The following is a 288358-nucleotide window of genomic DNA, read 5'->3' on the forward strand; positions in this document are numbered from 1 at the left end:
TTTAGAATACTTATTTTAATACAAGGTAAATGCTATGTAAATAGTTATTACACAGCATTGTTTAGTGAATAAGACAGAAATCTGTGCATGTTTAGCATAGATGTAATTTTACTTCAGAACTTTTTATTGGATATTTTATGTATTTACATTTCAAATGTTATCTCCTTTCTACCCTCTCCGATACCACCTCCCCCTCCCCCTATTTCTATGGAGATGCTCCCACTCCTACCCACCCACTCCCACCTCAACACTCTGGCATGATTGTTTAGTTCACTAATGTGGAATCTAAAGTTCTGGCTGGCCAACTGCACTTTTGAGCAAACAAGGCCCTTTAAACTGGTCATGATAAAGGCACATATAGAGTTTTCTGTCTGTTTTGTGTCTGGTACAAGTCATATATACTCAAGTACTGAAATTTTACTATGATATTTTTATGAAGAAATAAACAAGAATACTGCATTTGATGAAAAATTTAAATAAATGGAAATTGTTTTTAAATTATAGATTCTCTGACAATTTTGCAATCTGAAAACTTAAAAACCTGTCTAAAACTGGAGTAAGACTATTGGTCTCCTTGGAAGAAGATATGCTTGTGCAGAAAACACAAAGCAGAAGCAACCCCTCAAAGAGACAACCTTTGCTTATTTGGCTCCTTTAAAGTCTCTGCTTATGGTGTAGATTATAGAAATGTAATAATCTATTAAGTAGAGAAATGAAGCTTGGGGACACCATCACACTAATTTAATTTTATAAAATTATGACCTGGGTCTTCATCAACTTGCACCATATGGTGTTTGTTCAGCCACATCAAGCTTGCATTGCTGTTTTCTGGGAAGCTTCACCCCTGGTTCTTGGCTTACTTGACTATAGGCTATTGATTACCATGGAAACAATGGTGGATGTAGCTCTACATATCTCAATAGTAAGAACTGTCAGCAGAACCTGAGGGAGAGTTATTTTTTTCTCTTTTTTATTGTATTAAGAGCTAGCCACTTTCAGGAAAAAAAATGTGTCCAGACCTTCACACCTACAGATATGCAGATAACTGAAGGAGTAGGGTTTTTTTGTTGTTGTTGTTTTTGTTTTTGTAAAAAGTTCTAGTAGTTAACTAAAAATCTTACTGAATATCTTTAACCTGATTTCATCTAATTTTGTTAAAATTGAAGCAACTGCTAAAATTTACTTTGAATTGATAATCTTATACTAATGTAATAGTTCTTTTATCTAGAAAGAAATGACTTTTATAGATATTATTATTTTCAGATTGTTAAAAATTTTATAACCTGTTATCTGAGAAAGAGAAAACTTGGGTTTCTTTCTTTGAAGTGTAGCCATGAAACATTTTTGTAAATATTTAAAGATAAATGGAGGGATTAATGTATCTTCATGAGTCTTTGAATAACAAGATTCGGATCTTAACTTGGTAGGAGAACTTGATGCCATTACTTTTGTTCCAGATCCACTAAATTCAGAAAAAGGGCATAAATATGTGAAGTTTATTTGAACAGATATGGATCTAAATCTCTTGTTAGACTGAGCATGCTTACCGGAGTGCATTAATATGTAAATGTATTTAACACTGATTGAGCACCTTCTATCAATGATTACACATTGCAATGTTTGGAATGCTTTACTTATCATTGAAATAAAGTCCATATATGACACAATAATTTTCATATAATTAATATATCATAATAATATAGGGTCTAAAAATTTCTCTAGTGATTCATAAATAAAGTCACATATTCAAGAATGTATTGTTGCATAAGTAGGATTGGATGATTTTATTTATAAGAACACAAAGTTAGGTGATTAAGGGAGGAGGGGTTGTTTAGGAGGAGTGTAGTATGGGTGTGAAATGGATAAAATATATTATACAAAATTGTCAAAGAACTAATAAAACTTTAAAACAATATAAGTTTTAAAATTAGTGTTTGACAACTTTATCACAAAAGTAGAGCTGAGGAAAATGATACTGGTTACTTGATAACTCCAATGGCTTAATGTTTAAAAAATAAAGTTTTACATTCACTTTTGTATATGTTACTATATGAATAGTGTTGATACAAAATAATAACTCTCCTTTTTAAGAAACAATTTAATATTGTGTTCTTTTTTAATTTAGTGTAGGACATTTTATTTGTTCTTTTCTTTTATTTTTGAGATTATAACTACATTATTTCTTCTTTCCCTTTCCTTTCTCCAACCCCTCTCCAAAAGGTTTCCCTGACCTTCAAATTCATGATTACTTTTTAAAATTAATTGCTATCATACACACACACACACACGTGAACACACACACACACGCACGCACACACACACACGCACGTACACTCTCCTAATAAGCACATTCCTTTTCTGTCTATTTAATTTATTCATATGTATGTTTCTAGGGCGGATCACTTGGTATTGGATAACCAGTTTGTATACTCTTCTCTGGAAAAGACTATCAACATTCTTCAATTGAATTTAGACATTGTGACTTTTTTTCTGTCTACCTTGACACATCTATTGTTGTTGTATCCTTCATCTTATGTTTAGGCAATCAAGTTTGTGAAACATTACTAAGAAGCACAGTCTCTCAGTAAACTCTTTGATCCTGTAGCTCTTACAATCTTTTTACCCTCTCTATTACAATGTTTTTAGATCCTTGGCTACAAGAATAGTTTGCTGAACAATTGTGATTGGATGCTACAACTTTATGTTTTGATTGGTTATGGTTTACTATAATGGCTTCTATCTATTGCAAAGGGAAGTTTCCTTGGTAAGGAATAAGGACTACACTTACCTGTGGGCAGCAGGACAAGTGCATAGATTGTCCTTAGATATTGACTGATGAGAACACCTCCTCCTTGAGGACTAGCTTTCATGGTACTGAAGATGTCATGCAAGATTCCAAAGGAAGGAGACAACTCACAGACTTACCCTGTTATGATGTCTATGTAGCACATCAGTGACCAACATGGCATGATAAGGGTATAGTACTGGTAACTACTTGATGGGAAACTTATGGGAAAACAGGCCTAGTTGTGGAAACCTAGGCAACTATTCAGTCTTTGAGAAGTCGTGGATTTTGGACGAGAACCTTAAACCATAATTTTCTTAAACCAGCATAATCCATAATGACTCTCCTTTAAAGGAACTGAGAGATAATTTACCGTGAGTAAAAAGTCAATGAGCATGGCCAGGAACATGCATTCAAATTACACCAAATGACCTGCTGTAATGTTAAAGAAATGACATTAAATTTTATAGCCATAGAACAAGTGAAAGTCATAAATAAACCACTTTCTGATTCCATTGGTGAAAGTGTCAGGTATGGGATTTGAAGCAGCACAGGAAAACCTATAGTGTTCAGATACTAAGTTCAAGCATTTTCAGTTTAGAGTTGGTGGGAACTATAGGTCACTAAGCATAGTGATATCTTCTGAAAAGTTCTATTGACAAGACAGTTAGGCCAGATGTAAACATTTATGTAAATAACTATAAAAAAAACCTGAAGTAGCCCAGGATCCCTCGGCTCTTAAATAGCAACTATCTGTCTATACCACTGACTGTGATGCAGCTACAGTTAGTCACCAAGACTTCTTGTACAGACATAGCTGTTTCAGAGAACTTCAGGGCATAATACCTAATATTAATAACCTATGTCTATATAATTGATTTGATAATATTAGCAGGTAAATCTTGTAGTGGAAAACAGATTGAAATGATTTAATAGTAGTCTTAGAAGGGCAAAATCCTACTTTAATCTAATCTGTGTGTGTGTGTGTGTGTGTATGTGTGTGCATAAATTAGAATTGAAATATATCTAGCCTGTACACACAGAGAATAAAATATGTGCGTTAACAAATGCTAGGCAAATCATCAAGGGCTGAATGTAAGCATATTAGCATCTATCAGAATTTTTAAAGATAGGCAACACAATAATTTGAGTATACCTGAGGTTTATAACAGAATATGGAATTCTGACTAGAACATAATAGGTGTTGAAATTTCACACACCATTTGATTATCTTAACCTTCACAGATGCTGCTTCCCTTTATTTCTGTGTTAAAAATTGCATTTTTTAAAAAAAATTCAAGCCATAGTACCCAGTATATTACAGCTTTTGATATTTGAATTTGGTATTTTTATAGGACACTACTGAATTCATTAGTTAGACATCTGGTTTAGGGTAGCTTTCTTGCTATTTCTTAGACTTCCAATTTTTTGAAATGTTTACCAATGATCATTTGCATTTTAAATGTGTATTGTGTGCTCATGTATACAACAGCATCTTGCTATGACAGTTCAATTTTATTTGGAGTTGAATGAAATGGAAGAATGATTTTCAGTGACTTATTATTTAAAAAGCCAAAATAATATCAGTATAAAGTTTTGTCCCCAAGTGTATTAGTTTCTTATAGATATTGTAACAATTGCTATCACATCAGTGGTTTAAAATAAGGCACATTGTTGTGCTATTAAATTGTGGGTGTCCGAGGTTGCACTAGATTAAAATAATAACTAGTTCAAGAATAAGGAGTAGACAGGAGTCCCCGTGAAACACAGAAGATATATGTCTTCTGCTCTTATGCACTTGTCTTTAGTTCTTGTATATTTTTCCAGACTCAATAGTCTTGCCTTTTGTATTAATTTTGCTATTATCCTTTTTAACACAAGAGTAGGTATTCCCCAGACTCAATCTAAGAATGACCTTTATAATGAGTTTTATTTGTTCATTAATTTTAACTTTATTCCTGAGAATTTCATACAGGTCTTCAACAGGAACAGAGTGGAATAAGAGATGGAAAGAATATAAGCAGAGAAGAGTAAAGGAGCCACTGAATAGGAAGGAATGCTGTCTCCTGGATGTGACAAATGGCATTGAACTCACATACTCATAGTTTCTGCGCTTACCCACAACAAACCTGCACAAGATTAAGCCAGCCGAAATTCCAACATAGATGGCAGACTTGTTGTTCGGGCCCCACCTCTTTCTGAGGAGATATTGGTAGTTCAAAATTCTATTTATGATCTATTCAAAACATTCAAAATACTTTCTTCACCTTGAAGTTCTGGGATTAAACTCAGATCCTTGTCCATATCAGAAAGTGCTGTACAAGAATTGAAGACATGTGCATAAGAGCAGAAGACATATTCTTTTAGCCACCCTCTCCACGTGGTACACACACACACACACAAACACACACACACACACACACACACTCATCTCATTCTGCAGTCCCTTGCACGCTCTCTGTGCCGGCGACAGAAGCAGATCCCCACGTTCCAACTCCCTCTTAGCCATTTCTTTCACACACTGTCCTCTTTTAGCCCAGTAAATCAAAGTTCCAGAAACTTGTAATTTAGCAATTAGATGTACCTGTTAAATTCTCATTCCACAATTAATCCACACAATAAATTCACTGCCAATTGATAAAGGTATAAACTGCCCACGTAGATAAGATAGAAATCATCCAGTTCACCTAAACCATCCTCCTCCATAGACTCCATCTTCCTCCTTTTTCTTCCTCCTTTCTCCTGCCTTACAAAATCTTTGTCCCCACCCCACTCTCTACTGTCCAATTATGTATTTCCTTGACATCAACCTACACCTTTTCCTCAATCTCTTCTACATTTTTGTCCCTGCAGTTCCTTTAGACAGGAACAATTCTGAGTCAGTGCTTTTGACTGTGGGATGGTAACCTTATCCCTCCACTTGATCCCCTGTCTTTCTACTGGAGGAAGACTCTACAAGTTACCTCTACCAACGGTTGGACATTTTATGTAAGGTCCTTCTCTTTGAATCCTAAGAGTCTCTGAAATTCCAGGTCTTTTGATAGTGTCTAGAGGGTTCCCCTACCTCCATCCTGAAGTTGCATATTTCCATTCATTCTGCTGGCCCTCAGGACTTGTCTCCTGCCTTTCTCTCCCCATAACTGATCAAATTCCCTTTTTGTCCCCTCTAACCCTTCTCCCATCCAGTTACCTCACTCCCTCTGCCTCTCCTGGTTTCTTCTTCTCCCTTCCAAGTGTGATCAAAGCATTCTCACTTAGGCCATTCTGCTTGTCAACCTTCTTGAATTCCGTGGGTTTTATACTAGGTATTCTGTACCTTTGAGTAATACCCACTTATGAACGAGTACATACCATGCATGTCCTTTTGAGTCTGTGTTACATCACTCAGGATGATATTTTCTACTTCTGTCTGTATGCCTTCAACACTCATGATGCCTTCATTTTTAATAACTGAGTAATATTCCATTTTGTAAATAAACCACACTTTCTGTATCCATTCTTTTGTTGTGAGATGTCTCGGTTGTTTACAGCTTCTGGCTATCACAAATAAGACTGGTATGAACATAGTGGAGCATGTGCCCCTGTGGCATGGTGGGCATCTTTTGGGTTTATGCCCAAGAGTGATATAGCTGGGTCTTCAGCTACATCTATTTCCAGTTTTCTGAAGAACCTCCAGATTGATTTTCAGAATGGTTGTACCAGTTTGCAATGCCACCAGTAATAAAGGAGTGTTCCTCTTTCTCTACATCCTCACCAACAGGTGCTGACACCTACATTTTGATCTTAGCCATTCTGAACTGGCATAAGCTAGAGTTTCAGAGTCATTTTGATTTGCATTTCCCTGTTCACTAAAGACTTTGAACATTTCTTTAAGTGCTTCTCAGTTGTTTTTCTGTTGAGAAATCTCTGTTTATCTCTATACCCCATTTTTTGATTGGGTTTTTATTTTGGAGGTTAGCTTCTTGAGTTCTTCATGTATTTTGAATATTAGCCCTCTGTCAGACTTGGGGTTATTGAAGATATTTTCACAATTTGTAGGTTGCAGATTGACTATGTCCTTTACCTTCCAGAAGCTTTTCAGTTTCGTGAGGTTCCATTTATCAATTCTTGATCTAAAAGCCTAAGTCACTGGAGTTCTATTTAGGAAATGCCCCCCTTCCCTGTGCCAATAAGTTTGAGTCTCTTTCCCACTTTCTCTTCTATTACATTCAGTGTGCCTTGTTTTATGTTGAGGTCTTTGATCCACTTGGACTTGACCTTTGCGCAAGGTGGAAAATATGGATCTATTTTCATTTTCTACATACTGACTGCCAGTTAGACCACCACCATTTGTTAAAGTTGCTATCTTTTTTTCCCTGTATATTTTGGCTTCTTTGCCAAAGATCAAGTGTCCATAGGTGTGTGGATTTTTTGTGCATTTTCAATTCTATTCCACTGATCAAAGTGTTTCTGTACCATTATATCACAGGTTTTTAAAATCACTATTGCTCTGTAGTAAAGGTTGATGTAAGGGAACTTGATGTCCCCAGAAGTTCTTTTATTGTTAAGACTTGTTTTCAGTATCCTGGGCTTTTTGGTTTTTCCATGTGTAATTGAGAATTGCTCTTTCCATTGCTTCCTTCCTTTCTCCTTAGAGAAGGGGAGACTTCTCATGGATATCAAACCACCTTAGCATACAAAGTAGTAGTAGTAGTAGTAGCATCTTCTATTGTGGCTAGTCCAGGCCATCCATTTTTGAGAAAGTGATCCAAAAGCAGGCAACAGAGTCAGAGACTTAGTCTTAGCCTAAGACTAAGGCTTTCCTATTCAAACCATGAAGTAGAAGTGTTTTACAGATAAGAGCAAACTTATCAATCTTATTTTTTAAATTGGATATTTTAAATTTACATTTCAAGTGTTATCCCCTTTCCTGGTTTCCCCAGCCATAAAGTTCTATCACATCACTCATACTCCTTCTATGAAGGTGTCCCCCCAAATACCTACACACTCCTGCCTCCTTGTCTTGGTATTCCACTACAATGCTGGGTCCACCCTTGGCGCAACCAAGGGCTTCTTCACCCATTGGTGCCCAACAAGGCCATCCTCTGCTACATATGTAGCTGGAACCATGAGTCTGTCGATGTGTACCATTTAGGTAGTGGTTTAGTCCCTGGGAGCTCTGGTTGATTAGTACTGCTGTTCTTATGAGGTTGCAAGCCCCTTCATCTCCTTAAATCTTTTCTCAAACTCCTTCAATGGGGACCCAATTCTCAGTTCAATGGTTTGCTGCTAGCATGTGCCGCGGTATTTGTCATGCTCTAGCAGAACCTCTCAGGAGACAGCTATATCAGACTCCTGTCAACATATACTTCTTGGTATTGGAAATATTGTCTGAATTTGGTGGCTGTATATATATATATATGGGCTGGATCTCTAGGTGGGGCAGGCTCTGAAGGGCCATTCCTCAGTCTCTGCTCCAAACTTGTCTCCATATCTCCTCCTATGAATATTTTTGTACCTGTTTTTAAGAAGGACTGAAGCATTCTCAGTTTGAGTCTTTCTCCTTGAGCTTCATGTGGTCTGTGGGTTGTATCTTGGGTAGTTCGAGCATTTGGACTAATATCCACTTATCATTGAGTGCATACCATGTGTGACTTCTTGAGATTGGATTACCTCACTCAGGATGATATTTTCTAGTTACATCTATTTGCCTATGAATTTCATCAAGGCATTGTTTTTGATAACTGAGTAGTACCCTATTGTTCACAGGCACCACATTTTCAGTAACCATTCTTCGGTTGAAGGGCATTTGGGTTTTTCCCAGTTTCTGGCTATTATAAATAAGGCTGCTATGAACATAGTGGAACATGTATCTTTGCTGTATTTTGGAACATCTTTTGGGTATATCCCCAGGAAAAGTATAGCTGGGTCCTCAGGTAGTGCAATGTCCAATTTTCTGAGGAATCTCCAGACCGATTCCAGAGTGGTTGTGCAAGTTTGCAATCCCAACAACAATGGGGGACTGTTCCTCTTTCTCCACATACATGCCAGCATCTGCTGTCACCTGAGTTTTTGATCTTAGTCATTCTGACTGGTGTGAGGTGGAATCTTAGGGTTGTTTTGATTTGCATTTCCCTGATGACTAAGGACATTGAACATTTCTTTAGGTACTTCTCAGCCATTAAATATTCCTCAGCTGAGAATTCTTTGTTTAGCTCTGTACATAGGGTCATTTGGCTCTCTGGAGACTAACTTTTTCAGTTCTTTGTATATATTAGATATTAGCCCTCTATTGGATATAGGATTGGTAAAGACCTTTCCTCAATCTGTTAGTTCCCATTTTCTCCAAATAACAGTTTCCTTTGCCTTACAGAGTTTTGCAGTTCTAAGAGGTCCCATTTGTCAATTTTTGATCTTAGAGTATAAGCTATTGGTGTTTGTTTACCCAGTGCCAATGTTTTTCAGGCTCTGCACCATTTTTTTCTTCTATTAGTTTGAGTGTATGTGGGTTTATGTAGAGTTCCTTGATCCACTTAGACTTAAGCTTTGTACAGGGTGATAAGAATGGATCAATCTGCATTCTTCTACTTGCTGACCTCCAGTTGAACCATCAGCATTTGTTGAAAATGCTATCTTTTTTCACTGCATAGTTTTAGCTCCTTTGTCAAAGATCAAGTGACCATAGGTTTGTGGGTTCATTTCTGGGTCTTCAATTCTATTTCATTGATCTACCTGCCTGTCTTTCTACCAATACCATACAGTTTTTATGATTATTGCTCTGTAGTACAGCTTAAAGGTCAGGCATTGTGATTCCCTCAGAAGTTCTTTTATTGTTGAGGATAGTTTTTGCTATCCTGGGTTTTTTGCTATTCCAAATTAATTTGCAGATTACTCTTTCTAATTCTATGACGAACTGAGTAGTAATTTTGACGGGAATTTCATTGAATCTGTAGATTACTTTTCACAAAATGGCCATTTTTATTATATTAATCCTGCCTATGAGCATGATCATGGGAGGTCTTTCCATCTTCTGAGATCTTCAATTTTTTCTTCAGAGAACTGAAGTTCTTGCCATACAGATCTTTCACTTGCTTTGTTAGAATCAAACTGAGGTATTTTATGTTATTTGGGACTATTGTGATGGGTGTCATTTCCCTAATCTCTTTCTCAGACTGTTTATCATTTGAGTAGAGGGAGGCTTCTGATTTGTTTGAGTTAATTTTATATTCTGCCACTTTGCTGAAGTTCTTTATCAGGCTTAGTAGTTCTCTGGTTGAATTTTCAGGTTACTTAAATATACAGTCATATCATCTACAAATAGTTATATTTTGACTTCTTCCTTTCCTATTTGTATCACTTTGAACTCCATTTTTTCTGATTGCTCTGGATAGGACTTCAAATAGGTAGGGAGAGAGTGGGCAGCCTTGTCTAGTCCCTAATTTTAGTGGGGTTGCTTTAAGTTTCTGTTCATTTAGTTTGATGTTGGCTACTGTTTTGCTGTATGTTTCTTTTATTATATTTGGGTATTGGTCTTGAGTTCCTGATATTTCCAAGATTTTTAACATGAGGGGGTGTTGAATTTTGTCAAATTCTTTCTGAGCCTCTAGTGAGATGAACATGTGTTTTTTCCCTTGAGTTTGTTTACATACAATATTATGTTGATGCATTTTCATATTTTGAACAATTCCTGAATCCCTGGGATGAAGCCTATTTGAATATGATGGATGATCTTTTTTGATGTGTTCGTGAATTCAGTTTGCTAGTACTTTTTGACTATTTTTGTATTATATTCATAAGGGAAATTGTTCTGAGGTTCTCTTTCTTTGTTGGGTCTTCTTGTGGTTTAGTTATAAGTGTAATTGTAGCTTCAGAGCAGAAATGACTCCTGATCTCTTTCCTAGGTTTTGTATCTCCATAGTTGTCTTCTTTGTGATTTCTTTATTGTTTCTATTCTTAAATCCTCGCTGGTTTTGTTCAATTCCTTTACCTGTTTGGTTGTGTTTTCCTCTAATTCTTTAAGGGAGTTTTGTGTTTCCTCTGTAAGGGCTTCTACTTGCTTACCTGTGTTGTCCTGTATTTCTTTAAGGCAGTTATTCATGTCCTCCTTAAAGTCCTCCATCATCATCATAAAACCTGATTTTAAATCCAAATCTTGCTTTTCTGGTGCGTTTGGAAATCCAGTGTTTGCCTTTGTGGGAGAACTGGGCTCTGATGATGCCAAGTAGTCTTGCTTTCTGTTGCTTAGGTCCTTGTGCTTGCCTCTTGCCATCTTGTCTCTGGTGTTAGTTTGTCTTGCTGTTTCTGACAGTGGTCTGACCCCCCTGTAAGCCTGTTTATATTTTTTATAATACTCTGAATGAGGATATAAAACTTGGATATCTGTTTTTTGTCAACTTTTGTTTTCATTTCTTTTGTATAATCTGCATAATTACAGAGATTTGAGTGGGATTTGGGTTTCTTTGATACATATATAGTTAATCTTACTAAACCCCTGAAATTCTTTCTAAAGTGATCATTCTCCATTCTTATAAATAAGAACAATCTGCTCACTCCATGTGTCACAGTATTTGTGTGTAATCTGTTTTGTGTTAATTATTCTAGTGAATATGAGCTGGTGTCTCAGTATCATTTCAATAGGGATGACACCATTGATGCCTTTAAATATTTATTTGATTGCTTACTTGCTTATCACACACACACACACACACACACACACACACACACACACACACACACAGCTGAATGTGGGTGTTAGGAACCAAAATCCTCATCTATAAGTGACGCAAATACTTTTAACATCTGAACCACATCTTCAGTCTCTTGGTTCAGTTTTAAATCTTAATCCAGTCATATTTCTTTCTAATGTCTGGTAAATGACAATGTACAATTTCATCTATTTATTGTAACATTTGCTAAAATGGTTGGAAAGATTTCTTGTCAACTTGATACATACTAGAGAAACCTGTGAAGAGGTAACCTCAAGTGAAGAAGTGCCTTCTTCCAATGGCTAGTTAGCACATTTATGCAGCATTTTCTTAATTGCTAATTGTTTTATCAGTGCCCAGATTGTCAGCATTTTCTTTATGTTCTGCCTAACAGTTATGTAGCAATGTTCAGGTATGAGCCAGGAGCTATAGGAAGAAAGTTCAGGCATCCCCTTTCCCTTCCTCTTGTCTCCCTCTTCCCCCTAACTATCTTTTCCTCCCCTTCCCCCTCTCTCTTTGGTTCTTCCTTTCTCCCCATGTTTTCCCTGAAGGCCTCTTCCCCTCTTTCTCTCTGTTTTTTGTCCTTCTCTGTTCCCCCTTTTCTGCCTCTATCTGTCCCTAGGTCCCCCAACAGAACTCCAATTTATATTAAGCCAGTCTTAAGGCAGATTTCTCAGAAGGAATGATTTGGCATAGGCCCTCCCAAGCATTCCCTTCAGTTATACTACCATTGTGTTTCTTTTCTAATGGTTCCATTTTTTTGTTTGTTTGTTTTATTGTTTTAATGTTTACTGGTGATGGGACCTAGGGCCTCAAGCAAGTGAGGCAAGTGGTCCACCACTGAGCTAACTCCCAGCTTTGTGTTCCTGTAAATGTTAAATAGAATTTATCAATTAACTTTCTCAGCTTAGAATTTTGTTTGTGGAAAAATTTTACTTCTTTTTTAATTAAAATATTTAATAAATACAGACTTTAGTTTATAAAATATGCTTTTAATTAGAATATATCTCTTTCCACCTTTCCTGTCCTCCCTCGTAACCCTCTCATGTTTCCTCCTTCCAACTTAATATAGACTTTTAAAATTAAGCATTACTCAATTACTCTGCGATTTTAGATTTTCAAATTATGAGTCTATATTTAAGCTACCTTGACACATTTATATTAAGTTAACATACATTTATTATCTACTTAGTATAAGTAGGGTCTAAAGTGAAATGTTCCCTATTCTTTGGTTGTTTGTTTCTTCTCTCTATTTCAAATTGTATATATTAATTGTAGATAGTATTTAAATAGGAGCATTTCCAGATAAACATATATTGAGTAATGAGAATATTTTGATATACATCTTCATAGAGGAGGCAGGTTTATAAATTTCTTCTTTGTTGTGCTTTTACCTGTTTTTGGTATGAGTATTAGTGGTTCCATATGTAGGCTTTGGGAGTAACTTTCTTCTCCTATTTATATAATAATTCGAGAGAAATTTGTAGAAGTCCATTATTTAGAGTTGTGATAATAAGAGTTGAATGGTGAAATGAATTCATCTGAATCTGAAGACTTACAGTTGGGAAATATATTTTATTAATGGTTTCATCTCATTGATACTTATAGATTTATATTGCTTATCTGTAGCTTCTCTTGCTGTTGTTGGCATTTCACCACTACCAAATAACCTTTTTATTTATTTTTGGCTTTCAAGACTTTGATTACAATATATCTGGGAGTAATTTTGTGCTAGATTCTGAATTGAGACTTGGTGTATACTACATAAACATTACCAAAGTGCTGCACCTCTAGGCTTTCTATGTGTTTGTTCTGATTAGGATTCATGAAGAATCTCAGACTCACAATGCTTTTAAATAAATATGGAAAATTTTCAGACATTTTTATTTTCAGACAAGTTGATTTTTCTCTGAGTCTATATGAACATCACTGTTCCAGTATTTTGAAGCACTGTTATAGTTTTGTTAATTAATTTTTCTTTTTGCAACATATGGACCTCTCTTCAATTATGACTTTTCCTCTTTTCATTTTCTGTCAGTTTCTCAGTCAATTTAGGTGTTTTCAATTTCAGTTATTTTCTTTTAATCTCTATGAAATACTTTTGAAAATAAAATTATACTTTTCTGGTGAGATTATTACTCAAGTCCAGCCTCTCTTGCTCTTCTGTCTTCATCTGCCTCATTATTCCTCAATTTCTATCATGTTATAAACCTAAAGCCTCATCAGCTATAGCCACGTGTTCTAGTATGCTTAGTCAAAATAATCTTGTTTTTATTATAAATTACCCAGTCTTGGGCTGGTTATAGTGAACAACTCCTTACCCCAAATACTCAAAAGGCAAAATCAAGTGGATCTTTGTGAGTTTGAGGCTAGCTTAGTGTACATAGCAAGTTCTAGGACAGTGAGTACTATATATAAACATGATGTCTAACAGAAGAAAATTTTCCAATATTGTATTTTGTAACAAACACGTTTATAACAGGTTTATTAGCATCATCAGCTGTTGTTATGAGTGTTCTTTAGCAGAAGTGTGGATGCACATGCATTTGTGTATTCACAGTTTCAGAATTTATTGATTTATTTATTGGCATTAAATTGACAAGCTACTTTAGCTTTTTGTTTGGCTGCAATTTGCCAAGTAGTATAATTTCTTCTAGTAGCAGGTCATTGGCAAACATTGCTTCTTTATTCCAATCTTAATTACTAACATTAACCTTCAGGTCACACATATAATATCAAACAGTAAGTATGTCTATGTAATGTATGAAGGTTACAAGAAAGCTATTAAAGCCTTCTTTACTGTTAAATAGTTCAGTATATTAATTTATTCATAGTCAGAGTGTTTTTAACTTGAAATATATGTTTTAATAATCATTTCATTCATTACATTTCAAGTGATATCTCCCTTCCCAGTTACCCCTCCACAACCCTCCCCATGCCATCAGTGGGTGAGTGGGTGGAAGAATATCATTATAGACATACAGGGGAGGAGGGAGAGGGCTAAAGAGTTATTTTTAAAGGTAATCAAAAGGCACTAGAACAGGCATGGAGTTGGCAAACATCTGGCAAACCATTGAAGTGTGTAGATAATAAACAGGTTGGAGAACTACACATCTTTCTTTTGGAGATAAAGTACAAGAGCACAGGCCCATACAGGCATGGTAGAAAACAGGGACCAAATGAATAAAAGAATGAATGAACAGATAACAGTTCAGTTAGGATACATCAGCTATGTGGGCAGTACTCAAGTTCTGAACAATTGTACATTTTCAGTCTGTTCCTCAGTGCATCCTGGGTAGTCAGATGACAGGTTGCTAGGAGCCCTGTCCATGACAACATTAGGTAGCTTTCTTTTTATGGGGGCCAGGTGAAGGTATTCTACTTGTCTTTGAGTGAGTTAGTTCTTGATCTGTTTTTCTTTATATTGTTCCAATCTATTTTGATAGATTTAGAAAGTGCTTCTTTGTTTTGATTTTAGAAATACATCATTTATCAGCCTGTATCTCATGGGTTGTATTGGGTAAGTGGCAATGTGTATGTGTCCAAGAATAACCAGATTTATCCTTCCTTTACATTGGCATACAGGATGGAGCAAAATGCTGTGTGTAGAAAGAGTCACAGGAAAGCCAGTTTTACATACAATAGGCTAACTTAGAAGGCAGAGAACAGCTTGATAATAACAGCTTTTAAATTCAGTATTTGTCCCAAATTATAATCAGATTTCATTGACTGGCATTTTTCATTAATGCAGGTTTTAGTTTTGCTTCTTCAGGCGTCTAGTAATTCTGGGGTACTGGCATCTAGTTCTAGTTGGTAACTAAGTGAAGACATGTTCTGCTCTACATACTGCTGCTGTTTTTAATCCATTACCAATGGACACTATACACTGTGGTGAGCTCCATATCTGAAAATCTTTTCAAATGCCTAAGACTTTGGGTCTAATGCCACTCATATTCTATGGCATGCATCCATCTGAGATGGCTCCTCCCTTGAAACATTGTATCATTTCAATGCCATTCTATTTCATGCATTGTGCTGAGCCTTTCATGCCTGTTCACCTTTAGCAAGCACCTGCAGTGTCTTTTAGTTTGATGAATGTTCCCAGTTATAAAAACCACTAAATGAAGAGGTCTGACTTTTCTTCTACTTCAAAAACAAAGTTTCTTTTTTCATGTGTGCATCTCTCTCTCTCTCTCTCTCTCTCTCTCTCTCTCTCTCTCTCTCTCTCTCCTTTTCAAATAAGTCTGTAAACATAAGTTTGACGTTTACATGGTGGTTAGAAATAGGGTAAATAGTACTGGCAAAAATACAGCCAGGTAAGATCCAACAAGACTTCATAGTCATTGTTTGGGCACACAGAATGTCTTGGTGTTGCTTATGCCACAAGCTTGGTTAATGGGTTCAAGTAGCCTCTAGTCTTTGTCTTTTTCCATTCTCTCTTTAGGAGATTACTTTATTGATCAACTTTGGAACTATGTCACAAGTGTCATCTAGCGAGAGTCGAAAATCTTTCTGTTTTCCCTTATTTTATTCCATGAGAAAAATGAGAACTGGCCCATAAGTTCTCTCTAGTTCTCATTGAATCCACAATATTCAATAGGCAACCAATTGACTGGTTAATCAAGCAAACAATTCACTTTAATTGAAATGGACTCATCCAGTCTGTCATCAGTATATCACTCCACTGCTAAACACCCTCATGTTATTCTGTTCCAAGCTCTGTTTGAACACACTTAACAAATCTATCAAAAAAGTTGTCTGTACTGGTTTTCTTTTGTTATTATAATAAAACACTGACTGAGAACTGTTATGCCCAGGTGTCGAGATGCCCACAGGCCACCAAGGAGCACCAGGAATCAAAGACATATGCAAAGCAAAGAGTCTTTATTCAAGATCAAACTTGGACCTTCCAATCTCTCCAGTACAGCTCCTGAGTTGGTACAAGTCTTGCCTATTTATCAAGGTTCTATACAGGGTGAAGGACTTCCCATCTAGGCAGTTATATGATTGGTTGATATTTGTTTGCCACACAATACTATTGAATAGTATTGATTTTGGTTGCTAACTCAATCATCTACTTTAAGACCCTAGGTACTTATCCCTTAAGAACAGATTTGCTGTTCCTAGGGTTGGAGTGGCTATATTCTCAGGGGAATTGTGATTGCTACCAGGGTGACATGGCTTCTGGAATAAGTTGGGTTTTCTTTGCAGGAGCTGAGTTCATTCAAGTTAATCATAAACTGGAGTCTGAAAAGAAATTGGGGTTTGGAATGTTAAGCTGGACCCTTCAACAAATTGAGGGAGGAAGGGATTTATTTCAGGATGTTTTCTGATAATAGACCACTGCTAAGGAAAATTAGACCAGGGATTCAAAGGCAGGAACATGGAGCAAAAACCCTAGTTGAAGGAGGCTACTTGTTATTTTGCTGTCTGGCTCTTTCACAGTCTCTATTCAGTTAGCTATGCATTTTTCCTAGAACCATTGCTTAGTGATAAATTCCCCACAGGGCCTAGATCCTCCTACATTAACTATTAATTTCAACAATGTCCCACAGACATTTCTTCATGCCAGTTTGATAGAAGTAGTCCTTCAGTGTAGGAAATCTTTTCTAACATGTATTATGTTAACTTGTCAAAAACCTCACCAGCATATAGTGAATGCTGTACTAATTTACAATTATTGGTTTTATTTTGTTAATATAGACAGATACACTTAAGAAATTTTGGACAATTAGAAATATTCATTAAAATCTACAGTAATGTGTATTGATTCTGTTGATATGGTATTTGTTATATGTTGGATACCTGGGTCACAAAAAAAATCCTTCGATTTTTTATATTATCTAGCTTAATTACTTTCAACATATTAGCTTACATCAGCTTGATAAAATTTCTTTTATTTGTTTCAACTGACAGTCATTTCTACAGGCAAAACAAAGACATCTGAATTACTTTTTTTCTTGATTAGGGCATTTTGTATTTTTTAAACATTGGCAGTTTCTGCCTGCACCCATAGCTGAAAGCTAGCCTAGTCCCAAAGCTTTCTGTACCCAAATTCCCTTGAGGAGAGAGCTGGACTCTCCGAAGTGTGGATAATCCTGACAGCTCAGGGGAGACCACTACTTCTGCTAACATTCCTGGCTCAAGAGGAACATGCCTAGTGCCTTCTGTGCCTATTGAGCACAGGAAGCTAGGGACATTCAGGGACAGATTACTTGTAGACTCTGCCTGCACCCAGAGATGAAAGCCAGTCACCAGGAACACTGACATACCTGAGAACAGAGGTAAAACCATCTCTTCTGTTCTGAATGACCTGCCTGGAGGCCCCAGGATGCACAAAACCAGGAGCAGTCAGAGATAGGACCCTTCTGATTTGTGTCTGCACACAGAGCTGAACTGGTCCCACAGTTCTTTGTACCCCGATCCGGATGAAAGAAAACAGAACTATAAGAGTGCTAACCCACAGCCTTACAGAAGTGTCAAGCCACTGTCAGGGAAAGCAAGACAAGCTAACACCAGAGACGACATGATGGTGAGAGGCAAGCTCAGGAACCTAAACAAAACAACCTAAGATTATTTGGCATCATCAGAGGCAGTTCTCCAGCCAAAGCAAATACTGGATTTCCAAACACACTGGAAAACTAAGATTTGGATTTAAAAATTACATCTCATGATGTTGATAGAGTACATTAAGAAGGACATAAATAACTCCCTTATAGAAATACAGTACAACACAGGTAAATACGTAGAAACCCTTAAAGAGAAAACACAAAAAAAAAAAAAAAACCCTTACAGAATTACAGGAAAACACAATCAAAAGGTGAAGGAATGGAAAAACCATCCTGGATTTAAAATTGGAAATACAGACAATAAAAAAAATCAGAAAGAGAGAAAACTCTGGAGATAGAAAAACTAAGAAAGAGATCAGGAGTCATAGATGCAAGCATCAACCAAAGAATAAAAAAGAAGAGAGAATCTCAGGAGCAGAAGATACCATAGACAACATTGACACAACCATCAAAGATAATGTAAAATGCAAAAAGCTCCTATCCCAAAACCCAGGAAATCCAGGACACAATGAGAAGATCAAACCAAAGGATAATAGGTATAGAAGAGAGTGAAGACTCCCAACTTAAAGAGACAGTAAATGTCTTCAAAAAAATTATAGAAGAACATTTTCATAGCCTAAAGAAAGAGATGCTCATAAGCATAAAAGAAGTCTACAGAACTCCAAATAGATTGTACCAGAAAAGAAATTCCTCCTGTTACATAATAGTCAAAACAACAAATGCACACATAAAGGATATTAAAAGTAGTAAGGGGAGCTGGAGCCTGATCCTTGCTGATCCCAGCCCACAACTTCCTATTCCCAAACCCCATGGGAGAGAGAGCTCATCGCCCAGACAGGTGGGCACTCCTGAGACTGCAGAGGAGGAGAGACCACCACTTCTGCCCACCCTTGCCTACATCCATGGCCCAAGAGAAAGCTGTATAGGGTCTCTGGGAATAGGAAGATAGGGGCACCGAAGCTGCAGGAGAGCTGTGGTCCAGACTGTGCCCAGATCTGAAGGGACTCAGTCAAACAGCTCCCTGCACCCAAATCCCATTTGAGGGAGAGCTAGACCTTCAGAGAGGCAAACATGCCTGAAAGTCAGAGAAGACTACTCTGCCCACATTTCTGACTCTAGAGGAAAATGCAGAGCGCCATCTGGGCCCCCTGTGCACAGGGACCCAAGAGACAGCAGGGCAGACCCTTCTGGTTGCTGACCTCACAGAGAGCTCAAACCCAGCCCCAAGGAGCGACTTCAGGCCTGAGACCAGAGGTAAGATCAACTTTTCCGCTCCAAGTGACCTGCCTGCTAGACTCAGGACACACCCCTACAGGAATACCTGAAGACCAGTAGAAAGGAACAACTACACACCTGAAAGCAGAACACTCTGGTCTCATAACTGGCTGAAAGAAAACAGGTAAACAGATCTACAGCACTCCTGACACGCAGGCCTATAGAACGGTCTAACCACTGTCAGAAATTGCAGAACAAGGTAACACCAGAGACAACCTGATGACAAGAGGTAAGCGCAGGAATCCAAGCAACAGAAAACAAGACTACATGGCATTATCAGAGACAAATTCTTCCACCAAAGCAAACACTGAATATCCAAACAACCATAATAGCAATATCTAGATTTAAAATCACATTTGACCATGATGATGGAGGAATTCAAGAAAGACATAAAGAACTCACTTAGAGAAATGCAGAAAAACACAAATAAACAAGCAGAAGCCTATAGAGAAGATAAAAAAAATCCCTGAAAGAATTACAGGAAAACACAATCAAACAGGTGAAAAAATTAAAAATGGAAATAGAAGCACTAAAGAAAGCACAAAGGGAGACAACCCTGGATATAGAAAACCAAAGGAAGAGACAAGGAGCTGTAGATACAAGCATCACTAACAGAATAGAAGAGATAGAAGAGAGAATCTCAGGAGCAGAAGATTCCATAGAAATCATCGACACAACTGTCAAAGATAATGTAAAATGGAAAGAGCTACTGGTCCAAAACATACAGGAAATCCAGGACACAATGACAAGATCAAACCTAAGGATAATAGGTATAGAAGACAGTGAAGACTCCCAGCTCAAAGGACCAGTAAATATCTTCAACAAAATCATAGAAGAAAACTTTCCTAACCTAAAGAAAGAGATGCCCATAAACAGACAAGAAGCCTACAGAACTCCAAATGGATTGAACAAGAAAAGAAATTCTCCCCATCATGTAATAGTCAAAACACCAAATGCACAAAACAAAGAAAATACTAAAAGCAGTAAGGGAAAAAGGTCAAGTAACATATAAAGGCAGACCTATCAGAATTACACCAGATTTCTCATCAGGACTATGAAAGCCAGAAGATCCTAGACAGATGTCATACAGACCCTAAGAGAACAGAAATGCCAGCCCAGGTTACTGTATCCTGCAAAACTCTCAATTAACATAGATGGAGAAACCAAGATATTCCATGACAAAACCAAATTTACACATTATCTTTCTACAAATCCAGTCCTAAAAAGGATAATAAAGGGTAAAGATCAACACAAGGAGGCAAGCTACACCCAAGACAAAGCAAGACACTAATTGTTTTGCAACAAAACAAAGAGAAGACAAACACACTGACATAACCTCACACCCAAATATGAATATACCAGGAAGCAATAATCACTATTCCTTAATATCTCTCAACATCAATGGTCTCAACTCCCCAGTAAAAAGACATAGATTAACAAACTAGATATGCAATGAGGACCCTGCATTCTGCTGCCTACAGGAAATACACCTCAGAGACAAAGGAAGACTCTACCTCAGAGTGAAGGCTGGAAAACAACTTTCCAAGGAAATGGTCTGAAGAAGCAAGCTGGAGTAACCATTGTAATATCAAATAAAATCAATTTTCAACCAAAAGTCATCAAAAAAGATAAGGAAGGACACTTCATATTCATTAAAGGAAAAATCCACCAAGAAGAATTCTCAATCCTAAATATCTATGCTCCAAATACAAGGGCACCTGAATACATAAATGAAACCTTACTAAAGCTCAAAACACACATTGCACCTCACACAATAATAGTAGGAGATTTCAATACCCCACTCTCATCAGTGGACAGAACATGGAAACAGAAATTAAACAGAGACAGAGACAGACTAAGAGAAATCATGAACCAAATGGACTTAACAGATATTTATAGAACATTCTATCCTAAAGCAAAAGGGTATACCTTCTTCTCTGCTCCTCATGGTACTTTCTCCAAAATTGACTATATAATTGGTCATAAAATGGGCCTCAACACATACAGGAAGATAGAAATAATCCCATGCGTCCTATCAGACCACCAAGGGTAAACATGGTCTTCAATAACAATAAGGAAAGAACGCCCACATATACATGGATGTTGAACAATCCTCTACTCAATGATAACCGGGTCAAGGAAAAAATAAAGTAAGAAATTAAAGACTTCTTAGAATTTAATGAAAATGAAGGTACAACATACCCAAACTTATGGGACACAATGAAAGCTGTGCTAAGAGGAAAACTCATACCTCTGAGTGCCTGCAGAAAGAAACAGGAGAGAGCATATATCAGCAGCTTGACAGCACAGCTAAAAGCTCTGGAACAAAAAGAAGCAGTACACCCAGGAGGAGTAGAAGGCAGGAAATGATCAAACTCAGAGCTGAAATCAACCAAGAAGAAACAAAAAGGTCTAAACAAAGAATAAACAGAACCAAAAGCTGTTTCTTTGAGAAAATCAACAAGATAGATAAACCCTTCACCAGACTAACCAGAGGACACAGAGAGTGCGTCCAAATTAACAGAATCAGAAGTTGAAAGGGAGACATAACAACAGAATTAGAGGAAATTCAAAATATCATCAGTTCTTACTACAAAAGCCTGTATTCAACAAAACTTGAAAATCTAGAGGAAATGGACAATTTCCTAGACAGACACCAGGTACCGAAGTTAAATTAGGAACAGATAAACCATTAAAACAACCCCATAACTCCTAAAGAAATAGAAGCAGTCATGAAAAGTCTCTCAACCAAAAAGAGCCCAGGCCCAGATGGATTCAGCGCAGAATTCTATCAAACCTTCATAGAAGACCTCATACAAATACTATCCAAACTATTCTGCAAAATTGAAACAGATGGAGTGCTACCAAATTCCTTCTATGAAGCTACAATTACTCTTATACCTAAGCCAGACAAAGACCCAACAAAGAAAGAGTACTTCAGACCAATTTTCCTTATGAATATCAAAGCAAAAATACTCAATAAAATTCTAGCAAACCGAATTCAAGAGCAAATCAAAACAATCATCCACCATGATCAAGTAGGCTTCATTCCAGGCATCCAGGGGGTGGTTTAATATATGGAAAACCATCAATGTAATCCATTATATAAACAAAATGAAAGATAAAAACCACATGATAATTTCATTAGATGCTGAGAAAGCATTTGACAAAATTCAACACCCCTTCATGATAAAAGTCCTGGAAAGAATAGGAATTCAAGGCACATACCTAAACACAGTAAAAGCCATATACAGCAAACCAGTCGCTAATATTAAACTAAATGGAGAGAAACTTGAAGCAATCCCACTAAAATCAGGGACTAGACAAGGCTGCCCACACTCTCCCTGCTTATTCAATATAGTTCTTGAAGTTCTAGCCAGAGCAATCAGACAACAAAAGGAGATCAAGGGGATGCAGATTGGAAAAGAAGAATTCAAAATACCACTATTTGCAGTTGACATGATAGTGTATTTAATTGATCACAAAAGTTCCACCAGAGAACTACTAAACCTGATAAACACTTTCAGCAATGTGGCTGGGTATAAATTTAACTCAAGTAAATCAGTAGCCTTCCTCTACACAAAAGAGAAACAAGCTGAGAAAGAAAATAGAGAAATGACACCCTTCATAATAGTCCCAAATAATAGAAAATACCTCGGTGAGACTTTAACCAAGCAAGTAAAAGATCTGTATGATAAGAACTTCAAGCTTCTGAAGAAAGAAATTGAAGATCTCAAAAGATGGAAAGATCTCCCATGCTCATGGATTGGCAGGATTAATATAGTAAAAATGGTCATTTTGCCAAAAGCTTCTACAGATTCAATGCAATGCCCATCAAAATTCCAATCCAATTCTTCATAGAGTTAGACATAAAAATTTGCAAATTCATCTGGAATAACAAAGAATCCGGGATAGCTAAAACTATCCGCAAAACAAAAGGACTTTCCCGGGAATCACTATCCCTGCACTGAAGCAGTATTACAGACCAATAGTGATTTAAAACTGTATGGTATTGGTACACAGACAGGCATATAGACGAGTGGAATAGATTGAAGACCCAGAAATGAACCCACACACGTATGGTCACTTGATATTTGACAAAGGAGCCAAAACCATTCAATGGAAAAAAGATAACATTTTCAGCAAATGGTGCTGGTTCAACTGGAGGTCAGCATGTAGAAGAATGCAGATCAATCCATTCTTATCACCCTGCAGAAAGCTTAAATCTAAGTGGATCAAGGACCTCCACATCAAATCAGATACACTCAAACTAATAGAATAAAAAGTGGTGAAGAGTCTCCATCACATGGTCACTGGAGAAAATTTCCTGAACAAAACACCAATGGCTTATGCTCTAAGATCAAGAATCGACATATGGGATCTCATAAAACTGCAAAGCTTCTGTAAGGCAAAGGACACTGTGGTTAGGACAAAACAGTCACCAACAGATTGGGAAAGATTTTTACCTATCCTACAACTGATAGAGGGCTCATATCCAGAACATACAAAGAAGTCATGAAGTTAGACTGCAGGGAGACAAATAATCCTATTAAAAATGGGGTTCAGACCTAAACAAAGAATTCACAGCTGAGGAGTGCCGAATGGCTGAGAAGCACCTAAAAAATGTTCAACATCTTTAGTCACAAGGGAAATGCAAATCAAACCAACCCTGAGATTTCACCTCACACCAGTGAGAATGGCTAAGATCAAAAACTCAGGTGACAGCAGATGCTGGCGTGTATGTGGAGAAAGAGGAACACTCCTCCATTGTTGGTAGGATTGCAGACTGGTACATTCATTCTGGAAATCTGTCTTGAGATTCCTGTGAAAATGGACATGGAACTACCTGAGGACCCAGCTATACCTCTCTTCAGCATATACCTAAAAGATGCCCCAATATATAACAAAGACCCATGCTCTACTATGTTCATGGTATCCTTATTTATAATAGCCAGAAGCTGGAAAGAACCCAGATGCCCTTCAACAGAGGAACGGATACAGAAAATGTCACACATCTACACAATGGAATACTACTCAGCTATCAAAACAATGACTTTATGAAATTCATAGGCAAATGGATGGACCTGGAAAATATCATCCTGAGTGAGGTAACCCAATCACAGAAAAACACACATGGTATGCACTCACTGATAAGTGTGTATTAGCCCAAATGCTCGAATTACCCTACATGCGCAGAACACATGAAATTCTAGAATGATTACCAAAATGCAGATGCTTCACTCCTTCTTTAAATGCGGAACAAGAATACCCTTGGGAGAGGATAGGGAGGCAAAGTTTAGAACAGAGACTGAAGGAACACCCATTCCAAGCCTGCACCACATGTGACCCATAAATATATAGGCAGCACACTAGATAGGATGGGTGAAGCAAAGAAGGCAGGCTGACAGGAACTTGATGCAGATTTCTCCTGAGAGCCAGCATATCGCAGTTGCTGCGAATGCCATAGGTGAATGACATCAGCAAACCACTGAACTGAGAACGGGACCTCCGTTGAAGGATTCAGAGAAAGGACTGAAAGAGCTTGAAGGGGCTTGAGACCCCATATGAACAACAATGCCAACCAACCAGAGCTTCCAGGGACTAAGCCACTACCCAAAGACTATACGTGGACTGAACCTGGGTTCCATCTGCATAGGTAGCAATGAATAGCCTAGTAAGGGCACCAGTGGAAGGGGAAGGCCTTGGTCTTGCCAAGACTGAGCCTCCCCCCAGTGAACGGTATTATTGTGGGGAGGGTGGTAATGGGGGGAGGATGGGGAGGGGAACTCCCATATAGAAGAGGAGGCTGAGGGGTTAGGGGGATTTTGGCCTGGAAACAGGTAAAAGGAATAATAATTTAAATGTAAATAAGAAATACCATCTTTAATAAAGATGGAGGGAAAAAAGTAGTAATGGAAAAAGGTCAAGTAACATATAAGGGCAAACCTATCAGAATAACAACAGACTTCTCAACAGAGACTATGAAAGAGAAGATCCTTGGCAGATGTCATACAGACCCTAAGAGAGCACAAATGCAAGCCCAGGCTGCTGTATCCAACATGACTCTCAATTAACATAGATGGAAAAAACAAGATATTCCATGACAAAACCAAATTTACACAATATTTTTCTACAAACACAGCCTTACAAAGGATAATAAATGGAAACCTCAAACATAAGGAGGGAAAGTATGTCCTAGAAGAAACAGGAAAGTTATTTACTTGTAAGAAACCCAAAAGAAGACATACACACAAACATAATTCCACCACCACCAACAAAAATAACAGGAAACATCAATCACTATTTCCTTAATATTTCTTAACATCAATGGACTCAATTCTCCAATACAATGATATAGACTAACAGACTGGATATGTAAAGAAAACCCAAAATTTTGCTGCATACACAAAATGCACCTCAGTGACAAAGACAGTCACTATCTCAAATTAGAAAGCTGGAAAAATTATTTCAAGCAATGGGTCCCAAGAAACAAGCTGGAGTAGCCATTCTAATATATTATAAAATCAACTTTGAAACAAAAGTTTTCAGAAAAGATAAAGAAGGATACTTCATATTTATCAAAAGTAAAATCCACCAAGATGAACTCTCAATCCTGAATATCTATGCTCCAAATGTAAGGGCACATACATTTATAAGGGAAACCTTACTAAAGCACAACACATACATTCCAGCACATACAATAATAGTGGGAGATTTCAGCACCCTGCTGAAATGAATGGATATATCATGGAAACAGAAACTAAACAGAGACATAGAGAAACTAACAAAAGTTTTTAACCAAATGGGTTTAACAGATTGTTGTAGAACAGTTCATCTTAAATCAAAAGAATATACCTTCTCAGCACTTCATGGTACCTTCTCCTGCATGAATCATATAATCGGTCACAAACCAGGCATCAACAGATAAAAGATGATTGAAATAATCTCCTGCATCCTCTCAGATCACCACGGACTAATGCTGGTCTTCAATAACAACAAAAATGACAGAAAGCTCATGTATACATGGAAGTTGAACATTGCTCTACTCAATGATAACTTGTTCAAGGAAGAAATAAAGAAAGAAATTAAAGATGTTTTAGAATTTACTGAAAATGAAGGGACAACATACCCAAACTTATGGGATACAATGAAAGCAGTGCTAACAGGAAAACTCATAGCTCTGAGTGCCTCCAAAAAGAAACTGGAGAGAGCTTATACAAGCAGCTTGACAGCACACCTAAAATCTCAAGGAGAAAAAGAAGCAAATACGTCCAAGGGGAGTAGAGATCAGGACATAATCAAACTCAGGGCTAAAATTAACCAAGTAAACACAAAAAGAACTATGAAAGTATCAACAAATCCAGGGCTGTTTCTTTGAGAAAATAAAAGAGGTAAAAAACCCTTAGCCAGATTAACCAGAGGGCACAGAGCATGTATCCAAATTAACAGAATCAGAAATGAAAAGAGAAATATAACAACAGAATTTGAGGAAATTAAAAAAAACATCAGATCCTACTACAAAAGCCTATATGCAACAAACCTAGAAAATATGGATGAAATGGGCAATTTTCTAGACAGATACTAGGTACCAAAGTTAAATCAGGATCAGATACACCATCTTAAACACTCCCATAACTCTTAAAGTAATAGAAGCAGTCATTAAAAATCTCCCAATCAAAAGAAACCCAGGACCAGATGGGATTAGTGCAGAATTCTCTGAGACTTTCATCTAAGACCTAATACCAATACTGTCCAAACTATTCCACAAAGTAGAAACAGATGGATCAGTACCCAATTCCTTTTACGAAGCCACAGTTAGGCTTATACCTAAACCACAGAAAGACCCAACAAAGAAAGAGCAATTCAGACCAATTTCTCTTATGAGTATCAAATATTGCAAAAATACTCAATGCAATTTTCACAAACTGAATTCAAGAACACATCAAAACAAGCATCCATCATGATCAAGTAGGCTTTATCCCAGGTATCAATATATGGAAATAAATCAATGTAATCCAGTACGAAAACAAACTCAAAGTAAAGAACCACGAGATCCTCTTATTAGATGCTGAGAAAGCATTTGAAAAATTCAGTACCCCTTCATGTTAAATGTCTTGGAAATATCAGGAACACAAGGCCTAAACATAGTAAAATCAGTATACATCAAACTAGTAGCCAACATCAAACTAAATGGAGAGAAACTTGAAGCAATCCCACTAAAATCAGGAACTAGACATGGCAGTCCATACTCTCCCTACTTATTCAATATAGTACTCAAAATCCGAATCAGAACAATCAGACAACAAAAGGAGGTCAAAGGGATATAAATTGGAAAGGAAGAAGTCGAAATATCACTACTTGCAAATGATATGACAGTATATTTAAGTGACCCCAAAAGTTCCACCAGAGAACTACTAAACCTGATAAGGAACTTGAACAAAGTGTCTGGGTACAAAATGGACTTAAACAAATCATTAGCCTTCCTCTACTCAAAGGATAAACAGGCTGAGAAAGAAATTAGTGATTGACACCCTTCACAACAGTCACAAATAATATAAAATACTTCGCTGTGACTCTAACCAAGCAAGTAGAAGATCTGTATGACAAGAATTTTGAGTCTCTGAAGAAATAAACTGAAAAAGGTCTCAGAAGATGGAAAGATATCCCATGCTGATGGATTGGAAAGATTAATATCGCAAAAATGACCATTTTGTGAAAAGTAATCTACAGGCAAATTTTTTCACAGGCAAATTGTTACTACATCTCCCAGATACATAATTGACATGATATTTTCTTCCTCAGTCATCCAAAGTGATGTTAAAGGATGCCCTCCATGACTAAACTCCTCAAACACCCTTGCATTTCTAGTATCATAACAGAGCATGATGTGCTCCCAAGCAAACAACCACAGGCTTAACCCTGCTATGTAGACTGCCCCCTGCTGGAGTTCTGCTTCTCTGTTGTGATCACCCTACAGGTTTTTCTACAGTGCTACTCCCACAGATCCAGCCGAGACTGAACACCATCAACTTGGACCTGCCTGGGACAACAAAGATGCCTTCCTCCAGACAACTCACTTGACTGATGATCCCTTAGACATGCTGAAACCCACAGATGACAGCTGAGACCTACAGACTTGGCACCTTCCAGCTACAGATGAACTCTTTTGCCAAAGCCAAATGGCTACTGAACTTGGGGAAAGTTACATGATAGTAAGCAAAACATGATGTCTAGCTAGATTAATCTAATGTTGTTTAAAACCAATGTTAGTGCCTCAAACTGTACAACCTATGGAACAATTACTTGGTTCAATGATCCTTTGTCCTTCCAACCCCCACCCTTATCCTTTGTTACTCTCTAGTTTAGTGGTACTGCCCCTCTGGTCTATTTAGTGATTCCTTTTGATACTTCAATCCCACCCATAGTTTTCACTGCAAATGAAACCTCTCTTTTAAAAAAGTAAAAGGGGGAAATGTGGGATGGCAGGCAGTAAAAGGTACCCTGATTCCTGATCGAGACAGATCAAATCCCCGGAAGACCCTAACAAGGATAGCAGGTGCATTCCCAGCCTCCCAGATTAGAGCCCCACTAGCTGCCGCCCCTTACAAACCCCAGAAAAGGGTTTTGAGACAGACCAGTCACATAGCAATGCCCCAAGCCCCTCCACAGGTGAGGATGTGACCACAGGTCATGTAGGCTCAAGACAGATCAGTTGTAGAGACAGGACCACTCCCCCAAATATGTAGATGAGATCTCCCCAAGCTCTCAGGCCAAACAATCAGAAGTACCTGCTGTCAGACACTGATCTATCCCCAAAACTATTTAACTGTCATGTTCAGAATTAAAGGTGCGCAGGAATTATTCCATTGTCTGAGAGCTTCTGTCATAAGAGCTAGAATGCTGTTGCTTGGGGACAAGGTCTGCTCTCTTGAAATCCTTGCTGCCAGAAGCTCCCCTCAACCCCTCACCAGCTAATCAGTCCCCTGCTGGCTCAGCCTGGCCAAGCAACAGAAGCGGCAGGCAGTGTTGCAAAGGAGAAGGACCAGCACCAGGAGGCGGCAGAAGCAGTGCCCCATCCCTGCCTGAGTTCTCTGTCCACCTCACCTGAACCTGCACAACTAAATGGGCCAGAGATCAAGGTGAAGAGCCTCTGGGCACTGGAGCCCACAGATGTTCATTTTCTATGAAATAGCATCACATTTACATAGATTAATGCAAGCTAATATCTGAGTAGAGAATAAAAACGTAAAATTCAATTAATGTGCATCCTTCAAATAAAGCAAAATGTTATTACAGTATTTACCTGAACTAAGGATACTTTGGAATTCTTCTCATCTGAAATAAGGATGCTCTCACTTCACTTTTGCTCACCTGCACTAATGTTTAATCAAAATCCTTTATGTGTTATAAGAGACAGAAGGAGTTAAAATTTAAATTGATGGTCCTAAATAGAGGTTAAATCACTGATTTATTTTAACTGAATAAAAATATACTTATTTACATTAGTAAGTTGCTATTTTAGTAGATATAAGTGTTTAAATTGCAATTTATTTCATGTCAATAATTTGTCAGAAGTAATGATATTTGGGGCACTTTAAGAAACTTCTATGAAGGGAAATACAATATATTTCTTTCTATATGATAGCACCATTGAAACATGGTTTTTTCCCCTGATACATATTTTACTATCAGCCATTATCTCTCCCAAAGGGCTAGAAATTTTTTTCACAGAGAGATGAAAGGATTTTCTCCTAAAAGAACCATACAAATACTTTTTATGCTATTAAATATTTGTTTCACTCTTCATGTCTATGGAGTCTATTATTTCTTCAGATGACAAAACTAGTAGTAGTTCATATTTCTGCATTTTTAAAAATTTTAGGAAATGTCTCACATGATTTAAAAGTCACAGGCTATCAAGCTAGATATGTAAACAGAATACATCATTATGTTTTATACAAGAAACGTACCTCAGCAACAAAAATAGTTATCTCAGTAACTATAGGGCTGTAAAAAGGTTTTCCAAGCAAATGGACACAAAAAACAAGCTGGAGTAGCCATTCTAATTCTAATAAGCTAGAATTTTAGGCAAAAGTAACCAAAAGAGACACTTGATACTCATCAGAGAAAAAAAGTCCACTAAGAGGAAATTTTAATTCTGAACACTTTTGCCCCAAATGCAAGGGCACCCACATTCATAAAAGAAAGTTACTAAAGCTCAAACCTCACATATTAATAGTCAGAAACCTCAATACACCACTCTCATCAAAGAACAGGTAATTTAGACAGAAACTAAACAGAGAAATAACAAAATTAACAGAAGTTATGATTCAAATGGACCTAAGAAAATTTATAGAACATTTCACCCAAGCACAAAAACATAATACCTTCTTCTCAGCACCTCATGGAACCTTCTTTAAAACTGACAATATCATCAGTCACAGAACAAGCCACAACAGACAAAAGAAGTTTGACAGAACCTCACACATCTTATCAGATCATTATAGACTAATGCTGGACTTCAACAACACAAGAAACAACAGAAATCCCAAGTATTTATGGAAACTGAACAACTATCTACTCCATGATTACTGGATCAGGGAAGAAATAGAGAAGTGAAAGACTTTCTAGAATTCAGTGAAAATGAGGGAAACAAAATTCTCAAACTTTTGTATCCCTATGAAAGCATTGTGAAGAGGAAACTTCATAGCATTAAGTGCTCTCAAAAAGAAATTGGAGTTTTTATACTAACAGATTAAAAGCATGTATAAAGCTTAGAGTAAAAGAGAAAAGAAAATCACTCCAAGGATGAGTAGATAACAGGAAACAATCAAACTCAGGGTTAAAATCAATCCATTAGAAACAAAGAAAACAATGCAAAGAATTGACAAAACCAAGAGCTGATTCTTTGAGAAAATCAACAAGATAGACAAACCCTTACTTAAACTAACTAAAACATAGAGATAGTGCACAAATTAACAAATTCACTAATTAATAGGCATACATAACAACAGACAGTGAGAAAATTTAAAGAATCCTGAAGTCTTATTTCAAAAGTCTGTATTCTACAAATTGGAAAATCTAAATGAAATGGGTGATTTTCTAGATAGATACCACTTGCCAAAGCTAATCAAGATCAGCTAAACCATCTGACCTATATCCTATAACCCCTAAGGAACTAGAAGCAGTCAATAGAAGTCTCCCAAACAAAAAATTCAGGCTATACACTTTTAGTGCAGAATTCTACCTTCTAAGAGCTAATGCTAATACTCCTCAAACTATTCTATGAAATAGAAAGAGAAGAAACTCTGCCAAACTCATTCTATGAGGCCATAGTCAACCTGATACCTAAACCACACAAAGACTCAAAAAAAGAAACATAGATCAGTTTCCCTTATGAGCACTGGTGCAAAAATACTCAACAAACTACTGAAAAACCAAAGCCATGAAAACATGAAAGACACCATCCTCCATGATCTAGGTATTCAGAGGTGGTTCAATATATGAGAATCCACCAACGTAATCCATCATATAATGAAACTGAAAGACAAAAATGAATTATAGTCTCACCAGATACCGAAAAATCATTTGACAAAATTCAACACCACTTCATGACAAAAGTCTGGGAGAGATCACTGATATAAGGTGCATGCCTAAACACAATGTTGTCAATATTCAGCAAGTCAATAGCCAATATCAAATTAAATGGAGAGAAGCTTAAAGACAAGACTGCCTGCTCTCCCCATATCTCTTCAATATAGCTAGAATAATAAGACAACTAAAGGAGATCAAGGGAATACAAATTGGAAAGGAAGAAGTCAAAGTATCACTATTTTCAGATGACAGTACATATTAAGTGACTTCAAAAAGACTACCAAAAACTCCTACCTCTGATAAACAGCTTCAGCAAAGTGGCTGGATATATAATTAACTCAAATAAATTTTTAGTCCTTTTTTACACAAGCAACATACGTGCTGAGAAAGAAGATAATGAAATGCTACCCTTCACAATAACCACAAACAACACAAAACATCTTGGTGTAACTCTAACCAAGAAAGTCAAAGACCTGTATGACAAGAATTTCAAGTCTCTGAAGAAAGAAATTGAGGAAGATATCAAAATATCAAAGGTTCTCCCATGCTCATGGATAGGTAGGGTTAACATATTGAAAATGGCTTTCAATAATAATAATAATAATAATAATAATAATAATAGAAATAGAAGGTTAAAGAATCTCACTACAAGTTCAAGACTTATGTTCCAAATCATTGTTTGTTCAGCTATAGCAAGGCAATGGATATTTCAAATAAAATATACAGAAATAACCCATTAAATAAAAAAGAAAAGAAAATGGCTGTCTTACCAAAAGCAATCTGCAGATTCAATGCAATCCCCATCAAAACTCCAACACAATTCTTAAAATATATTGAAAGAGCAATTGTCAACATCCTATGGAAAAACAAAACATAGAAATAAACAAAAAAGTATAGAGCTGAAATGATCCAGAATTAAAAGAATTTATGGAGGTATCACCATCCCTGACTTCAAGTTGCACTACAAAGCAGCAGTAATGAAAACTCCATAGTATTGGTATAGAAAGAGAAAGTTGAAGCTCGGGAATCAAATCAAAGACCCACAAATAAACCCACATACCTATAGACACTTGGTTTTTAGCAAAGAATTCAAAAGTATACAAAAAGAAATGGCAGAAAATCTCGACCAATTAGTGCTCGTGTAACTGGATGTCTGCATGTGGAAGAATGCAAATAGATCCATAATTATTTCCCTGCAGAAAATTCAAGTTCAAATGGATCAAACACCTCAATGTAAAGACAGATTCACTAAATCTAGTAGAAAGTGGGGAATAGCCTTGAACTTGTCAATATAGGAGACAGCTTCCTGAACAGAACACCAAAGGCTCAGGCACTAAGGTCAAGAATGAATAAATGGGACCTCATGAAACTAAAAAGATTCTGTAAGTTAAAGGACATTATCCTTAGTACAAAACAATAGCCCACAGATTAGGAAAAGATCTGCACTAACCCTACATCTGACAGAGGGCTAATATTCAAAATATATCAAGAACTCAAGAAGTTAGACATCTGCAATCCAAACAGCCTAATTGAAAATGCGTTTCAGAGGTTATCAGGAATGTTCTTTCACAGCTTTTTGCAGTTCTGTGCATAATGCTCTTCTTAGCCAAGCTCTACTTTCCACAGATCATGCCTTTGCTGGCCTCCATGCATCAAGACCTTCACCTGTGGAGATTCAAAATGCCGAGCTTTCCCCACAGCCTCTATAACATTTGCTCAATATGGTCTTTTAAATATGCCACATGAGGGAATCATTCATGAGATAGATTCAAGATGGGCTCCCCAGAAAGGCTGTTTCCACTTGACAATCTTTAAGAACTTGACAGAGATACCTATTGCTGATGACACCATGCATATCAGTTACAGGACATGGAGATGTCAAGTTGGTACCTACCAAGAAGCTTCCTCCATACTTGCTAACTCTTACAATACCAGAAGGAAGCTGCCAAGGGAGAGTTCACCAATACTTTTGCCCAGATGTGAATCTGTGAGCTATAACAACAATTTCTGTGGCAAGACACACTGTGGGAACAATAGTGGCACAACTAGGAAGTAACCAACCAATTTCAGGTTGGATTTCAGGCCTATACATGGGACAAATACATGCATGGTATTATATATCTGGACAAGAATCTGTCTGGGGAGCTCATAGGCCCCAGGGGGGAGCCTACTACTATTATTTCATTAAATGGACCTGATATAAAACTGCCCTCTAAATTCATGGTATATGACACAAGGAAAAATTACTCAGCCATAAAAAGGGTGAGTTATTGATGCATACAACATGGATGAGTCTGAGAGTAAACAGGACAAATCCATCACATTAAACTGAGAAGGGTAGGCATGACAGGCTCCAAATTGGCAGTTCAGGAGACTAGGCCTAAATTTCTGTTTCCAAGAACTGGGAAAGCCCAGGCAAGCCCAGGCTTCAGAAACTGTCCTGGTACCAGGTCTGGGGAGAGGACAATGGGTCAGCAGCAATTTCCAGACTTCCTTAGCAACAATTTCCAGATTTTCCCAGCAATGGTGTCCAGTTCCCGAGACTTTAGGAGTGGTTCTGATGTGGCCTTAAAAATAGAGCTAAGATTTAGAGGCCACTTACCCCTCCCTGGAGCTCTCCTAATGTACTTTAAAATCATGCCTGTAAACTCACTTCTGGGTCTTTCCATCCTTGTAGATGGTAGATCCCAGCATGATGGACTTCTGCAGAATAAAACACTCTTTTCATATACATACAAAAAATGGATATAGAGCTAAAAGATAATTCTCAACAGAGGAATCTTGAATGGCTTAGAAATACCAAAAGAATTATTCAACATACTTAGTCATCCAGGAAGTACAAATCAATATGACTCTGAGATTCTACCATACAAATGGTACATACCGTACATCAAAATGGCTAAGATCAAAAAACTCAGAGGATGGCAAATGCTGGTTGTAGAGCTATAAGAACATTTCTCCACTGGTGGTGGGAGTGCAAACTTGTACAATCACTCTGGAAAACAATCTGGTGGTTTCTCTGAATATCAGGAATAGTTCTACCTCAAGACCCAGCTATAACATTCCTGGGCATATACCCAAAAGATGCCCCAGCATGCCACAAGGGCACATGCTCCACTATGTGCATAGCAGCCTTATTTGTGATAGCCAGAAGCTAGAAACAACCCAGATGTCCCACACAGAAGAATGGATACAGAAAATCTGGTTTATTTACACAGTGGAATACTACTCAGCCATTAAGAATGGAGACATCATAAGTTTGGCAGCAAATGGATGGAATTAGAAAATATCATTCTGAGTGAGGTTACTCTGATCCAGAATGACATGCATGGTATATACTCACTAATAAGTGGATATTAGTCAAAAAATTACAGAATACCCAGGATACAATTCACAGGACTCAAGAAGGTTAACAAACAAAAGGGCCCATGTGAGGATGCTTCAACTCTCTTTGGGAGGGAGAAGAAAGAAATCACGGGAGGGACTTGGGTGGGAGAGAGGACAGGGAAGGGAAAAGGGGAACACGATCAGGTTTTGGGGCAGGGGTGGCAGGAGAGAAGTCCTGAGGCCTAGAAGAATGAATGGAAATATGCAACCTCAGAAGTGGGAGGTGAGAGGTGGGGAGGACCCTCTACAATGTACCAAAGATTTGGGCAGTGAGAAACTCTTAGGATTCAAAGGGAGGGAGGGACCTTAGATGAAATGACCAACAGTGGGGAGAGGGAACTTGTAGAGTTCACCTCCAGTAGAAAGGCAGGGCATCAAGTAGAAGTTGCCATCCCAAAGTCAAAACCTCTGACCCAGAATTGTTCTTGTCTAAAAGAACTGTAGGGAAGAAAATGGAGATGAGACTGAGGGAAAGGTGGTCCAGTGACCTGCCCCACTTGGGATCCATCTCAAGAGGAGGCTCCAAGGTCTGACACTGTTACTGATTCTATGATGTGCTTACAGATAGAAGCCTAGTATGGTTGTCCTCTGGGAGGTCCAATAAGCAGCTGACTGAGACAGAGGAAGATACACCCAACCACTGGACTCAACTCGGGAACCCCTGTGGTTGAATTAGGGAATGGCTGTGAGAAGTGGAGGAGGAGGGAGACCCCATAGGAAGACCAACAGTCTCAACTAACCTGGGCCTCTGAAATCTCTCAGACACTGAGCCACCAACCACAGAGCATACACTAGCTGGTACAAGGCACCATATACAGCAGAGGACTGCCTGGCACCTAACCCTGGAGGGACTTGAGGCCCAAGGGTTGGTGGGGCCTGGAGGGATGGGGGTGGGGCATGAGGACATCCTTTTAGATGCTGAGGTGGGGGTGGGTGGGTTAAGGAATTGTCAGAGGGCAGACTGGGAGGGGGATAATGACTGAACTGTAAAAATTGATTAAATATTTTTTAAAAAAGACTAGAGAAGCTGCTTCCCACTATTAGCCAAGAAGAATAATAGCAGTAAAAGCAGTAGCTACAATTAATATGCTCATCAGCACCAAGTAAAGGCAGGCAGGCAGGCAGGCAGGCAGGCAGGCAGGCAGGCAGGCAGGCAGGCAGGCAGGTGAAAGCCTCTATACTTTCCCCTCAGACTATATATATTTGAGCCTCTGACAGAAAGTGCTGCATGCTCTGAAGTAAGGTCTTTCCCGTTCAGCTAATCTTTACTGAAAATACCTATAGAGGTGTGTCTTCTTGTTTATCATAAATACTTCTGAGCTGGAATTCTACTCTGCCACTTGCTCCAAATACAAGTGTCCCTGAATGTTTCTACAGTACTCATTGTGGGATGATTACTTCTTTGTGAACCAGTGTTACAAAGAAAGTAGGTACGGAAGGGATCAAATTTCAGCTCTGAGTTTCTTGGTTCCTACTTTGTATCAAGGCTCTGTGGACTAGTGCTGGATGCAGCCTGAAACTTGAATATCTACTTCCTCCTTTGTAAACCATATGCATCTGGACCAAAGCTTCCCTGGGTAGGCTTGTTGCTTGTCTCTGGTTGTGCACACACTGGTTTTCATGAAGATAGTAATAAGCTCCACAAATGTTGTGAACCTTTGGTAGAATCTTTGGGAGAAACCAAGCCCACTCTTTGAAGTCCTCAGGTTGTCCTGCATGCAAATCTTTTCTATCTTCTTCAGTAGTACAGTTCTTCACAGCTTGTAAAATTTCACTGAACACTGTTATAAAACTGGGTTTGCCCAGAGCTCCCAGGGACTAAACCACCAACCAAAGAGTACACATGGGGGTGGGGGCAAACCTATGGCTCCAGCTGCATATGTAGCAGACGATGGCATTGTCTGGCATCAATAGGAGGAGAAGCCCTTGGTCCTGTGAAGGCTTGTTTCCACAGTGTAGGGGGAATGCCAGGGCGGTGTGATGGGAGTGGGTTCATAGAAGGGCGAGCATCCTCATAGAAACAGGGGGAGGGGATGAGGATAGGAAAAGGGGGAACTGGGAAAGGGGATTTACATTTGAAATGTAAATCCATAAACTATCCAATAAAAATAAATAAATAAAACTGGTTGAGAACAGCTCAACAGCTGGGAAAATTAAAACCATACTTCCAAGACAAAAATCCAGTCTCTTCACCAGTTCCCAACCTGGAAACCCTGAAACCTACTTATCCAAATTCTCTTGCTTATACAAATGTATTTATTTATTTACTCACTGTTTAAACCGATTTTAGTGCTTTCTCTATCCATTTTCCTTCCTGTATTCTCACACATTTTCTTAAGCCACTTTTCTTACCTTTATCTCTCTCTTTTTTCTTTTCTTTTTCCTAATCCTTTTCAATTTCTTCTGCAGTTCTAGGCAAAGAAAATTTAGCAGCCTAAGAAAAGGTGGTAAACACACTGATCTTTCATGTCAGAGATTTACTGAGACCCAGACCAGAAATTGTACTCATTTTTCCAGATGGAAAGAAGGGAGAAACCTCAAAACAGTTGTATGTATTTGTATGAGACACAAAGTCCTATTTTAAAGAACAGAAGCTATAGTCTTTGGAAAAGTTACATTTCCAATAAATACTCCTTCCTCCCTTCTTTTCTCTTTCTTCTTTTTTCTTTGTGTTCAGTTTGGTTTTATATTTTAGTTGGCAGAAAACATTTTACTTGCACATTAATTCAAGAGCTGGGCCTTGTTTCCCAGACTGGAGAGCAACCTAGAAATTAATGGAAATATTTTTATCATCTTGGTAGGTACTATAAATTCTTGGAAGATAATAAAAAGTAATGTTTAAATCAGTATGAAGGTTGGGACAGGACTGAAACTCATAAAAAAATTAAGTACGGGAAAATTCCAAGCAGAACTTCCTAGAATGGAAAACCACTAATTTTTCTTTTCTTCATCCAGAAGAGGTCAGAAAATTGATTTCTAACTGTGGGTTGGTTTGAATATCCTTGGCTCATGGAAAGAGGCACTATCAGAAGGCATGACCTTACTAGAGGAGGTGTAGTCTTATTGACTAACTGTGTCACTGTGGAGCTGTGGCCTTTAGGTCTCATATATATTCTCAAAACTGGCCAGTGTGATCCAGAACCTCCTCCTCATTGCCTGTGGAAGACAGTTCCCTTCTTTTTTTTTTTTCTTTTCTTTTTTTCGGAGCTGGGGACTGAACCCAGGGCCTTGCGCTTGCTAGGCAAGTGCTCTACCACTGAGCTAAATCCCCAACTCGACAGTTCCCTTCTTTTGGATGCAGATCAAGACCTAGAACTCTCAGCTCCTTTTGTGTCTGCCTGCAAACTGTCTTGCTTCTTGCCATGATGATAATCAACTCAATCTTTGAAACTGTAACCCAGTCCCAATTAAATATTTTTCTTTGCAAGGGTAGCTGTGGTCATGGAGTGTCTTCATAGCAATAAAACCCAAACTGAACTGCCACAACTAGATAATAGAGGAGCTGCCTGCCATGCGTATGCCAAGTTTGACTATTTTCTGTTCACACTTTCTGTCTTAGTCTTCAACTGTGGACCCCCAAAATGCTCCCCATAGGTCTAGTGGGGACTATATATGAGACTAGGAAGGTCAGCCTTCTGAGTATCTTCTATATGGTTGCTGAGGCCCCTCTTTGCTGAAGAGATGAATGTTTCAGGTTTCATTTGATTAAGCCAATATTCTATGTTGCATGAAGTGATATTAATCTGAATAAGACATTCCTCTATTTTGGACAAGTGTCCTGCTGTTTGTACTTGTCTGCAGCAAGGGTAAATATACCAGACCTCACTTTACATATTAATTGCTTTTGACTATATACTTTTGATTTCTTCTTATATATTTACATTTCATAGTTAACACACAGGCATTTCTAGCCTCCTGTGACATCTTCTCTGAACTGTCTGCTTTTAAATACTGAATCTGTCTTGAATGGTTTCCCTGAAGTTCTACTCACTTGGGCTACCTCTGAAGAGAAATTTGACTTTATTTTGCAAGTACCACTCTTATGACTTCACTGATATACTGCCTTTCCGATACTTTACCCTGATGTGGACCAGATTTCATAATCTAACAGAATCGAGGAGCTGTTATTCTGAAGCTGAATATATATGTTATATAACATGAATATATATGATATTCTGAAGTCTAAGGAAAACAACCACATATAAATTTTCAATAAAATGGTTCAGATACATTGCAATAAAGGGCATAGAAAAACAGGATGGACATCATTGGGCTTAAGTAAAATGGCATCCGTCCTTAAAGCTCTCATTCCTCCTGTCGCCACAAAATTGTTTTACCTTATCTCGAGGGCTAAACCTGTTCTGATAGATGACTTTGTCATTCTACATACATTCACTTTCTTTTTATTGCTTTGTTTTAACTTTATGTGTTAGAAGTTTAGGATAGTTAAAAATAGTACTTAAAAGCAGAGAGTTTATAATCAGACTGTTGGGACATGAATGCTAGGATCCCAGGTATTAGCTCTGATTCCTTCAAAAATTAATAACATCTTTTTCCTTTTTTTCTCTTATTGGATTTTTTAATTTATATTTTAAATGTTATCCTGTTTCCTGTTTTCTTCTCCAGAAACTGGCCATCCTATCCAACCTGCCCCCACTTCTATGAGGGTATTTTCTCATCCACCCACCAACTCCCTCTAACCTTCCCAACCCTGACACTCCCTTATGTGGAGGCATCGAGCCTTGCCAAGACCAAGGGCTTTTCCTCCCATTGATGTCCAACAAGGCCATCCTCTGCTACATATTCAGCTGGTCCCTGTGTACTCTTGTGTTGGTGGTTTAGTCCCTGGGAGTTCTAGAGGGTCTGGTTGGTTGATATTATTGTTTTCTTATGGAGTTTCAAACTCTTTCATCTACTTCAGTCCTTTCTCTAACTCTGCCACTGGGGACTCTATTCTCAGTACAATATTTGGCCTTGAGCATCCAACTCTGTATTAGTCAGGCACTGGCAGAGCCTCTCATGAGACAGCTATATCAGGCTCCTGTCAGCATACACTTCTTGGCATCAGAAATAGTGTCTGGGTTTGGTGTCCGTATATGGGATGGATCCCCTAGGTGGGGCAACTTCTGGATGGCCTTTCCTTCAGTCTCTTCTCCACACTTTGTCTTCATATTTTCTCCTGTGAGTATTATTGATTCTCCTAAGAAGATCGGAAGCATCCACACTTTGGTATTCAATCTTCTTGTGCTTCCTGTGATTTGTGAATACTATCTTGGGTATTCTGAGCCTTTGGGCTAATATCCACTTATCAGTGAGTACATAACATGATTGTTCTTTTGTAATGGGGTTATCTCACTTAGGATGATATTTTCTAGTTCCATCCATTTGACTAAGAATTTCATGAGGTTATTGATTTTAATAGATAGCAGTATTCCATGGTGTAGATGTACCACACTTTCTGTATCCATTCCTCTGTGGAAGGACATCTGGGTTGTTTTCAGTTTCTGGAAGGCTGCTGTGAACATAGTAGAGCAGGCGTCTTTGTTATAAATTGGAGCATCTTCTGGGTATATGCCTAAGAGTGGTATAGCTGGGTCCTGAAGTAAGTCCTGTGGTTTTTTGAGGAGACTCCAGACTGATTTCCAGAGTGGTTGCACCAACTTGCAATGTTGCAACCAACAACAGTGGAGGAGTATTCCTCTTTCTTCACATCCTTACCAGCATCTGTTGTCAGCTGAGGTTTTAATCTTGGCCATTCTGACCGGTGTGAGGAGGAATCACACAGTAGTTTTGATTTGCATTTCCCTGATGACTAAGGATGTTGAATATTTCTTTAGGTGTTTCTCAGGCATTTGATATTCCTCAGTTGAGAATTATTTGTTTAGCTCTCTACCTCATTTTTTAATAGGGTTATTTGATTCTCTGGAGTTTAATTTCTTGACCTACTTTTATATATTGGATATTAGCCCTCTATCAATAGTAGGGTTGATAAACATCTTTTCCCAGTATGTTGGTTCTAATGACAGTGTCCTTTGCCTTACAGAAGCTTTGCAATTTTATGAAGTCCCATTTGTCAATTCTTCATCTTAAAACATAAGCCATAGGAGTTCTATTCATGCAATATTCCCCGGTGCTCAGGTGTAAGAGGCTCTTCCTCAGTTTGTCTTCTATTAGTTTCAGGGTATTTGGTTTTTACCTAGATTTCTTGATGCACTTGGACTTGAGCTGTGTACAAAGTGATAAGAATGGATTGATTTGCATTTTTCTACATACTGACCTCCAGCGGAACCAACACCATTTGTTGGAAATGCTTTCTTTCTTTCCACTAGATGGTTTAAGTTCCTTTCTTTTTTTATATTTTTTCTCAATCTTTATTAAATTGGGTATTTCTTATTTACATTTCATTTTTATTACCTTTCCTGGTTTCCAGGCCAACATCCCTCTAACCCTCCCTCCCCTTCTATACAGCTGTTCCCCTCCACATCCTCCTCCCATTACTACCCTCCGACCAACAATCCCATTCACTGGGGGTTCAGTCTTGGTAGGACCAAGGGCTTCCCCTTCCACTGGTGCCCTTACTAGGCTATTCATTGCTACCTATGAGGTTAGAGCCAAGGGTCAGTCCATGTATAGCATTTGGGTGGTGGCTTAGTCCCTGGAAGCTCTGGTTGGTTGGCATTGTTGTTACTGTTGTTCATATGGGGTCTCAAGCCCCTCCAAACTCTTTCAGTCCTTTCTCTGATTCCTTCAACGGCGGTCCCGTTCTCAGTTCAGTGGTTGAATGATGGCATTTGCCTATGTATTTGCTGTATTCTGGCTATGTCTCTCAGGACACATCTACATCCGGTTCCTGTCGGCCTGCACTTCTTTGCTTCGTCCATCTTATCTAGTTTGGTGACTGTATATATATGGGCCACATGTGTGTCAGGATCGGAATGGGTGTTCCTTCTGCTTGTGTTCTAAATTTTGCCTACCTATTCCCTCCCAAGGGTACTCTTGTTCCCTTTTTAAAGAAGGAGTGAAGCATTCACATTTTGGTCATCCTTCTTGAGTTTCTTCTTGAACACCATTTTTTAATAGGGTTATTTGTCTTCCTGCCATCTAACTTCGTGAGTTCTTTGTATATTTTGGATATGAGCCCTCTATCAGTTGTAGGATTGATAAAGATCTTTTCCCAATCTGTTGGTTGCCATTTGGTCCAAACAACAGTGTCCTTCACCTTACAGAAGCTTTGTAGTTTTATGACATCCCATTTGTCCATTCTTGATCTTAGAGCATAAGACATTGGTGTTTTGTTCAGGAATTTTTCTCCAGTGCCAATGTGTTCGAGATTTTCCCCACTATTTCTTCAAATTAGTTTGAGTGTATCTGGTTTGATGTGGAGGTCCTTGATCCACTTGGAATTAAGCTTTGTACAGGGTGATAAGCATGGATTGGTTTGCATTCTTCTATATGTTGACCTCCAGTTGAACCAGCACCATTTGCTGAAAATGCTATCTTTTTTCCATTGGATGGTTTTGGCTTCTTTGTCAAAAATCAAATGACCATAGGTGTGTGGGTTCATTTCTGGGTCTTCAATTCTATTCCACTTGCCTATCTGTGTGTCTCTGTACCAATACCATGCAGTTTTTATCACTATTGCTCTGTAATACTGCTTAAGTTCAGGGATAGTGATTTCCCCCAGAAGTCCTTTTATTGTTGAGGATAGTTTTAGCTATCCTGGGTTTTTTGTTATTCCAGATGAATTTGCAAATTGTTCTGTCTAACTCTTTGAAGAATTGGATTGGTATTTTGATGGGGATTGCATTGAATCTGTAGATTGCTTTTGGTAAAATGGCCATTTTTGCTGTTAATCCCGCCAATCCATCAGCATGGGAGATCTTTCCATCTTCTGAGATCTTCAATTTTTTCTTCAGAAACCTGAAGTTCTTATCATACAGATCTTTCACTTGCTTGGTTAAAGTCACACTGAGGTATTTTATATTATTTGGGACCCTTAAGAAGGGTGTCGTTTCCCTAATTTCTTTCTCGGCTTGTTTCTCTTATGTGTAGAGGAAGGCTACTGATTTATTTGAGTTAATTTTATACCCAGTCACGTTGTTGAAGGTGCTTATCAAGTTTAGTAGTTCTATGGTCGAACTCTTGGGATCACTTAAATATACTATCAAATCATCAGCAAATAGTGATATTTTAACTTTTTCTTTTCCAATCTATATCCCTTTGATCTTCTTATGCTGTCTGATTGCTCTGGCTAGAACTTCACATAATATATTGAATAAGTAGGGAGAGAGTGGGCAGCCTTGCCTTGTCCCTGATTTTAGTGAGATTGCTTCAAGTTTCTCTCCATTTAGTTTAATATTGGCTACTGGTTTGGTGTATATGGCTTTTACTATGTGTAGCTATGGGCCTTGAATTCCTATTCTTTCCAGGACTTTTATCATGAAGGGGTGTTGAATTTTGTCAAATCTTTTCTCAGCATCTAATGAAATGATCATGTGGTTTTGTTCTTTCAGTTTGTTTATATAGTGGATTACATTGATGGTTTCCATATATTAAACCATCCCTGCATGCCTGGTATGAAGCCTACTTGATCATAATGGAATATTGTTTTAATGTACTCTTGGATTTGATTTGCAGGAATTTTATTGAGTATTTCTGCATCGATATTCATAAGGGAAATTGGTCTGAAGTTCTGTCTCTTTGTTGGGCCTTTGTATGGTTTAGGTAGAAGAGTAATTGTGGCTTCATAGAAGGAATTCGGTAGTGTTCTATTTCAATTTCGTGTAATAGTTTGGAAAGTATTGGTATGAGGTCTATGAAAGTCTTATAAAGAATTGTGCACTGAACCCATCTGGACCTGGGCTCTTTTTGGTTGGGAGACTTTTAATGACTGCTTCTATTTCCTTAGGAGTTATGGGGTTGTTTAACTGGTTTATCTGTTCTTGATTTAACTTAGATACCTGGTATCTGTCTAGGAAATTGTCCATTTCCTGCAGATTTTCAAGTTTTGTTGAATATAGGCTTTTGTAATAAGTGATGATTTTTTGAATTTCCTCTGGCTCTGTTGTTAAGTCTCCCTTTTCATTTCTGATCTTGTTAATTTGGATACATTCTTTGTGTCCTCTGGTTAGTCTGTCTAAGGGTTTATCTTTCTTGTTGATTTTCTCAAAGAACCAGCTTCTCGTTCTGTTGATTCTTTGTATAGGCCTTTTTGTTTCTACTTGGTTGATTTCAGCTCTGAGTTTGATTATTTCCTGCTCCTCCTGGTTGTCTTTGCTTCTTTTTGTTTTAGAGCTTTTATGTGTGCTGTCAAGCTGCTGATATATGCTCTCTTCTGTTTCTTTCTGTGGGCACTCAGGGCTGTGAGTTTTCCTCTTGGCAGAGCTTTCATTGTGTCCCATAAGTTTGGGTATGTTGTACGCTCATTTTCATTAAATGCTAAGAAGTCTTTAATTTCTTTCTTTATTTCTTCCTTTACCAGGTTATCATTGAGTAGAGCATTATTCAACTTCCATGTATATGTGGGCATTCTTCCCTTATTGTTATTGAAGACCAGCTTTAGTCCGTGGTGGTCTGATAGGATGCATTCGATTATTTCTTTTTTTTTCATTTTTTTAAATAGATTTCTTTCTTTATTATATGAGTATATGGTGGCTGTCTTCAGACACACCAAAAGAGGGCATCAGATCACTTTACAGATGGTTGTGAGCCAACATGTGGTTGCTGGGATTTGAACTCAGGACCTCTGGAAGAACAGTCAATACTCTTAACCGCTGAGCCATCTCTCCAGCCCCCGAGGCAACTCTTAAAGAACAACATTTAATCAGGGATGGCTTACAAATCAGAGGTTCAGTCCTTTATCATCAAGGCAGGCATGGTGCAGGAGGAGCTGAGAGTTCTACATCACCTGAAGGCTGCTAGGAGAAGACTGGCTTCCAGGAAGCTATGATGAAGATCTTAAAGCCCACGCCCCCAGTGACACTCTTCCTCCAACAAGGCCACATCTGCATCAACAAGGCCATGCCATCTAATAATGACACTCCCTGGGCCGAGCATACAAACCATCACATTTCACTCTGGGCCCCCATAGCTTGTTCAAACACATGAGATTATGGGGGGCCATATCTGAACATAGCATAATAAAAAGTACTCTTAGTCCAACTTCCAAAGTCCCCATAGTCTATAGCAGTCTTAGTAATGTTAAAAGTTCAAAGTCTCTTCTGAGATTCATCCACTTAACTGTAATCCCCAAAACAAGACAGGAAACCAGCTGGGCAAACTCTGAACCCTGCATCTCCATGTCTGAGGTCAAAGCAGTTTTTACATCTCCGTTGCTTTTTCATCCTTGTTGACTACAACAAACTTCTTCTCCTGGGCTGGTTCTACTCCCTGTTAGCAGCTTTCCTCTGCAGGTATCCCATGGCTCTGGCATCTCTAACATCTTGGGGTCTCCAAGTCAATGTTACAGCTTCTTTCTCTAATATCTGGGATCCACACATGATCTTCTGGGCTCCTCCAAAGGGCTGGCGTCACTTCTTCAGCTCTGCCCTCTGTAGCACTCTAAGCTCAGGTTGATCTACTCCACTGCTGCTGCTATTCTTGGTGTCACCAATAGTCTCTCATGGGCTCTCTTCAGTTTTGCTAAGCCTCAATTTCTTTGCATGACCCCTTCAGTCCTGGCCATCAACTTGGCTGCACCTTCACCAGTGGCATCTCCTGACCTCTCACAGTGTCAAGACTCAGCTGCTCTCTGTGAACCCTTCATACCTTCAAAACCAGTACCACCTTGGTAATTCCTACACATTACCAAGTCCAGCTACAGCACAAGGTACAATGTTGGGTATTTCTGGAACACAGTGTCTTTGTGCTCTCAGAAAACACTTCTCAGGTGATTTTGAAAAGCTCTCAGGGAGAACTTTCCCTCGGGATGGAGACCCTCCAACTCCAAAGACCAGACCGAGACACCACAGGATGCAATCAGCAAGAGGATTTGGTTTATTGTCGGGATACACAGGCACAGGCACCTGCGGGCGCTTCAGTCACTCGGGGGACTGGCGCGCCCCACGGAACCAAGGATGGGCTTTTATAGGATTTTGGGGAGCAGAAGCAAGCATACAGAAGCAGATGCATGGTTACAGGGATATAATTGGTGGATTCTAATATGGCAAGGGTTTAGCCCGGGGGCAAGTTTCCTAGCTACCTTCCAGAAACATAACGGCTGACTCGGCCCCCCAAGGGTTCAGCCCGGGGGCAAGTTTCTTAGCTACCTTCTTGGAACATAACGACTGACTCGGCCCCCCACCAGGGTGTGGAACCTCTCCTGGGGCTTTTTTTCATTGTCAGGTGCTCAACCGAAGTCGTCCTGTTGCCAGGCCTTCAACCAAACATATCTTGCTTGGCAGCCGCTGTGTACTCAGTGTTCTAACCTTTCCCTGAACCAGTCATCTTAAGTACAGCCTTGCAAAATGGCGTTACTGCTGCTAAGCTGGGGTCTTTCAATTTCACCTCAGTGATGCTGCTCTCTTCTTAATCATCGCTAAGTTCTTAGCTCCAGCTGACCAGCACCAACTGCAGTCCCTTCTATTTTTGACTCTAAAGTCAGAACTACATGGTGAAGCTGCTGAGTTCTGCATCTTGCAGGAGCTGGAACATGGCCCCTCTTATTCTATTACCAGCTTTCTGTTTTCCAAGTCTCTCATTGCCTACGCTTGGCTGTCCTGGAACTTGCTCTGTGGATTGACCTTGAACTCAGTGATCTGCATGGCTCTGTCTTCTGAATGCTGGATTAAAAGCATGTATCACCATGCCTGGATTTAAGTTTTTCTTCACCTAGAACCTGCTCTGTCCCAGACTGGCCTTGAACTCAGAGATCTGCTTGCCTTTGCAAGGCTGTACTACAGTGTCTCCATCTAAACTTAGCTGGGTGGGATCTTGCCCCAAGGTCACCACTCCCTTAATTCAATTTAATATCCTTGAACACAGGATTCATTTCCATTTTACTTCCTGGTGCCCCTTTAATATTCAAACTATATATTTTGTATTTTTCCTTTCTTACCTTGCTATACTCTTTCAAAATGCTCTTCATGAGCCTTAACCAGAGAACAAAGTCTCTGCCGGGTCTTTTTGAGACTCCCTTTGTCAATACAATTAATATAAATCTCTTTACCTCAGCCTCAGGTAGACTCTTCAGACAAGGGCAAAAAGCAGCTACATTCTTCATCAAAATATCACAAGAACTGTCTCTTGGCACATATTAAAATTCTTCTTTTCTGAAACCTCTAGAGCCAGGCTTCCACATTTCATATCACCCTTAGCAAACAAAGCCGTCCATATTTCTACTAGGATGGCCTACTAAGCCCCACTTAAAACATTCTGCTGCTTTCCAAATCCAAAATCCCCGAATCCACATTATTCCAAACAAAAGCATGGTCAGGCCTATCATAGCAATACCCGACCCAGAACCAACTTCTGTCTTAGGATTTTATTGCTGTGAACAGACACCATGACTAAGAAAACTCTTGTAAGAACAATATTTAATTGGGGCTGGCTTACAGGTTCAAAGGTTCAGTCCATTATCATCAAGGCAGGAACATGGGAGCATCCAGGCAGGCGTGGTGCAGGAGGAGCTGAGAGATCTACATCTTCATCTGAAGGCAGCTAGGAGAAAACGCATTCGATTATTTCTATCTTTCTGTATCTGTTGAGTCCTGTTTTAAGACCGATTATATGGTCAATTTTGGAAAAAGTACCATGAGGTGATAAGAAGAAGTTACATCCTTTTGTTTTCAGATATAATGTTCTATAAAAATCTGTTAAATCCATTTGGTTCATGACTTATTTTAGTCTATATATGTCTCTGTTTAATATCTGTTTCCATGATCTCTCCATTGATGACAGTGGGGTGTTCAAATCTTCTACTATTATTGTGTGAGGTGCAATGTGTGCTCTTAGCTTTAGTAAGGTTTCTTTTATGTATGTAGGTGCCCTTTTATTTGGAGCATAGATATTTAGGATTGAGAGTTCATCTTGGTGGATTTTTCTTTGATGAATATGAAGTGTACTTCCTTAAACTTTTTGATGACTTTTGGTTGAAAATTGATTTTATTTGATATTAGAATGGTTACTTCAGCTTCCTTCTTCAGACCATTGGCTTGGACAGTTGTTTTCCAGCCTTTTACCCTGAAGTAGTGTCTGTCTTTGTCTGTGAGGTGTGTTTCTTGTAGGCAGAAAAATGTTGCTTCCTCATTGCGTATCCAGTTGGTTAATCTGTGTCTTTTTATTGGGGAATTGAGTCCACTGATGTTGAGAGATATTAAGGAACAGTGGTTGTTGCTTTCTGTCATATTCGATTTTGTATGTGAAATTATGTGTGTGTGCTTGTCTTCTTTTTGTTTTGTTGTAAAACCGATTAGTGTCTTGCTTTGTCTAGGGTGTAGCTTGCCTCCTTGTGTTGGGCTTTACCCTTTATTATCCTTTGTAGGACTGGATTTGTAGAAAGATATTGTGTAAATTTGGTTTTGTCATGGAATATCTTGGCTTCTCCATCTATGTTAATTGAGAGTTTTGCTGGACACAGTAACCTGGGCTGGCATTTGTGTTCTCTTAGGGCCTGTATGACATCTGTCCAGGATCTTTTGGCTATCATAGTCTCTGGTTAGAAGTCTGGTGTAATTCTGCTAGGTCTGCCTTTATATGTTACTTGACCTTTTTCCCTTACTGCTTTTAATATTCTTTGTTTCTATTGTGCATTTGGTGTTTTGACTATTATGTGACGGGAGGAGTTTCTTTTCTGGTCCAGTCTACATGGAGTTATGTTGGCTTCTTGTATGTTTATTGGCATCTGTTTCTTTAGGTTAGGGAAGTTTTCTTCTATGATTTTGTTGAAGATATTTACTGGTCCTTTGAGTTGGGAGTCTTCACTCTCTTCTATACCTATTATCCTTAGGTTTGATATTCTCACTGTGTCCTGGATTTCCTGTATGTTTTGGGCCAGTAGCTTTTTCCATTTTACATTATCTTTGACAGATGTGTCGATGATTTCTATGGAATCATCTGCTCCTGAGATTTTCTCTTCTATCTCTTGCATTCTGTTGGTGATACTTATATCTATGGCTCCTTGTCTTTTCCTTTGGTTTTCCATATCTGGGGCTTTCTCCCTTTGTGCTTTCTTTATTGCTTCTATTTCCATTTTCAATCACTTCACCTGTTTGATTGTGTTTTCCTGCAATTCTTTAGAGATTTTTGCATTTCTTCTCTATAGGCTTCTGCTTGTTCATTTGTGTTGTCATGTATTTCTCTAGGGGAGTTCTTTATGCCTTTCTTGAAGTCCTCTTTCATAATGATCAAATGTGATTTTAGATCTAGATCTTGCTTTTCTGGTGTGTTTGGATATTCAGTGTTTGCTTTGGTGGGAAAATTGGGCTCTGATGATACCATGTAGTCTTCCTTTCTTTTGCTTCAGTTCCTGTGCTTGCCTCTTGTCATCACGTTGTCTCTGGTGTTACCTTGTTCTGCTATTTCTGAGAGATGTTAGACCATCCTATAGGCCTGTGTGGCAGGAGTGCTGTAGATCTGTTTTCCTGTTCTCTTTGAACTAGTTATTGGAACAGAGTCTTCGGCCTTCAGGAGTGCAGTTGTTCATGTCTACTGGTCTTCAGGTGTTCCTGTGGGTGTGTGTCTTGAGTCCAGCGGATATGTCACTTGGAGCAGAAAAGTTGGTCTTACCTCTGGTGTCAGGCCTGGAGTCCCTTCTCAGAGCCAGGTTTCAGCTCTCCGTGAGGGCAGCAACCAGAAGGAAGTTATTTTATTTTTGATATATTGTCTTACACATGTTGCTTCCCTTTCATAGCCTCTTAGGTACAGATTTTGGTCATGTACTTCTGTGTCTGACTGATGCACTTATCTTTCTTTTATTGGACATTTGATTAAATGTGAATTTTTGCAATAATGAATCTATAATGTGTCTATATTCTTGAGCAAGGTTTATTTCCTGCTGTCTCTATACAAAATTAGGATTTCCCAATTTTAATTTTATTTATTCCTTAAATAAATACATTTTTAAAAGATCACCTACCCCATATCATTCCTTTCAACGAACTTGTTGATTGATGATAATCCACAGTCTTTTTGCATATGTGGTATATTTGTACAGCTGAATTTATAGGGCAGATGATTAGTCTTTATGTTTTTATCTCCTTCTGTCCTTTCTTTGAGGTGGCTTCTGGGGCCTAATCATGATGCATCTGTGAAAAAATAGGAGACTGTCAGAATCTTTTGCACTCTTTGGGCTAGCTTAGTGCTGTACACCTTTCTATGTTGGTATTCTCACCTGAAGACTATGCTTCCAGCTTTTTTTCGTGGTTAAAAGTTGTCACTTACCAAAACTATTTTATGGTGATCATTTATCTCTGCTCTTTCCTCAACACTGCTTTTGCAAGCATATAGTCCCCAAGGTACTGTTAGTACAAGTGGAGGCTTATGGCTTTGTAGGAACCCAATGGGTTTGGGAACGCATTCCTGACCCCTACTCACAGAGCCATTGGCCCCTATCTAGTGTTCTGATGTTGTTTCTGTGCAGGGTTGACTGTAGGGATCCCTCCAAGCCCTCAAATATATATGCTGATGTTTTATACTTGATGTATATATACTTGATGGTTTTGTTGACCTCACCTGGTTTTCTGGATGCTTCTATTTTGCTTCTCCTTAGATTTCTTTATCAAGAAGGGAAAATATTCATATTCAATTTCTTAATTCTGTTTCCTTTTGCCATTTAGGGTTTCTGATTTGGAAGAAATCCTTTGGACCATTTTCCTTCAGCCGACCGTTTTTGATTAACCACAGATCCTGGATGAGTAAAGAAAGCAAAACAGAGCTGAGGAGATATTTTTGTTGTTAAAATGCTTAAGATGCAAATGTGAAAACCTGAGCTTGATCCTTAGCAACTGTGTAAAAGGCCCTGCTTACTGACATGTACCTATAAACCCAATATGGTGGAAGAGGAGATAGAAGGTGCTTGCTGATCAATGATTAGCAGCCTAACCTAATGGGTTAGCCTCAGGTTTTAGAGACACTGTCTAAAAAACAAGCTAGGTAGCTTCTTAACAACAGAACTAGAGGGAAGCCTTGTGCCTTCACACACCTGAACATTCTTGTGTGTGTGTGTGTGCTTCTATATGTATTTACTTGTACACAATATACATGTAATTGTATACAATAAACATGCACTATATACATGAAAAAGAGAGACAGAAATATCTTAATGTGAAGAACTGAGAAATGAATCAGGACATATTAAACCTGCAATAAATTTGCCAACTACAAAAGCACTCTTCGGGAAACTTACACAAGGAAGTTAAATGTGAATATTGATGAGATAAAGGGGCATGCAGTTATAGTCCTGACTTATTGGACAACACACATGAACTCTATTTGAGAGAAAACTGTGCAACATCTGGCTTCTTTGGATAATTATGGATGCAAGCAGTACTCCTAGATATCTGCCAGCTGTAGACATTCAAAGGGCAGAGCATGGCATCAGGACTCTGAAGAGCTGATGAGAGAGTGTTGGTACTAACCTAAAGATATTTAGATAGTAAGGAATTGCAATACTTGGTTTCTTTTGACTCTATGGTCAATACTGCATGTGTCAGGATTCCTGCAGAGGGCTCATCAGCACTGTGTGTGTACTATAGCTGCTACTGCAGTAGAATTCTGCTGCAGTCAGAATTCTACTGCAGTTTCAGTACTGCAAAAAGTGTGGATGTAATGAAATAAGAATAAGATGAAAAATATCTTGTCTTTTGCCTCATACTCATAGGCTAAAAGAAGTAAGGGGCAGGAAGAGGACATGTGACCATTTCAGACAGCTATTAACTTGCCCATAAATACTCTACAAACTTGCCAATATTATTATAGCCTAGTTAGATTAAGCAACAGCTACATTCATGGATACATGGGTCAAAGGGCTGTATTGTCTCTCACATTTATGTGTGACTGCTCTCACACATTAACTGTGAATTAATTCAGGTATGATGCTTGAATGGTCATTGAAACACTCTACGAAAAATGACTTGCTTACTTACAGAAAGCTTACTTAGGAAATGATTTGACTTCTGTAAAAAATCCTTTCCAGATACTAGCATAGAAAGAGAAGTCATTAGCATTCAGGAAGGAAGCAGTCTTAGCTGTTTTGAGGAAAAATACAGATTAATTAAAAATTCACCATTTTATTCCTGAGTGCAAAATGATATTAACAACCAAATGATATTTTCCTAGACCTGGATTAGAGAAGTGAGATGACAGAAGAGGGAAATAAAATTAAAAATAAAGGAAGAAATACAAGACTGATTATTCCTGGAAGAAATTTGAAATTTTTCTTGCTTTGGTTAAAATTGAAATATGTCTGAAAATGAGCAGATGCTGGTAAATTAGAGTTCTTACAAAAATTTATATACGTTTATATACATGCATACCAAGCAAAGTAAAAAAGCAAGAAACATTGTGTAAATACAAGTAGAATATGACATCATATTCAGATGATTGTAAGAGTTCTAAAGAGGAAATAATGGAGAAACAAAACAATGGGACGCAAGAAGAAAAAGAATAGAAAAATAAAAAATAAATGTTAATGGAGCACACACATTTTCTGTATTAATTTGAAGTGTTATGTTTCTAAACCTGTTAGTACTTCTTTCCATATTTATAAAGTTAGGTTCACATTTTTTGGTTGCTTATTACATTGAGGGGTTAGAAAGGTTAGTGTCCTCTCAAATATATATCTATCTTCCAAAGTGCAGACTCCATCTTTAGAGAAGATCATAACAATCCAATAAATGAAAGCAAGTGGATAGAGAACACTGTATTTTATTCCTCTAGCATTTCCATAGTAACTGATGGAACTGAGCTTTGATGTCCCAGAGGTTGTCCTTCACTTTACCGTCCTCTGATTTCTGAAAACAGGATTTTGGAGATGGGAGCTGAGGTATATTCTACTAAGTGATATTAACATATTTTTATTATATTGAAATCAGAGAATTTTTAACAGCATACACAGGAGAGTATAGGCAAGACAGAAAAAACAGGAACTAGCTGGTGTGGATGGCAGTGGTTGAGAACCTGGAATCCACAATGTTCAGGAGGAGGAGGGTATTCCTGGGTAGCATTGAAGAGCAGAACACAAGTCCTCAGTAAGAAATCAGAACTCCCATGTTTAGCATAAATAGGAATAGGTCCAATGACCTCTGGGAGGGAAAGAAGCTTGGAATTTTCCATTGTTTTATTCTGCATTCTATACTGATGCTTTATCAGTTTTCTTCCTGGCATCTGAAAGGTTCAGAAACATTGTTGTCTGTAATTAACTATAGCTTTGTTTCTCAAAATGATACCAACTGTTTCCAGTTATTATCAGGCGATTTCCCCCCCTAGGAAAAAGCTATGTAGTTTTCAAGACAACCTAAAATAATTTAGTTCAGCATAATATTGTTATGATTGGCCAGCTTGGAAACCATAACAGTTCTGCCATTTAAATTGCATATACTATACATCTGCAGTCTTTAATGCAGCTTCAAAGTTGCAGAGGAAAATACTGCATTGCAGCTTTCTGTCTGCAGCAACTCTCTGGTGGTATTCTACTGCAGAGGAGGAGCCCCAACGAAGGCAACCTATTTACATCTCAGCTCTGTTAAGTACATCCTAAGCTCAAGATTACAGTGGAAAAAGGAACTTAACATGCTTGTGAGCTTAGCAGGTGGGGAGAGAAGACTAGACACATAGATACTAATTAATCGGCTATGCTTTTTCATAATTTATTTTTAAAATGTATTATTGGCTTGTCAGACAATTGAATTTCTCCAAATTGGCAGTTACTTTTATTTTATGTCAATTTTAAAGTCCAGAGAATTTGTGAAAAAAGGCTCAGAATACAAGGTATATTTGGTTGTTTCTACTAGACTTGCTTTACTTTTATAGTAGATGAGCGAACATTCCCCATCTTTTTACGGTATAGACTGGAAGAGGGGAGGCTAAGCAATCTTATTTAAAAATCGTGGATGATTTATAAGATGGTGATATCAATCATTCACTTAGGTGTCTGGCTATTTCTCTGTGCGCTTAGTATTTGTATTATATTCTAAGCATGAGCAATGTGGAGTTAAGCAAGACCTAGTCACTAATTCAAGAAATCTGTTTGCAGCTTGACAAGATAGAAATCTTAATCAGTGTATCTCCTTCCTATGGTCCTCAGACTGCTGCCATTACAGTTTCATGTCAGGCCAGTCAATGTTATGTTATACTACTTTTCCTTAAATCTTAGCTGCTAATTTCATTGGTTAGGAAGTGGCATGTATGTGATACATACATAAAATGATTTCATAAAATGGTAATTATATAATTATTAGCATTTAACAGATTGTGACCATAGGTAAAGTGACTTGCCTAAGACCACTCAGGTAGTGATGGGCAGAGCTGATTCTGATTGTTTATTTACACTGCCTCTGTTCCTCTGATGTCCTGAGAAGACCGCCTTCCTCTGTTGTGCAGAGAATAGAACTCATCTTCAGTCAGAGGTCCATTTGCGATTGTATATTGTATTTCTGAGTCTCTTATTAAAACCTTTTCAGTCTCTTTAAGATACTGGGTGAGGAATGTTTATCAAAATTGCACGGAGAATAAGTATCTCAGATTTTTAATGTTTTCAGATTTTGAAATTTTCTATATATAACGAGACTGAAGTCGAAACGTAAAATTATTTATATGGTTTATGCAACCATATGCACCTAGCCAGAAGGTAATTTTATACATGTTATATATATTATATTTTATACCATAAAAGTACTATATACTTTGATTAGAAATTTGTTGTATACCTTAGATTTGCTTGCAGCATTTCACATGAACTGAACTGTGAAAGTTTTCAGTTGTGTTGTCATGTGGTCTCAAAATCCTTTAAATTTTAAAGCAGTTTGCAATTGAGACATTAATTAGAGATATTCACACTGCAGAGGTTTCTGTGCACAAAGGCTAATTTGCAGAAATAAGCTAGATTCCGGAGGGTTGCTTTCCTCATGGTTTCCTCTGTTCAGCACATCATGCCCGAGCTGCCCTCATTGCTATAGCTTTGTCCTCTTAAAACAGTTATGATGCTCTCATCCTACAAACAACCATACACAATTCAGACACAACATCACAGACAACTTTCCTTGTTAATGGTGTAAAGATAATCACCAAAAATGTACTATATGGGACTTGTGTTTTCTCACAACACAAGACCTCCAAAAATCCTGCCTGAGTTTTAACAGAGAAGCCTTGTCTGCCCTTCGAAAAGCATGTCTCTGTGTGTGTGTGTGTGTGTGTGTGTGTGTATGTGTTGGGGTGGGGGTGGGGGGCTGTACTGCAGCTGAGAGCAGCTTGAAAGAGGCTCTGGGTGAGCTTTTGTTCTTGCCTGTTTAACAGCTTCAGGTTTAGTGAAACCTCTGTGAGTTCACCTTTGCATTTGAGTCTAAAACTTGAATCTATTAAAAGGCTCTCTGGAGCCTGCTGTGAATTTCAGTGCTCTGTGAAGGATGCTTCAGGCTCACTTAGCTGGTTTGAAATCACATGGCCTCAGGCTGCACTGTCTTTATTTGGAGGATGATGGGAATCTGGGAATTAGTTCAAAAGCTGCAACCAACCATTTTCCCCCCTTTGTCTCTAATGTCTTTTATTTAGCTTCAGTTCCATCCCAGTGCAACACTTAAGAACCATTCTAGAGAACCCAGGTCACAGTAGTTAGAGTTAATATCATCCTATTACCTTCTCTGTTATTTTTCATGTACATGGTGATGTAATCCACATATGTAAGCTTAGGGCATTTGGAGGATGAAAAAATACTGCAGCTTTTGTTGGGAAGTTTTGGTCTTGTTTGTGGGAAAACAGGAAGAAAGGGAGAGAGAAAATGATAATTAGGCATAAGTGATCTAGAGGGAGATGGAGATAGGGAGAGGGAAAGGGAGAGGGAGAGAGATAGGGAGAGAGAGATAACCTTGAAAGTCAGATCATGCAGAGCACACCTGTAATCTCTGCAGATGGCCGAGAAGGAGGAGGCTGTATGTGCACAATGGAGAATGATGTCTGTGGCTGCCCATCAGCTCAGAAGCTATTCCCCAACACCAAAATTAATTAATAAGCTACATTTATGTCTGCATTATACCTACCCCACAATTTAGAACAGATCACAGAAGCTTTCAATCATCGCTGAACAGACTTAGAGAGGGGCTGCTAGTAGTAAAAATCCATTTTAATGTGTGAAGAAAGGATTAGTCAATTCAGTTACGTTGGAAAGACAAGACAGGTAGAGACCGCCTAAGATGCGAATAACATTATTGTCCTGAGGCTGCAGCAGAAACCGCCTAATGAATGTCCAGAGGGCGGGTAGCTGAGGACAACAAAGTTCATGAAAGCACTGAAACACATTGCTCCAGAAACACGATCTGGGGTCCAGTCTTAGTCAGGTTCTATTTTGATGAAGTTACTCCTTGGTTTCGTACTCTACCTTTATTGGATATCAATAATGACCTAATTTGTGGTATGCATGTCAGGGGACATGTGTGATTCCATGTTCCCTGTTTCCTATATCTTATGGTGTCCAGACAAGATTGCATACAAGGCTGGAAAAGGATGAAGCAGAGTTTAGAATAGGTAGGATCTACAGGACTCTGGTTTGTTCTCTGGGAATCTTAATGTTACAGCTTGTTCAGACTCAGGCCTTCTCTGACAATCTTCATTGAAATGGCTCTCTTAGATGATCTTAGCTTGTGTGCATGCCTTTAGTCACAATGTGATTATATGCATAAATTTTATTAATGATGGAAAAGGACTAGATATGGAAAAGACCTTCAAGAGTGAGAAAGAGTTTTCAGGGTAAATGAAAAGCTAGAGTGTAAAGTACTATGAATGCTTCATTTGTATGGAGAAGCATTTCAGGAATCCCAAGTACTTGCTTGATGGGTTATTACTGAAAAAAAGAAAGTTGAATTTGTATATCTGCCAAGAACTACTCTACCTTCTCCAGGTAGAAGGTGTGGAGAGTCAGGCTCTCCAGACAAGGTCAGAGAAGAGGAAACCCTGCTGGTAAAAGGAGTCCTCCATTTTGCACAGTGCTCAGGGAACTATCCAGTCACTTTAGACTGTGACCTCAATTAGTAGTGTTTCCCCACACCATATCTCTTTTGAGATAATTAATGATTACTAAAGCAATAAGTTTAAACTTCTTTTCACAATATTTGATAGGAAGATTGTATTAACTATATGTTGGGTATGTTAGTTAGATCATTGCTATTCTTCAATATTTTGAATGGCCAAAACTGTCTAGTTTTCTTTCATTTTTCTTGTTATTATTACTGTTATTGATCTTGAGCATAGTGTTATTGTTTCTCCTGTTCTGAAATGATCAAACTAGGCTGTGGGAAATAGCTTCTGGGCAGAAGTAAGGGCATTACTACTTAGGATAGCCTATGAAAGCATCACATGTGATCTTTAGGCTCTCTGTCTCTTCCTCCATATGTTGTCTTTATTACTGGCTGCCATGATAAAACAGAGGGTATATTTTTCCCCTGTTTGGCCTAAGACAATTTAAATGGATTATCTGAAGGAAAAAAGCCAAAAAGAAAATAAATAGGAAGCCGAGCAAACGTATGGGAAGTTGGCTCTGAGAACATGTGCTTAGAAGGTTCCTGTCCAGTGTTAGGAGAATAATTTTTTTCCCTGCCCTGTTGGCCCTTTCTGTTTGAGGCACAGGGCAAAAGACTCCTGAGCATTAGTACTAGGTAACTAGGAATAGGTCAGGTGGAACACAGCTGTGCAATGAGTAAGATGGACAAAACTACTGCTGGGAAGGAGCAGCTCATTGGTTCCTCATCTTCATAGCATCTGAGCTGGAGATAGGCTAAGGCACTTGGGAGCTTTTCTTCCCAGCACTCTTGAGTCACTTTACATTTTCAGATGCCAAAATGCCTAATTTTTATATCATTGGAAGTATGACTCAACTTTTTTCTCTAACTTCAATGGGTATTTTAAGCACCTTCACTTATTTTTAGCCATCAGAATTGTGTCCAAACCACATGCCTAGTTCAGACATTACTTGCTCACTTAAAGTTTGCCTCAAGTAGAAGGATAGGACAATAATGTTGTTTTTCTGTAATCTATTGCTCTGAGCTCTGGTGAGGAGTCTCTGTTTATAGCTCTGAAGGGCATATATAGTTTATATATCTGATGTCGAAGGGGAGAGTAGGGGCTTTATATCAGTGATCAGACAGACAAGTGCTTTTGAAACCAAGTGAACACGAGGAACCTTGAAATCACAAATTAGACCACATGTTCACAATTGAGACGTACAGAGATGAATTTTCACTGATTGTGCTAACCTCTGACAGTTAATACTAATTTCTTACATTCTCTTATCTAGATTTCTTGTCTGCTTTTTCTCTCCAGTCATTTGTTAATTTACTTATCCGTTATCCATTTGTCCATCCAATTGAGCAGTAACTTTCCTAAGGTTTTACTATGTGCCAGACACTCTCTAGGTGCCAGAGACGCTCAATATACTGTCCTAGAGCTGGTAGGTTCTCACAACAATCCATTTATGGCTTGTGGTTTTTCTCTCATTCATTCAGTTACTGGCACATTTCTTGTCTAACTTCTGCACTGCCCCAAGCAAGACTTAAAATCAGATCAGCATTTCCTGTCTGGTTTTCACCATCATATTGGTATATATAGTTACTGTATCTATTATATCAACTAGATTTTTGGGATGATCTTTGCACCTAACTGGGAGTAGTAGAAATAGAGATGTTGGATCCATAGGAAAGAGTTAATTTTATTTTCATATCTGTGGTATATGCCAAGGAAACAGAGATTGAAAGTGGATCCTGACAAGACCCCATGGAAATCATAGCTCTAAAGAGCTTTGCAAGTTATCCCATTCAAGTTGTAGAAATCATAATTCTTAACTACATCTTTAGTCAATCAAGACCAAGCCTCTGCTGTAAAGTTTTCAGGGACAGGGCATTCACATGGCAACATACTCATGGACTTCTATAACAACTATATCGATCTTCCATATACCAGGTATTGCTTATATCAAACTTTACATAATTTTCTACAATGTCCTTTATTTTCCCATCACCTTTAGAAGGAAGAAGAATGTCATATTTCTCCATGCGCCAATTGTATTACTATAGATGTTTTAATTTAATTTAAAAAATATTTGCCTTTTCTTCCATCATTGGTTTAAGCATGAAGAATTCCTTTGGAAGAATACAGAGTGCTCTTATTGAGCCAGTGGGATCTTCTTCCCTTGGTCATCCCCATCTTGCAGAGAATGGTTACTCCTATAATCACTTCCCCTCTTCTTGTAAAAAATTGTAATTGTTTCCCCTACTCCTTGCAGAGATTTTTTTTTGTTCTGGTGGCATCAAGGTCTGCTGTTAGATAAATCTTCTGTGTCTGAATTTCGAGTCATGAAGGTGGCTTTTCTAACTGGATATGGGAAAGGGGGACAAAAATCTTATAGACAAAGTGCATACAGTAGGCAGATACTCTACAATGTTATATTACCAGTCTAGCCTCCCCCAATTCCTGTAAACATTTCCATGATGATTCAGTTTTCTCTCTTACTTATTTAAACTTTGCCGTAAGATATGCTGCCCTAAACTCATTCTGCCGGAGTTGCTGAGTGTAGACTTATGGTAACCTAAAGGGAAATTAGAGGCCATTTTGAGGTTGTTTGCCCTGGATTTTGCAACTCCACCTGCCCTGTAAGTTTGCATTAGTTGAGGAAAATTCTACTCCAAGAAAATTCTTCTATATAGACATTTCATGATGACAGACTCAATAAAGACATTAACTAATCACGAGTGGATTCCCAAAGCAACATGATATCCTATTAGTAATGTAACTAGAAAAATTTGTCCAAACAGCATTGAACTGTTACTTATATCAGATTCTAGAGATAGACTGTCCTTTTTTGTGGTTAAAATTCATGACCTACAAATAGTAAATTCATTTAGCCAATGTTTTTATTTATTTATTACACATTGTATGAGTACTAATGCTTAAACGGTACTTGAAAATAGTTTTATGCTTATAACTAGTTAAAATTCCATTATTTCTTAAATGACAGTGTTTTCACCATTGTGCCATTTTACTTAATAAATAAATCATTTTTCAGAACCAACTAAATGTGTGTTTATACAATAAGCATTGAACTAAATGCCAGGGTTGCAGAAGTGTATATATGACTTGAATTTCAGAAGCTTACTGTTCATTGCTTTGTCCACATATGCACATGCTCCAGTTGAAATAAGAGCCCTAAAATAGACTCAAAGAGAGCTGCTGCAATTATAAAGCAACAAATAGACAATAAAGCAGTGTGAAAGAGTATTCAGCTATAGTGCTGTAGGATTAGAAAGACTTGTTTAATCCTGTCTCTATCATTATAACCAATGCTATTTAAGCAAATTACACACCCCAACTCATATGCTTTTCTCTGTAGAATAAGAAAATCAACATTTATTTGATAATGTCTTGAAAGGATTAAATAATATAAAATTATTTATTTGCTATTTCATCCTAAGACTATTTAAGAGTTTTAGTATGTGCTCACACAAAGAAACAGCCTCTCATGAGACAGAGAACTGGCATAAGGGAGGTACCCAACAATCAGTTTGGGTGACCTTAGCTGTGACTTTGGAGATATGGAACCTGAAGAGGTCACCTTGTGTAGCCAAGCAGGAACCCTAGTGGAGTGATAGTGACACCAACTTACCCACAAAACTTTTAACCCAAAATTTATTTTGTCTACAAGAATACAGGCAAGGGGAAGGGAACAGAGATTGAGGGAATGGTTAAACACTAACTGTCCTAATTTGAGACCAATACCATGGGCAAGCACCAATCCCTAACACTCTTAATGATAGTCATGCTTGCAAAAAGAAGCAAGTTGTCCTCTGAGACTTTCCACCCAGCAGCTGACTCAAACAGATACAGGCATCCATAGCCAAACAGTGGATGGAGCTGGGGGACTCTTATGAAATAGTAGGAGGAATGATTGTAGACCCAGAGAGGATAGAAACTCCACTGGAAGACAAACAAAGTCAACTATCCTTGATCCTTGGAGCTCTCAGAGACTGAAAAACCAACCAAAGAATATAGGTCTTCCCACATAGCAGATGTGCAACTTGGTCTTCATGTGGGTCCTGAACAACTGGAGTAAGGACTTTCTCAAAAGCTGTTGCCTGTAGTGAAATATGTTGTCCTAGCTGGGATGCTTTTTCTAGCTTCAGTGTGAGTGGAAGTGCCTAGCCTCAAGGAGACTTGAAGCACCAGGATGAGGGGCTACCCAGGGTAGTCCCATCCACTCTGAGGGGAGGGGAGATGGGGGAAAGATTGAGTGATCCAGTGACTAGGAGAGGGAAAGTGAGTGGGATGTAAAGTGAATAAATGAAAAAAAACGTGTTTTATTAATTATTTTACTTATTTACATATCAAATATTTCCCCCTTCCCAGTCTTCCCTTTGCAAATTCCCCATCCCGTTCCCACTCCCGTTTGACTCTAAGAGGGTACTTTCCCCTCTCACCCACTCCAGCCTTACACCTATAGCATCCCTCTTCTATGTGGCAACAAACCTCCACAGGACCAAGCTCTTCCCCTTCTACGGATGCCCAATAAGGCAACCCCTGCTACATATGTAGCAGGAGCCATGTACCTACCCATGTATACTCTTTAGTTAATGGTTTAGTCTCTGGGAGCTTTGAGGGCTCCATTTAGTTGATATTATTGTTCTTCCAATGGGGTTGAAGTCCCTTTCAGCTCCTTCAGTCCTTCCCTAACTCTTTCTGTTGGGGTTCCCAGGGTTAATCCAATGGTGGGCTGGAAGTGTCTGCATCTGTGTTAGTCAGGTGCTGGCAAAGCCCCTCAGAGGACAACCATACTAGGCTCCTGTCTGCAAGCACTTTTTGGCATCAGAAATAGTGTCCTAGTTTGGTGTATGTAGATGGAATGTATTCTAAGGTGGGGCAGTCTCTGGGTGACCTTTCCATCAGTCTCTGCTCATTTTTTTTTTTTGGTCTGTGCATTGCCTTTAGACTGGAACAATTCTGGATTAAGAATTTTGAGATGGGTGAGTGGCCCTGTACCTCCACTTGTGGCTGTGCCTGTCTACTGGTGATGGTCTTTTCAGGTTCTATCTATCTTCCCTCTGTTGGATATCTCTGCTAATGTCATCTCCACTTGGTCATGAGAGCTTTTCATATTCCTGTTCCCTAGTACTTTCTAATGGTTACCCACCCTGTCAAACCTACCCACCCCATTCTTCACTCCCCCACTGGTACATATTTCTCTTTATTATTCTGGCCCTCTGGACTTTTATTCTGTCTCTTTTCACACCTGAACCCGCCTCCCCCTTACATTCCCCTTCTATTCTTCTACCCAGGATCCTCCTCCCTCCTTCTCCTAACTCGAATGATTATTTTGTTCCTACTTCTAAGTGGGATTGAAGTATCCACACTTTGGCCTTCCTTCTTGTTAAGCTTCATATGGTCTGTGAGTTGTATTGCTGGTATTATGAGCTTTTGGGATAATATCCACCTCTCAGTGAGTACATACCATGTATGTCCTTTTGGGTCTGGGTTACCTCACTCAGGATGATATTTTCTACTTCCATCCATTTGCCTGCAAAATTCATGAAGTTGTCACTTTTAATAGAGGAAGATCATTCCAGTATGTTAATGTACCACATTTTCTGTATCTATTTTTCCACTGAGAACCATCTGGGTTGTTTCCAGTTTCTGGCTATCATAAATAAGGCTGCTATGAACACAGTGTAACATGTGTTCTTGTTACATGTTGGAGCATCTTTTGGGTATATGCTAGTAGTACTACAGCTAGGTCTTCAGGTAGACATATTTCCAATATTTTGAGGAACCACCAGGTTGATTTCCAATGTGGTTGTAACAGCTTGCAATCCCAGTAGCAAAGGAGAAGTATTCCTCTTTCTCAACATACTTACCAGCATCTGCTGTTGCCTGCGTTTTTTATCTTAGTCGTTATGATTGGTGTAAGGTGGAATCTAGGGGTCATTTTGTTTGCATTTCCCTGATGACTAAGGATATTGAACATTTCTTTATGTGTTTCTCAGCCATTCAAAATTCTTTAGTTGAGAATTCTCTGTTTGGCTAGGCAACACATTTTAAAACTGGGTTATTTGGGTTTTTGGAGGTTAGATAATTAAAGTTCTCTGTATATTTTGGGTGTTAGCCCTTTCTCATATGTATGGTTCACGAAGATTTTTTTCCCCAGTATGTGGGTGGCTTATTTGTCCTACTAACTGTGTCTTCTGCATTACAGAAGCTTTTCAGTTTATATGGTCCCATTTATTAATTGTTGATCTTAGAGGATGACTTATTGGAGTTCTGTTTAGGAAATTTCTCTATATGCCAATGAGTTCAAGGCTCTTTTCCACTTTCTCTTCTATTACTTTATGTGTACCTTGTTTTATGTTGTGGTCCTTGATGGACTTGTACTTGAGGTTTGTGCAAGATGATAAATATGGATTTATTTTCACTTTTCTACAACTGCCAGTTGGATTGGCACCATTTATTAAAGATGCTTTCTTTTTTCCATGGTATGGTTTGGCTTCTTTGTTGAAGAGCAAGTGTGCTTATGTATGTGGGCTAATTTCTGGGTCTTCAATTCTTTTCCATTGGCTGACTTGTCTGTCTCTGTACCAATACCGTGTGTGTGAGTGTGTGTGTGTGTGTGTGTGTGTGTGTGTGTGTGTTTTAATCACTATTGCTCTGTTGTACAGCTTGAGGTCAGTGACAGTGATTCCTCCAGAAGTTCTTTTATTGTTGAGAATTGTTTTCACTATCCTGTTTTGTTTTTTTTTTCCCCGTATGAAATTGAGAATTATTCTTTCCATGTTTGTGAAGAACTGTATTGGAATCTTGATGGGGACTGTGCCAAATCTGTATATTTCTTCGGTAGGATGGCTATTTTTACTATGTTAACCCTACCAATCCATGAGCATGGGAGATCTCTCCATCTTCTGAGGTCTTCTATGTTTTCTTTGTTCAAGGATTTGAAGTTCTTATCATACAGATCTTTCACTTGTTGCTCAGTTACACCAAGATAATTTATACTCTTTGTGGCTATTGTAAATGTATTGTTCACATAATTTCTTTATCAGCCTGTTTATCATTTACATAAAGGAAGGCTACTGATTTGTTTGATTTAATTTTTATCCATCTGCTTTGCTGAACTTATTTATCAGCTGTAGAAAAAGTTCTATGGTAGTTATTTTGGGGTCTCTTGTGTATATTATCTTATCATTTGCAAATAGTGATAAGTTGACTTCTTCTTTGTCAATTTCTATCTTTTTGACCTCTTCTTCTTGTCTTATTCTTCTAGGTAGAACATTGAGTACTATATTAAATAGATATGAAGAGAATGGGCAGCCTTGTTTTGTCTCTCAGTTTAGTGGAATTGCTTCAAGTATCTGTCCATTTAATTGGATATTGGTTCTTGGTTTGCTGCTTATTGATTTTTTATGCTTATTTAAGGCTTTGAGTTCCTGATCTCTTTGATACTTTTAACAGAAAGGGCTATTGTATTTTGGTAAATGCTTCTCAGCATCTACAGAGATGATCATGTGATTTTTTCTTTGAGTTTGTTTATATAGTGAATTACATTAATTAGTTCTCATATATTGAATCGTCCCTGTATCTCCAGGATGAAAACAACTTGGTTGTGGTGAAGGATGGTTTTGTTATGTTCTTTGATTCAGTTTGCCAGAATTTTATTGAGTACTTTCGCATTGATTTTCATTAATAAAATTGGTCTGAAATTTGCTTTCTTTGTCGGGTCTTTTTGTGGTTTAGGTATCAGAGTAACTGTGACTTCATAGAATAAATTAGCTAGAGTTCCTACTGTTTTTATTACGTGGAATAGTTTGATGAGTGTTGGTATTAGTTCTTTGAAGATCAAGTAGAGTTCTGCACTAAAGTAATCTGGCCATGAGCTTGTTTTGGTTGGGAGATTTTCAATGACTTCTTCTATTTTCTTAGGGGATATGGAACTGTTTAGATAATTTACCTGCTCCTGATTTAACTTTGGTAAAATCTGTGTAAAAAGTCACTCTAAATTTTCAAGTTTTGTTATATATATTTGAATTTCCTGTTTTTGTTGTTATGTCTCCCTTTTCATTTTTGATTTTGCTAATTTTGGTACTGTCTTGGTGTTCTTTAGTTATTTTGGTTAAGGATTTATATATCTTGTTGATTTTTTCAAAGAACAAGCTTTTGGATTTCTTGATTCTTTGTTTTTAATTGATTGATTTATCTTCAGAATTTGATTATTTCCTGCCATTTACTCCTCTTGGGTATCTTTACTTCTTTTTGTTCTAGGGCTTTCAGGTCTGCTGTTAAGCTGCTAGTGTAGGATCTCTCCAGTGTCTTTGTGAGAACACTTAGTAGCATTCCTGTTTCTGTTAGCATTCCTTTCATTGTGTCCCATAAGTTTGGATATGTTGTTTCTTTGTTTTCATTGAATTCAAGAAAGTCTTCAATTTCTTTCTTCATTTTCTCCCTGAACAAGTTATCACTGAGTTAGAGAGTTGCTCAGTTTCCATGGGTATATGAACTTTTTGTTTTTTTTCTTGTTATTAAAGTCTATCCTTAGTCTGTGGTAATCAATAGGAAACATGGGATTCTTTCAAACTTTTTGTATAAGTTGAGGCATATTTTTTGATTTATTATTGCAAGTAATTTTATAACCCTCACTTGCTTTTTCCCTAGAGCTCTACCTGGGCTCATCCAACCTCTCATAGCTTGTTCCATCAAGTTGTCAAAAACCATTTCAGTTTCATTTAGTTTCCATGCAAGCTTATGCTTTTTCCACAAACACCAGGAGTGGCAGTTGCTCTACAACAACCATTTACCTCTGGGGCTGGCTGTGCTGCCCACCGATGACAGCCCTGCAGCTGTGCGCTCTCTCTCTCTCTCTCTCTCTCTCTCTCTCTCTCTCTCTCTCTCCCCCACCTGAATTGTTGTGAATGGAAAACACCAGACTATGTTAACATTATAAATCACCCAGATGACACAACCACTGGGCTCAGAATCTATTGTCCTAAACTTATCAGCTATTCTATATTAGAATTTGTGTGTTGGTGGAGGCTGCTACCAGTTCTAGTAGCCCCCTGGCCTATATTGTACCCATCTTCTCTGCCACACAGTGTGGCCAAAGAGCCTTTTCATTTCTCATCTCCTCTTCTTCCTCCTGGGACCTGAAAATCCCACCTTTATATCTTTGCCCAGTAATTGGCTTCTGCTGTCTTTATTGACAGATCATCAGCTCCACCCCCTACAGATTATGTGGTCAGTTTTGGAGAAGGTACCATGGGGTGCTGAGAAGGTATATTCTTTTGTTGTAGGGTGAATGTTCTGTAGATATATGTTTAATCCATTTGTTGCATAACTTCTAATAGCTTCACTGTGTCTGTATAGTTTTTGTTTCAATGGCCTGTTCGTTGTTGAGAATGTGGTGTTAAATTCTCCCACTATAATTGATAAAGTTCAATGTGTATTTCAGCTTTAGTGAAGTTTCTTTTATGAATGCAGTTGTACTTCCATTTGGGGCATAGAGAGGATGGGGGGCATGAACAGGATTTAAAGGGAAAAAGTAAAAAATTAAAATTAAACATTAAAACATATTTATAACAAAACCAAACAACAAACAAACAAACATCAGATTCCCAAGGATCAATGGGGGTGTTCTAGGCTGTAACTCACAGCATTAGGGATATGGAGTCTGGAATATCTGCCTCCTGTTGCCAGGCAGGAACCCTGGTTGAGTGTTAGGGACACCAAACCACCCATAAAACTTTCAACCCCAAACTTATCCTGTCAATAAGGAGTGCAGGGATTGGGAATGAAGTAGAGACTGAGCGAACAGCCAATCAATAACTGGCCCTACTTGAGACTCATCTTATGGATAAGCACTAATTTATGACACTATTAATGAAACTCTGTTTTGTTTTTGGACAGGAATCTGGCATGGCTGCCCTCTGAGAGATTCTATCTACCAACTGACTCAGTCAGACACACACACCCACAGCCAAACAGTGGATAGAGCTTGGGAACTCTTGGTGAAGAAAGGGAATGATTGCAGAACCTAAGAGGATAGGACTCCACAGGAAAATGAGAGAGTCAACTAACCTTGGCTCTCTGAAACACCAATTAAAGAATACACACGGACTGGACCTACACCTCCCCATGTATATGTAGCAGATGTGCAGCTTTGTTTCATGTGGGTCCTGAGCAACTGGAGTGGGAGCCAACTAAAAAGCGGTGGCCTCTCACCTTGTCTGGCCTCAGTGGGAGAAGAAGCACTTAGCCTCTCAGAGACTTGAAGTATCAGGGTCTGGGAATACCCAAGGGGGCCCCCAACTACCTGCTCAGAGGAGGAGGGGAAGGTAGATGGAGGAAGAGTTGTGAAAGGCAGCAACCTGGAGGGGGACCATGAGCAGGAAATGAATAAGTAAAAAAAAAGAGAAGTAAAAAAATGAAAGAAAAAACAGCTTGTCTTAATACAATATTGTGAGTAGTGTATAACAGACTAAGGAATTAAAACCTCAGAAGATGGGAAAATCTTCCATGCTCATGGATTGGCAGGATTAATATAGTAACGATTGCCATTTTGCCAAAAGCAATCTACAGATTCAATGCAATCCCCATCAAAATCCCTACTCATTTCTTTACAGAAATTGAAAGAACAATTTGCAGATTCATTTGAGATTCATTTGGACTAACAAAAAAATCAAGGATAGCAAAAAAACAAAAAACAAAAACAAAAACAAAAACAAAAAAACCAAAAACCCTATACTCAACAATAAAAGAACTTCTGGGGGAATCACCATCCCTGATTTCAATCCGTATTACAGAGCAATAGTCATAAAAACTGTATGGTGTTGGTACAGAGACAGGCAGATAGATCAGTGGAACAGAATTGAAGACCCAGAAATGAACTCACACAGCTATAGTCACTTGATTTTTGAAAAGAGAGTTAAAACCATCCAATGGAAGAAAGATAGCATTTTCGACAAATGGTGCTGGTTCAACGGAGGTCAGCATATAGAAGAATACAAATCGATCCATTCTTATCACCGTGTACAAAGCTTAAGTCCAAGTGGATCAAGGACCTCCACATCAAACCAGACACACTCAAATGAATAGAAGAAAAAGTGGGGAAGAGTCTCAAACACATGGTCACTTGGGAAAATTTCCTGAACGAAACACCAATGGCTCATGCTCTAAGATCAAGAATCGACAAATGGGACCTCATAAAACTATAAAGCTTTTGTAAGGCAAAAGACACTGTCATTAGGACAAAATGGCAACCAACAGATTGGGAAAAGATCTTTACCAATCCTATATCTGATAGAGGGTTAATGTCCAAAATATAGAAAGAACTCAAGAAGTTTGACTCCAGAAAGCCAAATAACCCTATTAAAAATGGGGTACAGAACTAAACAAAACATTCTCAGCTCAGGATTATCAAATGGCCAAAAAGCACCTAAAGAAATATTCAACATCCTTAGTCATCAGGGAAATACAAATCAAAACAACCCTGAGATTCCGCCTCACACCAGTCGGAATGGCTAAGTAAAATACTCAGACGACAGCAGATGGTGGGGAGGGTTGGAGAAATAGGAACACTCCTCCATTGTTGGTAGGATTGCAAACTGGTACAGCCACTCTGGAAATCAGTCTTGAAGTTCCTCATAAAATTGGACATTCCACTACCTGAGGACACAGTTATACCTCTCTTGGGCATATACACAAAAGATGCTCCAACATACAAAAAACACACATGCTTCACTATGTTCATAGCAGCCTTATTTATAGTAGCCAGAAGCTGGAAAGAACCCAGATGCCCTTCAACAGAGGAATGGATTCAAATAATGTGGTACATCTACACAATGGCATACTACTCAGTTATCAAAAATAATAGCTTCATGAAATTCATAGGCAAATGGAATGGACTAGAAAATAACATCCCGAGTGAGGTTACTCAATCACAGAAAAACACACTTGGTATGCACTCATTGGTAAATGGATATTAGCCAAAAAGCTTGAATTACCCAAGATGCAATCCACAGACCATAGGAAGCTCAAGAAGAAGGATAACCAAAATGTGAATTGTCCCACTCCTTCTTGAAAGGGGAAAATATCCATAGGAGGGGATATGGAAGCAAAGTCTAGAGCAGCGACTCAATGAATGGCTGTTCACAGCCTGACACACATATGGCCCATACATACATATGTATATGTATATGTATATGTATATGTATATGTATGTGTATGTGTATGTGTATGTGTATGTGTATGTGTATGTGTATGTGTATGTGTGTGTGTGTGTGTGTATGTGTATGTGTATGTGTATGTGTATGTGTATGTGTATGTATATGTATATGTATATGTATATGTATATGTATATGTATATATATCTCCACCAAAACTTGATAAGATTGATGAAGCTAAAAATGCATGCTGAAAGGGACCGGTTATAGATCTCTCCTGAGAGACTAATCCAGAGCTTGTCCAATACAGAGGTCAATGCTAGCAGCAAACCACTGAACTGAGAATAGGACCCCCTTGTGGGGAATTAGAGGAAGTATTGAAAGAGTTGAAGGAGATTGCAACCCCATAAAAACAACAATGCCAACCAACCAGAGCTTCCAGGGACTAAACACTACCGAAAGACTATACATGGACTCACCCAGGGCTCCAACTGCATATGTAGCAGAGAATAGCCTTGTTGGAGCACCAGTGGAAGGGGAAGCCCTTGGTCCCGCTAAAGTTGGACACCCATTGCAGGGGAATATGGGGGTCTGAGGGGGATGTATAGGGGGAATACCTGTATGGGGGGGGAAGGGGTGGGGAGGACAGGAAACCTGGAAGGGGAATAACATTTGAAATGTAAGTAAAGAAATATATCTAATAAATTTTTTTTAGAAAAGTAGAAACCAGTGACAAGATTCAAGTAAAATATTTTTTTTTCTAAATTTCCATGGTAGAGGAATAAATCAAGTTGTAACATAGTGATTGGGTTCAAGAAGGCTGAAAATGGAGAACAAGGAGCCTATTCAATGCTAGTTCAGAGACTCTATTCACATGCTCCTTACAGACAACACTAAGAGACAAGAGAACTAAGGAGAAACTGATTAAAGAAAAGAGTTTGTTGTAGAATGAGTATGAAGTGGTTTTCTGCTAGGCTGTGTTTGGAAACAAACTATTAATGAGAAGGTATGATACTAAGACTTAGATGAGAAGTGGAATAGAAAAAGAAGTAGTTTTGGGACGAAGGATAATGGGTAAGTGCCTGGCCATGCTTGCCTTAAAGTGTCTAGGAGACACACAAGTAAGGACTTTTAAGATTATTTTTGTTTGTTTGTTTGCGGATTTTTTGTTTTGATACAGGGTTTTGCTGGTTTCTTCAGAACGTGCCTTGAACACACAATTCTTCTACCTCAGCCTGTCAGTGCTGGGATTATAGTTTTTTTGTTTTTTTAAATATGTAAACCTTCTAGTAGGCCCTCTACTCCCTCTACTCTCAGTGCTTTACTGTTTAGTAGGTACCCTGTTTAGTAGAACAGTAGGCTTACAGTAGGACTTGTAATCAATATTGTGACATGGCTTATCTTTGCAAACTCACACAACACACACACACACACACTCTTACTATATATATATATACATACATATATACTATAATAATTTATGTATCATATATATTATTTTCAAGTAAGTCTTCCATCTGATCATTCATTCACTGTCAACTGACAGAAATGCTAACACACCATTGTACTTAGCCTATAGAAAGGAGGACTAGTCAGTCATTCAAATATGATCTCAATGAGTTTGAAACATCTTCAGAACTGTAAGTAGAAGTTTGTCCCAAACTCTATCATGAAGATGTTGCTAAAATTGTGGTTTAAACATTTATCACTGAGAAACTTAAAATTTTTTCAAAAATTCCAGGAAACCAAAGGTTTTTGATAAAGAATGAGTCACATAAAAGGAATATTTCTTTTGGCCAATGGTCAACTATCTTGTTTAATGATGAAAAGTGATTCTGCCTCTTTTCTACTGAACATGAATATCTAGCTAGTTGCCAAGTCTTAGCAACCTGACACTGTAGATGATTTTCATCTGTCTCTTGTCCTTTAATTCTTTCTTCTGGCACATTTAGACCATCTCCATTCCTGGATGTACATTTTTTCTTTTTTTTATTTTGTAGCCACAAGCCACTGTATTCAGTAACCCACATTAATCTTCCCCAATTATGGGATAAAGGTCAGCTTGGCATTCAGTTTCCTCAGCTGAAGTAAGTATATTGTGAATCTTGTTTTTCTATTATTCATTCATTCATTCATTCATTCATTCAACAAGTATTATAAAGGGAATCAAAGACGACATTTTTCTTGATGTGTCTTACATTTTCTTTTGTTTGTATCTCACATCTCCAAGCACACCACACATTCTCCTTCTTACAACAACACATTCCAGCTCACAGAGTAGCTGCTGTGTCCAATGCCTTACTGAAATATCTTCTATTAAATCTCTACCACTCCAGTTGCAAATGCCTTCTTTCTAAAAGAATAAAATTAGTTATTTATTATAAATAAATTAAAAGGTGCCATTTTGAATAATTTGCATAAAATTATGTTTAATTTACTCAATATGAACATGCCCAAAGTAGAGAAAGATTATTTTGCTTTGTTTATGTATACTGCAAAGTGTTTAGTTATCGGTAGGCTCTGACTAAATGTCAATTTAGATCTCATGAAACTTCCGATTTTATTTACATTTTTATGAATCTGTGTGTGTGTGTGTGTGTGTGTGTGTGTGTGTGTGTGTGTGTATGTGCCTGTGTGTGTTCATTTGTGTTCAAGTGTGCTTGTGACATATGTGGAGACGAGAGGACACCATTTGGGAATCAAGAACATTTTGATTTTATTGACAAATTTATTTACTTTTATATATATGTATGAGTGCCTGCATATATGCATGTGTGTCTTCATGCCAGAGGCCCACTAAGGACAGAAGAAGACATATAAGATCCCTTGAAACTGAAGTTACATATCATTATGAGACTCTGTATGGGTGTTAAAAACTGGACCTGTATTCACTGCAAGAGCAGTGAGTGCTCTTTACTACTGAACCATCTTTCCAGTGCCCTGCCTTTTTATTTTAGATTCATTTATTCATCATTGTTGAGAGATAACCTTCTTTCCCCTTAGAGTAAAGTTTGTCAGAAAATCATCTTAACATGTGTTCTTCTAGAAGTATACTTTTGACTTACTGAAATTCCTTAATTCAGAGGACATTTATTGGGATCCTACTAAGCTTCAGATACTTTCCAGGCTATGATGTCACAAATGTATACAAGAGATCATTGTTGCCTCAGAGGCCCTATGGCTTGAAATTTTAAATTTAAAAATTGATGTGATGCTAAGGGAATCTGGTGAAGGAAATTACCATTGAGTTCAGGAAAAAAGAAATACATCAACTGGTAGTGTGTATAATACTTCCTTTCCTTATCAGGATGAGTGTTTTCATAGTGTTCATTTACTAGAATCTATGGAGTGCTCATGGCTATGTTTATACACTCTTTCAGTAGCTGCAGTACATTGACTGTTACACACTCAATAAATAAATTTTAGCTTATTGTGTCAGCCACTATTCTAAGCATTTTATAAATAATATTACTTAATTACCATGATGATTTTGTGGACTATGTAGTATTATACATAATAAATAACCATTTACAAAAACCTAGGCCAAATGAAAATTAGTTGCTTCTGTCATACTAATTAGCAGAACAAGACTTAAATTGTGAATATTTTTCTATGATCTATTTTATTTTCTCCTATCCTCATTTCCATTTAATTACCTGTTCTAAATTCCTCTTTATCCATTTATAACATTATATTCTAATTTGTCTATGACGATATCACCTTGAATGATCTCATTCTCATGTTTTCTCTTTTTTTTTTCTTTTTATTAACTTGAGTATTTCTTATATACATTTCGAGTGTTATTCCCTTTCCCGGTTTCCGGGCAAACATCCCCTCCCCCCTCCCCTTCCTTATGGGTGTTCCCCTCCTAACCCTCCCCCCATTGCCGCCCTCCCCCCCGCAGTCTAGTTCACTGGGGGTTAAGTCTTAGCAGGACGCAGGGCTTCCACTTCCACTGGTGCTCTTACTAGGATATTCATTGCTACCTATGAGGCTGGAGCCCAGGATCAGTCCATGTATAGTCTCTGGGTAGTGGCTAAGTCCCTGGAAGCTCTGGTTGCTTGGCATTGTTGTTCATATGGGGTCTCTAGCCCCTTCAAGTTCTTCCAGTTCTTTCTCTGATTCCTTCAACCGGGTCCTATTCTCAGTTCAGTGGTTTGCTGCTGGCATTCGCCTCTGTATTTGCTGTATTCTGGCTGTGTCTCTCAGGAGAGATCTACATCCGGCTCCTGTCGGTCTGCACTTCTTTGCTTCATCCATCTTGTCTAATTGGGTGGCTGTATATGTATGGGCCACATGTGGGGCAGGCTCTGAATGGGTGTTCCTTCAGTCTCTGTTTTAATCTTTGCCTCTCCCTTCCCTGCCAAGGGTATTCTTTTTCCTCATTTAAAGAAGGAGTGAAGCATTCACATTTTGATCATCCGTCTTGAGTTTCGTTTGTTCTAGGGATCTAGGGTAATTCAAGCATTTGGGCTAATAGCCACTTATCAATGAGTGCATACCATGTATGTCTTTCTGTGATTGGGTTAGCTCACTCAGGATGATATTTTCCAGTTCCAACCATTTGCCTACGAATTTCATAAACTCGTTGTTTTTGATAGCTGAGTAATATTCCATTGTGTAGATATACCACATTTTCTGTATCCATTCCTCGGTTGAAGGGCATCTGGGTTCTTTCCATTTTCTGGCTATTATAAATAAGGCTGCGATAAATATAGTGGAGCACGTGTTTCTTTTATATGTTGAGGCATCTTTTGGGTATATGCCTAAGAGAGGTATAGCTGGATCCTCAGGCAGTTCAATGTCCAATTTTCTGAGGAACCTCCAGACTGATTTCCAGAATGGTTTTACCAGTCTGCAATCCCACCAACAATGGAGGAGTGTTCCTCTTTCTCCACATCCTCGCCAGCATCTGCTGTCACCAGAGTTTTTGATCTTAGCCATTCTCACTGGTGTGAGGTGAAATCTCAGGGTTGTTTTGATTTGCATTTCCCTTATGACTAAAGATGTTGAACATTTCTTTAGATGTTTCTCAGCCATTCGGCATTCCTCAGCTGTGAATTCTTTGTTTAGCTCTGAACCCCATTTTTTAATTGGGTTATTTGTTTCCCTGCAGTCTAACTTCTTGAGTTCTTTGTATATTTTGGATATAAGGCCTCTATCTGTTGTAGGATTGGTAAAGATCTTTTCCCAATCTGTTGGTTGCCGTTTTGTCCTAACCACAGTGTCCTTTGCCTTACAGAAGCTTTGCAGTTTTATGAGATCCCATTTGTCGATTCTTGATCTTAGAGCGTAAGCCATTGGTGTTTTGTTCAGGAAATTTTTTCCAGTGCCCATGTGTTCCAGATGCTTCCCTAGTTTTTCTTCTATTAGTTGGAGTGTGTCTGGTTTGATGTGGAGGTCCTTGATCCACTTGTACTTAAGCTTTGTACAGGGTGATAAGCATGGATCGATCTGCATTCTTCTACATGTTGCCCTCCAGTTGAACCAGCACCATTTGCTGAAAATGCTATCTTTTTTCCATTGGATGGTTTTGGCTCCTTTGTCAAAAATCAAGTGACCATAGGTGTGTGGGTTCATTTCTGGGTCTTCAATTCTATTCCATTGGTCTATCTGTCTGTCTCTGTACCAATACCATGCAGTTTTTATCACTATTGCTCTGTAATACTGCTTGAGTTCAGGGATAGTGATTCCCCCTGAAGTCCTTTTATTGTTGAGGATAGCTTTAGGTATCCTGGGTTTTTTGTTATTACAGATGAATTTGCAAATTGTTCTGTCTAACTCTTTGAAGAATTGGATTGGTATTTTGATGGGGATTGCATTGAATCTGTAGATTGCTTTTGGTAAAATGTCCATTTTTACTATATTAATCCTGCCAATCCATGAGCATGTGAGATCTTTCCATCTTCTGAGGTCTTCTTCAATTTCTTTCTTCAGTGTCTTGAAGTTCTTATTGTACAGATCTTTTACTTGCTTGGTTAAAGTCACACCGAGGTACTTTATATTATTTGGGTCTATTATGAAGGGTGCTGTTTCCCTAATTTCTTTCTCGGCTTGTTTCTCTTTTGTATAGAGGAAGGCAACTGATTTATTTGAGTTAATTTTATACCCAGCCACTTTGCTGAAGGTGTTTATCAGCTTTAGTAGTTCTCTGGTGGAATTTTGGGATCGTTTAAATATACTATCATATCATCTGCAAATAGTGATATTTTGACTTCTTCTTTTCCGATCTGTATCCCCTTGATCTCCTTTTGTTGTCTGATTGCTCTGGCTAAAACTTCAAGAACTATATTGAATAAGTAGGGAGAGAGTGGGCAGCCTTGTCTAGTCCCTGATTTTAGTGGGATTGCTTCAAGTTTCTCTGCATTTAGTTTAATGTTAGCAACTGGTTTGCTGTATATGGCTTTTACTATGTTTAGGTATGGGCCTTGAATTCCTATACTTTCCAGGACTTTTATAATGAAGGGGTGTTGAATTTTGTCAAATGCTTTCTCAGCATCTAATGAAATGATCATGTGGTTCTGTTCTTTCAGTTTGTTTATATAATGGATCACGTTGATGGTTTTTCTGTATATTAAACCATCCCTGCATGCCTGGGATGAAGCCTACTTGATCATGGTGGATGATTGTTTTGATGTTCTCTTGAATTCGGTTTGCCAGAATTTTATTGAGTATTTTTGCGTCGATATTCATGAGGGAAATTGGTGTGAAGTTCTCTTTCTTTGTTGGGTCTTTGTGTGGTTTAGGTATAAGAGTAATTGTGGCTTCGTAGAAGGTATTCGGTAGTGATCCATCTGTTTCAATTTTGTGGAATAGTTTGGATAATATTGGTATGAGGTCTTCTAGGAAGGTTTGATAGAATTCTGCACTAAACCCATCTGGACCTGGGCTCTTTTTGGTTGGGAGACCTTTAATGACTGCTTCTATTTCCTTAGGAGTTATGGGGTTGTTTAATTGGTTTATCTGTTCCTGATTTAACTTCGATACCTGGCATCTGTCTAGGAAATTGTCCATTTCCTGAAGATTTTCAAGTTTTGTTGAATATAGGTTTTTATAGTAAGATCTGATGATTTTTTGAACTTCCTCTGAATCTGTAGTTATGTCTCCCTTTTCATTTCTGATTTTGTTAATTTGGATGCACTCTCTGTATCCTCTCGTTAGTCTGGCTAAGGGTTTATCTATCTTGTTGATTTTCTCAAAGAACCAACTTTTGTTTCTGTTGATTCTTTCTATGGTCCTTTTTGTTTCTACTTGGTTGATTTCAGCTCTGAGTTTGATTATTTCCTGCCTTCTACTCCTCCTGGGTGTATTTGCTTCTTTTTGTTCTAGAGCTTTTAGGTGTGCTGTCAAGTTGCTGACATATGCTCTTTCCTGTTTCTTTCTGCAGGCACTCAGCGCTATGAGTTTTCCTCTTAGCACAGCTTTCATTGTGTCCCATAAGTTTGGGTATGTTGTATCTTCATTTTCATTAAATTCTAAAAAGTTTTTAATTCTTTCTTTATTTCTTCCTTGACCAGGTTATCATTGAGTAGAGCATTGTTCAATTTCCACGTATATGTGGGCATTCTTCCCTTATTGTTATTGAAGACTAGTTTTAGGCCGTGGTGGTCCGATAGCACGCATGGGATTATTTCTATCTTTCTGTACCTGTTGAGGCCCGTTTTTTGACCAATTATATGGTCAATTTTGGAGAAAGTACCATGGGGAGCTGAGAAGAAGGTATATCCTTTTGCTTTAGGATAGAATGTTCTATAAATATCTGTTAAGTCCATTTGGCTCATGACTTCTCTTAGTCTGTCTACATCTCTGTTTAATTTCTGTTTCCATGATCTGTCCATTGATGAGAGTGGGGTGTTGAAATTTCCCACTATTATTGTGTGAGGTGCAATGTGTGTTTTGAGCTTTAGTAAGGTTTCTTTTACGTAAGTAGGTGCCCTTGTATTTGGGGCATAGATATTTAGGATTGAGATTTCATCTTGGTGGATTTTTCCTTTGATGAATATGAAGTGTCCTTCCTTATCTTTTTTGATGACTTTTAGTTGAAAATTGATTTTATTTGATATTAGAATGGCTACTCCAGCTTGCTTCTTCTTACCATTTGCTTGGAAAGTTGTTTTCCAGCCTTTCACTCTGAGGTAGTGTCTGTCTTTGTCTCTGAGGTGTGTTTCCTGTAGGCAGCAGAATGCAGGGTCCTCGTTGAGTATCCAGTTTGTTAATCTATTTCTTTTTATTGGGGAGTTGTGGCCATTGATGTTGAGAGATATTAAGGAATAGTGATTATTGCTTCCTGTTATATTCATATTTGGATATGAGGTTATGTTTGTGTGCTTTCATTCTCTTTGTTTTGTTGCCAAGACGATTAGTTTCTTGCTTCTTCTAGGGTATAGCTTGCCTCCTTATGTTGGGCTTTACCATTTATTATCCTTTGTAGTGCTGGATTTGTAGAAAGATATTGTGTAAATTTGGTTTTCTCATGGAATATCTTAGTTTCTCCATCTATGTTAATTGAGAGTTTTGCAGGATACGGTAACCTGGGCTGGCATTTGTGTTCTCTTAGGGTCTGTATGACATCAGTCCAGGATCTTCTGGCCTTCATAGTTTCTGGCGAGAAGTCTGGTGTGATTCTGATAGGTCTGCCTTTATATGTTACTTGACCTTTTTCCCTTACTGCTTTTAATATTTTTTTTATTTTGTGCGTTTGGTGTTTTGACAATTATGTGATGGGAGGTGTTTCTTTTCTGGTCCAATCTATTTGGAGTCCTGTAGGCTTCTTGTATGTCTATGGGTTTCTCTTTTTTTAGGTTAGGGAAGTTTTCTTCTATGATTTTGTTGAAGATATTTTGGTCCTTTGAGCTGGGAGTCTTCACTCTCTTCTATACCTATTATCCTTAGGTTTGATCTTCTCATTGAGTCCTGGATTTCCTGTATGTTTTGGACCAGTAGCTTTTTCCGCTTTACATTATCTTTGACAGTTGAGTCAATGATTTCTATGGAATCTTCTGCTCCTGAGATTCTCTCTTCCATCTCTTGTATTCTGTTGGTGAAGCTTGTATCTACAGCTCCTTGTCTCTTCTTTTGGTTTTCTATATCCAGGGTTGTTTCCATGTGTTCTTTCTTGATTGCTTCTATTTCCATTTTTAATTCCTTCAACTGTTTGATTGTGTTTTCCTGGAATTCTTTCAGGGATTTTTGTGTCTCCTCTCTATGGGCTTCTACTTGTTTATTTATGTTTTCCTGGAATTCTTTCAGGGATTTTTGCGGTTCCTTGCTGTAGGCTTCTACTTGTTTATTAATGTTTTCCTGTGTTTCTCTAAGGGAGTTCTTCACGTCTTTCTTGAAGTCCTCCAGCATCATGATCAAATATGATTTTGAAACTAGATCTTGCTTTTCTGGTGTGTTTGGATATTCCATGTTTGTTTTGGTGGGAGAATTAGGCTCCGATGATGGCATGTAGTCTTGGTTTCTGTTGCTTGGGTTCCTGTGCTTGCCTCTCGCCATCAGATTATCTCTAGTGTTACTTTGTTCTGCTATTTCTGACAGTGGCTAGACTGTCCTATAAGCCTGTGTGTCAGGAGTGCTGTAGACCTGTTTTCCTCTCTTTCAGTCAGTTATGGGGACAGAGTGTTCTGCTTTCGGGCGTGTAGTTTTTCCTCTCTACAGGTCTTCAGCTGTTCCTGTGGGCCTGTGTCTTGAGTTCACCAGGCAGCTTTCTTGCAGCTGAAAAGTTGGTCTTACCTGTGGTCCTGAGGCTCAAGTTCGCTCGCGGGGTGCTGCCCTCGGGCTCTCAGTGGCGGCAGCAACCAGGAAGATCTGAGCTGCCCATTCCGGGAGCTTCAGTGCATCAGGGTTCCAGATGGCCTTTGGTGTTTTCCTCTGGCGTCCGAGATGTATGTGCAGAGAGCAGTCTCTTCTGGTTTCCCGGGCTTGTCTGCCTCTCTGAAGGTTTAGCTTTCCCTCCCATGGGATTTGGGTGCAGAGAACTGTTTATCAGGTCTGTTTCCTTCAGGTTCAGGCGGTGTCTCAGGCAGGGGTCCTGCCGCTCCTGGGCCCTCCCCCACGGGAGCCCAGAGGCCTTATACAGTTTCCTCTTGGGCCAGGGATGTGGGCAGGGGTGGGCAGTGTTGGTGGTCTCTTCTGCTCTGCAGCCTCAGGAGTGCCCACCTGACCAGGCGGTTGGGTCTCTCTCTCACGGGGTCTGGGAGCAGAGAGCTGCTGCAGGCCGGGATCCGCGGGTCATGTTTTCTCTTTTTAATTTAATCCTCTCTCTCTCTCTCTCTCTCTCTCTCTCTCTCCTGCCCCATGTGTGTGTGTGTGTGTGTGTGTGTGTGTGTGCACATGTGTCATAGTTCACAGATGCAGAGAACAACTTTCAAAAGTTAGCTTCTAGATATTGAACACATGTCTTCAGACAACACATCTCATTTTACTTGCTGAAGAATCTTACAAGTTCCCAAGCTCAATTTTTTAAAGATTTTTTTCATTTATTATTTATAAGTACACTGTAGCTGTCTTCAGATACACCAGAAGAGGGCATCAGATCTCTTTACAGATGGTTGTGAGCCACCATGTGGTTGCTGGGAATTGAACTCAGGACCTCTGGAAGAGCGGTCAGGGCTCTTAACCACTGAGCCATCTCTCCAGCCCCAAGCTCAATATTTTTAAAGGTCACATTGCACACTAATTTTGGAAAAGTATAAATTTGGAAAAGTAATACAATAATTTTATATTCAAATTTTACTGACATGCCTGGCCATCTTTAAGAAGCCTCCACCCTTGCGCCCCACATGCTAGACAGCCACATTTCTCAAAAGAGTTGTCTATACTTGCAGTCTCCCACTCATTCCTCAACCCACTGCAATCTGGTTTCCAATCCCTTTCCTCCATCCACACAGCCCTGGTAAAAGTCAAGACCTCCTCTAGAGTCTATGACCTGTCTTTTCATAACTTATAGTTACACCACTCATAGATCACCAACTCTCTGAACCCTGTCTGAGAAGCCTTTATTTGTAGTAGACAATGATTAGCACAGTGACAGGAACTAGTCAAGGTGCAGAGAACAAGAGACTGAAAAATGTTCACCTAAATGCTCAAAGATCATTACAGAAAAGGGGGTGGGGAAGAAAGATCAAACAACTACAAGGAAATATTATCTTCTGGACACAGCAAGCAGCTGAACACATGAACTTGCAGAAGTCGTGACAACAAGTACAAAATCTTTATAAGCCCAAGGCAGACTAAAATCTAGATATTAGAGTAGGACACATAATCCTCCCTCAGGATATGGAGCTATTGGCAATTTTTAGCTGCAGGGATAGGGACATAGAATTTTCTATGAGAGTGTGGACTTTGGTAAGCTGAACACTATCCAGGGGATAATTGGGTATCTAAGGATATTTGGATAATACAGGATATGACCCAATATTGAATGGGCAGGGAAGGAGGGACAGATCTGAGAAGAATTGGTAGAGGGGTTAAATATGATCCTATACATTGCACGAAACTCTAAAAGACCAAATAAAAATATTAAAATATTTTTAAATTAGTTTAAGTGGATCTAAAAGATATCACCTCCCTAGGATAAAAAATAACTCTAGGAGACTGGAAGAAAAGCATCTAAGCACCACCTTGGCCACATGGTCAGCCAGAAAAAAGGCATTCAAGCACCTGTCATGGGCATGACTATAATAGACAATATGTTATGGAGAGACGGGAAAGTTGAAATATGGGTGGAGAGATGAAAGAGAAAGGAAAGGCAAGAGGTTCCTCACTGTGGACATAGGTAAAACTGGAGAGTCAATGATGGTGAGGAATAGGCATATATGAGGAGGCCATAGTGTGGCCCTGGCCCATGCTGGCACCAAGTGCAATGTCTGGGTTTGTGGTCCTGCTACAACTGAAGTCTGTGTTGCTGTCTGTGGAATGAGTTACCACTAAAAGGCAAGCATCTATCCATAGTGTGTGTTGCCACCAGAGATCATGTAGATATTTGAGGGGACATGCTAATCTGAGGGGCCTGCGCTGTCAACTGAGGCTATGGGAACATAGAGGCACATATTGTTCTGTGGGGCCTTGTCTGGGTCCATGATTCTATGGCAACCCAGGTCTCTATTGATATCCAAGACATGTGCTACTGCCAAAGGCCATGCAGGTGTCCCTGGTCTAGACTGCCTCTGAAGCACTGTGCTCATCTGGCCCTACCCCTCCCTGACCACCACACTCAGGTGAGCTGGCCTTACCCCTTGTCTAGGCAGAACAGGAGAAATGACCCTGATGGAAGGGGAGAGGGAGACCTGGCCTCCAGAGCATGAGTATGAGAAAGCTGGATTTGACTCTACCTAGTCTGCTGTGAGATGGCTTAGGCAAAAGAGAGATGACCTTCCCTCATCCCTCACCACTTGCCAGCTGTGGCAGACAGGAGAGAGCTGGCTCCAAAGTCATGAGAGTGGGAGAACTGTCCATTCCTCACTGGCTGCAGCAGTCAGGAGAGCATACCCTGCATCTTGCCTGGGCAGCACAGTAGAGCTCGTTATGGTGGCACAGGCATTAGTGAGCTGATCCTCAGAATGAGACAGCAGAAGAGCTGCCTCTGCACACTACTAGCTTTGACACTGAGTGAACTAACTAGAGAAGTGCTGGAGAGTTTGCTTTTGTTGTGAGAGCACAGAAGAGTTGGTGAGTTGAGTAACTCCTCTACATTTCAGGCCTCAATGCAGGGCTTTGAATTTGTCCAGCATAAGACCTACCCCATATATGATCTGCTGAATCACATGAAAGGAAAGTAGAAGCCTCCCCCTGGGTACCAACCCACCCTGGTAATCAAGTCACTGAAGGACTATACAGATCATCTTCCACTGAGGTCATACAAGGCAGCTTAGTTATGGAAACAGGATCCACAGGCAGGCAGCAGTCAGAGACAGTCCCTGCTTCAGTTATTGGGGGACCTACATTAAGGCAAAGGTACACATCTGCTACATATGTGTGTGTGTGTGGGGGGGTTGTCTAGTTCGTGTAAGCTCTTTGGTGATTCAGTCCCTTGGAGCACCCAAGGGCCCAGGTTTATTGACCCTATTGGTCTTCTTGTGGAGCCTTTATTCTTTCCAGGTCCCTCAATCCTTCCCCTCAAGTCTTCTACAAGACTCTCTGAGAACCATCTAATATTTGGTTGTGGGTCTCTACATCTGGGTTTTAATTACTTTCTGTGTAAAACCTCTCAGAGGACAGTTATGCTAGATTCCTGTCTACAAGCATAAGAAAATATCATTAATAGCGCCATAGGTTGGTTCTTGCCCAGGTGATAGGTGTCCAGTTGAGCCAGAAATTGGTTGGGCGTTCACTTACTCTCTGCTCCATCTTTGTCTCTGCACTTCCTGTAGAAGTTTGGGTAGGATTTTGTGGGTAGGTTGATGTCATTATCTGCCACTGGGAGTCATGGCTGACTACAGAAGGTGGATACTTTGGGCTCCATATCCTCCACTGATAGGAGTCTCGGTTAAAGTCATTTCCACAGATTCCCTGGAACTTATTTCCATCCCAGGTCTCTGACATGTTCTAGAGATGCCTTTCTCCCATTTCCACTCACATTCTCAAAACTCTTTTCCAGGATCTCACTATACATGATTCCCCCTCTTTTCCTCTCCCCATCCCTTCTCCTATGGAGTTGTCTCCCTCAGTTCACCACCATCTTATTTCCCCTTGAGTGAGGTTCAAGCACCCCTCCCCTTGGACACTCCTTGTTATTTAGCATCTTTGGGTCTGTGGACTGTTGAGTGGGTATCCTATTCTTTCTTTACATACGTTGAAAGAACAACTCTCAACTTCATGTGAAACAAAACAAAACAAAACAAAACAAAACAAAACAGAAAACCCAGGCAAGCCAAAATAATTCTGTACAAGAAAGGAATGCAGGTATCACCATCCCTGACTTCAAGCTGTACTACAAAGCAATAGTAATAAAAACTACATGATACTGGTATGTAAAAAGACAGTTGGGTCAGTGAAATTGACTCGAAGATCCAGAAATAAATGCATACACTTACAGACACTTGATTTTTGACAAAGAAGCCCAAACTATACAGTGGAAAGGGAGAACATCTACAAACATTGCTTTTCTAAATGGATCTCTGCATGCAGAAGAATTCAAATAGATATAGAATTTATCATCCTGTACAAAACTCAAGTCCAAGTGGCTTAAAGCCTTCAATATAAAATCGGACATACTAAATCTAAGACAACAAAAAGTGGAGAATAGCCTTGAACTTGGTAGCATAGGAGAAAACATCCTGAGAACAGCAATAGTTCAGGCACAAAAATCAACAGTTAATAAATGGACCTCAGGAAACTGAAAAACTTCTATAAGGCAAAGGACATTGTCAATAGAACAAATATTACAACCTATGGAATGGGAAAAGATGTTCAGCAAAGTACATCTGATATAGGACTAATATCTATAATATATTAAAAAACTCAAGAAGTTGGACGTCAATAAATCAAATAACCCAACTAAACAGAGATTCCTTAAGAGAAATTTCCAGTGATCCAGAAATACTTTTAGAACTGTTCAATGTCCTTAGTCATGAGGGCAATGCAAATTGAGACTCCACTTTACACCCACCAGAATGGCTAAGATAAAAATCTTAGAAAATTGACAGCACATGCTGGCGAAGCATGTAGAGCAAGGGGAACATTCCTACATTGCTAATGGGAATGTAAACTTGTACAACCACTCTGGAAGTCAAATTGGCAATTTCTCAGAAAATTAGCAATAGTTCTACTTCAAGACCCAGCTATGCCACTCCTAGGCATATACCTAAAAGTTGCTCCACCATACCACAGTCAGAAACTGCAAACAACCAAGATGTCCCTGAGTTGAAGAATGGATACAAAAAATGCTGTATATTTACACAACGGAATACCATGTAGCTATTTAAAAACAATGGCATCATGAAATTTTCAGGCAAATGGAGCAAACAAGAAAATATCACCCTAGGGTGAGGTAATCTTGACCCAAAATGACATGTATGATATGTACACTCTTATAAGTGGATTTTGGATTTTAAAGACTTGAAAATCATCACCACCCTTATCTTCTTCTAGATTAGACTTTTGGAAAGAAAGAAGTCTTTCAACATGAACATTGAATTAAGACTTATCTATTTGGTTGATATTATTGTTCTTCCTATGAGGTAGCAAACCCCTTCAGCTCCTTTACTTCTTTCTCTAACTCCTCCACTGGGTTCCCTTGCTCAGTAAGATGGTTAGCTGCAAATGTCCTCATCTGTATCTGTAAGGTCCTGTCAGAGCTTCTCAGGAGACATCCATATCAGGCTCCTGTCAGGAAGCACTTCCTGGCATCAGAAATAGTGACTGGTTTGGTGGCTGCATATGGGATGGATCACCAGGTGGGGCAGTCTCTGCATCGCCTTTCTTTCAGTCACTGCTCCACTCTGTGTCCTTGTATTTCCTCTGTTACGTATTTTGTTCCCCCTTCTAAGAAGAACCGAAGCATCCACATTTTAGCCTTCCTTCTTGTGGAGCTTAATCTGATCTGTGAATTGTATCTTGGGTATTTCTGAGCTTTTGAATTAATATCCACTTATCAGTGAGTGAATACCATGTGTGTTCTTTTGTGACTGGGTTACCTCACCCAGGATATTTTCTAGTTCCATCTATTTACCTAAGAACTTCATGAAGTCATTGTGTTTAATCAGACCCCCCCCCCCCAGAGCTTCTAGGGACTAAAGCATCAACCAAAAAATACACATGGAGGGACCCATGGGTCCAGCTGCGTATGTGGCAGAGGATGACATTGTTTGGCATCAATAAGAGGAGAAGCCCTTGGTCCAGTGTAGGGGGATGCCAGAGTATTGAGGTGGGAGTGAGTGGGTGGGAGGAGGAGTATTATCGTAGAAGCAGGGGGAGGGGCATGGGAGGGGGACTGGGAAAATCTATAACATTTAAAATGTAAATATGTAAAATATCCAATTTTAAAAAATGATATTAAAGCAGACAGAAAAGCAAAAAAAAAAAAAAAGAAAGAAAGAAAGAAAAAATTATCTAGTTGAGTCTCACTCAATATGTCCTTGATTTTTCCAGTAACAGTTATTGTCTAATAATAAGATTTGGTTCTTAATGTAGTACAATGCTACAATAAATAATAATAATAACAATAGCAACAACAAAAACAACCACAGGTTTTGGCTTTTACTGCAGTATTCAATATCTCTCTCTCTCTCTCTCTCTCTCTCTCTCTCTCTCTCTCTCTCTCTCTCTCTCTCTCTCTCTCTTTTTCGGAGCTGGGGACTGAACCCAGGGCCTTGTGCTTGCTAGGCAAGTGCTCTACCACTGAGCTAAATTCCCAACCCCTGCAATATTCAATCTTAAACCATTTTAATAATTTATCTTTGTTGTACTAAATATACTCACACTTAACACCCTCACCAGTATCTCTAGAACTCTTTTCACTTGTAAAGTGAACAATGTATGTAATGAATAATTAATCTTTCTTTACATTTCCCTCCCAGACTAAACAAATCCCAATTTGCTTTCTGTTTATGGGATGTTGTTATCCTAAGTACCCTATTATAAAATCACACCATACAGTCACATTTCTGCATGACTGACTCATTTTTGTCACTAGTATACAACCATCAAAGTTCATATGCATGTGCATAGTATATGTCAGATTTTTCTTTTCAAGACAAATATTTCATTGTACATTTATGGATCACTTGCCTTACCAGTTCATGATCAATGGACATACACATTGGCAGTTGTGATGCTGCTCTGGAAACAATGCACACATATCTGTTAAAGTTCATGCTTTTAGTTTTTTTTTTGAATACACACCCCAAATTAGAATTTCTAGAACACATGTTAATTCTTTTAGTTGTAGGTTATTCAGGACATTTGTATTTTTTTCCGATGGGGTAGTACTGGTTTTTATTCTCACACACAAGCCCCAAGAGTCTCGATTATTTCAGATCCCCACCAATGTGAGATATTAAATTTGTTTTTATTTTTATTTATACTATTCTGATGGAAGCAACGTGGAATCTTCTTATTTTGATTTTTATTTCTCTAAAGATTAATGGTTTTGAGTATTGTTTCATGTGTTAATTAGCTATTTATGTGTCTTCTTTGAAAAATGTCTACTCACATCCTTCATTGACTTTAAATGGGACTTGTTTCTTTTATTACGATTTTTGAGTCATTTCTATATCTGTCTATTAATCACTTATCACATATATATATATATATATGATTTGTAAATATTTTATCTCATCACTTGACCTGCCACTTTTCTCTGATGTTGTCTTTTGATATACGAAACTAATTTATGAGGGTATGGGGGCACACAAGGAGAGCTGGAGCAGGGAAAGAGGAAAAGAATGGTGCAAATATAGTACTCAGATATGAAGTTCTGAAAAGAAAAACTCCTAAAAGAATAAACAAATCCAGAGTCCCATGTCTCTAGTTTTCTTTTCATTTCCTGAACACTGAGCATCAAATCAGAAAAGTAAGTGCAATGTTTTCTTTCAAGAGTTGTTATAGATTTAATGCTCTTTATTATATTTTTAACTATGATGAGATGCTTTCTGTATATGGGGTTAGTTGAATCTAACTTCATTTGCTCATATCTGTGCATAAGAACACACACAAACATCAGAAGCACACACACACTCAAAACATTTCTTAGAAAGACTGTCTTTTCTGGTTGAGTGATATTCTTGCACTCATTAAAAACATTTTTAAATTTATTTCATGCACACGAGAGTATTGTTTGTGTGTATGTTTATGCACATCCTGTATGCATGCTGTTCATGGGGGTCAGAAGAGTGTGTTGATTCCCTGAAACTCATTGGAGACTGTCATGAGTCACCATGTGAGTTTTGAGAATCAAACCAGTGCTCTTTTTTATTGGTTATTTTATTTATTTACATTTCAAATGTTATCTCCCTTTCCAGTTTTCTTCTGTATACATGTCCCCCCTCCTCCATCCTCCTGCTTACAGGAGGGAGTTCTTCCATCTACTCACCCATTCCTGCCTCACCACAATAGCATTTTCCTACACTGGGGCATTGAGCCTCCACAGAACCAAGGACCTCACCTCCCATAGATGCCAGATAAAGCCATCTTCTGGTGCATATGCAGCTGGAGTCATGGGTCCTTTTCCTCTTTGCAAACTAGTGCTCTTAACCACTGAATAAAATTCCCCAAGTTTTAGCACATCTTTAGAAATTTGATTATATTTGTGAAGATTGTTTAATTTAGATTATATATATGTATATATATATATATATGTTATATTATATTATATATGTGCCATGGCCCATGAGTAGAAGTCAAAGAACAACTTTAGAATATATCTTCCCTTTCTTATTTGCCTTTTTTTATTGGATATTTTTTATTTATATTTCAAATGTTATTCTGTTTCCCGGTTTCCTGTCCATGAGCCCCCATATCCCATGCCCCCTACCCCTTCTTCTACGAGGGTGTTCCCCCTGCCCAATCAAACCCCCTTCCCGCCTCCCTACACTAACATTCCCCTACACTGGGGCGGGGGTGGGGAGTCCAGTCTTGGCAGGACCAAGGGCTTCTCCTCCAATTAGTGCCCAGCAAGGCCATCCTCTGCTACATATGCTGCTGGATCTATGGGTCTCTCCATGTGTTCTCTTCAGGTGGTGGTTTAGACTCTGGGAACTCTGGTTGTTTGGTATTGTTGTTCTTATGGGATTGCAAGCCCCTTCAGCTAGCATTTGCCTCTGTATTTGTCATGTTCTGGCAGAGCCCTTCAGGAGACAGCTCTATCAGACTCTGTTCAGCATGTACCCCTTGGCATAAGCAAAATTGTCTGGGGATGGTGGCTGTATACACACACACACACACACACACACACACACACACACACACACACACAGGATCTCCAGGTGGAGCAGGCTCTTAATGGTCATTTCTTCAGTTTCTGTTCCAAACTTTGTTACCAAATCTCCTACTAAGAATCTTTTTATTCCCCCTTTTAAGAAAGACTGAAGCATCCGCACTTTGGTCACCCTTCTTGAGCTTCATGTGGTCTGTGGATTGTATCTTGGATAATTCGAGCCTTTGGGCTAAAACCCACTAATCAGTGAGTGCTTATGATATGTGCTTTTGTGTCTGGGTTACCTCACACATGATGACATTTCTAGTTCCATCCATTTGCCTATGAATTTCATGAAGTCATTGTTTTTGATAGCTGAGTAGTACTTCATTGTGTAAATGTGTAAATGTACACATTTTCTGTATCCATTTCTCTGTTGAAGGGCATCTGGGTTTTTCCAGCTTCTCCCTATTATAAATAAGGTTGCTGTGAACATAGTGGAGCATGTGTCCTTGTTATATGTTGGAACATTATTTGGAAATATGCCCAGGGGTGGTATAGCTGGGTCCTCAGGTCGTACAATATACAATTTTCTGAGGAATCTCCAGATTGATTTCCAGAGTGGTTGCACAAGCTTACAATCTACCAACAACCTGAGTCTTTGACCTTAGCCAGTCTGACTGGTGTGATGTGGAAATTCAGGGTTGTTTTGATTTGAATTTTGCTGATGACTAAGGATGTTGAACCTTTTTTAGGTACATATCAACCATTGGATATTCCTCAGCTGATAATTCTTTGATTAGCTCTGCACTCCATTTTTAATAGGGTTATTTGACTCTCTGAAGTCTAACTTCTTGAGTTCTTTCTATATATTGGATATTAGCTCTCTATCGGTTGTAGGATTGGTAAAGAACTTTTCCCCATCTGTTGGTTGCCGCTTTGTCCTTTCCCTTACAGAAGCTTTGCAATTTTATGAGGTGCCATTTGTCAATTCTTGACCTTAGAGCATAATCCATTGGTTTTCTGTTCAGGAAGTTTTCCCCAATGTCCACGTGTTCGAGGTTCTTCCCCATTTTTTTCTTCTATTAGTTTGAGTGTATGTGGTTTGATGTGGAGGCCCTTGATCCACTTGAATTTAAGCTTTGTACATGGTGAGGAGAATGGAACCATTTGCATTCTTCTACATTCTGACCTCCAGTTGACCCAGCACCATTCATTGAAAATGCTATCTTTTTTTCTATTGCATGGTTTTAGCTCCTTTGTCAAAGGTCAAGTGACCATAAGTATGTGGGTTCATTTCTGGATCTTCAATTCTATTCCGTTGATCTACCTGCATGTCTCTGTACCAATACCATACAGTTTTTAATCACTATTCCTCTGTAATACAGCTTGAGGTCATGGATGGTGATTCCCCCAGAACTCTTTTATTGTTGGGGATAGTTTTGCTATCCAGGGTGTTTTGTTATTCCAGACAAATTTGGAAATTGCTCTTTCTAACTATATGAAGAATTGAGTTGGAATTTTGATGGGGATTGCATTGAATCTGTAGATTGCTTTTGTCAAAAATGGCCATTTTTACTCTATTAATCCTGACAATCCATGAGCATAGGAGATCTTTCCACATTCTGAGAACTTCTTCAAATTTGTTCTTCAGATACTTGAAGTCCTTGTGATACAGATCTTTAACTTCATTGGTTAGAGTCACCCTGGGACATTTCATGTTATTTGTGACTATTGTGTAGGATGTCATTTCCCTAATTTCTTTCTCAGCCTGATTATCCTTTGAGTGGAGTAAGGATCCTGATTTATTTGAGTTAATTTTCTACCCAGGCACTTTACTGAAGTTCTTTATCAAGTTTTCTAGTTCTCTGGTGAAACTTATGGGGTCACTTAAGTATACTATCATATCATTTGCAAATAGTGATATTTTGACTTCCTCCCTTCCAATTTGTATCCCTTTGATCTCCTTTTCCTTTCTGATTGCTCTGGCTAGGACTTTGGGTACTATGTTGAATAAGTAGGAAGAGAGTGGGCAGCCTTATCTAATCCCTGATTTTAGTAGGATTGCTTCAAGTTTCTCTTCATTTAGTTTGATGTTGGCTACTGGTTTTCTGTATATAGCTTTTACTATATTTAGGTATGGGCCTTGAATTCCTGATCTTTATAAGACTTTTAATATAAAGTGGTGTTGAATTTGTCAAATGCTTTCTAGGCGCTAAAGAGATGATCATATGGTTCATTGAGCTTGTTTACATAGTGGATTACCTTGATGGGTTTCCATGTATTGAACCATCCCTGCATGCTTGTGATGAAGCCTACTTGATCATGGTGGACGAAAGTTTTGATAAATTCTTGGATTCAGTTTGTGAGAATTTTATTGAATATTTTTGTGTCGATATTCATAAGGGAAATTGGTCTGAAGTTCTCCTTCTTTGTTGGGTGTTTGTGTGGTTTAGGTAAATGTAATTGCAGTTTCATAGAAGGAATTGGGACATGTTCCTTCTGTTTCTATTTTGTGGAATAGTTTGGACAATATTTGTAGTAGGTCTTCTATGAAGTTCTGATAGAATTCTGCACTAAACCCATCTGGTCATGGGCTTTTTTTGATTGGGAGACTTTTAATGACAGCTTCTATTTCTTTAGGGGTTATGGGAATGTTTAGATGGTTTGTATGATCTGGATTTAATTTTGGTACCTGGTATCTGTCTAGAAAATTGTCCTTTTCCTCCAGATTTTCCAATTTTGTTGATTATAGGCTTTTGTAGTAGGATACACTGATTTTTTTGAATATCCTCAGATTTTGTTGTTATGTCTCCCTTTTCTTTTCTGATTTTGTTAATTTGGATGCACTCTCTGTGCTCTCTGGTTAGTCTGGCTATGGGTTTATTTATCTTGTTGATTTTCTCAGAGAACCAAATCCTGGTTTTGTTGATTCTTCGTATAGTTCTTTTTCTTTCTGCTTGGTTGATTTAAGCTCTGAATTTGATTATTTCCTGCTGTCTACTCCTCTTGCGTGTATTTGCTTCTTTTTGTGCTACAGTTTTTAGGTGTGTTGTCAACTGCTAATGTATGCTCTCTCCAGTTTCTTTTTGGAGGCATTCAGAGCTATGAATTTTCCTCTGAACACTGCTTTCATTGTGTCCCATAAATTTGCGTATGTTGTGCCTTCATTTTTGTTAAATTCTAAAAGGTCTTTAATTTCTTTGTTTATTTCTGCCTTGAACAAGTTATCATTGAGTAGAGCATTGTTCAACTTCCATGTGCATGTGGGCTTTCTGTCTTTTGAGTTGTTAATGAAGACAAGCCATGGTGATATGATAGGATGCATGGGATTCTTTTAATCTTGTTTCTGTTGAGGCCTGTTTTGTGACTGATTATATGGTCAGTTTTGGGGAAGGTAACATGAGGTGCTGAGCAGAATGTATATTCTTTTGTTTTAGGATGAAATATTCTATAGATATCTGTTATATTAATTTTGTTCATAAGTTCTGTTAGTTTCTCTGTGCCTCTTTAGTTTCTGTTTCCTTGAGCTGTCCATTGATGAGAATGAGGACTGCTCCTAGATTCCTGTTCCCTTAGGGCACTAGGCCGGTTCCTCTTTGGACAGGAATGTCATATCATGTCTTCCTTTATTCTGATTTCTAGAGTCAAATTCAGGTTGTCTGTCTTGGCTTCAACAGCCTTTACCTGCTCAACCATCTTTACAGCCTTTTCTAAGTATACATGGTAGTTTCATACCATATTGTTTTCACTATTTAGTTTTTGGAATACATTAAAAAATCAGAATTATGACTCTTTAAACACTGCTTTCTCATTTTTAGGATTGTTTTGGTAATTCATTATTCTTGAGAGGAATTCTTGAGAATCCATATGATAGGGTTTTTTATGTTGATGGTTATGGAAAAAAGTAAATGTTTATAATGAACTGAACTAAATTGGTAGATAATTTTGGAAGGTATTGACAGTGTCAACAAATATTAAGTCTTCAAATCCCTGAAGTCCTCTCTATTTGTATCCCAAATTTCTTTTTGTAATTATATGTAATTTTCATTGAACAAGTTTTACAACTTCTTGAGTAAGTTAATTCCTAATCATTTTATTCAGCTTGAAATTACTGAAAATGGAACTGCTTTTCTAATCTCCTTTGTGATCTATAGAATGCAAATGACTTTTCTGCATTGACATTGTATCCTACTATTTTGATGAATTAACTGTACACTTGTAAAAATTTTGTGAATTATGAATCTACTCAAGGACATCCCATTGGTAACCTCACCTTTTAAATGTATCCCAAGACTATGGCTACGAGTATCATGGCTTTTAATTAACTGGCATTTATAGGGTGCTGAAACCATAGCAGGATTGTAAAAGTGAGTAAAGTATTACTCCATTTAAAAAAATTACTAGAGAACTGTATTGGTAAATCTAATGAACTTGAGACAAAAATGACAGTATTTTGTTTAGCTGTATAATACACATGTGATGATCATATAGTATATATACTTTTGATAATTTTACTGACTTCACATATTTCTTGGTCTATCATAAATAAAGTATTTCTTTATTTCTCACATAAAGAAACAAAGCCATCAGTGAGTTGCTTTGTGCTGTAGGCTATCTGCAGCTTTACCTCATTTCTACACCATGGCTTCAGAAATAGCCTATCTGGGTCATACTGTTCTCATGCAACGGGTTATGCTGACACAGAAAACCACTGTTTCTTTCAATATGATGAGGCAGAATGGTGGAGCAGAGGTATCTATTTTACCTACAAGAACACATCACAAGGATAGTGGTGTTTAATCTACTTACAGAAGAAAGCAGAAGAATAAGTTCAAGCAACGCTAAGATGTAGCAAATTAATAACCAGTAGAGATTAGCTTTATTATGCTGGTCTTTCAGTACTTGGGTATCATGGGAAAGAAAATGTTTTCAATTTCAAGAAAGGCAAAGCAAAGGCTCTGAACATGTCCCATGTCCATCTTTTCCTAATTATACCATGTCATTTTACCCCTGAAATTAAAAAAAAAATTCAATATTTAAAATGCAACTATAATTAGAAATGCAAAGAGTGTAACAATATTAAAAATGCAAAGGTATGCAAATGTAAATTATGTAATTTATCTTTTTGACATACCTTGTCTGTAGAGACTTGAGCTGACATAATTTCATCTTGTTTAGTTTGCAGATAAAAAGATAGTTCCTAATACCATGTAAATTATATTGTGGAAAGGTCTTCATGGGAAGGAGGAAAGCTGGTAGCTGGATTTCTTATTAGCACAGTGAACCCTTGTTAAAGAAAATGGCATGGGGCAGTTTGATCTAACCAGGTCTTTTATATAGATCGTGTTAGGAATTTAGCCCTCAATTCACTTTATTTTTCTTTGTATTTCTTACCGGACCATTTTAAAGATGAAAGCTCACAGTTGTACTCTGGAAGTCTGCTATCAGCCATCTTCTTTTGCACAGTAATGGAGAATAGTTTCTCTGTGCCAAATATCCTCTGTGTGTTACTAAAATGTCTAAGACAGCAAGGTCTGAAAATTGAGGCTTTGAAAGGACATTGAAAGGAAAATGACTCAATCTTATGTATATTCAGTACTTTGGCTATTTACCATAGATTTACAGAATCTTAACAAGGAATATTTTCAAATTTGAGGTTACTTTTAGCTTAGTTTTCTTCAGTAAATGAAATAGAAATACCAAGATTTCAACACTGCCAAAGTTGATGTGAATATTAAAGCATACATTGAAATATGTATTATGTTTTTCTTTGGCTGTCTTTTGTAGCTAATAAGAAATGAATGATGCCATATCTATCATTATTGATTGCTGTCTTGGGGCGTTAAGTAATTTCATGGTATTCTATATTGTTTGTGGAAGAACAAAGTCTAGTCTCATCATTATTCAAGAAGATTTCTCCAGTTATTCTTTTCCTCAATGAACTTTCTAAACCATGGTTGTTTGCATACAATATGCCCCAATTCTAGCTTGTGTAGTTCAAGGAGCAATACCTAACTCAACCTGTTCAAGTCTTCCTATTGAAGACTTGGCAGAAAGTTGACTCCAAATCTCTGTTTGTTAGAGGAATGAATCTGTTGCTTTGTCAGCTGATTGTATATGTGAATGTCCCCATCTTCAAAGGCCTGCAAAGTCCCTTACTGTCCCAAGAGTCCTAACATTCCCCAGTATAGCTCCCCAGAACCCTACAGAGTGCTGGCTGGACATTCAGTATTCAGTAATGTAATATTTTTAGGTAAGACTTCAATTTCAGTTGTTTTTGTCTTCTGTGTCAATGTCATTAGTCATGTAGATCTTGATAGTTTTAGAACAAGTTTGGCTCTGTGTGATTTGAACCAATGTCTTTATGATATAGTTTTGTATTTGTTGCATGCCTAACCTAATACCTTATATATAGGAGATAGATTGCTGCAAATAAGGCCCTCTGTGATGTAAAACTTGCAATTAGAACTCTGCGGGTCTTCATGTGTCACAAGCTAATTGCTTCTATGATGGAAAGCAGAAACTCAGAACTTTAGAGTACACTCCTTACAGGTATAAAATAATTAGCCAAAGCACATAAATTTATTGTAAGTATGAGGATGGAAGATGCAATATTGACTGGGTTTATCTATACAAAACTTTAGTGCCAACTTAGTCACACAAATTATGGTTTTTAACTTTCAATGAGCCTGAAGAGCTAGTGTCCAGGTATGAAAACACATGTAAATATCCCTGTTGTAAATTTCTTATTCAATATATGATTTGAATTTATGTTTAAAGTCATAGTGAACTTCTGAGTTCAAGGCCATGTACTCACACATATTCTGAGAAAATACACAAGAACTACATAAGACCTAAGAAGGAACAACTAGGAACTTAGAAAATTCAGAGCAGAGTAATTTAGAGTGTTTAACAGATTTCCATCCTTTTTTTCTCTTAGAAATACAGATTAGAATTTCATTTTATTTTATTTTTTTTGAAGTGTCCATTTAAAATGTCCTTCTTTTGTCCTGCAAGCAAATTTCTTTAGCTGACAAAGAGTTAAATCAACTCCCAGCCTTAGTGCACAGTCAAATTCCTGAAGAGAAAACAAAACAAAAGAAAACAAACAAACCTATAAGGACCTCTTAATTTAATTTCCTTTTGTTATACTACAGGTGTTAACCTCAGAATAAGAAAGATTTCAGATTTTTTTTTTTTTTTAGAAACCAGCAGTTTCAGCACTCACCATAGTTAGAGAGTTTAAAGGCCAGAGATTATCAGTCTTCTGCCCTATGTTCAATGCTATGTCTCACAGCCGGGCAGGTTCCCAGCAGATGACACTACTCCCAGCGATCTCCATGGTCAAGACTTTTTCCACCTGACACATCACTTAGTTCAAAGACATCTTTGAAATAATTGGAAAGACATTATGCCTTATTTCTGGAAACTTCTGAAGGAGAAGGAAATATTCTGTCTACTGCTGTTGTTCATAAAGGATTTTGTATACTGACTAGTACACAGCACATATTGTAGTAATAATAAAGTTATCAAAAATTACATATTTCAATCACTAATATTATGGTTTGTTAAGCTGTTATTGTTATTTTCAACACATGCAGTAAGATGACCAAGGTCACATCATGTGATTTGCATTTTGGTATTGCCAAGCCCCAAATCTTTAGCTCTTCTTTGTGCACAGTGCTCCAGAACCAAATGGTTTCTATTTCTTTTTTGTTTATCCACTTAAATACCTAACAATTATTCTAGCAACACTCCTCCCCCAAATCAATGGTTCTCACTTGGGTAATTTGACTATTGAAAGCCCTTTAAAAATTTTCTCCTTTTTTTGTTTTAATACTTGGGGGTGGCACAACTTGTACCTAGCTGCTGCAAGGTACCATATGTGCATTAAACAACAACAACACAGCAACGAACGACCAACTCAGTCAGCAATGTCAAAGCTAAGACATACTGATCCATATTTTATGTGCTGCTTAATCTCTCACCCATCTCTGTATTTTCTTGTGCTAGAAATTTTTTTTGTCTAACACCATATGATCCCTTTTTATCTGTAAAAATTAGAGAAGCTGAATAATTAATGCATTCTTCCCATTATTAAACTTTCATTAACATCTATTTGTAGAAATGATTATCTAGGACACACTGAGCGGTGAATTCGATCTTGTTTCTATTAGGAGTGTATGTAACCTTAGGAAGAGCTCTTTATAAAAATGGAGAAGTGAAGCTTCAGGAGAACAGCCGTGATGGGTCTTACACTCACAAGCAAAGTGGTGTGGGAACTTAAGAGTCCCTAAGTTTAATGGGAAAGCAGAAGGACATTTTAGGAGAGGAACAATGGTTGAGAGGAGGGGAGTCTCAGGTTCATTTCTGGCCAGTCAGGGAATGTCATGATGGAATCCCAGCTCAATGTAGGATCCAGTAAAGAACACTGATTTTCAAATCTACCAACAGTAGGGAGTGATTTATTATTACTGATAGAGCCCCACTAAACATAAGTAATGTCAGTGCACTCAAAGGCATACACACACACACACACACACACACACACACACACACCTACCTGTACACAACCAAATGCACACACACGCACACACACACAGTAGCTTTATACTACTCTATACAGCTTTTACTGCTCTATAATCCTATAGCTGACATAAAATCTTTCTGCTTTGCATCTCTCATGTAAACATAAGAAAGAACAGTTTGTTGTCTTCTATATTCTTGAAGCTTCCTTCTTTGTACTTATGTGATCAAAAGACATATATTTTATTAGTAAAAGACATATATTAGTTGGTTTGTATCTGCCAACCGTTCTGAAAGTATAGCTCAAAAGATTCTCCTAGTACCAAGGTATACACAATTTATGAACAAACAAGCTCTCTAAATAATGAATTCGTAAATATTTAACTCTCTCAGCGACAGGAAAAGCACGAGAGACCTGCGTTCGTCTCCTACTCCTATCTCCCCATCAGGACCAAGCCCTTCCCTTTGGAAGATGGTAACCATACCCTCTTCCACACCCTTATGTGAACCCACTTCCAACCCACTGTGAAGATGAGTAATGACAATCTGGATCTTCCCCTAGGCAACAAGGGACCACTGTACTGGTTTGGACCTTACTCTTGTGTGTAGACCACAAAAGCCCATTTAATGCTAAGCTCACCTTTCCTTTTATCAGACCATTACTCTGATGTTCCGTCCCTTTGCTTGTAAGAGGAGATGGCTTAAAAAAATAAAAAAGAAAAAACAAAAATTGTTTGAGAGCCTTCCTGACTGCATTAGCCAAGAGTAGCCACAAGAGGGGGTGTGAGGAACACAATTGTCTTTAGAATTAGCTTCAGAAGGCGCTTTGTGGTAACAGGGCAAAATGCATCTTGCAACATCTTTGTATTGTAAAGTGGAGGACGGGAGACTGAAGGCAATCACTTGCATGGCTGTTTAACATACTATCCACATGGAAACGGGAGGAAGGTTCTGAAGTTCCCGTGTGGTTACTGTGCTAGCTTCTCAAACAGAATCTGGGGATAGTAAAGTCAGCCCAGATATGCTTTTGCTTATTTGATTCAGCTGACATTTCACAGTGCTAGAGATAGCCGAGGGTGATTCACAAATCGGGGTTTGAGTAGAATCGTATTTCCAAACTTGAAAGAATCTGGCATAATGGTTTTGTTTGCCGCTGGCATGTTTAATGGAAGCAAAAGGAGGAGGGGGACTAAGACTACAATGACAACTAGGGTAAAGCATTCTTTCCTTTCAAAACAGATTTAAAAAAAAATCTCAGGCCCAGATCTTCCCATCCATTCACTTGTCACTATCACAAGCCGGCGAGTCTCAGAATCGGAGAGCTCAGGAGCTCCACAGAAGGCCACATATTGATCAGCTTACTTCCTCGTCCAGACACACATAGTAAGATCCACAATTACCCTATGCTCCTTGCAGGACTTCAGAGATGGGGCCAGAGAATGCACATTTCTATGAAGTCCTCAGGCAATGTTGATACTTCAGATGGGGAAGCCACTTTGAGAACCACTGGGACACTGAGAGTTTTGTGTCATTACCTTTAAACCTTTTACCCGATAAAAAGATGAGGCTGGGCTGTAATTGCCACTAGGAGGTCAATTACAATATTTTAGCTGTAAAGATTCTAGACTATCCAGGCAGTTCAAAGCTTTTGTGGTTTATCACAAGCCACGTTCTGATCTTACCAGTGTAAAGGATTAGAAGAGTCTGTGGAACTCTATGCCTCATGAACAACAGCAGGCAGAAGAGCCTTCTAGCCAGAAGAAGGATTCCTCAAATGCTTGTGAGTTTGGGGCCATGAAGCGCTGTGCAAAGTCCTTGTTGCACATGGTTCTGCTCTTGGGTAGAGATCCTGATTAAAAACTACCTTGCAATTTTGAATCAGGCTGTCCACACACATCTGTCATTCAATTACTTGCAAACTTCCAACATTTTGATTCTGAGCTTCATTTTACCATTTAATTGCTTAGAAATAGTTGCTTCATAACTAGATAATAGTGCTGTGATTTGAAAGTCCAAAGGGTAAACAAGGAAAAGCCTAACTTCTCATTGACCATCTGCAGTTCCCCCACAATAAAGCTTAATTTTTTGGAAATTAAATGAGCGTATGTATTTGTGCAGTTTTAGGTTTATGGATCAATTTGGCAGAGAGTACCTACTTTCATCTTTTTCCCCCAGTGTCGCCCACGATAAACACCCAACAACAATGTGACATTTATTATAATCCCTCACCGCTGTTCATACAGCATCATTACTGAAAGGTCACCATTCACTTTAGGCTTCTTCTCTGGTATTGCATGACTTTTGAGTTTTGACAAATGTAGAATGACATGAGTCTATCCTTACAGCATCATGAACAGCAATCTCAAGTACTTTAATAAATCCCCTGTTTTATATCTGTTCATCCAATTTACCAAAACTTCGTGATGATGGGTCTTTTCCTGTCTCTACTTTCTCATACTTGTCCAATAGATGCAAAGCATAGTGGATTTCCAATTTTTTATAGATGTCCTCCTCTATAGAACATTGTACTTTTGTGATTCCTTCACCCCAATGACCTCCTGCTGTTGCTCGTGTTTATCACTACCTTTCATTATTCATAACTTCAAGGATATCTCAGGTGCTCTCTGTTTTTTTTAACCCATTATAAATAGAGTTGTGTGCAGGTTTTTGTACACATTAACTTTATATATATATATATATATATATATATATGTATATATATATACACATATTTGGGTTTGTGCACATGACTACATGTGACTTCAGAAGCGAGAAAAGGGCATGAGATGCATTGGGCCTGTAGTTACAGGATTATCAGAGTAAGGAATATTTAAAATAAGACATGGTCCTAAGTTACCCATCACGGTTGCTGGGGACTGAACTCCAGTCCTATGGAAGAGAAGGAAGTGTTATTAGAAACTGACCCACCTTTCCAGATACTACCTATGACAGGTAGGAATTTTAAGGACTTGGGAGTCAGGATTGTCTACATATCTGAGACTGCTGTTATTTTGAAGATGGCCTTAAGTAACTAGGATGACCACTCTCATTGTACCCTGAGCAGGGTCAGTCTGTAACATCTGTGTCCTTTTTCTTTTCTCTGGTACACAAAACGACACTGTTCAGAGTCAGGTGTATGTGGTTGATCACTCTTCTTTTCTGCCTTCATCTAACCTTCCCAGCTAGATTTAGTTTGCCCATCTCACATCCTTGAAAGTATACCTATAATAATGTTGGTTGAAAGTCATATATTTCCCTCACTAAATTTTAAACTGCACCTTTTTGTTCTATCTCCAGAGTATTAACTAGTGAGTTTCCTGCAAGGGTTGGCTAGTAAACATTTATTACAAGCACAAATCATTGTTGATATTGCTGTTAAGGACTATTTGATTAATCAACATGTTTTAATATTTAATATTATTGGAGAAGATTATGTGTTTCCAGATAAGTTATCTCAGTTACTCTCATAAAACTACTCACGTATTGTCACTTGCACTTTTACATATGGGAAAAATGAAAGGCAAACAAATTAAATAGCTTGCCTCAGGCTGTACACACAGAGATCATTTTCACAAAGATTCCAGGATTTCATTTCAAGCCCTCTGGCATAAGAAACCAAAAACAGGTTTTAATTTCATTTACTTGTTACAAGGAAGAGAATTGCTCTGAATTTGTACTTGACATCACCACCAATATTTATATATGTGGTTATTATGTTAGTGCAATGACTTGAATGACCAATGAGCCTCAAAAGCTCATGTTTTGAGCACTTAGTCCACAATTTGTGGTACTATTTTGAAGGTTACTGAGCCTTTATGAGGTGGGACGTGGCTGGGAGAAGTAGTGTGTGGGCATGCCTTTAAATGTTATGGCTGCCTATGGTTCCAACTCTCTGCTTCCTGGCTGCTTGTGAATAGCTGCTTGTAGGAACTCCTGCCAACATGGACTGAGCTGCTTAAATTCTGAAACATGAGCTGAAATAAATTCTCTCTCCTTTGTTTTTGTCAAATGTATTGTCACAGCAATGTGAAAAAACCAAGCCAAACCAAAACCAAACAACAAACAACTCCAAATGTTGTTTGAGATCTCTCTCCCCTCAAAATACAGAAACTTCATGAAGACTGATCTGTTTTGTTTCCCTTAACCCTCAGATCCTTGGAAACTTCCTGGTTAGTTTTAAATATTTCTAATGTGCAATTGAGCTCAACCATCCTGTGATGTCAAGGTTAAAGGATTTTGGAAGCTGATTGGGAACAGCTGTACTGGCTGGTTTGGGGGCAACTTGACACAAGCTAGAGTCATCAGAGAGCAAGGAGCCTAAGTTGAGGTAATTCCCACATGAGATCCAGCTGTAAGCCATCTTCTAAATTATTGATCAATGTGGGTGAGCCTAGTACGTGGGTAATGCCATTCTTCTGCTGGCAGTTCTGTTTGTATAAGAAAACAGGCTAAACAAGCCATGAGGAGCGAGCCAGCAGGTACACCCTCCATGGCTACAGGCTCTTGGTCCCTTTGAATGCTTGTCTTGACTTTTTTTGGTGATGAACACCAATAAGAAAGCATAAGCAGACTAAACCCTTTCTCCAACTTGCTTTTTGGTCATAGTGTTTAGTCACAGAGATAGAAATAAGGTAATAGTCATCATAAAGAATGCATTAACAGAGCTCTCTGCTCCCAGACCCGGTGAGAGAGAGACCCAACCGCCTGGTCAGGTGGGCACTCCTGAGGCTGCAGAGCGGAAGAGACCACCAACACTGCTCACCCCTGCCCACATCCCTGGCCCAAGAGGAAACTGTATAAGGCCTCTGGGCTCCCGTGGGGGAGGGCCCAGAGGGGCAGGACCCCTGCATGAGACACCGCCGGAACCTGAAAGAAACAGACCGGATAAACAGTTCTCTGCACCCAAATCCCATGGGAGGGAAAGCCAAACCTTCAGAGAGGCAGACAAGCCTGGGAAACCAGAAGAGACTGCTCCCTGCACACACATCTCGGACGCCAGAGGAAAAAGCCAAAGACCATCTGGAACCCTGGTGCACTGAAGCTCCCGGAAGGGGCGGCACAGGTCTTCCTGGTTGCTGCCGCTGCAGAGAGCCCGTGGGCAGCACCCCACGAGCGAACTTGAGCCTCAGGACCACAGGTAAGACCAAATTTTCTGCTGCAAGAAAGCTGCCTGGTGAACTCAAGACACAGGCCCACAGGAACAGCTGAAGACCTGTAGAGAGGAAAAACTACACGCCCGAAAGCAGAACACTCTGAGGAGAAAACAGGTCTACAGCACTCCTGACACACAGGCTTATAGGACAGTCTAGCCACTGTCAGAAATAGCAGAACAAAGTAACACTAGAGATAATCTGATGGCGAGAGGCAAGCGCAGGAACCCAAGCAACAGAAACCAAGACTACATGGCACCATCGGAGCCCAATTCTCCCATCAAAACAAACATGGAATATCCAAACACACCAGAAAAGCAAGATCTACTTTCAAAATCATTTTTGATCATGATGCTGGAGGACTTCAAGAAAGACGTGAAGAACTCCCTTAGAGAACAAGTAGAAGCCTACAGAGAGGAATCGCAAAAATGCCTGAAAGAATTCCAGGAAAACATAAATAAACAAGCAGAAGCCCATAGAGAGGAGACACAAAAATCCCTGAAAGAATTCCAGGAAAACACAATCAAACAGTTGAAGGAATTGAGGATGGAAATAGAAGCAATCAAGAAAGAACACAGAGAAACAGCCCTGGATATAGAAAACCAAAAGAAGAGACAAGGAGCTGTAGATACAAGCTTCACCAACAGAATACAAGAGATGGAAGAGAGAATCTCAGGAGCAGAAGATTCCATAGAGATCATTGACTCAACTGTCAAGGATAATGTAAAGCGGAAAAAGCTACTGGTCCAAAACATACAGGAAATCCAGGACTCAATGAGAAGATCAAACCTAAGGATAATAGGTATAGAAGAGTGTGAAGACTCCCAGCTCAAAGGACCAAAATATCTTCAACAAAATCATAGAAGAAAACTTCCCTAACCTAAAAAAAGAGATACCCATAGACATACAAGAAGCCTACAGAACTCCAAATAGATTGGACCAGAAAAGAAACACCTCCCGTCACATAATTGTCAAAACACCAAACGCACAAAATAAAGAAAGAATATTAAAAGCAGTAAGGGAAAAAGGTCAAGTAACATATAAAGGCAGACCTATCAGAATCACACCAGACTTCTCGCCAGAAACTATGAAGGCCAGAAGATCCTGGACTGATGTCATACAGACCCTAAGAGAACACAAATGCCAGCCCAGGTTACTGTATCCAGCAAAACTCTCAATAAACATTGATGGAGAAACCAAGATATTCCATGACAAAACCAAATTTACACAATATCTTTCTACAAATCCAGCACTACAAAGGATAATAAATGGTAAAGCCCAACATAAGGAGGCAAGCTATACCCTAGAAGAAGCAAGAAACTAATCGTCTTGGCAACAAAACAAAGAGAATGAAAGCACACAAACATAACCTTACATCCAAATATGAATATAACGGGAAATAATAATCACTATTCCTTAATATCTCTCAACATCAATGGCCTCAACTCCCCAATAAAAAGACATAGATTAACAAACTGGATACGCAACGAGGACCCTGCATTCTGCTGCCTACAGGAAACACACCTCAGAGACAAAGACAGACACTACCTCAGAGTGAAAGGCTGGAAAACAACTTTCCAAGCAAATGGTCAGAAGAAGCAAGCTGGAGTAGCCATTCTAATATCAAATAAAATCAATTTCCAACTAAAAGTCATCAAAAAAGATAAGGAAGGACACTTCATATTCATCAAAGGAAAAATCCACCAAGATGAACTCTCAATCCTAAATATCTATGCCTCAAATACAAGGGCACCTACATACGTAAAAGAAACCTTACTAAACTCAAAACACACATTGCACCTCACACAATAATAGTGGGAGATTTCAACACCCCACTCTCATCAATGGACAGATCATGGAAACAGAAATTAAACAGTGATGTCGACAGACTAAGAGAAGTCATGAGCCAAATGGACTTAATAGATATTTATAGAACATTCTATCCTAAAGCAAAAGGATATACCTTCTTCTCAATTCCTCATGGCACTTTCTCCAAAATTGACCATATAATTGGTCAAAAAACGGGCCTCAACAGGTACAGAAAGATAGAAATAATCCCATGCGTGCTATCGGACCACCACGGCCTAAAACTGGTCTTCAATAACAATAAGGGAAGAATGCCCACATATACATGGAAATTGAACAATGCTCTACTCAATGATAACCTGGTCAAGGAAGAAATAAAGAAAGAAATTAAAAACTTTTTAGAATTTAATGAAAATGAAGATACAACATACCCAAACTTATGGGACACAATGAAAGCTGTGCTAAGAGGAAAACTCATAGCGCTGAGTGCCTGCAGAAAGAAACAGGAAAGAGCATATGTCAGCAGCTTGACAGCACACCTAAAAGCTCTAGAACAAAAAGAAGCAAATACACCCAGGTGGAGTAGAAGGCAGGAAATAATCACACTCAGAGCTGAAATCAACCAAGTAGAAACAAAAAGGACCATAGAAAGAATCAACAGAACCAAAAGTTGGTTCTTTGAGAAAATCAACAAGATAGATAAACCCTTACTTAGCCAGACTAACGAGAGGACACAGAGAGTGCGTCCAAATTAACAAAATCAGAAATGAAAAGGGAGACATAACTACAGATTCAGAGGAAATTCAAAAAATCATCAGATCTTACTATAAAAACCTATATTCAACAAAACTTGAAAATCTTTAGGAAATGGACAATTTCCTAGACAGATACCAGGTATCGAAGTTGAATCAGGAACAGATAAACCAGTTAAACAACCCCATAACTCCTAAGGAAATAGAAGCAGTCATTAAAGGTCTCCCAACCCAAAAGAGCCCAGGTACAGACGGGTTTAGTGCAGAATTCTATCAAACCTTCATAGAAGACCTCATACCAATATTATCCAAACTATTCCACAAAATTGAAACAGATGGAGCACTACCGAATTCCTTCTACGAAGCCACAATTACTCTTATACCTAAACCACACAAAGACACGACAAAGAAAGAGAACTTCAGACCAATTTCCCTTATGAATATCGACGCAAAAATACTCAATAAAATTCTGGCAAACCGAATTCAAGAGCACATCAAAACAATCATCCAACATGATCAAGTAGGCTTCATCCCAGGCATGCAGTGATGGTTTAATATACGGAAAACCATCAACGTGATCCATTATATAAACAAACTGAAAGAACAGAACCACATGATCATTTCATTAGATGCTGAGAAAGCATTTGACAAAATTCAACACCTCTTCATGATAAAAGTCCTGGAAAGAATAGGAATTCAAGGCCCATACCTAAACATAGTAAAAGCCATATACAGCAAACCAGTTGCTAACATAAAACTAAATGGAGAGAAACTTAAAGCAATCCCACTAAAATCCGGGACTAGACAAGGCTGCCCACTCTCTCCCTACTTATTCAATATAGTTCTTGAAGTTGTAGCCAGAGCAATCAGACAACAAAAGGAGATCAAGGGGATACAGATCGGAAAAGAAGAGGTCAAAATATCACTATTTGCAGATGACATGATAGTATATTTAAGTGATCCCAAAAGTTCCACCAGAGAACTACTAAAGCCGATAAACAACTTCAGCAAAGTGGCTGGGTATAAAATTAACTCAAATAAATCAGTTGCCTTCCTCTATACAAAAGAGAAACAAGCTGAGAAAGAAATTAGGGAAACGACACCCTTCATAATAGACCCAAATAATATAAAGTACCTCGGTGTGACTTTAACCAAGCAAGTAAAAGATCTGTACAATAAGAACTTCAAGACACTGAGGAAAGAAATTGAAGAAGACCTCAGAAGATGGAAAGATCTCCCATGCTCATGGATTGGCAGGATTAATATAGTAAAAATAGCCATTTTACCAAAAGCAATCTACAGATTCAATGCAATCCCCATCAAAATACCAATCCAATTCTTCAAAGAGTTAGACAGAACAATTTGCAAATTCATCTGGAATAACAAAAAACCCAGGATAGCTAAAGCTATCCTCAACAATAAAAGGACGTCAGGGGGAATCACTATCCCTGAACTCAAGCAGTATTACAGAGCAATAGTGATAAAAACTGCATGGTATTGGTACAGAGACAGACAGATAGACCAATGGAATAGAATTGAAGACCCAGAAATGAACGCACACACCTATGGTCACTTGATTTTTGACAAAGGAGCCAAAACCATCCAATGGAAAAAAGATAGCATTTTCAGCAAATGGTGCTGGTTTAACTGGAGGGCAACATGTAGAAGAATGCAGATCGATCCATCCTTATCACCCTGTACAAAGCTTAAGTCCAAGTGGATCAAGGACCTCCACATCAAACCAGACACACTTAAACTAATAGAAGAAAAACTAGGGAAGCATCTGGAACACATGGGCACTCGAAAAAATTTCCTGAACAAAACACCAATGGCTTACGCTCTAAGATCAAGAATCGACAAATGGGATCTCATAAAACTGCAAAGCTTCTGTAAGGCAAAGGACACTGTGGTTAGGACAAAACGGCAACCAACAGATTGGGAAAAGATCTTTACCAATCCTACAACAGATAGAGGCCTTATATCCAAAATATACAAAGAACTCAAGAAGTTAGACCGCAGGGAAACAAATAACCCTATTAAAAAATGGGGTTCAGAGCTAAACAAAGAATTCACAGCTGAGGAATGCCGAATGGCTGAGAAACACCTAAAGAAATGTTCAACATCTTTAGTCATAAGGGAAATGCAAATCAAAACAACCCTGAGATTTCACCTCACACCAGTGAGAATGGCTAAGATCAAAAACTCTGGTGACAGCAGATGCTGGCGAGGATGTGGAGAAAGAGGAACACTCCTCCATTGTTGGTGGGATTGCAGACTGGTACAACCATTCTGGAAATCAGTCTGGAGGTTCCTCAGAAAATTGGACATTGAACTGCCTGAGGATCCAGCTATACCTCTCTTGGGCATATACCCAAAAGATTCCTCAACATACAAAAGAGACACGTGCTCCACTATGTTCATCGCAGCCTTATTTATAATAGCCAGAAACTGGAAAGAACCCTGGTGCCCTTCAACAGAGGAATGGATTCAGAAAATGTGGTACATCTACACAATGGAATATTACTCAGCTATCAAAAACAACGAGTTTATGAAATTCGTAGGCATATGGTTGGAACTGGAAAATATCATCCTGAGTGAGCTAACCCAATCACAGAAAGACATACATGGTATGCACTCATTGATAAGTGGCTATTAGCCCAAATGCTTGAATTACCCTAGATCCCTAGAACAAAGGAAACTCAAGACGGATGATCAAAATGTGAATGCTTCACTCCTTCTTTAAATGAGGAAAAAGAATACCCTTGGCAGGGAAGGGAGAGGCAAAGATTAAAACAGAGACTGAAGGAACACCCATTCAGAGCCTGCCCCACATATGACCCATACATATACAGCCACCCAATTAGAGAAGATGGACGAAGCAAAGAAGTGCAGGCCTACAGGAACCAGATGTAGATCGCTCCTGAGAGACACAGCCAGAATACAGCAAATACAGAGGCGAATGCCAGCAGCAAACCACTGAACTGAGAATAGGCCCCCGTTGAAGGAATCAGAGAAAGAACTGGAAGAGCTTGAAGGGGCTCGAGACCCCAAAAGTACAACAATGCCAAGCAACCAGAGCTTCCAGGGACTAAGCCACTACCTAAAGACTATACATGGACTGACCCTGGACTCTGACCCCATAGGTAGCAGTGAATATCCTAGTAAGAGCACCAGTGGAAGGGGAAGCCCTGGGTCCTGCTAAGACTGAACCCCCAGTGAACTAGACTGCGGGGGGGAGGGCGGCAATGGGGGGATGGTTGGGAGGGGAACACCCATAAGGAAGGGGAGGGGGGAGGGGGATGTTTGCCCGGAAACCGGGAAAGGGAATAACACTTGAAATGTATATAAGACATTGGACATTGAACTGCCTGAGGATCCAGCTATACCTCTCTTGGGCATATACCCAAAAGATGCCTCAACATATAAAAGAGACACGTGCTCCACTATGTTCATCGCAGCCTTATTTATAATAGCCAGAAAATGGAAAGAACCCAGATGCCCTTCAACAGAGGAATGGATACAGAAAATGTGGTACATCTACACAATGGAATATTACTCAGCTATCAAAAACAACGAGTTTATGAAATTCGTAGGCAAATGGTTGGAACTGGAAAATATCATCCTGAGTGAACTAACCCAATCACAGAAAGACATACATGGTATGCACTCATTGATAAGTGGCTATTAGCCCAAATGCTTGAATTACCCTAGATCCCTAGAACAAACGAAACTCAAGACGGATGATCAAAATGTGAATGCTTCACTCCTTCTTTAAATGAAGAAAAAGAATACCCTTGGCAGGGAAGGGAGAGGCAAAGATTAAAACAGAGACTGAAGGAACACCCATTCAGAGCCTGTCCCACATTTGGCCCATACATATACAGCCACCCAATTGGACTAGATGGATGAAGCAAAGAAGTGCAGACCGACAGGAGCCGGATGTAGATCGCTCCTGAGAGACACAGCCAGAATACAGCAAATACAGAGGCGAATGCCAGCAGCAAACCACTGAACTGAGAATAGGTCCCCTATTGAAGGAATCAGAGAAAGAACTGGAAGAGCTTGAAGGGGCTCGAGACCCCAAAAGTACAACAATGCCAAGCAACCAGAGCTTCCAGGGACTAAGCCACTACCTAAAGACTATACATGGACTGACCCTGGACTCTGACCCCATAGGTAGCAATGAATATCCTAGTAAGAGCACCAATGGAAGGGGAAGCCCTGGGTCCTGCTAAGACTGAACCCCCAGTGAACTAGTCTATGGGGGGAGGGCGGCAATGGTGGGAGGGTTGGGAGGGGAACACCCATAAGGAAGGGGAGGGGGGAGGGGGATGTTTGCCCGGAAACCGGGAAAGGGAATAACACTCGAAATGTATATAAGAAATACTCAAGTTAATAAAAAAAATAAAAAATAAAAAAAAAAGAACACAAAAAAAAGAAATGTATATAAGAAATACTCAAGTTAATAAAAAAAAAAAAGAATGCATTAACAATGTTATGCGATGTTCATACCTGTCTTCTTTCAGATTAATTTCTGATGTAAATTTCACAGAGAAAGTCACACTCCAATACAAGCAAATCATAACTGGTGTTAAAAACACACTTTATACATAATCTGTATAAAAGAATAAAGGGACTATGAAATTTTCCTTGAAATGTTGACTACATTCATACATGTTAGCAGCTAGCATAACATTTCTGTACTTACCTACAAGTTATAGACTATAATCAAGGGAGGAAAAGTTTCTGTCCTCACAGTTAAAGCCTTAATGCACTCTGAACCCATAACAGTTAGTATAATTCTTCGTGTCATCAAACAGACAGTGGAAATAAAAAGTGTTGATGTACACTTTTTCAATTTGTTTTTGTTCTTGACTTCACATGGGCAGAGTTTGACGCGTTATCTTCTCAGCCTGGCAATCAAGAAATCCCATTTTATGACCCTAGTTTGTACCTTCACCTTTTCATAATAGTTCTCACTGGAGACTCTGGTTTGCTGCAGTGAATTCTGCTGTCCCCATCACATGTCAGGGTCATTTCGATCTTTGCTGCTCAAAATCATGATTTCCTCACTTTGCTATCTACCCACATTTTGATTCCTTAAAAATAAAAGAGGAAATACAATTTTCTGCTTTCTCCAATGACTTCAGGTCCAAATGATACTTATCAAACTTTAGTAATGTGTCTGAATGCTCAGATTCTGTCTTGATATGAAACAATACTTCATCACTAGCTAGTTAGGTGCTTATGAGGGAGTTACTGACTTCTCCAAACACAGATTCCTCATCTATAAAATATAAGTAGATAAAATTACCTCATTAAATAGTTATAATAGGAAATAAGCATTTCAATATAAAACATTTAACAGTACATGTAGAAATCAACAACTATAGATAGTTTTGCATGCTTAATTATTTCAAATGCTACTCCAACCAGAATGTGAATTCCTAATGTGAACAAAGTTCACAATGTGCACCATGAATAATCATATCCCCCAGTTTTCTGTATGTTCTTTTAGTCCTAACTAAATTGGGCAAAAACATCCAGTTAAAGAAACAGTATTGACACATGATTTTCTATGGAAGTTTACATGATATTTCATATTTCATATTTTTGCTGTTAGCAGAATAACAGAATTGTTGCACTAGTAAATGGTGGCAATGACATGAAAGATTTGTAATTGACTTTAGAAATATGAGGCTGATGGTAGCTTAAGGCTGTTAATAGGATGGACGTGGGCTGTAGTGCTCACAGGTTTGACAATGTAGGAGCAATCTGAATTGGAGATACCGGTTTTCAAATTATTTCTGTTTAAGCATTTCTAGAAGCCATCAGCATTGTAGGAATCTTGATTCCCTTGATAAGATGTTGTAGTGGTAAAGATACTCCTGTTTGTAGTATGACACTGATATGTTTATAAATGTTATAGTATAAAACAAAATAATTAAGATGCTCCACTGAGTGTTTTGGACCCATCAGTGAACCTCAATGTCTCCTGTCATGTTGATATGGAAAATCCTAGGTTCCCTCTCTACTATGGTGGCAGCTATTTCTGTTTAGCTTGTGTGTGTGTGTGTGTGTGTGTGTGTGTGTGTGTGTGTGAACAACCTCAGTATTTCAGAATGCTCCTGTCTTGCTGCCTTCCAAGACAGGCTTTTGTCTTTATATTCCTATGGTGGTTTGAATGAGAATGACCCTATAGGCACATATATTTAACTGTTCGTTTCTGAACTGTTGGACTGTGTAGGTATGATTAGAAGGTATGGGTTTATTTGAGAAGCTGCATCACTAGAGATAAGCTTCAATGTTTTAATAGCCCATAATGTCAGAACCAGTCCCCGTTCTCCTGCTTATGCACCAGATTTAAGCTCTCAGATGATTGCCCCAGAGTCTTGCCTAACTGCTGTTTTGATTCTTGTAATGATGTTAGGGATTCACTCTCTGAAAGAGTGTAAGCATGTCCCCAATTAAATGCATTCTTTAATAAATTGCCTTGATGACGGCATCTTTTCATAGCAATGGAAAAGTAACTAAGACACTAATTTGTAGCACAGACTGGAATATTACCGTGACAGGCCCGATCATGCTACTGTTGCAGGAATGTGGAACTCTTGAAACTTTAGACAATGAAAAGAGTTGAACACTCTAAGTGGGTCTTAAATCTTAGTAGAGCCATGGAAGTCAGTAGTGTTGAATTCTATGTAGAAAATGAAGGCACAGCTCAAGAGGGTTCAGAGGGGAAACAACATAAGTAATTGGCTTACAATAATTCTTGTGATCAGATATAAACATTTAGCTACTGTTCCAGTGTATTCACACCTACTGTCGGTTTATGCTTCTTACCATGATCGTCATTGACTCACCCTCTGAAAGTGTAAGCAAACACTCAACTAAATGGCTTCTTTTATAAGTTGCCTTGGTCATGGTGTCATTTTCACAGAAACAGTAATGTAACTAAGAAAATTCCCAATAAGTCTTGTGAAACCATCGATTTTTCAGCCTCTTGTTTTCAGTCTCTAGGCAACTAACATTTCGGCAGTTGATTATTATTCATCATATTTTCCTAAACTAATGTCTCCTGGGTTGAGAAAAACAGAGTCCTCAAAAAAAGTGACCTATGAAAGAACCCTTATAGACTTGCTTATTGGCTACATAGAAGATGATTAATTTGCAAAAGAAGTGTAAACAATTGTACAATGTTTGTATATAGCTAAAAGTGAGGCCATGGTAGCCCTGTTTGTACATAGCTAAAAGTGAAGCTATGATAGTCCTGTAATCCAAGAGGAAAAATATATTTCAACAAAATGAATATGTCTGATGATACCAAATGCTTTGTGCAGCGACATAAAAAAAGAACTAAAAGAAACCCTGTTTTTATCTATAGGAAGTCATGGTTAAGGAAGAGTTATTTGAGTGGATCAAAAATAGAATGAAGTTTGGGTGATAAGATTACTCATTGGATAAAATTGGTTGCCCAAAAGATTTATTTTCAGTACAAAACCTGAGGCCAATGTAGTGGAGAAACTCGGCTTTTGGAAGTTGTCCTCTGATCTCTTCATGCATGGTAAATACCTTGCACTTCCAATAAATAAGGCAATAGAAAGGGAATAGAGTGAGATTGCTTAATAGATGTCTTTTAATAGCTCTGAGGGAGGGATAATCTTACTTTGGCTAAAGTACCTAAGTTATGAAGTTAATGGTGATGGTACAAAGCTCCAGTAAATTGTCCAGTGCAATATTTACATAGATATCCTGGTTAAATTGAATGGGTCACAAAATCAACCCAAAAGTTATGAATCCAGGAAAAGGACTGGTATGGCATAAGGAGATATGGATAAGGAAAAATAGGGAGATTAATGAGGGTTTAGAAAAAGAGTAGTTGAATGTATTATAAACATGTATAAAACTGTTAAAGAACAAATTTAATTAATAAAATTTAAACAAATAAAATAGAAACATGAAATAAAGAGATTTGAAGTAAAGTAATTTTTAGTGAACTTTAAAGCCTTGGGAGATGATATATCAGTGGGTCAAGTGTTTACTATACTACTTTGAAGATCTAAGTCTGGGTACACTAGCCTATGTTGCCTTCAATAGCTCTGCCTGTAACTTTAGTGCTGGGCTGCGTTGAAAGGAAGATACTGGAGATTTGCTGCCTAACTAGCCTAGCTGATATGATGAGTCGAGGTTTAGCAAGAAGCTCTGTTTCAAAATTTAAGGTGGAACGTGATTGAGGAAAGCATCTAGTGTTGACCTCTGGCTAAACTACCAGAACCTGAAGTTTAGGTCCTGATGACTTGGGCCTACAAGAGAATAAAGACCAGGCAGAGAGATACATGTACAGCCAGGATTGCAAAAGTGAGGATCTGCGGACTGTAATGCAGAACATTCACTATTAGCAGTCACATGGAAGCTCAGCCTCTTTATTGTGTGCACCACAGAAAGAACAGTTATCTTCTAGCTAGAAAGTCAGTGGTCGTGGCTGTACACATCTGGAAGGAAGAAGCCGTTATTGCTAGTACTTGCACACACTGGTCAGTCACACTCATCCATTCAGGAAGGCATTGTCATTCCACTTCAGACTAGCCAACACCGGGAAACAGCTGTGCCAATTTTCTATGGGTTTGAGGACTTGGAATTCTTGACATGGCTCTGCTTATTTCAACAATACACATTTACTAAGGATTTCCCAAACTCAGGGCTTTGTCTTCTCCATAAACCAAATACTCAAGGGCAAGTGAGCCTGCATATGCATGTGCACACACACACACACACACACACACACACACGCACACACACACACACACACACATACACATACACACACAATTATTGAATGATGAATAGTGATGTACAGATAGTATTTAAAAGGAAGTGCATTGATGTAGATGCACAAGGGGTGAATGCCACATGAAAACAAAAGTAGACAATGACATAATCTACAAAGTACACAAGTTACCAGTGTTACCAAAGCCCAGGAAGATGCAAAGCACATGCTTCTGCCTGCATGACATCAGATTTCAGTCTCTAGACCTATGAGATGATAGTTCTCAGCTGATGCTGCTGAGTTTAGGGTACTTAGTTCTGAAAGTCCTAGAAATGACAGGGCAGAGTTAAACATTCACAGGACAGCTCATAGCATTCGTTCCTTAGAATCAGAGCCAGCTCGATGTAGGTAAGAATGTTTCCTATTTAAAGCTAAAAATTTCCATCAGATAGATGACTTCTACTTTTTTCTGTTAAATGGGACTAGCCAGGCAGTAAAAAGGATGATACCAACAAGGAAATGCTAGAATCTACAGGAATTGGCTGTAGGATTCTAGTCAGTATTACTCTCTTCTATTTGATCGACTCTCCTTAGACATTTTCAGCAGAGGGATGAAGAAGTAGAAAGGTCACTCAGGGGTGAAGGTCTAGCTAGGCAGGGCGATCATACTGCTGAGTACTGAGAAAGTTGAAATAGTACTTTAAGGAAATTGACTTAACAGAAGAGAAAGTTTGAAGGATGGAGCTGATGGTTGAAGGAAGTTTAAAAGTCCTGAAAGGTTTGAAGAGAGTGAATTTTATGAAAAGATGACTGTTCAGGAAAGCAGCTATGAAAGTATAACAAGATTCAAGATGGGGATGGTGGAGTGACTGACCCAGGTCAGAGAAGTTGAGTAAGAAAAAACCTGAAAGGTCAGAGTGTGGGTAGGTTTATTTAAAAATTGATTATTTACTATTTGTAAGAGTATAATACCTGGAAATAAAATTGAACCAGAGAGGTATAAACTTATAAACTTTGGTCTACAGATTTCTAGCAGAAATGGCCAAACAATAAATACATACAATGTATCAGATGATATTGTGATAGTGTACTAGAAAAATTAGAGTACACTGAGCTGGTATTGTGTGTGTATGTGTGACTGCTTGAGTGTGACTGTGTATGTGTGTGTGTGTGTGTGTGTGTGTGTGTGTGTGTGTGTGTGTGTGTGTGTGCCTGTTACTATTTTCAGAAGGGTAGGCAAAGTACACTCCAGCTAAACTGACATTTGAACACAGAGGAAAAGCAACTGTGTATCTACTTAGAAGAAAATTCCATGATGGAGACAAAAGGGGAAACACACACAGCCTTGTCTGATGGTTTCACATTAGCACATCTCAGAGGAAGGAAGGGGACCCTTGGTATTTAGACAGATCTCATAGTGGAACACTTTGTAAATCATTGAAGTATCTCCTGATATTTAAATGAATCATAGAAGATAGTCTCACAGGAACTCTCATGGGGACTAGATTTCAGTTGTCATCACAGTGGAAGGCTACAGTAGAGCTCACAGGTATCCTAATGGGGAGGCCTCATGGCATTCTCACTGATATTCTCAAAGAGGAGACCTTCAGGACTCCTAAGGGTACCAGCTGCTTGTTCCTGCTCTGGCCTTCTCATTCTGCTGCTGTATAAGTTTCCATGTCTGGAGTCCAAAGTGGGCCTGCATTCCATAGGACACAATTCGTATAACCAGGAAAATAGCTTGTGCTCTCTACGACTTAGGGAGGGGATGCTTTCCAGTAAGAACAGGGTGTTAATGCTCTTGCTCTTGCCACGTCTGTGAACATGTGCTGACACAGAACCTGAGGACTATTGTGGATTGCTGTCTGACTTTTCCTCCCTCAAAAGTGGTGCCTGTACTCAGGTGAAATCTTAGTTGATCAGATAAGGCTAGAGTCTGTGATTGGACATTGGAAGAAGTGGGTGGAGCTGAAAGTTTTAGAGAGTGGAAAGATGAAGAAGAGGTCAGAGGAGTTGGAGGATGAAAGAAACAAGACGGAACCAGAAGAACATCTTGAACATGATTGGACTAGCCAGTCAGTAAAAAGGATGATACCAACAAGGAAATGCTGAGAATCTACAGGAATTGCCTGTAGGATTCTAGCCAGTATTACTCTCTTCTATTTGATCGACTCTCCTTAGACATTGTCAGCAGTGGGATGAAGAAGGAGAAAGTACCATGTTCTCCAGGCAGGCGTGTGAGACGCCGATACAGGTGCTTAGCCAGTTTAGCTTGGATCATTTTATTTATTAAAAAAAAACAAAACAAAACTACAAGCTACAGAGTACTATAGTGACTCGGGGTGTTCTCCTTAACTACCCCGCTTTTCTCTATGCTTGGCAATGCTATTGCAAGCTCTACCAACAGCAGGAAGTTTCCCTCTTTTATGAGGAGCTTTCCACGTGACAGCAATCACAGGTATGAGTTTTTCTAAAGACACTAAAGAACTCCTCACTTCAAGATTTGTTTCTGTGTTTTCCCCGGGCATAGCATCTTGGTGTTTTGTTTGTCCTCACTAGGATGGAACCTGTCACATATACCTGAATATGGTTTTTCCTTAGGTTAAAAGAGGTTGGAATAATCTGACCCAATTGCAAGACACTAGGTTCATTGCTTACATTCACAGTTACTGTTGTTTTCTTCAGGGAGGAAACATGAAAATATTTGAGAACAATTTAAACTGTAAAAGTCAACAGTATAGGAATCAAAACTTTATTATATGGTCCTTATTGTTAAAAAGGGCTGTGCAAACTGAAGTATATGTAACTAAGGTAGAAGTGACATGCTAAATTTATGTTTATAAATTAGAAAGTTTGTAACAATTCATCACAGAAGCTTGGTATTTAGATGGATCCCATAATGGGACACTTTGTAAATCAAGAGATTTAACATATCTCAATTTGTAAGAGTATTTACTATTTTTATATTTTAAGTTTAAACAAATCTTTATGTTATGCATTCTTGTTGGAGCATTATATGGGCCCATTTAATTAAGTTTAGAGAAAAAATTTTAAAAGAATAAATTTATAATAAGTACTATGAAATAAAGGTATGACTTAAATTGCTGTTTTAAATCTCAAGAGGAAAAATATGAAACAGTAATTCTCCTTTTATGACTTAAAAATTTGAAAGATTTTTGATTTTGAGAGATAAAATAGTCTACAAACTATCTACATTACTGAGTCCCACTTACTCTGTTTTTTATTTTTCCTATGTTCACTCCCTGTCAACTGGTTGCTTGTTCTGCCTCTTAACATACGGTTAACTTTATTTAATTTTGTTTCCAATACAGAGAGTCCTTGGATTAAAGGTATATGCTAGGGCTGAGCCATCTACTTCATATCTGAAGTAAAAATTATTAAGGAAATGTGGACTGTTACAACTGCTGATAGCATTTTATTGTATACCCTGGTCCTAGCCCTAGGCTGCCTCTTTCATCAGTCAAACTAGCACATGAGAACTGCTTAAATATATTATTTTACTGTAGCATGCTGTCCTCGACAATAAATTTAGTTAAAGAGTTTACTATATTCTCCTTGTAATAATATTTTGGGGGAGACACTGCATTACCATGTTCTCAAGGCAAATTTCTTCAATTGCATTAGTTTATGGTCTCATTAGTGCCAAGTAGAGTAGGATGGGCAGAGTGGAGCTAATGTTCCTTTGGGGCATTTCCAATTCCAAAGGTTACATGTCCATGTCTATTTTCTGTCCCCGCCAGCGGGGACCCAGTTATTCAGGGTCCCGAAGAGGCTTTCTACCTGTGGGCCAAAATGGGGGTGAAGAGAAGAAGGAGACCAAACAAAAGTTCTGTTGTCAAGGTCTCGTTTATTGGGATGAACGTTACAGCTTTTAAGGCTTTCATGTAGGGGGAGTGACCTTTGTGAAATATGAAGGAGGGGGAGATGAGGGTATTGGCAGTGATAGCTGGAGGCAAGGAAGTCAGGCGATGAGGTCAGGTGGTGAAGACACTGGGTGTTGACTGAGGAGATAACTGGTATCTGCTAAGGGAGCTAAGGCATCCCTTGAATGTTATCTTCCTGTGCCATAAATTCATGGGAGAGGCTTTGTCCAACAATCTTAAGACTTATGGCAGTCATCTTAGGGGTGAGTCTCTGTGGCCAAACAGCCCAGAGTCACTTTGAACCATGCAGTCAAAAAGCGGCTAGGCCCAAATCCAATATGGCTCCGTGCAATTTTCTTAGGTACTGACTATTCAGAGAGTGATTACCTAGTCCATCTCTTGCTATAGTTTCTCTTCACTATATTCTACTATGTTTGTTTTATTTTTGTGTGCTGCTGAGTTTGAATGCAGGGCATCAATTATGTTAACAGAATTCTCTTCTACTGAGCAATAGATATATTATTAAAAATATTTTCAGATGGGGTCATAAGGGAGTTGAGGATATAGTTCAATGGTAGGGCATGTGCCTGGCATGTACAAGACTATGTGTTCTACCACCAGTATCAAAAGAAGAGAGAGAGAGAGAGAGAGAGAGAGAGAGAGAGAGAGAGAGAGAACCTAAAACCTAAAACAGAGGGCCTTAGTGAGTTATTCACATTGGCCTTCACTCAGACAGACTTGAGTCTGTGATCTCCTTGCCCCACTCTCCCAAGTAGGTGCGATTATGGCCTATTCCACCACCAGGCCTGACACTGCCTGATAATTGAGTATTTGTTTACCCCATGAATCCACACTCATGTTGTTGCCTAATTGTTGCACCTGCTCCTGTTCTATGATAGAAGTCTTCTAATCTCAGTCCTTACTTTCTTCTAATAGTTTTTTTTATTATTAACTTGAGTATTTCTTATATACATTTCGAGTGTTATTCCCTTTCCCGGTATCCGGGCTAACATTCCCCTCCCCCATCCCCTTCCTTATGGGTGTTCCCCTCCCGACCCTCCCCCCAAAAGCTATCTATAGAAGCTTTTTCTCTTGGAGATAGGATTGTAATGTATTGCTTACTTCTTTATTCGCCTTGTAAATTTTCTCTAAGATGTATGCTTGTTTCTTCAATTTATTATCTGTCATTCTCTCTAAATGTGACATTCTACCATGACAGAGTGTATATTTGTTCCATTGCAAAAATGGCTACATTAGGGTAATTTGTTGGCAGAAGTGAAACAAATACATTTCTCAAATATTGGAGGCTCCCTTGAGTATGGGCAATGTCTCTACAATATTAAAATACCTAACAACGTGTTCAATACTTCCGCAGTCTTCATTACATATGTGATGTTCAATAATTAGCAGTTGAACGCTTTGTTAGAAAAAATTAATCGAAATCTCACCATTTGGAGAATTTCAACTACAGTGTTTCTAAATACTCAGCAAAGTTTTTGATATTTTCATTTAAACTTGTAATTATTCTTATAAAATAAATCCCTAGCATTGTGGGAATAAACAGATACTTAGAGTCAGAAAGGTAAAAGAAAATAAGAAATGATGAGAATAGGAGAATTACCTTATTCAATCCTAACATGATCACATAACATTATCTTCCTTGTAGGTTCAAGGAATATGTCAACAGCAATAGGTAAATATGTTTACTAACATATAATGAAAGATGGGTCTGGTTTGTGTTAGGATTCCATTTTGGATGTCCTCACCTCTAGTTGAACCATTGTAGCTTCCATGATTACAATGTCACCACTATGCAGCTGCCATGTTCTGGATAACATGTCTACAATTTTCTATGGGATTGTCAATATGTGCATACAAGCTGAAATAGAAACAAAGTCGGGAGGTGGATTATCATCCTAATTTTAATCTATCATCACTGAAATAATATAGCACATGTCTCTATTTGCTATATGGGAAATATAGTTTAGCATATTCTCTCATTTAAGATTTCCAATTTTTTTGCTAGATAGGTTCTTTTATGATTTGTAGTGGAGTGAAACATACAGAGGTGAACTGGCTTTCCAAGCATGACACAGCTAGAAAAGTGGCAATTCTGGTCTTCAAACACAGGCCTTTTTTTGTTTTTTGTTTTTTGGGTTTTTTTTGGTTCTTTTTTTCGGAGCTGGGGACCGAACCCAGGGCCTTGCGCTTCCTAGGTAAGCGCTCTACCACTGAGCTAAATCCCCAGCCCCACAGGCCTTTTTTTGTAAAGAAGAAACATATCTCTTTTAAAACCACAAGTAAAAAACAGAAGAATATAAATTTAATGGACAATAATTAATGGCTACTTATTTTGTGTGATCCCTAATTCAAAATAAAACAAAACAGAAAACCAAAAACAATCCTCCAATATCTTCTCAGCAGTTTTTCCTTTATATTTTTAAGCAGATATAATGTGATACATGTTATGTAACTATGTAAAAACAAGATCCTGTCTTGCCCAGGGCCAGAGCCCCCACTTCTCTCCTGATTTAGCACTAAGATCAGCTGCCTCCCTCCATCATCTGCAGTCAATCATGCTCTCAGCCCCTTCTAGCTAGCTTTGCCAAGTTGCTATCACTGACATAGCTTCTATCTCTACCCACCTTTGCTCTGAAGAATGAAAACCACTATACAGCTTTATTACTTCTGGAATTTTCCTACTAGCACAATTGATGGTTACAGAATCTCCTGGCCTAATCTTTTCAGCTATCAGCTGACTCCAGAAACTACTCACCACCCAATGAAGGTGGAGGCTGCAGGCCCTAGGTGCCCTGAGGCCTTGCATGACTGCTGCTTTTTGTTTGTTCCAGTGCATGGCTGCCAAAGCCTCCCCGCTTCCCTGTCTGGGACCCAGAAGTTCCTCCTTTACACTTTGCCCAACAATGAGCTTTCTCCTTCTTTATTGACCAAATCAAGAACCAATTTAGGAACAAGACTTCAATGTCACCTCCTCCCCTGCTGATACATAAGCATATGCATGCATGTCTACAAAAGAAAGTGGTGGAGTTAATTTTAAAGAAATAATTTCTTACTGAACTGAACAGATCCCACAGTTCCCTGTACCCAAATCCCATTGTGCAGAGAGCTAAACACCCAGAAGTGCAGACAATCCTGACCTCAGGACAGACTGCCACTTCTGCCCTCTTCTTTCCACATTCTTGGCCCAAGAGGAAACTGTATAGTGCCTCTGGATACAGGAGATAGGATCAGTCAGAAACACCAACCAGCTGGTTTCTGGCTGTGCATGAAACTGCACTGAATGGGTCACAGCTCCCTGTCCCCAAATCCCATGGGGGAGAGAGCTGGACCCTCTGAAGTGCGGACACTCCTGAAACCACAGAATTGACAAAAACTTTCTGCCCACATTCCTGATGCAAGAGGAAATCACCTAGTGCCATCTATGCCTCCTGGGCACAGAGAGTTAGGAGCAGTAAGGGGTAGGACCCTGCTGGTTTCTACCTGCATGGAGAGCTGAAAGCCAGTTGCCAGGAGCACATACTTGAGAGCAGAGCTCTCTATTCCCAGATCTGGCTGAAAGAAAACAGGTCCACAGGAGTGCTGTCACACAGGCCTACAGGAGGGGCAAGTCACTTTCAGAGTCAGCAAGATAAGCCAACACCAGAGACAACCTGATGTCAAGAGGCAAGTTCAGGAAACTAAGCAATAGAAACCAAGACTACTTGGTATCATCAGAGTCCAGTTCTCCCACCAGAGCAAATACTAGATATCTAAACACACTGGAAAAGCAAGATTTGGATTGAAAATAACATTTTATGATGATGATGGAGGACTTTAATAATGACATAAATAACTCTCTTAAAGAAATATAGGAAAACACAAGTAAACAAATAGAAGTCCTTAAAGAGGAAACACAAAAATCCCTAAAAGAATCTCTTAAAGAATTATAGGAAAACACACCCAAACAGGTGACGAAACAAACAAAAGCATCCAGGATTTAAAAATGGAAATAGAAACAATAAAGAAATCACAAATGGAGACAACCCTGGAGATAGAAAACCTAGGGAAGAGATCAGGAGTCATAGATGCAAGCATTACAAATGGAATCTGAGAGATAGAAGAAAGAATCTCAGGGGCAGAAGATACCATCGAAAACATTGACACAACTGTCAAAGATAATGGAAAATGCAAAAAGCTACTGGTCCAAAACACACAGGAAATATAGGACACAATGAGAAGATCAAACCTAAGACTAATAGGTATAGAAAACAGTGAAGACTCCCAACTTAAAGGGGCAGTATATATATTGAACAAAATTATATAAGAAAACTTCCCTAACCAAAAGAAAGAGATGTCCCTAAATATACAAGAAGCCTACAGAACTCCAAAGAGATTGGACAATAAAAGAAATTCCTCTTATCACATAATAGGCAAAACATCAAATACACAATACAAAGAAAGCATATTAAAATCAATAAAGGAAAAATGTCAAGTGACATATAAAGGCGGACCTATCAGAATTACACCAGACTACTCACCAGAGACTATGAAAGCCAGAAGATCCTGGGCAGATGTCATACAGACCATAATAGAAGACAAATGCCAACCCAAGTTACTATATCCAGCAAAACTCTCAATTAACATAGATGGAGAAACCAAGATATTCCATGACAAAACCAAATTTACACAATATCTTTCTACAAATCCAGCCCTACAAAGGATAACAGTGGGAAAATATCAACACAGGAGGGAAACTACTCCCTAGAAAAAGCAAGAAAGTAATCTTGTAATCAAACCAGAAGAAGAGAGACACACAAACAGAAATCTACCTCTAACAACAAAAAATAACAGGAAATAACAATCACCATTCCTTAATATCTCTTAACATCAATGGACTCAATTTGTCAATAAAAAGACATAGAATAACAGACGGGATACGTAAAAAGGACCCAACATTTTGTTGCATATAGGAAACACACCTCAGAGACAAACACAGACACTACCTGAGAGTGAATTCTGGAAAACAAATTTCCAAGCAAAGAGTCTGAAGACACAAGGTCAGGTAGCCATTCTAATATCAAATAAAATCAACTTTCAACCAAAAGTTATCAAAAATGAAAGGAAGGACACTTCATAATCATCAAAGGAAAAATGCAGCAAGATGAACTCTCAATCCTAAATATCTATGCTCCAAATACAAGAACACCTACATTCATAAAAGACCTTACTAAAGCTCAAAGCACACATTGAATCTCACACAAGAATAGTAGGAGATTTCAATACCCCACTTTCATCAATGGACAGGTCATGGAAACAGAAATTAAACAGAGACATAGAGAAACTAACAGAATTTATGAACAAAATGCATATAACAGATATCTATAGAACATTTCATCCTAAAACAAAATAATATACCTTCTTCTAAGCACCTCAGGCTACCTTCTACAAAATTGACCATATAATTGGTCACAAAACAGGCCTCAACAGATACAAGAAGATTGAAATAATCCCATGCATCCTATCAGATCAGCATGGACCAAGGCTGGTCTTCAATAACAACAAAAACTACAGAAAGCCCATGTATACATAGAAGTTGAACAACGCTCTACTCAATGATACTTGTTCAAAGAAGAAATAAAGAAATTAAAGACGTTTTAGAATTTAATGAAGTTGAAGGCTTAATGTACCCAAACTTATGGGACACAATGAAAGCAGTGCTAAGAGGAAAAATTAGCTCTGAGTGACTCCAAAAAGAAACAGGAGGGAAAATACATTAGGAGCTTGAGAGCACACCTAAAAGCTCTAGAACAAAAATACATCCAAGAGGAGTAGAAGGCAGGAAATAATCAAACTCAAGAATGAAATTAACCAAGTAGACACAAAAAAGTCTATACAAAGAATCAACAAAACCAGGTGCTGGTTCTTTGAGAAAAATAACAAGATAGATAAACCATTAGCCATACTAACCAGAGGGCACAAAAACAGTATACAAATTAACAGAATCAGAAATGAAAATGGAGACATAACAACAGAATCTGAAGCAATTAAAAAATAATCAGATCCTACTACAAAAGCCTATGTGCAACAAAATTGGAAAATCTGGAGGAAAAAAATGGACAATTTTCTGGAAAAATATGAGGTACCAAAGTTAAATTAGGATCAGATAAACCATCTAAATAACCCCATAACTCCTAGTGAAATAGAAGCAGTTATTAAAGGTGTCCCAAACAAAAAGATCCCAGGACCAGATGAGTTTAGAGCAGAATCCTATCAGACCTTCATAGAAGACCTCATACCAATACTGTCCAAATTATTTCACAAAATTGAAACAGACTGAGCACTACCAAATTCCTTTCATGAAGCCACAATTACTCTTATACTGAAACCACACAAAGACCAACCCCGAAAGAGAACTTCAGACCAATTTTCCTTATGAATATTGATGCAAAAATACTCAATAAAATTCTTCCCAACAGAATCCAAGAACACATTCTAATGATCATCCATTATGATCAAGTAGGCTTCATGCCAGAGATGTTTAACATATGAAGATCCATCAGTGTAATTCACTATATAAACAAACCCAAAGATAAGAACCACATGATTATTTCATTAGATTCTGAGAAAGCATTTGACAAAATTCAACACCCCTTCAGGATAAAAGTCCTGGAAAGATCAGGAATTCAAGGCACATACCTAAACATAGTAAAAGAGATATGCAGCAAATGAGTAGTGAACATTAAACTATATGGAGAGAAACGTGAAGCAATTCTACTAAATTCAGGGACTAGATATGGTTGCCCACTCTCTTCCTGCTTATTCAATGTAGCACACATAGTCCTAGCCAGAGTAATCAGACAATGAAAGGAGATCAAAGGGATATAATTTTGAAAGGAAGAAGTCAAAATACCACCATTTGCAGATGATATGACAGTATACTTAAGTGATTTCCAAAGTTCCACCAGAGAACTACTAAGTCTGGTAAACAACTTCAGCAAAGTGGCCGGGTATAAAATCAATTCAAACATATCAGTAGCCTTCCTGTACTAAAAGGATAAAAAGGCTGAGAAAGAAATTAGGGAAATGACACTATTCACAATTGTCCCAATATTATAAAATACCTCAGTGTGACTCTAACCAAGCAAGTGAAAGTTCTGTATGACAAGAACTTCAAGTCTCTGAAGAAAGAAATTGAGGAAGAACTCAGAAGATGGAAAGATCTCCCATGCTCATGGAGTGGCAGGATTAATATAGTAAAAATGGACATTTAGCCAAAAGCAGTCTGCCAATTCAATGCAATACCCATCAATATTCCAACTCAATTCTTCATAGAGTTAGAAATAGCAATTAGCAAATTCATTTGGAATAGCAAAAAATTCTGGATATCAAAAACTATACTCAACATCAAAGAACTTCTGGGGGAACCACCATCCCTAACCTCAAGCTGTATTACAGAGAAATAGTGATAAAAACTGTATAGAGACAGGCAGGTAGACCAGTGGAATAGAATTGAAGGCCCAGAAATGAACCCACACACCTATGGCCATTTGATCTTTGACAAAGGACCTAAAACCATCCGATGGAAAAAAGATAGCATTTTCCTTTTTTTGTTATTTTTATTTTTTCCTTAGATATATTTCTTTACTTACATTTCAAATGTTATTCCCTTTCCCGGTTTCCTGTCCATAAGATCCATACAAGTACTCCCCCATCCATCCCCCTTACTACCCCATATTCTCATGCACTGGAGGGTCCAACCTTGGCATGAGCAAAGGTTTCCCCTTCCACTGGTGCCCCAACAAGGCCATTCTCTGCTACATATGCAGTTGGAGACCTGAGTCAGTCCATGTATAGTCTTTTGGTAGTGGTTTAGTCCCTGGAAGCTCTGATTAGTTGGCATTGTTCTTATGGGCTTGCAATCTCCATCACCTCTTTCAATCCTTCCTCTAATTCGCCCCAAGGGTGTCCTGTTCTTACTTCAGTGGTTTGCTGCTAGCATTGACCTCTGTATTGGCCATGCTTTGGATGTGTCTCTCAGGAGAGATCTATATCAGGTCCCTTTCAGCATGCATTTTTTTAGCTTCATCAATCTTATCTAGTTTTGGTGGCTGAATATATATGGGCCACATGTGGGTCAGACTCTGAATGGCCATTACTTCAGTCGCTACTCTAAACTTTTCATCCATATCCCCTGCTATAGATATTTTTTGCCCTTTTAAGAAGGAGTGGGAACATCCGCAGTTTGGTCATCATTATCGAACTTCTTGTGGTTTGTGGATTGCATCTCGGGTAGTTCCAGCTTTGGGGCTAATATCCACTTATCAATGAGTGCATACCAAGTGATTGGCTTACTTTACTCTGGATGATATTTTCTAGTTAATCACATTTGCATATGTATTTCACGAAGGCATTGTTTTTGATAGCTGAGTAGTACTCCATTTTGTAGATGTACCACAGTTTTTGAATCCATTCCTCTATTGAAGGGCATATGAGTTCTTTCCAGCTTCTGGCTATTATAAATAAAGCTGCCATGTACATAGTGGAGCAAGAGTCTTTGTTGTATGTTGGAGCACCTTTTGGGTATATACCGAAGAGAAGTATAGCTGAGTCCTCAGGTTGTGGAATGTCCAATTTTCTGAGGAACATCCAGACTGATTTCCAGAGAGGTTATACCAGTTTGTAATCCCACCAACAATGCAGGAGTGTTCCTCTTTCTCCACATCCTCGCCAGCATCTGCTGTCACCTGAGTTTTTTAATCTTAGCCATTCTGACTGGTGCGAGGTGGAATCTCAGGGTTGTTTTGATTTGCATTTCCCTGATGACTAAGGAGGTTGAACATTGCTTTAGGTACTTCAAAACAATTCAATATTTCTCAGCTGAGAATTCTTTGTTTAGCTCTGTACCCCATTTTTGTAGAGTTATTTGGCACTCTGGAGTCTAACTTCTTCTTTGTATATTTTGGATATTAGCCCTCTATCAGTTGTAGGATTGGTAAAGATCTTTTCCCAATCTGTTGGTTGCCGTTTTGTCCTAACCACAGTGTCCTTTGGCTTTCAAAAGCTTTGAAGTTTTATGAGGTCCCATTTGTCGATTCTTGATCTTAGAGCATAAGCCATTAGTGTTTTGTTCTGGAAATTTTCTCCAGTGCTCACGTGTTCGAGACTCTTTCTCACTTTTTCTTCTATTAGTTTGAGTGTATCTGGTTTGATGTGGAAGTCCATGATCCACTTGAACTTAAGCTCTGTGAATGGTGATAAGAATGGATCGATTTGCATTCTTCTACATGACAAGTTTAACCAGCACCATTTGTTGAAAATGCTATCTTGCTTCCATTGGATGGTTTTAGCTCATTTGTCAAAGATCAACTGACCATAGGTGTGTGGGTTCATTTCTGGGTCTTCAAATCTGTTCCACTAATCTATATGCCTATCTCTGTACCAATGCCATATAGTTTTTATGACTGTTGCTCTGTAATACTGCTTGAAGTCAGGGATGGTGGTTTCCCCAGAAGTTCTTTTATTGTTGAGTATAGTTTTTGCTCTCTGGGGTTTTTTTGTTATTCCAAGTGAATTTCCAAATTGCTCTTTCTGTCTCTTTAAAGAATTGAGTAGGAGGGGCTGGGGATTTAGCTCAGTGGTAGAGCGCTTACCTAGGAAGCACAAGGCCCTGGGTTCGGTCCCCAGCTCCGAAAAAAAGAACCAAAAAAAAAAAAAAAAGAATTGAGTAGGAATTTTGATGGGCATTGCACTGAATTTGTAGATTGCTTTCGGCAAAATGGCTACCTTTACTATATTAATCCTGCCAATCCATGAGCATGGAAGATCTTTACATCTTCTGAGGTTTTCCTCAGTTTCTTTCTTCAGAAATTTGAAGTTCTTTTCATACTTGCTTGGTTAAAGCCACACTAAGTTATTTTATATTATTTGTGGCTATTTTGAAGGCTGTCATTTCCCTAATTTCTTTCTCATTTTTTTTATTAAATTAGAAGTCTTTAATTTCTTTCTTTCTTTATTCCTTGATCAGGTTATCATGGAGTAGGGCATTGTTCAACTTCCATATATATGTGGGTGTTCTTTCCTTATTGTTATTGAAGACCAGCCTCAGCCTGTGGTGGTCTGATAGGACGCATGGGATTATTTCTATCTTTCTGTATTTGTTGAGGCCTGTTTTATGACTGATTATATGGTCAATTTTGGAGAAAGTACCATGAGGTGGTGAGAAGAAGGTATATTTTTTTTGTTTTAGGATAGAATGTTCTATAAATATCTGTTAAGTTCATTTGGTTCATAACTTCTGTTAGTCTGTCTGTGTCTCTGTTTAATTTGTTTCCATGATCTATCCATTGATGAGAGTGGGATGTTGAAATCTCCTACTATTATTTTGTGACATACAATGTGTGCTTTTAGCTTTAGTAAGGTTTCTTTTATGTATGTAGGTGCCCTTTTATTTGGAGCATAGATATTTGGGCTTGAGAGTTCATCTTGGTAGATTTTTTCCTTTGATGAATACAAAGTGTCCTTCCTTATCTTTTCTAATGACTTTTGTTTGAATGTCAGTTCTATTTGATATTTGAAGGCAACTCCAGCTTGTTTCTTCAGGCCAGTTTCTAGGAAAGTTGTTTTCTAGCCATTTACTCTGAGCTAGTGTCTGTCTTTGTCTCTGAAGTGTGTTTCCTACATGCAGCAAAATGGTGGGTCCTCTTTACATATCCAGTCTGTTAGTCTATGTCTTTTCTTTCGGGAATTGAGTCCATTGCTTTTGAGAGATATTAATTAATATCAACTGTTGCTTCTTGTTATTTTCATTGTTAGATGTGGAATTATGTTTGTCTCTCTTTTTATTTCATTGCAAGGAAATGAAATTATATTCTTTCTTTCTGTAGGGTGTAGTTTCTCTCCTTGTGTTGGAGTTTTCCATCTATTATCTTTGTAGGTCTGGATTTGTAGAAAACTATTGTGTAAATTTGGTTTTGGCATGAAATATCTCGGTTTCTCCATCTATGTTAATTGAGAGTTTTGGTGGATAGAGTAACTTGAGCTGGCATTTGTGTTCTCTTAGTGTCTGTATGACATCTGCCAAGGTCTTCTGGCTTTCATAGTGTCTGGTGAGAAGTCTGGTGTAATTCTTATAGGTCAGCCTTTATATGTCACTTGACCATTTTCCCTTACTGCTTTTAGTATTCCTTCTTTGCTTTGTGCATTTTGTGTTTTAACTATTATGTGATGGGAGGAATTTCTCTTCTGGTCCAGTCTATTTGGAGTTCTGTAGGCTTCTTATATGTTTATGGGCATCTCTTTTTTTGGTTATGGAATTTTCTTCTATAATTTTGTTCAATATATTTACTGGTCCTTTAAGTTGGGAGTCTTCACTTTCTTCTATACTTATTATCCTTAGGTTTGTGTTCTCGTTGTGTCATACATTTCCTGTATACTTTTGGCTAGGAGCTTTTTGCATTTTACATTATCTTTGACAGTTGTGTCAATGTTTTCTATGGTATCTTCTGCACCTGAGATTCTTTCCTCTATCTCTTGTATTCTGTTGGTGATGCTTGTATCTACATCTCCTTGTCTCTTCCTTAGGTTTTCTATCTCCAGTGTTGTCTCCCTTTGTGATTTCTTTATTGTTTCTATGTCCATTTTCAATTCCTTCACCTCTTTGGTTGTGTTTTCCTATAATTCTTTCAGGGATTTTTACGTTTCCTCTCTGATGGATTCTACTTGTTTTCTTTCATTTCTTTAAGGGAGTTCTTTATGTCTTTCTTAAAGTCCTCCATCATTATCAAAAAATGTGATTTTAAATATAAATCTTGTTTTTCTGGTGTGTTTGGATATCCAGTATTTTCTTTGGTGGGAGAACTGGGCTCTGATGATGCCAAGTAGTCTTGATTTCTGTTGCTTAAGTTCCTGTGCTTGCCTCTAGCCATTGGGTTGTTTCTGGTGTTTGCTTGTCTTGTTTCTGAGAGTGACTTGATCCTGCTGTAGGCCTCTGTGTCAGCACTCCTCTACAACTGTTTTCCTGTTTTCTTTCACCCTTTTCTTAGAACAGGTGCTCTGATTTCAGGTGTGTAGGTGCTCCTGGAGACTGTCTTCCAGCTCTAGGCATGGGCAGGAATCAAAGGGTCCTCTCCCTCATTGCTTGTATGTCCTTGCACCTAGTGGGCACAGTTTGTACTAGTCGATTCCCCTTTGGTTGTAGACTGTGGGCAAAGGGTAGTTTCTTTTGACTTCTCAGGAGTGTTCACACTTCTGAGGGTCCTGCTCTCTCCTCCAAGGGATTTGGGTGTTTGGCCAGTTCTGTCCGATCCTGGGAGATCTGTGGGTACTGGTGGCTGTCTTTTCCTATATCCCTGTTTCCAAAGGCACTGTGCAGTTTCCTCTTGGACCAGGGATGTGGGCAGAGGTGTTCAGAAGTTTCAGTCTGTCCTGCGGTCTCGGGATATTTGTACTCTTGGGTGTTCAGTTCTCTTCTCCATGAGAGTTAGGTGCAGGGAACTGTGGGATGGTATCAGTTAACTTCTGGGCAGATCCAGAAACAGGAAGTGCCCTGACCCAGACAACTTCTGCCTCTGTGTTTCCTGAATCCACCAGGCAGGATATTTGGTAACAGAAAAATAGGTTATACCTCTGCTCTCAGGTGTGCCAGCGCTTCTGGACATTGTCTTCCAGCTCTAGGCATGGGCAGGAATCAAAGGGTCCTGTCTCTCATTGCTTGTAGGTCCTTGCACCTAATGGGCACAGTTTGCACTAGGCGATTCCCCCTTGGTTCTGGACTGTGGGCAGAGGGCAGTCTCTTCTGACTTCTGAGTATTCACACTTCTGAGGGTCTTGCTCTCTGCTCCAAGGGATTTGGGTGCAGGGAGCTGTTTAGCAGGTTCAGTTTGGTCCTGGTCACAGACCAGAACTGCGGGTACCAGCAGCTGTCTCTTTCCATATCCTTGTGTCCAGAGGCACTGTGCAGTTTCCCCTTGTACCGGAGATGTATGCAGAGGTTTGCAGAAGGGGCAGTCTTTCCTGCGGTCTCAGGATGTCTGCACCAAACGATAACATTTTCAACAAATGGTGCTGGTTTAACTGGAGGTCAGCATGTCGAAAAATGCAAATTGACTCATTTTTATTGCCCTGTGCATAGCTTAAGTCCAAGGGGGCTAATAACCTCCACATCAAACCAGATCCACTCAAACTTGTTGAAGAAAAAGTGAGGAAGAGTCTTGATCACATGAGAACTGGGGAAAATTTACTGAACAAAACAACAATGACTTATGCTCTAAGATCAAGAATCAAGAAATGGGACTTCATAAAACTGTAAAGCTTCTGTAAGGCAAAGGACACTGTCATTAAGAAAAAATGGCAAACACGACATTGGGAAATGATCTTTACCAATACTATATTTGATAGAGAGCTAAAATCCAAATTATACTAAGACCTCAAGAAGTTAGACTCCAGAAAACCAAATAACCCTATTAAAATGGGGTACAGAGGTAAACAAAGAATTCTCACCTTAGGAATCTTGATTGGCTGAACAGTACCTAGTGAAATGCTCAACATCCTCAGTCATCAGGGAAGTTCACATCAAAGCAATCCTTAGTTTCCACCTCACACCACTCAGATCTTAGCCATAAGATCAAAAACTCAGGTGGCAACAGATGCTGGTTAGGATTTTGAGAAAAAGCAACACTCATACATTGTTGGTGGGATTGTAAACTGGTACAACTTCTCTGGAAATAAGTATTGATGTTCCTCAGAAAATTGGGCAGTGCTCTACCTGAGAACCCAGCTATACCTCTCCTGGGCATATAACCCAAAGATGCTCCAACGTACAACAAAGACACATGCTCCACTATGTCCATAGCAGCCTTATTTATAATAGCCAGAACCTGGAAAGATGCCCTTCATTAGAGAAATGGATACAGAAAATATGGTACACTTATACAATGGATTTCCACTCAGATATCAAAAACAGTGATTTCATGAAATTCATACGCAAATGGATTGAACTAGAAAATATCATCCTGAGTGAGGTAACCCAATGAAAGGAAAAACATACCTGGTATGCACTCACTGATAAGTGGATATTAGCCCAAAAGCTCGAATTCCCCAGGACACAATCCACAGACCACATGAAGCTCGAGAAGATGGATGACCAAATGCCAATGCCTCACTCCTTGGTTAAATGGTTAACAAAAATATTCATAGGAGGGGATATGGAGGCAAAGTTTGGAGCAGAGACTAAAGAAATGGCCATTCAGAATCTGCCCCATATGTGGCCCATATATGTACATCCACCAAAACTTGATAAGATTTATGAAGCTAAGAAGTGCATGCTGACAGGAACTGGATATCGATCTTTCCTGAGAGACACAGTCAGAACATGTCAAATACAGAAGTGAATGCTAGTAGCAAACCACTGAACTAAGAATGGAACCCTCATTTGTGGAATTAGAGAAAGGATGCCCCTCACCAGAGGAATGAGGTTGCAGCTTGCAACCCCATAAGAACAACAATGCCAACCTTCAGGGACTAAACCACTACCCAAAGGCTGTACATGGACTGACCCATGGCTCCAGCTACATATGTAGCAGAGGATTGCCTTGTTTGGCACCAATGGAAGGAGAAACCCTTGGTCCTACCAAGGTTGGACCCCCAGTGTAGGGGAATGTCAGGATTGGGGGTGGCAGGAAGAGAGAGTGGATAGGAAGAGAAACACCCATATTGAAGAAGGGGTGGGGATGGGATAGAGGGCTTATGTCTGGGAAACTGGGAAAAGGAATAACATTAGAAATGTAAATAAAAAACAATAAAAATAATTCATTTCTTCATTTGTCAAAATAATAATCCAATAGTATCATTGAATAACCTGTCACTGCATAAATAACTAAGTAGAGATCATGAAGGAGAGAGAAAGTGATAGGCCAGATTGATGCATACTGTGATGAAGGGCATGTTATTTATCTTCTGTGTGGTTATATCTCAGGATATTATGAATACTGGGCTATGTGCTATCTACAAAGTTAGCTTTTTAAGTTTATGCAAAAGATATACGTCAAATTTCTATAACTATAACAAGCTTTTAGCATGCCAATTTTGTTTTTGATGCTCAATTTAAGTCATCAGTCCTTGATCAGTTGGTCCATTGCTGAGGTGACAGAGTGCATGATAGCAGGTGCTTGTGGCTGAAGAAACTGCTCATTCATGCAAGCCAGGAGGGAAAGAGATAGGAAAGGGTAGGGTCCTGTGGTCTTCTTCAACAGTACCCTGTCACTTACAAGCCCCAATTCTGAAGGTTCTATAACTGGAAAGTTATTACCTCTAGACGGGAACCACGCTTTTAACATATGGATGCTGGAAGGACAGTAAAGGCCTATGTTATCAGACAAAGTTAACACTACCATGCAAGTAGTAAAATAAAAATATCAGAACTCTCCTTTAAGCCATGTTGACCCTGCTGGTTTTGACTCCAGAACACCTATTTTCTTAAGCAATTGCCTTTAGTGTTACTTTCCACTCAATCCATTCATTATATTGACATCAAATAGCTTTTTCAAATGAAAATTTCAGCTTTATTACTCCCCTACTTTAAGCAACTTCCCTTTCATTAGTGCAGGATGTCCATGATTCGACTGGCTTCTCTTCTACCTTGAACACTAGACTCAGTTGTAATCAACTATCTAGAGTTCTCTGAGCAATACATGCCACACCAAAACCATGTGACTTTGTCTTCTTTTTTAATGTGTGTTCTTTCCTCTAGCTGGAATGCTATTCTTGCTTGGATGCTGACTCTTTCAAGCTGTTGGAAAATCTCAGCTCCTTTCTGAGTTTTTCCTGCCCAAATATCCTCTTCCTAGCAGTTTGACCTGCACCAGGTAGAAATGATTTTTTTCTTTCGTTTTTTTTTTCTTCAATCCAACTTCCTCTACCTGAAACACACCAGCACACAAAGTCTAAAAATCCTTTCTAATGACTGTGACGCTTTCATCCTTGCATCTCTTGCATTCAAAACAGGGACTGAATTGTAGCAACAGATAAGGATATGTGAGTTGACAAATAAAAACACAATTTGCATGAATGAGAAGTCCTCAAGTGTTCCAAAGGCACTTCATGATTTATTGTTAATTTGAGTATCTACAGACCTGGGGCTGAAAGCAAAAAGAGACTTCAGACCTATTGTTTTCTGTTGCTTCTAATACAATTATTTATTCTGAACACTATAAATAAAAATTGCAGCTCTTTTGTATGATATTGATGAGTGCATATATCTTTTGATAGTACTCCTAGTTGTTGTTGGACAGAAACCCAGAAAGGCTAGATAAGCATGCATGTACCTCCATGAGAATTAATTTATGACCATGGAGGTTCTGAATATAATAAGTAATAATTAGGCTGACATTTAAAACTCAAGGCACATAGGCACTTATATGATCTCACAAAACTGCAACAAATAGACCAAAGCATACCCTCTAATGCATGGATTTTCTATGCAAGCTTACATTTTGATTAATTTGTTCATTATCCAGTGTACATTCTTTGAGTGCCTTCTACTGAGCTCTGTATATGATGCTTTGGCTTTAAGGAGGTGAATGGAGAGATAGTTTTTTTGATTAGTCTACACAAAGCCCTTGAGTTCAGAGAATTTTTCACATTCATTTATTACCACAGCGACTCTTTCCCATGTGAACTGACAAAGATTCCTGACCCTACCTGAACATCTAGGCTTCTTACTTTTAAAATTTTTATTTGTCTTTCCAAAAACCTCTGCTAATTCCTATGCCAAAACTTACCATCTTCATCTAAGGCTTTTCTATCTCGTATCCCCCAAAGACTCTAAGAAGTCTTACTACATTTAGCTTAAGTGTTAGTTCTTTAGGGATTCTTGTGCTTACATCATGTTCCTTAAGCACACCTCATAAACTCAGTTGTAATTACAATAATCTCTATCCTTATTTATGGTCCTCCTGGAATATAAAAAATATAAGAATAAACTCCCTATGTCTTCTTTCAATCAAGTGACTCCAGTGTCCAGCATTGAATTGGTATACCGAGAAATCAATAAAATGGTAATAAACATTTCCTGAATGGATAAATCAATTACTAGTGACTGGATTTCTTGTCTGATCTGATTATTCCTTGCAGTATAGGGGGTATTCCCTATACTGCTTTTCACACAGAGATGTTTAATAACATAAGATTCCAATAGAAACAGGAGAATCCATTTCCCTGAAATAGTCGTTATTGACTTTCCATGGTGAATGAAGCCCTCTGGTACTGGTGATAGTCAGTGCTACTTGATCATTCCAGGTAGGAAAACTGGAGGGAAGAAGAAATCTTGTCATTGCTTCTTATTTAACCCAAGGTTAAGGAAATAGGGAAGACTAGCATTGGATAAAACAATAGCAATCTCTTTTCTATGAATGAGGCTGCTCACTTATAATGAATATTGGATATTTAATGTAACTAATCTACAAAGATTGCAGAACTCAGAAGCAAAAACCAAAACATTTAATAATTCATTTTGCAAACATGGCCTATAAACAGATGACACAGTTGGAACTTAAAAGTTCTCTGATACAATCGAGTTCTGCAGAGGCTATATAATTTACTTTGGCACTGAAGAGATCCTAAGCAATATTAGCCAGGGTAGAAGAGAAACAGGGTGTCCATTATAATGTCATGTTCTGTCCTGCTCTCAATTTACAAAGTAAAACCTTGGTGAAGATCTGAATGATGGTGTTGTGATTCTGTTTGTGTGTGCTTCACATGGGGTAAAAGGAATGTATGGGCAATGTGCTTCTCCCATTTCATTCTGAGACCTGATCTCTCTTGATTTTCTTGCCACCTACCCTCATGGATAGAGATTGCCTATGGGTCAGATACCTTGCCTTATTTCTCTTCTATCAAGCTGTCTATAAAAATAAAATAACTCTAAAATCCCTGCAATTTTTATTTAGAAAACATAGCAAATTTCACCAACCCCAACAAAGCAGATCATCTTCTTAGTCTATACAAGTGTTCAAACTATATATGCCTGTGTTACATGACTTTCTACTGATATTATTTCTATGTTACTCCTCAAAATCAGAACTGTGTCTAATCCTGTATCACATTCACTTCAGTTTTCCATGAACTTCAAAGCCCAGGTTAACAAGGTTATTTTTATGATAAGATTTAATCCCTTTATGAGGCTAAATTTTTGGTAATATTTATATCCATAGTATCAATTTCTTTGGGGAAATTGTAATTCTTGGGCCTCATTTCAGATCTATTAAATAATTGTAGTGAGCCATATTGGATTTGGGCCTGGCCATTAACGGCTGTATAGCTCAAAGTGGCTACGTGACTCTTGGCCACACATACTCCTCTAAGAGCCTCTCCCATGAATTTACGGCACAGGAAGATAACATTCACGGGATGCTTCAGCCTAAGCAAAAATCAGCTATCTCCTCAGTCAACACCCGGTGTCTCCACCACCTGACCTCATCGCCTGACCTCTTTGCCTTCAGCTATCACTACCTATACCCTCATCTCTCCCTCCTTCATGTTTCACAAAGGTCACTCCCCCTACCTGAAAGCCTTAAAAGCTGTAACGTTCATCCAATAAGTGAGACCTTGACAATAGAATCTTGCTTGGTCTCCTCCTTCTCTTCACCCTCATTTGGCCCACAGGTAGAAAGCCTCTTCGGGACCCTGAATAACTGGGTCCCTGCTGGCAGGGACAAATAATAATCTCTTAGAGAAGGGGACTACAATTTCTACATAGGAAACACCAGCTGAAGTTAACCTTGGTGTTAGCATAAAAGGTAAATAAAATTCTTCAGCAGATTAATGATAGGAACAAAGAATAACCAGCCTTTGCCTTAATATTCTCAAAGGAAAAGAAAACAACTCAGTTTACAACTCTGTTATTTACATACACGTAATAAATAGACTTACAACATTTTGCTTTATTAAATGATTCCTCAATGTAATAATACATAGAATAGTGCCTGGCTCATAATGAATATTGTATAAATGTTAACTAGTATTAAAGTTGTTTATTGGTTCCAGAAGATATTCATTCACTAAGTAAAGTCATTCATTTTCTTCTGGAGACTTCTGATGCTTCTCAAATAGACAAACTAAATAAGCTACTAAATTTAAGAGATGTAGAAAAGGCCTCATTAATAAAAGAAGTGATTTCAACTTATGTCATAAAGGTCCTTATAGCTAAATTTTCAATTGTAACTACTCTATCTGGTTTGTATGATTATGCATAGCTGCTTAAGAAAGATGAGGCACATTACCTATTCATTCAAGTCCCTTTCTTGTTTTTTTTTTCCTGGCTCAGAAAATTATGTTTAGAAATCCCCTACTCTCTTTTTTTCTAAAGTTCTTGGCTAAAGTTTGGCAGCTCTAGTGGCTTTGCTAGAAGTCAGAACCCAAATCTTTCTGGTCTCCAATATGCATAAAATTGGCCTGTGTCCTCTGCTATATTGATAGAATTTCACAAACAGAGGAGAGGATTCTATTATAGCAAGCCGTCAAGAATCTGCACTTTGTGAAGAAAAATATGAATAATTAAATTCTGATTATAAACAGTATATAGTATCGATGTAAAATGCAGATCAGTGTACCTTTATAGGGTTTGCTCCCAGATCTTAGGGAAGGGTCAGGGGGCAGATTCAAGTACATGGAACATCTACACAGTGCTGTTTATTCACTGGAAGTCTATGGAGACTCAATGAGGTGCATGAGTTGGAGAATGCACACCTGGGAAATGCTCGCTATGATCATATAAAGATACATAATGAAGAGAAGGATAGACTCGAAACCTAACCATGGCTGAGTGAAGAAATGGCACTTCTTGCCCCAATTGTGCTGCAAGATAGAGCATATGCACCAGCACAAGGGAAGGGAGCATATTCATAGGACAAAGGGCCAAAACAGGAAGGAAAAGATGCTAGGTTTATGTGCAGATACTTACATAATATTTTCTTTCTGAGTTTTTCCATCCTAATGAGACATCCAAGTAAGTGCATGTTTAGGAAGAAGAGTCATGCATTAATATGTCTCCCAAAGGAGAAGTTCACAGAAACTTTGAAGTATTTATTAAAGAGTTTATAATGACAGAAAACATTTTGAAAAGCACATTAAAAAGTACTTCAATAATTTAACCTTGGAATTACAAGACTATACTGGAACTGAAGAACACAGTGCTGTTCCTCCATTGTCCCTGGTGGCTTGCATGCATGTTTATAGCTCAGAATAGTCAATTTTTGAGTTGGTGGTGGACTGGGACTCTTTGTGACCACTCAGATAATTGCCTGAGTTTGAAATTTGTGATATTAATATCAAATATTTCATAATGGTATCAATTTAACTTAATATTGCTCTTATCTTTTGGTAAAAATAAGGTTTAATATGTTTTTCTCCTACATGGGGTGAAATAAGGAAAGACTTTATTATACAAGATAATTAAAATTCTTCCTGAGGTTAAAAGTGATTTAAAGAGAATCACAACACGAGATAATTAGGCCTTATTAGACACTTTATCTGCTTCACAGAAGCTACTTTTGCCAGGATGATAAAATGTGCCTTTGTCTTTTTTTAGAAAGCAAGATACCAAATTTGGAGGGAAAAAATATCTTTCCTCCTACTCTTAGCTTCAGCACATGTCTCTGTGAATGGATTTATGGAAATAATTTAATGACAGGGTTACAGTTTCCAAAAGCTAGACCTTTATATAATGTGATGGTTTTTCAACTACTTATTCATTCTGCTCTAGTAGAATTACATCTTAACTTCTATTTTTAGTTGGTTAGCTGAATATGATATGAATTTGTGGTTTTCCAGTTTTTCCCCCTTCTGATGGGCAGAATAATAACAGATTAGTTTTGGGATATTTAACAAAAACCCTTTTGTTATTTGACAGAATCATTTATGCTTCCTTGTTTCATAGTTGGTAAGGCAAAGAACATCAGCATTTGTGTTTTTAAAGTTTAGTGAACATAAATTATAGGTTATTATAACCAGGTAATAGGGGATAGTATTTCCTTGGAAGAACATTGTTTTAGATAGAGAAAGCACATGTGTTTTGTGAGGGGATGCCAGTACCCCAGAGTAATTGGAGTTTTTCCAGAGTTCTAAACTGTATCCCTCTATGAGGCCTGCTTTTTACTCTGCTTTTAGGTCCAATGATAGGGCAATGCTGAAACTGACATCCTCTGCAAATTGTTTTCTGGGTTTCCAGTGTCCTCTCCTCTCCTCTCCTCTCCTCTCCTCCCCTCCCCTCTCCTCTCCTCTCTCTCTCTCTCTCTCTCTCTCTCTCTCTCTCTCTCTCTCTCTCTCTCTCTTAACAATGTTCAGTGCAGCTAACAAGAATAAATCAAGCAGTGCTTGCTTGTTTGTACCCATAAATTGTTTTTTTTATTCATTTTATCTATTGACAGCATATTGTTTCACTTGCCAATAAGAAGCTGTTTTAGCTTACAATGGAGAAAAGAAAGGATCTCCAACAAATGGTGCTGGTCTAACTAGATGTTTACAGTTAGAAGAATGTAAGTAGATTCATATTATTAGTCTGCACGAAACTCAAGTCAAAGTGTATCAAGGACCTTAACATAAAACCGGATATCATAGGAGAGAAAGTGGGAAGTAGCCTTAATGCATAGGTATAGGAGACAGTTTCCTGAACAGAACACCAATGGCTCAAGCTTTAAGAACAGCAATTGATAAATGGATATATGAAACTCCAAGGTTTCAATAAGGAAAAGGATACTGTCAACAGGATAAAGCAGCAGCCTACACATTGGAAAAGTATCTTTACCAACCCTACATCTGACAGAAAGCTAATATCCAAAATTTATAAAGAACTCTAGACATTAAACACCCACAATCCAAATAACCAAATTTTAAAAAATTAGGCACAGAGCTAAACAGAGAATTTCAACAGAGGAATCTCAAGTGGCTGAGGACCATTTAAAGAAATGCTTAAAGTCTTCAGTTATCAGAAAAATGCAAGTCAAAACAACTGTAAGCTGCCATCATATACCAATCCGAATGGCTAAGATAAAAAAACTGAAGTGTCAGCACATGCTGGTGAGGGTGTGGAGCAAGTGGAGCACTCTGCCATTACTGGAGGGAGTACAAACTTGTTCAACTACTTTGGAATTCAATTCTGGCAATTTCTTTGAAAACTGGGAATAGTTCTACCTCATGATCCAGATATATAATTTTTAGACATATGCCCAGAAGATGTTCCACCAACCCACAGAGACCCTTGCTCAACTATGTGCATAGCAGGTTTATTCAAAAAACTCAGAAACTGGAAACAACCTAGTCATCCCTCAACTGATGAATAGGTAAAGAAAATATTGTACATCTACATGATGGAATACTATTCAGCTATTAAAAACAGAGACATCATGAATTTTGCAGGGAAATGGATGGATCTTGAGGTATCATCATAAGGGAGGTAACCAAGTCCCCAAAGGACAAAAATGGTGTGTCACTCACTTATAGGTGGATATTAGTTGCAAAATATCATATACTTATGTTATATACTCCACAGACCCAAAGAAGCTTAACAAGAAGGAAGGAACAAGCAATAATGGCTGAATCTGTCTTAGAAAAGGAAATAAAATAGTCATAAGAGATAGGTTAAGGGAACTGGGTGGGAGAGGAATGGGGGGTTGTTCAGGATCAGATGTGGGGAGGGACAAAGGACAACCTTTGTTAGTATCTGCAGGAAACTTTTCACTTCCTTTGAGAAAAGTTTGAGAGATACCACTTGGATTAGGCTGTTTGACTAGGACCGACCCCAGAAGCTGGCATTACAGGTGTACCCCATAACACCTTGCATTTTTATGTGGGTTTGGGTCCTCAAGCTTGTAAGGTCAAGTACTTCACTAACAGAAGCATGCCCTCTTCCTCTCCTGTTACTTTAACTCTGTCTTTTGCACTGTCCAGGACTTGCAGTGCAGAGCTGAACAGACGTGATGATGGCATCTTCATCTGAACTCCCCGGGAAAATGTTTAATTTTTTACCATTTAATATAAGACATGTTTTTTCTAGTTGTTTCCTCACCTTTGAATCAACATGAGATTGATTTTCATTGGGTGTCTCTTTGGCATCAAATTTAATATGCATCCTAAAGTACTTTGATTTTTTTCTCTAATGTTAACACAACTTTGAATTTTTAAGGCAAATCAAAGTTGGTTATATTGTGCTATTTTTGGCACAGGGAATTCAATCTGCTAACAGTTTATCTGCCTATATGACTCTGCATTTCAGTGAATTGGGATACCATTTTCTCCCTTGCTGGGTTTTGGATAAAGATTATTATGACCATAAAACATTTTTTAAGAAAGTGTACTGCTTTTTCTCTCTTAAACATTTACAACAGTTACTGGTGAAGCCACTTAAACTTGATGTTTATTTATGTGAGTATTTTAAATATATTTAGTCCTTTTTCAATGTTGCAAGTTATTCTTTCCTGATAATTTGTCAACTTCATCTGGCTCTGATTTTTTGATATTTCAGTTGATTCCACAAAGCCCCCTTCCTTGTCATTGCCATTACTATGATCTCTGTTACTTCAATATCTTCTTTTTCTTCTCTTTCTGGACACTTATTTCTTCCTATGCGGATTGGTTTTTGTTAACATCACAAAACCTAAATGTATCTTGGAAAAAGGAATCTTGAAAAAAAATGCTTTCATAGATTGGACCGTAGGGACATATTCTTGATTAATATGAGAAGATCCATTTCACAGGGGATAGTATCACCACTGGGCTGGTGGTTGGCTTGTAGAAGAAAGCAGGGTGAGCTAACCAGGAAGAGTAAGCCAGTGAGCAGCATTCCTCAGTGGCTACTGCTTCATTTCCTGCCTTGGCTTCTCCGGAATGACTTTGAGTATACAAGACAAATAACCTCTTTCCTCCCTCAAGGTGCTTTTAGACATGGACTTTATTAAAGCAAACCACTATATCTTCCACATCTATCTGTTTCTCAAAACATTTACAAATTTATCTTTTTTGTTTCCCTCATTGGTATATTTGTTTTCTCATAATATATGGTCATGACAATGATTAATTCATGAAGATCAGATTAATTTTCTCTTCTCTCTTTAATTTATTATTGCTTCTCTCTCTAATTCATTACTCTGTAAGTTTAACACATTTATTTGTTTAACTTTTGCTGATTTCTGATATTTTAAAAAATTGAATCTTTTAAAGTCATTGTGTCCCATCTTTATTAATGTAGAAGTTTATACTCTTTTTATTTTTAAATGTTTATTCTTAGAAATTAGCAAAAATTCTTGAGGTAACAAAACTTATCTTTTCAAGTATGTGCATATTTTCTCCTAAGTCTCATATTTTTTCAGATTTCTATAAGTTTGTGCGTATTTACATACATATATAATGTTGTATACATTTGCATTAATGAAAAGAGTTTTCTTCTTTCTGATTCTTTTCTTTGACCCTTGGTTTTATTGATACAGTCATAATATTGATCTGTATTTAAGAATTTTAAAAATTCTTTGTTTCTTTCTTGTTATTTATTTATTTATTTGAATCAGGCTTTCAATTCATACTATAGACTGGCTTGGAACTTGCTGTGCAGACCAAGCTGTCCTTGAACTCACAGAGGTCCACCTGTCTCTGCCTCTCAAATGCTGGAATTATAGGATGAAATAATTTATACAACATTTTAAAATAAATTTTCACATTAAAACAAGATTTGTAGTTCAGATCTTTCTTATTGTGATGTTGTGGTGCTGCTCAAAACCATTTTAGATTGGAACCATGTCTTAATTTAGATTTTTGGACTCTACATATCTCAAATTGCTCTTTACATTTCTGCAGAGAAAGCACTTTCCACATCTGTACAGACACTGCGGCAGCGCAGCAAGCACACGCTTTCAAACTTTGTTGTCCTTGCTTGGTTTTGTTTGTTGCTGCCATCAAGCACTCAGAAATCATGTTGTCATTGCTAATATATTCCTTTGTATATTTCTCATAGTTTTCTTTTGTGGTTGGGCTATGAGATGATCATGATTTAAAGTTTTTACATATTTCTGTTCAATGAATTGCTTTATTATGAGTGGGTTCTTTATTGTTATCGGTTCCTCTATCATTTTAAGTGTTCTTGACTGTGGTATGTATATAGCATATAAGTTTTCTCATGGTTCAGATGTGCGTGGTCTATCCTGTTATATCATTTTTACCTTAAATACTTCTATAAATTTGAAACATCTCTATTAAGCAATGCATAATTATTTTTTCTTAATATGGGTCAAATTATTTCTTTTAAATGAATGCTTTAAAATCCAGTGACATCTTGTAACTTAATTTTTTTTAAACCGTATTTTTAATGATAGTTCTTAAACACTTTAACTTTAGCGCATCACCCACCAGAGGTAGTGGGAAAGAAAGGATGGGGAAGCAGAGTAGAATTGTTTAGAAAGAATTGTTAGAAAGATTCTTTGGGAAAGGCCCTCCAGGGATTGCTCCACCTGGGGATCCATCCCATATGTAGCCACCAAACTCAGTTACTACGGCTGATGCCAAGAGGTGCTTGTTGACTTCTTGGATGCCTGATATGGATGTCTCCTGAAAGGCTCTGCTAGAGCTATTAGCCCAAATGCTTGAATTACCCTAGATGCCTAGAACAAATGAAACTCAAGACGGATGATCAAAATGTGAATGCTTCACTCCTTCTTTAAAAGGGGAACAAGAATACCCTTGGCAGGGAATAGAGAGGCAAAGATTAAAACAGAGACTGAAGGAACACCCATTCAGAGCCTGCCCCACACGTGGCCCATACATATACAGCCACCCAATTAGACAAGATGGATGAAGCAAAGAAGTGCAGACCGACAGGAGCCGGATGTAGATCGCTCCTGAGAGACACAGCCAGAATTCAGCAAATACAGAGGCGAATGCCAGCAGCAAACCACTGAACTGAGAATAGGACCCCCGTTGAAGGAATCAGAGAAAGAACTGGAAGAGCTTGAAGGGGCTCGAGACCCCATATGTACAACAATGCCAAGCAACCAGAGCTTCCAGGGACTAAGCCACTACCTAAAGACTATACATGGACTGACCCTGGACTCTGACCTCATAGATAGCAACGAATATCCTAGTAAGAGCACCAGTGGAAGGGGAAGCCCTGGGTCCTGCTAAGACTGAACCCCCAGTGAACTAGACTGTTGGGGGGAGGGTGGCAATGGGGGGAGGGTGGGGAGGGGAACACACATAAGGAAGGGGAGGGGGGAGGGGAATGTTTGCCGGGAAACCGGGAAAGGGCATAACACTCGAAATGTATATAAGAAATACTCAAGTTAATAAAAAAAAAAGGAAAAACTGAAGAAAAAAAAAGATGTTTTGAGCTAACCATCAGACTGAGCACAGGGCTGTTCAATGGAGGAGTTAGAGAAGGATTGAAGGAGCAACCCCATAGAAAGAACAACAACATCAACCAACCGTACCCCTCAGATCTCCCAGGGACTAAACCACAAACCAAAGAGGACACATTGGGGGGGACCCATGGCTCTAGCCACATATGTAGCAGAGGATGGAACTGTCTGGAATCAGTAGGAGAAGCCCTTGGTCCTGTGAAGGCTCATTTCCCCAGTGTAGGGGAATGCCAGGGTGTTGAGGTGGGAATGGGTAGGAAGGGGAGCATACTCACAGAATCAGGGGGAGGGAGGATGGGAGACAGGGGAACTGGGAAAGGGGATAACATTTGAAATGAAACTATCCAATTTAAAAAAAAAGAAAGGTTCTTTGGGGCAACTTCCATCCATGTTGTCTTGAAATGAGCAGTTTAGTTCACAGGTTAGCAACAGCAGCTCAATTCACCCACAAATACTTCCCAAACACACCAGCAGTCTAGTTCGGTTAATCACAATGGTGGCAGTACTTAGCAGAGACAGCCATGTCTTAGCCTCCACATAAGTCAGCAGAGGGACCAGGAAGAATGCTGTGAGAAGTTCTTGTCTGTGCCTCTCTCAGGGAAGTGAAGATCAGTGAGGACATGAGACCCACAAATGTTGCACAGCTAGCTCTGTATGCAAGCCAAACTCTTCTGAATTGTCCTTCAATTCCTATTTATAACCTCCAAACATCATGTATTCTCCATTCGTCTTGCCTTAGCACTTGTCTTGCCTCAGCATGTGTACTTGTCTCAACTGACATTACTTTGCCAATCATCCCAAGTCTGTGGAAGTGACAGGAAATTTCAACATACCACCAGAAGTCTTTTAGTACATTTCTATCTATGAAGTCCTCACAAGTGCAGCTCACCTATGTAATGTAAGACAGAATAATACATGCATACTGTTAGCAAAGAATCCTTTATCATGTATCCTTGCTTTAGCAGAACAGTTTTTCTCCTGTGTCTGATTCAGCTAAATGTTCTGTCATGAGTCTGCTATAGTCTTTCACTTGTGTCCATTTCAGAAACACATCACGTGTTTCCCTCATATGTTAATACCATCCAATCAAATTCTAAAGAACCCTTAAATTTCCACTTCAACCCCTAATGTACTTCTCTGTATGCTTCAACTTAACATGCTGTTTTTAGCTTAGTTTTGTTCTCTGATTTTTTACTTCATTCTTTTAATTAAATTTTATGCAATATAGTTTGATTAAATTAATAATCAAATAGTTGATCAAATCTTTCTCTTCCCCAGATCTTTCCTGACTCCTAATTTATAACCACCCAATCTCATGTTCTCCCCCCCCTTTTTCTCTCCCCCCACACCCTGTGTGTGTGTGTTACAAAAACAAACCAAAACAAACTAAACCAAACCAAACAACACAATCCCTCATAATCAAAACAATCCAATAAGATTAAAACAAAAACAAAAACAAACAAACAAACAAAACAAATACTAAAACAATACAAAAAAGCAAAACACCCACTAAGTCTGTTTCTATTAACCAAATTCTCTAGGCCTTGTGGCCTGCCCTGGAGTGTGGTTGATAAACCCAGTGACCTTCGGTGAAGAAAATTTAATTTTTCTTTTGAACAGTTATCTTCTTGGTTAGCAGCTAGACTTGGTGTCCACTTCTGCTTCTCTGTGCTGGGATTATTTTTAATTGAACAGTGTACAATTATTTAATTTAAAAAATTAAATTTACTTTTACACTCCAGATTTTATTTTCCATCTGGTCTACACTCTGATCTCTGACTGTTTCACATCCCAAAGTCCTCCCTGCCCCCCACCTCACTCCAGTCTCCACAAGAATGTCACCACTGTCACCCCACCAGAACTCTAAACTTCCTGGGGCCTCCAGACTCTTGAGAGTTAAGTGCATCTTCTTTGATTGAACCCAGGAGTCCTCTGCTGTGTATATGTTGGCCTCATCTCAGCTGGTGTATACTGCCTGGTTGGTGATCCAGTGTCTGAGAGATTTCAGAGATCCAGCTTAATTGAGACTGCTGATCCTCCTACAGGGTTGCCCTCCTCAGGTTCCTCCAGCCTTTCCGTAATTCAGCCAGAGGGGTCAGCAGCTCTTGTTGATTGGTTGGGTGCACATATCTGTATATGACTCTTTCAGCTACTTGTTAGGTCTTTTGGAAGGCAGTCATGATAGGTCCCTTTATGTGAGCACTCCCTTTCCTCAATAATGGTGTCAGATCTTGGGACATCCCCTTGAGCTGGATTCTACTTTGGTGCTGTCACTAGACCTTTTTCTCAGGCCTTTCTCCATTTCCATCCCTGCCATTTCTTTCAGACAGAAAGAATTATGGGTCAGAGTTTTGGCAGTGGGATAGCAACCCCATCCCTCACTTGATGCCCTGTTTTTCTGCTAGAGGTGGTCTTAACAAGTTTCCTCTCATCACTGTAGGGCATTTTATCTATGGTAAGCCCTTTGAATCCTGAGAGTCCCAGGTCTCTAGTACATTCTGGAGGGTCCTCTGCACTTCCTTCCTCCCAAGGTAGCCTGTTTCCATTCTTTCTGCTGGCCCTCAGGGCTTCAGTCCTTTCCCCTCTACCCAATGCCAGATCATGTTCCACCACACCTCTTCCCTTTCCCTCCCATGTCCCTCTCTCCCTCCCTCCCTCCCCACCTTGTGGTTGCTTTCTTCTCTTTCCCAAGTGGAACTGAGGCATCCTTATTTAGACCCTTCACATTGTTGACCTTTTTGAGTTCTGTGGACTGTAGCCTAGGTATTCTGTACTTTCCTTTTATTAATATCCACTTATTAGACCAACGGATGTCATTTTGGGCCTAAGTTACCTCACATAGGATGATATTTTCTAGTTCCATTCATTTGCCTGCAAAACTCAGGATGTCCTTTTTCTTAGTAACTGAGCAGTATTCCATTTTGTACATGAACTACATTTCTTTTTATCCATTCTTCTGTTGTGGGACATCTGGGTTCTTTCCAGCTTCTAGCTATCACAAATAAGGCTGCTATGAACATAGTGGAGCACATGATCCTGTGGCATGGTGCGGCATCTTTTTGTTATATTCCCAAGAATGGTATTTCTGGGTCTTTAGGTAGATCTATTTCCAATTTTCTTAGGAACATCCAAATTGATTTTCAGAATGGTTGTACCAGTTTACAATCCTACCAGCAATAGAGGAGTGTTCCTCTTTCTCCACATCCTTGCAACATGTGTTGTCATCTGAGGTTTGGACCTTAGCCATTCTGACTGGTGTAAGCTGGAATCTCAGGGTTGTTTTGATTTGCATTTCTCTAAGGACTTTGGACATTCCTTTAGGAGCTTCTCAGTCATTCGAGATTTCTGTGTTGTGGATTCTCAGTTTAGTTCTACCCATTTTTTATTGGTCTTTTTTGGTAGTTAGCTTCTTGAGTTCTTTATATATTTTGGATATTAGCTCTCTGTCAGATTTGGGGTTAGTGAAGTTTTTTTTTCCCAATTTGTAGGTTACTGATTTGTTTTATTGGCTATATCCTTTGCATTACAGAAGTTTTCCAGTTTCATGAGGTCCCATTTATCAATTCTTGATCTTAGGGTGTGCGCCATTGGGATTCTGTTTAGGAAATTTACCCCTGTACCAATGAGCTCTTTCTTTCCTACTTTCTCTCCTATTAGACTGAGTGTATCCAGTTTTATGTTGAGGTCCTTGATCCACTTGACCTTGAGCTTTGTGCATGGTGACAAATATGGATCTATTTTCATTTTTCTACATACAACCAGCCAGTTATTACCTGAACCATTTACTGAAGATGCTTTCTCTTTTCCATTGTATATTTTTGGCTTCCTTATCAAAAATCAAGTGTGTGTAAGTGTATAGTTTTATTTCTGGGTCTTCAATTTTATTCCATTGATCAACTTGTTATCTCTGTACGATTTAATCCCATGCAGTTTTTTTTTTTTTTATCACTATTGCTCTGTAGTAACTTGTGGTCAGGGATGGTGATTCCTGCAGCTGTTCTTTCATTGTTAAGAATTGTTTTCACTATTGTTTGACTTTGCAGATGAATTTGAGAATTGTCCTTTCCACGTCTTAGAAGAATTGCATTGGGGTTTTGATGGGGATTGAGTCTGTACATTGCCTTTGGTAGGATGGCCATTTTTACTATGTTAATTCGCCCAATCCATGAGAATGGGAGATCTCTCCACATTTTGAGATCTTCGATTTCTTTCTTGAGAGACTTGAAGCTCTTATCATACAGATCTTTAACTTGTTCTTTTAGAGTTACCCCAAGATACTTAATGTTATCTGTGGCTATTGTGAAGGGAGTTGTTTCTCTGATTTCTTTCTCAGCCTGTTTATAAACAGTATAAAGGAAGGCTACTGACTTATTTATTTTATATCTGGACACTTTGCTGAAGTTGTTTATTAGCAGAGGAGATTCTCTGCTAGAATTTTTGGTGTCACTTATGTATACTACCATATTATCTGCAAACAGTAATACCTTTAATTCTTCTTTGCCAGTTTATATCCCCCTTGATTTCTTCTCATTGTCTTCTTGTTCTAGTTAGCACTCATACTATAGTTAACACAATACTATATTGAATGGATATGGGGAGTGTTGGCATTCTTGCCTTGTCCCTGAATTTAGTGGGATTGCTTCCAGTATCTCACCATTTACTTTGATATTGGCTGTTAGTTTTCAGTAAATTGTTTTTATTATGTTTAGGTATGGATCTTGAATTCCTGATTTCTCCAATACTTTTAACATGAATGGGTTTTGCATTTTGTCAAATGCTTTTTCTGCATCTAAGGAGATGATCATGTGATTGTTTTTCTTCAAATTTGTTTATATGATGGATTATGTTGATGGATTTTCATATATTGAACTAACCTTGCATCCCTGGGATGAAGCCTACTTAGTCATAGTGAATGGTGATTTTGATGTGTTCTCTAATTCAGTTTGCAAGAATTTTATTGAGTATTTTTGCATCAATATTCATAAGCAAGATTGGTCTGAAGTACTCTTTTTTTAGGTAGGGTCCTTGTGTCATTCAGGTATCAGAGTAACTGTGGCTTCATAGAATGAATTAGGTAGTGTTCCTTCTGTTTCTATTTCTTGGAATAGTTTGAGGAATATTGGTCTTTTTTGTAGGTCTGGTGGAATTTTAAACTATATTCATCTGCCACTGACATTGGTAGGTTTTTAATGACTTCTTCTATTTCCTTATGAGATATTGGCCTGTTTAGAAAGTTTACCTGCACTCAATTTAACTTTGTTATGTGATATCTGCTTAGAAAACCATCAATTTCATCTATATTTTTCAGTTGTTTTGATTATAGGCTTTTGTAGTAGAATCCGATGACTTTTCTTAATTTTCTCAGATTCTGTTGTTATGTCTCCCTTTGCATTTCTGATTTCATTAATTTGGATACTATCTCTGGGCCCTTTAGTTAGTTTGGCTAGGGTTTTTTCTATCTTGTTGATTCTCACAAAGAATCAGCTTTTGGATTTGCTGATTCTTTGTCTTTTTCTCTTTGTTTCTATTTGGTTGATTTCAGGTCTGAGTTTGACAATTTCCTGCATTCTATTACTTGGGTGAGTTTGCTTATTTTTGTTAGAGCTTTCAGGTGTTCTGTTAAGTTGCTAGTGTAAGATCTCTCCAGTTTCTTTACCAGTGCACTAGTGCTATGAATTTTCCTCTTAGCACTGCTTTCATTGTGTCCCATTAGTTTGGGTATGATGTGTCAACATTTCATTAAATTCCAGGAAGTTTTTTATTTCATTATTTCATCCCTGACCCAATTATCATTGAGTAGAGATTTGTTCAGTTTCCATATATATGTGGGTTTTCTGTTGCTTTTGCTATTATTGAAGACCAGCTTTAGGTCATGGTGGTCTAATAAAATGCATGGGATTATTTCATTCTTCTTGTACTAGTTGAGGGTTGTTTTGTGACCCATTTTACGGTCAATGTTGGAGAAGGTACTATTATGTGATGAAAAGAAGGTGTATTCTTTTGTTTTAGGGTGAAATGTTCTTTAGATATCTGTTAAATTAATTTGGTTCATAACCTCTATTAGTTTCACTGTGTCTCTGTTTAGTTTCTGTTTCAATGACCAGTTCATTGGTGAGAGTGGGGTCTTGCGGTCTACCACTGTTACTGTGTGAGGTTCAATGTATGTTTTGAGGTTTAGTAAAGTTTGCTTTATGAATGTAGGATGCACTTGTATTTGGATCATAGATGTTCAGAATTGAGACATTCTCTTTGTTGATTTTCCCTTTGATGAATATGAAGTGTCCTTCCTTATCATGCTTGATAACTTTTGGTTGAAGGTCTATTTTATTCGATTAGGATGGCTACTCTAGCTTGTTTCTTGGAACCATTTGTTTAGAAGCCCCTTTTTCATTCTTTTACTCTGAGATAGTATCTATGTTATTGAGGTGAGTTTCTTGTATGCAACAAAATGCTGAATCTTGTTTACATATCTAACCTGTTAGCTTATGTTTTTTATAGGTGAGTTGAGTCTGTTAATATTGAACAATATTAAAGACAGATGACTGATTGCTCCTGTTATATTTGTTTTTGTAGGTGGCTTTATGTGCTTGTCATTCTCTTCTTTTGGCTTTGTTGTGAGACGCTTAATATGTTGTCTTTTCTTTGGTGTAGGTATCTTCTTTGTGTTGGAGTTTTCCTTCTAGGATCCTCTGTAGGGCTGGATTGGTTGATCAATTGTTTGAATTTGGTTTTGTCCTGGATTATTTTGGTTTCTCCATCTATGTTGATTGAGAGTTTTGTTAGGTATATAGCCTGGGTTAGCATTTGTGTTCTCTTAGAGTCTGCATGACATCTGTCCAGGCTCTTCTGGCTTCTATAGTCTCTGTTGAGAAGACTGGGGTGATTCTGATAGGTCTGCCTTTGTATGTTACTTGACCCTTTTTGTCTTGCAGCTTTTAATATTCTTTCTTTATCCTGTGTGCTTAGTGTTTTGATTATTATTTGATGAGAGTGTCCATCTTTCTTTTGGTTGGGGAACTTTTCTTCTGTGATTTTGTTGAAGATGTTTTCAGGTCCTTTGACCTGGGAATCTTCATTCTCCTCTTTTCCAATTATTCCTAGATTTAGTCTTTTCATTGTGTCCTTACATTACCTGGATATTTTGGTTTAGGAGTTTTTTTAATTTTCTTTGATCATTACGTCAATCTTTTCTACAATATCTTCTTTACCTGAGATTCTCTCTTCTATCTCTTGTATTCTGTTGCTGATACTTACATCTGTAATTCCTGACCTCTTGCCTAGGTTTTCTGTTGCCAGGTTTGCCTCCATTTGTGCTTTCTTTATTGTTTCTTCTTCCACTTTTAGGTCTTGGACCACTTTATGCAAGTCTTTCATCTGTTTGATTGTGTTTTCCTGTATTTCTTTAAAAGATTTATTTGTTTCCTCTTTAAGAGCTTCTACCTAGTTGTCTGTGTTTTCCTTATTTCTTTCAGTGATTTATTTATATCCTCCTTAGAAGACTCTATTATCTTCATGAGATATGATTTTATGTCAGCTTCCTGGTTTTCAGGTGAATTGGTGTATTCAGGGCTGTGTTGGAATAACTGGGTTCTGATGATTCCCAAGTATATTGGCTTCTTTTGCTTATGGTCTTGTGCTTGCCTCTTGCCATCTAGTTATCCCTAGTGTTTGCTGGTCTGGGTGACTCTGACTGTAGTCTGCCTCTTTTGTTCTGGTAGGCCTGTGGCCCTTGCTGTAGCAGACCTCCTGTGGGTCCTTCCAACTGGAGGGTATTCAGAGCTGTGGAGAAGCTGCTGCTTTGTTGCCCTGGCTGAAGTAGATCTCATAGGAGGCCTTCAGATTGCTGGGTCATTAGAGGAGCAGTAAGACTGTTGTCCTGTGTGAAGCTGTTCTCCCGGGATGGGGGGAGTAAGTGGGGACAGGGACCAACTATGGTTTCTGTTTCCTTGTGTACAGCCACACTCCAGGCTTTCAGTCTTTTGGATCAGTTGCCCTACATGCCACAGAGGCCCTGGGAGGTCTTCAGACTGTGGTGTCAATTGCCCAGTTGCTCTGTGTACAAAAGAACTCCTGGGATGCCTTCAAGTTGTTGTGTCCACTATGCAGTGGATCTCCTGGGATGTTTTTTTCTGATGCCTTAAGTGCAGCAGATCTCCTGGGATGCCTCAGGATGTGGTATCAAATGTTCTGAGTGTACTAGTTCTGGTATGTTTCAAGATTGGTATTTGCTGGGTGGGGGAGTTGAGAAGATAGTGGGTCTCTGAGTTCACTGGCCCCCAGGAGCAGCTATGGGACTTGGGTTCTTACCAAATACTGAGTGCAGTGGATCCTCGGGTATGGCTCAGGATAGTGTCTTTTTTCTGGAAGTAGACTAGCTAGCAGTCTGTCCCAGCTTTTAGAAAGGACCAGGCAGAAGGGTTTCTTTAATTTTTTTTTTACTTTGCTAATTTGGAAATTTATATTCTTTGTTGTAGAGGAATTTCCCCAATTATTTGATTGGTTAACAAAGACAGGAAGCCAATTGCTTGGCAAAGAGGAGGTAGGATTTTCTGGGCAGGAAGGGATGAGAAGGGGAGAGGATGAAGAGTTGAACCAAACATCGGGTAGACAAGAAGGTGCAGGATGAAGACTGGCAATCATTAGACCAGGTGGCAGAGCTTGGTGGTGACCTCTGCCACCAGAAGAATTCTGACAGTCAGGTGGGCATTTTAGTGCAGCTAGCTGCAGGTGGTGGTAAGCTGGCAATTCTGGAGAGGCAGAGTCAGCATTTGTTCGAGAGGCACTGGCTAGAAAAATGGCAGTGGTCATAGCCTCAGGCTGCTGCAGCAGGTTAGGAACAGACAGAGACAGCTGCCAGACAGGAAAGAACAGCATGGCATGGCACAGAGCTAACCATGGGGGATGGGCGAGATCTTGGCTGCCAGCAACAAGCCAGATTTAGTGTGGTTTCTGTTTTTTTTGTTTTGAAATTACACACCACACCTTATTTTTAAGATTGTACTTAGAAATTGGTAAAATTTTTTGACGTATCAACATTCAATATTGAAGTTCTTATTCTGTAAGATAATACAAATATCATTGTTTTCTCTTATATTGTTTATAATTGTTACACCACTCTCATTTTTTTAGTTGGCTAATCTGAGGTCTACGGGATTAACTTCTAAACTCAGTGAGAAGTGGCTAGTATTGTCATCAGACAGAACATTTTCTTTACAGGGGGAAAATTAGCTTTGTTTCACAACTTTTAACTGGTTATATGACTGTTGCTAGCACCATTGACAATGACACACTTCCCTCAGGCCCACTGATGGAAAATGTTAACTTACATATAAAATATCTCCACAGCAATGTCTAAATTAGTATTTTATATAAAAAGTATGACATAGAAAAAGAATTGATTCATGAAACTAACCATCACAGACTTCATTAAGATACCTACGAGACAGCTCCCAATATATTAAGTGTCTAAACATCTCAGTAAAGTGAAATCTATAGTATCAATTAATCTGTAGATTTTTGCAAGGGTTGTGGTGGGTGTACGCCTACAATCTTTTCTCTTACACAGGAGGATCCTGAGTTTCATGCTATACTGGGCTACATAGCAAAACTTTTCTCAAAAAAGCATAGAAAAAAATGTACCCACTAAACATTGTGGGTTGTCTTTTCTTCCTGATGTACCTTCACATATTCAAATGTGATAAATTTCTTTTCTTCTGTATTTAGGCTGCTGCTGCATTTGATGTTACAAATATTCTGTCACTTTCTATGCTTTCTAATGTTAACACTGTCAAAATGGACTCATAGGTACTTAAACTATAAAAAATCCAGTTGTTAACAAAATGTATCTAATGTTTACAGAATTTCAAGCTTGTGTAGGCTTATTTGTTTTCTGTGGATTACTTTGTTTTCATATTCATTGTTTGTCTCTGTTGCTAGTCATCAAATTAGGAAAATAACTTACAACTAATTAAATATCATGTTATGGTATCCTTAGACAATTTTTATTTGCTAATCAGTTTTCCATGCTTGAAACAGCAAGAAAATATGATCCTTTAGGTTCACTTGATTTTAGTTATTTGCTTTTAATTGACTTTCAAAATTACCAATTTCCTGCTTTTATATAGAATTTAGGATCCAGAAATGAGAAAAAAAACATGCTATCAGTCATTCTGAGACTGGCTTAATTCATTTAGTTGTCTTCTTTTTCTTCTTCTTCTTCTTCTTCTTCTTCTTCTTCTTCTTCTTCTTCTTCTTCTTCTTCTTCTTCTTCTTCTTCTTCTCCTCCTCTTCCTCCTCCTCTTCCTCCTCCTGCTCCTCCTCCTTCTTTTCTTCTTTTTAATGCACATGAGTATATTGTGGCTGTCCTCAGACACACCAGAAGGGGGTATTAATCCCATTACAGATTGTTGTGAATTAACAAGTGGTTTCTCGGAATTGAACTCTGGACCTCTGGGAGAGCAGTCATTGCTCTTAACTACTGAGCCATCTCTGTAGCCCATTATTTAATATTCATATGTCCAGTTGTGTCTAGTTTTCTGAAAATATATTTTTTATGGCTGAAAAATTCCATTTTTTGTGTATATCACAGTTTCCTTATTCCTTTCACTGTTTGGTACAGTGAAGGGTTGCTGTGTTTTATAAAAAAGAAAAAGAGACAAGAATATGTTTTGTAGATGCAAGGTATGGTGCATGTGGAAGGGAGTTATTCCACTGGTCCATGTTGAGGCTTCCCTTTTCCTTGAGTTACCACTCATATATGGATATGATATGGAATAAAGTTTATTTAGGATATGGGAATTCGGGAGGGAATAGAGACAGAGAAAGGCAGATAGAGCAAGAGTGAGAACAAGAGAGGAAGAGGAAGAAAGAGGGGTAAAGGAGGAGGAAAAGGAGGGGGAGGAGGAAAGGAAGAGGAAGAGGAGGAGAAGGAGGAAGAGGAGAAAGAGAGAGCAAAGAGGGAAAAGGAGAGGAGAAGCAGGCCAGGAACACATGGAGAGAGAGGAGGGAGGGGGATGCCGGACAGGGAGAAGGGGTAGGAGAGAAGGGACAGAGAGTTAAAAAGAGGATAAGAGAGTGAGGAGGGGAAAAACAACCCCCTTTATAATGAATCAGGAATATCTGGCTGTTGCTAGTTAACTGTAGGGTACAGCCTAGAAGGAATGCTTGCAAGTTGGCTCCATATCTTGAATAATAGTGGAGTAAACAATGATGTGCAATTATCTTTGTGATTTGTTGAAATTTTGGGAAAAATCTAGGAGTAGTAAAAGGCATGAAGATATCCTCATGTACTATAATACTGTGTATAATAAAACTAAGGAATGTAATTTAAAGTAAACAAATAAAACTACTTCAGTGTTAAAACCCATGAATGTTGATAGAGACAATTATGAGCAGTATGTTTTTAGTTTCCCTGTAGCTCTGTAGATGGAATGTCTAATTTGCAGTTTGTAGTAACAGTTACATGCATTCCTTTTCATGGAATTGAGGAAGATTTTGTAAAAAATAATTGACTCTTCATTTGGGGCTCTGTTCATGTTCAGTGAATGATATGTTGATGTAAGAAACCCCACAATTCTGCCCTAAGATTATGATAATATCACTGTTTCCCTGAACATGTATTCCACAAAGAACAGTAAGAATTGAAGATACAAATGAAAACAGCTGATGACATCTACTATTCCCTAGAATATCCTGAATCTGTATTGTGCATGTGCATGTGTGTATGTATATTTATGCATATTTCTAAATATATTAGACACTCTAATATGTCTTCTTTTAATATAACCCACATCTCAATTTACTTCTTAATTAGGATTTTAAAGCAAGGGTTAGCTTGTAAACTAACTATTTAAGTATAACATATTTCGAATTTTAGAGAACAATTTGTATATTTCTATCAGTAAAATCATATTAGAAAGGTATGTTTAAGTAAAAAGAGTAGAATTTGTGTTGAGGTGTTGGCTCAGTGGTTCAGTACCAGAGTCTAGGACTCCAGAACCTCTGTAAATGCTTGGTGGACATGGCAGCCTAACTGTAGTTAAAGCACCAGAAAGCAGAAACAGGGAAACTCCAGAGGAAGATAGAATAGCTGTATGTAAAATATCTAGGCTATATTGAAATAAGGTAGAGAATGATTGAGGAAGACTTAAGAAGTCATCCTTGGGCCTCTGCATGTACACATATATACATGTACACTGATATATACATGTTGTAAAAATATAAAAAAATAAAAAATAATGCTGTCTTTATCCCCACTAGGTCTACATTGCAGTGCCCCAAGATATCTCCTGAATATCTTAATTCTCAGTCAGCAAAGCCTCCCACCCTCTTTCCTCCATCCCATATCACGTTGCCAAAGGCCTCTCTCTGAGCCTTCAGCAATCTTTCTACCTATCTAGTTCCCAAGGCAGGTTTCCAGGCCAGAAACACACATCCCAACTCTGTGGCAGCCCTGACCAGCCACCACACACTTTCTTACACTTAAATCTCTACACAAAGAATACACAACACAATAACCTTTGGTACAATTGACAAGATATAATTGCCCACTTAATCATACAAAGTCCAATACACATCCATCCCTTAAAAACATTTGTAACAACCTGTAAAGGTACAGCATGGAATCTTAATGTCACCTGCCATATTGTCCTGCCATGACTTCTCTCCCTTTCCCTGCTGCCTCTTCTTCCTTTCTGCTCCAGTCTCCTCCTCTCCCTTCAAACTTTTCTCCCGCTCATTCTTCCTTCTAATCTAATGACAGGCATCCTTCTATCTTGTACCTGCCTCACCTGTGACATCATCCCACATATACACATGCACACACCTATGTTAACAAGGACATATACATGCATACACAAACCTTGTACACACACACACATGAAATTAAAAATATAATAGAGTTACACAAGAAACTATTCAGAGGTTTGATTTTATATACTTAGTTCTTTGCCTTCTTTTTACTTAGTTTCTTTTCTCTTCTTCACACCCATATTGTAAGGGTGTCACAGTCTTTACTGCTCATTTTTATTTTTCCCATTATCTTCAGGCTCTGTGATCAGCTCACACTGACCAAGGCAGAAGGGCCTTTCACAGTACTCATAGATAGAATATACATGGTTCTACTGTTATTTCTAGTGTACCTAGAAGCTTTCCAGACACACATACCAGTCCCTTTTGGTCCCATGATTTTGCTTTGCTTAGTTTCAGTTTTCTATATTTAATGGTGGCACAGAAATGGTAAATAGAGAAGTCCATATGTAACATAGTCAGCAATTTAAAATTATTCATTGTTTTGAGTAATTATTAAAGTAATTATTAAAGTTTTGAGTAATTTATTAAAGCTCACCTTGTCTTGTCTCAGAGATTGCTTTAAATAATATTTGTACAATGTATGTGCAACCTTTCTGATAGTTACTTGGTAGCCATTGTTTTTAACCAGATGTCATGGTATTGTAGTACAATGGTTAAACACAGAATAATAATGCAAATGAGATGTCATGGCAAAATCATGAAAGGACAAATGACTGGCACCTTGTTGCAATGATTCAGAGCATGTAGAAGATATAGGATTTAGTATTATTTATGACATCAGGGATCCATTAATAATCATGAAAAGGACATACAAATCTCCCCAATGCTATTTCCAGCAGTGTAGTTGAACACTTTTTGGAGTCTCCCTTTCATTTCTGACTCCATCACCAACAGATAACTTACCTATACAATGTAGTCTTAGCTAGAGCAATAAGGCAACAGAAGGAGATCAAGGACATCTAAATTGTAAAGGAAGATGTTAAAGTATCTTCGTTTTCAGATAGTATGATAAGATACATAACTGACTCTAAAAAATTCTACAGCTGATAAATACTTTTAAGGAAGTAACTGGATACAAAATTAACTCATATAATCAGTAGCATTCCTGTATGCAAATGACAAAGGATTGAGGAAAAAATCAGGGAAACACCATGTTTCATAACAGCCTCGAATTACATAAAATATGCTATAGGAACTATGACTAAGTAAGTGAAAAATGTGTGTTATAAAACTCCAAGTCTTTGAAGAAAGAAATTGAAGATATCAGAAAATGGAAAGACTTCCTATCCTCATGGATCAGTAGAATTAACATAGTAAAAATGACAACTCTACTAAAATAATCTTTAGATTCTTTGCAAGCCCATCAAAATTCCAATATAATTCTTTACATATCTTGAAAGAATAATTCTCAGCTTCATGTGGAATAACAAAAATTATACAATAGATAAAATAATGAAAGAACTTTTACAAGTCTCACCATTCTTGATTTCAAGTTCTTTTATGTTTCAATTGTGTTTATTTCTTCCTCTCAACCCTAGGCTCCTAGAAATAAGACTCAGACTCAAAATATAATTACCAATAACTTGTCCATATAGCTAGACTCTTCCCTGACTATATCATAATATAAAATAACTGACATATTTTAGTCTAAATGTTGCCACATGACTGGCTACCTATGCTCAGGTACCATCCATATCATCACATCTTCCTGATAAAATTCCTGTGTCTGACTCTATCCCACATTGATGTCCCCACATTTGAATTCTAGGTTAAATTTTTTAAAACATTAAAAGAAATATTGAAGAATCTCACTTTTCTCCAAAAGAGGTATTCACAAATGAAAACTAAGACAGGAAGGACAATTCCGAGAGCTCTCCATAAAATCTTTGAGATCAAGATGATCATTGTGACAGAGCTTTCATTTCCTGGTGAAAGACTAACTGACTTTCAGAGGAAAAGTAAGATGCTGCATATTCATGATGACTTCTTATATATGTATCAACATGTACTTATATACAATAATATAAAAACTGGAAACTTTTAAAAATATATATACACACATACACACACATAATATATATATATATATATATATATATATGTGTGTGTGTGTGTGTGTGCTAATAATAATTACCAATGCTATGCATGTGGTGAATGAAGCCTAGTTGGCAAAGTTAAAACATAATAGAAAAAACAGCTGGAGAATATCACTGTCCCATGAGAGGTTCCTGTTGGAGAAAGTTAATAAACATGGTTTGGAAACACAGTTTAGAACATCTGGTTAAGATTATACTGAAAGGGAAACAGATGTACTATCACTATGTGGATGACTGGACAGTTAGAAAATGCATCCTTCATGAAGATTGTGAAGCCCGTGCAGGAACATAATTGGTAGTGATAAGAATCTTGAATTGCGTAGACATCTGCAAAAAGCCCATTCTTCTAAATGCACAGCTATGAGAAACTTTCTTATTGCATTGATGAGATTTGTTCTTTAGGAAGAGAAAAGTGGTAATATGTAGAACTTTAATGATAATTCTTACCACTAATGGAGAAATTGCTGGTGATGCAGGAGAAATAGAAGATAGCTCATGTTTGGAGATAGAAGCTTAGCTCAGTAGACTAAGTGCTTTTTTGCAGGCATGAGAATCTAAGTATGGATCCTCAGCACACACGTAAAAGACCTGGTATAGTATTGCATAGCTATAACCCACTACTATAAATGGAGACAAGAAAATAGCCTGAGAGCATTGGCTAACACCCTCATCCAATATGAAGTCTTGGTTGAGACGACCCTATCTCAAAAACTAAGGTGGCGAACAATAAAAGACCTTTGATTTTGAGTTTAGATATACTTCATTCCCCATAGATGGTATTGCAGATTTCTACTTAAGAAAATAGGTAGTCAACTCAGCCTAAGCATAGAGTGTGAAAGTCTCAAAATGATTCCATTTGTTGTAGTTCCTTAAATATAGGTAGATGGTAATAATTTCTTGTACTTTCTGATTTTATTTTTCTTGATTGGTATTTATAAATATGTTAAATGGTTGTAAGCAAGTTAGAGATTCCCATGAACATATGAGATTATGGATAAACATTTGGCTATCACTCTGAGTAAGATGCTGGTCACTGTTCAAGGGATGTCCTTCTATCTGCTAATGATTAGATTTCCTAGCAGGAGATATAGATGAATCATGTAAGATGGGAAATCTATGTTTCCCAGATCTGTTGTTATTCCATTTCTGGTTAGGTAGGAAATATCATACTACTAAGAATTTCCACTGCAACATGCATTACCTGCCTTGCGCTGTCTCATGACTAGTCTATCATTTTTTCTTGTTCTCTTGTTTTCTGCACTCCTTCAAAATATTTACCTAATTTCATTATAATGTAACCAAGTCATTTTTATGGTTGGGAAATTGTTTTCTCTCTCTCCTGACCCTGTTGTACTCACAAGCTTGCCCCAATTTTATCAGAGAGGTTCTTCAATGTAGTAATAATTAGGTTTACTGATAAAGATGGAAAGAAGTATAAATATGGGTCTGGAACTTAGAATAAAGAAGCCTGAAAGAAGCATATCAGAAGCAAGAAAGAACTTGAGGAAAGATGACAAAAAATGAGAGATCTTATACATTGTTTTTCCATTCTAAATCACCTTGCTTAATATTTTTTTTTAAGATGAGACTTTCATGTAGTCTGTTTTCCGTTTCTGAAACTTTGTATTTTACTGTCATTTCCAAAATATCATGTAACTGAAATCTTCATTATGCATGCAGTCCTTTGGGACAGTCTTTTTCTCTGTCTTAGAATTTTGGGATGTTTTAACAAATTACATAAAACCTCTATTTTTGGGAAAGATGATCACAGAAGGAAATAAACACACATTCTTTTTGGCTTGTTTTCTTTATTGCAAATAAATTCAAAGTGGAAAGGCTAGAAGGCACCATATGTTGCAATTGTGTGTGTGTGTGTGTCACTGGTTCCAATCTCTATTCTAAGTTCCAACCCAGATTTATACTTCCTTCTAGAAAGCTTCGCATGGTTTACTTGAAAGAACCTCAAATGCAAAGTGCTCAGAAATAAATGTGTCACTTCTCATTCTTTACTCAACCCAATTCTCTATCCCACCTTTACTTCCTGCCTTTACTAAAGATGCCAAAACCTTGAATGCCTCAGGCTACTTCCTGTAAGTCACTTCTGTTATTCTTGCCCCCTTCTTATCTACTTTACTGTCATTATAACCTTGGTTTTCATTTATTTTGAGTAGATATGATCTGTACTTCCTCTGTTTCCATAGTTTTTTTCTTGGTAGACCCTTGTTTTATTAACCTCTACTGTTAAAATTATCTTTTTGGCCCCTTTACAAATTTTCCTTTAATTAAATCTGATTAAGGTCCTTTTCAATTCTTACTCTTTAAAAGAATATCCTGATCATAGTGTTCTTCTGATATTATTTTATAAACTGGCAAGACAGCTAAATATTTCATAATATCACATTTTTCAGTGAGGAGATTTCCAAAGTGTAGCTCTGAGGATTTGTGATCCCTTTTGGTACATGTATTTTATAAACCAAGAGAGGAAACATGTCTGAGTATCTGGCCCATGTCATGATTTAAAACTACACTTCCAAATAAGGGAAATCTACAACAACATACCCCTCTATTTGGTTCCCTATTGATATTTGCTCTGCTTTTGGTTTCTTGATGTACTTTTTTTTTTTTTTTTTGGTTCTTTTTTTCGGAGCTGGGGACCGAACCCAGGGCCTTTTGCTTCCTAGGTAAGCGCTCTACCACTGAGCTAAATCCCCAGCTTGATGTACTTTTTGATGGATGCACAATATCAATTGCTATCCTGACAAGATATAAGCATGGTAACATATTTTTACACTACATATAGAAGATTCAGCATTCATAATCCTCAAAAAAATCATAATTTAGAATCAATTGTTTCTAGAGTAAAAGGAATGACATCTGTAACTAAATGCATCATTTTTGACAACAATATTTTAGTCAGAAATATCGCCAGTCTTGTGAGCTTGGAACTCATTCTACAAACCTGTAGCATTGTTACTATTTTTCTTCCTGATGTGTACATATTTTATTTTACCATATACCTTAAAATTCTTGATAATTAATTCATACTAATTGTATACTTAAGAGATTATACTATGGTATTATCACATATGTGTATAAGATGCTGTGATCAAATCCAAACTTTATACTGTTCTTCCTTGTTCTTGACACATGTCCTCTTGGTCTTGCTTATTTAATTAAGTCTATCTCTCTTTCTATCTATTTATCTATCTATCTATCTATCTATCTATCTATCTATCTATCTATCTATTATCTATCATCTACCATAATTTATCAATCAGTATCTATCATCTATCTATCGATATATCAGTGAATCAATCAATCAATCAGAATCTATCTCCATCTATCCATAAGTATCTATCTATCTATCTATCTATCTATCTATCTACCTATCTATTATCTATCATCTACCATCATTTATCAATCAGTATCTATCATCTATCTATCGATCTATTAGTGAATCAATCAATCAGAATCTATCTCCATCTATCCATAAGTATCTATTTATCTATCTATCTATCTATCTATCTATCTATCTATCTATCTATCACCTACCATCTCCATCGATCCATCCATCCATCCATCCATCCATCCATCTCTCTCTTTATATGTCCGTATCTATCGTGTGTGTATGTGTGTGTGTGTGTGTGTGTGTGTGTGTGTGTGTGTGTGCAAGACATGACATACCTGTAGAAGTTGGAAGATAATCAGTGAGATTTTATTTTTCCTTCCATATGTTGGTTCTTGGAGTGCCTTCTGGTTGTTGTTAATCTTGGCAACAAGTTCCTTTATACTTTGGGTCATCTTTCTAATCCCAGTAGTTATTTTAATACCTTAAAAGTGAGTTTCTTATTTTAGGTCTTTATTTTCAATTCTCATACATGAGTCAAAACCTCTGATAGTTGACCCTTTGTCTATGACTTATTAACTTAATTTATTAACATTTAGTTCCATTCATTCCTTTGAAAGTGAACAGATTTTAATCTTCTTTATAGATGAAGATGCTTTATGTGATTTTTATTTGTTCATCTGTTGACAAACTTCTAAACTGATCTATGTCCTGGCTGCTGTGTCTATATAAATCCTAAATCTGAGGATGATGTTATCTCTATTGTATGCTGCCTTTATTTACTTAGAATATAAACCTAGAGTGGTACAGAAAAAAACATAATTCTATTTTTAATTGAGGAATGTCACATTGTTTGGCTGAACTAGTTTGCATTGCTTTGCTTAACTAGTTAGTATTTCAAACAATTTATAATTATTTGTTCTATTTTCTTTACATCTTTGCCAGAATGTGTTTTCTGACATTTTAAGCCCTTCTTTTGTTGTTCTTATTAAAGTTTTGTTTTTTCTGAGACAGAGACTTTCTATGTAATTTTGGAAGATCTGCACTTGCTTTGTATTCCAGGGCAGCCTCAAACTAATGTCTACTGTCTTGATCCACAAATGTGAAAACTGGGATTACAGATAAGTACTACCATCTTCAGTACCTACTCCTCTCTTTATCTCTCGCTCTGTCTCTCTGTCTCTCTGTCTCTCTGTCTCTCTCTCTATATATATATATATAACATCTATGTGTCATCTATCATCTGTCATATACCTTGTAACTATCTCTATCATGTATGTATGTATGTATGTATGTATGTATGTATGTATGTATGTATTTTTGGTATCCATTCTTCCATTGTGGGATATCTAGGTTGTTTTGAGGTTCTGGCTATGACAAATAGTCCTACACATTTATGAAAATTGATCTTGGACAAAGAAGGCAGAAATACATAATGAAAAGGAAAGCATTTTCAATAAATTGTGCTGGTCTACCTGGCAGTCTGTAGAAAAGTGAAAATAGATCCATATTTGACACCTTGAACAAAGCTCAAGTACAAGTGGATCAAAGACGTCAACATAAAACCATTTACACTGAATCTAATAGAAGAGAAATTGGAAAAAAAATACCTCAAACTCATTGGCGCAGGGAGAAATTTCCTAAACATAACTTCAATGTGATGGCTCTAAGAGTAAAAATTGGTAAAGGGGACCTCGTGAAACTGAAAAGCTTTTTAGGCAATGGACATAGACAATAGGACAAATTGGCAACCTACAGATTGGAAAAATAATTCACTAAACCCACATCTGATAGAGGTCTAATATTCAAAATATATAAAGAATGCAAAAAGCTAACCACCAAAAAAATCAAACAACCCAACCAAAAAATGAGGTATAGAATTAAAACAGAGAATGTACAACAGAGAAATCTTTAATGGCAGAGAAGCACTTGAAGAAAATTTCGAAGTCCTTAGTGATCAGGAAAATACAAATCAAAATGACCCTGAGATTTCACCTTACACCAATCAGAATGGCTAAGATAAAGAACTAAGGTGACAGCAGGTATTGGTGGGAATGTGGAGAAAGAGGACCACTCCTCCATTGCTGCAAATTGATACAACCATTCTGGAAATCAATCTGGAGATTCCTCAGAAAATTGGAAATAGATGTACCTGAAGATCCAGCTATACCACTCTTGGGCATATACTCAAAAGATTCCCTACCATACCACAGGGGCCCCTACTCCACTATGTTCATAACAGTCTTATTTGTGATAGCTGGAAGCAGGAAGTAACCCACATATCCCACAATGGAAAAATAGATAGAGAAAATGTGGTTCATTTACACAATGTATTACTATTCACCTATTTGGTTATTTTTAACCTTCATTTTAAAATTTTGTGACCAAGTTTCTTGTTTTTTTCTTTTATTGGAAGCTTTATTTACATTTCAAATATTATCCCCCTTGCTGGTTTCCCCTCTAGAAACCCTCTATCTCCCACAGCTTCTATGAAGGTGCTCCCACACCCACCTTTCACTTCCTCCCACCTCCTCATTCTGACATTCTCCTACACTGGGGAATGAGCCTTGAGAAGAACAGGGACATCTCCTCCCACTGATGCCTGAAAAGGCCATACTCTACTGTATTTGCAGTTGGAGCCACAAGTCCATCCCTGTGTATTTTTAGGATAGTGTTTTAGATCCTGGGAACCCTGGGTGTGTGGGGTTCTAGTTGGTTGATATTTTCCTTCTTATGGGGTTGCAAACCACTCCAGCTTCTTCAGAACTTTCTCTAACTCCTCCATTGGACAACTTGTTCTCAGTTCAATGATTGGCAGTGAGCATACACTTCAGTATTTGTCAGGCTCTGGCAGAGCCTCCCAGGAGACAGCTATATCAGGCTTCTGTCAGCATGCACTTCTTGGCATGCACAATATTATCTGGATTTAGTGGCTGAATAGAGGATGGATTCCCAGGTGAGGCAGTCTGTGTATGGCATTTCCTTCAGTCTCTGTTCCACACTTTGTCTCCATATTTTCTCCTGTAAGTATTTTTGCTCCATTTTCTAATAAGGATTGACACTTTGGTCTGCCATCTTCTTGAGCTTCATGTAGTCCATGAATTGAATCTTGGGTATTTGGAGCTTTTGTGCTAATGTCCACTTATCAGTGAGTGCATACTCTCTTCGTGTGTGTGTGTGTGTGTGTGTGTGTGTGTGTGTGTGTGAGTGAGATTGGGTTACATCACTCAGGGTAATATTTTCTAATTCCATCCATTTGCCTGAGAATTTCGTGAAGTGATTGTTTTTAATAGCCGAATAGAATTCCATTGTGTAAATGTACCACATTTTTGGTATCTATTCCTCTGTTAAAGAACATCTGGATTATTTACAGCTTCTGGTTATTACAAATAAGGCTGCTATGAACATAGTGGATCATGTGTCTTTGTTATATGTTGGAACATCATTTGGGTATATGCCCAGGGGTGGTATAGCTTGTTCCTTAGGAAGTACTATGTCCAATTTTCTGAGGAACCACCAGATTGATTTCCAGAGCGGGAGTACCTGTTTGCAATTCTATGAAAAAAGGGAGAATGTATCTCTTTCGCCACATCATTGCCAGCATCTTCTATCACCTAAGTTTTTGGTGTTAGCCATTCTGACTGGTATTAGATAGGATCCCAGGGTTGTTTTGATTTGTATTTCCCTGATGACAAAGGATGTTGAGCATTTCTTTAGGTGCTTCTTGGCCATTCCATATTCCTCAGTTGAGAATTCTTTGTTTAGCTTTTTATCCCATTTTTTAAATAGTGGTATTTAATTCTCTGAAGTCTAACTTCTTGAGTTCTTTGTATACAGTGGATATTAGCCCTCAATCGGTTATAGGGTTGATAAAGATTTTTTCCCAATCTGCTGGTTGCTTTTTGTCCTAATTACAGTGACCTTTGTCTTACAGAAGCTTTGCAGTTTTATGAGATCACATTTGTCTATTTTTGATCTTAAAGAATAATCCATTGTTATTCTGTTCAGAAAAATTTCTGCTTTGCCTATAGTTTTGAGGCTCTTCCCCATTTTTTGTTCTATCAGTTTCAGTGTATATGGTTTTATGTAGAAGTCATTGTTACACTTTGACTTGTGTCGTCTCCGTCTCCATCCCGCAGAAAGGAGCGACACCACGACGTTCTTCTCAAAGCAGTTTATTCAGGAACCTTTCTTTCTTCCTGCAAGCAGCAAAACTCTTACCCCCAAGCACACTCCCTACTTAAAAATCCATAGCCACGCCCCATCAGTCCAGTCTACGTAGTAGTCTCAGTTCATAGGTCCACACCAAATGGCCTGATCTTGTGTCATGGTGCACCTGTGCAGCTCTCATGAAGGGCGTGGCTTACTTTTGGGTGTATGAGGAAGTCAGGTGCTAGTTATAAGACTTGGCAGCAGTCCTGGGCGCCATCTTGGGATTGCCGCCACACCTGCTCCCCACATCTCCCTCTTCTTTATATTTGGCAGAGAGAATGCCTGTCTTAGGTTGCCCCCTGCAGCAATGCCCCTTACCCATCATCAGGAGACAAACAACTTAGGTTTGATCCCTGTCTTAGGTTGGTGACATGCCCAGGGAGTCTTACCCGTCATTGACTACTTCTCTAGCATACCAAGCCACACTTGAGGAGACTGTCCTGTCTCCACTGCTGCAAAAGCCTGAATCATTAAGGCTTGAGTTCTGCGTTGATGAAACCGCATACAGCAATTGCACCAAAAGGCCAGGACACTCATAAGAATCAGGCACATGGTGAGTCCAGCGAGTCCTGCCCATTCTTTTAGCTGAGAGGCAGCTGTGGTGATCCAATCAGCCAGTCCTCCAGCTAAAGACACATCCACACAGGTGGAGTTGATATGGACGATGGATTGTCTAAGCTCCCGAACTAGTCCATCAAAATGTTGAGACCAATTACCTGTAATATACTGAGATAAGTTGTGGGATAAATCCATAGCTTCTGCAACACCTGCGGATAAACAATTCACAGCAGCAGCAGTCTGTACTACCGAGGTAAAGGATATGGCTGCAGCTGTGGCTGCTGTGGCAGAGATTGCTATAGCAGAAACAATGGCTGCAGTGATGCCGAAATCCCTAAAAAGTCATAGCAGAAGGAGCCTGAACAGGCCAGGGTACAAAACGAGGCATCCTAGTCACAACAGCTAAAGAATATGCAGATGTATTCCAACACATACTGTAGAAACAACTACCACTACTACAATTAACAACATTATCATCATAACTCCCATTATAGACAATAAACACAAAAGGAGGCCACATACAGACAGGCATAGCCTTAAAGGAAACATTAAGCCCATAAGCAAGTTGAGAAACAGAGGTTTCAAACCCTATAGATCCATTCCAATGAAAGCTTACATTACCCCAACCCCTTCCCACTAACATGCTCAGAGGAGAGATATCTGTGCAACTACCATTCACTCCACACAACAACCACACATTGAAAGGATTACTAGCTACTGCCTGAGCAGGATTCTGATAGGTCCAATTATATCCTGAAAAAGAGCCATTATGGGCTGTGCTAATATAAGGAGAAAAAGTAAAATACTTCTTTACAGCCCATGCAGCCTTTCTAGCCTGACACCCAGTCCATGGCAGAAGTGACTCACGGGTACCCTTGCAAAAGGGAACCCATCTAGATTGGGAAGGTATGGTATCATTGCCTTTGGAAATACTGGCAGGCCACACCCCTCAAATCCATGTGGCATTAGCTTTGGTAGAACTATTGATAGGCATGTCAAACCATGCAGCTGATTGATTATACATTTGAATGCAATCACTATTCTGAGAAATATTTTGAATCATCTGAAAGCATAGCAATCCCTTCAGCTGAAGCTGCAATGAATCATTGACAGGCGCTATTTCTCCATCCCATGGTAAAAAGGGTAACTGTAACGAAGCATTAGAAGAGAAAAACTGGGGAAACAATTGTGCCGAATGTGTCAATGGCAGGGGTTTGGGAAATACAGATAAAAGTCCCCAGCGTAGGTCTTCAGCCATCACCGCAGGAAGCATCGGCAACAACAGGAACATCCATAGTATCCTCCTTTCATTCATCTTGGACCGCTCTGGTCAACCTCTCCAGGACCCACAGCGGCTGCCAATGATCCTGGGGAAACACACAAACAGACCCTCTTGCCCAGACCAACACTGGGTCAGGGCCCTGCCAAGTACCAGTTAGGATGTCCTTCCACATGACCATGCCTTTTGAAGAAGCATCAGGGTTGACGTGACGCTTGGCTGCAACCTGACCCTGCTTATCTTCATTAAAAAAATTCAAGGTAAAGAGAGCAATGGCTAATCTTTCCCTAGGGGTGGAGCCAGCGGAGGAAATTCCCCCTTTTGTTTAATTAAACATTCTTTTAGGGTGCGATGGGCTTGTTCAATAATGCCCTGACCCTGAGAGTTATAGGGTAATCCATGGGTCAATCAAACACCCATCATTTTACAAAAAGACACAAAAGAGGCAGAAGTATAAGCCGGTCCATTATCAGTCTTTAATTCTTTAGGCTGGCCCCAGGGACCCCAAGCTTCAAAGCAATGTGCGATCACATGACGTGCCTTCTCTCCTGTATGTAGAGAGGGAAAAATGATTCCTGAAGCTGTATCTATGGATACATGAAGATATTTTAATTTTCCATATTCAGGAAAACTGGTAACATCCATTTGCCATAGGTGTATAGGGCGCAACCCACGTGGATTGACCCCCACTCCAGTCTGAGGCAATAATGGGGCACATGTTTGGCACATTTTTACAATATCTCTTCCTTGAGAAATATTAAAGCGGGATGACAGGGTCTTTGAATTAACATGAAAATGTGAGTGAAAATCTCGAGCCAATGCAACAGGTGAAGCAATGAAAAAGGCCATGCATGCCTTTGAGGCTTTATCTACAATATCATTCCTCAGCTAGGGGTCCAGGCAACCGGGTATGAGCACAGATATGTTGTACAAAAAAAGGTGAAGACCTATGCAAAATTAAGTCTTGTAATGCTAGAACCAATTTTCCAATGGTAGATTTTAAATTAACTTTGCCCACCACCTCCAAACACTGTAACATATTAACAACATATTGGCTATCAGAGATCAAATTAGAAGGGCCTGGAAATAATTCAAACACCTTAATCACAATTTGTAACTCAATAATTTGGGGTGATGCAGGGGGAAATTGTATAGTAAGTAGTGCTGCTCCTGCAACTACATATGCTCCACAACCTGTCTTGGAACCATCTGTAAAGATGAACATAGCATCCGTTAAGGGATGTTTAGAAGTAATATGAGGAAAAATCACAGGATGAGCTGTAATCAATTGCAATATTGGATCCTTGGGAAAATGATTATCAATGTTACCTTGAAAACTGCACCTCACAATAGCCCAATCGTCTATTGAGGCTGACAACACTTCCAGCTGCTTTACATTATAGGGAATTATCAAATCCTTTGGCAGGATGCCAAAGTACTGTATACATTGCTGAATGCCAAGCAAGGCTAACTGAGCCACTGAGGTGGGATAATGAACAAGTGTTTTGGCTGGGGATATATTTGGATGTATCCAGAACAAGGGAGCCCCTTGCCATAAGACCCCCGTTGGCTATAATTTTGTTAGCAGGATACACAATGCAATAGGCTGTGACTCATCTCGGCACTTCAAAGCAGCAACTTGAGTGCCCTGCTCCACCAAACTTAAAGCCGCTCTGGCAGCATCATTAAGGCATCTGGGAGAATTCAAATCGGTATTGCCTGGTAAGAGGTCATATAGTGGCTGTACTCGTTTATTGGTTAAAGACAAATAAGGGCGGATCCACTGAATGTCTCACAATAATTTTTGAAAATCATTTAATGTACATAATTTATCAGTGCGAATGTGGATCTTTTGAGGGGACATTGAGTTTGTAGTTATTTTTGTCCCTAAATAATTTACTACCAGGTCCTTTTGAACCTTTTCCGGGGCCACAACTAAGTTCCTTTCCCTTAACTGTGCAACCACGCAGCTATATGCCTCATCAAGCAACTCCTCTGTGGGAGCTGCAATAAGGATGTCATCCATATAATGATAACATTTCACTTTAGGAAGCCTCTGCCTAACCTCTTTTAAGGCTGTATCAACATATAGTTGACACATAGTAGGACTATTTGCCATACCCTGTGGCAGAACCGTCCACTCAAACCTTTTATCAGGCTCTTCATGATTTTGAGAAGGAACAGTGAAGGCAAACCTAACCATATCATTCTGATGCAAAGTAATTGAGAAAAAACAATCTTTAATATCTAAAACTATTATAGGCCAATTTTTGGGCAAAGCAGATGGCAATGGCAGCCCTCTCTGTACCGAGCCCATCAAAACCATTTGTCTATTTATTTCTCTCAAGTCATGTAAAAGTCTTCATCTCCCTGATTTTTTTCTTTATAACAAATATAGGAGTATTCCAGGGGGAAGTAGAAAGGTGTATATGGCCCAATTCTAGCTGTTCTTGTACCAATTCCTGAGCAGCATTCAACTTTTCTGAGGGAAGTGGCCACTGAGGAACCCACACCAGATCCTCAGTTTTCCATGTAATGGATAAAGCTCCCTCAGTGGACCCTATGAAAAACCCAGCCTGCCATGATCAGTCTTTTTGCAGACCGTCACAGGGGAGGCTTTGCCCTATAAAGGGCGGCCTAGCCCCCTTCCATGGACATAGCCCATTCCCATCATCATATCCCGGGCCTGCGTGCTGTAGTGCCCTTCATTAGTTAAAATAAAGCCCATTTCTTTCATCAGGTCATGGCCCCATAAGGACACCGGAACGGCCAATACATATGGTTGAAACTCACCGGAATGGCCATCGTCATCCTTCCAATGTAGGATACGAGAGCTCATTTCTGGCATTTGTCCTCTCAGTGTTTGCTCTGACTGTTATCTTGGCCACCCAGTGGGTCAATCCTTGATGCTGATGACACTATGATCAGCACCAGTATCTAGGAGGCCGGATATGGATTTCCCTTCAATAGACAGTTTTAACAGTGGCTGGGTGTCAAGGTCCAAGGAACAAAAGATGTTAGAGACCCCGGTTGATCCAAAGCCCTTACTTCCTCATTCCAAATCTTTAGCAGGAATTTTATAGTGATAGCTAGGTAAAAGGAGCAATTGAGCTATCCTATCCCCAGGAGATATCACAACGATGCCTCTAGGGGAAGACACCACTATTTTAACCTGCCCGGTAAAATCGGAATGAACTATTAACCCTTGCATGGTAACAGAGCTTCTTCCTAAAATCAATCCCACTATATCAGCAGGTAAAGGGCCCTTAAAGTCTATATCCACTAATTGAGTTCCCATTTGGTGGGTTAATATGAGTCTGGTGGTGGAACTGAGGTCAAGTCCTGTACTTCCTTTTGTTGCTCTCTGGGGCGGCCCCAGTGCATGGGAGGATTCAGGTTGGGCCATCCTTCAGACACTGCCCCATATATTTGCAGGCCCTGGGGTTGGGAGCCCCTCTTCAAGATTTTTGGCCGGGCACCGGGATTAAGTGGCTGCCCGTGAATGTCCTTAACTGACCGGCACTCATTGGCCCAGTGATTACCTTTTCTGCATTTGGGGCATAGTCCAGGAATCTTAGGCCGTTGATCCCCTGTTCATTTTAGCTGTGGGCATTGGCGCCTCATATGGCAAGGCTGCCCACATTTAAAGCAGTTATTATTCTTTTGGCCATTCTGTCCTTGGGACATCTCCATGATGGCAGCAGCCAATCCTGAATTAGACAAAGCCCCCCGCCCAGCCCCAAGTCCCTGCAGAGCTTCATCCACACCTCTAAGCCTTTTCCCTTATACCGAGTAATATCTTGTCTGCACTCTTTAGTACACTGCTCAAAGATAAGCTGTTTCAGCAGTGGCATGGCGGTATCCGGATCCCCAAAGACCTGGCCTTCCACCTCCACCATACGAGCCATGTAATCTGCAAAGGGCTCGGTGGGTCCCTGGATGATCTTAGTCAAGTTTCCACTCCCCTCTCCTCTATTAGGAAGGGATTTCCATGCCCTGGTCCCTATGGTGTTGATTTGTTCATATACTTGAGGAAGATAGTTGGTCTGAGCTGCCACAAATCTCCCTTGTCCTAGCAACATGTCCTGATCCCAAACTTGCTGCCCATTACGAGCGTTGACCACAGCCTGCTCAGTGGCAAACTCAATAAAGTATGCCTTCCAGTCCAAATACTGGCCTGATGTCAGACAGGCACGAACCAGATTCTGCCAATCCCTAGGAGTAATACAAAAGCGATGTAAGAATTCTAACTGCACCACTACATAAGCAGCGGTAACACCGTATGCACAAACTCCTTCGGCCAGTCTTTGGACAATCTTTCAATCTAGCAGCTCATGTGTGCAATTGCCCTGCACATCCTGAAATACAGGGAAGCATTGGGCTCGCAGTTCCCTCCAGGTTTCTGGGTGTAGACTACGTCCCTCTACCCCTACCGGATCATACGGCGGTGGATGAGGCAGCCCCAGAGCTGATGGCTCTACCTTTAATTTTCCTTTCTCTAAGCTGTCTGCAATGCTCTCCAGATTGTCTTCTGATATATCTCCCTCGCTAGAAGTTCCCTCTGTCTCCAATATTTGGGATCGTTCCTTTCTAACCTGACTTAACGCATCATTGCCCTTTTTTAGCTCTGCACCACATCTTTCTGTGTCTCCTGTGCAATTTTTCACTAATTTCCATACTGGCATTACTCTTTTTGGTAAAATCCCCTGTTCCTCGGCAAACCTCAAGTCTTTCTCTAATTTTTCCCAACTGGGCATTGTCAAGTGTCCTGTTATAGGAAACCATGGAGCAACTTGGTCCACTGCTTTTAAAAAATTCTCTACTATGTCTTTCTTTAGCCCGATTCCTTTTGCTTTCAACAAAATCTTGAGGGGCTGGCGAACTGTGTGAGCTGAGGTCGAGTTCCCCATTGTGCTTGGTGCAACTTGTCCCAAACCGGGAACCTTATAGTCTCAACCTGAGAGCTTAACTCGTCCCACTTACCTGGGAACTTTCCAGCTAGCCACCCTGACTTCGATGAGTTCTGAATGAATGTCCCCGTATAGGCCACCACTTGTCTCCGTCTCTGTCCCACAGAAAGGAGCGATGCCACGATATTCTTCTCAAAGTAGTTTATTCAGGAACCTTTCTTTCTTCCTGCAAGAAGCAAAACTCTTACCCCCAAGCACACTCCCTACTAAAAAACCCATAACCACACCCCATCAGTCCAGTCTAGGTAGTAGTCTCAGTTCATAGGTCCACACCAAATGGCCTGATCTTGTGTCATGGTGCATCTGCGCAGCTCTCACGAAGGGCGTGGCTTACTTTTGGGTGTATGAGAAAGTCAGGTGCTAGTCATAAGACTTGGCAGCAGTCCCGGGTGCCATCTTGGGATTGCTGCCACACCCGCTCCACACAGACTTGAGCTTTGTACATGGGGATAAGTATGAACCAATTTGCATGATTCTGTATGCTGAACACTAGGTGAACCACACCATTTGTTGAAAATACTGTCTTTTTTTCCATTGGATGATTTCAGATTCTTTGTCAAACATCAAGTGAGCACAGATGTGTGGGTTCATTTCTGGGTTTTCAATTTTTTTTGACTGATCTATCTACTTGTCTCTGTACCAATACTATACAGGTTTCATCACGATTGCTCTGTAATACAGCTTGAGGTTAGGGATGGTGATTGCCCCAAAAATTCTTTTATTGTTGAGAATAGTTTTTGCTATCCTGTTTTTTGTTATTACAAATTGCTCTTCCCAATTATGTGAAGAATTGAGTTGTAGTTCTGATGGGGAGTGCATTGAATCTCTAGATTTTTTTTTTTACAAGTTTAATCCTGCCAATTGCTTAGCATAGGAGATCTTTCCATCTTCTGAGATTTTCTTTGATTACTTTTTTCAGAACCTTGAAGTTCTTGTCAAAAGATCTTTCAATTGCTTGGTTTGAGACACACTGAGATATTTTGTTATTTGTGACTATTGTGAAGGGTGTCATTTTCCTAATTTCTTTCTCAGAATGTTTAATCTTTGAGTAGAGGAAGGCCATTGATTTGTTTGAGTTCATTTTGTATTCAGCAACTTTTCTGAAGTTTTTATTATCAGGTTTAGGGTTCTCTTGTAGAATTTTGGGATCACTTAATATTATATGATATCATCTGTAAATGTAATATTTTGAATTCTTACTTTCCAATTTGTATCCCTTTGATCTCCTATTATTTCTATGTACTCTGGCTAGCACTTCAAGTACTATATTGAATAGATAGGGAGAGAGTGGGCAGCCTTGTCTAGTCCCTGATTTTAGTGAGATTTCTTTAAGTTTCTCTCCATTTAGTTTGATGTTGGCTACCGGTTTGCTGTATATTTCTTTTACTATGTTAAGGTGTGAGCCTTGATTGCTGATCTTTGCAAAACTTTTGCAATGAAGGGTTGTTGAATTTTGTCAAATGATTTCGCAGTATCTAATGAGATGTCATGTTGTTTTTTCTTTGAGTTTGTTTACATAGTGGATTATGTGGATGGGTTTCTGTCTATTGAACCAGCCCTGCATACTGGAATGAAGCCTACTTGATCACAATGGATTATCATTTTGATATGTTCTTGGATTCAGTTTGCAAGTATCTTATTGAGTATTTTGGCATTGATGTTCAAAAGGTAAATTGTTCTGAAGTTCTCTTTCTTTGTTGGGTCTTTGTGTAGTTTAGGTTTTAAGTATATTTGTGGCTTTATAGAACAAATTGGGTAGTTCTCCATCTGTTTCTATTCTATGGACTAATTTATGAAACACTGTGAAAGCAGTGTTAAGAGAATATTTTATAGAACTGAGTGCCTTCATAAAGAAATTGGAGAAATCTTCTACAAGTAACTTGACAGCACACTTGAAAGCTGTAGAACAAGAAAGACGCAAACACATCCAAGAAGAGTAGACTGTAGGAAATAGTTAAACCCAGGCCTGAAATTAACCACTTAGAAACAAAGAGAATGATACCAAAATCAACAAAACCAAAAGCTGGTTCGATAGGAAATATCAAGATAGTATGAACCCTTAGCTAACTAAAGGGCACAAAAACAATATCCAAATTAACAAAATTGGAAATGAAAAGGGAGATGCAACAAAAAAAATGAGGAAATTCAAAAAATCATTAGAACCTACTACAAAAGCCTGTACTCTACAAAATTGAATAATTTAAATGAAATGGATGATTTCTAAACAGATATCAGGTACCAAGTTAAATCATGATCAGGTAAACTATCTAAGCAGTCCCACAGCCCCTAAGGAAATAGAAAATCTCATTAAAAATATTCCAAACAAAATAAGCTCAGGGCCAGATCAGAATTCTTCCGGACCTTCAAAGAATAGCTAATACTAACACTCCTTAAATTATTCCATATAATACAGACAGAAGGAACACACTACCTAATTTATTCTATGAAATCACAGTGACTCTGGTACCTAAACCACACAAAGATCCAACAAAGAAAGAAAACTTCAGACTCACTCATTTTTTTGCCAATGAATATCAATTTCAAAATATTCAATAAAATTCTGGCAAACCACATTCAAGAACAGATCAAAACCATCACTCACCACAATGAAGTAGACTTTATCTCAAGGATGCAGACATGGTTCAATATATGGAAATCCATTAATGTAAACTATTACATAAACAAACTCAACAAAGAAATCATAGGATCATTTCATGAGATACTGAAAAATATTTGACAACATGCACCCTCCTTCATTTTAAAAATGCTTAGAGGGATCACGAATTCATAGCACATGTCTAAACATAATAAAAGAAATATATAGGAACCCAATAGGCAATATCAAATTAAATGGAAAGAATCTAAAAACAATCCCACTAAAATCAGGGACAAGGCAAAGTTGCCCACCTCTCTCCCTGTCCATTCAATATAGAATTGAAAATTTTAGGTAGAACAATTAGACAATGACAGGAAATCAAGGGGCTACAAATTGAAATGGAAGAAGTCAAAGTATCACTGTTTTCATATGGTATGTTAGTAGGTATGTTAGTATGAATCAATGACCTCCAAAATTTCTCCAGAGAATTCCTACAGTTGAAAACCAACTTTAGCTAAATGGCAATATATAAAATTAACTCAAACAAATCAGTAGTCTTCCTTTATACAAGTGATTAAAAGGCTGAGAAAGAAGCTAGGAAAAAGATACCCTTCACAGTAGCTACAAATAGCATAAAATACCTTGGTGTAACCCTTATCAAGCTAGTGGAAGATCTGTATGACAATAACTTCAAATTCCTGAAAAAGGAAATTGAAGAAGACCTCACAAGATGGAAAGATCTCCAGTGCTCATGGATTGGCAGGATTAACATGAAAATTGCCATCATAACAAAAGCAATCTAAAAATTCATTACTATCCCAATCAAAATTCCAACACAATTCTTGAAAGACATGGAAAGAGAAATTCTCAACTTCATATGGAGAAAACAAAAAACCCGGGATAGACAAAATAATTTTCAACAATAAATGATCTGGGGAAAATCATCAGCCTTGACCTCAAGTTATACTAAAAGCAATAGTGATATAAAAAAAGAAAATGAAAAGAAAAAGAAAAAGGTAAAACCTACATTGGTTTGCTTCAGAGAAATACAAGTCGATCAATGGAATAGAATGGAAGATGCAGAAGTAAACCAATACACCTATGTGACACTTGATCCTAGACAAGGAAACCAAAACCATACAGTGGAAAAAAGAAAGCATCTTAAATAAATGGAACTGTTCTAATTGGCAGTCTGTATGTAGAGGAAGGAAAATACATCCATATTAATCACCTTGAATGAAGCTCAAGTCCAAATGGATCAAAGACCTCTATATAAAACCAGACCAATGGCGGAAACAAAATATTCATGGGTGGAGATATGGAGACAAAGTCTGGAGCAGAGACTGAAGGGAAAGCCATTCAGAGCCTGCCTCACCTGGGGATGCAGGCCATCTACATACAACGACCAAACCCAGACAATATTGTTGATGCCAAGAAGTACATGCTGACAGGATCCTGATATAGTTTTCTCCTGAGAGACTCTGCCAGAGTATGAGAAATATAGAGGCAAATGCTAGCAGCAAACCATTCAGCTGAGAACAGGGTTTCAATTGGAGGAGTTAGCAAAAGGTTTGAAGGAGCTCAAGGGGCTTGCAACCATATAAGAGCCATAATAGCAATCAACCCTATGGTTTTTGGATGTTTCTTTCAGTATCCTCTGTCAAACTGGATTAGTAAAATGACATGTTTCAAATTTTGTTTTGTCATGGAATATCTTAGTTTCTTTATCTATGATGATTGGAGTTTTGCTGGTTATAGTATCCTGGGCTGTCATTTGTTTTCTTTTACGGTCTGAGTGACATCTTTCCAGAATCTTCTGGCTTTTAGATTCTTTGTTGTGAAGTTTGGTTCAATACTGGTAGGCATGCTTTATTTGTTATTTTGCCTTTTTCCCTTACAGCTCTTAATATTTTCTTCATTTTGTGAATTTAGATTTTTGATTATTATCTGGCAAGAGGATTTTCCTTTCTGGTCCAATCTATTTGGTGTTCTGTAGGTGTCTTGTACATTTATGGTCATCTCTTTAAGGTTGGGGCAGTTTTCTTTTATGATTTTCTTGAAGATGTTTTCTGGCTCTTTGAACTGGGATTCTTCACCATCTTCCTTTCCCATTAATCACTGGCATCTATGATTCTCTCTTCTATGTTTTGTATTCTGTTGGTGATATTTTTATCTGTATCTCCTGTTATCTTTCTTAAGTTGCCCATCTCAGGGGTTACTTACACTTCTTCTTTCTTTTTGTTTCTATTTCCATTTTCAGTTTTTTGACCATTTTCTTCATTTCCTTCCCTTGCTTGATTGTATTTTCTGGTCTTCTTTAAGGGGTTTATTTTTTGTTCTTTAAGGGCTTGTACCAGTTTGCCCATGTTCTCCTGTATTTAAGTGAGTTGTTTATATCCTTCTTAAATGCCTCTATCAAATTCACGATATGGGATTTTAGGTCACTATTTTCTTTTCCTGGCATGTTATGGTATCCAGGGCTTGCTGTGGTGGGGGAGCTGGATTCTGATGGCCACAAGTTCCAAAGATTTCTATTGCTTATGATGTTATACTTAACTCTTTCCATCTGGTAATCTCTGGTGTTAATCAGCCTGGATTAGTCAGGCTGTAGCTGACCTCCTTGGAGGCAGATAGAGCTTTGTGTTCTGATTTAGAGCTAGTCTTCTTGGAGACATGCCATGCTGTTTCCTCTCAGGGTGGGCCTATTGCATATCTGATTAGAGCAGGCCTCCTGAAGACAGCTGATTTTTGACAAAGAAGAAAAAAGTTTATAACAAAAATAGTAGAGCAATTTCAACAAATAGTGTTGGTCTAACTGGCTATTTGCATGTAGATGAATGCAAATAGAGACATATTGATAACCCTGCACAACTTTAGTTCCAAGTAGACTAAAGAACTTTGCTACAATCTGATAGATGACAAAGTTAGGAATAGTCTTTAACTCATTGGCCCAGGAGACAACTTTTTTGACCATAGCATCAATTGTTCAGTCACTAAGGTCAACAATTAATAAAAAGGACCTTGTGCAATTGGAATGCTTCTGTAAGACAAAGGAAATTGTCAAGAGAACAAAATGGCCGCCTACAGAATGGGAAAATTTTTTCACCAAGTCTACATTTGACAGAGTCCTGATATTCAAAATACACTAAGAACTCAAGAAATTAGACATCAACAAACCAAACAACTCAATTGAAAAATGGGGTGTAGAGCTAAAAATAATTCCCAACAAAGGAATTCTTAATGGCTGAGAGGCCCTTAAATCCATGTTCAAAATCATTAGTTACCAGGCTTGCAAATAAAAACATCTCTCAGATTCTATGTTACACCCTTCAGAAAGGCTAAGATCAAAAACTTAAGCAACAATTCATGTTTGTGAGAACATGGAGCACGTGGAATAATCTTCCATTGCTGGTAGAAATGCAAACTTGTCCAACTACCTTGGAAATCAACATGGTGGTTTCTCAAAAAATTGCAAATATGTCTACCTCAGCACCTCACTCTACCAGTCCTGGGTGTATACACAAAAGAAGCACCAGCATAGCCCAAGGACACTTTCTCAAATATATTTACAGTAGCCTTATTAATAGCCAGAAACTGGAAACAACCTACATGTCCTTCAATGGAGGAATAGATAATAAAATATGGTGCATTGGTACACAGCTACCAAAACTGATGATAACATGCAGGCAAATATATATAGCCGGAAAAGATTATCCTGGGTGAGGTAAGCTAGATTCAGAAAGACAAACATTATATGTACTCACTGTTCAGTGTTAACTATAAAATACAGGATAGCCATGTTACAATCAATCCATAGACCCAAAGAAGCTAAGTAACAAGGAGAGATTAAGTGGGAGGAGGGCACTAGAATTTCACTGAGAACAGGAAATAAAATAGAAATGGGGGTGGATGGAGGGAGGAGACTCAGTGTAGGCAGGTGTGAAGATAACATGAGAAATGAGTTGGTGGCATTGGGTATAGGAGCACTAGAAGATACAACTTTATTGGAGATGCATCTGTAGGAAGAACTAGGACAATGGAAATGCCTTGAATTCTATAAACTTAAACATAGCTAAGACTTCTAACAATGAGGGAATTGGAGCCTGGACTAGCTACTTCCTGTACTTAGTCAAGGCTTCCAAGAAAGGGATTGGTAAACCAACCAAGGCATGCAACCTTAGACCTGCAATTTGTTTTGCCTACTTGATGTTCAGCACTGTAAAAGATTGAGCAGAATTTGAGGGATGGGATAATACACAGCTGGTCCACCTTGAGAGACAGGCCATGAGGAGGAGCCCAGGCATTATTAATGATATTTGTCTGTATTTGCAGAGAGGTGCCTAGCATAATTGTCATCTGAGAGGCTTCACCAAGTAACTGATGGAAAACTGATGCAGAATTCCATAGCTTAATATTAAGTGGAGCTCGGTGAATACCGTGGAAGTAGGGGAGGAAGAATTGAAGGAGCCAGATTGGTCAAAGACGTCACAAGAAAACCAAATGAATGAAGTACATTGAGCCCAAATGGGCCCATAAAGACTGAAATGCCAACCAGAGAGCATTCTTTGGAAAGACCTAGGCCCTCAACATATATATTATAGTTGTGCAGCTAGGCCTTCATGGGGGATTTCTAAAACAGGAGCAGGGGATGTCTCTGACTGCATTGCCTCCTTTGGACCCCTTTTCCTTAACTGGACTGCCTTTTCTAGCCTTAACAGATGTTGTGCTAATTTTACCTCACCTTAGTATGCCAAGGTAGATTGATATCCATGGGAGACTTCCCTTTTCTGAGGAGAAGGGGAGGAGTGATGGGAAGATGAGAGGTATAGACAGGGAGGAGAGGAGGGAAAGGAAGCTGTGATATAGATGTAAAGTAAATAACTATTAAATATACATTTCAAATAGAATTATATACAGTTACCTCCAAAATTGTGTTTTCTAATTATTATATCTATCTTATTTCACTGTTTTATATGCATAAAAATTAAATATCATATATATATATATATATATATATATATATGACAACACTAACATTTTTGCAATGCTGGAACTTAAAGTCTTAGAAATCTTGAACACTGAAACGTATTATTTCATAAAAAGAACTTATCAAAAATAGTTTGAACAGCACTTGTCTTCTTCCTGCTATCTAGCTTAACATATGGAATGAATATCTTTTCTGGGCCTTTGGTGAATTATCACTTCTTTCTAAGTTTGGATCTGTTTCCAGCATTTTATCTTTTGTGCTTTAAATGTCAGGAAATAGCTCAGAGTTCCAACAATGTGAATATTTTTCTGACATCTCTTTTTTCTAGGGCATCTTCATCTTTTGTTGTAGACTTTTTTGTTTGTTTTTTGTTTTTTGTTAATATAACTAAGCTCCTCACCTTTACTAAATTCTTCTCACTGAGAATCTCAAGTCTCATGAATATCAACACAATTAGTCCTTAGGGTCTGACATATAGGCTTGATTGAAATCTTACTTCCATTATCACCTTCTTTTCCTTCCTAAACATTTATTCTTTGAAGTATTTTTGTCATGTCTTTCAGATTTAATACTAAGTGACCGAGATGTCCAATGGTGATATATGTAGATGCTCTAGTCTCAGAAACCAATGGCTAATAAAAACAAACATTGAGTCAAGTGATAAGATTGTCCCTGATATCAAATGTACCTCTTTTTGTGTAATCATTTTTTCGAATAAAGAACCTCATACTCAATTACACTGTAATACTTTGAGATAGCTGATATTTGAATTTTGTTTTTGGGAAACAAGTATTATGTAAGCTCTGATAACTGCAATTCATGTGTATTTGAACTGTGGAGGGTTAAAGTTTTATGAATGAGTATTTTCTAAATTCTCACCTTCCTGAGGGATGAAATTCTTCCTTGCTTTCTTAAATTGGGGTTACCTTTAAGTATTGTAAATGCATAGTTCTTTTTTTTTCCTTTCCTTTTCTTTTTCCCTTTATTGGAGTTTTTTAAATTTACATTTCAAATGTTATTCTCTTTACTGGTTTCCAGGACATAGGCCCCCATCCCATCCCTCTCCCCTTCTTCTATAAGCGTGTTCCCTTCCCAATCCATCCCCCCTTCCCTACCCTCCCCCCTGTTATTCACCTAATCAGAGGGTCCAACCTTGGCAGGACCAAGGGATTTACTTTGATTTTTTATTCCATTTTTATTAAATACATAGTTCTTGAAAGTAAATCTAAGGAATACACTAAGAAAACGATTACTCTTCATCAATGCAGTTCTTGAGTTGTGTTTTTCCCAGTGAAATCTTGTATTCTGCCCTGTAAAACTACCAGAAGAAGCACTCCAGAATGTTTTGGAGGATGGAAAGTATGTATAGATTATCCAGTGTAGTTAGATGAATGTCTCTTGCCTTGATGAGTAGTTTTTTTTTTTTTTTTAATTTTGGTCAAGTAAATGAATACAGCTGCTATGTTAGAGCAACCATTTCTTCTTTTTTTTTTCTTTATTAAATTTGGCATTTCTTATTTACATTTCAAATGTTATTTCCTTTCCTGGTTTCCAAGCCAATATCCTCCAACCCCTCCCACTCCCCTTCTATGTGGGTGTTCCCCTCCCCATCCTCCCCCCATTACCACCCTCCCCCCAATAATCCCATTCACTGGGGGTTCAGCCTTGGCAGGGTCAAGGGCTTCCTTTCCACTGGTTCCCCTCCTAGGCTCTTCATTGTTACCTATGAATTTGGAGAACAGGGTCAGCCTATGTATAGTCTTTGGGTAGTGGCTTAGTCCCTGGAAGCTCTGGTTGGTTGGCATTGTTGTTCATATGGGGTCTCAAGCCCCTTCAGCTCTTTCAGTCCTTTCTCTGATTCCTTGAACGGGGATGACATTCTCAGTTCAGTGGTTTGTTGCTGGCATTCCCTATGTGTTTGCCATATTCCGGCTGTGTCTCTTAGGAGAGATAAACATCCGGTTCCTGTCAGCCTGCACCTCTTTGCTTCATCCATCTTATCTAGTTTGGTGGTTATATATGTATGGGCCACATGTGGGACAGGCTTTGAATGGGCGTCCCTTCAGTCTCTGTTCTAAACTTTGCCTCCCAAGGGTATTCTTGTTCCCTTTTAAAAGAAGGAGTGAAGCATACACATTTTGGTCATCCTTCTTGAGTTTTCATGTGTTCTGTGCATCTTGGGTAATTCGAGCATTTGGGCTAATATCTACTTATCAATGAATGCGTACTATATGTGTTTTTCTGTGATTGGGTTACCTCACTCAGGATGATATTTTCCAGTTCGATCCATTTGCCTATGAATTTCATGAAGTCAATGTTTTTCATAGCTGAGTATTATTCCATTGTGTATATGTACCACATTTTCTGTATCCATTCCTCTGTTGAATGGCATCTAGGTTCTTTCCAGCTTCTGGCTGTTATAAATAAGGGTGCTAGAGCAACCATTTCTTAAGAACAGAAAAGCTGCCGTTGTTTGATTACATTTCTTAAACATTGCTACTAGTTAAGGCTTCCTTTGTGTAATGTATTCCATTGGGATTGCAGAAGCAAGTACATGGTTGAGCACACTTTCCTGATTGGTTTTAATATTATTTAAATTATGTATGTAAGAATACACAGATGATAGAGACAGAGGTAGAGAAACACCCAAACACATACACACATATGTATATATACAGAGAGAGAGAGAGAGAGAGAGAGAGAGAGAGAGAGAGAGAGAGAGAGAGAGAGAAGTAGAGACAGAGTTTCACTATGGACTTTTGTCTGGTCTGTACTCCCTGTGGTAGAACAGGAACACCTTGTGACCCATAGAGATATCACTAACCTCCCTCTCTCTTTTTTTTTTTTTTATTAACTTGAGTATTTCTTATATACATTTCGAGTGTTATTCCCTTTCCCGGTTTCCGAGCAAACATTCCCCTCCCCCCTCCCCTTCCTTATGGGTGTTCCCCTCCCCATCCTCCCCCCATTGCCGCCCTCCCCCCAACAATCTAGTTCACTGGGGGTTCAGTCTTAGCAGGACCCAGGGCTTCCCCTTCCACTGGTGCTCTTACTAGGATATTCATTGCTACCTATGAGGTCAGAGTCCAGGGTCAGTCCATGTATAGTCTTTAGGTAGTGGCTTAGTCCCTGGAAGCTCTGGTTGCTTGGCATTGTTGTACATATGGGGTCTCGAGCCCCTTCAAGCTCTTCCAGTTCTTTCTCGGATTCCTTCAACGGGGGTCCTATTCTCAGATCAGTGGTTTGCTGCTGGCATTCGCCTCTGTGTTTGCTGTATTTTGGCTGTGTCTCTCAGGAGCGATCTATATCCGGATCCTGTCGGCCTGCACTTCTTTGCTTCATCCATCTTGTCTAATTGGGTGGCTGTATATGTATGGGACACATGTGGGCCAGGCTCTGAATGGGTGTTCCTTCTGTGTCTGTTTTAATCTTTGCCTCTCTATTCCCTGCCAAGGGTATTCTTGTTCCCCTTTTAAAGAAGGAGTGAAGCATTCACATTTTGATCATCCGTCTTGACTTTCATTTGTTCTAGGCATCTAGGGTAATTCAAGTATTTGGGCTAATAGCCACTTATGAATGAGTGCATACCATATGTGTTTTTCTGTGATTGGGTTACCTCACTCAGGATGATATTTTCCAGTTCCAAACATTTGCCTACGAATTTCATAAAGTCATTGTTTTTGATAGCTGAGTAATGTTCCATTGTGTAGATGTACCACATTTTCTGTATCCATTCCTCTGTTGAAGGGCATCTGGGTTCTTTCCAGCTTCTGGCTTTTATAAATAAGGCTGCGATGAACATAGTGGAGCATGTGTCTTTTTTATATGTTGGGGCATCTTTTGGGTATATGCCCAAGAGAGGTATAGCTGGATCCTCAGGCAGTTCAATGTCCAATTTTCTGAGGAACCTCCAGACTGATTTCCAGAATGGTTGTACCAGTCTGCAATCCCACCAACAATGGAGGAGTGTCCCTCTTTCTCCGCATCCTCGCCAGCTTCTGCTGTCACCTGAGTTTTTGATCTTAGCCATTCTCACTGGTGTGAGGTGAAATCTCAGGGTTGTTTTGATTTGCATTTCCCTTATGACTAAAGATGTTGAACATTTCTTTAGGTGTTTCTCAGCCATTCGGCATTCCTCAGCTGTGAATTCTTTGTTTAGCTCTGAACCCCATTTTTTAATAGGGTTATTTGTTTCCCTGCGGTCTAACTTCTTGAGTTCTTTGTATATTTTGGATATAAGGCCTCTATCTGTTGTAGGATTGTTAAAGATCTTTTCCCAATCTGTTGGTTGCCGTTTTGTCCTAACTACAGTGTCCTTTGCCTTACAGAAGCTTTGCAGTTTTATGAGATCCCATTTGTTGATTCTTGATCTTAGAGCGTAAGCCATTGGTGTTTTGTTCAGGAAACTTTTTCCAGTGCCCATGTGTTCCAGATGCTTCCCTAGTTTTTCTTCTATTAGTTTGAGTGTATCTGGTTTGATGTGGAGGTCCTTGATCCACTTGGACTTAAGCTTTGTACAGGGTGATAAGCATGGATCAATCTGCATTCTTCTACACGTTGACCTCCAGTTGAACCAGCACCATTTGCTGAAAATGCTATCATTTTTCCATTGGATGGTTTTGGCTCCTTTGTCAAAAATCAAGTGACCATAGGTGTGTGGGTTCATTTCTGGGTCTTCAATTCTATTCCATTGGTCTATCTGTCTGTCTCTGTACTAATACCATGCAGTTTTTATCACTATTGCTCTGTAATACTGCTTGAGTTCAGGGATAGTGATTCCCTCTGAAGTCCTTTTATTGTTGAGGATAGTTTTAGCTATCCTGGGTTTTTTGTTATTCCAGATGAATTTGCAAATGATTCTGTCTAACTCTTTGAAGAATTGGATTGGTATTTTGATGGGGATTGCATTGAATCTGTAGATCGCTTTTTGGTAAAATGGCCATTTTTACTATATTAATCCTGCCAATCCATGAGCATGGGAGATCTTTCCATCTTCTGCGGTCTTCTTCAATTTCTTTCTTCAGAGTCTTGAAGTTCTTATTGTACAAATCTTTTACTTGCTTGGTTAAAGTCACACCGAGGTACTTTATATTATTTGGGTCTATTATGAAGGGTGTCGTTTCCCTAATTTCTTTCTTAGCTTCTTTCTGTTTTGTGTAGAGGAAGGCTACTGATTTATTTGAGTTAATTTTATACGCAGCCACTTTACTGAAGTTGTTTACCAGCTTTAGTAGTTCTCTGGTGGAACTTTTGGGATCACTTAAATATACTATCATATCATCTGCAAATAGTGGTATTTTGACTTCTTCTTTTCCGATCTGTATCTCCTTGATCTCCTTTTGTTGTCTGATTGCTCTGGCTAGAACTTCAAGAACTATATTGAATAAGTAGGGAGAGAGTGGGCAGCCTTGTCTAGTCCCTGATTTTGGTGGGATTGCTTCAAGTTTCCCTCCATTTAGTTTAATGTTAGCAACTGATTTGCTGTATATGACTTTTACTATGTTTAGGTATGGGTTGAATTCCTATTCTTTCCAGGACTTTTATCATGAAGTGGTGTTGAATTTTTTCAAATGCTTTCTTAGCATCTAATAAAATGATCATGTGGTTTTGTTCTTTCAGTTTGTTTATATAATGGATCACGTTGATGGTTTTCCGTATATTAAACCATCCCTGCATGCCTGGGATGAAGCCAACTTGATCATGGTGGATGATTGTTTTGATGTGCTCTTGGATTCGGTTTGCCAGAATTTTATTGAGTATTTTTGCGTCGATATTCATAAGGGAAATTGGTCTGAAGTTCTCTTTCTTTCTTGGGTCTTTGTGTGGTTTAGGTAGAAGAGTAATTGTGGCTTCACAGAAGGAATTCGGTAGTGCTCCATCTGTTTCAATTTTGTGGAATTGTTTGGATAATATTGGTATGAGGTCTTCTATGAAGGTCTGATAGAATTCTGCACTAAACCTGTCTGGACCTGGGCTCTTTTTGGTTGGGAGACCTTTAATGACTGCTTCTATTTCCTTAGGAGTTATGGGATTGTTTAACTGGTTTATCTGTTCCTGATTTAACTTCAGTACCTGGTATCTGTCTAGGAAATTGTTCATTTCCTGCAGATTTTCAAGTTTTGTTGAATATAGGCTTTTATAGTAAGATCTGATGATTTTTTGAATTTCCTCTGAATCTGTAGTTATGTCTCCCTTTTCATTTCTGATTTTGTTAATTTGGACACACTCTCTGTGTCCTCTCATTAGTCTGGCTAAGGGTTTATCTATCTTGTTGATTTTCTCAAAGAACCAACTTTTGGTTCTGTTGATTCTTTCTATGGTCCTTTTTGTTTCTACTTGGTTGATTTCAGCTCTGAGTTTGATTATTTCCTGCCTTCTACTCCTCCTGGGTGTATTTGCTTCTTTTTGTTCTAGAGCTTTTAGGTGTGCTGTCAAGTTGCTGACCTATGCTCTTTCCTGTTTCTTTCTGCAGGCACTCAGCGCTATGAGGTTTCCTCTTAGCACAGCTTTCATTGTGTCCCATAAGTTTGGGTATGTTGTACCTTCATTTTCATTAAATTCTAAAAAGTCTTTAATTTCTTTCTTTATTTCTTCCTTGACCAGGTTATCATTGAGTAGAGCATTGTTCAATTTCCATGTATATGTGGGCATTCTTCCCTTATTGTTATTGAAGACCAGTTTTAGGCCGTGGTGGTCTGATAGCATGCACGGTTTTATTTCTATCTTTCTGTACCTGTTGAGGCCCGTCTTTTGACCAATTATATGGTCAATTTTGGAGAAAGTACCATGAGGAGCTGAGAAGAAGGTATATCCTTTTGCTTTAGGACAGAATGTTCTATAAATATCTGTTAAGTCCATTTGGCTCATGACTTCTCTTTAGTCTGTCTATGTCTCTGTTTAATTTCTGTTTCCATGATCTGTCCATTGATGAGAGTGGGGTGTTGAAATCTCCTACTATTATTGTGTGAGGTGCAATGTGTGTTTTGAGCTTTAGTAAGGTTTCTTTTACGTATGTAGGTGACCTTGTATTTGGGGCATACATATTTAGGATTGAGAGTTCATCTTGGTGGATTTTTCCTTTGATGAATATGAAGTGTCCTTCCTTATCTTTTTTGATGACTTTTAGTTGAAATTTGATTTTATTTGATATTAGAATGGCTACTCCAGCTTGCTTCTTCTGACCATTTGCTCGGAAAGTTGTTTTCCAGCCTTTCACTCTGAGGTAGTGTCTGTCTTTGTCTCTGAGGTGTGTTTCCTGTAGGCAGCAGAATGCAGGGTCCGTGTTACGTATCCAGTGTGTTAATCTATGTCTTTTTATTGGGGAGTTGAGGCCATTGATGTTGAGAGATATTAAGGAATAGTGATTATTGCTTCCTGTTATATTCATATTTGGATATGAGGTTATGTTTGTATGCTTTTCTTCTCTTAGTTTTGTTGCCAAGACGAGTAGTTTCTTGCTTCTTCTAGGGTATACCTTGCCTCCTTATGTTGGGCTTTACCATTTATTATCATTTGTAGTGCTGGATTTGTAGAAAGATACTGTGTAAATTTGGTTTTGTCATGGAATATCTTGGTTTCTCCATCTATGTTAATTGAGAGTTTTGTAGGTACAGTAACCTGGGCTGGCCTTTGTGTTCTCTTAGGGTCTGTATTACATCTGTCCAGGATCTTCTGGCTTTCATAGTTTCTGGAGAAAATCTGGTGTGATTCTGATAGGTCTGCCTTTATATGTTACTTGACCTTTTTCTCTTACTGCTTTTAATATTCTTTCTTTATTTTGTGCATTTGGTGTTTTGACTATTATGTGATGGGAGATGTTTCTTTTCTGGTCCAAACTATTTGGAGTTCTGTAGGCTTCTTGTATGCCTATGGGTATCTTTTTTTTTTTTGGTTAGGGAAGTTTTCTTCTATGATTTTGTTGAAGATATTTACTGGTCCTTTGAGCTGGGAGTCTTCACTCTCTTCTATACCTATTATCCTTAGGTTTGATCTTCTCATTGAGTCCTGGATTTCCTGTATGTTTTGGACCAGTAGCTCTTTCCGCTTTACATTATCTTTGACAGTTGAGTCAATGATTTCTGTGGAATCTTCTGCTCTTGAGATTCTCTCTTCCATCTCTTGTATTCTGTTGGAGAAGCTTGTATCTACAGCTCCTTGTCTCTTCTTTTGGTTTTCTATATCCAGGGTTGTTTCCATGTGTTCTTTCTTGATTGCTTCTATTTCCATCTTTAATTCCTTCAACTCTTTGTGTTTTCCTGGAATTCTTTCAGAGATTTTTGTGACTCCTCTCTATGGGCTTCTACTTGTTTATTTATGTTTTCCTGGAATTCTTTCAGGGATTTTTGCGATACCTCTCTGTAGGCTTCTACTTGTTTATTAATGATTTCCTGTGTTTCTCTAAGGGAGTTCTTCACGTCTTTCTTGAAGTCCTCCAGCATCATGATCAAATATGATTTTGAAACTAGATCTTGCTTTTCTGGTGTGTTTGGATATTCCATGTTTGTTTTGGTGGGAGAATTGGGCTCCGATGATGCCATGTAGTCTTGGTTTCTGTTGCTTGGTTTCCTGTGCTTGCCTCTCGCCATCAGATTATCTCTAGTGTTACTTTGTTCTGCTATTTCTGACAGTGGCTAGACTGTCCTATAAGCCTGTGTGGCAGGAGTGCTGTAGACCTGTTTTCCTGTTTTCTTTCAGCCAGTTACGGGGGCAGAGTGTTCTGCTTTCGGGTGTGTAGTTGTTCCTGTCTACAGGTCTTCAGCTGTTCCTATGGGCCTGTGTCTGGAGTTCACCAGGCAGGTCACTTTCAGCAGAAAAGTTGGTCTTACCTGTGTTCCTGAGGCTCAAGTTTGCTCGTGGGGTGTTGCTTATGAGCTCTCCGTTGCGGCAGCAACCAGTCAGATCTGTGCCGCCCTTTCCGGGAGCTTCTGTGCACCAGGGTTCCAGATGGCGTTTGGTGTTTTCCTCTGTTGTCAGAGATGTGTGCAGAGTGCAGTCTCTTCTGGTTTCCCAGGCGTGTCTGCCTCTCTGAACGTTTAGCTCTCCCTCCCACGGGATTTGGGTGCAGAGAACTGTCTATCTGGTCAGTCCCTTCAAGTTCTGGCGGTGTCTCAGATGCAGTGGATCTGCTGCTCCTGGGCCCTCCTCTACGGGGACCCAGAGGCTGTATACAGTTTCCTCTTGGGCCAGGGATATGGGCAGGGATGGGCAGTGTTGGTGGTCTCTTCCGCTCTGCAGCCTCAGGAGTGCCCACCTGACCAGGCGGTGAGGGAGCAGAGAGCTGCTATGGGCAGGGATCCACGGGTTTGGGACTCCCAGTAAACACTGGAAGTGCCCGGTCCTAGAGGAATTTTGCCTCTGTGTGTCCTGAGTTCACCAGGCAGGTCTCTTGCAGCAGAAAAGTTGGTCTTACCTGTGGTCCCGAGGCTCAAGTTTGCTCGTGGGGTGTTGCCTAAGAGCTCTCTGCAGTGGCCCTCCCTCTCTTTTATTGGATATTTTAAATTTACATTTCAAATGTTATTCCCTTTCCTAGTTTTCTGGCCATACACACTTTATCCTAGCCCCTCCCCTTCTTCTATAAGGGTGTTCACCCTCCCAAACCACATTCCCTTCCCATCCTCCCTGACATTCCCCTACACTGGGGGGTCCAGCCTTGACAGGAACAAGGGCTTCACCTCACATTGGTGCCCAACAAGGCCATCCTCTGCTACATATATAGCTAGAGCCATGGGTATGTCCATATGTACTCGTTGGGTATTAGTGTAGTACCTGGGAGCTCTGGTTGGTTGGTATTCTTATGGGGTTGGAAGCCCCTTCAGCTCCTGCAATCCTTTCTCTAATTCCTCCAACAGGGATTTCATTCTCAGTTCAATGGTTTGCTGCTAGCATTCACCTCTGTATTCTCCAAGCTCAGCGTGAGCCTTTAAGGAGACATCTTTATCCAGTTCCTGTCAGCATGCACTTCTTAGTTTCATCAATCTTATCTAGTTTAGGTGGCTATGTAATATGGGCCACGTGTGGGGCAGTTTCTGAATGGCCATTCCTTTAGTCTGTGATCCAAGCTCTACCTCCTTATCACCTCCTATGAAGAACTTTGCTCCCACAATTAAGAAGGAGTGAAGCATCACACTTTGGTCATCCTTCTTGAGCTTCTTGTGGTGTGTGGATTGCATCTTGGGTAGTTCAAGCTTTTGGGCCTATATCTACTTATTAATGAGTGCATACCAAGTTTGTTTTTCTGTGATTGGAATACCTTATTCAGGATATTTTCTAGTTCATTCCATTTGACTATGAATTTCATGAAGTCATTGTTTTTGATAGCTGAGTAGTACTCCATAGTGTAGATGTACCACATTTTTTGAATCCATTCCTCTGTTGAAGGGTATCTGGGTTCTTACAAGGTACTGGCTTTTTAAATAAGGCTGCTATGAACATAGTAGAGCACAAGTCTTTGTTGTACATTGGAGCATCTTTTGGTTATATGCCCAGGAGAAGTATGACTGTGTCCTCAGGTAGGGGAATGTCCAATTTTCTGAGGAACTTCCAGACTGATTTCCAGAGAGCTTGTACAAGTTTGCAATACCACCAACAATGGAGGAGTGTTCCTCTTTCTCTACATCCTCGACAGCATCTGCTGTCATCTGAATTTTTTTATCTTAGCCATTCTAACTGGGGTGAGTTGGAATCTCAGGGTTGTTTTGATTGCATTTCCCTGATGACTAAACAGGGATGGTAATTCCCCAAGAAATTCTTTTATTGTTGACTGTAGGGTTCGCTATTCTGGGTTTTTGTTATTCCAAATGAATTTGCAAATTGTTCTTTCTATCTTTATAAAGAATTGAGTAGGGATTTTGATAGGGATTGCATTGAATCTGCAGATTGTTTTTGGGAAAATGCCCATTTTTCTATATTAATCCTGCCAATCCATGAGCATGGGAGATCTTTCCATATTCTGAGATCTTCTTCAATTTCTTTCTTCAGAGATTTGAAATTCTTGTCATACAGATCTTTCACTTGCTTGGTTAAAAATCACACCAAGATATTTTATGTTATTTGGGACTATTGTGAAGGGTGTCATTTCCCTAATTTCTTTCTCAGTGTGTTTATCCTTTGAGTAGAGGAAGGCTACGATTTGTTTGAATTAATTTATACCCCAACACTTTGATGAAGCTACTTATCAGGTTAAGTAGTTCTCTGGTGAAACTTTTGGGGTCACTTAAGTATACTATCATATCATCTGCAAATAGTGATAATTTGATTTCTTCCCTTCCAATTTGTTTCCGTTTGATGTCCTTTCCTTGTCTGATTGCTCTGGCGAGGACTTCCAGTACTATATTGAATAAGCAGTGAAAGAGTGCCCAGCCTTGTATATTCCCTGATTTTAGTGAGATTGCTTTAAGTTTCTCTCCACTTAGTTTGATGTTATCTACTGGTTTCCTGTATATTACTTTTACTATGTTTAGATATCGGCCTTTAATTCCTGACCTTTCCGGGACTTTTATCATAAAGTGGTGTTGAATTCTGTTAAATGCTTTCTCAACATCTAAGGAAATGATCATGTGGTTCTTATATTTGAGTTTGTTTATATAGTGGATTATGTTGATAGATTTCCATATATAAAACCATCCCTGCATCCCTGTAATAAAACCTACTTGATCATGATGGATTATCATTTTGATGTGTTCTAGGATTAGGTTTGCAAGTATTTTATTGAATATTTTTGTGTCAATATTTATAAGGGAAATTGTTCTGAAGTTCTCTTTCTTTCTTGGGTCTTGGTGTGGTTTTGATTATAATAATAATAATAATAATAATAATAATAATAATAATAATAATAATTGTGGCTTTATAGAAGGAATTTGGTAATATTCTGTCTGTTTCTATTTTGTGGAATATTTTTGACAATATTGGTATGAGCTCTTCTATGAAGGTCTGATAGAATTCTATACTAAACCCATCTTGTCCTGGACCCTTTTAATAACTGCTTCTATTTTTTTAGGAGTTAAGGGGTTGTTTAGATTGTTTATTTGCTCCTTATTTAACTTTGGTACCTCTTATCTGTCTAGAAAATTGTCCATTTCCTCCAGATTTCCCAATTTTGTTGAATATAGACTTTTATAGTAGGATCTGATGATTTTTTTTAATTTCCTCAGATTCTGTTGTTTTGTGTTTTTTTTTTTCTTTTCTGATTTTGTTAATTTGAATACACTCTCTTTGACCTCTGGTTCTTCTGGCTAAGGGTTTATCTGTCTTGTTGATTTTCTCAAAGAATCGGCCCCTGATTTTTTGATTTTTAGTATAATCCATTTTGGTTCCACTTGGTTGATTTCAGCTCTGAATTTTACTATTTCCTGCTGTCTACTCCTCTTGGGATTATTTATTTCTTTTTGTTCTAGAACTTTTAGGTGTGCTGTGAAGCTGCTGACATATGCTCACTCCTGTTTCTTTTTGCAGGCACTCAGAGCAATGAGTTTTCCTCTTAGCACAGTTTTCTTTGTTTCACATATGTTTGGGTCTGGAGTGTCTTCATTTTCATTAAATTCTAAGAAGTCTTTAATTTCATTTTTCATTTCTTCCTTGACCAAGTTGTCATTGAGTAGAGTATTGTTCACCTTTCATGTGTATTTGGGCTTTCTGTCATTATTGTTGCTATTGAAGACCAGTCTTAGTCTGTGGTGATCTGATAGGATGCATGGGATTATTTCTATCTTCCTTTATTTTTTGAGGCCTATTTTGTGACCAATTTTATGGTTCATTTTGGAGAAGGTACCATGAGTTTCTGGGAAGAATGTATATCCTTTTGTTTTAGGGTGGCATGTTCTAAAAATATCTGTTAAATCCATTTGGTTCATAACTTCTGTTAGTTTCTCTATGTCTCTGTTTAATTTATGCTTCCATGATCTGTCCACTGATGAGAGTGGGGTATTGAATTCTCCTAATATTATTGTGTGAGGGGCAATATGTGCTTTGAGCTTTTGTAAGGTTTCTTTTATGATTATAGTTGCCTTTGCATTTGGAGCATAGATATTTAGGATTGAGAGTTCATCTTGGTGGATTTTTCCTTTGAGGAATATTAAGTTTTCTCCTGATCTTTTTTAATGACTTTTGGTTGAAAGGCAATTTTATTCGATATTAGAATTGCAAATCCAGCTGGTTTCTTTGGACCATTTGCTTGGAAAATTGTTTTCTAGCCATTTACTCTGGGGTAGTGTCTGTCTTTGTCTCTGAAGTGCGTTTCCTGCATGCAGCAAAAAGCTGGGTCCTCTTTACATTTCTAGTCTGTTAGTCTATGTATTTTTATTGGGGAATTGAATCCATTGATGATGATAGATATTAAGGAATAGTGATTATTGCTTCCTGTTATTTTCATTGTTAGAGGTGGAATTATGTTTGTGTGTCTCTCTTTTGGTTTAGTTTCAAGGATATTCTTTCTCTTGTGTTGGAGTTTTCCATCTATTATCATTTGTGGGGCTGGATTTGTAGAAAGATATTATGTATTTGGTTTTGTCATTGAATATCTTGATTTCTCCATCTATGTTCATTCAGAGTTTTGCTGGATATAGTAGCTTGGGCTGGCATTTGTGTTCTCTTAGAGTCTATATGAGATCTGTCCAGGATCTTCTGGCTTTCATGGTCTCTGGTGAGAAGTCTGGTATAATTCTTATAAGTCTGTTTCATATGTCACTTGACCTTTTCTCCTTACTGCCTTTAATATTCTTTTTTCTTTTTTTGTGCATTTAGTGTTTTAACTATTATCTGACAGGAGTAATTTCTCTTCTGGTCCAATCTATTTTGGGCATCTCTTTTTTTTAGTTTAGGGAAGTTTTCTTCTATAATTTTGTTGAAGATATTTACTGGCTCTTTAATTTGGGAGTCTTCCCTTTCTTCTATACCTATTATCCTTAGGTTTGATCTTCTCACTGTGTCCTATGTGCTAGGAGCTTTTTTGCGTTTTACATTATCTAAGACATTTGTGTCAATTTTTTTTTTATGGTATCTTCTGACCCTGAGATTCTCTCTTCTATCTTCTCTATTCTGTTGGCGATGCTTATATCTACGACTCTGTTTCTTCCTTAGGTTTTCTATCTCCAGAGTTGTCTCCCTTTGTGCTTTCTTTATTGTTTCTATTTCCATTTTTAAATCCTGAAAAATTTTGTTCAATTCCTTCACCTGTTTGGTTGTGTTTTCCTGTAGTTCTTTCAGGGATTTTGCATTTCCTCTTTAAAGGCTTCTACTTGTTTACTTGTGTTTTCTTTTATTTCTTTAAGGGAGTTCTTTATGTCTTTCTTAAAGTCCTCCATCATTACCAAAAATGTGATTTTAAATCTATATCTTGCTTTTCTGGTGTGTTTGGATATCCAGTATTTTCTTTGGTGGGAGAACTGGGCTCTGATGATGCCATGTTTTCTTGGTTTCTCTTGCTTATGTTCCTGCACTTTCCTCTAGCCATTGGGTTGTCTCTGGTGTTTGCTTGTCTTGCTGTTTCTGAGAGTGACTTGACCCTGCTGTTGGCCTCTTTGTCTACACTCCTGTTTTCCCATTTTCTTTCAGCCTTTTCTGAGAACAGGTGCTCTGATTTCAGGTGTGTAGGTGCTATTAGAAACTGTCTTTCAGCTCTAGGGAGGGCATGAATCTGAAGGGTCCTGCCCATGATTGCTCCTAGGTCCTTGCATCCAGGGGGCACAAGTGGCCCTAGGTGATTCCTTCTTGGGTCTAGAATGTGGGCAGAGAGTAGTCAACTCTGGATTCTCAGAAGTGTCTGCACTTCTGAGGGTCCAGCTCTCTCCCAACCTGGATTTGGGTTGAGGGAGCTGTTTGGCTAGCTCAGTTCTCTCCTGGGAACAGACTAGAACCACAGGTCCTGGAGGCTGACTGTTCCTATATTCCTATGTATAGAGGCACTGTGCAGTTTCCCCTTGGACTAGAGATGTGGGCAGAGGTGTGCAGAATTGGAAGTCTGTCATGCGGTTTCAGGATATCTACACTTCTGGGTGTTCAGCTCTCTTCCCCATAGGATTTTGGTGCAGGGAACTGTGGGATGGTATCAGTTCACTTCTGGGCAGAGCCAGAAACAGTAAGTGGCCTGACCTAGAGGCCTTCTGCCTCTGTGTGTCCTGAATCCACCAAGCAGGTCACTTGGCAGCAGAAAATTGGGTGTTACCTCTGCTCCCAGGTGTGTAGGTGCTCCTGGATACTGTCTTCCAGTTCTAGGTGTGGGCACGAATCAGAAGGGTCTAGCCCCTGATTGCTCATAGGTTTTTGCATGCAGGTGGCACAGGATTCCCTCTTGGGTCTGGAATGTGGGCAGAGGGTAGTCACCTCTGACTTCTCAGGAGTATCCACACTTCTGAGTTTCCAGCTCTCTCCCACATGGGATTTGGTTCAGGGAACTATTTTATTTCTTTTTGTTCTAGAGATTTTATTTGTGATATCAGGATGCTAATGCATGCTCTCTCCTGTTTCTTTTTTGAGGCAGTTAGAGCTATGAGTTTTCCTCTGAGCACTGCTTTCAATGTGTCCCATAAGTTTGGGTATGTTATGTGTTCATTTTTATTAAATTCTAGGTAGTCTTTTCTTTCTTTCTTCCTTCCTTCCTTCCTTCCTTCCTTCCTTCCTTCCTTTCTCTCTCTCTTTCTTTCTTTCTTTCTTTCTTTCTTTCTTTCTTTCTTTCTTTCTTTCTTTCTTTCTTTCTTTCTTCATTGACCAAGTTATCATTGAGTAGAGCTTTGTTCAACTTCCATTTATACGTGGGCTTTCTTCGTTTTTGTTGTTTTTGAGAACCAGCCTTAGTCCATGGTGTTCTGATAGATTGCATTGGATTATTCCCACCTTTTTGTATCTATTGAGGCTTGTTTTGTGACTGATTATATGGTCAATTTTGGAGAAGGTACCATGAGGTGCTGAGAAGAAGGTATATTCTTTTGCTTTAGTATGGAATGTTCTATAAATATCTGTTAAATCCATGGTTCATAATTTCTGTTAACTGCTCTATGTCTCTGTTTAATTCCTATTGCATGGTCTGTTCATTGATAATAGTGGGGTATGTAAATCTCCTACTCTTATTGTGTGAAGTGTAGTATGTGCTTTGAGCTTTAATAAAGTTTATTTTATGAATGTAGGTGTCCTTGCATTTGGAGCATAGATATTTACGAATTAGATTTTATCGTGGTAGATTTTTCCTATGATGAATATGAAGTATCCTTCCTTATCTTTTGATAACTTGTGGTTGAAAGTTAATTTTATTTGATATTCAAATGACTACTCTAGTTTGTTTCTTTGGACCATTTGCTTGGAAAGTTGTTTTCCAGCCTTTTACTCTGACGTAGTGTCTGTCTTTGTCTCTGAGGTGTGCTTCTTATATGCAGTAAAAATGCTGGGTCCTTTTATATATCCAGTCTTTTAGTCTATATGTTTTTAGTGGTGAATTGAGTCCATTGATGTTAAGAGATATTAAGGAATAGTGATTGTTGTTTCCTGTTATTTTTGTTGTTAGAGGTGGAAACATGTTTTTGTGTCTCTCTTCTTTTGGTTTTGTTACAAGGTGATTTCTTCTTTCTTTTTCTAAGGTGTAGTTTCTCTCCTTGTGTTGGAGTTTTCCATCTGTTATCCTTTGTAGGTCTAGATTTGTAGAAAGATATTGTATAAATTTGTTTTTTATAGAATATCTTGGAATCTCCATCTATGTTCACTGATAGTTTTGTTGGATATAGTCTTGAACTTCCTACTTAAATTAAGCTAGCCTTATACTCACCGAAATTGACTTGCCTTTTTCTACCAAAGTAGAATTAAAGGCATGTATCCTGAGTCTTAGTAAGAATAATATTTTTATCTCTGACTTTAATGTTTTTCTTTCTGCAGGTAAATAAAAATAAAACATAAAATTTACCCTTCATGTTCTCAGGATGTCCGGGAATTGCAGCTCAAAGATATATACCATTGTGCTCTTGAAAAATTCAGAATAGATTACAAAGAGTATTTCCATGGTTGTCTTAATATCAGCAATCTTTAAACCATTATTTATTTTGTGTATTGCATGGTAGATGTATTCATCTCTGGACTAATGAACAATAGAGAAACAACAGTCAGTATCGAAATGATTCCATGACAGTGAAAAGAATGAGCATTGCATTTGGAATATGGGTGATTTTTAGTAACATGTACATTTCAATGAATTAACTAAAGAAAGTTATGCTCCTGAATGTAGACTATAAGAGAGACTGGGTTTTCATCTTACATCACCTCCTCTCTGCTACTTGCTGTAATTAGATTATTAAAATGAGATGGTAATGCTTCTCATATTAACTTTAACACAGTAGTTATCATTAATCTGACATAAAAAGATTAAAGAGAATGAGGTGTTTGATGGACTTTTGAATGTTAATTATAAGTATTTAATGTTCTAGAATATAGTAAATGATCTTCTACTTGCCCAGTTGAGGAACCCTTTGTTCCAATTATTGTGGTTGTGTTTGTCTTGGTAAAATCTAATCTAAATATACAAAATTTATTGTGAAAGGGACTTATAAAATAAACAGTAGAAATCTTAGTAAATGCAACCTAGGTTATTTAGTATATTTTCATTATACTAAGATGCAGTACTTTTCAATGTCTTAGGAAAAATATCTATTTTAATTGAATGACACTGGGATTATGAACCACTCTATAGTAGCCTCATGGTCAGGAATAGTTGAATAGCATATAATGACCTCCACAGTTTTCATGTGTTTTTATATTTAGCTACAGTTTTGTGTTATTTATTTACTTTTTCCTTTTGAGTTTTCTTCTTTTGGGTGTTTTGTTAATGTTGCTTTGTTAAAAATTAAAGTAGGGTGGGCTGTAAAGGATCTGGAAGGACTAAATATATCTAAAGATAAACTATGCTTGAAATAATAAAAAATAAACCAAAAACAGAAATATGTGAGGTTTAACTTCTCTTTATCATTCAGACTTGAGAATGAAGTACCTAGTGACAGAAGTCAAATAGTGCAATTATCCTCTTAATAAGTCCTCACTAGAAAATGTAGTATGCATTATAAAAATGCATATTATCTTATGAGTTTGCTGTTATGACTTGACAACATTTTTGCATTAAATGTGTACTATTTAGAAATGTGTATTAGATGTGTACTATTTAGAATTGAAAGATAAATGTTCTGTACATCAATGGTATGGGCTTTCATTTCAAGGTATAGACAATAGATTTTGCTGTCAAATCTTAAAGGATTACTAAGATTGCTTAAAAGATCACACCAAAACTTATTAATTTGCAACCCTACTAATTGCTAATTGTAAGAACAATGCCTTTTCATTTTCAATTAATTGTAAAAGAGAAGAAAGTATATTCTTTTGTGTTTGGGTGAAATGCTCTGTAAATATCTGTTAGGTTCATTTAGCTTATGGTGTCAGTTAGCTCCCACTTTCTCTGTTTAGCTTTTGTATGGATGATTTGTAAATTGTCAAGCATGTGTTATTGAAGTCTCCTGTTATTACTATCTAAGAGTCCATATGCAATTTTAGCTATAGAAATGATTCTTTTATAAGTCTGAGTTCCATTGTATTTGGGGAATAGATGTTAATAATTGAAAAGTCCTCCTTGTGGATTTTGATCCATTTGTAGTATTCTTCTTAATATCTTTTGATTATTTTTGGTTTGGAGTCTATTCTGTCAGATATTAAACTGTCCACACTAGCTTGTTCTTTGGGTTCATTTCCTTGGAATATCTTTTTCTATCCTGAGAAAAATTTGAGAGAACAAGTCAGAGATAGGATACACCCAACTCTAATAACAGAACAGGAAAGAGGGTACTTAATAATAGAATAGAGAGAGGGAGAAGAGAGTTGAATCAGTTCTGTCAGTGTAGTTCATGCAGTACAAACGAGTGCAATTAAGTTTGCTCTTGAGTTCTGTTTACTTTGTCCAGTTTGTACAGTGCAGGTCAACAGAGGCAGTTGAAGCTGGAAACTAAGGGGGAACCAGAAGACTAGAACACATTGCCATAGTTTGGCAACAAGCAGAGCAAGTCAATAAGAAGACAGGAGAATCTAATTTGAATAAGTCAGCTTGGAAGGTTAGATTGCATTGAGCTTAGAACCTTCCAGGCTTAGAACCTTCCAGGCTTAGAACCTTCCAGGCTTAGAACCTTCCAGGCTTAGAACTAGGGATTGTTAGAACAGAGAAAAACACTCTGGGCACAGCCTCAGCTGTTTATTCACTGAGCTTGCATATGTCTCTCATCCATCCCATCATCTGAGAAAATAAAGTGACATTTAATAATACGTATTATTGGGCATAAAAGAGATCAGGCTATGTAGGAGACAAGATGGTCAATGAGTTTATAATTAAAGCAACCTTTTTGTTGACCTTTCCAGTGATCCAGACATCAGTGTAACATTAATTTTTTTCAAGTTCTATTTTTATTGATGGTTCTTAAATGCTTTCACCTCCTTTTCAGCCCAACATCCATCAGAAGTATTGGAAAAGAGAGGATATGGGTTCAGTGGAAGCCCTGGGTCCTGCTAAGACTGAAGCCCCAGTGAACTAGTCTATGGGGGGAGGGCGGCAATGGGGGAGGGTTGGGAGGGGAACACCCATAAGGAAGGGGAAGGGGGAGGGGGATGTTTGCCCGGAAACTGGGAAAGGGAATAACACTCGAAATGTATATAAGAAATACTCAAGTTAATAAAAAAAAAATAATTGAAAAAAAAAAAAAAAGAAAGGTCCTTTGGAGCAACTTCCATCTGTGTTGTCTGAAAATTGATAGTTCAGTTCACAGGTTAGCAGTAGCAACTTTATCTACTCACAAACACTTCATGGTTACACCAGCAGTACTTTGAAGTAGAGTTGGGATAGTAAAGTTGGGTCAGCAGAGGTGGCACTAGCTAGCAGAGACAGCTAGGCCTTAGCCTTAGGTGGAGTCAGCAGGAGGGACCTGGAGGGATGCCAGGAAAAGTTCTCTGATCTGCCTCTCTCAGTTAATCAAAGATCATTGAACAGCTAGCTCTATAAGCAAATTTAGCTCAGCCTCTGTTGCTGTCTGCTGAGTCCTATTTATACCCTCCAAATATCACACGTCCTCCACCAGTCTTGCCTTAGCACATGTATGACCTCAGCATGTGCACCTTTCTCAGCTGACATCCCTCTGGCAATCAGCCCAAATTCATGGAAGGAGGAAGAGACTGCACCACACCCCAGAAAATTTTTTTGGTGTATTTCTTTCTATAGTGTCTCCACAAATGCAGCTCAGTTACACAATGTAAGACAGACCAACACATGCATGTTCTTAGCAAAGAATCCTTCACCACATGTCCTTTCATATGCTTGCTTAAGCAGAACACATTTTCTCCTATGTCTGCTTCAACAAAATGTTCCTTCACAACTCTGCCTTAGTCTTTCACCTGTGTCCACTTCAGGAAAAGACTCCTTCACATGTTTGCTCCAGCAAACTCCATGCAACACAGCTGAGTTTCCAGTAGAATGTTTATATTTTTACTTCTCATCAGGATGAGAAGTATGTCATTGATGATTTTCCAGCTTTCTTTGGCATTCTTGAATTAGTATTCTCATTTGATGGTAAAAAAAAAAATTGAGAGATCAAGGGATTGCCCCAAGGTCATACAGTTTATAAACTTACATAGACAAGATTGAACTCTCAATTTCTTTAAGAAAATTTTATTTCTTTTTATATTAAGGTGAAAACTAGTATAATAATATATTTCTGTGGCATGAAATTATAATTTGATACATTAATGCAACCTTTTATGATCAAATCAAGGCTATTAACTATCCAATGCGTACAAATACTTTTAATTCTATGTGGTGGGGCCTTTTAAATTTTTCTCTAGTAAACTAGCTTATAATAACTATACTTTTAAAAATACTACATCTCATTATATCACCAGTATTTATTTTCCTTGATGCTATGATACTTATTTTTATCTTTGTTCAAAATTGTTTTATGTATTATTGTTTAAATATGAGTAATTTGATGATTACAATAGAATGTATAATGCACACCGGAATGAAACATATTTTTAAGGACACTAAATTTTCAATCTAAAGAAGCATGAACACAGGGAGTTAATTAAATAGATACCTGTTTGAAGGAAATTCTTGATATGAAAGTCAGGTATATAGCAAACCATTGAACTGAGAACAGGACCCCTTTGGGGGAATTAGAGGAAGGATTGAAAGAGCTGAGGGGGCTTGCAACCCTATAAGAGTGAGGGTTGGGAGGGGAACACCCATAAGGAAGGGGAGGGGGGAGGGGGATGTTTGCCCGGAAACCGGGAAAGGGAATAACACTCGAAATGTATATAAGAAATACTCAAGTTAATAAAAAAAAAGAAAAAGGAAAAAAAAAAAAGAGTAACAATGCCAACCAACCAGAGCTTCCAGGGACTAAAGGACTACCCAAAGACTATACATGGACTGACTCAGGGCTCCAACTGCATATGTAGCAGAGAATAGCCTTGTTTGGGTGCCAGTGGAAAGGGAAGTCCTTGGTTCTGCCAAGGTTGGACCCCCAGTGCAGGGGAATGTTGGGGGGTCAGTAAAGGGGGCAGATTGGGGAAACACCCATGTGAGGGAGGGGAAGGGGATGAGGGTTTATGGACAGGAAACTGGGAAAGGGAAAGCATTTGAAATGTAAATAAAGCAGCAGCTCTCTGCTCCCAAACCCCATGGGAGATAGACCCCACCGCCTGATCAGGTGGGCACTCCTGAGGCTGCAGAGCGGAGGAGACCACCAACACTGCCCACCCCTGCCCACATCCCTGGCCCAAGAGGCAACTGTATAAGGCCTCTGGGTTCCCGTAGGGGAGGGCCCGGGAGCGGCAGGACCCCTGCTCCTGAGACACCGCCGGAACCTGAAGGAAACAGACCGGATAAACAGTTCTCTGCACCCAAATCCCGTGGGAGGGAGAGCTGAACCTTCAGAGAGGCAGACACTCCTGGGAAACCAGAAGAGACTGCACTCTGTGCACATCCAGGCGCCAGAATTAAACACCAAACGCCATCTGGAACCCTGGTGCACGGAGGCTCCTGGTGAAAAGCTCTCAGGGAGAACTTTCCCTCGGGATGGAGACCCTCCAACTTCAAAGACCAGACCGAGACACCACAGGATGTAATCAGCAAGAGGATTTGGTTTATTGTCGGGATACACAGGCACAGGCACCTGTGGGCGCTTCAGTCACTCGGGGGACTGGCGCGCCCCACGGAACCAAGGATGGGCTTTTATAGGATTTTGGGGAGCAGAAGCAAGCATACAGAAGCAGATGCATGGTTACAGGGATATAATTGGTGGATTCTAATGTGGCAAGGGTTCAGCCCGGGGGCAAGTTTCCTAGCTACCTTCCTGAAACATAAGGACTGACTCGGCCCCCCCACCAGGGTGTGGGACCTCTCCCGGGGCTTTTCTCATTGTCAGGTGCTCAACTGCAGTCGTCCTGTTGCCAGGCCTTCAACCAAACACATCTTGCTTGGCAGCCGCTGTGTACTCAGTGTTCTAACCTTTCTCTGAACCAGTCATCTTAAGTACAGCCTTGTAAAATGGCGTTACTGCTGCTAAGCTGGGGTCTTTCATTCCCCCATTTTTTTTTTTTTTTGCTAACTTTGAGTGAAATCTTTCACTCGACTTGGTCAAGAAATTTCTGTCTGGTGGGGGCTTATTTCCCCACTGACTCTAGGCCACAAAAGGGCTAGGAGGAGCCACGTAGGAGTTTTAACTTTAAGGGGTTTGGAGTGTGCTGAACTCTCCATGTCTGGGGTGTAGTGTTGTGATTAGTCAATTCCTCAGACCGGACTGCCTTGACGTGTGATGTGTGGATCTAAGCCGCGACTCCGTCTACCTTTAGGGCGGTCGGGGTAGTCAGGAGGACGGTGTAGGGTCCTTTCCACCGTGGCTCGAGATTCTTGGTCTGGTGTCTGTGCACCCACACGGTGTCTCTAATCTGGAACGGGTGTGGCACCACCAGATGCTCAAGCTCGTCCTGGTAAGCAGCAGCCAATGGTCTCCAGACGTCTCTCTGTACAATCTGTAGGGCCTGTAAATGGGCCCTCAGAGAAGGGCTGTCAGCAAAATCAGCAATGTTTGAATCAAAGAAATGGACAAATGGGGGTGGTGTTCTATATATTATTTTAAAAGGAGTTAGACCATGGGGGCCCGGGGTATTCCGGGCCCGATATAGAACTAGGGGAAGGAGGGCCACCCAATCCTTTGAGCCAGTTGTAAGCGTAAGTTTGGATAAAGTCTCTTTAATTGTTTTATTTATGTGTTTTACCTGACCTGAACTCTGGGGTCTATAGGCACAATGTAATTTTTAATCAATCCCCAGCAATTTGGCCACCAACTGACTTACTTGGGAGACGAAAGCGGGCCCGTTGTCCGACCCCAACGCTTGAGGCATGTCATACCTGGGAAAGATTTCCTCAAGGAGCTTCTTGGTGACCATTTTTGTAGTCTCGTGTTTTGTGGGGAAGGCTTCGACCCATCCTGAGAAGGTGTCTACAAACACTAGGAGATACTTGTATCCATATATACCTGGTTTAATTTCAGTAAAATCAATTTCTCAATGGATGTCGGGACGGTGTCCCCTAGGACGAACTCCTTGTCCAATCATGGTCCTTTCCGGGTTCCTCAAAATGAATTCGTGCTTTTAGTTTGGTGAGCAGGTCACGGCCCAGCAGAGGGTACGGGCAGTCCGGAACATGTAAGAAGGAATGGGTCACCTTACCGGTAGCCAGCTGAACCCGGCGGTCCGTAGTCCATCCGTATTGTTTCTCACCAGTAGCTCTTTGTACCCAGGCCGTTCGGTCGCTGAGTTGTCCTGAAGCTTGGGTGAGGACTGAATGCTGGGCTCCTGTGTCTACCAGGAAAGTAACCGGCTGCCCCCCAACTTTAAGCGTTACCCTGGGCTCAGGGGGGGGGGGGGCTCCTGGCCCTGACCTCTCTAATCTTTATCTAGAGCCAAGAGGGAGGTTCGTGGTCGAGGCTTTCGGGGTCCGCCAGGCTTCTTGGGGCACTCTCTGGCCCAGTGCCCTTTCTCTTTGTAATAGGCACATTGATCTTTATCCAGCTTCAGCCCCTTTCGAGCTCCCCCCTATCTCCCTTCCTTTTTTGGCCCTGAACTACGGCGGCCAAGATTCGACTCAATTCTTTGTTTTTTTTTTATCTCTTTTTTATTAAAAATCTTTTTAGCTTCTTTAAGTAAATCCTGTAATGTATAGCCCTGTAAATTTTCTAACCTCTGTAACTTAGTCCTGATATCTGGAGCAGCCTGCCAGATGAAGGACATAGAGACACTCGTCATTTGTCCTGGGTCATCTGGGTCATAGGGAGTATACATACGGTAGGCCTCCTTAAGTCTCTCTAGAAAGGCGGAGGGAGTTTCCCCTGCTTCCTGTAATACCTGTTTTACCTGAGCCAAATTAGTAGGGCGTCGTATAGCCCCTTGGAGACCCGCTAGAAGCAACTGGCGATAAAGGCGTAGGTGTCCCTTACCTTCAGCTGTATTAAAATCCCAGTTTGGTCCTCAGGCAGCTGGGTGGGACGCCCATCATCTCCCAGAACATGCTTTCTGGCCTCTAGGAACACTCCTTGTTTTTTTTTTTTCTGAGGTTAAGAGGGCCTGTAAGAGCTGTTGGCAGTCATCCCAAGTAGGCTGGTGGGTAAGTAAAACAGATTCTATTAGGTCGGTGAGTGCCACCGGATCTTTGGAGAAAGAAGGGTTGTGTTGTTTCCAATTGTAAATGTCAGCTGCTGAAAACGGCCAGTATTGGGTCTGGCCACCGGTTCCCTGTCTAAGTGGGAAAGCCTGGGAGGTTGAATCTGGCATCACCTCGCGCTTATTGTACAATCTCCCTGCGACAGGGGAGAAACCCTTATCAGACTGTGGCCCGGCAACTGATCTGGCCGGCGGCTCTGCCTCCTCCGTTTTAGCCGGGCCTGTCAGAGAGAAGGTCTATGAGAGGGGAGTTTGGGTCTGCTGGGAGGACAAGTTTCTTAGAAGGCTCTGATTTCACAAAGGTAGAGAGAAGAAGACGTGGCCGGCGGACCGGGCGGGGCCGAGGGGACAGGCTGGGGGTTGAGGGGAGGCCAATTCGGGTCCACGAAGGGTTCCGCCAGGGGGGGGGTTTAAGGCGAGACTCTCTCAAGTGATAATATAAGAAACCTGGTCAGGATGTCCGTGGACGACCCGATCTTTATTAAATGTGTCATTCACTGGCCATCCCGCTCCGAAAGTGGGCCACTCGGATGTGCAGAGAGTCTGTCATTTTCTTTTTTTTTTTAACCTCGACGGACTGGTTGTGTGCCCGGTCGTGGACGTCTTTCTAATGATCAAGAGTGAGACTTAGGGGCGTTGTTAGGGACTGTCCCATGTTAGTTCTAAGGAAGATTAGAACACAGAGAAAACAAACAACACCAACAGTCAAACAAACAACAGACAGGCGTGCTGCACGGCTTTGGTACCAAACTGAAAGCAAAAAGTCAGATGGAGGTGGCAAAGGTCCGGGGCCCTCTGAAAGCCAAAAATACAGACAGAGGTGCCGTTAGTCCGGATCTTTCTCCTCTCCCAGATTGGGCCCCGAAAAGTCGGGCCCCAACACCCTTGGAACGTCTTCCAGGGCTGCGGGGCGAGAAGTCCGAGCTCGTCAGCTCCTTCTTCGTCCCGCCCAAATTCCAAACAACCTGGCTGAGCGCTCACAGAACAGACCTGGCTGAGCGCTCACAGAACCTGGCTGAGCGCTCACAGAACAGACCTGGCTGAGCGCTCACAGAACAGACCTGGCTGAGCGCTCACAGAACAGACCTGGCTGAGCGCTCACAGAACAGACAGAATAAGGCAGAACGAGACAAAATCAGACAGACAGACAGATGCCGGCCGGCTTACCTCCCAGTGGGTGGTCGGTGGTCCCTGGGTGGAGGATCTCCTTTCCCGGCCAATGCACCAAATGAAAAGCTCTCAGGGAGAACTTTCCCTCGGGATGGAGACCCTCCAACTTCAAAGACCAGACCGAGACACCACAGGATGTAATCAGCAAGAGGATTTGGTTTATTGTCGGGATACACAGGCACAGGCACCTGCGGGCGCTTCAGTCACTCGGGGGACTGGCGCGCCCCACAGAACCAAGGATGGGCTTTTATAGGATTTTGGGGAGCAGAAGCAAGCATACAGAAGCAGATGCATGGTTACAGGGATATAATTGGTGGATTCTAATGTGGCAAGGGTTCAGCCCGGGGGCAAGTTTCCTAGCTACCTTCCTGAAACATAAGGACTGACTCGGCCCCCCCACCAGGGTGTGGGACCTCTCCCGGGGCTTTTCTCATTGTCAGGTGCTCAACTGCAGTCGTCCTGTTGCCAGGCCTTCAACCAAACACATCTTGCTTGGCAGCCGCTGTGTACTCAGTGTTCTAACCTTTCTCTGAACCAGTCATCTTAAGTACAGCCTTGTAAAATGGCGTTACTGCTGCTAAGCTGGGGTCTTTCACTGGAAAGAGCGGCGCAGATCTTCCCGGTTGCTGCCACAGTGGAGAGGACTTAGGCAGTACCCCACGAGCAAACTTGAGCCTTGGAACTGCAGGTAGGACCAACTTTTCCCCTGCAAGAAACCTGCCTGGTGAACTCAGGACACACAGAGGCAAAATTCCTCTAAGGCTGGGCACTTCCTGTGTTTACCGGAAGTCCCACACCGGCGGATCCCGGACCGCAGCAGCTCTCTGCTCCCAAACCCCGTGGGAGAGAGACCTCACCGCCTGATCAGGTGGGCACTCCTGAGGCTGCAGAGCGGAGGAGACCACCAACACTGCCCACCCCTGCCCACATCCCTGGCCCAAGAGGCAACTGTATAAGGCCTCTGGGTTCCCGTAGGGGAGGGCCCGGGAGCGGCAGGACCCCTGCGCCTGAGACACTGCCGGAACCTGAAGGAAACAGACCGGATAAACAGTTCTCTGCACCCAAATCCTGTGGGAGGGAGAGCTGAACCTTCAGAGAGGCGGACACGCCTGGGAAACCAGAAGAGACTGCACTCTGTGCACATCCAGGCGCCAGAGGAAAACACCAAACGTCATGTGAAACCCTGGTGCACGGAGGCTCCCGGAAGGAGCGGCACAGATTTTCCCGGTCGCTGCCACAGCGGAGAGGACTTAGGCAGTACCCCACGAGCAAACTTGAGCCTTGGAACCACAGGTAGGACCAATTTTTCCCCTGCAAGAAAACTGCCTGGTGAACTCAAGACACAGGCCCACAGGAACAGCTGAAGACCTGTAGAGAGGAAAAACTACACGCCCGAAAGCAGAACACTCTGTCCCCATAACTGGCTGAAAGAAAACAGGAAAACAGGTCTACAGCACTCCTGACACACAGGTTATAGGACAGTCTAGCCACTGTCAGAAATAGCAGAACAAAGTAACACTAGAGATAATCTGATGGCGAGAGGCAAGCACAGGAACCCAAGCAACAGAAACCAAGACTACATGGCATCATCGGAGCCCAATTCTCCCACCAAAGCAAACACGAAATATCCAAACACACCAGAAAAGCAAGACCTAGTTTCAAAATCATATTTGATCATGATGCTGGAGGACTTCAAGAAAGACATAAAGAACTCCCTTAGAGAACAAGTAGAAGCCTACAGAGAGGAATCGCAAAAATCCCTGAAAGAATTCCAGGAAAACACAATCAAACAGTTGAAGGAATTAAAAATGGAAATAGAAGCAATCAAGAAAGAACACATGGAAACAACCCTGGACATAGAAAATCAAAAGAAAAGACAAGGAGCTGTAGATACAAGCTTCACCAACAGAATTCAAGAGATGGAAGAGAGAATCTCGGGAGCAGAAGATTCCATAGAAATCATTGACTCAACTGTCAAAGATAATGTAAAGCAGAAAAAGCTACTGGTCCAAAATATACAGGAAATCCAGGACTCAATGAGAAGATCAAACCTAAGGATAATAGGTATAGAAGAGAGTGAAGACTCCCAGCTCAAAGGACCAGTAAATATCTTCAACAAAATCATAGAAGAAAACTTCCCTAACCTAAAAAAAGAGATACCCATAGGCATACAAGAAGCCTACAGAACTCCAAATAGATTGGACCAGAAAAGAAACACCTCCCGTCACATAATTGTCAAAACACCAAACGCACAAAATAAAGAAAGAATATTAAAAGCAGTAAGGGAAAAAGGTCAAGTAACATATAAAGGCAGACCTATCAGAATCACACCAGACTTTTCGCCAGAAACTATGAAGGCCAGAAGATCCTGGACAGATGTCATACAGACCCTAAGAGAACACAAATGCCAGCCCAGGTTACTGTATCCTGCAAAACTCTCAATTAACATAGATGGAGAAACCAAGATATTCCATGACAAAACCAAATTTACACAATATCTTTCTACAAGTCCAGCACTACAAAGGATAATAAAGGGTAAAGCCCAACATAAGGAGGCAAGCTATACCCTAGAAGCAAGAAACTAATCATCTTGGCAACAAAACAAAGACAATGAAAGCACACAAACATAACCTCACTTCCAAATATGAATATAACGAGAAGCAATAATCACTATTCCTTAATATCTCTCAATATCAATGGCCTCAACTCCCCAATAAAAAGACATAGATTAACAAACTGGATATGCAACGAGGACCCTACATTCTGCTGCCTACAGGAAACACACCTCAGAGACAAAGACAGACATTACCTCAGAGTGAAAGGCTGGAAAACAATTTTCCAAGCAAATGGTCAGAAGAAGCAAGCTGGAGTAGCCATTCTAATATCAAATAAAATCAATTTTGAACTAAAAGTCATCAAAAAAGATAAGGAAGGACACTTCATATTCATCAAAGGAAAAATCCACCAAGATGAAGTCTCAATCCTAAATATCTATGCCCCAAATACAAGGGCACCTACATATGTAAAAGAAACCTTACTAAAGCTCAAAACACACATTGCACCTCACACAATAATAGTGGGAGATTTCAACACCCCACTCTCATCAATGGACAGATCATGGAAACAGAAATTAAACAGAGATGTAGACAGACTAAGAGAAGTCATGAGCCAAATGGACTTAACGGATATTTATAGAACATTCTATCCTAAAGCAAAAGGATATACCTTCTTCTCAGCTCCTCATGGTACTTTCTCCAAAATTGACCATATAATTGGTCAAAAAACGGGCCTCAACAGGTACAGAAAGATAGAAATAATCCCATGCGTGATATCGGACCACCACGGCCTAAAACTGGTCTTCAATAACAATAAGGGAAGAATGCCCACATATACGTGGAAATTGAACAATGCTCTACTCAATGATAACCTGGTCAAGGAAGAAATAAAGAAAGAAATTAAAAACTTTTTAGAATTTAATGAAAATGAAGGTACAACATACCCAAACTTATGGGACACAATGAAAGCTGTGCTAAGAGGAAAACTCATAGCGCTGAGTGCCTGCAGAAAGAAACAGGAAAGAGCATATGTCAGCAGCTTGACAGCACACCTAAAAGCTCTAGAACAAAAAGAAGCAAATACACCCAGGAGGAGTAGAAGGCAGGAAATAATCAAACTCAGAGCTGAAATCAACCAAGTAGAAACAAAAAGGACCATAGAAAGAATCAACAGAACCAAAAGTTGGTTCTTTGAGAAAATCAACAAGATAGATAAACCCTTAGCCAGACTAACGAGAGGACACAGAGAGTGCGTCCAAATTAACAAAATCAAAAATGAAAAGGGAGACATAACTACAGATTCAGAGGAAATTCAAAAAATCATCAGATCTTACTATAAAAACCTATATTCAACAAAACTTGAAAATCTTCAGGAAATGGACAATTTCCTAGACAGATACCAGGTATCGAAGTTAAATCAGGAACAGATAAACCAGTTAAACAACCCCATAACTCCTACGGAAATAGAAGCAGTCATTAAAGGTCTCCCAACCAAAAAGAGCCCAGGTCCAGACGGGTTTAGTGCAGAATTCTATCAAACCTTCATAGAAGACCTTATACCAATATTATCCAAACTATTCCACAAAATTGAAACAGATGGAGCCCTACCGAATTCCTTCTATGAAGCCACAATTACTCTTATACCTAAACCACACAAAGACCCAACAAAGAAAGAGAACTTCAGACCAATTTCCCTTATGAATATCGACGCAAAAATACTCAATAAAATTCTGGCAAACCGAATTCAAGAGCACATCAAAACAATCATCCACCATGATCAAGTAGGCTTCATCCCAGGCATGCAGGGATGGTTTAATATAAGGAAAACCATCAACGTGATCCATCATATAAACAAACTGAAAGAACAGAACCACATGATCATTTCATTAGATGCTGAGAAAGCATTTGACAAAATTCAACACCCCTTCATGATAAAAGTCCTGGAAAGAATAGGAATTCAAGGCCCATACCTAAACATAGTAAAAGCCATATACAGCAAACCAGTTGCTAACATTAAACTAAATGGAGAGAAACTTGAAGCAATCCCACTAAAATCAGGGACTAGACAAGGCTGCCCACTCTCTCCCTACTTATTCAATATAGTTCTTGAAATTCTAGCCAGAGCAATCAGACAACAAAAGGAGATCAAGGGGATACAGATCGGAAAAGAAGAGGTCAAAATATCACTATTTGCAGACGACATGATAGTATATTTAAGTGATCCCAAAAGTTCCACCAGAGAACTACTAAAGCTGATAAACAACTTCAGCAAAGTGGCTGGGTATAAAATTAACTCAAATAAATCAGTTGCCTTCCTCTATACAAAAGAGAAACAAGCCGAGAAAGAAATTAGGGAAACGACACCCTTCATAATAGACCCAAATAATATAAAGTACCTCGGTGTGACTTTAACCAAGCAAGTAAAAGATCTGTACAGTAAGAACTTCAAGACACTGAGGAAAGAAATTGAAGAAGACCTCAGAAGATGGAAAGATCTCCCATGCTCATGGATTGGCAGGATTAATATAGTAAAAATGGCCATTTTACCAAAAGCAATCTACAGATTCAATGCAATCCCCATGAAAATACCAATCCAATTCTTCAACGAGTTAGACAGAACAATTTGCAAATTCATCTGGAATAACAAAAAACCCAGGATAGCTAAAGCTATCCTCAACAATAAGAGGACTTCAGGGGGAATCACTATCCCTGAACTCAAGCAGTATTACAGAGCAATAGTGATAAAAACTGCATGGTATTGGTACAGAGACAGACAGATAGACCAATGGAATAGAATTGAAGACCCAGAAATGAACCCACACACCTATGGTCACTTGATTTTTGACAAAGGAGCCAAAACCATCCAATGGAAAAAAGATAGCATTTTCAGCAAATGGTGCTGGTTCAACTGGAGGGCAACATGTAGAAGAATGCAGATCGATGCATGCTTATCACCCTGTACAAAGCTTAAGTCCAAGTGGATCAAGGACCTCCACATCAAACCAGACACACTCAAACTAATAGAAGAAAAACTAGGGAAGCATCTGGAACACATGGGCACTGGAAAAAATTTCCTGAACAAAACACCAATGGCTTATGCTCTAAGATCAAGAATCGACAAATGGGATCTCATAAAACTGCAAAGCTTCTGTAAGGCAAAGGACACTGTGGTTAGGACAAAACGGCAACCAACAGATTGGGAAAAGATCTTTACCAATCCTATAACAGATAGAGGCCTTATATCCAAAATATACAAAGAACTCAAGAAGTTAGACCGCAGGGAAACAAGTAACCCTATTAAAAAATGGGGTTCGGAGCTAAACAAAGAATTCACAGCTGAGGAATGCCGAATGGCTGAGAAACACCTAAAGAAATGTTCAACATCTTTAGTCATAAGGGAAATGCAAATCAAAACAACCCTGAGATTTCACCTCACACCAGTGAGAATGGCTAAGATCAAAAACTCAGGTGACAGCAGATGCTGGCGAGGATGTGGAGAAAGGGGAACACTCCTCCATTGTTGGTGGGATTGCAGACTGGTAAAACCATTCTGGAAATCAGTCTGGAGGTTCCTCAGAAAATTGGACATTGAACTGCCTGAGGATCCAGCCATACCTCTCTTGGGCATATACCCAAAAGATGCCTCAACATATAAAAGAGACACGTGCTCCACTATGTTCATCGCAGCCTTATTTATAATAGCCAGAAACTGGAAAGAACCCAGATGCCCTTCAACAGAGGAATGGATACAGAAAATGTGGTACATCTACACAATGGAATATTACTCAGCTATCAAAAACAACGAGTTTATGAAATTCGTAGGCAAATGGTTGGAACTGGAAAATATCATCCTGAGTGAGCTAACCCACTCACAGAAAGACATACATGGTATGCACTCATTGATAAGTGGCTATTAGCCCAAATGCTTGAATTACCCTAGATCCCTAGAACAAAGGAAACTCAAGACGGATGATCAAAATGTGAATGCTTCACTCCTTCTTTAAATGAGGAAAAAGAATACCCTTGGCAGGGAAGGGAGAGGCAAAGATTAAAACAGAGACTGAAGGAACACCCATTCAGAGCCCGCCCCACAGGTGGCCCATACATATACAGCCACCCAATTAGACAAGATGGATGAAGCAAAGAAGTGCAGACCGACAGGAGCCGGATGTAGATCGCTCCTGAGAGACACAGCCAGAATACAGCAAATACAGAGGCGAATGCCAGCAGCAAACCACTGAACTGAGAATAGGTCCCCCGTTGAAGGAATCAGAGAAAGAACTGGAAGAGCTTGAAGGTGCTCGAGACCCCAAAAGTACAACAATGTCAAGCAACCAGAGCTTCCAGGGACTAAGCCACTACCTAAAGACTATACATGGACTGACCCTGGACTCTGTCCCCATAGGTAGCAATGAATATCCTAGTAAGAGCACCAGTGGAAGGGGAAGCCCTGGGTCCTGCTAAGACTGAACCCCCAGTGAACTAGACTATGCGGGGAGGGTGGCAATGGGGGGAGGTTTGGGAGGGGAACACCCATAAGGAAGGGGAGGGGGGAGGGTGATGTTTGTCCGGAAACCGGGAAAGGGAATAACACTTGAAATGTATATAAGAAATACTCAAGTTAATAATAAAAAAAAAGAAAGAAAAAAGAAAAAAAAACCAGTATAAAAACCTTCAAAAAAAAAAAAGAAATGTAAATAAAGAAATATATCTAATTTAAATAAAAAAGAAAAAAAAAGAAAGTCTTGTGTAGTAGCACATGTCTTTAATACCAAGCTGGAGAGGTTGAGGGAAGATCTTACAATTTGAGCTTATTTATAAAAATAAATATTTATAAAAATATGTATTATTTTTCTATTGCTGTAATAAAACTCCAGGCTAAAAATGTAACTTTGAGGAGTAACAAGTTTATTGTGGCTTACAGTTAAGAATGATAAAATCCATCATAGAAGAAAGCCATCTTATGGATGCTCGCAGCCAACCATTGGATTGAGCAAGGTGTCTGAATAGAGGATTTAGTAGAAGGACTGAAGGAGTTGAAGAGGTTTGCAATCTCATAGGAAGAACAACAATATCAACCAACTAAATTCCCCAGAGCTCCCAAGGACTAAACCAACAACCAAAGAGTACACCTGGAGGGACCCATAGCTCCAGCTTCATATGAAGCAGAAGATAGCCTTATCTGGCATCAATGGGAGAGGTGGTCCCTTGATCCTGTGAAGGCTTGATGCCTAAGAATAGTGAAATGCTAAGGCAGTGAGGCAGGAGTAGGTGGGTAGATGGGGAAGCATGGGGGAGGGGGCATGGGATAGGGGGGTTCAGAAGGGGAAACCAGTAAGGGGGATAACATTTGAAATATAAATAAATAAAATAACCTATAAAACATTTTAAAAAAGGAGAAAGGCATCTCCATAGTCTGAGAAAGCAAGGGGAAAGAAGCAGAAAGCTTGTTTATCTCATTTTCACACAAGCACAGTCAGTAGAAAAATAACAGAGAAAAAGACCAGGCTATAAAACCCTGAAGCCCACACTCTATAATATACTTCTCAAGGCAAGTCTTATGGATTAATAATGTTGCCAAACAGGATCACTGGCTGGGAACCAACTGTACAAATCCACGAGACCCTGGAGGACGTGTCTCATTCACACCATCCTCCTTGAGTTTCATAATGAGTTTGAGATCACTGATGCTCATTGTGAACTAAAAATCATACTAGTTGAAATTAAATAAATATTTACTTATGCTAGATTAATACAGTCTAGTAGGTTTCATTTCTAATAGAAGAAAGCCTTGATCCTAAAACTGTAAATATCTATTTGACTGATTTCTATTACCTTGCATCTATTTATTAGAATTGATTCTATTTCTTAGTCTTAAGTTTTAATTTTTTTACAGTTAACTGGGTTTAGAAAAACGTTTTTCCTAAAAGCTTCTCTTCATTTTAATTTAATATTAATTTTTACAGTATTTAAAAATAAACATATCAAATAGAAGAGATACTGTAAAATAAATAATCATGTTTCCTCTTTTTTGAAAAAAAGTTTGATTTTTCACAAAGCACAAATTATAAGCCAGGCATATATAAAATAGAAAATGACCAGATGTTATTTATGTGGCTCACTTAATAGAGGAAATAGGCCATTGTTAAATGGATATAAATTAAAATGGAAAAAAAAACCAATACTCCTGAAGTTAGAACTGTAGGAAAGGAAACACTAGTTTTTTTCATAGAAACAAAAAGCTCATAAAGGGGGGTTAGTAGGATATATATGATCTGATAGGGAAAATGGGAAAGAGGAAAATACAGAAGGAGAGAAGCAGGTAAAAGAAAAATATGGATATCTGAAAATCCCCAAGGAATCATACCATTAACTTTTTTTTAAAAAAATAACATGTAATTCTGCATAGAAAACACACACACACACACATACACACACACACACACATGCACACACACACGCACACACACACACACACACACAGAGAGAGAGAGAGAGAGAGAGAGAGAGAGAGAGAGAGAGAGAGAGAGAGTTTGAATGAACTAATGAACTTTTCTCATTTGGAATTACAATGCTTCCTACAAAGCCAAGGTCTACCTAACAAAAACCCCAGTACAAGACATGAAAATTCCTTTTGTGTTGTTGATAAGACTGTCTAAGAAACTCCCAAAACATATAGCCTATTGTTATTAGTTATCTACCAGATGTAGAAATTAATTCACTTTTGCTAGTTACAACATGAACTTGAGAAACAGGGCTCTGAAGACCCTCAAATTCTGAGCTGGAACTGACCTGAATATCTCCTTCCTGAGGATTAATATTCATGGTACCAGGAGGCAGCATGGAAACATCCAAAGGAGAGAGGCAAACAACAGTGTTAGTAATTATTTACGATGCTGATAAACCAAAATGGCCAGCAGAGCATGGTAACAATGAAAGTACAGTCCTGTCACACACACCTTGGCTGTACCCAACAACAGTTCTCTAGTTGAACTTAAAACCTGCTCAACAGGAAGATCACCATATCAATTACAGAGGTCTAGTGAAGTCATGGCTTTTGGAGGAGAGTCTATAGCCACTATATTACTGAACCAGCATAAGACCTAGCAGCAATACATAAATATTTATTTTTATACTCACAGATAAGTGCAGTCTTCATCCCTCATCTAGGAATCTTGTCTTTGTGACAAAAGAGCACTACAGAAAACCACAACGGATCAAAATGTAGAGTTGTATAGTCAGTCTCAGTGGGTTTATGCAAAACACTCCTACATATAAGACTCAAAAATTGTTGATGAAAAAGGATGGAAAGATTGTAAGATTTGCATATATAATTGCTAAGACTGATCTATCATCTCCAAATACATAAAAGAACACTTACTGTAGAGAAAACTTATGAATGTAATCAATGTGGTTAAACCTTTGCAAGTCACAGTCATCTCCAAGTACATGAAAGAACACATTTTGGAAAGAAACTTTAGAATGCACTCAATGTTGTAAAGACTTTGGATGTAAGACTAATCTTCAGAGTCATAAAAGAATGTATACTGGAGAGAAAGTTATCTTAAGCCACACCAGATAGCAAACTCATGGCTCTGAGTTTACTGTTAGGATGTTTTCAAGATATTTTTATTAGAAATAGCTGATAATAGTTAATGGACAACAGTGCATATTACATAGATAGTTTTCAAAAACATCAGAAATCCACAGAATGTGACGTTTAATGTATTTATCTTTTGTTGAATGCTCATAACAACTCCCCTTTTGAGGATTCAAAGAAGAAGCTAAGCACTTCTCTCCAGTTGAGATTACACATTGTGGCAAGGTAGCCACTGGGCAGAAATTGCCTATTTCTTCTACAGACCTATACTGTTCATGAGAGGATACAAGTTACAGGATAGGAGAGCTTAGTTCTGCTTGGACAGAATGAGCTAGTCCTTAATAACTCCTGTTTTTTGAGGTCTGTCAGATGATCCTGGGTCAGAATACTGAAGACTGATGTTCCAACATGTGGCTAACAGGGGCCTGTGTAGGTAGGCAGCTATAACTTGTTTCAGTTCTAGAAACTGTGTTAGGCTTTCTTTATTTTCAGTTAGTATTAGTCACGCTCAGATTTCTGATGGGGTTGAAGACTAATTATAGTCTCATAGTCTACCCAGGCTATTTAACATTGAGAAAACATATTTAATTGGATAGTTTCAAATAGTATACAAGCTAGTCAGGATATAACATTTGAATTTTAAGCCTTTCTTAAATTAGGATAGATCACAGAGCATTCTAATTAATTGACAAAAATGATGGACTGGGTGTTAGGTGTATCTTATATTTTAAAATTTACAAATTATAATTATGTTCATTTTATATTTGAGAGGAAAGAGTCTTTTAACTGGACAAAAATGGAGAAATGTAGGTTGCTGTCTATATTCAGAGGAGGGCAAGGACAAGATAAGGGAAGAGCCTCTGACTGGACAGTGAAAAAAAAAAAAGGCAGGCTGAGAATTTTGGAGACCGGACAAAGAGTACGGAGGTAGAGAAGGAAGGACGATGGAGGAAGAGAAAGTCAACCCAGATTCATAACCACAGGTTGCTATGAATATCATATAAGGGATGGATTATTACAGGACAAATTTTCCAATCTAACTGGGCAGCTTATATCAAAATCAATTGGCTGAGTTCTTTGGGCATTTTGTGGGTTGAGAACTTACTGATATAAATCTGACTGATAAACTCCAAGCCTTTAGAGTTTTACCAGGTTACAGGGATTTGTGACAGCTAATTGAGAGATGGGTGGTCACTGCACGGGGCAAGCATGGCAGTGACCCACCATGGGAACATAGCAAGTCAGGTGGAGAGATTTTGGGACTCTTGGCCAGAGAGTTTGCTGAGATGCCCTGTGGTCTGCTGGTGCCTGGCATAGTGTGGGTTGGTGGCCCCCTTTGTCGTATTTCCCACTATATGGTGCTGGTGTAAGAATAATGAGAGGAGAGCTGAGTCCCATGACTGATAGGCTGTGGGTGAGGTTTAACTTGCAGGAACCAAGGGTGACAGATACATTTGCATGCTGTTATGTTTTGAGGAGAATAATAATTTGGCAAGATGACATTTTAAAGCATTAAAACTGTTATAATTTCAAACCACAATTTTGTTTTCAATATTTAAAAATGTGCCATTGTAAAAGTACGTGCATAATCTATTTTGAGTGTCATTGAGATAAATGTATAGTCTTATAATGTTATTACTTTGGTTTATAAAATTCAGTTGTATTGCTTTAATAACAGGCATCTTTTCCATGTATTATCATTTATCCATTTATAGCATACAATGGTCTATTAGTGATTTGTAGCAAAAATTGAATTAAGCATCATTTTAAGTTTTCTTGCTTGTTTCAAAAATCCTCTCTTGTTAAATGGTATCTTTGTTATCATATCTTAACATAGTATATTAAAAGAGTTCGTGATGAGAGAAAAAGAGACGTTCTTCACATCTCTCTTACCATCTTAAAACAAAGCTCTAACATCAGCCATTGACTGGTTCTTATGAAAACTGCCTTGAGGAATCAGGGTATGCAATTCCTAGAATTGACTATAATGGCATCTGTAATAACATTGAATCCTGTCAGGCAAGTAGTTCTTCAGGGACTTCTGAGGATGCATATGACAGATTCAATTGTTTAGTGAATTTCTCAAATGAATTTGTGAGGTTGGAAATGGTTCATGTGTGATATTAAATCCTCTCTGTTTTCACCCTTCTGTACCAAATGTACCATAAAATTTCATCGTATTTCAGATATTTGTAGTCCTCTGTGCCAGTGAATTTCCAAACCTGTGTCACTGAAAAACAACATGTACCCCTTTGCAGATTCAGTTTGAATACTAGAGTAATTTCCTTTTATGACTTCAATGAAATTAAAATATATTGATTTATATTTCCTTTTCTTCTTCTTTAAACCATCACCAAGTGTAGGGTTAGTCTCAGTGATGACACTAATCACCTGAGATTTTCTTGACCTTTGAGCCATTACTCTTCACTACTGAAACATGTTTCAGTGTCATATTTTTATTCCAGTTGTTGTGGCTATTCTTGCTTGTCAACTTGACTACATCTGAAATGAACTACAACCAAGAAATGGAGGGCACACTTGAGAAAGATTTTTTCCTTAGTTTGTAGTAAGTTAATTCACTTCTAGTATGGACCTGTGAGGCAGTAAACACCCACCCCTAGATATATAGATATATTCTTTTTATATGTTCTGCTATTATAGAGATCCCCAGATAACACAGATTTTTCCTAATTATAATGAAGAGATTGTGAGAGCTTCTGCTTATAAGGCATTTTTCCTGCATTTAGAAATGAGGTCCTTAAAACTCAATGGAAATCATGGAGCAAGTGCTTACTACTAGACCATTAGGTAAATCTCATCATTGCTGAACAGAGAAGGGCTGTCCTTTTCAAAGTTGTAGAATCTTGACTGTCACTAGAATGTTCATGGACATTATAGTGGGGACATATGAGAAAGGTGATGGTGTGTATAGTCTATTGATCCTAATGTGTACTGCTGAGTCAATGCAGGCTTATGAAGAGAGGGTCAAGGAGAACACAAACTTGTAGGAATAATTCTTTCCAAACCATGCCCCTTGTGTAGGATTATGTAGAGGCAGTAAGGAGAATTAGTACACTACTGGGAAAAGCTTAGAATTCAGGCAAAGAAGAGATGTCTGCATTAGGCTGTGGTGGTAGGAAATCAAGAAAAGGAAGCGATCCAATCTTTTGGAGAAAGACGTAATAGCACCTGAGGAGGAAATCAATGAAAAGATTAAGAAAAGTTAATGAGATAGGTCTCAAAAGTTCTTACCCAGGGACTGACAGGAAAGCTCTTCAACTCTTAGGCAGGTGTGAGTTTAAAAGGAGAGAAGAAGCTGAAGAAAGAATTTACTCCAGGATTAAAATTCAGTGCAGCAATCAGACATTGAGGACTTGTTTTCTGAAAAGTCCATGCCAAATACTACAGGTTATGAAGAAGCATTGGAGAAAAAAAATCACTTCTTTTCCCCACTGAATGAGGAAGCAGTGAACCAGTAAACCAGTATATAGTACTTGATAAAAATAGTCCAAACAAAAATATCTAATTATATATCAAGATGTGATGATCTTAATGGGAGGAATATGGGGATTCTTAATATGGTAAGACTTAAGTAGTAGTATAGGGAAAAAATAAAACAAAAATAAATTTTAGCATTACACTGTTTTCCTTGAAATCCATACACACACACACACACACACACACACACACACACACACACTTTTATGCTTATTTAAATAAAACCGTCTTAGAAGACAGTAATGAATCAAAGACAAGGTAAAAGAAGTAAAGGAGAAGGAAAACCGGCCCTGACTGGGCAGTAAATAAGGTGTGCCTGCATAAATGCCTATTATCTACCTCCAATATCTTATTTACATGCCTCCATGTCAATGTTCTGAAAATTCACTGAATAATTTGTAGCCCTCTACTTATATGAAAACAGTTAAAGGGGAATGAATTTAATAACATTTTGAACTTACACTGATATTTTTAGAAACATTCCCATCATTGTAATCAGGCTTGAGGAAGTAGAAATGGGAGTCACCCTGGGGTATGATCATAAGCAGCATTTTATAAATTTATGATAAATTTGGTAAATAGTCTCGACATATCACTGGGAAGAAATCCACACTAAAAGAAATCTCTTTGATTTTAGACACTTTTTAGAAGGTTATTTTAATTTAATTAATGAGAAATCATAGGTTAATTGCCTCCAGTTTTAATGTGAGGGTATTATGCATGCAAGCATATTTTATTTATATCTTGACTGTTTGATGTACACAATCAATTCAAAAAGGGATAACAAAGAGATGTTCTGCCCTGTGTAGAATAATAATTAGGGACTCTAATTCAGAATGCTCTATTAATTGTGCAGCAGAGTAAACACAATACTGAGAACTACATTTGTCAAATTCTACCTGATGTTTTTCACTCACTTTTCTTCCATTTGACATTTTCCATTTGTATTGATTCTTTTACATATGACCCCTTTCCCTAGTTAGCAGGTTTCTAAAGTTTTAACAGTTTGACTTTAAGATTTAAGGCCCCCTACTAGGTTAGATGAACTTTAAAATTTAGGACATTATATTGGGCATTTGACTGATATTCTCAGCAAATTTTACCTACAGGTGCTATTGGGAAGAGGAAAACCTGCTTTTCTTGTGATTACTGTTGCTTTGGGTAGTTTTATTTTTGTTTTTCAGAGAAAGACTGCATCAGTTTGTAATTTAGAATAAACTATTTCACTGAAAGTTGTGTGTGTGTGTGTATGTGTAATTGTGATATTATTTCATTCTTATGAAACATAATATGAAACATAAAATAAACAGAAGATTCTTTTACCTAAAGTATAAACTGTTTTTATAATTGCTCAATATATTTTACTATTGAAGTATTTCTTAGGGCTTTGAGCGTCAGCCTGTTCAACATAAGATTTTCTTTATTCTTGGGAAGAGATTTACACTAATGAATTCTCTCAACTTCCTACATCATAAACTATTGAAAATGTTGTATTTACCCATTTGCCTAAAAATTTTCAGAATATCTTTTCTTGAAATTTTATATAGTCAGGAGTAAATCTCAGACCCGAGATTTATCACTCCAAACAAGTGTATTTTATTCCTCTTGGTAGTTTGCATCTGACTCTTCTGACAATAATTTCTTATAATCTCTAAATTCATCACTTTATTCACATTATTTCTTGTTTATTTTCTTTATTTCTCCTCTCCAAGTTGTCCATATAGGCAGCACAGCAAGTGTAGTATATATTGGCTAAGTCAATTGTTCCTATTTGCTATATGAGGCAAAGCTTCTGCCAGGTAACCAATGCCAAGAAAAGGTTCTTTCATCCCAGTTATGTCAAATATATGAGATATATAGGGAACTGGGTTCTCTGAACCCAGAATGAACTTCACAACCTATTCTCCTAATATCCAGCTCAAATGAAGATGAGGTAAAAGTGACTACAGTAATCACAGTCAAATGTTATCACCATCTGGTGTTGGTGCCCTGTGTTACACCAGCAGGTTTTTCTTGTGTGTCTCTGAATGGTCAGGCATTCACATCATAAAAGTCACTGCTACATTTAATATTCACTGAGGTGTTGGTTGTAAAGATCCATGGAAAAGCCAATTCTGTAGTATATCTCAGTATATTATACATTTGCCCTTAGTGTTCTGGGTCAAGACCAATAAATATTCTCTATTTTCTTTTTCTGTTTCATTTACTACATGAAAGTCTTTCTATAAGTGAAATGTATTGAACCAGTCTACATACAAGCAAATCCATAATTCACTGGTAAGTCTCTATTGAGCCAAGACACTTCGAGGAATCTTTATAGCATTTGTTGTCTGCTTTGATTACTTGAGGAGTGATGTCTGTATATATAACTTCAAGTATTTGTATTTTAGAAATGAGCTTCTTTAAGTTTGTGTCTTTCTTTTTGGAACAACTCTGGCCTATAAGTACTTTGGTCAACAGAGCTATATGAAAAGTTGCCTGCACAAACCCCAGGTCCTCTGTGCAGATGTTGCTCTGTTTGCTTGGGGTTTTTACTGTCCTGACAGTGGAAGTAGGTGTGCTTCTGGCTCTTTTCCTGTTCCTCGGAGTCTTTCCCTATGGTTTGGTTGCCTTGTCCACCTGCAATTTGAGGGTTTTTGTCTTGTCTTCTTGTATCTTGTTTTGTCCTGTTTGACTAATATCCCTTGGAGGCCTCCTCTTTTCTGAAAGGACACAAATGAGGAGGAAAGAAGGTTTGTGGGAGAGGAGAAATGGGGGGAGTTGGAGGAGGTGAGAGAGAGAAAGCTGTGGTCTGGTTATAATTTATGAGAGAAGAATTTAGTTTCAATAAAAAAAGATTATTTTAAAAAAGAAAGATTTGTCATTCTGTGTTTATCCATTCAGAGATGCTGATATTTTATCTAGCATGATGGATAGTTTTATATGGTTCAACATTATACTCTGTTAAATAGGTTTTAGGTGTTTCAGAACACATGTACTTTATTGAGCAAAATCTGTCTATATCATTAAGCCTTGATTATAGCTCAAATTGTTCCACTAACCTTGTTCAGACTGACCTAAATGATGACGCTTCATTGCAGTGACTGTTTTTGTAAATTAATGTCACAACTGCATCTTTTAAGTTATTTGTAAAACTAATAAATTTTATTCAAAGGAATTTTAATTAGCATGATAGATACAGAACCACTGATAAACTGCAAATAAACTTGCTCAAACATCTTCATTGTGGCTTTATTCACAATAGGCAGAATTGTGAAACAATCAAGATGTCTCTCAGCAGAAGAACTGATAAAGAAAATGTGGTAAATTCATATAACAAAGTATTACTCAGATGTGAAAACAATGACATCACAAAATTTGCAAGCAAATGGATGGAACTTGAGAAATCACTTTTGGTGACACAAAAGAATACTTGTGGTATGTGTTACTTATAAGGGGATAATAACTGTTAAGTAAATAATTTCAAGATACGATAGGTAGACCCAGAAGTTTTAGATAAACTCTAACCTCTGGGCGAGTGGTGTGGGGGGACATAGGGAATCCCCTGATGGAGATACAGAATAGACTTTTTGTGGAGTTGTGAATAAGAGCTAGAGTTCAGGTTTGGGGAGATAGAATGGAAGGCTAGGGTGCAGGGGAGACAGTTGTAATTAGGGTGCATTTGGGATATGTTATGCAGTGGAAACTTTCTGAAATCTGTGAAGGTGGTACTAATAAGGACTCCTAGTAACGGGAGATATGGAGTATCTCCTGTACGTCTCTTGTAGCCAGGAAGGGTTTCCAGTAGTGGACCTAAATTGCATTCGGTTGAGTTGTTGGTCAAAGGACTCACATGGAAATCCTCAAACAACCCAGGATGTTGTTATGACAAAAGATGACTCTTGGGGGGATGGGCCAAGCGTGTGGCATCTGGTTATTGACTGACCGCTGGGTGCCATGGCCAAGGACGCGCGCCAAAGCCACCACTCTGGACCTGAGACCTCAGCTGCTCAGCTTTTCCTGCAGACTATTTTTTCCTGAGGATCCTGTTAAGATTATGCAAGGCCAAGGGCAGTACCTGTATGATGAGCAAGGGCGAGAGTACCTGTACTGCATCAACAATGTGACTTATGGTTGGTATGATGCCTCCTCACCCTTGGTGAGACAGGAGAGGAGACTGAGGCCATAGATCTGACTGACAGCCTGGGTTCAGCAGAACTGACTTCGATGCTCATGAGGGGACCCCAGTCTTTGTGAAGTAGCCTGAAAAGATTTCACACTATAGCTATGCCAAACTAAGCAGCAATCAGAGGTTCATGAGCTAGGGTCCAAGTTGCATGTGGACCTCACAGCAAGCTGGGCATATAGCTCATCCATCCATGACCACAAATGTAGCACGGTCCTGTGCAGGGTGATGACAACAGGTCTTCACCCCCTATTGACTACAGTAGGGGCGTCAGGAAACTTAAGTATGAATTCAGCCAAGTGGGGCCACCACAGTTGGTGAAGGAAAGGGAGGCTTTGTGTTAGAAGGCACATTGCAGGCAGATAAAGGTTAAAATTCAGGACTCTCCCAGCATTCAGGGGACAGAGACAGATGGATCTCTTGAGTTAACGGCCAGCCTGGATTGCATAGCAAGTTTCAGGGACAACAAGGGCTTCATAGAGAGACCCTGTCTCGGAGAGGAAGAAATTATTTAATCCTGAGCCTTGTTACTAGTGACTTACTGTCTGGTGGGCGTTCTGGATAATTGTGTTAATTATTGCAAACTTGCTTTGACCATGCTTGGCACATGGTGAGCTCTTACTATGCTGTTCCTAGGGCTGACCCTCTGACTATCCCCCTCCAGCCAAGAGTCTCAAAATACCTCTCTAAAAACATGGGTTTTCCAACTAGAGCTTCCAGGGATTAAGCCACTACCAAAAGACTAAACATGGACTGATCCTGGGCTCCAAATGGGTAGGTAACAATGAATAGCCTAGTAAGGGTACCGGTGGAAGGGGAAGCCCTTGGTCCTGCCAAGGCTGGACCCCCAGCGAAGGGTATTCTTGCGGGAGAGCAGTAATGGGGGGAAGATGGGGCAGGGAACATCCATGTAAAAGGGAAGGGGAGGGGTTAGGGGGATGTTGGCCTGGAAACCGGGAAAGGGAATAACATTTGAAATGTAAATAAGAAATATCCAATTTAATAAAGACGAAAAAGAAAAAAACCACATGGGTTTTCTAGATAGCATTTCTACGGGACCCTCTTTTCCTTCTGCTGGACTCGCTTTTCAAGACCTTCCATTCTAGAATCATCATGTATGTGCTACCCCACCCCCACCATTAACTCCCATCTTTCCAGCTTGCCTTCAATAACTTCATCTCCCCTGGATAGGTTTGCAGATGAAGTTGAGGGGAGATCTGGTGGTGCTGGCCGAGTAAAGTTGGCCATATGATGGCGATGCCCCTTTTGCATTCTGGCACTGCCACCCTACTGTGGTCCAAGCTGCACATGAACAGAACCTGGTACACAACACCAACAGCCTATATCTACATGACAACATCATGGACTATGCCCAGAGGCTGTCAGAGACCCTGCCAGAGAAGCTTTCTGTGTTTTATTTCCTGAATTCTGGGTAAGTGAACAGATAACATGTCTTCGAGAAAAAGTTCAAAGAAGAAAATCATCCATGTGGGTGCAGTGTAGAGAAGCTGTCTGGGAAAATGGACCCAACTTCAGGTCAAAGCTCCTGAGCTTCTGGGTTGTAGATCCTGGAGCCTTTTCTGTTGGCTCGCATATCTTCCTTTGTAGTGGACACCATCACCTCTCTTCTAGGTGTTGGGACTTAGTGAAGTAATGGGTTTATTTATTCATCCTGGATTCAACCCTCAGGTGGCTCACTAAGCTTAAAGGACATCAAGTGGTTCTTCTGAGAAAAGTAAAATTATGGAAATGTCCTTTTCTGAAACAAGAATACTATTGAGGCCTAGAAGCAGCAGGAACCTGACTTGACTGGCCTCTCTGTAGATGCTAAGAGTTCCTCATGAGGTAGCTAAGAGAGATTGAAGGAAGGAAGGATGCTGCCACCCTGAGAAAGTATTGTCAAGGTTGATCACTATCTGGCACAGCCTGGGCAAAGGCCCTGTGTCATGGAGGGCAAGAAATGTTGGCAAACCAAAAGAGAAAGAGGAAAAAGTGAGAAGACCCTGGAAAAGGATCCAGGACTATAGCCAAGTGGGAGGAACTGTTTTATATTCATACCACTAGGGGCCAGACTGTGGTGGCATATACTTATAATCCCAGCAGAGGCAGATAGGTCTCTGTGAGTTCAAAGCCAGCCTGGTCTACAGAGTGAGTTTCAGGACACCTAAGGCTACATAGAGGAGCCCTCTCTCAGAAAACAAAAACAGCAATTAAACACTAGAAAGTACTAGGACTGAGGGTTGGTTTTGTTTCTTTCTACTGCTGGTGAGTGTTTGATGTGTATCTTTAGTATGTGTGTTTGCCTGCACAGATGTATACCCATAAACACACATGTGCTCACACATGTATATATATATCTCCATTATGTGCATGTCTGATGCCCACGGAGTCTAGAAGGTGTTTTTGGATCTCCTGGAACTGCAGTTATGGACAGTTGTGGACTGAAAACAGGTCCTAGAGAAGAACAGCCAGTGGTCTTAAAGCTAAGCCATCTCTCCATCCCCTCAACCCCCATGAAAGATTTTAATCAGGGAGATAATGCTACAGGATGGGAGAGCGAGTTTTGGGCACATGCGCAGGGAGTGACAGTGATGACAGAATCTGGAAGATGATCAGCACATCTGGAAAAGCATTCCAACAAGTAGCATTTGTGTTACAGTAACAATCTCAGGTGCCACTGCCACTTAGTCTTCAGTCTCCTGAAGAGCTTCCAGGTAGAATGTCCCTTCTTTATTTTACAGATAAGGAAGCACACCAACTTGGAAGGGGCCCTAACCTAGTGTGCAAAGGGTTTCCAATCCCTAGTACCATAGTATTAGACCGTGAGGGAGGGGAGGAAGAGCAGAGCAGGTTAGGAGACAGAAGAGCCTCTTGTAAGAACAGGGAACTGGGCACAGGCAAGGCAGCTGCTGCTGTATCCCTCTAGCAAGTTCCTTCTGTGTGAATTCCAGTGACTTTACCTTGCTAAGTCCTGTGACCTCTCTGCCCCCTTACCTGTTTCTCATCAGTTTGACAGAGCTGTCATTCTCCCTACAGATGCTTTTTGCTCTTGTTTCCAGGCTCAGGTGTTTACCAGCCGCCAGGGCTGCTCCTCCCCTGCTCTGTGGGGCAGGTCTCCATGTCCCTCCTACCCTACTCTGTGGGGCAGGTCCCACTCCTGTTTCCCCCTCTGTGATCTCATCTGTCTGCTTAGAATTAAATGTCATCCATGTGCTGGTAACACAAAATCTGTATCACAAACCCAGATGTTGAACATGGAGAGATGGCTCTGCAGTTAAGAACAGTGGCTGCTTTTCCAGAGGACACAGGTCTGATGTCTCAGTGGTTAAGAACAACACTTGAGGGGTTGGGGATTTAGCTCAGTGGTAGAGCGCTTGCCTAGCAAGCGCAAGGCCCTGAGTTCGGTCCTCAGCTCCGAAAAAAAGAAAAAAGAAAAAAAAATGAAAAGAACAACACTTGTTCTTGCAGGAGACCCAAGATCAGTTTTCTGCACCCGGTGTCAGATGGCTCACAGCCTCCTGTAACTACCTCAGTGCCCTCTTCTGGCCTCCATTGGCACTGCACAAACAAAACCACACACACACATTCACATAAAAATAAAAGATATTTTTTAAACCCTAGATGCCTCCCATGTGTTCCATTTAAGCCTCTAAGTAGAAATCTGACCTCTGACAGTAATCTCTAAATTCACATATTCAAAAACAACAAAGAATTGCCTTCTCCTGGACATGTTGGCACACACCTTTAATCCCAGTGTTTGGGAGGCACACCTATGCAAAGTTCAAGGCCAGCCTGCTCTACTCATTGAGTTCTGGACCAGGCAGGGCAACAGCGAAATCCTATATCAAAAAAAAAAAAAATTAAGGGGATAAAATAAATTTAAGATAAAAAAAAGTCTCTTTAGAAACTGACAGCTTGACCTTACTCTTAAGGACAAAAATCACACAACTCATTGGACAGAGAGAAAACATTAGCTACTGTTTGTATGGAGCTCTCACTCCTAAATTTTATTCTCTTTTGGAATTTCCTGTGTACTGTGAAGGTATTCTACATGCTGCCAAAAGAGAATCATGGGCAATAATCCAGTCACGAAACCTTTGGACTATACTCTGTTCTGCCTGAATAGTGATGATACAGAGCTTGTGGGAGTAGCCAACAATTTGGATTTGACCTAGTCATGCCCACTCCACAAGAAGCAACACACAAAAGACATTACTTAGGTAACCAAAACAATAAATTAGATATTTCAGAGACTTGGGGATATATATATATATAATATATATATATATATATTATATATATATGCGTGTGTGTGTATGTGTGTGTACATATATATATATATATATATATATATATATATACATATATATTCTAATGATATTAGGAGCCATTATAGGTCAAGCTAATAACTAGCAGGTGATTTTCCTGAAATGGCTTAGCTTTTGATTATATTTATGAAGAAGCTTCAACAGGCAAGGCCTAGGAATAAATCATTTTAGGAAAGATTCCTATTAATATGCTTTTCCTGTTATTATCAAACATATATAATAACCACTAAGTATTATTCCATCCTTTTGAGCAGATCTCTTCAGATCTATGACTATGTATTGTCTTGTAGTGATGCTATATAGACAAACAGATGAGTTCTTAATTTTTAATGATGATCCTATAAGAATTCCTAAGACCATATCTCTGATTACTAAGTTCTTTTATATTGGGACTTCTATTCAATCCTTTTCTGATAGTCAAAACTGTAATGAGAACTCTGTCAGTTTCCCCTGTGTCACCAGTTAATTGCCTCTTAAATAGTAACCAGATTTTCTACTACTCAAAGCATATTCCAAGAGGCTGTAAAACAATCAACCAAAGGTCTAAAAAGGGAACTAATGATTTCTTATGGGTGCTAGGACAGAAGATAAAATATTGGCTGGGTTTATCTTTGCAAAACTTCACTAATAATTTAGTTATGGTTTTTAACTTTTAATGAACCTATGGAACTGTGACAGGTGATGAATGTTTAGCCAGATATTTACTTTTAATGTATATACATTCTCTGTTGTAAATGTCTAATTCAATTTATGATTTGATTTCATGTGTGAACTTGTGATGAGCTTTTTAAGGTGTAATCATGTATTCTGAAAGCTGTATAAGGGATGACAACAAAGAGAAGTTTCAAAACTGAGCAGAGGAGAACTTTGTTGTACAAAACACTTCTTAGACAAAAAGAAGCAAGAAAAAAATTTCCCTTGCTCCACTTAGGATCTTTCCATGCCCCCACCTCCACATTTTTTTCTTAGACAGTTTCATAGGAAACTTTTTACAACTGAGTAATAAATGCTATAATCACTTTTCAGAGTGTCCATTTTTCTTTCTGTGGCTTCTAACTAGCAGGCTGAAAGTTAGAGGTACACAATTCCTGCTGAGAGAGACACATTACTAAAGATACAAGGGACACATTATTAAATTCCCCACTCTTAGGTTACAAATGTCAATAACCCAGGCCAGCAGCTTTTTACCCTCAGAAAGAGCAAGAAAGTTTTTAGGACTTTTTACAAGTTATAATCAGCATTTTAGTAAAGTTTGAGAGGTAGAAGACCCCGAGACCCTCAGACTTTAAAGCCACAACAGAGTCACAATCTGTGTCCCAGCTCTACCCTCTCCAGGCTGAGATGCTCCCTGCATGACTTTCTTTTATACGTATATATCAGTGCGTTATCAAGTCATTAGAGAGGCTTCTTCCATCAACATATGGGAAACTATGTAGAACACAGGCAGACATTGTGAAGAGAGAGTATAAATTATAGGTTTCTATCAAATCCTTCACTTCAGTGCTTATGGAATCCTGTAGAGGAAGAAACAAAATGATTGAAGGGGCAAAGGGGTTGGAGAGTACCAGAATAACAAGACCTTCTGAATCAACTAAGCAAAGTGTACATGAGTTCACAAAAGCTGAGGCAGCCCAGGGACTAAACAAGGCTGCCCACTCTCTCCCTACTTATTCAATATAGTTCTCAAAGTCCTAGCCAGAGCAATCAAACAACAAAAGGATATCAAAGGGATACAGATTGGAAAGGGAGAGGTCAAAATATCACTATTTTCTGACGATATGATTGTATATTTAAGTGATCCCATAAGTTCCACCAGAGAACTACTAAAGCTGATAAACACGTTCAGCAAAGTGGCTGGGTATAAAATTAACTCAAATAAATCAGTAGCCTTCCTCTACACAAAAGAGAAACAAGTCGAGAAAGAAATTAGGGAAATGAAATCCTTCAGAATAGTCCCAAATAATAGAAAAATACCTCGGTGTGACTTTAACCAAGCAAGTGAAAGATCTGTATGATAAGAATTTCAAGCCTCTGAAGAAAGAAATTGAAGAAGATCTCAGAAGATGGAAAGATCTCCCATGCTCATGGATTGGCAGGATTAATATAGCAAAAATGGCCATTTTACCAAAAGTCATCTAAAGATGCAATGCAATCCCCATCAAAATTCCAATCCAATTCTTCACAGAGTTAGAAGAACAATTTGCAAATTCATCTGGAATAACAAAAAACTCAGGAGAGCTAAAACTATCCTCAACAATAAAAGGACTTCCAGAAGAATCACTATCCCCGAACTCAAGCAGTATTACAGAGCAATAGAGATAAAAACTGTATGGTAGTGTACAGAGACAGACAGATAGACCAGTGGAATAGAATTGAAGACCCAGAAATGAACCCACACACCTATGGTCATTTGATTTTTGACAAAGGAGCCAAAACCAACCAATGGAAAAAAGATAACCTTTTCAGCAAATGGTGCTGGTTCAACTGGAGGTCAGCATGAAGAAGAATGCAGATCAATCCATGCTTATCACCCTGTACAAAGCTTAAGTCCAAGTGGATCAAGGACTTCCACATCAAACCAGATACACTCAAACTAATAGAAGAAAAAGTGGGGAAGAAACTCGAACACATGGGCACTTGACAAAATCTGCTGAACAAAACACCAATGGCTTATGCTGTAAGAACAAGAGTCGACAAATGGGATCTCATAAAACTGCAAAGCTTCTGTAAGGCAAAGGACACTGTGGTTAGGACAAAACGTCAACCAACAGATTGGGAAAAGATCTTTACCAATCCTACAACTGATAGAGGGCTTATATCCAAAATATACAAAAAACTCAAGAAGTTAGACTGCAGGGAGACAAATAACCCTATTAAAAATGGTGTTCAGAGCTAAACAAAGAATTAACAGCCGAGGAATGTGAAATGGTTGAGAAGCACCTAAAGAAATGTTCAACATCTTTAGTCATAACGGAAATGCAAATCGAAACAATCTGAGATTCCACCTCACACCAATCAGAATGGTTAAGATCCAAAACTCTGGTGACAGCAGATGCTGGCGAGGATGTGGAGAAAGAGGAACACTCCTCCATTGTTGGTGGGATTGCAGACTGGTACAACCATTCGGGAAATCTGTCTGTAGGGTCCTCAGAAAATTGGATATTAAACTACCTGAGGACCCAGCTATACCCCTCTTGGTCATATACCCAAAAGATGCCCCAACATATAACAAAGGCACATGCTCAACTATCTTCACAGCACCCTTATTAACAATAGCCAGAAGCGGCAAAGTACCAAGATGCCCTTCAACAGAGGAATGGATTCAGAAAAGTGGTACATCTACCCAGTGGAATACTATTCAGCTATCAAAAAGAATGACTTCATGTACTTCAAGTGGATGGAACTGGAAAATATCATCCTGAGTGAGGTAACCCAATCACAGAAAAACACACATGGTATGCACTTATTGATAAGTGGATATTAGCCCAAATGCTGCAATTACCCTAAATGCACAGAACACATGAAACTCAAGAAGGATGACCAAAATGTGACTGCTTCATTCCTTCTTTATAAGGGGAACAAGAATACCCTTCAGAGGGAATAGGGTGGCAAATTTTAGAACAGAGGCAGAAGGAACATCCATTCAGAGCCTGCCCCACATGTGGCCCATACATATACAGCCATCAAACTAGATAAGATGGATGAAGCAAGGAAGTGCATGCTGACAGGAACAGGGTGTAGATCTATCTTGAGAGACACAGCCAGAATATGGCAAATACAGAGGCGAATGCCAGCAGGAAACCACTGACCTGAGAACGGGACCCCCGTTGAAGGATTCAGAGAAAGGACTGGAAGAGCTTGAAGGGGCTTGAGACCCTGTATGAACAACAATGCCAACCAACCAGAGCTTCCAGGGATTAAGCCAGTACTCAAAGTCTATACATGGACTAATCCTGGGCTCCAACTTCATAGATAGCAATGAATAGCCTTGTAAGAGCACCAGTGGAAGGGGAAGCCCTTAGTACTGCCAAGACTGAACCCCCAGTGAATGTGATTGTTGGCAGGAGGGCGGTAATGGGGGGAGGATGGGGAGGGAAACACCATATAGAAGGAGAAGCAGAGGAGTTAGGGGGATGTTGGCCTGGAAACTGGGAAAGGGAATAACAATTGAAATGTAAATAAGAAATACCCAATTTAAGAAAGATGGAGGAAAAAAAAAGAAAGCAAAGTGTTTAGAACATAGGAAGTACTCAAAAACTGTAAGTGTTTTGTACTAGAAAGCAAGTTTTACAAAGGGGGTATGGTTGGCTTTGTTTAGTGTTGTAGCCAAGCACACAGACATTACTGCCTGGTATATAAACAACATGCAGTATATCTCAGAAATGTACCTAGAATCTAACCAGTTGTTACTGCTCTTTCTGCTATCATCTGCTTTTGAGCATCCATCTCTTTTCATTGGAGATATCAAGAGAGCCTCCTAGATTTTCTGGATGCACATGCCCTTTATCCTTTGTACTGTGCAAGGCTCCTCCCTCTTTCCTTTAAACAACACTCAAAGTAATCTTTACAGGATACAAGTTACATCATACTGTTTACCTGTTCAACCAACTTCTGAGATTGTCTAGTTTACTGACAGGAATGGGAATTTCTTTTCTAATCAACTGTTAGCTTTCTTTCAGACCTCTTTATTTTCATTGTGCTGCTACTTGCTCATTGGACTCATTACACTGGCTCTGAATAAACTTTAGTTTTTAGTTAAAAAAAAAAAAAGCTGAAGCAGCAAACTCAGGGCCGGCATGGGTCTGTGTCAGATACTCTGTGTATGTTATGGTTTTGAGCTTAGTATTTTTATGGAATGCCTGACTATGAAAACGAGTGTGTCTCTGACTTTTGTGTTTGCTCTTTGTACTCTTTCCTCCCATTTGGTTACTGTGTCCAACCTTGTTATAATAAATTTTGCCTCATCTTATTATATTTTGTTTTGCTATCTTTGGTTGTTATTTCTTCTAAGCCTGTTGTTTTCTAATGAGACATTAGAAACAGAATAGATCTGGAATGCATGGAGAGTCGGTGGCATCTAGGAGGAGTAGAAAGAGGAGAAACTATCATCAGGATATATTGTTTAAGAAAAAAATACATTTTCAATAATTGAAAAAGAAACTTTTCTAATGAAGGTTCATATGTGCATTAACAATGAGAATATGCATCATTAGAAGCCAGTCAAAGACTTTTTTCTTTAGAATAATTGTAATGGATTCTTTTCTAGAGTCTAGGCTCTATCTAGCCCTAGACCTCTTGACCTGATGGTAGTAGCAGGTGTTAGTTTAATCTTTATGTGGGACTTAATCCAAACATAATGTGATGCTTGTGTTACTATTGCACCAATGGTCAGTGATGTTATAACCATATTTTGTAAAGTCCAAAGCTGGATAAGATTGATATTTATTTTTCTCCTTCAGTATCATTCCTAAAGATACCCATCCATCCATGTTCACTCTTTCTCTACTCATGAGAGACAGGGAATGGAAACACCCTAGACATACATCAGTCAACAAATGAATAATGAATATGTTTATGTATATTTAAATAGTAAAATTCTTTTTGTTGTTGTTTTGAGACTGTTTCTTAGTACAAAGTCTTAGGTGATCTGGAACTCACTATGAAGACCAGCCTTGCCTTGAACTCAAAGAGATCTGCCTGTGTCTACGTTTCTAGTACTGGGCTTAAAAGTGTGCTGCACTGCAGTTGGATTAAATATTAATACTTTAAGACTATTTTACATTAACTTTCCCTTACCCAAGTAACACTCACAGAGATAGGTTCTCTTCCCTTCTCATGGGTAGGATTTCCAGACATCATATGGTTGAACGATACGTTGTTGTTGCTGTTCAGATATGAGACATGGAACTTGGGGCTTTAAGCATGGTAGACATTTGCATTTTCTGTGTATACGGAGAACCAGAGTACCATTATGCTATCATGAGAAATTCCCTAATTAGGTGATTCAAATATAGTAATTTAGAGATTAATTTTTAACAGTTATTTAACTTATGAAATTTAGTTTCATACGAGAACATTTGCATCCTTTAATATTTCTTTCTATAATTGTTTGACAGATACTAAATAGAACTTCTTGCAATAATATGGAATACTTAATTGTCAATGAAGTTAAAATGCCACACATGGACTACTATGATGTTCATTAAAGTCTACTTATCAGGATCCTATAACATGTGGTAGGAAGACAGTATATGTTCCTCAAAAAGTCAATTAAGGTTTTTCATTTCCTAACAAAGTATTAGCATGTTTACCTACTCACCCCTGAATCTCTTAATGTCTGTGTGACAAACATTCGTCAGAGGAAAAAGGAAGCACATATTGGTAATTTGGAGAAGAAGGAGACTCCATACTATGCTGGTTTAGGCACAGTTAGGCAGGTGCCAAATGTCTCTTTATAGTACCCAGTTGGTGTGAGTACTAAAAGTGCTCCCCTTAGGAAAAAGATTTTTGAGTAGGTACAGACATAACCCAGGATAGGAAGAAGAAAATTTTATTAGAAACGTGCATTAGTAAGCAACAGTGAAAACTGCAAAAGAAAATGTTTTTGGGAAAGAAGTCTGTTAAAATACATTATAGTATATTAAGGAGTGGCAGAAAGAATTTGGAGAAAATCTTGAGGTCTTACAATTATGAAAAAGAAGGGAAACAAGAAATGAACTAAGCTCTAATAAAGAAAAAAGTGATCTGTGAAATAAATGGGGCCATATGTGATTTTATTTCCTGCCTAGATAGTAAATAATATTTTATGACCATAATTAAGTATAATTGCCCTAAATCACTAACTTTAGAGTAAACGTTTTAGAATAAATTGTGGAATACATATTTATAAGGAGAGAAGTTAGATTTTATCACCATGACAATTTAAAACAGTGGTTAGAGTATGAAGGGCCAAAGGTATAGAAAGAGCCAAATGAAAAGCAAGAACAAAGTATTTTTTGATTTCCATTATTTTAAAATAATTGCATAGCATGAAGACTCAGGAGATTTGAAATCACAGACAGAGCAAGCAATGAGGATGGAAGTGTGCAATTTTACATTATCAACTTGACAAGTGTAAAATGAAAACTAATAGTGACTTTTATCTAGTGTAAAGTAAGAATGGGTAGAGAGTTATAAATGAGCTAAATATTCATCCATCATAGCAAGAAGCAATTTGTTAATGTATAAAATAATGATCCATAAAGAGAAATTACAAACTTACTATCTGCCATCATAGTCCTAGTTGTGGGGGAAATCTTAAGAATGGATTCCTTTGGGATTCCATCTAGACAGGGATTACTAGATAGAGTACCATTTCTTTCCTTCATAAGTCTCTCTAGATGAGATGATTTAAAAAATAACATTTATGTAAAATTTTAATAAGCATTTGTCAGAGACTATTGACAAAATGAAAAACCCATATAACCTATTATACAGCCATCATAAAAGGGATTCTACATCTAGGTTTATGTTATGACAAACTGGCTAAGTTCATTTCAGTGTTGTATTTCTTGGAACAACTTTACATAGATTTAGACATGCAAAAGTTCTTTTTCTATATTTGTAATTTATTCCTTAATTTATTAGGTATTTTTATTTACATTTCAAATGTTATGCACATGACCTTGTTGGGCACCAATAGGAGAACCTTGTTGGGCTCCAATAGGAGGAAAAGCAAAAGTTATTCTTTTCCTTCTACTCCAAGAGATCACCAATTCCATAAAGTAGAAACCTTTTGAAATGTGAATAAACAAAATTCAGTCAAAAACAGTGAGGTAAACCTACGACCGTTTATTTGATGATACTTAGTGCTAAATCTCTCATTTGGACACTATTTGGAAATTTTCTAAGTGCATAGAGCTAGTAAACATACAGAAATTTAAGAATGGCTACTCACAGTCGACCCTCACAGATTCCCTCACCAATCCCCACAGCTCTTCTCCAAGAGTCTGGGGAACCCCTGGGTATTTCCTCCAACCTGGTATATCAAATCTCTGCCAGATTAGACGCATTCTCTCCCACTGAGGCCAGACAAGGCAGTCATGAAGACTTAGCTGTATATATGCTACATACATGCATGGGGCCTCAATCCATCCTCTTTATGTTCTTTGGTTGGTGGCTTAGTCTCTGAGAGCTCACAGGCGTCCAGGTTAGTTAACTATGTTGGTCTTCCGGTGGGGATCCTATCTCCTTCAGGTCCTTCAGTCCTTTCTGCAACTCGACCATAAGAGCCCCTTTTTGGCATCAGAAACAAGCCTCTGAATCCAGTGATGATGTCATCCATAGACGACAGGGACCCGTGTATCTATTGCCATTACAACTTCCCTACATCCACCTGCCCACGTTTACTTGTGCAGTGTTACATGTGGTTATGTCACAGCTGAAATAAAAGGCAAAGCCCCCCTTCTTTGTCACCCCCTTTGTCCGTTTCCTCCCACAATCAACCTCTACTGTGGGACTGTGCTGGCCTGGTGTGATCTGTCCTGACAAGCCACCATTCTAACACAACATTTAGTGCTGAAACCCAGTAGTGAAAGACCCACGTGAGACTGAAGCAAGATGGCGAGCGCGCCTATCATTTATTGAAATCACTGGATCATGGAGGCAGCAGTGAAATGGGCGATATCACACAGAACTATCTGGAAGCATTTATTTCCAATCCATAACGGAGCTTTGTCCAGTGCTCGTCACAAATCTACGTATTCTTCTCTTCAAGACGACTACAGTTGCAAGGTAGAGCTGGCTTTGACGTCCGACGGCAGGACCCTTCCATGGACATCCCCTACGAACACACCAAACCTATCCCTCAACCAGATCTTCTGCATAATAACGAGGAAACACACGAGCAGATACTGAGAACCAAGTTAGAAGGAAATCGCAAGCATCTTGAGCAAGGGCCCATGTTAGAACAATTTAGCAAGGTGTTCTTCACCACAAAGCATCGCTGGTACCCACATGGACAGTATCACAGACGCCATAAGAAACTGAACCCTCCCAAAGACAGGTGACTGAGTCCTCTTATCTCTGAGCAGCAAGGATGTTTGCTTTGTGTCCTGTTTGCCAGTTGAGAAAATGTACACGTGTATTCATCCCGATGGTATGCAGGGAAGTAATAAAAATGCCCTTTCATGGAAAAAAAAAAAAGAAAGACCCACGTGTGCCAAGGCAACCTGGCATCTGACACCTCTGGTCGCAGTAAGCTGTCAATGATGACTGTGACTGACTGACCACTGCAATTTCTACCACGTGAACCACCCTGCCACCAACCCTGCCATGTGGATTTCTGCTACAATCTACCACTGCAGGACACCCAGACTTACGCCACATGAGCTGCTGCTGCCCCGCAGGACACATGGACTTCTACCATGTGAGCTGCTGCAACTGCGTTCTACCATGTGGGTTAGCTTCTGCCCTGTGAATTATACTCTGTGGGCTGAAACTCATTTCGGTGAGTCCACTTTCCCTGTTACCAGACCCCTAAAATTCTCACACAAGCATTGGTTGGTAAGGTTTTCCCTCCAGTTGGTGGAGGAAGGCCCTAGTTTCCCAGATATGTCTGGTCAACCTCTATTGGCTAAGGGGTTGGCGTTTCATAGCCAACTATGACCAGTTTCTTAGACAACATACAAGATAGGACTTTACCCTTGGGTACTTCCCCTCTCAAGAGCTGTTTCTAACCCCTCACCCCTCTCGTGCTCTTGCTGTCATTCAGAGAAACCTAGACCTAGGGAGAAATGCTTTCTGGTTAGTCCAGGACTCACTACAACCCTTAGATGGTCCACGAGATGACCTAGACATGAAGCATGGCTGTACATTTGTAACTCATTATTGAACTTCTTCTCAGGATATTCTTACGAATACTTCAATAACATTCCAGTCATCAATGATCCAATGCCCGCCTCTCATCTTCAACCATACCTCCTGGCTCCCCTCTGGGATATTTCCTGGAAAATTACAGATCTCTAAAGTTAACTCCTAACCTGAGGGTATCAAAGCTAGTATACCTGTGCAATAGGATCTGGATTCAGTACCCATTAGACAATAGCGCTAAAGGGCCACATAATGGTACATTAAAATCAGTTATTTTATGGGATCTTCATGCATATTGCCAGCAGTTTGGTAAATGGAAAGAGGTCCCCTATGCTGAGGCATTTACCTATCTTCACTCCATCTCTCCTCTCTGTTCTTCTTGTTCCCAACCCAATTTCTTCTAGCTATGAAACCTCCACTAGAAGACCAGCCCTCAATCCAGCTAACGAACCACTTCCTACTTCCATGCCTCCAAACACCCAAACCGCTGCCTCAGTTTCTTCTTCTCACCAGACTACTCCAGAACCTCCTTGATCAACTTCACTAGACCCCACCTCTCCTCCTGTGCCAGCTGCAGGTTGCTGCAGCCACCCTGCACTGGAAACCTACCTTCAGTCCTCCCGTCACCTGCTCTAAGGTTGCAGTCAAACCAAGTCCCTCTCCCCCAGAGACACCTGACCTAGCATCGGTCCTTGTAAGGAAACTTTCTGAGGTAGATAGCTTTGTCAGAGTACATGTTCCTTTCTCTCTGAGTAAACTTTCTCAAATAGTAAACAGACTGGGTTCCTATACCTCTAACTGCTCTGCCTTTATTAAAGAATTTCAGTACATTACTCCATCTTATAGGTTGACTTTCCACAATGTACATACGATCCTCACTGATAATTTACTTCCTGATGAACACAGGCAAGGTTGGGAGCAGGCACGAATACATGCAGATGAGACTCATCAAAGAGATGGAACATACCCAATCGGATCCAAGGCAGTACCTGACCAAGATCCTTGATATATTTATAATTCCCCTGGTAGTATTTTAGTCAGAGATAGATTCATCACTTGTCTCATAACCAGTCTCCATAGGGCAGCCTTAAAACCAGTAAATTTTGAAAAACTCCAAGAGGTCACCCAGGACAAACAAGAAAACCTGTCACAGTTTTTAGAATGCCTTACAAACACAATATTACAATCTAGACCATGAAAATCCAGAAGGTAAGCAGCTTCTGATGACCTACTTTTTTCCCCAGAGCTACCCTTACATAAAAGCCAAACTTAGGTTTAGAGAAGGGGCCCCTAACTGCACAGGCAGAAGTTTTGATGCTAGCCTTCAAAGTGTACCATAAGAGAGAGGAAAAGGCCTGCAGACAAAAATACCATATGCTGGCAAATGCTGTGTTAAAGGCACTGACCACTGCCCTGGATTCCTGGTCTTCAAAGACTCAGAAACCACCAGGCTTCTGCTACAAACGTGATCAACAAGGTCATTGTGCAAGGACTTGCTCTAACCCTCATAAACCAAAGGAGCCTTCTCCTAGTCCCTCGAATGTCTGGAGGGACATTGGGCTGTCGCTTGACCTCATGTCACACAGGACAAAGGAACATCATTCCCAGATAATACTCCAGCCAATCTCCTAGGATTGTCTATGGATAACTAAAAATGCCAGAGCTCCCTTGACCCAACTACTACTATCACTAGCAGGGAGCCTTGGTTAGTCATCATGGTATGTGGGCAGCCCATCTCCTTCCTCTTGAACACTGGGGATACTTACTTGGTCCTGATGGTGTTTTGGGGACCCATTGCCCTATCATCTCTCTATTGGTTGGGTAGGAGGACAGCCTTGCTTTCCTCACCAGACCCCACCACTTAGTTGTATTTTTAGAGGTGTACCTCTCACCTATTCCTTTTTGGTACTACCAGCATGTCCTGTAACTTTATTGGGAAGGGATCTTCTAGCTAAGTTGGGAGCCTCTATTTCCCCTTTTCTTCCCATTCATCTAAACTCAAGCTTGCCAGCAGGTCCTCTGTTCCTTCTTCTAGCCAGTCAACCTACTAACCCTAACATGCTGTTTCCTTTACCAGCTTCTCAGGTAGACCCATGAATCTCAGATGTCCAGAACCCCTCTGTTCCTAAACATTATTCTCCTGTTGTCACCCAGTTACTGGACTCTACCAGGTACATGACCCAAACTCAATACCCTCTCTCTCTCCAGAGCCTCAGGAGACTTAAGCATATCAGTCTGACCTCTTAAGAAAAAAACTCCTTTGCCCTACCTGTTCCCCCTTTAACACCCTTATACTAGTAGTTAAGAAACCCAATAGAACTTACTGTCTAGTTCAAGACCTCAGGTACATTAATTCTGCATTGTTTCCCCTCCATCCTGTTGTGGCTAACCCTTACACACTTCTTTTCACTATCCCCTTGGAGACTTCCCATTTCTCAGTTCTAGTTATCAAGGATGTGTTTTTCTCTATCCCTCTAGATGCCCAGTCACAGAACATATTTGCCTTTATGTGGACAGATAATGACCCCTACTTTTCCACACAACTTACATGGACTGATCTACCCTGGGGATTCCAGGACAAACCACACCTATTTTGCCCTAGCTTCTGATTTACTTTCTCTACCTCTCCCTAAATCTAAGATTATTCATTACATGGATGACATTTTCTTTGTAGTCCTCCTCTAAAATTAATCAAGCTGACATCTCCGCTCTTCTGCATTTTCTTTCCAGTTGAGATTATATGGTCTCACCATCTAAATTCAAACTGTCCACTCCTCAAGTCACCTATTTTAGACTAATAATTACCCCAAACCACAAGGTTATCACCTGAGATACAAAGAATCTGATTCAGTCTCTATTCCTTCTACAAAGTAAGAGATTTTATCATTCCTAGAAATAGCTAGGTTTTTTTTCATTCCTGGGTTCTTCCTTTAACCTTCTTTCCCATCCCTTATATATATTCATCGATAAAGCAATATTAGGCCTTGCCTATGAATCTCTTCTCAAAACTGTTGCAAAACCTTTCAAAGGCTCCAAAAAGCTCTCTTTAAGGCCCCAGCCTTACATCTCCCTGACCTAACTTTTTCTTTTTTTCCTCTACATAACTGAAATGAAGGATTTGCCCTTGGAGTCCTAAGTCACCAACTGGGACCCCCTCGCACCTGTAGCATACCTGTCAAAAACCAAGATCTAACCATCCAGAGATGGGTATCTTATATTTGTACCTTATAATTTGCTGAACTTCTTATTTGAGAGTCAAAAATACTAAACTTTGTGTTGCCTATAACTCTTTTCTCTTCTCATAACCTGTCACAGCTCCTAACTTACAAAGGCTGACAGACTCCACTTCCTTCCCAGGTTCTTTCTCTTCTGGTAGCAGTAATAGAAGACTCTGCAGTCACCTTCCAATCATTCCCACCTCTTAATATTTCCAATCTTCTCCTTTGACCAAATACTAACATCTCCTTGTCTCAATCCTGCACTGAAAGGTCAGAGGAACTATTACCTCATACTTCACACATACAAGAGGGCACATTGCCTCAGGTCATCTATACTTGATATACAAATGGAAGCTCCTTTATACATGAAGGGACCAGAATAATTGGCTATGCCATAGTGTCAGACACAGAGGTGCTCGAGCCACAGGCTCTTCCTGCTCATGCCACTAATCAACAGGCTGAACTAATAGCCCTTACTTGTGCCTTTCAACTGGCTCAGGGACAATCCTGCAATATCTATATAGATTCTAGATTCAAAATATGCTTTCCATATCCTCCTATCCCACACTGCTATCTGGAAGGAGAGCAAGCTACTTATGACAAAATGAGGATCAGTTATTAATGCAAACCAAATTATGGCCATGCTAAAGACCTCCTATCAAAAGCTATTGGGATTGTCCATTGCAGATTCTACCGGACAGGTGACTCTATTGTCTCCATGGACAACAACCAAGCCAATGAGCCAGTTAGAGCTGTGGCCCTTAAAGGACTAGATTCATCTCACCCTCCCCAGAACATTCTTATATTGCAACCCACATACCCACTCTCACTCCCTGACACTCATGAAACTCAGTCCTATCTTCACCAACTCTTTCTTTCTAACAGCCAAGCATTGTCTTATTTTGTTAAGACCCACCTGCAGCCTACTCCTGAAGACTTTAGTTTCTTAAAACCTATTACTCCCTTTTGCAAAATCTGTCAGATGTCAGATCCAATTACAGGTATTGTATCACCCCTTTTCCTACCCATCAAGCTAGAGGTTCCCTTCCTGGAACCAACTGGCAACTTGAATTTACCCTCATGCCCATTGTCAAAAGTGTCAAGTACCTCCTGGTCCTGGTGGACACCCTCTCTGGGTTGGTGGAGTCTTTTCCCAGAACTAAAGAAGGGATCAGACAGTTTCTAATCTCCTTGTCTGGAAGGTCATCCCCCAATTTGTGTTCTAGCCTCCCTTCAGTCAGATAATGGTCTTGGGTTTACTTCTCAAATTTTACAAACTTTATCTAATGTCCTAGACATCTTCTGGCATTTTCATATTCCCTACCACCCTCAATCTTCAGGTAAGGTAGAAAGAACCAACTGCTCTTTAAAACCACTCTTGTCAAGCTGTCACAAGAACTTCACCTCAACTGGGTAAAACTCCTTCCTACCTCTGGCTCTTTTAAGGCTATGAGCACTCTCCAAGTGACCTCTCCTCATTTCACCTTTTGAACTCATGTATGGACATCTGGTCCTAACTCTTGGTCTTTTCACCTAAATCCTCTCTCCTCCAAACTCCATTACTCACTCCATTATTTTGCCACCTCCACACTCGTCTATGGAACTTTGCTGACTACCATTTACCAAAGCCACACACTGTGCCCTGTCCACTGCCTGTCAGCATTGGAGACCAAGTTCTTCTATCCTCTCTTTATGATAAGAAAAAAGGGAGGTATGTTGGAAGCAGCAGCAAGTCTCTGAATCCAGTGAAGATGTCACCCATAGGAAACAGGGACCTGCAAATCTGTTACTGTGACAACTGCCTTTACCTGTGCACAGAGGTGTGTGTGGTTCCATCACAGCTCAAATAAAAGGCAGAGCCCTCTGACCTTCTCCTCCTTCTCCTTTTTCTTTGCCCCCTTTGTCCTCCTCCTCGCCAAACAATAAACCTCTCTGTGGGACTGCACTGGCCTGATGTGATCTGGCCAGATGAATCACCATTCTAACACAATACTCTTGACCTTCATCCAAAGTTTGGTCATGGGTATCTGCATCTGTTTCAGTCTAATGTTGGGTAGAGTTTCTCAAAGGACAGTTATGCTAGGGTTCTATCTGCAAGCATAACAAAATATCATTAATAATGTCAGGGATTAGTGATTGCTCATGGAATAAGTTTCAAGTTGAGGTGGTTACTGGTTGGCCATTCCTTCATTCACTTCTCCAGTTTTGTCCCTGAGTTTCTTTTAGACAGGACACATTTTGGGTCAATAGTTTTGTGGGTGGGTTGGTGTCCTTATCCCTCCAATGGGGTACAGCCTGGTTGTAAAAGGTTACCTCCTCAGGTCCCATGTTAGACCTCTCCACAAAGGTGACCCACATTGAGTCTTCAGAGTCTCTCCTATCCCAGGACTCTGGGACTTCCTAGAGATTGCTCTCAACCCTACCCTCTGCTGCAGCAGATTTCCATCAACTCTTCTGGCCCTCTGAGCAACAATCCTGTGTCTCCACACCTGATTCTGCCCCCCCCCCATTCCCCTCTCCACTCTCCCACTCAATAACCCCCTGCCCACTGCCTCCTATGCCTAACAAGATCATAAAAGAAAATTTTACTAATTTAAAAGGGTAATACATATTATGTATAGGAAACTCACATAACATGAAATCAATTGAACCAGAATAGAAAGTCTTTTAGCTAAATAAGAGTCAAAATACTGACCATACAGAAGAAACTAAGAAAATTAAAACCTGAAAGTTAAACAACCAAGTAACATTTAAAGGTAGAACTATTAAATTATACTCAATTTCTCAATGAAGACACTGAAAGCTAGAAGGGTCTGGACAGATGTCCTCCTGACTAAGAAAACACAGATGCCAGCCCAGATTATTATACACAGCAAAACTTTCAATCACTGCAGATGAGAAAAACACAATATTCCATGATAAAGTCAAATCCAGTCCTACAAAAGATACCAGAAAACAAAACCAAATAAAAACCGAAAATTCATTAACCCAAGGCAGTAAACTGCACCTCATGGGAAATACATAATCTCACAACAGCAAGACAGAGACACAGACGCAAACACATATTCTCACACACACTACCACAACAACCAGCAACGAAATAACATGAGTTAATTATCATTGCTCATTTTTATCTCTCAAAGTCAATGAGCTCACTTACCCTAAAAATAGATCCATCCTTCTGCTGCATACAAGAAACACTCTTCATCATCAAAGATAGACATTACTTCAGACTAAAGGGTTGGAAAAAGCTATTTCAAATGTACATAAGAAGCAAAGAGATATATCCAATGCAAAATCTAACAAATAGATTTCAAACCAAAATTAATCATAGAGATGATGAAAGACAATTCATGTTCATCAAAGGAAAAATCCACCAAGATGATGTCTCAATTACTGAAATCTATGCCCTGAATCCAAGGGTAGACATGTTTGTAAAAGAAACATTACTAATGTTTAAAGGACCCATCGAGCCTAACACATTGATAATGAGAGGTTTCAATACTCTTATCAATGGACAGGTCAACCAGACATAAACTAAATAAAGAAATACAGGAGGTTACAGACATTATGAACCAAATGGTCCTAACGAATTTCTACAGAACATTTCACACTACCTCAAAAGAATATTCCCTTCTTCTACAAAATTCATGGAGCTTTCTCCAAAATTGATTATACTTACTGGGTTACAATACAAGTCTCAAGAGGTAGAAGGAAATTGAAACACCCCCTCTTTTCCTATCATGCCATAGTGAATGGTGATGGAGATGCTGAAGTGTAGTTCTCCAAAAAAAGTGACTACTGTCAGACGTGAGAGTGGGGAAAGACTCACTTTTCTTTAAGTGACTAGTCACCAGTAATCTGACAATACTCCAGTGACTATAAGGACAAGAAAAGCTCAACTCTCTAAACATTTTTTATTGTGTGTATATATGGAAGGGGGCTTACAGGGATAGAGGAGAAGACCTAGAAGAACTGAGAAATAAGGATCATCAGTTTGCATGATGTTGTACTCCCAAATTATAAGGAAAATATCATTAAAAATGAGAATATAGAAAAGTAAAAATCTATATTTCAAAAAAATGGTAAATCTAAAAGAAATGGACAATTTTCTCAATACATATCACTTACTAAAGTTAAATAAAGATGAGATAAACAATTTAAATAAAGCCTTGACACCTAAGGAAATACAAACAATCACTAAAATCTTCCAACCAAGAAAAATGGAGCCCGGGAACAGGTTTAGAGCAACATTCAAGTAGGTGTTCGAAGTGGAGTTAATGACCATCCTCCTCAGATTACTTAAAATAGAAACAGAAGGAACAGGGCCAAGTTCATTTTATGAGGCCACAGTCACCCCAATACCCAAACCACTCAAAGATTTAGCAGAGAAACAGAATTACAGAACAATTTCTCTCATGAACATTGATACAAAATTACTCAATAAAATTCTCACAAGCCAAATTCAAACCATGGTCAAGTAAGATTCACCCAACAGATGTAGGGATGGGTCAATATAGCCAAATTAGTCAATGGAATCCACCATAGAGACAAACTGAAAACAAGCAAACGAGCACATCATCTCATTAGATATTGAGAAACCCTGGATAAAACCAAATACTTCCTGACAAAAGGCTTGGAGAAATAAGAGAACATAAACAAGTATAAGAATTGCAATTACAGGAAGCCTGTAGCAAATATCAGGGTAAATTAAGAGAATACCAAATTAATTCCACTCAAATCAAGAACATGAAAAGACTATCTACTCCATATCTATGCAATATAGTCCTTAAATTTATAGCTAGAGCCCATTAACAAAACTAAAGGAGATTAAGAGGATACAAAGTGTTTATTTGTAGATGATTGCACAGCATATATAAGCAACATCAAAAATTCTGCTACGGTCCTCCTACAGCTAATAAGCACTTTTAGAGAAGTGGCTGGACACAAGATTAATTAAATAAAGCAGTAGCCCTTCGATATACAAATGACAAATGAGCTGAGAAAGCAATCAGGAAAATAACACTATTCACAATTGCCATAAATAATATAAATTATCTTTTTTTTATTAACTTGAGTATTTGTTATTTACATTTCGAGTGTTATTCCCTTTCCCGGTTTCCGGGCAAACATCCCCCTAATCCCTCCCCTTCCCCTCCTTTATGGGTGTACCCCTCCCCATCCTCCCCCCATTGCTGCCCTCCCCCCAACAATCCCGTCCACTGGTCCACTGGGGGTTCATTCTTAGCAGGACCCAGGGCTTCCCCTTCCACTGGTGCTCTTACTAGGATATTCATTGCTATCTATGCGGTCAGAGTCCAGGGTCAGTCCATGTATAGTCTTTAGGTAGTGGCTTAGTCCCTGGAAGCTCTGGTTGCTTGGCATTGTTGTACATATGGGGTCTCGAGACCCTTCAAGCTCTTCCAGTTTTTTCTCTGATTCCTTCAACGGGGGTCCTGTTCTCAGTTCAGTGGTTTGCTGCTGGCATTCGCCTCTGTATTTGCTGTATTATGGCTGTGTCTCTCAGGAGCGATCTACATCCGGCTCCTGTCGGCCTGCCCTTCTTTGCTTCATCCACCTTGTCTAATTGGGTGGCTATATGTATGGGCCACATGTGGGGCAGGCTCTGAATGGGTGTTCCTTCTGTGCCTGTTTTAATCTTTGCCTCTCTATTCCCTGCCAAGGGTATTCTTGTTCCCCTTTTAAAGAAGGAGTGAAGCATTCACATTTTGATCATCCGTCTTGAGTTTCGTTTGTTCTAGGCATCTAGGGTAATTCAAGCATTTGGGCTAATAGCCACTTATCAATGAGTGCATACCATGTGTGTTTTTCTGTGATTGGGTTACCTAACTCAGGATGATATTTTCCAGTTCCAACCATTTGCCTACGAATTTCATAAAGTCATTGTTTTTGATAGCTGAGTAATATTCCATTGTGTAGATGTACCACATTTTCTGTATCCACTCCTCTGCTGAAGGGCATCTGGGTTCTTTCCAGCTTCTGGCTATTATAAATAAGGCTGCTATGAACATAGTGGTGCACGTGTCTTTTTTATATGTTGGGGCATCTTTTGGGTATATGCCCAAGAGAGGTATAGCTGGATCCTCAGGCAGTTCAATGTTCAATTTTCTGAGGAACCTCCAGACTGATTTCCAGAATGGTTATACCAGTCTGCAATCCCAACAGTGGAGGAGTGTTCCTCTTTCTCCGCATCCTCGCCAGCATCTGCTGTCACCTGAGTTTTTGATCTTAGCCATTCTGACTGGTGTGAGGTGAAATCTCAGGGTTGTTTTGATTTGCATTTCCCTTATGACTAAAGATGTTGAACATTTCTTTAGGTGTTTCTCAGCCATTCGGCATTTCTCAGCTGTGCATTCTTTGTTTAGCTCTGGACCCCATTTTTTAATAGGGTTATTTGTCTCCCTGCGGTCTAACTTCTTGAGTTCTTTGTATATTTTGGATATAAGGCCTCTATCTGTTGGAGGATTGGTAAAGATCTTTTCCCAATCTGTTGGTTGCCGTTTTGTCCTAACCACAGTGTCCTTTGCCTTACAGAAGCTTTGCAGTTTTATGAGATCCCATTTGTCGATTCTTGATCTTAGAGCATAAGCCATTGGTGTTTTGTTCAGGAAATTTTTTTCAGTGCCCATGTGTTCCAGATGCTTCCCTAGTTTTTCTTCTATTAGTTTGAGTGTGTCTGGTTTGATGTGGAGGTCCTTGATCCACTTGGACTTAAGCTTTGTACAGGGTGATAAGCATGGATCGATCTGCATTCTTCTACATGTTGACCTCCAGTTGAACCAGCACCATTTGCTGAAAATGCTATCTTTTTTCCATTTGATGGTTTTGGCTCCCTTGTCAAAAATCAAGTGACCATAAGTGTGTGGGTTCATTTCTGTGTCTTCAATTCTGTTCCATTGGTCTATCTGTCTGTCTCTGTACCAATACCATGCAGTTTTTATCACTATTGCTCTGTAATACTGCTTGAGTTCAGGAATATAAATTATCTTAAGCTAACTCTAATCAAGTGCAAGACCTGCATGGCAAAATCTTCAAGTCTTTGAAGAAAGAAATTGAAGAAGATATCAGAAGATGAAAAGATCTCCCATGTTCATTGTTCAGTAGGATTAAAAAAGTAAATATGGCTATGTCACCAAAAGCAATCTACAGATTCAACACAATCCCCATTAAACTTTCAACACAATTCAATACAGACCTTGAAAGAACAATATTCAATTTCATATGGAAAAATAAAAATGCAAGATAGCTAAAACCATCATGTACAATAAACAAACATCTAGAGATATCACTATCCTCTGATTTCAAGGTGTATTACAGAATAATAATAATAAAACCCAGATGGTATTGGTATTAAAACAGACAAGAGTTAAAGACCCAGATGCAAATCTACATACTTAGAGACACCTGATTTTCGATAAAACAAACAAACCAAAACAAAAACAAAAACAAGCAGCCAGATGGTGGTGTTGGTCTAACTGGATGTCTGCATGTAGAAGAATGCAAGTATCCATATCTATCATCCTTCATGGCAGGATTTAGACATACAGAGTTATTCCTATCACTATCCAGCATGGGAGGAGAAAGACAGAGACCTGTGGACCACCATGCTACTCACAGTACAACATAATACAGACAGGCCATAAACACAGACATACCAGAGGATGTCAGATAGGGGCCTGTCTGCTGCATTGACAGCTTGCAGCAGAATCCTGTGCAAGTATATGGCAGACAGTTTAGAAAGAAAGAGGAATTGAGCATTTTGAGCATTATGAAGAGAGATGAGCCTGGAAACTCAAGCCTCAAGAAGATTAGCCTGTTATCAATGGCCAGCCTTCTGTGGCTAAACAGCAGCAGCAGCAGCAGCAGCAGCATCATCGAGTGTTCATGTTCTCCGCACATATTACCACTAGAGAACATGGGAACAACTCTGACAAGGTCAGCCACGTGTATGTCCCCAGGTGGTACTGAACTGTTCCTGCTACTTATTAGCTAAGTGCTTCGGAAAGCTGGCCCTACCTCTCACCTGTGGCAGTACATGGGAAAACAGGCCCTACACCTCAACCGGGCAGCACATTGGATCTAGCCATGGTGGCCAGGATGTGTTTGAAACTCCTCAAGTCAGTGACTATAGGAGATCTGACCCTGTTACTCATCTTCTGTGGAGTTCATCCAACACTAATTTCCTAATTAAGTATATGGAGCTTTGAAATTATGCTAGAGTTGAACACTGAAGGCAATGGAAGTAGGGGATCTTTGATTGACTTATCATGGATTGCTACTTACTGTAATGAAGAGGAAAACAAGCTTGTCTAAAGTAGGACCATTTTCGGGTAGGTGGAGTAGATAGGTTTGAGAACACTCAGAAAACCCACAAACATATCAAACTGCTTTTACATTGCCCTACAGTGAAGGCCAAACTCTTAAACCAGGACTGTTTTCCCACATGTAAGTTTCATAGGAAGCTTTTGGATAAGAAGAGAAGGAGGTTAGCTGCTGTCTTTTCAGCCAGCATTCTAGCTGGGAATCAACACCATATATGAATGGCTAGTTATTAATAATTTTAAGCCTTAGCTGAGCATCAAAAGATTTGGGAAGCTTCAAAAGTATTGATGCTTGGACCCCATATGGTGTCCCAACCACTGAAACCTGGTGCCTTTGAACCCCAGGGCTAATTTTTTCTGAATTATCAATTTATTTAAAAAGAAAAGTAGCACAATGCATACAGTGCAGAATTAAGAAGGGAAGGATGAAAGAAAAGATGGGGTTATGAGGTATCAAAGTGAAACTACAGTCTTTGCAGCTCTAAGAGATGCAGAGGGTGGTGAGTAGGGGTAATAAGGGATGTGGGAGATAAACTTACATGGAAATCTTTTTTTCCCTGCCTCAGAGGACAAATAGCACACAGCTGCCCCTTTTGTGATGGACATAATGGCTACTTCATTATATGAAATGCAAAGCACCTGTCAAGACTTGAGACTAGAAACACTTTAAATCACATCATTCCTGTTAAGTCAATGCCTTTTTGACACTGTGTTGACGAAACATTTACATCACAATATTGTAAGCATTTAACAACATCAAAGGGCTATGTGATACATTTGGAAATTAGGATGAGTAGAACTTCCAGAATTAGCATTTAGCTCTCCTTGGCAGAGGTGGAAGACCCTAGAGGTGACATCCTAGCAAGTCCTGCAGGCTGTTGAGGCTCCCTATCTTCTACATAGATAAGGCTAATGATGTCTCATTCTAAATTCTCTCTGAAAACAAATTAGTTCTTACTTCTTTTTGACCCACTTCTCCACCAGGGCCATATCAATGGCCCTATACCTCCCCAGATGCTACAGCCTGCATGCTTCCCAGGAGGTTCACAGCAACCAAAGATATGGGTGAGAATCTTGCACAAATACTCATGCCAGCTGGGACAACCATGCTGGCCAGCTGACTTGGAAGCCACCTTCCCCACCCTATCCACAAGCTCTACCTTCCTTCCACTCTACTTCCCAACCCAGGTTAGATAAGCCATCTGACCTCCACCAAAATCTACAGACTACTAGCCTTTGAGGAGGTCCATAATAAAAAAGGGCAAAAGAGGTCCACAGTAACCAGGGACATAAGAGGCCTGCTCTAAATAGAGATACAGGAAGCCTACCCTAACAACAGAAAACACTACCTGCCTCTTAGGAGACAAGCTCTAAATCAGGTTACAGAGCTCTACCTGAATCTAAGGAGGCCACTTCCAAGCAGAGATACCAGATCAGTTAATACCAAAAAGAACCAGATGGCCAGAGGCAAGCACATCATCATAAGTTACAGAACTCAACTCAATTTGGTAACACCAGAACCGAGTTCTCCCACCACAGCCAGCCTTGGATACCCTAATATGCCAGAAAGGCACGATTCCAACCTAAAATCCAATCTCATGAAGATGGTCAAAACATTTCAGGAGGATATAAATAACTCACTTAAAGAGATACAGGAAAACAGGTAGAAGTCCTTAAAGAAAAAAACAAATAAAACCCTTAAAATATACACAAAAATACAATCAAGCAGGTGAAGGAATTGAACAAAAGGATCCAAGAACTAAAACTGGAAATAGTGACAATAAAGAAATTGCAAAGCAAGGCAAATCTGGAGATGGAGAACTTAGGAAAGAGGTCAGGAACTACAGATGCAAGCATCACCAAGAGAATACTAGAGATAAAAGAGAGAATCTCAGGCATAGAAGATACCAAGAAGATATTAACATATCAGTCAAAGAAAATACATAGTATAAAAGAGCTTCTAACCCAAAATATCCAGGTAAGTGAGGACACAATGGAAAGACCAAACTTAATAATAATAGGAATAGAGGGCAATGAGGAATACCAGCTCAAAGGGCCAGAAAACTTCATCTTTAATAAAAACCGTGAAAGAAAACTACCCTAGCTTAAAGAAAGAGATGGCCAATAAGTACATAAAAAGCCTACACAACATCTAATAGATTGGAGCAGAAAAAAATCCTCTTGTCACATAATAATCAAAATACTAAAGGCACAGAAAAAAGAAAGAATAGTAAAATCTCTAAGAAAAAAAAGGTCAAGAAACAAAGAAAGGCAAACCTATTAGAATTACACCAGACTTCTCGATAAAGACTCTAAAGGCCAGATGATCCTGGAGCGATGTCACTAAGTGAACAAAAATGCTAGCCCAGGATATTATACACAGCAAGACTCTCAGTCATCAGAGATAGAAGAAACCAAGACACTCCATGACAAAACCAAATGTAACCATATCTTTCTACTAATCCAGCCCTACAGAGGATACTGGAAGGAAATCTCCAATACAAGAAAGGTTACTATACCCAAGAAAACATAACAGCCACACAACTCTAACAATTTTGATGGTGCTAAGAAATGCATACTGGCAGGAGCATGATACAGCTGTCTCCTGAGAGGCTCTGCCAGAGCATTACAAATACAGAGGCAAAAACTCACAGTCAACCACTGAGAATGGGGTCTGCATTTGAAAGGTTATAGGATTGAAGGAGCTGAAGGGGTTTGCAACCCCATAGGAACAACAATACCAGTCAACTAGAACTCCCAGGGACCAAACCACCATCCATAGAGTACACATAGACAGACCCATGGCTCCAATTGCATATGTAGCAGAGGATGGTCTTGTTGGGCACCAATGGAAAGAGAAGCCCGGGTCTTGCTAAATAAAGCTTAATGCCCCAGTGTAGGGGAATGTCATGACAGGGAGGCAGGAAGGGATGGCTGGCTGGGTGGGGGAACAACCTCATAGAAGCAAGAGGAGGGGCAATGGAATATGGGTTATGGAAGGGAAACCAGGAAAGTGGCTAACATTTGAAGTGTAAATTTAAAAAATCCAATAAAGAAAAAGAAAACAAATTGGAAAAGTCAAAAAAAAATAAAAAAAAGAAAAATAAGCCATAAGAAGCTAAACATTTCACAGCAAACTCCAAAGGAGAGATGCATATACATATATCATGTCTAACAACAAAAATAACAGGAACTAACAAACATCTATCTTTAATATCTCTCAATATCAGTGGATTAGATTTTCCAATAAAAGACACAAGCTAACAGACTGGATACATAAACAGGACCCAGCATTTTGCTGCATACAAGAAACATTACCTCAGAGTAAAAGACTGGAAAAAATTTCCCTAGCAAATGGTCCCAAGAAACAAGCTTGAGTTGCCTTTCTAGTATTAAATGAAATATATTTCAACCACAAGTTATCAAACAAGATGGGGAAGGACACTTCCTACTAATCAAAGGAGAAGTCCACCAAGAGGAAGCTACAGTTCTGACCAAATGTAAGGCAACGATATTCATAAAATAAACTTTACAAAAGCTCAAAATACACACTGAAATTCACACAATAACAGTGGGAGACTTAAGCACCACACTCTCAGCAATGGACAGGTCAGTGAAACAAACTGGAAGGACACAGTGAAACTAATAGAAGTACTGTGCCTAATGAACTTGACAGATGTCTACAAAACACTTCATCACTAAACAACAGAATACACCTTCTTCTCAGCACCTCATGGAATCTTCTCCAAAACTGAACATATGATGTAACATAACATACTCAATTGATACAAGAAGATTGGACTAATCCCATACATTCTATCAGATCCCCATGGACAAAAGCTAGACTTCCCTAACAATAAATATAATAGAAATCCCACATAATTACAGAAAATGAAAAAATCCTCTTTAATGATAACTTATTCATGTAAGAAATAAAGAAAGCAAGAAAATACCTTATAGAATTTAATGAAAATGAAGACACATCAGACCAAACTTAATGGGACACAATGAAAGCAGTGTTAAGAGGAAAATTTATAGCACTGTTCCTTTATAAAGAAATTGGAGAGATTTCATACACAAAAACCTAGCATCACATTTGATAGCTCAAGAAACAAAGAAACAAACACAACCAAGAGGAGTAAATGGCAGAACACAGTCAAACTTAGGGGTTAAACCCACCAGTTAGAAGCAAAGAAAATGACATAAAGAATTGACAAAACCAAGAGCTGGTTCTTTGAGAAAATCAACCTAAAGGGCACAGAGAAGTATTCAAATTAACAAAATCAGAAATGAAAGCGGAGACATAACAACAGAAAATGAGGAAATTCGAAAAATCATCAGAACCTTCTACAAAATCTTATGCTCTACAATACTGGAAAATCTAGTAGACAGATACTAGATACCAAAGTTAAATCATGATCTGATATACAGTTCCATAACCATAAAGAAATAGAAATCGTCATCAAAACCATCCCAACCAAAAAAGGTGCAGGACCAGATGATTTTAGTGCAGAATTCTATTAGATGTTCAAAGAAGAGTTAATAACAATACTCTTCAAACAATTCCACAAAATATAAACATAAGAAGCAGTACCTAACTAATTCTATGAACCCACAATTATTCTGATACCTAAACTACAGAGGGACCTAACAAAGAAAGATAACTTTAGACCTATCTTGCTTATAAATATTAATGCAAAAATGCTCAATAAAATTCTCACAATCAAATCCAAGAACCATCAAAACTATTCTTTACTATGATCAGGTGGGCTTCATCCCCAGAATGTAAGAATAGTTTACTATCTGAAATCCCATCAACATAATACATTATATAAACAAACTCAAGGGGGAAAACACATAATCATCTCATTAGATTCTGAAAAAGCCTTCAACAAAATACAACACCCCTTTATGTTAAAAGTTCTAAGGAGATCAGGTATTCATGATACATACCAAAATTCAATAAAGCAGTATATAGCAAACCAACAGTCAACATCAAATTAGATGAAGATAATCTAGAAACAATTCCACTAAAATCTAGGACAAGACAAGGTTGCCTACCTCTCTCCCTATCGATTCAATATAGAACTCGAAGTTCTACCTAAAGCAACTAGACAACAAAAGGAGATCAAGAGGATATAAGTTGGAAAGGAAGAAGTCAAAGTATCCCTGCATGCAGGTGATGTGATAATATATATAAGCAACCACCAAAATTCCACAAGAAACCTACTACACCTGATAAACAATCTCAGCAAAGTAGAAGAATATAAAATTACCTCAAACAAATAAGTAGCTTTCCTTTATACAAATGATAAACAGGCTGAGGTAGATGCTAGGAAAATAACACTTTTCACAATAGCCACAAGTATTATAAAATAGCTTGGTGTAACTCTCATTAAGCATGTAGAAGATCTATATGGCAAGAGCTTCAAATCCCTGAAAAAGGAAATCAAAGATGACTTCAGAAGATGGAAGAATCTCCCATGTTCATGAATTGGTAGGGTTAACATGGTGAAAATGGCCATCTTGCCAAAAGCAATTTACAGATTCAATGCAATCCCTATCAAAATTCCAACTCAGTTTTTCATAGACATGAAAAGAACAACTCTCAACTTTATAAGGAAAAACAAAATTCCAGTCAAAACAATTCTCAACAAATAAAATAACTTCCAAGGTGATCACCATCCCTGACCTCAAGCTTTACTACAAAACAATAGTGATAAAAAAAACACATGGTATTTGTCCAGAGACAGAGAAGTTGGTAAATGGAATAGAGGCAAAGACCCAGAAGTAAATCCATACACTTATGGACACTTGATTGTTGACAAAGAAGCCCAACTCATGTAGTGGTAAAAGGAAGCATCTCCAATAAATGGTGCTGGTCTAATTGGTGGTCTGTATGTAGGCAAATGAAAACTAATCTATATTTATCCCCTTCCATACGACTCAAGTCAAGGGCCTCAATGTAAATCCAGATATACTGAATCTAATAGAACAGAAAGTGGGAAAGAGTCTCAAACTCATTGGCACATGAGAAATTTTCCTGAACATCAATAGCTCAGGCTCTAAGATTAACAACTGATAAATAGAACCTCATCAAATTGAAAGGCATTTGTAAGGCAAAAGGCACAGTCAATAGGACAAATTCGCATCCTGCGTATCGGGAAAAATGTTTATTAACCTTACATCCAACAGAGGGATGATACCAATATAAAGAACTCAAGAAGTTAACCTCCAAATAACCATATAACCTAATTAACAAATGGGGTACAGAGATAAACAGAATTCACAACTGAAGAATCTCAAATGGTTGATAAGAATTTAAAGTTCAAAGTCCTTAGTCATCAGGGAAATGCCAATCGAAAAGACAGAGATTCTACCTCACGCCAATCACAATGGTTAAGATCAAAATCTCAAGTGACAGCACATGCTGGAAAGGATGTGGAACAAAGAGGAACAGTCCTGAATTGCTGATGAGAGCACAAACTTGTACAATGACTCTAGAAACCAATCTGACAGTTTCTCAGAAAAGTGGGAATGGTTCCTTAAGACCCAGCTATATTACTCTTGGGCATATGCCCAAAATGTCCCTTACCATACCACAAATATATTTGCTCAACTCTGTTCATAGCAGCTTTATTCAGAATATCCAGCAACTAAAAACAACCTAGATACCTCTCAATTAAAGAATAGATAAACAAAGTTTGGTTTATTTATGCAATGAAATAACACTCAGCTATGAAAAAGGACATCATGTTTTTTTTTTCAGGCAAATGCATGGAACTAGAAAATATCATCTTGAATGAGGTAACCAAGACCAAAAAGGACATGCATGATATATACTCACTGACTTATACTTAGATATGATACATAAAGTACAGGTAACCATTCTACAATCCACAGACCCAAAGAAGTCAAATCGTAAGGAAGGCCCAAGGTAGCATGCTTGAGTCTTATTCAGAAGAGAATGTAAAATATTTATTTCTTTATGACTGACTTACTTTGTTTAATATACTTTGGTCCTAGTCATCATTCCCTCAACTCCCTTGTGGATAGACACTGAGATTATTTACATGTATCAAACATTGAGAATGATGCTATAACGATAGGAATGCATATATTTTGGGGGCCTTCAGATTTTAATTCTGTAGATACATACTGGCAATAGGGATTCATATATTATACACTAATTACATTTTCACTGTATTAAACACAATCTATACTGTTGTCTCATATACTTGTATTAACCTGGATTCCTAGCAGCAATGTAAAAGATTTATCTTTATTGCACACTCTGGTGAATTACTGCCACCCTTGTCTTTCTGATAATAGTCATTCTAGGAGGTGTAATGCAGCATCTCACTGTAATTTTAAATTGCATTTCTCACATTGCTAAAATGGTTAAGCATTTTTGAAATATTTCTTCCACTGTTTCTAGTTTTCTTTTTGTGGATTATTTTTTCTGCTTAACCATTTTTTTTTTCAATATGCCATTTCTAAACGTAACTTTCTTTCAACTAAAATAATTGTAGTCTTCAACATTTACTGTTGACTAAGGTCACCCTTTCTAGATCTTCCCGAACATTGAATGACTGCTTCAACTCAGCTGTTCTAGGTCAAACTCTTCTCCAAGGTGACTGATTCAAATTGACTTCTCTGTGAATTGCTCTGCTTGGAAAAATGACTCTGAATTCCAGGAACTGCACTGCATTGACTACACTGAACTGCAAGAGCAATGAATTAAACTCAGCTCCACTACATATTTCATGAACTCAACTGAACTGTACTCACTGAGATGCCCTCTCTCCCTGACTCACTCTACACTGCCCATAAGTATCCTCTCTCTCCTGTGTGATCTCCTGATATTTGGGCATATGATTTCTCTGACTAATTCTGTTTTTTTTCCCTTTTGTTTCTTTTTTATTTATTTATTTATTTTTATTAACTTGAGTATTTCTTTTTTTTTTTTACATTTCTTTTTTTTTTTTTTATTAACTTGAGTATTTCTTATATACATTTCAAGTGTTATTCCCTTTCCCGGTTTCCGGGCAAAATCCCCCTCCCCCCTCCCCTTCCTTATGGGTGTTCCCCTCCCAACCCTCCCCCCATTGCCGCCCTCCCCCCATAGTCTAGTTCACTGGGGGTTCAGTCTTAGCAGGACCCAGGGCTTCCCCTTCCACTGGGGCTCTTACTAGGATATTCATTGCTACCTATGGGGTCAGAGTCCAGGGTCAGTCCATATATAGTCTTTAGGTAGTGGCTTAGTCCCTGGAAGCTCTGGTTGCTTGACATTGTTGTACTTTTGGGGTCTCGAGCACCTTCAAGCTCTTCCAGTTCTTTCTCTGATTCCTTCAACGGGGGACCTATTCTCAGCTCAGTGGTTTGCTGCTGGCATTCGCCTCTGTATTTGCTGTATTCTGGCTGTGTCTCTCAGGAGCGATCTACATCCGGCTCCTGTCGGTCTGCACTTCTTTGCTTCATCCATCTTGTCCAATTGGGTGGCTGTATATGTATGGGCCACCTGTGGGGCAGGCTCTGAATGGGTGTTCCTTCAGTCTCTGTTTTAATCTTTGCCTCTCCCTTCCCAGCCAAGGGTATTCTTTTTCCTCATTTAAAGAAGGAGTGAAGCATTCACATTTTGATCATCTGTCTTGAGTTTCGTTTGTTCTAGGGATCTAGGGTAATTCAAGCATTTGGGCTAATAGCCACTTATCAATGAGTGCATACCATGTATGTCTTTCTGTGATTGGGTTAGCTCACTCAGGATGATATTTTCCAGTTCCAACCATTTGCCTACGAATTTCATAGACTCGTTGTTTTTGATAGCTGAGTAATATTCCATTGTGTAGATGTACCACATTTTCTGTATCCATTCCTCTGTTGAAGGGCATCTCGGTTCTTTCCATTTTCTGGCTATTATAAATAAGGCTGCGATGAACATAGTGGAGCACGTGTCTCTTTTATATGTTGAGGCATCTTTTGGGTATATGCCCAAGAGAGGTATAGCTGGATCCTCAGGCAGTTCAATGTCCAATTTTTTGAGGAACCTCCAGACTGATTTCCAGAATGGTTTTACCAGTCTGCAATCCCACCAACAATGGAGGAGTGTTCCTCTTTCTCCACATCCTCGCCAGCATCTGCTGTCACCTGAGTTTTTGATCTTAGCCATTCTCACTGGTGTGAGGTGAAATCTCAGGGTTGTTTTGATTTGCATTTCCCTTATGACTAAAGATGTTGAACATTTCTTTAGGTGTTTCTCAGCCATTCGGCATTCCTCAGCTGTGAATTCTTTGTTTAGCTCTGAACCCCATTTTTTAATAGGGTTATTTGTTTCCCTGCGGTCTAACTTCTTGAGTTCTTTGTATATTTTGGATATAAGGCCTCTATCTGTTGTAGGATTGGTAAAGATCTTTTCCCAATCTGTTGGTTGCCGTTTTGTCCTAACCACCGTGTCCTTTGCCTTACAGAAGCTTTGCAGTTTTATGAGATCCCATTTGTCGATTCTTGATCTTAGAGCATAAGCCATTGGTGTTTTGTTCAGGAAATTTTTTCCAGTGCCCATGTGTTCCAGATGCTTCCCTAGTTTTTCTTCTATTAGTTTGAGTGTGTCTGGTTTGATGTGGAGGTCCTTGATCCACTTGGACTTAAGCTTTGTACAGGGTGATAAGCATGGATCGATCTGCATTCTTCTACATGTTGCCCTCCAGTTGAACCAGCACAATTTGCTGAAAATGCTATCTTTTTTCCATTGGATGGTTTTGGCTCCTTTGTCAAAAATCAAGTGACCATAGGTGTGTGGGTTCATTTCTGGGTCTTCAATTCTATTCCATTGGTCTATCTGTCTGTCTCTGTACCAATACCATGCAGTTTTTATCACTATTGCTCTGTAATACTGCTTGAGTTCAGGGATAGTGATTCCCCCTGAAGTCCTTTTATTGTTGAGGATAGCTTTGGCTATCCTGGGTTTTTTGTTATTCCAGATGAATTTGCAAATTGTTCTGTCTAACTCTTTGAAGAATTGGATTGGTATTTTGATGGGGATTGCATTGAATCTGTAGATTGCTTTTGGTAAAATGGCCATTTTTACTATATTAATCCTGCCAATCCATGAGCATGGGAGATCTTTCCATCTTCTGAGGTCTTCTTCAATTTCTTTCCTCAGTGTCTTGAAGTTCTTATTGTACAGATCTTTTACTTGCTTGGTTAAAGTCACACCGAGGTACTTTATATTATTTGGGTCTATTATGAAGGGTGTCGTTTCCCTAATTTCTTTCTCGGCTTGTTTCTCTTTTGTATAGAGGAAGGCAACTGATTTATTTGAGTTAATTTTATACCCAGCCACTTTGCTGAAGTTGTTTATCAGCTTTAGTAGTTCTCTGGTGGAACTTTTGGGATCACTTAAATATACTATCCTGTCATCTGCAAATAGTGATATTTTGACTTCTTCTTTTCCGATCTGTATCCCCTTGATCTCCTTTTGTTGTCTGATTGCTCTGGCTAGAACTTCAAGAACTATATTGAGTAAGTAGGGAGAGAGTGGGCAGCCTTGTCTAGTCCCTGATTTTAGTGGGATTGCTTCGAGTTTCTCTCCATTTAGTTTAATGTTAGCAACTGGTTTGCTGTATATGGCTTTTACTATGTTTAGGTATGGGCCTTGAATTCCTATTCTTTCCAGGACTTTTATCATGAAGGGGTGTTGAATTTTGTCAAATGCTTTCTCAGCATCTAATGAAATGATCATGTGGTTTTGTTCTTTCAGTTTGTTTATATGATGGATCACGTTGATGGTTTTCCGTATATTAAACCATCCCTGCATGCCTGGGATGAAGCCTACTTGATCATGGTGGATGATTGTTTTGATGTGCTCTTGAATTCGGTTTGCCAGAATTTTATTGAGTATTTTTGCGTCGATATTCATAAGGGAAATTGGTCTGAAGTTCTCTTTCTTTGTTGTGTCTTTGTGTGGTTTAGGTATAAGAGTAATTGTGGCTTCGTAGAAGGAATTCGGTAGTGCTCCATCTGTTTCAATTTTGTGGAATAGTTTGGATAATATTGGTATGAGGTCTTCTATGAAGGTTTGATAGAATTCTGCACTAAACCCGTCTAGACCTGGGCTCTTTTTGGTTGGAAGACCTTTAATGACTGCTTCTATTTCCTTAGCAGTTATGGGGTTGTTTAACTGGTTTATCTGTTCCTGATTTAACTTCGATACCTGGTATCTGTCTAGGAAATTGTCCATTTCCTGAAGATTTTCAAATTTTGTTGAATATAGGTTTTTATAGTAAGATCTGATGATTTTTTGAATTTCCTCTGAATCTGTAGTTATGTCTCCCTTTTCATTTCTAATTTTGTTAATTTGGACGCACTCTCTGTGTCCTCTCGTTAGTCTGGCTAAGGGTTTATCTATCTTGTTGATTTTCTCAAAGAACCAACTTTTGGTTCTGTTGATTCTTTCTATGGTCCTTTTTGTTTCTACTTGGTTGATTTCAGCTCTGAGTTTGATTATTTCCTGCCTTCTACTCCTCCTGGGTGTATTTGCTTCTTTTTGTTCTAGAGCTTTTAATGTGCTGTCAAGCTGCTGACATATGCTCTTTCCTGTTTCTTTCTGCAGGCACTCAGCGCTATGAGTTTTCCTCTTAGCACAGCTTTCATTGTGTCCCATAAGTTTGGGTATGTTGTATCTTCATTTTCATTAAATTCTAAAAAGTTTTTAATTTCTTTCTTTATTTCTTCCTTGACCAGGTTATCATTGAGTAGAGCATTGTTCAATTTCCACGTATATGTGGGCATTCTTCCCTTATTGTTATTGAAGACCAGTTTTAGGCCGTGGTGGTCCGATAGCATGCATGGGATTATCTCTATATTTCTGTACCTGTTGAGGCCCGTTTTTTGACCAATTATATGGTCAATTTTGGAGAAAGTACCATGAGGAGCTGAGAAGAAGGTATATCCTTTTGCTTTAGGATAGAATGTTCTATAAATATCCGTTAAGTCCATTTGGCTCATGACTTCTCTTAGTCTGTCGACATCACTGTTTAATTTCTGTTTCCATGATCTGTCCATTGATGAGAGTGGGGTGTTGAAGTCTCCCACTATTATTGTGTGAGGTGCAATGTGTGTTTTGAGCTTTAGTAAGGTTTCTTTTACGTATGTAGGTGCCCTTGTATTTGGGGCATAGATATTTAGGATTGAGAGTTCATCTTGGTGGATTTTTCCTTTGATGAATATGAAGTGTCCTTCCTTATCTTTTTTGATGACTTTTAGTTGGAAATTGATTTTATTTGATATTAGAATGGCTACTCCAGCTTGCTTCTTCTGACCATTTGCTTGGAAAGTTGTTTTCCAGCCTTTCACTCTGAGGTAGTGTCTGTCTTTGTCTCTGAGGTGTGTTTCCTGTAGGCAGCAGAATGCAGGGTCCTCGTTGTGTATCCAGTTTGTTAATCTATGTCTTTTTATTGGGGAGTTGAGGCCATTGATGTTGAGAGATATTAAGGAATAGTGATTATTGCTTCTTGTTATATTCATATTTGGATGTGAGGTTATGTTTGTGTGCTTTCATTCTCTTTGTTTTGTTGCCAAGACGATTAGTTTCTTGCTTCTTCTAGGGTATAGCGTGCCTCCTTATGTTGGGCTTTACCATTTATTATCCTTTGTAGTGCTGGATTTGTAGAAAGATATTGTGTAAATTTGGTTTTGTCATGGAATATCTTGGTTTCTCCATCAATGTTAATTGAGAGTTTTGCTGGATACAGTAACCTGGGCTGGCATTTGTGTTCTCTTAGGGTCTGTATGACATCAGTCCAGGATCTTCTGGCCTTCATAGTTTCTGGCGAGAAGTCTGGTGTGATTCTGATAGGTCTCCCTTTATATGTTACTTGACCTTTTTCCCTTACTGCTTTTAATATTCTTTCTTTATTTTGTGCGTTTGGTGTTTTGACAATTATGTGACGGGAGGTGTTTCTTTTCTGGTCCAATCTATTTGGAGTTCTGTAGGCTTCTTGTATGTCTATGGGTATCTCTTTTTTTAGGTTAGGGAAGTTTTCTTCTATGATTTTGTTGAAGATATTTACTGGTCCTTTGAGCTGGGAGTCTTCATTCTCTTCTATACCTATTATCCTTAGGTTTGATCTTCTCATTGAGTCCTGGATTTCCTGTATGTTTTGGACCAGTAGCTTTTTCCGCTTTACATTATCTTTGACAGTTGAGTCAATGATTTCTATGGAATCTTCTGCTCCTGAGATTCTCTCTTCCATCTCTTGAATTCTGTTGGTGAGGCTTGTATCTACAGCTCCTTGTCTCTTCTTTTGGTTTTCTATATCCAGGGTTGTTTCCATGTGTTCTTTCTTGATTGCTTCTATTTCCATTTTTAATTCCTTCAACTGTTTGATTGTGTTTTCCTGGAATTCTTTCAGGGATTTTTGCGATTCCTCTCTGTAGGCTTTTACTTGTTTATTAATGTTTTCCTGTGCTTCCCTAAGTGTGTTCATGTCTTTCTTGAAGTCCTCCAGCATCATGATCAAATATGATTTTGAAACTAGATCTTGCTTTTCTGGTGTGTTTGGATATTCCATGTTTGTTTTGGTGGGAGAATTGGGCTCCGATGATGGCATGTAGTCTTGGTTTCTGTTGCTTGGGTTCCTGCGCTTGCCTCTCGCCATCAGATTATCTCTAGTGTTACTTTGTTCTGCTATTTCTGACAGTGGCTAGACTGTCCTATAAGCCTGTGTGACAGGAGTGCTGTAGACCTGTTTTCCTCTCTTTCAGTCAGTTATGGGGACAGAGTGTTCTGCTTTCTGGCGTGTAGTTTTTCCTCTCTACAGGTCTTCAGCTGTTCCTGTGGGCCTGTGTCTTGAGTTCACCAGGCAGCTTTCTTGCAATAGAAAATTTGGTCTTACCTGTGGTCCCGAGGCTCAGGTTCGCTCGTGGGGTGCTGCCCACGGGCTCTCTGCAGCAGCAGCAACCAGGAAGACCTGTGCCGCCCCTTCCGGGAGCTTCAGTGCACCAGGGTTCCAGATGGTCTTTGGCTTTTTCCTCTGGTGTCCGAGATGTGTGTGCAGGGAGCAGTCACTTCTGGTTTCCCAGGCTTGTCTGCCTCTCTGAAGGTTTAGCTCTCCCTCCCACGGGATTTGGGTGCAGAGAACTGTTTATCCGGTCTGTTTCTTTCAGGTTCCAGCGGTGTCTCAGGCACAGGGGTCCTGCCGCTCCTGGGCCCTTCCCCACGGGAGCCCAGAGGCCTTATACAGTTTCCTCTTGGGCCAGGGATGTGGGCAGGGGTGAGCAGAGTTGGTGGTCTCTTCTGCTCTGCAGCCTCAGGAGTGCCCACCTGACCAGGCGGTTGGGTCTCTCTCTCACCGGGTCTGGGAGCAGAGAGCTGCTGCGGGCCGGGATCAGCGGGTGTGAGCATTTCTTATATACATTTCAAGTGTTATTCCCCTTCCCGGTTTCCGGACAAACATCACCCTCCCCCCTCCCCTTCCTTATGGGTGTTCCCCTCCCAAACCTCCCCCCATTGCCATCCTCCCCCCATAGTCTAGTTCACTGGTGGTTCAGTCTTAGCAGGACCCAGGGCTTCCCCTTCCACTGGTGCTCTTACTAGGATATTCATTGCTACCTATGGGGTCAGAGTCCAGGGTCAGTCCATGTATAGTCTTTAGGTTGTGGCTTAGTCCCTGGAAGCTCTGGTTGCTTGACATTGTTGTACTTTTGGGGTCTCGAGCACCTTCAAGCTCTTCCAGTTCTTTCTCTGATTCCTTCAACGGGGGACCTATTCTCAGTTCAGTGGTTTGCTGCTGGCATTCGCCTCTGTATTTGCTGTATTCTGGCTGTGTCTCTCAGGAGCGATCTACATCCGGCTCCTGTCGGTCTGCACTTCTTTGCTTCATCCATCTTGTCTAATTGGGTGGTTGTATATGTATGGGCCACATGTGGGGCAGGCTCTGAATGGGTGTTCCTTCAGTCTCTGTTTTAATCTTTGCCTCTCCCTTCCCTGCCAAGGGTATTCTTTTTCCTCATTTAAAGGAGTGAAGCATTCACATTTTGATCATCCGTCTTGAGTTTCCTTTGTTCTAGGAATCTAGGGTAATTCAAGCATTTGGGCTAATAGCCACTTATCAATGAGTGCATACCATGTATGTCTTTCTGTGATTGGGTTAGCTCACTCAGGATGATATTTTCCAGTTCCAACCATTTGCCTACGAATTTCATAAACTCGTTGTTTTTGATAGCTGAGTAATATTCCATTGTGTAGATGTACCACATTTTCTGTATCCATTCCTCTGTTGAAGGGCATCTGGGTTCTTTCCAGTTTCTGGCTATTATAAATAAGGCTGCGATGAACATAGTGGAGCACGTGTCTCTTTTATATGTTGAGGCATCTTTTGGGTATATGCCCAAGAGAGGTATAGCTGGATCCTCAGGCAGTTCAATGTCCAATTTTCTGAGGAACCTCCAGACTGATTTCCAGAATGGTTTTACCAGTCTGCAATCCCACCAACAATGGAGGAGTGTTCCTCTTTCTCCACATCCTCGCCAGCATCTGCTGTCACCTGAGTTTTTGATCTTAGCCATTCTCACTGGTGTGAGGTGAAATCTCAGGGTTGTTTTGATTTGCATTTCCCTTATGACTAAAGATGTTGAACATTTCTTTAGGTGTTTCTCAGCCTTTCGGCATTCCTCTGCTGTGAATTCTTTGTTTAGCTCTGAACCCCAATTTTTAATAGGGTTATTTGTCTCCCTGCGGTCTAACTTCTTGAGTTCTTTGTATATTTTGGATATAAGGCCTCTATCTGTTGTAGGATTGGTAAAGATCTTTTCCCAATCTGTTGGTTGCCGTTTTGTCCTAACCACAGTGTCCTTTGCCTTACAGAAGCTTTGCAGTTTTATGAGATCCCATTTGTCGATTCTTGATCTTAGAGCATAAGCCATTGGTGTTTTGTTCAGGAAATTTTTTCCAGTGCCCATGTGTTCCAGATGCTTCCCTAGTTTTTCTTCTATTAGTTTGAGTGTGTCTGCTTTGATGTGGAGGTCCTTGATCCACTTGGACTTAAGCTTTGTACAGGGTGATAAGGATGGATCGATCTGCATTCTTCTACATGTTGCCCTCCAGTTGAACCAGCACCATTTGCTGAAAATGCTATCTTTTTTCCATTGGATTGTTTTGGCTCCTTTGTCAAAAATCAAGTGACCATAGGTGTGTGGGTTCATTTCTGGGTCTTCAATTCTATTCCATTGGTCTATCTGTCTGTCTCTGTACCAATACCATGCAGTTTTTATCACTATTGCTCTGTAATACTGCTTGAGTTCAGGGATAGTGATTCCCCCTGAAGTCCTTTTATTGTTGAGGATAGCTTTGGCTATCCTGGGTTTTTTGTTATTCCAGATGAATTTGCAAATTGTTCTGTCTAACTCTTTGAAGAATTGGATTGGTATTTTGATGGGGATTGCATTGAATCTGTAGATTGCTTTTGGTAAAATGGCCATTTTTACTATATTAATCCTGCCAATCCATGAGCATGGGAGATCTTTCCATCTTCTGAGGTCTTCTTCAATTTCTTTCCTCAGTGTCTTGAAGTTCTTATTGTACAGATCTTTTACTTGCTTGGTTAAAGTCACACCGAGGTACTTTATATTATTTGGGTCTATTATGAAGGGTGTCGTTTCCCTAATTTCTTTCTCGGCTTGTTTCTCTTTTGTATAGAGGAAGGCAACTGATTTATTTGAGTTAATTTTATACCCAGCCACTTTGCTGAAGTTGTTTATCAGCTTTAGTAGTTCTCTGGTGGAACTTTTGGGATCACTTAAATATACTATCCTGTCATCTGCAAATAGTGATATTTTGACCTCTTCTTTTCCGATCTGTATCCCCTTGATCTCCTTTTGTTGTCTGATTGCTCTGGCTAGAACTTCAAGAACTATATTGAATAAGTAGGGAGAGAGTGGGCAGCCTTGTCTAGTCCCGGATTTTAGTGGGATTGCTTCAAGTTTCTCTCCATTTAGTTTAATGTTAGCAACTGGTTTGCTGTATATGGCTTTTACTATGTTTAGGTATGGGCCTTGAATTCCTATTCTTTCCAGGACTTTTATCATGAAGGGGTGTTGAATTTTGTCAAATGCTTTCTCAGCATCTAATGAAATGATCATGTGGTTCTGTTCTTTCAGTTTGTTTATATGATGGACCACGTTGATGGTTTTCCGTATATTAAACCATCCCTGCATGCCTGGAATGAAGCCTACTTGATCATGGTGGATGATTGTTTTGATGTGCTCTTGAATTCGGTTTGCCAGAATTTTATTGGTATTTTTCCGTCGATATTCATAAGGGAAATTGGTCTGAAGTTCTCTTTCTTTGTTGGGTCTTTGTGTGGTTTAGGTATAAGAGTAATTGTGGCTTCATAGAAGGAATTCGGTAGGGCTCCATCTGTTTCAATTTTGTGGAATAGTTTGGATAATATTGGTTTGAGGTCTTCTATGAAGGTTTGATAGAATTCTGCACTAAACCCGTCTGGACCTGGGCTCTTTTTGGTTGGGAGACCTTTAATGACTGCTTCTATTTCCTTAGGAGTTACGGGGTTGTTTAACTGGTTTATCTGTTCCTGATTTTACTTCGATACCTGGTATCTGTCTAGGAAATTGTCCATTTCCTGAAGATTTTCAAGTTTTGTTGAATATAGGTTTTTATAGTAAGATCTGATGATTTTTTGAATTTCCTCTGAATCTGTAGTTATGTCTCCCTTTTCATTTCTGATTTTGTTAATTTGGACGCACTCTCTGTGTCCTCTCGTTAGTCTGGCTAAGGGTTTATCTATCTTGTTGATTTTCTCAAAGAACCAACTTTTGGTTCTGTTGATTCTTTCTATGGTCCTTTTTGTTTCTACTTGGTTGATTTCAGCTCTGAGTTTGATTATTTCCTGCCTTCTACTCCTCCTGGGTGTATTTGCTTCTTTTTGTTCTAGAGCTTTTAGGTGTGCTGTCAAGCTGCTGACATATGCTCTTTCCTGTTTCTTTCTGCAGGCACTCAGCGCTATGAGTTTTCCTCTTAGCACAGCTTTCATTGTGTCCCATAAGTTTGGGTATGTTGTACCTTCATTTTCATTAAATTCTAAAAAGTTTTTAATTTCTTTCTTTATTTCTTCCTTGACGAGGTTATCATTGAGTAGAGCATTGTTCAATTTCCACGTATATGTGGGCATTCTTCCCTTATTGTTATTGAAGACTAGTTTTAGGCCGTGGTGGTCCGATAGCACGCATGGGATTATTTCTATCTTTCTGTACCTGTTGAGGCCCGTTTTTTGACCAATTATATGGTCAATTTTGGAGAAAGTACCATGAGGAGCTGAGAAGAAGGTATATCCTTTTGCTTTAGGATAGAATGTTCTATAAATATCCGTTAAGTCCATTTGGCTCATGACTTCTCTTAGTCTGTCTACATCTCTGTTTAATTTCTGTTTCTATGATCTGGCCATTGATGAGAGTGGGGTGTTGAAATCTCCCACTATTATTGTGTGAGGTGCAATGTGTGTTTTGAGCTTTAGTAAGGTTTCTTTTACATATGTAGGTGCCCTTGTATTTGGGGCTTAGATATTTAGGATTGAGAGTTCATCTTGATGGATTTTTCCTTTGATGAATATGAAGTGTCCTTCCTTATCTTTTTTGATGACTTTTAGTTGAAAATTGATCTTATTTGATATTAGAATGGCTACTCCAGCTTGCTTCTTCTGACCATTTGCTTGGAAAATTGTTTTCCAGCCTTTCACTCTGAGGTAATGTATGTCTTTGTCTCTGAGGTGTGTTTCCTGTAGGCAGCAGAATGCAGGGTCCTCGTTGCGTATCCAGGTTGTTAATCTATGTCTTTTTATTGGGGAGTTGAGGCCATTGATATTGAGAGATATTAAGGAATAGTGAGTATTGCTTCCCGTTATATTCATATTTGGAAGTGAGGTTATGTTTATGTGCTTTCATTCTCTTTGTTTTGTTGCCAAGATGATTAGTTTCTTGCTTCTTCTAGGGTATAGCTTGCCTCCTTATGTTGGGCTTTACCCTTTATTATCCTTTGTAGTGCTGGACTTGTAGAAAGATATTGTGTAAATTTGGTTTTGTCATGGAATATCTTGGTTTCTCCATCTATGTTAATTGAAAGTTTTGCAGGATACAGTAACCTGGGCTGGCATTTGTGTTCTCTTAGGGTCTGTATGACATCTGTCCAGGATCTTCTGGCCTTCATAGTTTCTGGCGAAAAGTCTGGTGTGATTCTGATAGGTCTGCCTTTATATGTTACTTGACCTTTTTCCCTTACTGCTTTTAATATTCTTTCTTTATTTTGTGCGTTTGGTGTTTTGACAATTATATGACGGATGGTGTTTCTTTTCTGGTCCAATCTATTTGGAGTTCTGTAGGCTTCTTGTATGCCTATGGGTATCTCTTTTTTTAGGTTAGGGAAGTTTTCTTCTATGATTTTGTTGAAGATATTTACTGGTCCTTTGAGCTGGGAGTCTTCACTCTGTTCTATACCTATTATCCTTAGGTTTGATCTTCTCATTGAGTCCTGGATTTCCTGTATGTTTTGGACCAGTAGCTTTTTCTGCTTTACATTATCTTTGACAGTTGAGTCAATGATTTCTATGGAATCTTCTGCTCCCGAGATTCTCTCTTCCATCTCTTGTATTCTGTTGGTGAAGCTTGTATCTACAGCTCCTTGTCTTTTCTTTTGATTTTCTATGTCCAGGGTTGTTTCCATGTGTTCTTTCTTGATTGCTTCTATTTCCATTTTTAATTCCTTCAACTGTTTGATTGTGTTTTCCTGAAATTCTTTCAGGGATTTTTGCGATTCCTCTCTGTAGGCTTCTACTTGTTCTCTAAGGGAGTTCTTTATGTCTTTCTTGAAGTCCTCCAGCATCATGATCAAATATGATTTTGAAACTAGGTCTTGCTTTTCTGGTGTGTTTGGATATTCCATGTTTGTTTTGGTGGGAGAATTGGGCTCCGATGATGCCATGTAGTCTTGGTTTCTGTTGCTTGGGTTCCTGCGCTTGCCTCTCGCCATCAGATTATCTCTAGTGTTACTTTGTTCTGCTATTTCTGACAGTGGCTAGACTGTCCTATAACCTGTGTGTCAGGAGTGCTGTAGACCTGTGTTCCTGTTTTCTTTCAGCCAGTTATGGGGACAGAGTGTTCTGCTTTCGGGTTTGTAGTTTTTCCTCTCTACAGGTCTTCAGCTGTTCCTGTGGGCCTGTGTCTTGAGTTCACCAGGCAGGTTTCTTGCAGGGGAAAAGTTGGTCCTACCTGTGGTTCCAAGGCTCAAGTTTGCTCGTGGGGTACTGCCTAAGTCCTCTCCGCTGTGGCAGCAACTGGGAAAATCTGCGCCGCTCCTTCCGGGAGCCTCTGTGCACCAGGGTTCCAGATGATGTTTGGTGTTTTCCTCTGGTGCCTGGATGTGCAGAGAGTGCAGTCTCTTCTGGTTTCCCAGGCGTGTCTGCCTCTCTGAAGGTTCAGCTCTCCCTCCCACGGGATGTGGGTACAGAGAATTGTTTATCTGGTCTGTTTCCTTCAGGTTCCGGCAGTGTCTCAGGTGCAGGGGTCCTGCCGCTCCCGGGCCCTCCCCTACGGGAACCTAGAGGCCTTAGACAGTTGCCTCTTGGGCCAGGGATGTGGGCAGGGGTGGGCAGTGTTGGTGGTCTCCTCCGCTCTGCAGCCTCAGGAGTGCCCTAATTCTGTTAAATATTTCTCTGACTCATTACTTTGTCTGTCCATTAGATGTCCCTTTCAAACATGGCTGCTTTCTTCTACAAACTAAACTTACCTTTATTGTTGGGGATATAGCTAAGAATATACCTGCATTCCAGCTAGATCATTTGTAATCTAGGGCATCTCTAACATTCTTCCGGGTTCATATCTCTGGATATGAACCCTTGTCAGTGCAGCCATGTTGTTGGATTAAATTTTTTCTACAGTCATGTGATTCCTTTAGTCAACTTATTTTATCTACTGCTGCACCCCTTATGTACTTGCTTTCTTTTAGTTGTTTCATATTTTCAGGTGTTGTATTTTGTCTTTTGCCAGCTTTGAAGTGATTTTATGTATGACCTGAGATAAAGCTATTTCACACTTCTGCATGTTAGCATTGTGTTTCATGAATACCATTAATTGAGAATATTGCTCTTGGCAATGGCATATATGACTTCAGTTTTAGTTAGAATCAAAAGAGGAGTAAGATTCCAGGTCACAATGTTGATGAAACACTTTTTTTTCCTGGCTCCTTTGAGAAAAACAATTGACTTTAAATACTTGAGTTTCCTTTTAGGCACTGTATTCTATTCCAGTGGTCAATGTGCCTATCTTTATGTTGATACCATACTGTTTTGATTGTAGTGGCTTAGTAAAATTCTTTGAAGTCAGGCAGTGTGATCCTTTAAACTTTTCTACCATTACTCAAAATCATTTTGCAAATTTAAGATAGTTTCTGTTCCATACAACATTAAAATTATTTTCAACTTTTCATATTTTTCCTAATTTTTCTCCATGAATGAAATCAAGTTGGTAGGTTGAAATTGTGGGTTCTAATTTGATAGACATTCCAAAAGGCTACATGTACTTTTATTTTGCTTAGAGTTGTTGATTGTGAGCCAGCACACCCTGTGAGAACTATTCATGATATAGGAGTCATCTTAATATGCATTCTTGGAGTCACTAGCTATTATGCTATATTATGACCTTGGGGATAAGAGGGAGTGATCACCCTCTGTCAGAGGACTTGCAAATGTTTAGTTATCAATCATGTGGACATTTGACTTGGTACTCTTTGTGTGTGTGTATATATATTCCTTCTAGGTAGTTCCATGGAGAAGCAAGAAAGATAAACTGAGTGAACAAAGGCATTCATGGCTTCAGTTTTAGTTAGAGGCAAAACAGGGTCTGGGTAGTTTTACTACAATCCCCAGTTATCAAGGTTTTTTGAAAGGAGTTTCAGCCACCATCACATGTGGCCAATTATAATGCTGCCTCTAGTAGCAATAACTTTGCCTTTTATTTTCTAATGCAAAGAATAAGTTACACTAAAAATACAAAAAAAATCAAAATGTTGGTTAAAGGCCCAAACTAATAAGTTAATATATGTTCTGGGACATGTATTTTAAAACAACTTAGAGTCATTATCTAACAACAGTGGATTTAGCTTTCATGACTTAAAAATAACACATCTTTAAAAAATAATTTAATATACCTTTTGGCTTATTATAAATAAAGAACAAAGAAAAAACCTGCAGCATCTTTAGCAATTAACAGAAAGAGGACATCATGGAGTCACCATCACCAGAGTGAGGCTATCCACCCAGAACTTGCCTATAGAAGGGATTTTGAAAGCCACAGCTATTGGACAGGTTTGGCTGCCTGAAAGAGGGACTTGTAATATTTTCTGATGAATGCTTTATTTGTACAGGGGAGTGATTTAACTTGCTGTTGAATAAAAACAAGAGGATGATACAGTGATAACAACAACTCTCAGCTTCATCATCGAGGTGGAGAACAGTGAAAGGGCTAGAGATAGGAAAGGAGAATATACACAGAGAAAGAGGCTATAAATATGCTAGGGGGTCAATGAAAGTGATTTTATGGGTTGGGGATTTAGCTCAGCGGTAGAGCGCTTGCCGAGCAAGTGCAAGGCCCTGGTTTTGTTCCTAAGTTCTGGATAAAAAAAAGACAAAATAACAAAAGTGATTTGATTCTGTGTTTTAAGGACTGAAAATGAGGTCCAGCAGCACATGCCACTTCAATAATGCATCACTATGGTCAATAGTACCTGAAGATGCAGTGTAGCAGCAACAGGGAGAATGTTAACCTCTGTTTCAGGATATAGTTCCCAGAATGCCCAGCCTAGGAGAAAGGCATCAATAGAACCAGGAAGATATTCTAGGCTGTAGCTTTCTGTTTCTCCTTCTATACTACTGTATTTCCTTCTTTATATTTCCTTTCATCCTGCCCTCCTTCCATTTCCATTCCTCTACACCATGTAGAAGGAATCCTTCCTTTTGCAGAGCAAAATATTTGTGAGAAAGGAGAAATAGTTTCCCTAAGTGTGGAATCCAGTAAAGTGTTTTCACATCAGGGTACTTTAGGAGATGAGCTCCCTTATTAGAAGAAAACCAGTAATTCCTTAAGAGCATATATGCTAATTTGTTCAGAGGACAAATGTCTTTCTGGAGAAATCACATACAAAACAATTTAGAAGCTGCCATAAAACTATTTCTGCAATTGTTGTTCCTTGTCATTTTGGGTAACAGCTTATGAATATCCCTAGGGACCTTTAGTGACCATGCTGTTCATAGTTCTATTTCCAGTCTCAGGGCTTCTTTGTCTCTCTTTATCTATCTCTCTCTGCCTCCTTCGCTGTCTCTTTGTCTCTCTCTTTCTATCTCTGTCTGCCTCTGTCTCTGTCTCTCTCTCTCTCTGAATGTATATTTCTGTCTCTCTCTGTCTCTCTTTTTCTACTGTTTAAATTAGACACTATTTTCTTCTTGAAACTATGCCTACTTTGCTAAGAATATAGCACACAACTCCTGCTTAGTCCTCTTTGTAACCCTTAACTCTGTCCTTTACTGAGTCTGATGAATTGACCCACATCTCAGCACTCTGTCATTCAAGCACTGGAGCCTTGGTTTCAGATTCCTGTATTATTCATCAAGCCATGGTCTACCCAGTGTAAAAGAATAGACAAAACATTCCTGAAATGGATGTGGCAGTTCTTTGTATCTTCTGTTTCTATGTAGCCACAGGGTAGCATTTGCTTTCTTGGCTATATTTTCTGTCAGGACAACACATAATAAATATGTGCTGTAACAGCACTATCACTGATGGAAACTATCACTCCTTCATAATAATTTGATACACAGAAAAATGGAGACATTTAAAGTGTTGTTTGCATTTCTTAAACTCAATTTTTTTCAGACTCCAAAATGTTCATTTTCTTGGCCTATTGACTGATGCCATGACCATAAGCATTACAGACCTAATCTAACCCTAATGGAAAATAATTTTCTAAACTTTATACTTTAGATATGGCTTTAGATTTCACTGGTAATATTACTTAAGGATAAAATCCTAAAAGAATTGCTTGAAAATGCACATATGGGGATGATTTTCTGCTCTTAGAGCTTGTTTCTGCTCCAGTTAGGATTGAGCTGACTTAGAATAAGGGTTATATATTTTATGACATTTAGTGTTTTGTTCTGGAATTTTTAATTAACTTATTAAAATATCCATTGTGAAAGAAAGACAAAATAGACAATATTCTAAGTATTTAACATTAGTTACAACAACATTTAACTATATGGGGAATGAAAAGTAAGGGAGAATCTGAAAAGTTCTCAAGTATGCTTCCTTACTACAGGTGTTCTCAACCTATGGGTCATAACCCCCAAAGGATTGCTTATTAGCTATCCTGCATATCAGAAATTTACTTTAATATTCATAATAAGGAAAATTATGAGTATGAAGTAACAAAAAACAAGTCTATCATTGGTCACTACATTAGGAACTGTACTAATGAAGTGTTGCAACATTCAGAAGGTTGAGAACTACTGATTTACTAGGAGTTCTTTAGGTCATTGTTATTTAGAGTGAAGACATAAAATCACCATAAGCCAGTGAAAATGAAATAAGAAGCATCTTAGATAGATGGGTGGTCATGTCTGAAGTTTCACTGTTGAGCCAGAATTTTATTTTATAAGTCAAAAAGTGAAAAAGGAAAATGTATTGGTCAGTCATTTGAGCTTTAGAAATGGCACATACCAAGACAAAATACTGTAACCAAAACAGAGGATCAGTACAGTGAACCAGATGTGGAACCCTTCAATCCAACAGTGAAAGCATAAGAGGAAGACTTGTGAAGAAATTGCACAAAGAGCCATTGAACTAATGTCAAAATCATTTTGCAGGAAGCCCTTTTTGTATATTCTTTTGCCTGGGGACCATTCTTTGGCTGACACTGGCTAGGGTATAAAGGCTCATAAGGTTTTATGAATGTTTATGTGGTGATATCTCTGCCTTCAGGTCTACCTTTCTTGATAGATAATTCTCTCTCACTCTCTCTCTCTCTCTCTCTCTCTCTCTCTCTCTCTCTCTCACACACACACACACACACACACACACACACAGAGTTTGTGATCTCTTTATGCTTTATGGCATGAGTGAAATCTGTCTATTCATTATAGGCCCACTACACACTTGGGACATAATGCAGCGGAACTGTCAAGAATTTTCTGAGCATTAATATTTTTGTCATTACACATTCAGTTAATAAAAGAAATACCTGGATATATTTTTCTTCTTCATAGCTCTAACTATGTTTACTGATTTAGTTGGTCAAATTTGAATTTTTTATGGTCATTGCTAGGGCATTGTTTTCATCTCTATAGACTATGTTTGGATATTCCAAGTCTTTAGCCTTCTAGTTGTTAAATTTTGAAATTGTTTAAATATTTATTTTGTGTGTGTGTGTGTGTGTGTGTGTGTGTGTGTGTGTGTGCCTGTGCACATGTGCTCATGCCACATAGTACTTATGAAGGTGAAAGGCCAATTGGAGTGAATTAGCAGTCATTTTTCTTTCTTATCATGTGTCCTGCAGATGGAATTCAAGTGATCATGCTAGGGAACAAGCATGTTTACCATTCCACGGGTACAATTTTTTTAAGTTTGGAATCTGTTATGTGACCTTGTCTGATAATTCTAACATGCCAGTTCAGAATATTTGTATCATTCTAGGCTTTATGACTTGTATTTTATAGAATTGTTGGCATACTTAATGGTTTTTAACAGAATATGATTAGTATCATATTGGTATCAAGTGGAAGAGCTTGAAGGGGCTCGAGACCCCATATGTACAAAAATGCCAAGCAACCAGAGCTTCCAGGGACTAAGCCACTACCTAAAGACTATACATGGACTGACCCTGGACTCTGACCTCATACGTAGCAATGAATATCCTAGTAAGAGCACCAGTGGAAGGGGAAGCCCTTGGTCCTGCTAAGACTGAACCCCCAATGAACGTGATTGTTGTGGGTAGGGCAGCAATGCGGGGAGGATGGGGAGGGGGAGGGATTAGGGTGATGTTTGCCTGGAAACCGGGAAAGGGAATAACATTCGAAATGTAAATAAGAAATTCTCAAGTTAATAAAAAAAATAAATATCATAGAAACATAAAAAAAATGCGGATGCGTCACTCCTTCTTTAAAAGGGGAACAAGAATACCCTTGCTAGGGAATAGGGAGGCAAAGTTCAGAACAGCAGTTGAAGGAATGCCCATTCAGAGCCTGCCCCACATCTGGCCCATACATATACAGCCACCTTTCTAGATAAGACGGATGAAGCAAAGAAGTGCAGGCCTACAGGACCCAGATATAGATCTCTCCTGAGAGACTAAGTAAGAAAAATACATAGGCGAATGCCCACAGTAAACCACTGAACTAAGAATGGGACTCCCTTTTAAGGAATCAGAAAAAGTATTGAAAGAGCTTGAAGGGGCTTGAGACCCCATATGAACAACAATGCCAAGCAACCAGAGCTTCCAGGGACTAAGCCACTACCCAAAGATTATACATGAACTGACCTTGGGCTCCAACTGCCTAGGTTGCAATGAATAGTCTAGTAAGGGCACCAGAGGAAGGGGAAGCCCTTGGTCCTATGAAGACTGAACCTCCAGTGAACGTGATTGTTGGGGGGCTTTCGGTAATGGGGGAGGATGGGGAGGGGAACACCCACATAGAAGGGGAGTGGTGGATGTTGGCCTGGAAACCGGGAAAGGGAATAATATTTGAAATGTAAATAAGATATACCCAATTTAATAAAGATGGAAAAAAAGAAAGAAATATTAAAGCCAAAAAAAGTACCACATAGAAGCCCCTGCTGGCTTGATGAAAGCCCACTCAAAGGATATGAAACAATAAGTTTGTCATCTTGTGAAAGCAAAGTACCAGGAAATGGCAAAGTTTACACTAAAATAGAGATCAAAATAACTTTAGATTTTCTAAAGGAAACTAATAGTCACCAGCACTGCCACTCTCTATCCCCAACCCTCACCCCCACCTCATGTATTGGAAAGTTGAAATAGAAAGGCCAACACAAGAAGCATTGTGAGATTGACTGTGGCCAGGTCGATATAGATAGCCATGTCTGCATTTCATGTTCTGATTGTATAAAATAATGGTATATCTGACAGTCAACAAACCCAGAATATAGGCTATGTTTTGAGGATAGTTAAGTAAGCAAACATAACCTCCAGCCTCAAGAATTACTGGGTTCCTGAGATGGGACCTGCTATGACAGGGTCATTTAGTGACACATTCATTTTTTTTTTACCTCCAGGGCGTATAGGAGTATGGCAATCACAGTTTGGTTAAATCACAATGTTGTGGCACTATGCATTTTAATAATCACAAATCAATAAAAGGAGGATTTTTATGGTACATATCTGCTGGAAACTTGACAGAGTTGAAGAGTCCATTATAAGGGTGAGTACTTTTTCCAGTTCTGGAATGTTGGGGAAGACTCAATATAAGAGAATTTAGATAAGAACTGCACAACTTAAAATTATATGACATCTGAGTTGCAGCTTTGCAGGCTGAGCTGAACCTGAAGATAAAGGAATCAGGAACAAAAAAAATATTTCAGTAGGTGTTTTGAACAGAGTAAGGAATAGTCACTAAGTTCCTGTACTGATATCTATGGAAGTGACCAGGCTCAAATGTAGCTAGTCACATTTGAAGCTATTCACTGAAGAAGAAGACAAAACTGAAGCCTAAGATGAGGTAACTAAATGAATGGATAAGGAATGCTGATTAAAATCATAGCAGAGCTATAGAGGTGCTAGACAATGGCATGTTGTGGAAAGAGCTTCCTTGGGAGGAAGGGACTGGATCATCTCTTAACTTTCCCCAGCCATTTTTTTGTCCATCAACCAGCTCTAAGTGCCAGATTAGATTCACTACCTAGACGTTGGTATGTAGGACAGTTCTTGGTATATTTAACTATTTCTGCAGGGATGATTCTGCTACTCAAATATATATTTTCATGGATGAAAGTGTTGACTGGATTCTTCCTGCACTAATAAAACACAATTGCTTTGCTTTCATATTCTAGTGGGGGAAGTCCTTCAACATCTGTTCCTAAATAAGTTTTTTTTTTTTATTGTTTGGATTACATCTTCTTGTGCTGGGGTTTGCAGTGAGAGTGTAGGTCAGCAGGCCATGAATGAGGGGTTGGATAGGTGAATAAGAATAAACTTAGACGACTACAACATTATATTTGCATGGACAAGGGCAGCATCTTTATTCATACTACTTCATTGTGAACTAACACTGAATAAGACCATAGGGTCATATTTGAAACTCTGTTTAACAATTTGCATTCATGATTTTATTTTATTTTCATCAAATACCTGTTTTAGTTTTTTTTAATGACCAAGAAAAATGATACTTGAAAAAATTTCACAACTTACAAAGATCTTACAGTTAGTTAGAAAAATGGTGCTGCTCTTGGCTTATAATTCAAATTAAGAACTGGAATTCAAGCTGTACATAGGTATAAAGACCTAATTTTCTTGAGCTTAAACTTGGAGTTAAAGGCCAGAGGAATTATGCTGTCCTCATTTACAGACTGTTAATTGTACATGCTCTATTATTTTGTGTGCGCAAAGATAATAGTAGATCTCAGAGCATAGCCACAGGGTGGCATTCTTTTGCTTAATGTAAAATTATCAAACAAAAGAGAATTATTTCAATTAGTAAGAGAATTGTTAGTGTGTAATGACTGTTTAATAAGGTAACTTATGTCTCCCCTTGGCATAAGAAAGTCACCATAATTTACACTGTAGGTAATCTAATATGAACCCCTATCATAAATTCAAAGTATCTGTGTTCCTAAGATTAGACCAAATTCATGGTTCCCAAAAGCAGAAGTACAAATGCTACAATAGGTCACTAAAATGAAGCAGGTTTCTATCACAGAGCTACACATAAATATTATGCTGACTTCATAACACTCAATATTTTGTTCCTGAACCTATTAATATATAATGAGGACATGATGTAATTAATATCATTTGTTTTGATTTTCTTTTAAGTCTGCATTAGTAATAAGAATGTAGGATAATTATTTAGATGACCTTTTCAACAAATGTCAGTTTTCATTGATTAAAAATCAAGTAAGTTCTTCATTTATTTTAAATGATATTTACAAGCAGGCTTTAAGCAGAAATGAATAATTATCAGATTATTGAGCTGCAAGTTTTCTATAAAGAATTGCCTATGTTTTCTGTTTTGCAATATGGTTTGATTTCAAATAATAATAGTGAAAAAAATTCAGAGATTTTAGAAGTATGTAGTTTTGCTTTGAGAATTCTAATTGTTAACTAGACTGTAACACCAGTATCCCTTTTCTGTTATAAAATGGCTAGAATCTAAAGTACTTGAGGGAAGGGGTCAGAGCTAGGCATTGTTTCCTGGTAGGACTGACATGTTGTTTCTTATATTGTATAGAAGGAGTTTAGGCTCCACCAGTTTGAGCTCCCAGCAAATCGCTGATGAGCACCTGCCCAGGAACTATCTTAGATCCATAGATGAAAGACACACAAAGACACACACATACACACACACACACACACACACACACACACACACACACACAAGCACACACATATTAGCTCATTTGTAATCTGCCTTTCTGGCTCAGTGACTGGGCTCATCTAACCCTCCAGTGGCTAGCATGCTCGTCCCTTTGCACCTATCTCAGCACATTCAAATCTCCCCTCAGCTTAGTTGCCCAGTTATCTTCTGTGAAACCCTGTAGTCTTGCCCAAGACACTTTGGGGGTGCCCTTCTGTAAGCTGCATTCTCTTTCCACCTACATTTTGTAAGACCTTCCCTGTACCTCTGAGTCTGTTCCATATCTCTCCACCAAGTACCTTGATTCTCCTTTTCTGGTCACTCCTCTCTACTAGACTTCAGGAACCAGGAGTATGGCCCCTTTCTTTCCACTCAGCTATTGGCATCTGACATCTTTATTAATCGATCAAGAACCAATTGGGACTCTGTACCCAGAACCTGCTGGGACAGAGCTGGATTCTCAAAAGTGCTGACAAACCTGAAAGCACAGGTGAAACTGCCAAGTCTGCTCACACTCCTGGCCCAAGAGGAACTCAACTGGAGCCTTCAGGACACAGGAATTGAGGAGCAGTCTGGGAGAGGATCCTTCTGGTTTCTCTCTGCGCCCTGATCTGACTCTGTGCCACAGCTCTCTGTACCTAGATCCCTGGGAGAAAGATGGTCTCCTAATAGTGCTGACACACAGGCTTACAGGGTGTCAAGCCACTGTCAGAGACAGCAAGACCACCTAAAAACAGAAGTAAGCAGATGGAGAGAGGCAAAGGCAAGAATCTAAGCAACAGAAACCAAGATCACTTGGCATCATCAGAAATCAGTTCCTTCACCACAGCAAGGCCTGGATACCCCAACACACTGGATAAGAAAGATTTTGATTTAAAGTCACAAGACATGATGATTTTAGAAGACTTTAAGAGGGACATAAATTATTCCCTTAAAGAAATACAGGACAACACAAGGAAATGGGAGAAGCTCGTAAAGAGGAAACACAAAACTCTCTTAATGAATTATAGGAAAATATAATCAAACAAGTGAAGGAATTGAACAAAACCATCCAGGACCTAAAAATGGAAATAAAAACAATAAAGAAATAACAAACAGACACAATCCTGGAGATAGAAAACCTGGAAAAGAGATCAGGAGTCAGATGCAAGGAGAACCAAGAGAATACAAGAAATAAGAAGAGAGAATCTCAGGAGCAGAAGATACCATAGAAAACAATGATACAGCCACCAAAGAAAATGCAAAACACACACAAAAAAAAACTCCTAATCCAAAACATCAAGAAACTTCAGGACAAAATGAGATCAAACATAATGATAATAGGTATAGAAGAGAGCAAAGATCCCCAATTTAAAGGGCTAGTAAATATCTTCAACAAAATTATAGAAGAAAGCTTCCCTACTATAAAGAAAGAGATGCCCATAAACACACAAGACGCCTACAGAACTCCAAATAGATTGGACCAGAAAAGAAATTCCTCCTGTCTCATAACATTCAAAACATCAAATGCACAAAAAAAAGAAAGAATATTAAAAGCGGTAAGGGAAAAAGATCACGTAACATATAAAGGCAGACCTATAAGAATTACAGCAGACTTCTGACCAGAGAATATCAAAGCCAGAAGATCCTGGGCAGAAGATATAAAGACCCTAAGACAACACAAATGCCAGCCCAGGCTACTATATACAGTAAAACTCTCAATTAGCATAGATGGAGAAACCAAGATATTCCATGAGAAAACCAAATTTACACACTATCTTTCACCAAATCCAGCCCTACAAAGGATAAGAGAGGGAAAGCATCAACACAAGGAGGAAAACTACACCCTAGAAAAATCAAGAAAGTAATCTCTTTGCAATGAAACCAAACAAATAGAGACACACAAACATAATTTCACCTTTAAATACAAAAATAACAGGAAGCAACCAACACTATTCTTAATATCTCTCAACATCAGTGGACTCAATTCCCCAATAAAAGGACATAGACTAACAGAATGGATATATAAAGAGGACCCAGCATTTTGCTGTATACAGGAAACATACCTCAGTGACAAAGACTGACACTACCTTAGAATAAGAGGGTAGAAAAAAATTTTCCAAGCAAGTGTTCTGAAGAAACAAACTCTAGTAGCCATTCTCATAGAGTAATATCGACCTTCAACCAAAAGTTATCAAAAATGGTAAGGAAGGACACTTGATATTCATTAAAGGAGTATGCACCAAAGTGAGCTCTCAGTTCTGAGTATCTATGCCCCAAATGCATTGGTATCTACATTCATAAAAGAAACCTTAATAAGGCTCAAAGCATACATTGCACCTCACAAAATAATAGTGAGAGACGTCAACACCATACTCTCATCAATGGACAGATCATGGAAATGGAAACTAAACCAAGGCACAGAGAAACTAACAGGAGTTATGAACAAAATGGATTTAACAGATATCTATAGAACATTTCATCCTAAAACAAAAGAATATACTTCCTTTTCAACACTTCATTTTACCTTCTCCAAAAATTGACCATATAAGCAGTCACAAAACAGGCCTCGACAGATATAAGATTGAAATAATCCTATCATTCTATCAGATCACCCTATACTAGGAGTGGTCTTCAACAAAAATGTCAGAAAGCCCATATACACATGGAAGCAAAACAATGCTCTACTCAATAATAACATGGTCAAGGAAGAAATAAAGAAAGAAATTAAGGACCCTTTAGAATTTAATCAAAATGAAAGCACAAACTACCCAAACTTATGGGACACAATGAAAGCAGTGCTAAGAGGAAAACTCATAGCTCTGAGTGCCTCCAAAAAGAAACTGGAGAGAGCATACATTGGCAGCTTGACTGCACACCTAAAACCTCTAGAGCAAAAAGAAAAAAAAAGAAATAAAGAAAATACCCCCAAGAGGAGTAGAGGGTAGGAAATAATCAAACTCAGGGCTGAAATCAACCAATGAGACACTAAAAGAATGATATAAAGAATCAACAAAACAAGGAGCTGCTTTTTTCATAAAATCAATAAGATAGATAAGCTCTTTTAACTTGAAGTATTTCTTATTTACATTACGATTTTTATTCCCCTTCCAGGTTTCCAGACCAACATCCTTCTAACTCCTCTCCCTCCCCTTGTATTTGGGCTTCCCCTCCCCATCCTCCCCCCATTACCACCCTTCCCCCAACAATCACATTCACTGGGTGTTCAGTCTTAGGAGGACCAAGCTCTTAACCAGCCTAGTCAGAGGGTACAGAGAGAGTATACAAATTAACAACATCAGAAATGAGAAGGAAGACATAACAACAGAAACTGAGGACATTGAAAAAAATCATCAGATCCTACTACAAAAGATCCTATACTCAACAATACTGGAAAATCTGGATGAAATGAACAATATTCTAGACAGATACAAGGAACCAAAGTTAAAAAGGATCAGATAAATCATCTAAATTGTTTGACAACTCCTAAAGAAGTACAAGCAGTCACTGAAAGTATTCTAACCAAAAAAGCTCAAGACCAGGTTGGTTTATGGCAGTATTCCATCAGACCTTCATAGAAGACCCAATAGCAATACTATATAAATTATCCCACAAAATAGCAACAGAAGGAACACTACCCAATTCCTCCCATAAGCTTCAATTACTCTTATACATAAACCATACGAGGACCCAACAAAGAAAGAGAACTTTAGACCAATTTCCCTTATGAATTTCAATGAAAGAATACTAAATAAAATTACCACAAACAAAATCCAAGATTACATCAAATGAACTTCAGATCAAGATCAAGTAGGCTTCATCCCACAGATGCAGGGATCGTTTAATATATGGAAATCCATCTATGAAATCCACTGTATTAACAAACTCAAAGGAAAAATATCAAATGATCATCTTATTAGATGCCAAGAAGCATTTTAAAAATTCAACACCACTTCACGTTAAAAGTCTTGGAATGATCAGGATTCAAGACCCATAACTAAACATAATAATAGCAATATGCAGCAAACCTACATCAAAATAAATGAGAGAAATTTGAAGCAATACCACTAAAATTAGGGACTAGACAAGACTGCCAACTCTCTCCCTACCTATTCAATATAATACAGGAAGTCCTAGCCAGAGCAATCAGACAACAAACGGAGGACAAAAGGATACAAATTGGAAAGGAGTAAGTCAAAATATCACTATACTGACTTATCACTATTCACAGATGATATGATAGTATACTTAAGTGATACCAAAAATTCCACAAGAGAACTCCTAAACCTGATAAACAACTTCAGCAAAGTGGCTGGATATAAAATGAATTCAAATCAGTAACCTTATTCTACTAAAAGTATAAACATTCTGAGAAAGAATTCAGGGAAATGACACCCTTCATAATAGTCAGAAATAATATAAAATATCTCTAACCAAGAGAGTGAAAGATTTGTATGACAAGAACTTTAAATCTATGAAGAAAGAAATTGAAGATCTCAGAAGATAGATAGATTTACCTTGCTCATGGGTTGGCAGGATTAATATTGTAAAAATGGTCATCTTGCCAAAAGCTATCTACAGATTCAAAGCAATCCCCATCAAAATTCCAACTGACTTCTCCATATAATTAGAAAGAACAATTTTCTAATTAATTTGAAATAACAAAACTCCAGGACAGCAAAAAAAAATCCTCAAAAGTAAATGTACTTTGTTGGGGAATCACCCTCCCTGATCTCAAGCTGTATTACAGAGCAATAGTGACAGAAACGGTATAATATTGGTACAGACACAGGCAGGTTGATCATTGGAATAGAATTTAAGACCCAGAAATGAACCCATACACCTATGGTCACTTGATATTTGACAAAGGAGCTAAAACTCTCCAGTGGAAAAAAAATAGGATTTTCAACAAATGGTACAGGTTCAATTGGTGGTCAGCATGTAGAACAATGCAAATTAGTCCATTTTTATCACTCTCTACAAAGCTCAAGTTCAAGTGGATCAAGGACCTCCACATCAAACCAGATATACTCAAACTAATAGAAGAAAAAGTGGGGAAATACTTCAAACACATGAGCACTGAAGAAAATTTCTTGAACAAAACACCAATGGCTTATGTTCTAAGATCAAGAATCAGCAAATGGGACCTTACAACACTGCAAAGCCTCTATAAGGCAAAGAACACAATAGGACAAAATGGCAACCAACAGGTTGGCAAAAGATCTTTACTAATCCTGTATCCCATAGAGGGCTAATATCCAATAATAACAAAGATCTCAAAAGGTTAATTTCCAGAGAATCAAATAATCCTACTAAAACTTGGAATACAGAGAAAACCGGAGAATCCTCAAGTGAAGAATATCAATTGGCTGATAAGCACCTAAAGAAATGTTCAACATTCTTAGTCATCAGGGAAATGCTAATCAAAACATCCCTGATATTCCACCTCACACCAGTCAGAATAGGTAAGATAAAAATCTCAGATGAGAACAGATGCTGGTGAGGATGTGGAGAAAGAGGAACATTCCTTCATTGTTCATAGGATTGCAAGTTGATACAACCACTTTGGAAATCAGTCTTGAAATTCCTCACAAAATTGGATATTGTACTTCCTGAGGACACAGCTATACCACTCCTTGGCACATACCCAAAACATGCTTCAACATATAACATGGACATATGATCCAATATGTTCATGTCAGCCTGATTTATAACAGCCAGAAATTTGAAAGAACCCAGATGTAAATTGAACAGAGACATGGATACAGAAAATGTACATTAATACAATGGAATACTACTCAGCTATCAAAAACATTGACTTCATGAAATTAATAGGCAAATGGATGGAACTAGAAAATATCATTCTGAGTGAGGTAGCCTCATCACAAAAAACCCACATGGTATGCACTCGCTGATAAGTAGATATCAGCACAAATCCTCAAATTATGCAAGATACAATCCACAGACCACATGAAGCTCAAGAAGGACAACCAAAGTGTGGATACTTCAGTCCTCCTTTGAAGAGGGAACAAAAATATTCATAGCAGGATATATGAAGACAACGATCAGATACTGAAGGAAAGGCCATCCAGGGCCTGCCCCATCTGGGGATCTAGCCCACATACATACATCCACCAAAGCCAGACAATATTGCTGATGCCAAGAAATGAATGCTGACAGTAGCCTGTTATAGCTGTCTCCTGAGAGGCTCTGCCACGGCATGACAAATATAGAGGTGGACTATCCCAGCCAACCATTGAACTGATAACAAGGTTCCCACTGGAGGACTTAGAGAAGGACTGAAGGATATGAAGGGGATTGCAACCCCATAAAAACAACAATGCCAATTAACCAGAACTCCAGGGACTAAACCACCATCCATCGAGTACCCATGGACAGACCCATGGTTTCAGCTGAATATGTAGCAGAGGATGGCCTTGTTGGGTACCAATGCAAAGAGGAGCCCTGGTCCTGCCAGTGCTGGATGCCCCAATGTAATGAAATGTCAGGGTGTGGAGGGGGGAAAGTGCGATGCCTATGTGGGGGGAACACTCTCATAGATGCTTTGGGAGGGGGTGATGGAATAGGGGAGCTATGTACAAGAAACAGGTAAAGTGGATAACATTTGAGAAAAATTCTAAAAAAAAAAATACAAAACACAAAAAGAACCACTTTGGGCCAAGGACCTTAGCATATGGACATGCAGATTCTGATATAAGCATCAGAATACCCTCCTGCATCTCACATTTTCTGTCCAATTAAAAACAAACCAATACCCTCTTTCCTCGGTCACAAATTGAGCAGAACCATAGCAATCATGTAAATCACAAAGTAAGATATTTGTCATTTAGATAAAGTACTCTACCATCTTTGCTAACTTCAGGAGTTTACGATTATATACCTGAATTATGTTTTGACTTTAGCCTGTAATGCCATCTGATAACCATGTTTTAAATTCTATATCATATCTTTGATGTTAACAACTTTAGTTTGCTTATGGGACTATAATTAGTCTTCAAGCCTGTCAGAAATCTAGGAACAAATTAAATATTACATGGGTATATAGGACACATTAAACAAAGCTTCACATACTTAAACATTTGTAGAGACAGCTGATTCCTGAACAGTTCCCCATTCCTCAAAGCTTTGGAAAATCAGTTGTCAGTATTCTAGCCTAGGATCGTCTGATAGACTTTGGTAAAGAAGATTTATGAAGGACTGCTTCCCCTGCCTTAGCAGAGCTATCAGTTGATGTTTATGTGTCTTTTTTCAGGAAAGTATTTTTTCCTGTAGATGAATTAAGGCAATTCTTTCCCATTGGCTATCTAGCCACAATGGGAATAAATCTATCGATGCTCAATTTCTTCTTTGAAAGAAGAAGGTTGTACAATCAGGAACAGTTTTCTAGTCAAATGATTTATAATAATGAAATAACATTAAATGTATTCTGTGAATTTTTGACACTTTTGAAGACTATCTAAGTTAAACTTGTTAAGCCTTACCTATTCTTAGTCCTTTCTGTTTGAGTAAACTGAAAACACTTTATTATAATTAAAGCAGAATCTAAAATAACCATGAGTTCATTATCTGGCCTTTAACTTGTGTTAATCATTCTAAACAGTTTGTAATGGCACTTATCAGAAGAACTGAGTCTAAGCTTTCTACCCTTTAGTGAGTTGCATAGGCATAATGCATATCTGGGAATAACAATATTAATGTCAAATTTTAAATCAAAATATAAATTTCTACCAAGGAAAACCTTAATTTTATATCAATATATAGATTTCAATCAAGTAAGATTATAGCTACAAAAGACCTTGTTCAGGAATAAAATTAATAATCCATCCCATCTATTTCTCCACTGTTTAAAATTATGACCATTTTCAAATTATCCCTTAAAATGAGAATCTATCTATAAGTTGCAAAATGACCATTACAGGACCCCCAAACCCAGGGAATTGGACTGAAAACTCTCCATGTTTCCTACTGATTAAGGGTGACGACAAATTCTTTAAAGGGATAGGAAGGGGTAGTAATTTTAGAACAAAAACTTGTTAGACTTAAGAAAACTAACTTTAACATCTATTATCTAGATCTGAATATTTAGAAGGCTCGGAGATTGACTGAAGTTCTGATCAGGTCTGTCTGAAAGGTTGGAGGAGGTGAGAGGACATAGCATCAGTAGCAATCCCTGAAATTGTTCTGGGCAGTATCAGGAAGCAAAGGGCCAAGCTACTCAGTTTATCATCTCTGAGGATTACTCTTAACAAAGCTGTACATTCTATAATATATATCTAAAAATTTTAATGCCATTAAAATATGTGTACAGATTGTACAGGATGCACACTTCATTAAAGATTAAATTTTGCTCCTTGTTTAAGCTTGTGAAAGTTAACTCTCTTTTTATGAGTTAATTGTGTTAATAGCCAATTGTAATGAGTATTTATACATACCATGTGAATGACGGCATGATGAATCTTCACCTGTCTTGTTTTATTTTTTTGAAATTTTCAAGATCTTAAGGTGAGTTTCCCCTGTCATATCTGATTCATATCATTCTGGAAGGTGTCCATGGCCTTTTCTTCTTTCCAGTCAACAAAAATACAGAGACTTTTCCCCAAAGTAGCGTGTCCTTGGTCCAGTAACCAGAAATCAAGAGAATATAGCTTGATTTCTTTTCCA

At 38.9% G+C, this 288358-nt stretch overlaps 1 long non-coding RNA gene and 1 pseudogene across 1 annotated transcript; one reads left to right on the forward strand and one right to left on the reverse strand.

The window, feature by feature from the left end:
• Positions 1-46266: 46266 nt before the first annotated feature.
• On the reverse strand, positions 46267-204230 carry LOC134485887 (uncharacterized). Its single transcript, XR_010064188.1, has 2 exons — positions 203005-204230; positions 46267-46609 (listed from the first exon to the last, which is right to left on the reverse strand). It is a non-coding gene; the product is annotated as an uncharacterized LOC134485887 (long non-coding RNA).
• A 33050-nt stretch (positions 204231-237280) lies between these two features.
• Positions 237281-238019, forward strand: Mrpl42-ps2 (mitochondrial ribosomal protein L42, pseudogene 2; annotated as a pseudogene).
• The last annotated feature ends 50339 nt before the right edge of the window (positions 238020-288358 follow it).

This window comes from Rattus norvegicus, chromosome 2, assembly GCF_036323735.1.
Source record: "Rattus norvegicus strain BN/NHsdMcwi chromosome 2, GRCr8, whole genome shotgun sequence".
Classification (NCBI taxonomy): Eukaryota; Metazoa; Chordata; class Mammalia; order Rodentia; family Muridae; genus Rattus; species Rattus norvegicus.